The sequence below is a fragment of the Ursus arctos genome, unplaced genomic scaffold (genome assembly GCF_023065955.2).
Source record: "Ursus arctos isolate Adak ecotype North America unplaced genomic scaffold, UrsArc2.0 scaffold_14, whole genome shotgun sequence".
Taxonomy (NCBI): domain Eukaryota; kingdom Metazoa; phylum Chordata; class Mammalia; order Carnivora; family Ursidae; genus Ursus; species Ursus arctos.
This window is the reverse complement of record NW_026622808.1, coordinates 14,524,307-14,797,271: the sequence shown is the minus strand read 5'-3', so window position 1 is coordinate 14,797,271 and position 272,965 is coordinate 14,524,307. Positions and strand designations below refer to the sequence as shown.

Here is a 272,965-nt window from a genome sequence, read left to right as displayed (position 1 = left end):
AGGTGTTTGACGCGATCATGAATTTCAAGAAAGAGGAGACGGCAAAGCTGATTGAAAAGCTGGACATCAAGCTGGACAGCGAAGATAAAGACAAAGAAGGCAAACCACTTCTAAAGGTGAGCGTGGCGGGCCCTGTGCTGGGGCTGCCGCCGGCCCTGCCCTCTGGTGCTGCAGTGGCTCTGTTGCTGGAGGCTCCACCACTCACAGCCCCATCGCCAGCAGGGTGGTCAGGAGAGCTGTGGTGTTGGCCACTCTCTGGGAGGAGCAGCTCGGACTCTTAAGTGCATGTTCCTGTCACTTGGAGCGGGAGGTGGTGAGTGCCGTGGGCCTTGACCTGAGCTTTCCGTCGTCTTCTGCAGGCTGTGATGCGCCGCTGGCTGCCTGCCGGGGACGCCCTGCTGCAGATGATCACCATCCATCTGCCTTCTCCCGTGACGGCCCAGAAGTACCGCTGTGAGCTTTTGTACGAGGGGCCCCCGGACGACGAGGCAGCCATGGGTATGTGAGGGTCACTGGGCTCTGCGGCTGGTGGTGAGTGGTGGTCGGAAGGCTGCTTATTGCCAGGTCCTGGGTCATGGCTCTGTAAGGGGGAGCTGTGAGAGCATGACATGTTCCCCTTTGGGGATTTCTCTCCTCAGGCATTAAAAGCTGTGATCCCAAAGGCCCCCTCATGATGTACATTTCCAAAATGGTGCCGACCTCTGATAAAGGTCGGTTCTACGCCTTTGGTCGTGTGTTCTCGGGGCTGGTGTCCACTGGCTTGAAGGTCCGGATCATGGGGCCCAACTATACCCCTGGGAAGAAGGAGGACCTGTACCTGAAGCCCATCCAGAGGTAAGGTGCTCAGCAGCTCCCGGGTATGTGCCAGGCTGGTCCATATCCTCTCCATTCACCACCTCGCCCCCACAGGGAGGGCGGCAGGGTGTAGTGTGGCCCAGAGAGGGCGAAGGAACTGTTGAGGGAGGGACTCGTCTGCATGATTGTACACCGAAAGCAGCAGTCAGAGCCCTGGTTTGGACTTGGAAACACACGTCCCTAAGCTCAAGGTGCTGGCGGCAGTAGTTCTGTTCCGTCTGTAGAGAGCCAATGTAGACTTCAGAGGTGATGTCTGGTGGTGGTGGTAAGGGTGAGGGAAAGACTGAACCTCCATCTCAGGCTCCTTGGGGCCCGGACTTTGTCGGCTCTCAGGTTCCTCTGACACTCTTGTCAGCCCTGAGTGGGGTGTGGAGCCCCACAGGGGAGGTGGGAATGGCAGGTAGGTTTGTGCTTTGGGGCATGAGATCTGGGAGTCTTGTCACAGGAACCTGGGTTACAACATGAAGCCAGGGCCTGAGGCTCTGGGACTGGGCTCATACCACCTTTCCAGGCGAGCAGGATGGCCATAGGCTCCAGAAGGAAGGACTCCTTTTGGCCATTTGGGGATCTGGCATATTGATGATCTTTTGTCTCTGCCAGGACAATCCTGATGATGGGCCGTTATGTGGAGCCCATTGAAGATGTGCCTTGTGGGAACATTGTGGGTCTGGTGGGCGTGGACCAGTTCCTGGTGAAGACTGGCACCATCACCACCTTTGAGCATGCCCACAACATGCGGGTGATGAAGTTCAGTGTCAGCCCTGTTGTTCGGGTCGCTGTGGAGGCCAAGAATCCGGCTGACCTTCCCAAGCTAGTGGAGGGTCTAAAGCGGCTGGCCAAGTCGGACCCTATGGTGCAGGTGGGTGGGTCCCCTGGCGGAAGGGAACACTACCTGCGGGAGTGGTTAGTCTGTCGCTTACAGGTAGCTTCTAGAGTGGGGGATATTGAGGTATTTGGAAAGTCAGGTGTGTGCTAAGCACACATTTTCCCTGGCAGCAGCTATGTAATGGGGGGGGGGGTAGTCGCATCCAGTTCTTTCTCATACGTTGGGGTTTTACAGGCTGGCCTCGTAGAGCAGATTGTTCTGGGGGGTAATGCTGAAAACCAGCAAAAAAGGAGGGGGGGCACGTGAGAACTCTTGCTGCCTTTCATGAGCCCCGAGTTACCTGAAATACCCATTTCTGGGGAGTCCACCTTCTCCAACTGGAGGGAAGCCTGGAGCCTGCTTTCTAGCCATTCCATAGAATTCCCAGGGGTCCCTGCGTGTCCTGAGGTCAGTGCCCGGGGCTGATTCCTGGCCTGTTGCAGTGCATCATTGAGGAGTCTGGGGAGCACATCATCGCAGGGGCTGGGGAGCTGCACCTGGAGATCTGCCTGAAGGACCTGGAGGAAGACCATGCGTGCATCCCCATCAAGGTGAGGCCTTGTACAGAGCAGGGCAGGTAGAGACTGCATAGTCGGGGGTCCTCTGCCCTTCCTCGAGAATGTTTGTCAGATAATGTGTTATTAGGAAACGTTTACATAGGTTTTCAAAACCTTTGTTGTTGCAGTGTGAAGGGTCTACTGCTTTCCAGATGATAAGAACTGTTTTAACAGTTCTGAAGGTTTCTGTAGCCAGCCTCAGGTCTGGGTGTTCAGCACCTTGCTTTTCAAGGGCCTGACTTGGCATCTGTGTGTGATGCTATGCCCATGAGTCCGATTGCGAAGGCCCCGTGAATGTTTCCCTGGGAGGTCGCTCCCTGGCCTGATCTTCATGCTTCCTTTGCAGAAATCTGACCCCGTAGTCTCCTATCGCGAGACTGTCAGTGAGGAGTCGAATGTGCTCTGCCTGTCCAAGTCCCCCAACAAGCACAACCGGCTGTACATGAAGGCACGGCCCTTCCCGGACGGCCTGGCCGAGGACATTGACAAGGGCGAGGTGTCCGCCCGCCAGGAGCTCAAACAGCGGGCCCGCTATCTGGCTGAGAAGTATGAGTGGGATGTGGCTGAGGCCCGTAAGATCTGGTGCTTTGGGCCCGACGGCACCGGCCCCAACGTCCTCACTGACATCACCAAGGGTGTGCAGTACCTCAACGAGATCAAGGACAGCGTGGTAGCCGGCTTCCAGTGGGCCACCAAAGAGGTGAGGGAGCCACTTGGGTGTCTAGTAGATGATGGATTAGTTAGCTGTGGGTTCTCAAACGGGCCAGGGAGGCTCACATCTGTTGGGGGATCTTGGGGTCACCTCTTCTTGGTTCCTTGGTGGTGAAGCGGGGCTGTATCTTGCCTTCTGGGAAGGGGTTCCTAGGGAGGTTGGTTGAGCTGGGCAGGACGCAGCAGGTGTGTCTGGGTGGAGACCTGGAGGCATTGGTGTAGAGCTGTGTGATCTCTTCTGGAAGGAGGGGCTGCAGTAGCCGCAGGACCTTGATGATTTGTCTTGGCTCCTCCTGCAGGGGGCTCTGTGCGAGGAGAATATGCGTGGTGTGCGCTTCGATGTCCATGATGTGACCCTGCATGCGGACGCCATCCACCGCGGGGGTGGCCAGATCATCCCCACTGCCCGGCGCTGCCTCTACGCCAGTGTGCTGACTGCCCAGCCCCGGCTTATGGAGCCTATCTACCTTGTGGAGATCCAGGTAGGGAGTCCTGGGTCTCTTCATTTTTACTGGTCCTGTTTTGCCCAGCAGCTGCTTACAATAGTCATTCTTGTCTGACAGTGTCCGGAACAAGTGGTTGGTGGAATCTACGGTGTCCTGAACAGGAAGCGGGGTCATGTCTTTGAGGAGTCCCAGGTGGCCGGCACCCCCATGTTTGTCGTGAAGGCCTACCTGCCTGTGAATGAGTCCTTTGGTAAGTGCCAGCTCTGCATCCTTCAGACACGCAGTGCTCTGTGGCTGTCTGGCTCTGGGAAAGAGCCGTAGTCAGACAGGCAAACCTGATCGAGCTAGCACGCGTTAGGGTATTGCTTCTAGCAAGGCCTGGAGCGGGCTGATGAGAGCCATGGATGGAATCTGCAAAGTGCTGGCCTGGCCTCCGCCCATTTGGATGGTGGGAGCAGTGCGGTTGTGGAGGACGAATTGGTCCACTCAGCGTGCAGATCCCTCAAATGGTGTATTTGCAGGGGAAGAAAACTCTTTGATAGGTAACTTGGTGAAATGTTAGGATCAAGGCCAGCAGAGCAGTTGGCCTGTAGCTCAGGTTCATGCTGTGGGTGAGCAGAGGGAGGCCCAGGAATGGCCACCATTGTCTCCCTTACAAATTCATGATTTTTGAGCAAGGCGTGTGTGAAATACAGGTAAGGTTTAACGTGTGACCTAATACGGGCTGATGGGGCTCTGTCATGTGTGTACCTGTGTTGTCTGGACACCCCCCTCCCGGGGGGGAGGGGTTGGCCATGGAGGTAGTGGGAACCAAGTTTCCTGAGCCTGCTAGTGAACCCTGTCCCTCCCCACAGGCTTCACCGCTGACCTGCGGTCCAACACTGGCGGCCAGGCCTTCCCCCAGTGCGTTTTTGACCACTGGCAGATCCTGCCCGGGGATCCCTTTGACAATACCAGCCGCCCCAGCCAGGTGGTGGCCGAAACCCGCAAGCGCAAAGGCCTGAAGGAAGGCATCCCGGCCCTGGACAACTTCCTGGACAAATTGTAGGCAGCCCCCCCTGCAGCCCACCACCCCAGGTGGGACTCAGCACAGCCCCTGCCCCCGGCTGACGATCGACCACAGCAACAAGCCCTCGCATTCTCCACGACACCTCGAGACTGTCCAGACGGGGACGCGCCACCTCTGGGTTCTGGGGCCCACTCAGTGCCATCGCTCAACGTGAACACTTGATGCCGTTTCTTTCGATATTTATTTCAAGATTACAGAGGCAACAGAAACGCCCTGGCAGCAGGGACTTATTTGGCCGGTGGGGGTGGGGGAGGCGGGATGGGACATGCAACACTTTTTTTTTCATTTCAGAAACTCATGTCCAAAAAAGTAATAACAATAACGCATTAAGAGGTTTATTTGGGTAAACGGCCCGTAGTGGATTTTCCCCCGGAAAGGGGGAAGGAACGAGCGGGTAGATCTTTCTCTTTGGACAGAAGCTAGAAGGCAGGAAATTGTGCGGTGTCACCGTGAGCTCCTCCAGCTGTATTAGTACCATTGGGATAATAAATTTGATATGGTGGTGACTGTGTGTGTCCATGTGACTTCCTTGGTCCTGTCAGGCTGTAGTGGGCCCCCCATTCCAGTGTCCCCGCTGTTAGTGATACTGTAGTGCAAAAGTTCAGCTTGACTTTGAAGTTACCTTGGGAACCCAGACCCGGGTACAGAGGCCCATCAGGCAGTCCTCCCGTCTGCCACACAGGGCTAGCCGGTGTGATGGTGCCCCTTGGCCCCTGTGTTGTGAGAGGTGGCCGCTGGCCCACATGTCTGCTAGGTGCTCCAGAGGGGGGTTTTCTGCGGGCAAGGAACTGACTAACCTTGCACGTAAATACACGTTTGGAGTCTGATGGTGCTGGGGCTGCCATAGTGATTTTTCTGGCCTGGACAACTCTAAATGCTCCCTGCTCCTGTGGGCTTAACTGTCCAGTGAGGGAAAACCCCAGAAGAAAGCCACCTGCCAGGCAAGTTGCCTTAGCCAGCCAGCTTGGTTATTCAGAAAAGTTAAAACGACACACATACCTGATTTTTTAACCTTAAATGTTTAATTCTGGAACTTATGTAGGACTAAGATCTGAACACTTAGTCCCTCTTCATCTTCCTTGATAATGACCAGAATCCATTGCTTCTAAAGTGATGATACACTGTGGTGGGAGCCCTTTTGGGAATTTGTTGGGGGGGACTTGGGGTGTTCACCAGCCTAGGGAACCCCGTTAGCATTTAGAAGGTAGGAGCCAGGGTTGATGGATGTCAGGAATGTACTGGACAGTTCTGCCCACCTAAGACTTGCCCTGTGCAAGTGTCCTGACCCCCAGCATCTTCCCCACAGAAAGTCATTCATGGTGCAAAATGTTCTTTCTTCAAAATCTGACCTTGCTAGACATGCACACTCAAGTGCTTTTGCGCTTTTATAAACACTTTTTTGAATACGTTTGCAGAAAAGTTGCAAAGATGTACAAAGGTATGCTAAGTGACTGTGCACTTGGTTTTCCCCTAGAGTCCTCACGGTTTCAAGATCCAGTCCCAGATGCCACATTGTTTACTTTTGTGCATTTTTAATATCCTGTAGTTTTGTCAAAAGATAGGACAAAATTGAGAAGATGGAACTTAATTCTAAATTTGTATGTCACTTGGGGTATTTGGCTAACACAGCACCTCAATGTCCGTGTGCATTTTCAGTTGAAAAATTCAAAAGGATTCCACTGGTAGGGGCTGTCCTGACTTGTAACCATCAGGTCTTTGTGATTATTCCCAAGCATCGATGTGTTAGAAGTAATGTGTCTGTGTGTATTGCTTCCCTCACATTGTTTCCTTTTATTGAGTTTTGTGTTATCCGTGTCCCTCTAGGCCAGTAGTTCTCAACCTTTTTTAGTCTCAGGACACTTGTACATACTTAATCATTATCAAGCACCCCAAGACCCTTTTTGTTTAAATGGGTTTTATCTACTGATATTTGCCATGTTTAGAAATTAAAATTGAGAGATTTAAAAAATTGTTTTATTCAAAGACAATAAGCCCCTTATGTGTTAACATCTTTGTGAAGAAAAGAACCGTCCGAAACAAAAATTAGAATAGTAGGCTACCTTTTTGAAAATCCCCGAACTCTCTGGCGTAATTGGAGACAGCTGGGTTCTCATACCTGCTGTGTTAAGTCTATGGTGATAACATAGTTTTGGTTGGATTCTGTGGAGAGAATCAGCTTTATTTATTCCTGTGCTTGGAAAAGAGGAGCCCCTTAAGAACTGTTCTTGGGTAATTGTGGATATTCTTTGATGGAACACCGAAACTCGACAAGTGGTAATTTCTTAAAGAATAATTACAATGTGGTGTCTGAGACCATACTAATGAACTTTTCGTCACTGTTAAACTCCATCGGCCCCTGTTGCACTTTGGAGGCGTCCTTTTCCTGTGCGTGCTTTTGTGACATGCATTGGTTCCTTGGAAATAACTCGTATATACCAAGTCTGTTCTTCTGGATGTTGACACATCTCACTAAAAAAATATTGGAAAGTCCCATTTGTTAACAGTTTCAAAAGAGGAAGTGTCAAATTATCAGGAAAGTGTCAAGCAAGTTTTGAATTTTTTTTTTCTTAAAACCTTAAAATTTACCATTGGCAACAAGTCTTGTCCATTGTTTCCCTTGAAGTGACAGATTTGATTTTTACTTTTTTAGGAAAATGCCATATACCCAAGTCTAATTTACTATAGTTTGTCGGGTTTGTTTGTTTTTTCAAGAAAAATGAGGTTCCAACTCAGTAAAGTGGGGGCTATGCATAAGTGACTTTCTTCCAAAAAATGCAGTATGGGAAGGGGAGGAGAAAAAAGTATTCTGGAGAAAACTGACAGACACTATCTGGAACCAGGTGACCAAGGTCAGTGTGAACAGCAATGTCATGTTCATAGTCTGGACCTGTGATACAGTGTCGTGAGAAGGGCATTTGGTCTTCCTCCCTAAAATCCATCACTCCAGTCTATGAAAAAAACAAGACAAATCCAATTGAGGGACATTCTACAAAATAACCTGACCAGTCCTCCTTGGAACTGTGTAAGTCATCAAAAAAGGAAAGTCAGAAACAACCAAGAGGACTCTAAGGACTAAATAGGTGGGATTCTGGACGGGATTGTGAGACAGGAAAAGGACGTCGGGGAGAACAAATCTGAATAAAGTCTGGACTTGGTTATGATAATGTATTGCTGTTGGTTCGTTAGTTGTGACAAGTGTGCCATACTAACGTAAGATGTAATGATTACATCCAATGTAAGATGTAGTTAATCACTAATGCAACGGGTGCGGGAGAAGGTGCTCGAAGCAAGAATGGAGGAAGGCAATCTCCAGGCTGCAGGGACAGCTTGTGCAAATACCTGGGTGGGAGTGCAATGTTTGAAGTCAGAAGGAAGACAGATGAGCTTGGAGTGGAGTGAGTGAGGAGGAGAGAATGGCATGAGGTCAGGGTAGGTGGCGAAAGTCAAGACCTGGGGTCTTTTGTCAGACGGCATCTGCAGTGGTCCAGCACTGGCTTTGGGTTCAGGGCTTTCTGGGGATGAATCTCAGCTATGCCATTACTGGCTGTGTGATTTCGGGTGGGTTACTTAACCTGAGTCTCAGCTTCCCCATCTGCAGAACCGGAGAGATGTTAACATATTTTACCTCCTCAGATGGTTGATTGGTACATACTAACTAGCTGTTTTATCACTTATCTTGAGACAACAGGAGTCATAAGAATCAAGCTTGAGTGGCAACACCTGACTGATCTCATTTGCATTTTTGTTTATGCATTTGAAATGTGGGTAACATTTTACAGAGGGGGAAACTGCAACTCAGCGACTAAAGCGGTCCCGGAGTCCACCCCAAGAGCGGCCTCGCATTCGCATAGCTCGTGCTCAAGGAAGGCAGGAAGAAGGATGCCGCAGTTCGGCATCCCGCCCCTCAGCTTCAGGACCCGGGTCAGAGGAGAGCGGGCGGGGCGGCCCAGGAGCCGGAAGTCGGCCTTCCGACTTCCTGAGTGTGACCGACGTCGGTTCCAACCAATCCTCTGCATGAAGGCGAGGCTGCAGGCCAGTGGCGACACATCATCCGTGTTCGGAGGACCGGACGCCAGGGGGCTGGGCCTGGAGGGAGACTGGGGGGCGGGGCGTCACGAGCGGCGGGCGCGCAGACCAATGGGCGGCGGGACCCGCCTCCCGGGGGCGGGCACTGGCTGACGTGGTGACGTCGACGCAGGTCGGCGCGTCCCGGCGGCCGAGGCGGCGAGGCTGGAGAGGGCGGTGGTGGCCAGCGCGGCAGAGGGCCGGCCGGGGCGCGGGGCCGCGGACGGTGCGGAGCGGGCGTGACTCGTGGCCGGCGGCGGGCGGGGGAGGCCGAGGCGGCGTTTCGGGGACGCGGGGGGACGTTCGGAGACCCCTGGGATGAGCCGGCTGTAGAAGGGGCTGGGTCGGGGCTTGCGAGGGGCGTGGCGGCCTTGGGGACGCTCGAGCCGGGACGTTAGGGCTTGGAGGGACCTTGGAGGGGGCCATCGGGGTGTACCCTGGAGCTTGTCCGAGGGTTGGGGGAGAAGACAATGGAGGAGACTCTGAGATGTGGCCCTTTGCGGATGGGGGAGTCGGGGTGCGGTCCTCTGCCGGGGTGCCAACGAGGAGCGGGCAAGCGGTTAGTCCTGTCGGGACAGCGGAGGTCAGGGGGAGGCGACAGTGGGTAGGGGGCTGGCCGGAACTTGGAAGCCATTGTTCAGTTCCCGAGGAATTCAGCGCACCACTGAGGAAGGCCTTAAGAGATCTGTGGAGGTCAGGGGTTTGTGGGTGGAATGGGTGAGGACAGGAGGAGTTAAGGTTGTGGATGGGCCAGGAGGTGGGGGGTGTTGGCACTGGAACGACTTAGCAAGTTGGACAGGTGTGAGGGAGCCCTGGGGTTTGGGGGTGTGCAGAGTGTGGGGGGAACTTGCAGGAATGTGGGGGGGCGGCTTTGGATGAGCAGGTTGCGAGAAGCCTAGGTGGGAGAGGCAGAGGCCTGGGGCAGTGTGTGGGAGCCAGAGGTGTAGGCCTGGGGGCAGTTTCGGGGCCAAGCCGGCACAGTGGGGCTGCCAGAGACCTTTTGGGTGGTGTGTCCAAGTGAGATAACGGGAAAGTACCTGGCCGCCACATGCATGTGCCCTTTATGAGGAGTGTGGAACTTAGTTTGGGGATGGAGCCGGGTGGGGGGGATGGGGAGGTTGTTCCATGTAACTAAGAGTAATAGCTGGCGTCTCACTTCTTCCCTATTTCCCTTTCTCCTCCAGGGTCACAGCTAGGGGACTCCCTGCGGTCCTGTCTCCAGCCTTGATCGAGGGGAAGGCACCAGAAAGCAGACCACCCACCATGTCAACGTTCAGGCAGGAAGATGTGGAAGACTACTACGAGATGGGGGAGGAGCTGGGCAGGTGAGCAGGGCTGGCTGCCGGGGCTCTGGGCATGGGAGAGGGACACTGTGGGGTTTCTGCATAGTATCCCCCCTCCTGTCCTTCATCCTCCTCTTGGAGAAGAAATGAGTCAGTGGCATGTGCTGGCCGAAGGAATTTAGTCAGGTGGCCGTGTCCGCACATGGTTGCTCTGACCTTCTCTGTGTTTCCTTGGGGAAAAATAGAATTGAGCACACGGAGCACCTACCAGAGTGCCTGCCGCGTGGTGTGAGAGCAGTAAGTGGTGGCAGTGTTTGCTGGTAAAGGTCTGTCCCTCTATTTAATCCTCTCTTGAGGGAGATGATTGATTTTTGTGCACATTTGCAGGAGAGGCCTCCTGTCTGGGCCCACATCCCTGCCAATTGTTTAGCATTCTTGTGGGAAAGAGCAGAGGTTTCCCATTCCAGCCAGGCAGCTGATTTCCTGTCTGGTGGGACCTTGGCGTGTCCCCTGAGAACACCCTGCCTCAGACTAGCCAGGCACCATCCTCCCCCCTCCCCCAGCCTCAGACCTTATTTGGTGAGTTCGCTGCTGACCAGCCCCATGATGTCACCAAAAGGGAATGTAAATAACTGAGTCGTGCCTCACGCCTTGGCTGAGAAAGTGTTTCAGGCTCATTTGGGATTCTGAAGTCCCTCCTTTAGGAATTTCCTTAACAGAATGGTAGAGAATGTAGGCTCCCCACCCCCTCCCCCATTCTTCTCGTCCTTTATTGTTGGAAATGTGTTAGGGCCTCTGCTGAGGGTGGGCTTGGCCAAAGTCAGCGGAATGTCCCGTGTATATTCCCCTTCATCCATGGATTCCACTGTTAGGAATTAATTCCACGGGAATATTTACGTATGTGGACCCGGTGACCTAAGAACAGGGGGAGTCGTGAAGATTTTACCTGAACAAAGGACAGGAAGCTTCTTCAGTGGTCCGCCTGGCACTACTGCCTCTGTGGAGTCTTACGCAGCCGTCACAAGGAGCCAGGCAGCCTGTGTGATGTTTGCCACCTCGGGAGCAGGTGGAAATTTTGTAGTCGCTGGGTCAGTTTTAATAATATCTTTTATTCAACCCAGTAGATTGAACTATTATCATTTTGCTTGTAGTCACAACAAAAATTACAGGTGAAAAGTTTTACCGTCTTTTTTTGATGCGAAGCCTTTGAAATCTGGTGTGTGATACACGCTCCCAGCACAGCTTGGTTTGCACTGGCGTGTGGGCCACCGAGTGGCTGTCATCTTGGACAGCACGGCTCCATCCAATGAGCCTGAACGTGCTCGGACATCCATGAGGTGAAGGGTTACAGGCACAGGACAGCGTGCACACCGTGCTGCATTTTGTATGAATTACAGATGTTGTTTGGACGGACCATTCCAGCCAGGCAGACCACGGTCTGGTCTTTCTGTTAGTTTCGTTCATCTACGGAAGGACCTACAAGGCAGGTGCGCTTGCCTTCCCTGTTTTATAAAGAAGTGGAGGCCTAGAGGAGGGAAGCAGCTTGCCCCAGGCCACACGGACCGGAAGTGGGCACGTGGGATTCAAGCCTTGAGGCCAAGCCCTGCCGGCTGCAAAGCCCAGGCATGCTGGAACCAGAGGTGGGCCTGAGGCTTCCGCCTGCCCCCCTGGAAGAGGCCCATCAGATGTCCCAGTGAGGCGGAGCCCTGCACGTTGGGATGAGTACGCATCCTTGTGCCCCGGACAGCGTCCTCTCCCGTGCTCGCTCCGCACCTCGGCAGGTGGCTGTCGCAGCAAGCTCTCAGTTTCAGAGCAGGGTCTTCCCCGAGGCTAATTGCTGACTGTCTGTGGGGAATCAGCTGCTGGGCATCATCGTAGTGAGGAGGACCACAAATAAAGCAGGGCCACGTTTTCTTGTCCCAGGGTGATGGGGCTACATGAAGTGGAAGCAGGTTTCTTTGTGTGTGTGCTTAGGAAGGGTTGGGGGGTTCTTTCTTCATAGTTCACCTTCACACTAGTAGTCTTGGGGAACAAGTCAGTCTGTGGGTTGACACGCGTGGCCTTCTGCTCTGGCTTCCACTTCTTAGAGTGGCGTGTGCAGCTATGTGGGCTTGGGCCGCCACTGTGGGCGGGGGGCCGCGAAAAGCAGATTCGTGCTCTCCCGGGCCTGCAGGCGGGAGGTCCAAGATGAAGGTGTCCGCAGTGCTGGTTCCTGCTGTGATACCTGTCCTGGGCTTGCACACAGCTGTCCTCCCCGGGCCTCACAGGGCTGTCTGTCTGTCTGTGTGCATATGTCCTCCTCTCCTCTTATAAGGACAGCGGTCAGATTGGATTCAGCCCACTTCTCTCAGCTCATTTTATCTGAATCAACCTCCTAGAGGTCCTGTCTCCAGATATCCTGCTCTGAGGTGCTGGGGGTTAGGACTTCAACCAGGCTTTTTGGGGTACCCAGTTCAGCCTGCAGTAGCATCGTTTTGCCCGTTCCCGTGAGCTCTGCCTTACTCCTCTTCATTTGTTCAGCTTAGAGCAAAGCACGGGAAACCAGTCCTTGTATTTGAAAATGAGGCCCCATGCCCAGCACTTAGCATAGCGAACATTCAGAATTCGATGTCATTCCCACCGGGGGTTTGTCGTGGGACTTGAGCTTGGCTGGTGCAGGCAAAGAGAAGGGAAGGCATTTTGGGTGGGGGGAGAGTTAGTGGAGATGTGGAGGGGGCAGGAGCATAATGTACCCAGGGGACTGTTGTAGCAGGTTCCAGAGGTAGGGGCGGCGCCTGACCAGGAACACTGCGTTTCTCCGCTGACCTGTGCACTTGGCTCTTGGATTAGTGTTTGAGTCTCTTGTCACTGCTGCCACCGACCATCACAATTCAGTGGCCTAGAAGGACGTGCGATTATTATGTGAAAGGTCTGGGAGTCGGGAGGCTAAAACAGGCCTGTAGGGGTGATTCCCCCCAGGACTCCAGGAAGACCCGGCTCCTGCCTTTTCCTGGGCCTCGGCGCCCCCTCCGTCCTCACCGCCAGCAGCATGGGGTCTGCCCATCTCTGGGACTCCCACCCTCTGGCTCCCCGGGAACCCAGGGTCACCCCCACCTCAGGGGCCGTGACTTAATCCCACCTGCAAGGTCCCTTTTACTAGGAGCAGTGATCCGTTGACAAGTTCTGGGTATTCACACGTGGGTGTCTTTGGAGGGGCCATCATTCAGCCCACCGTGTTAGTAATAATTCTGCGCCTCCCACCTGCCCACCTGGAACGTCTTCGGTCTTCTGACTGAGCGTGAGTCGAGCACACCTGTGCTGGCACCATGGTCGGTCCACTTATCGCACGAACCCAGTTGGGTCCCTCACCCGTCTGTGTGTCTCTTCTGAGGCTCGTTCTGCCTGCCTGTCCTCCCTCTGCCATTGCCAGCTTCTGCGAGCCCAGCTGCCTGCCCCCGTCTCGCCCTTCCTTCCTCTGCGCCCTCCCCCTCATTTCCCTGAGATGTCACGTTGTCTCTTTTCTGTTGACACCTGCTAGTACCGTGAAGTTTTCTGTCAGGAGCGTGTGCTTTGTCTTGCCCTTGGTCCCCGCTTATGGGGAGTCAGCAAACTACGGCCTATGGGCAAATCCCGCCCCAGCCTCGTGTGGTCCTGCCTGCCTCTGAAACTGGAATGGTTTTTTATTTTTTTAAAAGGTTGTAAAAACACACAAGAATTGTGACAGAAACCACATGGCCCATAAGGCTAAAAATATTTACTGTCTGGCCTTTTTCAGCCAGCTCTTGAGTTAAAGTAAATGAATATAACTAAGTTCCTGGATAGCAAGATAATTTGGACATTGGACAGTTCCCTGGAGTGCAGTAAATAGGATTTCTCTCTCTCTCTCTTTTTTAATAACCGCTGTCTTGAGATACAAGCCACATACTGTACAGTTCACCCATTTGCAGTATGCAGGTTAGTGATCTTCAGTGTATTTACAGGGTTTTGCAACTGTCACCCTAAATAATTCCAGAAGATCCCATCACCCAGAAGCAACCCCATCCCCGTCAGCCATCCCCTCCCCTCCTCCGGCCCCCGGCCCCCACGAGCCCCCTTCCTGTCCGTGGATGAGGCTGTTCCGGACGTGTCACACACGTGGACTCACACACCGGGGGGCCTTCTGTGTCTGGTTCCCTCCCTGAGCGTCGTGGGCTCGGGGTCCATCCCTGGGGCAGCGCGTGTGGGCGCCCAGCTCCTGTCCGCGGCAGAGGGACACTCGCGCGCGTGTGGGACGCATTGTATTCATGTCGATGGCCATCTGGTTGTTTCCCCCTTGAGGCTGCTGTGAGTTGTGCTGACTGAGGATTTGTATAGAAGCTTCTCTGGATTTCTGTTGTCATTTCTCTTGGGCAGACACTGGAAGGAACTGCAGAGGCGCATGGAAACAGTATCTAAGCTCCCGTTTCCACGGGCGCAGGACCTGCCCCCCCCCCCCGCCCCCAGTCCTGTCAGTTCAAAAATGTGCGTTTCTCTTACTAGGCCAGCTGAATAAGAAGCCCCTTTGAAGCCAGTGGCTTTATAAATTTTTTCTTAGGTTTTTAAAATTGATGAAATAGACTATGGAAAGTCAAATCAGTGTAAAATTATATCACATGAAAGTAAAAACCCCTCTTGGCCGCTCAGCCCCCTCCTCTGACACGGGGGGCAAGCGGGGCGGCGAGCCCTCAGGCCTCCTGCCGGCTGTGCCCGAGGAAGCCCCTCCTGTCGGCCAATTTCTCCTGGCTGCTTGGGATCCCACCGGCCCTGGGATGGACTCAGTTCCTTTTGTAAACACGGAGCGGCGTCCCTGCTCTCGCCGGGCAGACCTGCCGTGGCCGCTCTGGACCCACCTGGCAGCTCACCTGGCACCTGGATTCCCGGGGCGGCGGGGCCTGGGAGGTGCTGTCCTTTCCGCCCTCCCTGCCCCAGTCCCTCGCCAGGCCCCGCTCACTCCTTTGCCCCCGCAGTGGCCAGTTTGCCATTGTGCGGAAATGCCGGCAGAAGGGCACGGGGAAGGAGTACGCGGCCAAGTTCATCAAGAAGCGTCGCCTGTCGTCCAGCCGGCGGGGCGTCAGCCGGGAGGAAATCGAGCGGGAGGTGAACATCCTGCGGGAGATCCGGCACCCCAACATCATCACGCTGCATGACATCTTCGAGAACAAGACTGACGTGGTACTTATCCTGGAGCTGGTCTCGGGCGGGGAGCTCTTTGACTTCCTGGCGGAGAAGGAGTCGCTGACGGAGGACGAGGCCACTCAGTTCCTTAAGCAGATCCTGGACGGCGTCCACTACCTGCACTCCAAGCGCATCGCCCACTTCGACCTCAAGGTGGGCCCCGGTGCGGTGGGGGGTCCGGGGAGGGGGTCCAGCTCTTAAGGCACAGAGTGCAGGCCGGTGACCCATGGGGGGTTCCCAGGGGAGATCCGGGGCTGTCCCTGGGGACACGGGGCCGGCGCAGCAACAGGGTCCTCCTCCACCCCCAGCCAGAAAACATCATGCTGCTGGACAAAAACGTGCCCAACCCACGGATCAAGCTCATCGACTTCGGCATCGCCCACAAGATCGAAGCAGGGAACGAGTTCAAGAACATCTTCGGCACCCCCGAATTTGTGGGTACGGCTTTGCATGGGGCCTCGGGGCCGGGGTTTGTGGGGCCGGTGAGGATCCCTGGCCTGCGGGGACACCTTGAGCCTGGCCCCTGGGCATCGGCCTCCGCTCCCCCTACCCCGCAGATTTCCTCTCCCGAGTCCTGGTGTCAGGCACGTGGAGGTCAGGCCTTCCTGCCCGAGCCAGCCCTGCCCTGCACCCCCTCCCCCCAGGTGGGCCGTGCCACTCCCTGTGACTGTGTCCCCTGTGCTGCCTCAAATGTACCCAGTGTTTGACCCTGCCCCTTCCGTCTCCCTGTCCCCGCAGCTCCAGAGATTGTCAACTATGAACCCCTGGGTCTGGAGGCAGACATGTGGTGAGTGGCGGGGAGTGGTGGGGCCAGGGCTGCCTGGTGCCGAGCCCAGCACACACACGCCTGGCGTGGAGCACCTTTGCTCCTCGGGGACTCCCCCAGCCGTCCGTGGGAGCTGCCAGGCCACAGCCGCAGGCTGGAATGTCCCATCCATCTGGTTGCGGTGCTGTTGGGCGTGGGCAGGACAGACCGTTGCCTTAGAACGGGGGTCGGCAAACGCTGGCCTGCCAGCTGGAGCAGGTCCGTGAGCTCGAAATGGTTTTCTTGTTAAGGTGTTGTTAAACACAAAACAGACAAGTGACAGAGACTGTGACCCACAGAGCCTGGAACATTCGCTGTCTCACCCTTTGTGGAAAGCGTTTGTCAGCCCCCCTTGGAGCACAGCAGGCATCGTAGAGTCCCACATCTGCCCAGCCCCTCCCACGCCCAGTTTGAGCCTTGATGGGTATGGCCAGATGAGCTCAAGTGTCCAGTCCTGAGACCCCCAGAGCCGAGGGAGGAAGGGCTTAGTGGAGGCCGTTCAGACCCTGGAAGGAGAGCAGGCCACGGGCTTCTGGCTTCCCCACCTGGGCTCCGGACCCCTGGCCATTTAGAGATTCTGGGAATTGGGGTGCTACCCCCCACCGCTGAGCTGACTGTTCTTCTCTTCTCATGTGTTTGCTCCAGGAGCATCGGAGTCATTACCTACATCCTGTGAGTGCCTGGTTGGTGCTTCCTGCGTCCCCTGGGGCCCTGCTGGGTCAGGAGCAGGGTCAGGAAGGCTTCTGGGCAGGGGGAGGGACTGCGGGCTCTGACCCACCACAGTGCTTAGTGAACTTGGTGGACGGATGGGTGGGAGGATGGTGGGTGGGTGGGTGGGTGAGCAAACGAATGGGGGAGGAAGGTGATTCCCGTCTCAGGCTCCTGGAGGGCCCTGCTCTGGGCAGAAGGGGTTTCCCTGACCTGTTCCCCCAGGTGCCACCGTTGGACTGTTCCTCACCTCCATCCCTGTCAGGCAGGCCCCCACTGCTTTTTCTTCCCTTGTCAGGTGGCATAGCGATCCACCCTGAAGGTTTCTTAAGATGGGTTGTTTTTGTTTTTTTTTAAGATTTTATTTATTTATTTGACAGAGATAGAGACAGCCAGCGAGAGAGGGAACACAAGCGGGGGGAGTGGGAGAGGAAGAAGCAGGCTCATAGCAGAGGAGCCTGATGTGGGGCTCGATCCCATAACGCCGGGATCACGCCCTAAGCCGAAGGCAGACGCTTAACCGCTGTGCCACCCAGGCGCCCCGGGTTTGTTTGTTTGTTTGTTTTTAAAGATTTTATTCATTTGAGAGAGCAAGTGAGCTAGCATGAGTTGGGGGAGGGGCAGAGGGAGAGGGAGAAGCAGACCGCCGCCCCCCCCCCCCCAGCTGAGCAGGGAGTCTGACGTGGGGCTCCATCCCAGAACCCTGGGATTAACACCTGAGCTGAAGGCAGATCCTTAACTGACTGAGCCACCCAGGCGCCCCTTACCTCAGTCTTTAAAAACAAAACCACAAACTATTTAAAAACCCATCTTGGGGTTGCGCCCTCTTCTCCACACGTGGAGGCATTCAGCCTAGAAATTTTGAGCCCTTTCACTGAGGTATTTTATGGGGGTTCCATCATGTAGGCATGAGTGATTAAATTGTCAATGACGAACTCAGTCTCCAGCTCCTCTTCTTGCCCCAGAGGTCGTGGTGGGGCCAGCAGGTCATCCTAACCCCATGGCTGCTTCCCCGGCCACCAGCCCCAGCCCGGGGTCATCTAGGCCCCTTCCAAGTTTCCTCCTTCATGTAAGCGCTGGTGTGGTTGAAAGGTTCTCGTGATGGGCGGCAGAGGGCTCTTACCACCCTGCAGGCATTTCAAAAACCGGGGCTAGAGACCGAGTATCATAACAGGTGCTCCCACCTTCTTAGTTCTTAGCATTGAGGAGAGTACGAGGCTTATGGGAGCTCTGTGCCCGAGGACAGGGGTGAGGACCAGGAGTGTACCCCTTGTACGTCACTGTGCCACATCCCCAGAGCCCCAAGCAGCTGCTTGGGACGCACTGATGTCCTTGTGTCATCTGTGGTGATGTGCACCCTGCCCAGGGGCTGGCGTGGTGTCGGCCAGGACACCCTCCTGGGAAGTCGCCAGCTTTTCCTCTATAATCACCATATGTTTGGGGCAGATGTTTTCAGCTTCCTTAGAGATGTTTGCCCCCTGTTGAGTGCCCATCAGCGGCTGGCCATGACCCTTTTGTGCTTTCTGGTGGAAGGCCGGGGGCTGGTTGGGGGCAGGTTCCGGGGAAATGCGGGTGCGCGGGGAGCCCAGGGCCCAGCATCCGCTTTTCTCTGCATCCGGCCCCCGAGGCGGCAGGGCAGTGCCAGCCGGTAGCCCAGGAAGCGGCCTGTTTATGGAGCGGGCGCCGGGGACCCTGAGCCCTGTGTCCGCCTTCCAGCTTGAGCGGCGCCTCCCCGTTCCTGGGTGAGACCAAGCAGGAGACACTGACCAACATCTCGGCTGTGAACTATGACTTCGACGAGGAATACTTCAGCAATACCAGCGAGCTGGCCAAGGACTTCATCCGCCGGCTGCTCGTCAAAGACCCCAAGTAGGCACGCCGGGCTGGGGTGGGCGGGCGGGGGGGCTGGCAGGGAAGGCCGCCCGGTCCCCTGAGAGCACATCGCTCCGTGCCATCCCCTGTTTGTAACTGGGAGTTGGGGACGGCAGTGGATGCTTAGCTTGGCTCCCGCTGTGTCTTCAGGAGTTGTTCCTTCCCTGCGGACATTTAAGATAGGTGTCATGTGAAATTCCAGATTCCTGGGGTACTTTTCCCAGGAGAATCTAAAACTTCTGGCATCATGGAGCCCTCATTCACGGAGAGGGGCTCCCGTTGGTGACAGTCCTTCCCTGGCACGAGCCGCCCATTCCTGCCACCTGCCTGGTCCCTCCTGTGGGCACCTGAGTTGGTGAGACCTAGCATTAGGTCCCTCCGAGGTCCCTCGGAAAGCACGGGAGACCCCGGGGCCTGCGCCTCCGCTGGCCCCTTCGTGGGCTCCTTGCCGGCCGAGCGCAGCAGACGGTCTGGAGCGCAGGGGCATGTTAGGGACCTGCCCCCAGGCTGGAGGGGAGTCCCTGCGGGTCTGCGTGTGGGAGTTGTCTGAGGTGGGGGCTGAGAGTGGAGGTGCAGGGGAGAGCCCGGAAAACTCCTTGCCTATTCTCTGCTCGTCTCCCCGCCATCCTTGTGGGAGGATGGGGCACATGGCACGCATGGGACTAACCAGGGTGGGGGGGCTCTTCCAGGAGAAGAATGACCATCGCCCAGAGCCTGGAGCATTCCTGGATCAAGGTGAGGTGGGCAGGGCTGCTCCCACTCAAGGACAGCAAGTGCGACAAGGCCTCTGTCCAGGGAGGGTCCCCGGGGGGTGGGCCTGGGTGGCAGAGGGCACGGGGTGTGCCCTGAGCCGGTGTTGGAGCCATCTCCCTGTGATACCCAGCTGGCTCTTCAGCCCCTCTGCCCGCAGCAGGGCTTCATCCCACGGAAACTTCCAGAACAGGTGACCTCTCGGCCAGGAGCAGCGGCTTCTGTAAAGGGCCAGAGAGTCCGTGTTTTCTTCTCTGCGGTCTCTGGCGTGACTCCTGAGCTCTGCGGTCCTAGCAGGAGAGTGCCAGAGCCGCGCGTACCCCACGTGAGTGGGAGGGGCGCGTGCTGATACGACGTTATCTAGGAAAGCCAGTGGAGGGCCGGATGTGGCCCTGGGTGGCCACCGCCCACCCCTGCTCTGGGCGACGGGCCTCTCTCTCTGCAGGCGATCCGGCGGCGGAACGTGCGGCGTGAGGACAGTGGCCGGAAGCCCGAGCGGCGGCGCTTGAAGACGGCGCGCCTCAAGGAGTACACCATCAAGTCCCACTCGAGCATGCCCCCCAACAACACCTACGTCAACTTCGAGCGCTTCTCCAAGGTGCTGGAGGAGGTGGCGGCGGCGGAGGAGGGCCTGCGGGGGCTGGAGCACAGCCGGCGCCTCTTCCACGAGGACATCGAGGCGCTGACGGCCATCTACGAGGAGAAGGAGGCCTGGTACAGGGAGGAGAACGAGAGCATCGGCCAGGACCTGCGGCGGCTGCGGCAGGAGCTGCACAAGACCGAGGCCCTGCAGCGGCAGGCGCAGGAGGAGGCCAAGGGCGCCCTGCTGGGGGCCAGCGGGCTCAAGCGCCGCTTCAGCCGCCTTGAGAACCGTTACGAGGCCCTGGCGAAGCAGGTGGCCTCCGAGATGCGCTTCGTGCAGGATCTGGTGCGCGCCATGGAGCAGGAGAAGCTGCAGGGCGTGGGCTGCGGCCTCCGCTAGGGCCGTGCGTGGCGGGGGGTGCCTCGGCAGCGTGGGGCGAGGCGCCTCTGTCACCCCGGTCCGGCTCTGGAGAGTTCCCAAGCTGGGCGCCGAGGCGGGAGGGGGCCTGGGCTGCGATGTGCTCCAGGGGGCTTGGAATTCGAAACTGCCTTCCCCTGGCTTAGCTCCTCTGTCCTGTGGCTCAGACAACGGGGCTTCGGGGGCAGCGTCCCCCGAGGAACTCTGGGCTCTGTGAGTGGTTGGCTGGCGGGGGGCGGCCTCCATGTGCAGGGCCTGTGTCGGGGGCTTTGCCGAGGGCCCGGGGCTTGGAATCCGAGGGGCCTTGCCTGCCCCTGCTGGACACCAAGGTCCCGGCCCTTGTAGAGACGGAAGGCAGCTCTCCGGAGTCCACGGTGGAGGCGGTTTCTGACCCAACTCTCGCCATCCCCACCCTCACTGCGCCCCCAGCCCTGAGCTGGCACCAGGACCCGTGGAGGGCATGGCCCAGCCCTCGAGGCATCGGTTTGGAGGGGCTACTGAGGGTGTGTGGCTGGGCACGGAAAAAAGGCCAGGGCGCCCCAGGTGCCGGCTGAGGAGCCGTCACGGCCCCCACGCTCCTCTCTCAAGCACCTGCGGCCAAGGGCATACCCCAACCTCACTCCCCGTTCCAGTGCTGCCCTTCGGACTGTCAGGGCTCACTGTAGCCCCTGTGGAGTCATCGCCCCCTGAATGCTCTGCGAAGGCTTAGTGTCCCCTGAGTGCCTGGCCAGCCCCTGCTGCTCCCTGCTGCCCCCAGCTGTCCCGATTGCCCTGGACCAGAGGGGTGGAGAAGGGTTTGCAGCAGGCAGAGCTATCGCCCGCCACTAGGTGCCGCCCTCGAGCAGGGTGGAGCGCCAGAGGAAGGGCCCTAAGGTCCGGGCTTCACCAAAATGTGGGTCCCAGGCAGGCGGTGCTCTGCGCTTGTCTGCTGCAGGTCGGGTTAAACGAGTGACGTCTGTGCAGCCCCTCTGTCGCCCGGGAGCAGTTCTCTGGACAGAGCTCTTCCTGGGCCTAGTGCATGGGGGAGCCAGGCAGTGGGATTGGCCAGGACCTCAGGACCCGACTGTGGGGTCTGTCCGAGCCGTCCTCCCGCGTGCCTAGGCCTGGCCCCAGGGCTGGGGTGGGAGCACTGTGTACCCCTCCGCGAGCTCTGTTGTACCCGTTTGCATGTGTCTGCTCCAAGTCTACAGGAAATAAAGCCCCACTTCCCAACACGGCTGTGTGTGCGCTCAGGCCCAGGCACCCACTGCTGCGGCCTCGCGGGCGCACGCGTCTGTGCCCCTCCGCTGCTGCCCCTGTGCTCTTTGGGAAGAAGAGAGCATCATGGGGCGCCTTGCAGGCTGCCCTGATCTTGGGGTTCAGCTGGTCTCACTTCGTTGTAATGAACCGGAAGCTTCCAGGCACCCATGGTGACGTCAGAGGGGTTGCCTGTCCCTTAGTGCTGCCTCAGGGGCTGCCAGGCCACACAGGGGCTCCGCTGCCCTCTCTGGGCCCCAGCAGGGTCGAGCTGTGAGGGGTTGGCTGGCGGGGGGCGGCCTCCGTGTGCAGGACCTGTGTCGGGGGCTTTGCCAAGGGCCCGGGGCTTGGAATCAGAGGGGCCTCACCTGCCTCTGCTGGACAGAGGGCACCCTGTCTGCTCGGAAGGGAAGGGAGTGTCGCCCCCGCTGCCGCTTGCTGCAGCCTCTGGGTCTGGAATGTGGTTCCAGGAAGGAGCCCTCTTACTTCCTTCCCAGGAGCCCAAGCGCTGAGCATCAGCGGAGCCCCTGGCCATCTTTTTATTGCCTCGTTCCATACACGCCGGGCCACGTTTCTGCTCATTTGCCTTTTTTTTTTTAACTTAAAAAATTTGAGATCTGACTTACCGTAACATTTATCCCTTTTAATCTGCTTCTGGATCACAATGGCAGGTTTTAGCATTTCAGTAAATTTCCGCTCTCTGACTGCTCAGACCTCAGGCCTTCTCTGTTTGTCCCTAACAGTCCTTTGCATCTGGCTCGTCCAGCCTAGGACCTGGTTTGGCCAGCACATGGTGTCTGGCCGTTACGTCCTTTAGGACGATGACTGAGCAGCAAGTGTCCCTAGATCACGCTGCAAAGAGCGCTGGGCCGGCTGTGGGAGAGGGGCGCCCAGATGTGTGTAGTGCGTGTGAGATCAGTAGGGCTCCAGACCCCCCGGGAGGCATTGGCCAGAGGTTGAGACACTATCTGTCCTGATGCGGGAGAGGAGGGAGTACTCGTCCATCCAGCTGCTGGATTGGGTAGAAACCGAAATTCACTTTGCACTTACACCCACACTTTCAGTGTCCAGGGTCCGCACGCCGCAGGCCTAGATGCACAGCATCTCAGGGTGACGGTGGGCGTCCTTGCTTTGGAAACAGCTTGGCCCCACCCCTCCTACCGGGGTTATCTTGGGTGGCTCCGCGCAGCCCAGCCCCGGGTTCCTCACTCCACCGTTTGAGGGCATGGGGAGCCGTTTTGGGGTCACGCGGCACCTAGCCAGGGCATGTGGCCCACGCCAGTGATCAGCAGATGGTGCTGTCGTCTTGCAGAGCCTGTGGGGCTTATACGGTTCTTATTCTGACTTTGGCCCACAGACTCCGAGATGGCCCCCCGGGCTCTTTGCCCCCTGCTGTCACCCCTTGAGAGTGGGCTGGCCCAGCGGGGGATCAAACCAGCAGCTACAACAGGTGATGGACGTCACTTCCCTCATTAGGCTACGTAAGGCTGTGGCTTCCATCTGGCTAGCAGACCCTTCCTCGCTGCCACGTCGGAGGCCCAGATGGCCAGGGACAGCCAGCAAGGAGTGAAGCCCGCTGACCGCACGAGAGGTCCCAGAAGCAGACCCTTCCCCAGTGGCGCTGTCCGGTAAGACAGCCCTGGCTGGCACCTGGATCGCAGCCACCTGAGACTCGCTGAGCAGAGGACCCAGGTAAGCCGTGCCTGGGCTCCTGACCCTCGGAGACCGGGCAGAACGCGTGTGGTTTCAAGCCACTGTTGGCAGTCCTGTGTTACCCAGCAGTAGCTGACTGATACACTGAGGAAAATGAGCTGCAAGCCCTCGTGGGTTTACTGAACAATTCACCTGCCCGTCCTGTGACGCCACACTGTCTGCTAAGCCTCCGTTCCCTCTTTAAGGGGCTGTGACTGGGACACATGTTAGTGCTGGGCCGCCGTCTTCCTTCTGCTCTGAGGAGAGGGGGCCACTGCGCAAGCGTGCGGGCTCCCTGCCGTCTGGTTTGGCCTTGTGCAGAGTGGGGGCGTCATTGTGCCTCTTCTTGGGGTGGCTTGGAGGGGTGGACTGGGGAGCCGTGGATTGCATTCCTCTAACAGGCAGGAACCAGGCCAGCCCTGGTGTGCGAAGCTCGTTGGAGGGGAGCGTTTAAAGCTTGTGTGTGTCTCAAAGCAAAGCTCACAAATTGCAGAGCAACCTCGGGCAAGTTACCCCTCCTGCAACAGGCGCCCGACCGCGAAACGGAGGTGATTCCTCCTTCCCTACCGCGGCACCATGAGGATCCGGCGGGAGCTCCGAGGGAGCTCCGTAGTCAGCTCTGAGGGAGCTCCGTAGTCATGAAGGGCAGCGTTAGCGTAGGCATCGAAGCTGATGGAAGCTGCCTGAGCCAGGCGTCCCCAGGGCGTGTTGGGTTTTCCCGGTGTGCATCCCCGCACCGGCTGCCGAGAGGGCGCGGGGTGGGCATGGGCATCACCGCTGTGACTAGAGCCATGCCGCCGGCCCCAGACTCGCAGCTCTCACTTGGCGCTCTGCAGCTGCGTGCAAGTCATTGTCATTTCATGTCTCCGTGGCTCAGTGTCCCCCTCTGTGAAATGGGAGCACAGAATCGACCACAGGGGTTGGTTTTGAAGATGAAATGGATCAAGATACGTAAAACGCTTACAACAGTGCTGCTCACGGTAGCCGAAAGCTGGCCACAACCGAAGTGTCCACCGACAGACGAATGGGTAAAGAGGTGGTCCGTCCACACCCTGGAATATCGCGTTCAGCCTTAGAAAGGAGGGAATTCTGACACCTGCCATAACGGGGAAGGACCCGAGCCCACGACGCTCAGGGAGGGAACGAGACACAGAAGGCCCCACGGCGTGTGAGTCCACGTGTGTGGCATGTCCAGAACAGGCTCCTCCACGGATGGGAAGGGGGCTCGTGGGGGCCGGGGGCTGGGGGAGGGGCTGGGGGTGACGGCTGATGGGGACGAGGCTTCTTTTTGGGCTGATGAGAAAGTTGTGGAACCGGACAGAGGCGGTGGCCACACAGCGTTGTGAACGCGCTCAGCGCCACCGAATTCCACGCTTTACCACGGTCAGCTGTGTAGTATGCGGATTGCACCTCAGTTGCAGAAAAAAGCTGAGAGTCTTTCAGCTTTGAGGACAGCAGGAGGGTCAGGAAGATGCCCACTGCTGGCTTGGACAACGGAGAGGGGCAGGAGCCCAGGGTGCGGCGCCTCTGGAAGTGGGGCAGGCGAGCCGTGCAGCCCCCCAGGAACCAGCCCCGCCCACGCCTGGACCTCAGCCTCTTGAGACCCGCCAGACCCCTCACCGCCAGCACTGCGGAGGACAGATTCATGCTGTTTAAGCCAAAACCGGTTTTTAGGTGAAAGAGTGGCACTGTTCGGCACTTTTGCAAACCTCTTTCAACGTCTGGCTTGGTCCGAGGCGGCTTCTCTCACCGGCTGCCAGCGGTCATCGTGCTGCGCGTGCAGGAGGAGGACCCAGCCTCCCAGCGAGAGCGGAGAGGAGGATGCTCACAGCCTTTCGGGTCATTAGGGGCAGTCTCCTCTGTCCTGCACCTACACCGGACAGGTGAAGGTTCTGGAAGCTGACTTGTTCTCTTTAGTCCTCAGTTCCAGCAAAATCCAGCCGTCTGTCTTTGCACTCTGAATGGATCTTTGGCCCGTGCGTGATTTTGACCTTGAGCACTCCGTGACAGAGTCTCAGGGGCCACTCCCACCTCCCGCCCCCAGGGAGTCCCCGACACGTTTAGCAAACCACTGGTTAAAAGTCCCGCCACCCGCCAGCTGGGTGAGCTCGGCCCCACCCTTGCCTCTCTGGGCCTCGCTGTCCTCATCTTCATGACGGGAGGCAGATGGCCCCAACCCTTGGGAGGGAGGCTCTCTTTGGGTTTGAGTCCCCACCTCCAGGAGGTTTTATGAAGGGAAGTGGGGGGAGAGAGAGAGGGAGGACGCCCTGCCCCTACCCGTCATGTACCTGTCCCTCTGCAGCCAGAGCTGCCACCACAGGGCCTTCGCACATGCGGTTTTTGCTTCCTTGGACCCTTTGTCTTTTTCCCCCCCCTGGTGCAAAAACGTGCTTATTATAGCACAGACAGGACCCACAGGTAAAAGGAGCTGCCAGAACCCCTTTGGTCTTATCCCAGCCTCCTCCCTGTGGCCTACTTAGCCTAAACCATTGTGTCAGCTTGGACGTCCCCTCCTCCAGGAAGTCTTTCTGCTTCCTCCACTCTCTCCCTCTACACAGGGAGGGCCAGGTGCATCTTATTGTCCACTGTGTCCTGCTACCCAACAAGTCAGGGCCCACAAAAGGCCAGGGCCCCCTAAATGGTAGGGAAGGAACTAGTGAAAGAGGAATGATAGAAGCTCATTGAATCGAGCCACTCAGTGGAACAAATGGGGGAAACAGGCCATGAGTGAGAGGGAGGTTAGAACATGAAGATGGAGCCCCTGACCTTGATCTCCAGAGGCCTTCACAGCTCCCGCTGCCCAGCCCCAGAATCCTGCCCCTTCCCAGCTCAAGAGGTAGCCCGTGGAGACCGAACGAGGGCTCCCAGAGAGGTGCACGCCCCAATTCCTGCAGGCTGCGGACGGGATTTTAAGTTAAGGACCTGAGCTGGGGAGGGTCTCCTGGATTGTCTGGTGGGCCCCACACATACGTGGTCGGTCACAAGTCCTTCTCCCTTTCCCGTCACCTCCCTGCTGCCCTGGACAGAGGCCGTCTCCTCCTCGCGCCTTTCCAATGGGTCTCATCCTCAAGCTCCACCCCAGGAGCCTGATTTCAGCAAGAATCCTGCCAAGTCAGTTTCTCCAGGACCCCCGCCCTGTGTCTCCTCTCAGTGACTCTCCGTCCACCAAGCCGCCTCCCTTTGGCTGTAAAGCTGTGCGTGTCCCCCGACAAGATGCCAGGGGCTCCCCCACTGCAGTGGCCTGTGTGTCCCCCATGACTTCTGCGACCTCCATCCCTTGATTCCACCGGCAGGGCCACAGTGGCCAGGACAGCCGAGGGACACAGAAAGTGTGTCATCTAGTCAACTAGTCGTTGAGGAGTCCCCGCATGGCTCCAGCGGGGACTGACCCGGTGCAGAGGTTAGGAGAGGTTGCTGGCACCGTGACCGTACTTGGAAGGCAGCCGCCAGCCACAGAATTGAGCAAGGGACCCCACCTGTCTCCTCCTTCCACCTCCAGCCCCTTCTGGGCCTCCGTTTTCTTGACTGCCAGCTTGGCTGCCCCTGTGACCCATGAGCTTCCTTGGGCGCCTGGCAGCTGGGCAGGTGGGGACGTTGGCTCCGGGGTGCGACCTCTGACCCAATTCCAGTGGTAAGAACTTCCTGGGAGCCTCCTTGTGGGGCACGAAGCCCAGACCACGGGTGACAGTGACGTGCCCAGATAGGGCCCCTGGCAGGGCGCCTCCGGGAGGCCTCCTGGTGTCGGCTCGCCTGGCACACAGTGTGACCTGCCTGTCCCCAAACAGCCCACAGGTCATGAAGGGTGACCATCCCATGACTGTGTTCGATTCCCCTTATGTGAAACGTCTGGAACAGGCAAATCCACAGACACAGAAAGTAGGTTAGTGGGCGCCAGGGCCTGGAGAGTGACTGCTCCTGGGGACAGGGTTTCCCTTTGGTGGAGTGGAATGTTCTGGAACTAGATAATAGGGATGGGTGCACAACGTTGTGAATGTTCTAATGCCACTAATGGTAAATTTAGAAAAGAGAGAGTCCAGGTCCGCACTGAGCTCAGGGTCCCACTAACACCAGTGCTGTTGATCCGGCCCCCAGGCCTTTACTGGGGCGGGCTCTCTGCCGGGGACACCCTCCACCCACCTGCTGGACGGGCGGACTGCTGCTTCCCCATCAGGTCTCTGATCAGAGAGGACCCTTCTTTCTGGGACAGGGCCTGGCCCCTCGTCCTGGTCCCCAGGGAGGCCCTGGTTCCTGGGTCAAGATCCCCCGTCCCCTAGGCGGGGGGCAGCACGAGGGAGCAGGGGCCTCGCAGGACCCCCAGAGATAGCAGATGAATGGATGCATTAATTTATGAGCAAAAGGGTCAGGTTTCCAGAAATCCCGCAGGGTAATCAGAGACTTGGTGGGGTGGGGAGAATGGGTGGCTCCATCACCCCCAGACCGGGAGTGGCACCTGTGATCCCAGCCTCAGCTGTGCCCCATGCAGCCGGCCCCACCCTGAGGGCACCTGCTCCAGGACCGTGAAGCCAGCCCCTCGGGGCCAGGTGCCTCCACTGGCACCTCTCTCCTGGGCACACGCCCCTCCTGCACCCAGCACGGGGAGCTCTACGCTGCCCTCTGTGGGGCCCTGGGCGGGCCGTGCCACCTGTCCTGGGAACGCAGGCCCTGGGCTGGGTGGGGCGAGGGCTCCGACTGTTACTAGGTGGTATTGTGATGCGTCACAAGAAGGAAATACTTGATCTCGGTCCCAGTTCCTGACACACGGCTCCCAACCCCTTGGGACTTCCGAGGTGAGAAGAGGGAGTCCCTTTTGTCCTCGGTTCCCGAAACTGGTCTGGAGCGATCAAGATGGAGGCGGCATCTTTTACTGCTTGTGACTCACCCAGTAGCCACACCTGCGTTGATGCGAGTGGGGGGACTTCTGGAAAGCAGCCAGCAGACCCCTGAGAAGGGGCCAGGCTGGAAGTGGGGTTCATCACCAACGGCCAGAGGTTAACCAATCATGCCTGCGTCATGACGCCTTCGGGTGGGCGACTGGGACGGCTCGGGGACGCGCCCCTTGCTCGCGCCCTGTTCCCCCCCCCCCCCCCCCGCCCCGGCTCTTCCGCTGGCTGTTCCTGAGTCCGATCCTTTGTCATGGTCAGGCAAAAAGCAAGGAGACCTTTTTCTTGAGTTCTGTGAGCTGCTGGGGGAAGGCTGAGGAAACGCCTGACTTTTGGCCACTTGGGGCAGGAGTGTGGGTGACCTGGGGACCCACACCTGGAGACCGGTGCCCAAGCTGGGGGCACGCGTGCTCGTGGGGCTGAGCCCTTAACCTGTGGGGTCCGCGTGACTCTGCGCGGTGTCCGGGTTGAGTTAGGTCGCAGGACACCCCGCCAGTGGCCGCCGGGAGCCGGAGTCGCTCGTGGGCACCGTGGCGCCCGGTCTGGGACGTGTTGGTGCGAGTGTAGACACAGAGCCTTCTCTTCAGTACTAGTAAGAACACGTATATATGGTTATTAAATTACTACTAGGATCACCTGCTGACTGGGTTTGATTGCAGAGAGGATTGGGAGGTCAACTGAGGGTCACCCAAGGTCGCCTGAGGCTGCCCAAGGACACCTGAGGCCACCGGCCTGAGGCCACTCAAGGTCGCTCGAGGTCGCAGGGCGCGAGTTCAGGCCGGTTCGTCTGCTCCTGGCCCAAGGCCAGAACCACACCTCCGGGAAGTGGACAAAAGTGACAACCCTCCGTTCTCAGTTACCGTTCTTTATTTCCACATAAAAATCCCCCAAAGCTCATGGAAATGATGTCTGAACATCACGACAGTAATCATAATGAGTTGTTTTTAAAAACCACAGAACTCGCTGTCGTTAGGCTGGGCGTGTGAGCTACGACTCAGGACGCATCCCACGTGTCCGGGGAGGAAAACCCGGTGTCCCCTTCCAACGAGGTCCAGGGTCCGGGGTCCATTGCGCTTTGGCCACGACTGCCCCAGAGACACACGCCTTTCGCAAAGTGGCTTTCGAGGGGCGGGCAGCAGCCAGCCTGGGTACGGCAGCCCCGTCTGCATGGAGCTGTGCACTGGGACTTCTCGCACCTGGGGACAGCCGCTCGGGGGTCTCTCTATCCCGGAGGGGCTGCCGCGGCCCAGCTGAGATCCTGGGTCCCGCTTGCCCGTTGTCTGTGGCTGCTGGTGGTCCGGAGGGGCGGCGGGCCGGCCACGCTGGGCCAGGTGGACCCCGTTGTAATTTCTCGTGCGGCTGCAGGCTCCTCGGGGGGCGGGCGGGGGAGCTGGGGTCTGCCGCTTCCTGTCCCTCTGTCGCCTCCTGGGCGCTCAGTGACTTGCAGGGGGTGGCCCGCATCAGTTCCCACCCTTCAGCTTGCAGCCGGCTCCAGCCTCCGGGCAGGGACTGCGTGCACGGAGGCGGGAGTTTGCAGCTTGGGGTCCACGCGTTAGCCCTGGGGAAGAACAGCCGGCCACCCAGACCCAGAGTTTGCGGCAGGCCAGGAGCAGACCAGGGGTGGGGTCGCTAGGAGGGCAGCCTGGAGAGGCCCATCAGCCAACCTCTGATGCCTCGGGCTGCAGGTGACACGTCTGGGCCCGGAACACGGTCCTGTCCTTTATTCGGCATTCGGGAAACACAGCAGAAACACACATTTAAAAGCCCCCCCGCCAGCCCCCAGGCGTCCCTGCCTTCCCAGGGCCGTGCTGTGACCCAGGGGATGCAGGCCCAAGCTCGCTCAGAAACTCGGCGTTTTCCGATGCAAGAGCCTCTGCCATTTGGGGTGGGACAGTTCCGTGACGTGCAGGACACTCTCCCCACAGCCAAATGTTGGGCACTCCTTTCCCTCAGCACTAAACACCACTGGCTCCCTCCCACCGTTGGAATAACCCCAAAACACCGGGCGTCCCAGGTCGGGAGGCATCTGGCATGGCCTCTGAGGCCAAGAACCTCATTCTCCGCGCACATGAATCTCGACCACTAAGAAGCCCGGGGCCCGGAGACGGTCCCCAGTCAACTTTCGCTCAGATTTATACAAACAGAGGCTCTTAAGATTGGAGGGAACCAGGGGCGCCTGGGTGGCACAGCGGTTAAGCGGCTGCCTTCGGCTCAGGGCGTGATCCCTGCGTTCTGGGATCGAGCCCCACATCAGGCTTCTCCACTGTGAGCCTGTTTCTTCCTCTCCCGCTCCCCCTGCTTGTGTTCCCTCTCTCGCTGGCTGTCTGTCAAATAAATAAATAAAATCTTAAAAAAAAAAAAAAAGAAGATTGGAGGGGACCGCAGAGGACCACATTCTGCAAGCGCTTGCCAGCCCTTTCTTAAATGCCTCCACAGATGGGGACCTCACTACCCACAGAGGCCACCTGACGGGTGTTTGGGCCGCATTGGAAAAGTCTGTCCTTTGTCCAAGGTAAATTTGCCTCCTGTGACTGCACATCCCCAGAGCATCCAGGCCACAGGGATTTCCTTTCCCAACTGAGCCCCCAAAACCGCAAACCTGTAGTACCCTGTATCTTCCTTCACACAGTTCGGAGCCCGTTTCCCTTGGTGGGAGCCTGAGGGGTGCATCCCAACCCTGCCTTGGGGGGGGCGTCAGGAAAAGTGGGGACACTTCATTCCCTCAGTAGGAGGTATTGACCAGGACTCCCCTGGGGTGTGGCATCCACGTTAGAGGGGCTTGAGAATGTTCTAGATGGGGAGGCGTGGCTTTGTAACTGCAGGGCCGGGGTAATTATCGGCAGCTCACTTGTGCTGGTGGGTGCTGAGATGGGGGGAGCTGGTCTGATGAAGACCCATGAGGGGGAAGGAGGGGAGGCCCCTGGGGGCACGGCGCTGCTGGGGGCTGAGCTTCCAGGCCAGATCCGGCCGTGGAGCCGGGGGGCGTCGGTGGCTCCAACGGGCGCCAGGTGACAAGCAAGAGAAGGGTCTCGAATCAGGACTTTGTGCAGTGGGAGGGTGTCTCTGAGGCTGCCAAGGACCCACGGGCCGTGCCCTCAGCTGCTTGCTCTTCTTGGACGCGAGCTCGTGAGCGCGGAGGGCGGAGAACCAGGTCCTTCCCTGGAACACGCTAATACCGCGCTGTTGAAAAAAAAAGCAAAAACAAACCCAAAACATTTTCAAGCAGCTAAAAAGGATGCCGGGTTTCAGAGATGGATGGAGGAGACTGGCGTCCTCCGAAGACGGGGACTCAGGACGAGGTGGGGATGAGGTCCAGGGCCGGAGGACGTCTGACAGAGGTTTCTTGGCATCTGGAATCTTCTTTCTTGTCCTTCTCTGTGTTCTTGTCGCCTCAGGACAGGCTAGAGAGAGATAAGCACAGGTCAGGTCATCATTATTTTTAAAGCAAGCGGGGAATGCATCCGTGGGTGGACTGCACAGCGTGATCTAATCCGGCTTTGGGATCCTCGGCAGCAAGAGGGGTACCTGCTGCCTGCCACCCACCTGGCAGCCGACCGCTCTCTCTGTGCCGTAGCAGAACGGGCCCTGGGGCCGGCGCCTCCAATCAGACCGGAGGGAAGCTTCGAGACAGCCCCTTATCCTTCCGTCCCTCCATCTGCCATCTAGTCACCCACCCATCTGTCTGTCCATCCATTGCTTCCTACAGTTTCGTGTCTTTAATTATTTTACTTTAAAAGATTTTATTTATTCATTTTTAGAGAGAGAGAGCACGGGGAGGAGCAGTCAGGGAGGGAGAGGGACAAGCAGACTCTGCACCGAGCGAGGAGCCTGACACGACCCTGAGATCATGACCTGAGCCGAAATCAAGAGTCTGACACTTGGGGCGCCTGGGTGGCTCCGTCGGTGAAGCGTCTGCCTTCTGCTCGGGTCATGATCCTGGAGTTCCGGGATCGAGTCCCACATCGGGCTCCCTGCTCAGCGGAGAGCCGCCCTCTGCCTCTGCCTGCCGCTCCCCCTGCTCGTGCGCACTCTCTCTGACAAATAAATAAAATCTTTAAAAAATTTTTCTAAAAAAACCCCAACAAATCACAAGTGTAAGAACAACCGCTTTGCCGAGTTCTGTGGGTCCGTCAGCAAAGCTGAACCCGAGGGTGGTCTCCGTGACCCCCGACACAGGCTTTTCCCGGCATCTGGAGCAGGTGGGGGCCCTGAGACAGGCCGTGGGCAAGCTGTGTACTTGTGGCTGAGTAATAAAGCCCGGGCTTGGGGCACCTCGCCGGCTCAATCCACACAGCACACGACTCTCGATCTCAGGGTCGTGAGTTCAAGCCCCACACTGGGTGTGGAGCCTACTTAAAATTAAAGTTAAAAAAAAAAAAAATAGCCCGGGCTTTACAGGGCCTGGCTCCGGGTGGGCATCTCAGTCAGGGCTGCCATGTGGCTTAGCTTTGGGGCCTCACGGCAGTGGCGCCCCCTGGAGTTGTGCAGACCCTGGTGTCCTGGTAGCCGATCCCTCTCTGACTCCCCGGTACAGTGGCCCTCGACCCCCAGATGATGGCTCCACGGGGACATCTTTTCCAGCCAGGCACCTACACGGCTCCGCTTCCTGCTCACCTTGTCTCCTGATCTGTGACCGGAGCAGACCTGTGGAAGAGAGACGTCGGCATTATTTGCCTATCTGGGGAGCCTCGGCGTTTGGCCGTGAGCCCCACGGGGTCCGGCATGGCTTCATCTTCGTCTGGTACAAGCAAGGTTGGCACGTGTCTGCTGCGTAACCCGCGACGAGGGGCTGAGGCTCCTCACTAACGCAGAACGAGCCCACTGAGGCTGCTCCGGGTCCGGGCAGCCCGTGCCCCAGGTCGCGCGAGGGCAGGGGACGGAGGCTGCGACGAGGCTCGGAGGCAGGAGGCAGGCCGGCCGGGGCAGAGGTGGGCGGCGGGGAGAGGACCAGAGCCGGCTGTGTTTTCCGCCCACCCCAGGGCGAGGCGCTAGGGGACTTGCGATAGTATTGCTGGGTGTGAAGCAAGAGAAGGGGAGAGGGGATGGGAGCAACGGCTTAATGGGTATGGGGTCCCTTCTGGGGTGACGGGACACTCTGGAACTAGAGAGAGGTGCGGCTTGCAGAGCTTTGCCGGTGCCCTAAAGGCCCCCAGAATGTGCACTGTAAAACGGTTCGTTGCATGTCGTGTGAGTTTCAATTCTGTGAAGAAGCCCCCGGAGCAGAGAGGGGGGCTGGGGCCGGCCACACGGCGACTTGGCCCACAGTGCGCGGCATGTTCCGACCCCTGCAGCCCCAGGCAGGCAGCCGCGCCTGAGCCCCAGAGAGGAGCGAACTTTTACATTTTATCCACTGTTCATTTATTTTTAAATATTTTATTTTATTTTTTAAGTCCTCTCTACGCCCAACGTGGGGCTCGAACTCACAACCCTGACATCAGGAGTCCCACTGTGTACTGACCGAGCCGCCCAGGCACCCCGACTGTTCGTTTCAATGTAACTGCTGGCTTCTGCGGGTGTCCCTGGGGGGACAGCCCGGGGTGGAGAAGGGGGCCCCGATACCGAGCACTCACGACGGAGCCGGCATCATGCTGGCCGTTCCCGCCGCGTTCTCAGGGCCCGTCATGACAGCGCTGTGGTCACTCTCACCAGCCGTTCGGGGGCTCGGCAGCCTCGCCCGTGGTCACCTGCACACTCACCTGTCCTCCACTGGCACTGCCTCCGGCTTCTCCTCGGACCTGGGCAGGACAAACTCTGGCTGCGGCCTGGCGCTGGGGACGGAGGGAGATGGACAGGGTGACAAGCTGGCGTGGCCCACTGTGGCCTCTGAGGGCAGCATGGATGGGGTCTCGCTGCCCCTGGACAGGCCCCGAGGGTGCAGAGATCCCCCAGGGGTTACTGACGGCAGAGGCGGCCATGGGGAAGGGGGCGAGAGTGGGGGCCTGACGGGGGAGGAGAGACCCTGAACGTTTATCTCCGGTCATCATCCCAGACACCTCGTGCCCTCATTCTGTGGCCCTCGTCCCGTGGACGCTGTCGCCCTGTGCCCTGACTCCGGCCTGCGGGGCTGGTCTCTGTTCCCTCCACAGCTAAGGCTTGGGAGCCAGGGGGCACCACTCAGGGAGACAGACAGGGAGAGACAGAGATAGAGACGGGAAGAAAGGAAGGAAGAAAGAAGACAGACAGACAACTCCGCCTCACAGCAGTAAAAGGGCCACCGTCTGGAACACGGAAGCTGAAGCCGCAGTGCTGATGAGCTCCTGGGGTGGGCGGGGGCGCGGGGTTGTGCACCTGCCGTGGAGCACAGCCGCTGCTCCGCAACGTCGTCAAAGGAGAATGACCGTGTGTTCCAATAATTCCACTCTGGGAAAGCAGGACCCACACGGACATTTGCACCCCCGTGCACACAGCAGCAGGGTTCACAGCGGCCGAAAGGTGGGAGCAAACCCAGTGTCCACTGGTGGATGAAGGATGATCACAGCGTGTCCTTCCATCCACACACTGGAACGTGATCCAGCCTTAGAACGGAAGGGACCCTGACACCTGCCACAACGTGGACGGACCCTGAAGACACTGGGCTCAGCGAGAGCAGCCAGACCCAGAAGGACACATCCCGCAGGACCCCACTCCCAGGAGGTCCCCAGAGGAGTCCCGTCCACACAGAGAGGAGCTAGTGGGAGCCAGGGCTGGGGCTGGGGGTGCGGAGTCCGTGCTTCCTGGGGATAGAGTCTCCGTGTGGGGAGATGGAATGTTCTGGAGACGGAGGGTGGGGGTGAGTGCAGGACGGGGAGAGTGTGCTTCATGCCACGGAGCTGTGCACTGAAAGTGGTTAAGATGGTGAATTTTACGTTGTGTGTATTTTACCGCAATAAAACATTAAGAAAGAGAGAGAGAAAGACAGGATAGAAGGTGGGGGGGGGGGAGGGGAGGAGAGAAGAGGAGAAGGCTCAGGTTGGTGCGTCCCACCTGCCTTCGGCCTCCCTCTGGCTTGTCATTATTAAACGACACTGCGTGAGGCCACCATAGCTCTGGTCCTTACAGGGCCATCCGCCCACATCCCCGCTGCCGCAGGACCCGCTCTCCTTACTTGGCGAGGTGTCCCTCTCCTTTGCCATTTGAGGAGCCCTCTGGACCACGACTCTGTCTTATCCACCTGTCTCCCCTGAGACAGGCACAGGGCCTGGCAATGCCAGAAAGGCCCAGCCCTCCCCCAGACTCGCTGTGTGGCCTTGGGCAGGTGCTTTGCCCTCTCTGAGCCTTGGATCCCCGAGCTGTAAGATGCTGTCTGGAGTCCTGGCCCTTACCCGCTCTGGGGGGTGGGGCGGAGGCGGAACAGTCCCGAGGTCCTGAGACCACCAATCATGATTATGCCACCAACGAAAATTGAGCCAGAGAGTTAGTGAAGGGGGCATTTCTGGGTCTGTCCGGGGTGAGGCTGGAGCTTGTGTCCCCTCTATCAAGGGAGCACTTAATTTTATCATGATTACTATGAGCCACCATTTCTACCAAGTGGGTCCCACTGTCCCGACTTCTCGCGGTAACCCCCACAGCGGATGTGAACTTTTGACTTGCCTCTTGTCACTCTGGGATTAAGTGGGGGAGACTGGATTAGAACCCTGGTCTGCTTCAAAGCCCTCAACAAGGCCACCTGTGTGGGTGTCATTGGACCCAGCCGAGCTGAAGCCGCCAGCAAGCCCCCAACTCTAGGCCCAACCCAGCCCCCACCCTGACTCGGCCCCGACGGGACAGGCCCTCTGCACAGACCTCTCTCTCCTGGCCTTGAGCCTCTCCTCTTCGTACCTGGAAGAGAGAAAGTAAAACGCATCAGACACGGCCCTCCTTGCCCGTACATGTGCGGCCCGGGGACTCCCTTTGCTCTTGGGAACGGAGAAACAATCTCATTGTCACGTCTGAAGCACACGCCAGGCGTCAGGGCAGAAAGACAGCCGGACGGTCTTTTTCACATTTCCTGCAGCGGCTTTGCGAACTCCCCCAGAGCAGGGAAGACCTGTCTCATTGGTATATTCCAGCACCGGACAGATTCCAGACTCGGCAGGTCTTTTTTTCTTGCCTGATCCGGCAGCAGCAGTTACACAGTGCCGTTAGAAAGCCACACCCTCGCTGACGTGCCCCTTCATCAGGGCCGCTTTCCTCTAAAAGGCTAGAGAGTAAGTATTTTCCACCCTGTAGGCCAGTTTCAGCCACAACTACTCAATTCAGACGTAGCTCAGATGCGGCCATAGCAGATCCGTCAATGGATGGGTGTGGCTGTGTGCCAATAAAACTTTATGGATAAAACAAGCTGTGGGCCATGGCTTGCTGGACCACTTATCCTCGAACCTCACACGTGCGTGTTTCACCGTGTTTCCCTCTGCTCTGAGGCTCCCACTCATGCCTGGTTCCCGGACACGCCAGAGGGGAGGGGAGGAGCCTGGGGGCGGGGGACACTCGCACAGCTCGGGGGACACTTACTGTAGCACGCAGTCTGGGATTTGCACGTGCTCCATGGGGATGAGCTGCTCCAGGTCTTCCAAGCTGTGCACGTACTGGATCTTGTTGATGAATTTGACGCTGGCAGGAGGAGAAGGAGAGAGAGGTCTGCAGTCCAGGCCCGGAGGGATCGCTGGCCGATGGGGATGCCCCGAGCCCCTTCCATCAAACCTCCGTCCCTGCCCAGGCTAGCCTCTACCACCGCCCCTCGGGGGTGGACAGAGCAGAACCCAGGGTCAAGGGAAGGGTCCCTGCCGAGCTTTGTCACCAGCTGCTGCTTTGAACTCATGGTTACTATTATTTTTTAAAAATTTAATTAAACCTAAGTTGGATAAAATGCAGAATATGCTTTTTTTCAAGGTCAAATAATTTTTCTAAATGACAGACATAAGGCCTGGAGAATACAGCACTACAGAAAATAATAAAATAATTGAGTAACAGTAAAAAAAAAAGTAAGATATAGTCAAATGTCTACGAAAGCGCGCTAAGGCGTTTCCTGTCTATTTTTAGAGATGAGATAAAATTCGGCTCTGGCCTTCCGGCGGCTGATGCAAAGGGAGACACGTGATGAATTACACAGTTCACAGTGTCCACTAGGGAAGAATCCAGCAGTCGCCCGGCAGAAGGCCGCTCGTAACGATTAGGCACGACACCCGTTCCCCACGGACAGTCACAAAGCGGCCGCGTGCGGCGGAATGAGCAGAGCCAACTGCTTTTGCGCGGTTCAAACCACTTTTTTAATAAAAAGGAAAAAAACCCAACCCGGTTATCCTTGGAGCCCGAGGTCTCTGTCCTGTTGTTGTGAGAAGCGCCCGTGGGCAGGGAATGAGCCTCAGACACACAGGCAGGAATCGTGTCCACACGACCTGAGTACGTCCCGCCCGGAGTGCGCGGAGGTCGGACTGCGCTGATCTGTTAGAAAGGGTTTTGCGGTGCACAGAGCCCGCACCTGCTGCTCCGAGCGCTGGGCTATGAATGCGGGCGGGAAGCCCGGTCACTGCCACCTGGTGATGCCCACCGTGCCCATCCTCAGACACCGATGCCCGAATCTCCACGGTGACAAGGCTCTGTCTGCCTGTGGGGCCAGCTTCCTTTCTCACCGGGGGGGGGGGGGGCTCCCGGGAGGCGGAACTCCTCACCCGGGCAAGGGGCACCCCCAGCGTTCTGATCACCACGGGACAAAGCGGCCTCGTCTTCGAGTTGTAATCACACAGCCTTGGGGCCACCGGGGGCTCAGAATGGTCTCCTTTCCTCGGCTTGTACATGGGGAAGCTCACTTTTCTCTCCTGCTTCCTCCTTTCGCTTTGAAAACTCAAAACGAGACCCTCAAAATTCACGATGGGAAAGCAATCACGGGTGAAAGCGTTGTCTGCATTCGAGGCAAATGTCTGTTCCCGGTTGGGGACACTGAGGACAGCAGACGGCGCTTCCGTTCGGCTGGAGTGCGTGCTCGCCGTTTCGCCCAGGGGTTCATCGTTACACACACGGCCCGTGACGAGCCTACAGACCCACCTGAGTTTACTAGGGTGCGAGTATTTTAAGGTGCTGCCAAGCCCTTGAACTCCGACCGGCTGAGCTCACCTCCCTGCAAACTGTTCACGCTGAGAGCGCGTCCCCTTCAGAGGGTGGACCTTCCCCCAAGCTCGTCACGCATCATTAACTGGGAATGTGAATGCGAAGGATCTTTTTCTTTTCAGGTTTATTTATGAAAGCGATCTCTACACCCCACGTGGGGCTCGAACTCACGACCCCGAGATCAAGAGCCGCGCGCGTGCTCTACCGCTCAAGCCAGCCAGGCGCCCCTTGAAGGATCTCGATTCGATTCAATGCTCTGAATCGTATTAAATTAAATACCGGGTTTCTGTGATCGACTAGGGCATTTCACACGACTAATTTGGTTTTAGTTGATCTGCATATCGGGCGCTTTTCTATCTGCACTAAAGGGTTAACCCAGCGGGTTGGCACGCCCAACCCCCGCCCACTGCAAAGAAAGACCCGGGTTCCTGATGTTCGTGGGAGGTGGCAGGAAGCACTTGGAATGCCCTGCCTGCTGAGTGCCCTGGGTACCTGGGCCTTGAGCCCGGCCACATAGTCGGTGTTGAGGATGCGACCTCCGTGGGCGTCTTGGGCACATCCTGTCAGCGTGACCTCTGGGCCGCCCAAAGACAGAAGCCAAGGCCGGCCGCTTGGCTCCTCCATCCCGTGTGGCTCAACCCCCGGGAAAAGCCTGGCGAGCAGGGCGAGCTTGCTGCTTGGTGGTACTTCCCCTCTCTTGTCACACATCATCACAGGGACAATTGAGGGCTTTTGCTACCACTCCGTGGGAGGGGACACCTTGTCCTTTCCCACCTTCGATGTGCATCCTTCCCCTGTAGCAAACGGTAACAGCTTCTCTGCGTTCTGTGAGTCCTTCCAGTGAACCTCACAGCCGAGGGTGGTCTTGCGGACCCCCAACACACACGTTCGTGACATTATTGCTGGGAGGGGCTTGGACCCCCCTGGCGTTCTCAGGGTCCCCTCGCAGATGCTGGAGTGAACAGAGGTGGGCTCACTTTGGGGGGGGGGGCTGTGGTGGGCTAGCGACCTGGCTGCATGACCCTGGCTGAGTCCCTTGACCCTTCTGGGCCCCAATTCCCTCCTCCATGCAATGGGTTAGTGACAGCATCGGCCTCCCAGATCGTGGTTATAAACATTAAAAGGTATCCAACATTTACTACGGGAGGGCTGCTTGCTAGTATTTTTCCTGTGTTGGTCCCTTAATAACAACACATGTGATTGAAAATGGTTTAAAGCAACAATACAAGGATGCCTGGCGGGCTCAGTCGGTTAAGCGACTGCCTTCGGCTCAGGTCATGATCCCAAGGTCGTGGGATCGAGTCCCACATCGGGATCCTTGCTCCGTGGAGAGCCTGCTTCTCCCTCTGCCTGCTGCTCCCCCTGCTTGTGCTTACTCTCTCTCTCTCTGACAAATAAACAAATAAAATCTTAATAAAACATAGAACACCAATACATATTTGTCACAAAGAAGCTGCAAAATACAGATTGAAACAAGAGACGCACACGACCCGGCAGGAGGTCCGGCACAGGGCACAGCACTATTACCTGATGAAGGGACGGGAGATGGCCAGCACGGTGCGGATGAACCAGGATGGGTGCACGATGATGAGGGACTTGAGGTTTTTCCGCAACCTGTGGGGGGAGCAGAGGAAACGCGCCAGATGAGGGAGGAGCTAACAGGTGCTGCCTCCCCTCTGCTCCCAGCTGACGGCAACGCTTGTCTCCAGTTTCCAGGGGGGAGGGGGGCCTGTGAAGCAGGGCCCCTTGGTGGAGTTTGTGGGCGGCCACCCCGACGTCTCGTCCCGGCTGTCACCTCATTTCATAGTCTGAGCTCTTGCCTGCGTGGCCACACTGCCTCCCGTTTCTGAAAGATCTCCCGGGGCGCCCGGATTCTGACCGCCGGCTGTGGTCGTATCCAACTGCATCTCCCCCCAAATTCCTATGTTGTAGTCCTGACCCCCCTGGACCTCAGAACGGGACATTGGAAAATAAGGCCATCGCAGATGTGTTTCGCTAAAAAGATGTCCCACCAGGGGCAGGGTGAGCCCTAACGCAATCACTGGGGTCCTTCCAAAGAGGGGGCATCCGGACACAGACACACGAGGACAGGCCACGCGACCACGGAGGCAGGGGTGGGGCGAGGGACGCCGAGGATGGCCGACGACCCCCAGGAGCGCGGAGACACGTGGAACAGACGCCCCCTCACGACCTCCGAGGGAACCGACCCTGCCCACACCTCGCTCCTCGGCTTCTGGCCTCCAGAGCCGGCGGCAAACGCGCCTGTGCTTTCCAGCTGCGCGTCTGCGGTCGTGCGTTGCCGCGCTGACCCCCGCGCTGACCCCCACACCGCCCCCCACGCCGTCTTCGGGGCCCCGCCCCACGCACGCACCTCCTGTCGATCATCTGGTAGCACTTCTTCAGCCAGCCGATGCCGGGCATCCTCCGCCGGGGGGTGGCGCCGTTCAGGTAGACGATCATGTAGTCCTCCGCCACCAGCAGCTCCAGACTGCTGATAACGTACCTGGCGCGGGAGCGGGGCCGGGGGGCGGAGTTAGGGAGCCCCGGTCCCCGCCGCCAACGCCTGTGGCACCTGCCGTCCTCGCACACTCGGGGTGGGGGCTGGACGTAGACCCCAATCCACCCCGAATCAGTGTCAGTGGGCAAAACGGTAGCAGCGGTTACTATTTCATGGAGCACTTATTAGGCACCACGTGTTTTATAGGCACGACCTCATCCAGTGTCTCCGTGAACCCTGAGAGGTGGGTCTCCCAGCCCCAGATACAGCTGGGGAATAGTGTACAGTCCCCTGCATCAGACGTGTGGGTCTGGGGTCCGCCCCTGCCCCGATTCTCCCTGAGCAATTTTAGAAAAGTCCTTTCCTCTGTCTCCGCCTCGACTTTCCCACCTGTAAGGGGGGCACGAGGGTGGGCTCCCTGGTTTCTGGGGCCTCTTCGTGCTCTGACCCGTCGCCCTCTGAACCACCCGGCACCCCAGCCCTGTCTGCTACCCGCAGGGTGTAGCATCGGTCTCCGTCCCAGCACAACGGCACCGGGTGTCCCCGGCCAGGCGACGTAACCTCCCCGCGTATCGGGTGCTGCGCGTGCGGTCTGAGCAGTTCCAGCGTCTACACCGCGCCCCGCCCCCCCCCGGGACGCGCTGAGCGTGAGCTGCGTCTTCACGTGCAAGCGTGCAAGCGCTTGGCCCGCGGGGGCCGCACGTCAATCAGCGGGGGTGAGGATGGGTGGTTCTTGCTGCGGAGAGAACTGCGGGCGGGGGACGGCGCGGCGGCCACTTACAGGAAGAGGTTCTCCATGATGTAGTGGTAGTCGGGGGAGCTGCTGTCCGGGAGGAAGCAGGCCGCAAACACGATGATGGCGTTGAGACCTTCGCCGTAGTACCCTGGGGAGAGGCGGCCAGGGAGTGGCTCCCGCTCTGAGCTGCCCGGAGCTCTGGCCAGGCACCCACCTCCTCGCCAGCCAGGCCGCTACAGCTCTGAGTCGTAGCCCCTCGTCTGGGGGAGTCACCAACCCCCCGAGCTCTGCCGCCAACCTCGTAGGCACCCCTGTGTGCACCCAGCCTGTCTGTACCCACCCCCCCATGAGGGCTTAACATCCCTTGGCTCAGATGAAGAGACTGAGGTTCAGAGAGGGCCTCTGACAACCTCCAGTTGGCTGGCGGGAGCCGGGAGGAGCCCAGGGGGTGCGGTCTCACCTCCGTGGGTCACTACCCTCATGTAGGGCCGGATCATGTGCAGGTCAATTCGGTGCTCTTGTTCTCCGATGATCACAGTCCTCCACAGGCGCCCATTGGTGGCACCGCCATCCTCCACTGCACCGTCCCCAAACAGGTCTGCGCTGTCCCCGGGCATGTTCTTGGCGGCAGCCACAGGGGTGTCATCTGGAAGCAGGCCGGGGGCGAGCGGAAGCGATGCCTGAGTCCAGACGTTTTGTCCCAGCCTCCCGCCCAGTAACCGCCCCCCCCACTGCCTGTGGCTGTGTGACCATCTTTCTCCTGTGACACTTGTCCATATGCTTCTCCCCGCTTGTCCATTTGCCCCTCCTACTCTCCCTACATGGTCCAGCTCAAATGCCACCTTCTCCAGGAAGCCCTCTGGGGCCCCCCCTTTGCTGGCCTCCCAGAGCACTCTGTTGGTTTTGGACTCAGAGCCTCTGAACACCAGTAACACACAGGGAAATCGATCAGGGATGGAAACCCCCAGCGCACAGAAGCCCAGGGCCGGGCAGCTTCGTGGCTGAATTCCAGCAAACATCTAAAGAGGTAACACCAGGGGCTCCTGGGTGGCTTTAGTCGCTGAAGCGTCTGCCTTCGGCTCAGGCTGTGATCCCAGGGTCTTGGGATCAGTCCTGCATCGGGCTCCCTGCTCAGCAGGGAGTCTGCTTCTCCCTCTGCTCCTCCCACTGGCTCATCCTTTCTCTCTGTCAAATAAATACCTAAAGTCTTTTTAAAATAAATAAACAAATCCTTCTCCCTCTTGGCACCGCAGAAAATTTAGGGCGTCCTGGGTGCTGCAGGGGCTGAGAGGGCCTCTTGCCCCCCCCATTCGATGCCACGAGCACCCCCAGTGTGACAGCCCCAGATGTCCCCAGACATGGCTCCATGACCCCTGGGGCAGGACCGCCCCTCAGGTGAGACCCCCACCCCCCGCCCTGTCCCAACCCCTCACCCTACTTTCCTCTTAGCACCGACGACCGACTGCAACGAGCTGGGTCACATTTGTTTCGTTGTCTAGCGTGTCTTCCCTCCGGCCGCGCGTGGGGACAGGTACCACCTCTCCTGCCATATCCCCCCCCCCACCCCACACCTCAGTAAGGACCTGCTCCTGCACAAGTGCCCCCCACTCACCTGTGTAATCATTGGAGGCACCTCACTTTAGACCTGGTCACCTTTGAGAACCATGTGAAAGCCACGTCCCCCCAGGAAAACCCTCACACCCACAAGAAGAACGTGTGGGCGTTGCAGCAGGGGAGGGACGCTCTCGGGGCTGCTCCGGGAGCCCTGGCCGGAGGCCCTGCCCCACCGGAGCCCGAGGGCACGGGCGCGGCCCCAGCCTCACCTTCCCACTCTAGCTCGTGGCCGTTCCCCAGAAACTCCAGCGAGTCGGTCTCATCGGGGGTCTCGATGTCATCCACGTTGATGTCCAGGTCGTCGGGGGTGTCCAGGAAGTCGTCGGACAGCAGGGAGCCCTCGCTCTGGTCCAGGGAGATGTTGATCTCCGGGGCAACCAGGGTCTTCCGCTTCCGATGAGCTCCGTTGAAGTTCAATGTGTTGGGAGGGGCTGTTTGGAAAACAGGAAAATGAGACAAAATCACTGTCTTTTCTTCTTTCTTTGTCCCCCTCCCTGTTTGCTGACCTGGCGAGAGCTCCACCCCATCACGTGGGATGGTGAGAAGTCAGAGGCCATCCTTTGGGGCAGGCAGGGGCTCAATGCCGACACCTCGCCTCTCTAAGCTTGACTTACTTTTACCATCTGCCAGACGGGACTCACACAAGCGGAGTCGGGTCAGGCTCACACGGATGGCCTGCGGACCAGCCCCCGGGCAGCCTGCCCGGCTCCGGACCCTCCAGTATCTGCGATCACTGTTGCCCCTGGATACGGCCGGCAGAGAACGTCCTGACCTTTCCCCTCTCCGCGACATTCGCCTCTTAAATAACTGACACTGACGGACCCTGCCACGTGGGCCAGGCCCTCTGGGAAGTGCTCCCCGAGTGTTTTCCTGTTTCCACCTTACAATATCAACACAGGGCAAGTTCTGTTATTATCCCCTTTACCAGGTGAGCAAACCGAGGCACGGAGGGTGCATGGCCTTCTGGATCTCTCAGGAGCAGGTCAGGCTGGGCATGCCCCATGGTCTGAACTGCTTTCTCCTGGACACTCTTAGCTGGGACTCTGGTCTCCTTGTAAAAAGTGGCTTCCCTCCCTGCCCCGGGGCTGCCCCCAAGGGGTTAGAGCAGATCGCACAGCAGGCTGAGCAGAGCTGGCCCCTGGGGGGTGACGGAGGTCACCTTACGTCCGAGGAGAGTGACCCCCTGTGGCCCCCAAGCCAGCTCGAGGGGGAGAGGCTGCTCTTCCAGAGACCTTGGGAAGTCCCCCCAGTTTCATCGGTGCACAGCGAGTGAGAACAAGTGAGCCAGCGGGACAGCCCTACTCTTCTCGCGCGAGGTGAAGACATTCCCCAATCCACCATTAAACGGACCAGCCCCTCACTTTTTTTCTCCTTTGAATTTTTTCAGCCCTAAGCCATGGGTCACAGGTGACTGCTTCATGAGACACGGGGAGGTAAGTGTGTGCTTTGGCACAAGATGATAAAAACCAGTCATATTTACTCAGTCCTGCTCTGTGCAGGCCACTGACACGATTTCTTGATCTCACCATGACCTGGTGTGGCAAGACACGTCACCCACTTTACAGATGGGGACACTGAGGCGGCGACTGCCAGGACCACTTGGCTGTCGAGGGCAGCACAGCGTGGGGAGTGGGGAGTCAGGTGTGCTTGGTAGAAACAGGGCTCCCTCTCCCTGAGGGGGTGGAGCTGCAGGTCGCAGCACGGGGACGGGGAGCCTGGGGGTGTCTGCACACTTCTCCCCAGCAGGGAAGCAAGGCAGTGGTAATGTCACTGCGTGGGCCGGCAGGACACAACATTGAGCCAGAGAGGATTGTTCTCCAGACTTAAAATCCAACACCATTTGCACTAAAAAAAAAAAAAAAAAACAAAAACAAAAACAAAAACAAAAAACCAACCTAATGGAGTATGTCCCGCCAAGCTTTGGACTCTCTAGAACTGATGACCCCTTTCTTCCTTCCCATTTCTCCTTTTTGGAGTGAAGATATCTATCCCACGCCTGTCCCTCCATCATATTTTGGAAGCAGATAACCTGTCAGGTGTCACATGTTCACAGCTGAAGAGGGATTTTGCCCCAGGATGAACCACACCTGAGTCTTCTTCCTTTTAATGGCCCTCGACTGATTAGATGCGGCCCACCCATATTATGGCATGCAATCTGCTTTACTTAGAGTCTACTCATTTACGTGTTAATCTCATCGAAAAAGTGACTCTCAACAGGAACATCTAGAATAATGCTTGACCACATCTCTGGGTACTGTGGTCCAGCCACGTGGACACATAAAATTAACCACCATGTCTTCTCCGTCTCCTTAACTAAATAAATCTCACTTGCAAAGTCCCTTTGGCCATGTGAGGGGACATTTGCAGATTCCAGGATTAGGATCTGGATATCTCTGGGGGCTGTTATTCACCCAGCCACACCTAGGAAGTGGGGTACTATTATTACACACCCCTCGTTGTACAGAAGTAGGAAACAGGGGTTCAAAGGGGTGATGGGACACACCCAACATCACCCTCTGGGGATGTGACAACAACAGGCAGAGCCCATGTGCTCAGGTCAGAAGGAGGACTGGTACACTGGGGTGACCAAGCATCCTGAATGGCTCCTGAAAACTGGGACGAGCTGGTGCCCCTCTCTGGCTCATAGGCAGACCTGGCTCTTGGTGCTGTGTGATGTCAGGGATGTGGCTGTCCCTCTCTGGTAAGTCTTTTCTCAGAAAAGGTGGGCGCTGTGATGAGCTGCACGGGCAAGATGCAGGCAGAAGGGGGGCCCCCAGCAGGACTCTGAGGAGATGCCGCAGAGAACACGTGTTCATGGCAGCTCCTCTGGCTGCCCTGAGCCCCTGTCTCTGAATTCTGGGGCTCTGGAACCTCAGAGCCGTGAGCCCTCCTGATGCTTAGGGCAGCAGAGCCCTCCCAGGGCTGACTTTGTGCCTGGCAACTCCTGGGCACTTTATACATGTCACCTCATTAAATCCTTGCATACCCCCTTCTGCAGGAAGCTCACTACCTGTATTTAATAGGTAAGGACTCGAAGGCACAGAGAGGCTAGCAACCAGCTCAAGGACACATAGCAACACCACATGCCAACTTTGTGACCGGGCCCACACGTCTCTCACCCACCCTGGCTGTTTTCCCTCCAAGCCTCTGAGCAGAACAACCCCCTTCCCTGACATTCCGCCCGGGGACATGGCCTCTGACACGTCTATAGTCTCAGCCTCAGGCAGAGCGAGATCCGGAAACAGCGCGCCCGTTTCCGCACACTACAGGGGAGGGACACTTACAGGACGTGTCTTCTGTGGGGCTGCCAAGCGGGTCCATCCCCGTCTCTTCCGGGAGTGGACTGCAGACCCGGCCGAGCGCAGATGTCAGCCACCGGAGCGCAGGGTGCAAAGAAACAGCAGCAAGACTCGGTTAGTTCAGGGAGGTCGCTGGGACAGAGCGCACCTGCTCGTTGGCACAGAAAATCATAACACGTCAGTGCCCGAGGGCTCCTTTCAGATTGTCTTGGGGATATTAAGCTGTTTTTAGGTCATGGAGTATTGGACTGTGAGCCAGAGTATAAAATAAAATGTCCGTCAGTCCATAAAGATGTACATAACTGGCTGAATAATAAACAGGGAGAAGAGACACATTCTCTGTGCAGAATTCCAAATAACGTATGTCGATTCTCTGCCGTCCAGGAGATAGAGACTGGGGAGGGGGGACAGCGTGCAGAGGGGAAGCCAGTAACCAAGCAGGGGAGACACCTGATCGCCCACCTCAGCCAGGGGACCAAGGCCAGCGTCTGCAGTGACAAGCCGTGGTGACAGCACGCCCCCCCGAGATGGCGTCAGGAGAAGGGCACTTCGCTTGGGGGCCTTCCTCCCCAAACTCATCCCCCCAGTCTCACCACGCGAAAAACCCCAGACAAATCCAAGGAAGGGGCTTCCTACAAAACCCCTGCCCCTGTCCTCCACGCCACTGTCAAGGGGCTTCAAAACCCAGAGAAGTCTGAGAAACTGTCCCAGCCTGGAGGAGTCCAAGGAGATGTGACGACTCCGTATCACATGGAACCCTGGGACAGAAAAGGGACATTGGGGGAAACTGAGGAAATCGGAATAAATTGCGGACTTGGCTTACTAAGAATGTATCAACATGGGTCTATTAATTGTAACAGAGGCACCTTTCTAATGCAAGATGTTAATCATAGGACGAGCTGAATGCAGAATATAGGGAAACTTTCTGTAATATTCTTTCAACTTCTCTAATTTCTAAAACTTCTTTTATTTATTTATTTATTTGTTTGTTTACTTTTTTTTTTTTCTGAGAGTGACACGGAGGGTTGGGGGAGGGACAGAGGGAGAGGGAAAGAAGCAGATTCCCCACTAAGCATGGAGCCCGATGTGGGGCTCGATCTTCTCACCCTGAGATCACGATTTGAGCCAAAATCAAGAGTCGGCCGCTCCACCGACTGAGCCACCCAGGCGCCGGTGTAAATCTAAAACTTCTAAAAGGTAAAGTTTTGTTATTAAAAATAATGTCGCCAACTATGCGTTTGTGCCCCTTTAATTTTGCTGAGCATGGATTTGCAAAAATAAGACCTTTTTTTTTTTTTTAAGATTTTACTTATTTGAGAGAGAGAGAGAGCATGAGCAGGGGGAGGAGAAGAGGGACAGGGACAAGCGGACTCCGCACAGAGCATGGAGCCTGATGCGGGGCTCGATCTCACTACCCTGAGACCATGACCTGAGCTGAAATCAGGAGTCGGTGCTTAACCGACTGAGCCACCCAGGCCGCCCCCAAATAAGACCTTTCTTCCTGGCAACGCCTGGGCCACTTTTGGGAGCGACAGCTCACACTGCCTGAGCTTGACCCAGGCGCTCCGGCTCCTTTGCTCCCGGGAAATACTCAATTTGAGGCAAAGCTTTTGCAGAGCGCTCGGGATGCCAGGGGCTCTAGTTGCAGGGGTGCTGACTCAGGGGAGTGCTCATTCACCCCTGCAGCTCGGCAGTGCCAGCAGGGCTGAACGGGGAGCTGCTCAGGAGAGGAGAGGATGGATGATGGAATGCGTCTTCCTTTCCTTTTGAAAATGATTCATTCCCTCACCTCCGTTGTGTTCAGGGCCTGGGCTGGCGCCCTTCTTCCTCTTCTGCTCCCCTTCCTCCCACTCAGCCAACAACCAGCTCCTGGAACAGCCACTACCCCCCAGGCGCAGTGGAGGGTCTGGGGCGTAAGGGAAGAACAGGACCTCACGGCTCCCATGCAGGTCAGAGGTGCACAAGGAACAGGCCCGCAGGAAGTGAAGACACGTGTCCACACAAAAGCTCACACCCCAGTGTTCACAGTGACATGATTCACAGCAGCCAAAGAGTGGAAACACCCCAAATGTCCATCGACAGATGAACAGATACACACAATGTGTCCCCCACGCATGGGCACGTCCCTCGGCCACGAGCAGGAGCGAGGCGCCCACACGCGCTGCCCCGGGGACGGACCCTGAGCCCACGACGCTGGGGGAGGGAACCAGACACAGAAGCCCCACGGCGTGGGAGTCCACGTGTGTGACACGTCCAGAACAGGCTCCTCCACAGACGGGCAGGGGGCTCGCGGGGGCTGGGGGAGGAGGCGGGGGTGACAAGTGGCTGCCGATGGGGACGAGGTTTCACTTTGGGGAGGTGGAATGTTCTGGAACTCAATGGAGGTGGGGGCTGCACAACATTGTAAAGGTACCAAATGCCACTGCGTTGTGCACTTAAAACTGTTGCTTCCATGCTCTGTGCATTTTCCCTCAGTTAAAAGAGAAACAAGCGTGGAATAAAGTCAGAAGAAGCAGACAAGGCTGACGAGCCTGCTTACACGCCCGCTGCGCGTCCCTACTGCTCCCCGTTGTCTGTAGCTCCCAACATGGGGGACTCACGAAGGAGTCCTGGGTCCCAGAGCGCAGGAAACACACCTGCCACTTGCCAGGTTGCCCCGAACTGCAGACCGAGGGTGGAGGCACGCCCCTGGTTTCGTCCTGCCTACGCAGCATTTAAAAACACTTTAAGTTTGCTGTCAAATCAGAGACGTAACAGTAACACACAAATTTTGCATTTCTGTCTTTTCCTCAATCACACACCCGCCCTCTGGGAGAGGTAAGCACCCACCAGGAGCGGATTGCGGGCCATTCCTGCTGCCCTGGGTGCTGGAATGTTGTTCCGGTTCTTTCTATCATGTCCACTGCCTGCCCGGCGCCCATCGATGTCTCCAGCTGCAATTCCCGTTTTAGGAAGAGCTGGAATCGTGACTTACCCCACGGGCAGGGCGCTCGCTGCGTGCTGGCTGGGGATATTTGCAGTATGATCTTACTTGCTCCTCACAGCACCCCTAGGAGGCAGGAAGGAGCCCACTGCACAGAGGAGGAAACTGAGGGATCCCTCCCGCCCCCAGGGGTGGGGGGAGTAGTAGAACAACCCAGTGCAGAGCCGATTCCAGTCATTGCTCTCCACTGCCCCCTTGTGATCGCTCAGCCCACGTGCACCGACCCCAGTGGGGACATCAGGGAAAAATCCACCGGCCTGGGCGACCCGTCCTCCGTCCAGCCAATGGTCTTCTGGACCCCCTGTCCTGCCACCATGTCCCTCTGCCAGAGGGATGTTGTGCTGTTTGGCAGCCCGAGCTGTCCGGTTCTTATCAGGATGCGATTCAGCCTCCCAACCCTGGACGAGTCCATGTAAATCCTATGTTGGCACTAACCTAGCTGAACGGGGCCCGGCCATGGCCGAAACATCAAGGCGGGGAAAGCACCCAGCTGCTTGGTGCAGACCGGGAAACTGAGGCCCCAGGGAGACAGAGCGGATGTCTGAGAGAGCCTAGAAGCCCACTCCCACTCTGCCTCTTTCCAGTGCGACGCACGTGCGTGGTGCCCTTCCCACGCTGAGCCGGTTTTCCCCTCTGTAAAATGGGCACGGAACTAGCAGCTCCTTTTCATTCAGTTCACAAATGCACGTTAGGTGTGGGGGCTCGGGGCTGCACACGGTATGGAGCCAGGACAGAGCCTCGGCCAGGCTGTAACACAGTCCGTCCAACACCACCTGGTTGCTGCTGTCAAGGCGTCTGGCGGACGGGCCTCCCATATCCTGGGCCTCTAGGTAAGGACACTACACTGGACAATGCGGGTCTCCTGCAATCGAAAGGAGTCAAGACTTCCCCGAGGAAGAAGCGGCTCTGCTGCAGGACATCGGTGTCACTACTGCCTGCGGCCCCAGCCCGCCTTGTGCATTTCAGACCCCGTCCCGGCGCCGTGGGAGCCGCTGCCTCGGAATAAGCCACGTGCATAGAAAACACACCTACTCGGGGCGCCTGGGAGGCTCGGTGAGGCGTCTGACTCTTGATTTTGGCCCAGGTCACGATCTCAGGGTCGTGAAATCAAGCCCCGGGACAGGGTCTGCTTGAGATTCGCTCTCTCCCTCTCCCTCTGCTCTCTCCCTCTCCCTCTGCTCTCCCCCTGCTTACTCTCTCAAAATAAATACATAAATAAATAAATATACATACTCAGGTACAAAATAATATAGAAAGTATGTAATATATCCTATACTTTATATGACATACAAAATACACATATAATTATGCATGTAATTATATGTAATTGCACATAATTGTATGTATAACACAAAAACACAATAATAGCATAATATATAAAGAACATATATAAGAACATATATATTATATATATAAAGTATATATACATAAAGAATGTAAATTAATAAATACAGTAACACAAATAAAGTAATTTTTTAAAAAGATTATTTATTTATTTGACAGAGAGAGAGAGAGCACAAGCAGGGGGAGCGGCAGGCAGAGGGAGGGGCAGGCTCCCCGTAGAGCAAGGAGCGCGATGCAGGACTCGATCCCAGGACCCTCAGATCATAACCTGAGCCAAAGACAGACACCTAACCGACAGAGCCACCCAGGTGCCCCAAATAATTTCTATGTAAATATATAATTATATAATATGACATATTATACAATTATAATGTGATTTTTACATAAAATATGATTAATAATATATATCATATGTATATGATATGTGTATATAAAATGAAAAACTATTGGTTCTGTTTCTTTGCAGGGACCCTGACTGATGCAGGAGAGGGGAAAGATACCAACAGAATAAACTAATTGATGAAGGAAGCTGATGGTGATACTTGCCACAAAGAAAGTAAGCCAGAAGAACGGGGAGTGGGGGAGGTGCAGTTGTGGGCAGTCATAGAAGGCCTCTTTGAGGAGGTGACTTTTTTTTTTAAAGATTTTATTTATTTATTTGACAGAGAGAGAGACAGCCAGCAAGAGAGGGAACACAAGCAGGGGGAGTGGGAGAGGAAGAAGCAGGCTCATAGCGAGGAGCCTGATGTGGGGCTCGATCCCGTAATGCCGGGATCACGCCCTGAGCCGAAGGCAGATGCTTAACCGCTGTGCCACCCAGGCGCCCCATGAGGAGGTGACTTTTGAATGGAGACCTGAAAGCAGGAGGCTGGCAGCATGGGAAGACATGGGGAAGGGCATTCCATTTGGGCAGAGGCTCTGAGGCCAGAATGAGCTTGGAGAGTCCTAGGAACAGATCAGAAAGCAGCCGGTGGGGTAGGGGAAGGGGGGAGGGGATGGAGGATGGAGGGAGGGGATGGAGAATGGGGGCAGGGGATAGAGGATGGGGGAGAGGGGATAGAGGATGGGGGGGATGGAGGATGGGGGAGGGAGATTGAGGATGGGGAGAGGGGGATAGAGGATGGGGAGAGGGGGATAGAGGATGGGGAGGGGGTAGAGGATGGGGAAGGGGATGGAGGATGGTGGTGGAGGAAGGAGCTATCCTGGGGTGGGAGGAAGTCCAAAGGCTGAGGCACCGGGCAGAACCCCCAGTGTGCAATGGTTGTTCCATCATGTTCAGGCTCATGCTGACCTGGAGAAGCCGGCTCAGCAGGACTCCAGGGTCCACGGAGGAGAAGCTCTGGACATGGGATAGCAGCCGAGCAAATCCCACCCTCCCAGCTGAAACCCTGCTATTTCCCCAAGGCCCGGCAGAGCTCATATCGCGCTGAGCTGACGCCTCTCCATAAACTCGGAGCAGATCCGGAGGGCTCCCCGCAGCCTTGCTCAGCCCGCCGGGGACAAGCCACGTGAAAAGTGGGCTTTCCTTTATACGCGAGGCACCCAGTGTGGCTTCATCTTTCCGAGCTGGGTTGAAGTCTGTTCCCCCAAAAGATAACTCAAGTCCTAGCTCCCAGTCCTCGGACTGTGACGTATTGGAAATAGGGCCATTGCAGACGTAATTAAGGTATGAAGAGGCCATCCTGGATTAACGGGACTCTAAATCCAGCGAGCGGCATGCAGATGAGAACAGGGGAGTTTGGACGCAGACACAGGGATGGGGCCATGTGAGGACGAGGCAGAGACTGCAGGGACGTGTCCCCAGGCCAGGGAACACCCGGGATTGCGGGCTGCACCAGAAGTTGGGAGAGGCGGGAAGGAGAGTCCCCTTCAGAGGGAGCAGGGCCCTGCTCACGCCTTGATTTTGGACTCCTAGCCTCCAGAACTGTGCAAGAATACGTCTCTGTTGTCTCACGCAGCCCGCGGTGTGGAACCCAGATCTCTCACCTGGGCACCCCTCCAGGATGTGGCATCCGTGAGCCGTTCGGCCCCATTCCTGCCACCTCAATGGGCTCCAGTGCTGCATTCCCTACCACACCAAGGCCTCCTTTGCCCCAGTGCCTTTGCACATCTCACCCCTCTGTCTAGAGTGCTGCTTCCTGCTTTCTCTAACTGCTTGCTTCCTGCTGGGACATGCCCCCTCCTATCTTGCTTTGGTGAGTCACGGACCTGGCCCTCAGAGAAGTGGCTTGTGGAAGGATAGACTGAGTGAAGGCGCACCCTGTGAGTGGTGGGGAGCACCAGCAGAAGCACCTACCGATCTGGAGTGGCTCTGTGGCTGTGACTGTGCTGCCCTCACAGGTGGCTCCTGGCTCCAAGTCTACCCTCACGTTCCAGTTTCAGTTTCTCATGGCGTGAGAAAAGGGGATTGGGAATGAACTTTGACCATCCCCCCGTCCCCCCGCCAGCCTGTGCTCCAGGACTTCGAGGGTATCAAGCTGAGGCATTGCTGCCTCGGTCTCCCCTCCGGGGCTGGCCAGCCTCCGTCTCCGCCTGCCCAAGGCCGCTTCTGGTGAGTGGCAACCACACAATCTCTTTCTGGGTAGAGGGAGGCTTTTCCTAGCCTCTTGACTGGGCCAATGACATTGGGGGTTCACAATATGAAAACCCAGGGCCCGGCCAAGGGAACCAGAGGGGCCTAAAAGGTTCTTCCTTGGCCATTTGGGGGTTTTTAGATGCCCAGACAAATGTGCCATTGTGTCTTCTCTGCAACATCCAACACCCCTGTCCCTTTGTCCCCCTCTGCCCCCCCAAGCACCACAGCCCTGGGGAGGGTCCCAAGGCCTTGGGTGGCACCACGGCCCCGCCCCCCACGCCAACTCTACTCCCAGCAGTCAGATTGGGTCTTTGCAAAGAGGATGGCACAGACTGAATCGTGTTCCCCCCAATTCATATATTGAAGGACCACCCCCAATATGACGGCATTTGGAGACGGGCCTTGAAGAAGCAACAAAGGTTAAATGAGGTCGTAAGGGGGCCTTGAGCCCATCAGGCTGTGGCTTTATAAGAAGGGGGAGAGGCAGGAGTGATCTCTCTGCACACAAGCATGGAGGAAAGGCCACGGCCAGAAGGTAGCCGTCTACATGCCGGGGAGAGAGCCCTTCCCGAGCCCAGTCCTGATGGCGTCCTGACCTGCCCACCAGCCTCCAGGACTGCAAGAGCAGTTGTCGGTGGCATCCTGTTTGCAGCCCAAGCCTACGGGACAGAGGAGGAGGGGACCAGGAGAGACGAGCCTGCAGGCGGGAGTGCAGGATGGAGAAGGGCGGAGCTTGGGGGGGGCAGCAATGCTCTGGCCGCTCGGAGCCCTCCCCCACTGCATGCCCTAAACCCACAGTGCCTGCACACATTTTTTGGGACTGCTGAGGGGTGTGCAGCACAAAACCAGCTCCGTGCTTGTGTTGGGCTGGGGGGGAGAGTGCACTGGCATGCCCGCAGGGATGGAGAGATACAAACAGGATACATACATGGACAGCGGCAGAGGGAGACAGAGGAGGGAGGGAGAGACAGAGACAGACACAGAGAGGAGAGACACACAGGAGGGAGGGAGAGATGCGGGAGGGAATGAGAAAGCAAAGGGAGTGAAATGTTAATTGGCAAATCTGGGGAAAGTTTACAGATCTGCCTCACACCATGCTTGTCATTTTTTTCTAAGTTTGGAACTTCATCAGAATAAAAAGTCACAAACAAACAAAACCCACGGCCACTTGCTTGTGGAGGGAAGGGCAGGCTGAGGCACCCGCCAGACATCTGTCTAACCCTGTACCTGCCTCTCCTTAGCTGTGAGACCCTGGCCAAGATGCCCCCTCAGCTTTCCTTCCATCCCTCAACCTGCTCCCACTGGCCTCAGGGCCTTTGCACACACTGCTCTCTGAGCTTCGAATGCTCAGCCCCTACCCCTAGCCTTCTTCATCCTTCACGGCTTAGGAGAGACAGGAGTGATCCCCTCCCCAATCTCTCCAGTGTCTCCAGCACAGTCAGGCCCCAGCCAGGCACTCTCCAGGTACTGCGAACTCGGCTTCAGTTTTATATTAGGTTGTGAAGTTTATAAGGGGAAAGCCTGTCTCTGCCCCAGACTGAATGCCCCATGAGGGGGTCTGTCTTGTTCACCGTGTGTCCCCAGTGTCTTGCCCGGGGCCTGGCATTCAGCGGGCGTGTAGCCTTACAGAGAGCAAATGGAGAAAACAGGCAGCGGGCTACATCATCTCCAGGCTGCCCTCTGGGGCCGAGGTGAAGGAAGACGGTACAGGTCATGGTGGCAGGAGGGGCTGTGGGCACCGCAGGGGAGTTCGCAGACGCCTCTGGGAAGGGACCGTGAGCTGGAAGGAACGGAACTGTGGGCTGTCTGGCACTAGACAGAGGTGCTTGTGGGGAGACTCAGCTGGCTGCCGCATCAGCGAGATGCTCTCCCTTCTTGCAGAGCGAGGAAGGCAGATGGCCCTGCACAGGGCTGGCTCCCGCCCCGGGGCTGCACAGCGGGGCCACTGTGCCACAGACACTGGCCCACTGAATGCAGAGCCGGACCCTCTGCAGCTGGGAGAAACTCACTTAAAATTCACATCTGCAGCTGCCCCGTTTTGTCTCAGCTAGGCTTGGGAGAGGGGCTATCTTCTAAGGGTGGGGGGCAGGGCGCTGGCAAGAACAAGATGCAGCTAAGAGCAGTCCGAGGGGCACTGTGCGTTTGGGGAGCCTGCGTCATGTGGAGAGCCCAGCCCCGCCGCCTCGTCCCGCGTGCCTCCGCCGGTTCCTCCAAGAACTCTGGGAGCGAGCGATTAACGTCTCCACTTCACGGACAGGGAAACTGAGGCATGAGGAAGCCTTGGGCCCCTCAGCGGCTGGGATTTTCTGGAACTGGAGACCCTCTTCCAATTCTCTTTTCCAGGGCGAGCACATGCATCCCTTTGGCTAGTCCTTCCCAGACGGTTGTATAATGAGCTCTCGGGCATCACCCCCTAGGGTAAACTCCTTGCATTAAAGAAGGGCGGAGACGGGCAGTGGTCCAGCCATCGGAATAGGGGAGCCTGTGGCGACCATGTTACCCCACGCCACCCAGAGCCGCAAACAGGGACACGAGGCCTGGTGGCTCACGCGTCTCTGTTCCTTCCTGCACGGTTTCTTATTCCTACCAGTGACTGTCGCCCACTCACCCAACAGCTACTAAGCGCCGACTGTATGCCAGGGTCTGGCCTCTTGCTGCCACACAGCAGTGATCCAGCAAAGGCCCTGCTGTGGGGGGGGGGGTTCCACTTGGAGGGGGAAACAGACTATGAACAAGATAAATATGTGAAATAGAGTATTAGACTCACAGCAGAGTCTCCTACGGCGCTGCAACAAAACACCAGGCTCTTAGCGGCTTAAAACAACACACGTGTATTCTCTTAGGATTCTAGGGGCCGGAAGTGAGTCCGCAATCGGCTTCACGGGGCTGAAGGCAAGGTGTGGGCAGGGCCGGTTCCTTCTGGAAGCGCGAAGGGAGAATCTGGGAAAGGGGTGAGAACAGAGTCTCCCTTCGAGCTTCCGGAAGGACCCTTGAGCTGACATGCGGGCTCCCCCCGGATGACTCGGGGTCATCTCCCCACTTGGAGGTCCATAGCTTCATCACATTTGCAACGCGGCTTTGCCATGTAGGGGACATTCACTGGGGATGGGGTTAGGATGTGGATGTGTCTGAGGCCGCTGTTCAGGAAGGAAACGATTGAGGGACTGAGGGAGGGGGTAATGAATGGGGTCAAGTGGTCCTCCCTGGGAGGGAGGCTTGTGGGCAGAGATCTGAAGGAAGCGAGGGAAGCATGGGTGTCTGGGAAGGGCATTCCAGGCAGAGGGAACAGCAAGGGCGAAGTCTGACAGTCAGCGCCAGCTGGGCCTGGGGAAGGAATGGGAAGGAAGCTTCTAGAACTGGAGGGGCAAGAGGGGGACGTGGTGGGAGAGAGGTTGAAGAAGCAGGGGAAGCCGAACACTGGATTTTCTTTGGGGTGGGCATGTGCCCCAGGGATTTTAAGCAGGAGTAGGACAAGATCGCTCTGGCTGCCACGGGTAAAAATGTGCTATCACCTGGATTCGTGGGAACATGCGTAAGAATATAGTAGTCCATGAGATGGTTGCAGAAGAACGTTCAGAGCTCCTAAAATAGCGTTGGAATGGGAGCTTTTGTGGTGCTTTGGTGGGGGCGGGGGGCGGAATCGATCTTAAATAATTCAGCAAATATTTATTATGTGCCTGGTCCCATCCACCGGTGGCGTCCCCCACACCCCAGCTCAGAAAACCGCTGGGCACCCCCCGACCCCCTGCAACGCAACAGCTGGTGTGGAAATGGAGAAGCCATACCTGGGAAGAGCTTCGTCCTGCCATTCTTCCTTCACATCCACATTTTCCATCCGGAGCGTGGCTTCAGTGGTCCCCATGAGAACCGAGGAGAGGCGCTGGCTTGAAGCAGAGATGAATCCTGAAGGAGGGCCGAATGGAGGTTTTACTGGACAGTTATCGTAGTAACAGCCCCCCACCCATGTGTGGCACTTCAGATCAGTATGCGAAGAGTGTTGCGTCCTTCGTTACCCTGAATCATTGACCAGCTCCACGAGGTTTCCCATGTCACAGGTGAGAAAACAGAGGCTAGAGAGCTGAGCACACCCATGTGGGTCTGGAATTTGAACCCAGGTGAGGGGCTGAGTCTCCAGGCATAAGCCCCCCCTCACTTTGAAGCTCTGAAGTCCATTCTCCTTAGGGCTCATCATCCCTCCCTTACCTTGGACTTCAATTGGGGAACAATAAATCCAATTAAAATCATTTATACTAAAGTGTTAGTGACTGATCTACTTAAACTTCCTTGCTGGGACTGCCACTTTCAAACAGGCCCTGGTCAACCCCAACCCACCTCCACCTTCTTCAGGCTACCTGCCGTGCCCTTTTATCCCCCAACAAAGAAACAAGTCCTGACAACCTGCTGACCTCAGGGCTAATGGAGGCAGCGTGGGAAGAGACTGGGGCTGGAAGTTGGGGGTCATAATTCTTACAAAGCACAAAACACAAGTTTTGTTGTTTATTTTTCTGAGGAGCTGGGGGCCGGTGGGCTGTCGGGCAGCACCCTAGATGGTGGCTTAAGAGCTGGGCTGTCTGGGAGCAGTCGGAACTGCGGAATGAGACTGAATTGGGGTCCACCCTGCAGCATGGAAGACTCCCCCACTCACCCCTCCCAGCTTCAGTATCCCCTTCTGCAAATGAAAAAGTTGGACCAGAAATGATCTTTATATAATACCTTTCGGACATAACATTCCAGGATCTTATGACTTAGTCAACACCATGGGTTCTATGCTTTTAAACCAGGGGCTTTCAACTGGGGATAATTTTGCCCTTCCCCCTCCTCCAGGGGACACTTGGCAATGTTTAGAGGCTTTTTTTTTTTTAAGATTTTATTTATTTATTTGACAGAGATAGAGACAGCCAGCGAGACAGGGAACACAAGCAGGGGGAGCGGGAGAGGAAGAAGCAGGCTCATAGCGGAAGAGCCTGATATGGGGCTCGATCCCATAAAGCCCGGATCACGCCCTGAGCCGAAGGCAGGCGCTTAACCGCTGTGCCACCCAGGCGCCCCATGTTTAGAGGCATTTTGGTTGTCACAACTTGGGGAGGGTGCCACTGGCATCGAGTGGGCAGAGGTCAGGGGTGCTGCTCAAGATGGGCCCCCCAGGACCAAGAATGATCCAGCCCCAACCGTCCCTAGATCCGAGACTGAGAAGGCCTGTCTTAACTGCACACTTGTGAAGGGAACTTGGGCGGGTTTTGACAGTCATTACAGAGGGCTTGCTGTGTCCTTGCATCCCATCCTCCAAGTAGCTCCTGGGTTGTTATTCGCACATGCCAGCACCTAAGCACTCCCCCTCCCCCACCCTGCTCCCACCCTTCCAGATGCCGAGGCTGCCCCTCTGTAGAGCCAGTGCAAGGCTACCCGTTTGGGTGTGTCATCTGAAGCCTTGCACAGGGTGGCAGCCCCTGGGGGCGGGGTCTGCATTTGAGGTCGTGGGTCCGAGAGGGAGGAGCTAGGGGGAGCCTGGGCCAGGTGAAGGCCAGGCAGGGGGGGAGGGGTAGCTAAAATTAGACACCCTGCCCCCCTCCACACACACACTCGGGTGAGTTTCCCACTGGATTCTTGTCACTGTTCTGAATGTCGTCATTCATTCATGGAAGAGGGACAGTAAGACGCAGTACGCAAAAAAAAAAAAAAAAAAAAAAAAAAAAAAAATTCCTGATGCTCGGGGCAGCAACCGCCACCAGGAACCTTACTGCAAGGGAAAGCTGGGGTCAATGGAAATGAATTTCCCTTCGGGAGAGAGAGGTCTCTGCGTCTGTTTTCCTTATCCCCAGCTGGGTGTGACCTCAGCCCCCAGGAAGCGAGCCCTCCATCCCACCCACAGCTGAGACTGTGGAGCCACATGCTGGCCCCACAATCCTCTAAATGTGGGGTGTGGGTGGGTCCCCCGTGGGCCCTGTTCTACGATCCTGACTTCACGTTCGAGGATGGAAAATGAGGCAAAGTGAGGGGCCGCTGAGAAACGAGCTTGGCACTGTGGTGCTGAACGGCCGGTATATCACATTCAAATTCAGACAGAGAAGGAGGAATCGGTCTTCAACCTTCTCCCTTCCTCCCCACCCCATAGGCAAGCCTCTATGTACACAGCTAGCAAGTCGGTTTTTTTTTTTTTTTTTCCAAATCCGCTCACGGTGTTATAAATAGGAAACGCACAGAGATGGGACGTGTACATTTCGGTCTCTTAGGAAGCGTCCCAGAGAGAGGCTGAGGGTTTTATCAGCCTAATCGCTAAGCATGTCCTGAAAATGGTGCAATCCTCTGCCTTCCAGGTGAGCGGTGGGCACGGAAGGTGAACTGTGGGTGTGTATGCCTGCGGATGGTTTTCCTCGGCATCGGGAGACATGGCTGTGTTGTCATCCAGAGAATCACAAGACCGTGGTTCCCTGCTCCCACCCGCCCCACCTGCCAGAAGGGGCTTTGCGGCAGCGGATGTCTCCGGACAAACCTTGCCGGGCACGGCGGGGAGGAAGGAAGGTGGACTCACCTCGGCGGTCTCGGCGGGTTACGCGCAAACAAAGGCGAGCCCCGCGCGGATGCAGCCGGACATCCCTCGCCTTCGGAGCGCAGTCCCTGGGCCTTCAGAGCATCGGAGGAAGACGCGCGCAGGGGCGGACTCTGCACCCAGGGAAGGTCACCCAGAGCAACGTGGCGGCGCAGATGGGCGCTTTTGTCCAGAGGTGGGGGACGGCTGCAGTTAGCGGTCGGCTGCCCCTCGGCCGGCTGCGCTCGCGGCCCCTGCCGCCGTCGCGGACGGTGCCTCCGAGGTGTTTTCTTCTCGCCAGCTGGCAGCTGGCGGAGGCTCCGCTGCCTTAAGACAGTTAATTATGCTGCTTTTGTGTGCAGGGTGGGTGGGTGGGGGCAGGGCTGACCAAAAAGCACAGCCCCCTGCCAGAATCCGGTGCTCTCCATTGGCTGAAAGGGGAGTATTTCCAAGAGCCTCACCAGGGGCAGAAGCGGAAATGATTTCCTGATGGCGCATCACAGATTTAGAAACAAAACAAGGAACAAACAAACAAATAAATAAATGACAGCGATGGCCTCATTCCTTAGATTATGAGGGAGGGAGGGAGGGGAAATAGCCTTAGGACCGCATTCCCTGGGTCCCTCAGCCGGCCGCTCACTGTGGACCGAGCCGGGTGTGCTGAGGACCCAGCTGCGTGCTGGGGAGGCAGTCTTCCGAGACACACTTGCTCGGGGGCCACCGAGGGAAAGGCGCCCCCTGCAGTTGTGCGCCACAGAGGCCCTGCCCTGGAGGACTTCGGGACGACATAAAGAGTTCCGCCTCTGAAATCAAATCAGAAGGAGGTTCGAACGCTGTCTGGGAGGCTAACTAGCTGGGATACACCATTGGGTAAGTGATCTTACCTGCTGGGCCTCAGTTTCCCCATCTGCGAAATGGAAACATCATGGTACTGACTTTTGGGTGTTTAATGAGATAATGGAGGAAAGCACTTAGCAGGGTGCCGGGAAAGCTACTCTGCGTGTGTCGTGCTGTTGCTGGGTCTACTTTTAGACCTGTAGCAGGTTGGATGGTGGCCCCCCACGAGACATGGCCATGTCCTAACCTCTGGAACCTGTGAATATGACCTTATTTGGAAAAAAAAAGGGGGGGGGTCTTTGCAGATGGAATTAGGAATCCAGTTCTTTCATCTCGAGGTGAGATCCCCTGGATTTACGGTGAATCCCAAGTCCAATGGCAAGTGTCTTCACATCTGCAAACCAAGGAATGCCAAGGATCGCCAGCAGCCACCAGAATCTGGACAGGCATAGAATGGATTCTCCCTCACAGCCTCCAGAAGCAACCAACACTGCCAGCACCTTGATTTTTGACTTCTGGCCTCCAGAACTGGGAGAGAATAGATTTCTTTCTTTCTTTCTTTTCTCTCTCTCTCTCTCTCTCTTTCTTTCTTTCTTTTAGCCACCTGGTTTGTGGTACTTTGTTCACAGCAGAAAATGAATGAATGGCCCCAAATAGGAACCGATGCTTATTGCTTTGAGCTGCGGTGGTTTTTCACCTGTTCTGTGAACATGTCAAGTTCATTTCCACCACAGGGCCTTTGAACAGGCTGCTCCCACTGCCAGGAACGCTCTTCCAGCAGATGTTCACATTATTCAGGTGTCAGCTCAGAAGTAATGCCCTCAGAGAGGCTTTCCCCCACCACCCTTACCTCGCCCTCCACCCCATCACCCAATTCGATTGCCCAGTCCGATTTTTTTTTTTTAGTATATTCATTTTTAAATTGTGGTAAAATACTCATGACATAAAATTTGCCATTTTAACCATTGGAAAGTGTACAGTTCAGTGAGATTAAGCACACTCCCATGGCCGTGCAACCATCCCCACTGTGTGTTTCCAGAACTTTTTCATCTTCCCAAACTGAAACTCTGTCCCCATTAAACTAACCCCCTATCCCCCGGCCCCAAACCCCGACAACCACTAATCCACTTTCTTTCTCTGTGGATTTGCCTGTTCTGGACATTTCATATAAATGGAGTCATACATTATGTCATTTTTTGTGTCTGGCCTCTTTGGTTGAGCATATTTTTCAAGGATCATCCACATCGCAGCATCGGTGCTCTCTTCCTTTCAGTGACTGAACAGTATATTCCACTGTGGTGGTAGCCACATTTTGTTTATCTCTTCACTGGTGGATGGACGTTGGGGCTGTTTCCCCTGTTTGGCTATTGTGAATAGAGCTGCTGTGAGCGTGGCTGTGCACAGACTTATCTGGGTCCCTGTTTTCAGTTCCCTTGGGTACACGCCTGGGAGTGGAGTTACCGGGACATAGAGTGCGTGTGTCTTTCACTTACTGAGGAGCCTGATTTCCCCCCCACAGCACTTACCACTATTTGAAATTATTGACCTGTTTCTTCTTTTATTCTCTGACCCCCTTGCTAGACTATAAAATTCAAGGTAAAAGAGACTTGGTTGGTCTTTTTTTTTTTTAATTTATTTGAGAGAGAGAGAAAGAGAGAGAGAGAGAGAACAAGTTGGGGGAAGGGCACAGAGAGGGAGAAGCAGACACCCGCTGAGCAGGGAGCCCGATATGGGGCTGGATCCCAGGACCCTGGGATCATGACCTGATCCGAAGGCACACGCTTCACTAACTGAGCCACCCAGTGCCCTGACTTAGTTGGTCTTGTATATGGCCATGTTCACTGCAGAGGGCAGCAGCACCCAGCATAGAGGAGACTTCCAGCAGATGCAAGTGGAATGTGTGGATGCTGGCTCCCCTCATGGAGATCAGACAATACTCTGCTCACTCACAGCATCAGGGTCTGTGCCCTCCAAGCCCAAGGCAGAAAGGCGTTGCCCCACAGCAGGGGGGGAGAGCCCAGAGACTCCTGCCTGGAGGAAGTGGAGCTCTGGGAAGAGACACTTGTGCAAATTGAATGAAAAATCCAGGCCAGTCTTTGTGCTGGGCACTGGGGTCCAGTGTCTGAATAAGAAAGACTTTGCTTTTGCAGAACTCCCATTTGGAGAAACAGATGGGCAAAGGAGTCTGGGCTGATTTAGAGACATCTTTGGAGCAGAGTGGCTTGGGGGAGGGTGCATGGGAAGACTTCCCGGGGAGGAGGGTGGGCAGTGACGATGTGAATTGGGTCCTGAGGACTGGGTAGTGTTGGGATGGATAAAGAAGCGGGAGAAAGGCAGTCTGGACAGAGGGCCATTTACAAAGCCGCAGTCCCTCCCCTATGAGAGAGCACAGGGAGCTGTCCGTGGTGCTGCGGCCACGGCCAAGGAGGCCCTGCAAAAACCAAGCTTGGCTCTTGTCTGGTTTATTTTTATTTTTTAAAAAGATTTTATTTATTTATTTGACAGAGAGAGAGAGTACAAGCAGGGGGAGCAGCAGGCAGAAGGAGAAGCATGTTCCCTGCCAAGCAAGGAGCCAGATGTGGGACTTGATCCCAAGACTTTGGGATCACGACCTGAACAGAAGGCAGACGCTTCACTGACTGAGCCACCCAGGGGTCCCTTGTCTGGTTTATTTTTAATTGTGGTTAAAATATACATACATAAAACTTGCCTTTCTGATCATTTTTAAGTGTCTAATTCAGTGACATCAATTACATTCGCAATGTGCAACTATCCCCACCATCCGTCTCAGAACTTTTTCACCTTCCCAAACTGAAACTCTGTGCCCATGAAACTAACTCCCCACCCCCGTTTGCCGTTCTCCCATGATGTAAGCTTCTTGAGAGCAGAGATGTTGCACTTTGTCATTGTTGTGTCTCGAGTCCCTAGACCAGTGGTTCTCATGGTGGGGCGGGATTCTGCCCCTCGTGGGATATCTGGTGGTGTCTGGGAACATTTTGGTTATCATCACTTTGGGGGATGGAGATGATGCCGGCATTGAGTGGGTACAGACCAGAGATGCTGTTCCACACCCTACGATGCCCATGACAGGCCCCCCACAACAGAGAGTTTTCTGGCCCGAAATATCAACAGCGTGGGTCGAGAAACCCTGCCCTAGAGGAGAACCTGAAACATAGTTCTCATTAAATTGGGCTGAGGCAATGAAATTGCTAAAGCTCCTTGACTGTCATTTTCCTGATTTGCAAAGGGAGTTAATACAAGGACATTCAGGCCTCATTATTAGTTGCTTCTGTATTTATAAATTTGGCTACTGGCTGAAATTCATCTGTAACATTCGTAACCCCCAAATCAATACTCACGGTGCTTTCAGGGTCATTTGCAGACAATGCAGAGTGGTGAAAAATTTGAATGTTGGCCATACATGTTCCCAGCTGGGTTTGAACAAGACACCCTTTTGCCTCCTTATTCCAGCCCAGGTTGTAAACGGCCCCTTTCGGGATCTATTTACTACCATGATTTTTGCATTTTTGCAGTTTATGTTGGTGGTTTTGCTGTTTACAGTGGCCCCCGTGCACAGTGCTGTCTGGTGTTTCTGAGCACAAGAAGGCTGGGATGCAGCTTACAGAGAAAATACATGTGTTAGATAAACTTCATTCAGGCATGAATTATAGTGCTGTTGGCTGTGAATCAACAATGTGTATTAAATAAGGTGTCTTTAGACAGAGCACATAGGGCACAAGATTATGTATTGATGAGTTGATGAAAATATTGTGACCAGAGGCTTGCAGGAACCTACCCCAGGGTTTCCCCCAGGGTTTGCTGCGACTTTTCCCCCAGAGCTGCTGCCAATAATGAGAATCAACTGTATCTACTTCTAAGAGCCATTGTAAGGACTAGATGAGATCTTGCATGCAAAGCATTTAGCACAATGCTTGTAGTAAATAACAGGGGGGGGTGAGATTATGTAATTCAGAGAAAACATTAAAGCAGACCTGCTTTTGCATAAAGCATGTAGCCTTCCTTACCTCATCAGAGCTGCGGGGAATTGGAGGGAGGCCCTGTGTAATTACCACTCTGAACTATAGCCAGGGCATGGCGGGAGAGCTGCATTTGCCAGACCCACTCGATTGTTGCTGGTGGCCACACATGGGCATGAAGATGCAAGTGGAAGAATGCCATCCATTAAATCACCCATACGGCTTTCCTTGGCACCCTGGGCTTGCCATGGTTTTTGTCCAAGAATTAACTAGCCCCGTGCCTGCTTCATATCAAGGAGGAAAGGAACACCACCCCTCCACAGTCGGTACATGTACTGGTTTTTTTTATTAATTTTTAAAAATTTGAAGTAATTGTAGATTCACACACAGTAAGAAATAACAGAGATCCTCTGTACCCTGTCTCCCCATTTACCCAACGGTAAAATCTTACACGATTATAGTACAATCTCACCATTGCTTTCCATACAGTCGAGAGCCAGAAGATGTCCTCACCACGGGATACCTCACGTTGTCCTTTTATAGCACTTCCATTCTCCATACCCTCCTCCCCATGTCCTTAACCCCTAGAAATCACAAATATGTTCTCTATTTCTGTAATTTTGATGTTTCAAGAATTTTATGTAAACGGAATCATAAGAGTATGTACAGCATGTAACCTTGTTGCATCGGCTTTTCCTCTTCGGCATAATTCTCTAGCACTTCATCCAAGTTGTTGTGTGTATCAAGAGTTTATTCCTTTTTGTGGCTAAGTAGCGGTCCATTTACATGAAATGCGCAGAACAGGTAAACCCATAGAGACAAAAAGCAAACTAGTGGTTGCCAGGGGCTGGGAGATGGAGAAGTGACGGCTAATGGAGACACTTTCTACTCAGGGTGATGAAAATTATCTGGAATCACAGTGCTGATGGCTGTGCAACTCTCTCAATGTCCTAAAAACCACGGAATTGCACACTTTAAATGGGTGAATTGTACGGTATGTGGATTCTATCTTGGTCAAGCTGTTATTAACCAAAAAGGCCCTGTAATTGTAATGAATAGTTTGGTTATGATCTGCCTCGCTGACCCTAAGTTCAGAAGGACCGGCACCATGCAGTTCTGCTCACTGCTGCATGCCCCAGCGTGGCCGCGGTTGTAGTAGGTGGGTCAAGAAATCTCTTTCAAAAATGACTTAAACTTGGAGTAGGGTTTCTCCACAGGATATTGGAGCCGGGTCGTTCTCTGTGGGGCGTCCCGGGCCCCCACCCCCTCCATGCCAGGAGCCACAAATGTCCCTAGACACCGACCAGTGTCCCCTGGAGGCAAATCACTACAGGTGAGAACCACTAACTCAGGGTCAGCAAATTATAGGTGCTGAGTGGGCTCTTAGAAGGCCCCGCGAAAGGCTGCCAACCAGGGGGTGCCGAAGGGACAAGCAGGACGTGGCCGCATCGACGGGGCCACCTGCACTCAGCCAAAGCGGTCAGCGGAACTCCCAAACCCACCCAAGTGGGACACAAAGTAAAAGTATTTCCGGGCTCCCGCTCAGGTTGGGTCTTGGAGCCCAGGGCAGAAACCCCCGACAAAACCTTAAGGTTAAAGGAAAGGCGGGACTCCGGGAAGGGGCGGGGCTCGAAGTAGAGCCCCCGGATGTTGGAGGGAAGGCGGGACTCCAGGAAGGGGCGATGCTTGCGGAAGGGCGGGGCTCGAAGCAGAATCAGCCCGCAGACGTGCTGTGGGAAGCGAGAGGGCCCGAGCTTCGCGCGGGGGGCGGGGCTTGGGGCGCGTGGCGGGGCGCGAGCAGCACGCGGCGCGAGGGCGGGGCCCGGGAACGTCACCACCGGCGGCCCTGCCCCTTCGCGCCTCGGGTTGGCTCGCGCTCTGTGGAGACGCCAAGATGGCGGCGAGTAACTTCTCCGGCTTCGCGTGGGGCGCCGGCCCACAGTACAGGTAACAGCCCCTGCGCCGCCCGCGCCGCCGGCCGGACACGGGCCCATCCCCGGCCCCGGGGGGAAGCTGGGGGTCTGCGTGTCGGCCGGAACCAGGCGGGACACGGGCTGGGAGGCCTGCGCCAGCTAAGATGGCCGCGCAGCCGGGAGGCCGCGGCTCCGACTGTGGCTTTCGGAGGGAGAGCTGGCGGGGTTGGGGGTCCGGACCTGAGGGGGCGCTCAGGCCTGATGTGGGGAGGGCAGCGGCCCCCGAGGCGGGCACAGAAGCCTGAGTGGGGAGGGGGCTTGGTCGGAGGGCGGCCCCTGAGGGGCACAGTTAGAGGGCCCGAGCGCGGGGACCCCTGGGCGGGGGTGGGGGAGAGACGGAGGTCCGGGAGGGTCCTGAGGGCCGCGGGGGGTGGAGGGCGGATCCGGAAGGGACCTGACTGCGCAGGGTGTGGAACGGAGACCTTAGCGGAGAAGAGGGGAGTGGAGGGGGGACAGACCCGGGGGGTGGCGGAACCTGGCTGGGCAGGGGGATGTGGGGTCTGGGGGTACTGACCCTTGAAGGGGGTGGGGATGGTGAGGGAACTCAGAGACGTTGGCGGGGGTGATTGAGGCCTGATTGGGGGGCCAGGCGGAGACTTGGGGGGGGGCGTTCTGACAATAGGGGGGTGGGCACTAGGGGCTTCTAGGGGAGGGGGAACAGTAAGGAGAGCTAGAGGAACCTGAGACTTTGAAACTGTGGGGTGGGTGTAAAGGACGGAGACCCACGCATTATTTGGGGGTGGGGGAGGAGACTAGAGAAGAGATAGGGGGCAGAGATAGGAAGCAGCCAAGGGAAGGAGGGATCTCCGGGGAGAAACACATAGGGTGTGCTGTATCCCCACTGTACAAATACCCCCACGCCGTTCTCCAGGGCCTTTCCTTGGAGCGTCGCTGCTGCCTCCGTCCTTCAGCCTGACACTCAGGAGCGAGCCCTACGCAGGGAGGCACCTCCGCGAACCCATCCTTTTCCAGCTGTAGCCTGGCTGAACCTCTCGGGCCGGTTTCTCACAGGCCCTGAGGAAACGAGGACGCAGACTGCCCTCCGCGCAACCGAGACGCGAATGTTTTTGCTGCACGTTTCAGTTTCAGCTCGTTGAAAATAGATATGTGGAAAGTTAGGGCTGACCTCTCCCCCCAGTCCTTTTGATTTGCCATGTTCTTTCCTCTGGGATCACAAGGAAACAGACCAGGGTTTGGAAATAAGGGTTGCGGAAAGTAGAGGGGCTTCTCCTGTTTTCTGTACTTGGAGTGGCTTCTAAGGTGGGGTGTTTGGCTAGTAATGGATTTTCTGATGGGGCATGCTGTTTCCTGTAACACCGTGTTTTTGTTTTATGCTTCTTTGTTTCCACCGCCCTCAGTGCTGTTCTTACTGCCCGTGGTTAAAGAAGCAGGACTCTACTAGTCCCGAGGCTGTTAGAGGCATGCACTTTTGGAAGGGCTTCACCCTCTGCTCGGAAGCACTTCTTTCTTTTCTCCTCCGTTTTCTTTCTCAGTGCATTCTTCTCATGAGTGGGAAATCGCTGGAATGTTATGCTGTCTACTAAGATTACCTTCTGGGGGAGGGGCGCCTGGGCGGCTCAGTCAGTTAAGTGTTGACTCTTGGTCTCAGCTCAGGTCATCATCAGGGTCCTGGAATCGAGCCCCAAGTGGGGCTCCTCACTCAGCACAGTCTGCTTGTTCCTCTTCCTCCCTCTCGGTTCCTACCTTTGCTCGATTGCTCTCTCTCAAATAAATCAATAAAATCTTTTTTAGGGGCGCCTGGGTGGCGCAACGGTTAAGCGTCTGCCTTCGGCTCAGGGCGTGATCCCAGCGTTCTGGGTTCAAGCCCCACATCAGGCTCCTCCACTAAGAGCCTGCTTCTTCCTCTCCCACTCCCCCTGCTTGTGTTCCCTCTCTCGCTGGCTGTCTCTCTCTGTCGAATAAATAAAAAAAAAAAAAAAACAAAAAAAACCAACTTTCTTAAAAGGTTACCTTCCGGAGGAGAAATGGAATATTTACACTGTTAAAATAGGTAATTGCTGGGCTTCGGCAGATGCATCTGTTGTTTATTTGAATTAATGTGCTTACACATTTCAGCCTAGCTGCTGTCTGTATTCTGATGACTTAGGTGATAACATGAACTCACGTGTAACTAAGGATGTGAAACTACCCTGAATGAAATGTCAAATTAGTCTGTGCTTTAGAAGTGTCCCCAAGGACATGTGTTATTCCTTAAGAAAAGAGTAGAGGTGCCTGCTGGCTCAGAGAGTGGGACTCTTGATCTCAGGGTCATAAGTTCGAGCCCCACGTTGGTTGTGAAGATTACTTAAAAAATGAAACCTTTTATTTTTATTTTTAATTTTTTAAAAAGATTTTATGTATTTACTTGAGAGAGAGCACAAGCAGGGAGAGCAGCAGAGGGAGAGGGAGAAGCAAGGTCCCTGCTGAGCAGGGAGCCCGATGCTGGGCTTGATCCCAGGACCCCGGGGTCATGACCTGAGGTGAAGGCAGACGCCTAACTGACTGAGCCACCCAGGTGCCCCAAAAATAAAATCTTCTAAAAAAAAAAAAAAGTAAATTTAAGCAAAACTGAAACATAGGTATCATAGTAAAATAAATTTCAGTCTCAGAAAACCTTGAAAAGAGATCATCTGCATTCTCTGAATGACTTCAACTAGACATTTTCTTCTGGGGGAAGTGACTTTTGCTTGGAACCCTCAGCTGCTTTTAGAGTATATATTTCTTATGTGACGTGCCATGGGAAGACTAATTAGATAACAGATTTTGAGAATATATACCGACTTTATGGTAGCATTTGGACAACAGTATTTACAAAGCTCATTTCACAAATTGCCAAAGCGAAGACAACTGTTTTTTTCTTAGAGGAATTTTGAGTAGGTTTTCTTGGCTTTTAAACTTGATAACCATAGCCCCTAGGAATATTCCTTATATCGTCCATTATTAGGGTTGGAATCTGAACTTTTTGGATTGTTGGTCAGTAAGAATTGGGTGCACATTCACTCTTGAACGTATAAGAAAAGTTTACAATTACTTGTTGGTATGGTGAGTTTCAATTATTGTATGTTATGTGGTCTTTTAAATCTCCTAAGGCTTTTTTAGAATTAGAGTTAGTGCTGCAGATATCTAGAATGAAGGATTAATCCCATGAGGAAAATGGACTTTGGCAACGCTTTTTATTAGTCGCAAGTGCCATTTTCAGTGAGAGCAGCTCAGGAACTCCAGGGGGGCTCTGTGTGTGTTTAAATTACTTTGGTAATGGAAACATCTAGAAATTGGAGCCTGATGCAGGAGGTCCACACTAGTGGAACGGGACAGGCTGGCCCTCTCTGTTACAGTTCCTTCCTTCTTCGTTCAGTTCAGCAGTTTCGTGAAAATTCCACCTGTACAGTACACCTGGCTACCTTTGCCTTCGAATTCTTATTAAGTCTAAATTAGACAACTGCTGGATTTGGGGGAAATACTTGATTTCCCATCAGGAGAAGCGCTATTTTCGGGCACCTGGGTGGCTCAGTTGGTTAAGTGTCTGCCTTCGGCTGGTGTCATGATCCTGGGGTCAGGATTGAGTCCCACATTGGGCTCCTTGCTCAGCAGGGAGCCTACTTCTCCCTCTGCCTACTGCTCCCTCTGCTTGTGCACGCTCGCTCGCTCTCTCTGACAAATAATAAAATCTTTTTAAAAAGCAAAGGAGAAGCTCTATTTTAATAAGCTTTTGAGAAGCTCTCTCTCTTTCTTTTTTTTAAAGATTTACTTATTAGAAGGGGGAGGCGGGACAGGGGGAGAGGGAAGGGAGAATCGCAAGCAGATTCCCAGCTGAGTGCGGAACCCAACACAGGGCTCTGTCTCACGACCCATGAGTTTATAACCTGAGTCGAAACCAGGAGTGGGACTTTTAAGCGACTGCATGACCCAGGCACCCCACCAGTGGCTCCTTTTTAATTTGAATGTCATTGGTTGAATCCAGGGTTAGTAGCTGGATGTCTGTTGTCCTTGCTCATAAGAACCTCACATTGGCTGTCTAGTCCTGCCTCCCTCTGTCAACACAAGAGGTACATGTGTTAGACCAGTGTGGACGTGACGGAGGTTTCTCTGCCCCTGAAAGCATCAGGAGAGGGCTGGAACCACACATGACACCTCGCCAGTCCTCAAACGTTGGCCTTTCATCAGTTGGATTCACAGCAGTAGACTGGCATGGCCATCATAACCCCGGTTGGAAGTTCTTTCACTTGTACTGCTTCTAGGAGGGCGCATAAGAATGCTTTCTCTTTGGCTTACTCAGCATAAGATCATCAAGACAGCATTTTTAAGCATCTGCCTGGTGGGCTAACCTTGTGGCCACCCTCCATTTGGGGACCGTGTTCCTTTGCAGAAGGATGGAAGAGTTGCGCTGCCAAACCCAGAATCCGGCTCGCCCTGGAGCTTTGAGACGCGCCTGTCACCAGCCTCAGGAATCCCTGCCTCAGGAATGTGGAGCAGCCCAGTGCCTCTGTCCTGAGGAGCCAGGCTGGCCCTGATTCAGAGCTGGAGACTCTTGACTACAGTTTAAAGAAGGTTGCAGGTGGAGTTGGGGAATGAAATTCTCTGTCATCTTCTCAAGAGCCCAAGGATTTAGTTTATCAAACCCGTTTTCAGTACGTTGGGATGTTTTCTGGGAGTTCCTGGATCTGAACTGGGCATTTCACTTGGAGAACGTACATAAGACTTTCATAATTTAAAAAAATCTGCCAAAAAAATCAGAATTGCAGGGCATATGACTAGCTCATTCAGAAGGGCGTTTGAGTTTTGAACTCAGGGTCATGAGTTCAAGCCCCATGTTGAGTGTAGAGATTACTTAAATAAACTGTAAAAAAATAAAATATTTTTAAAAATCAGAATCGTTATGAGTATGAATGTATGTCATATGTGTATTTCGAATATAAAAACCCACGAACCGATGTGCCAGATGAGATCATCACTGGGTGTTTACATAGGTGTGTACACAGAAAGTAGTATGATCTTACTGACAAACAGGGAAATGTCCTTCCCAATGAGTGACTTTAGTGACCGTATCAGCAGTGGGTAAAGTAGTTCACCGCATGCCATCTAAACTCTGAATATTCCTCAGCCCTGTGAATTGTCACAGACGTGCCTGGAAAACTGCCGAGGTCAGGGTGCTGCATCCGAGTTTTCTCTCACCAGCACTGCAGCGTAGGTGATCTTTGCCGTGAGAGCTCCAGCTGCTTGGTCCTCAGCAGTTATCTCAGTCAGGCTTAGTTTATGCCAGGACAAGGGGAAGTAAATGAGTAGGTGAAGAGCTGTGTTCTGGAAGGAAGGGTCCAGGATATAAAAGGATAATACTGAGTGTATTTTCTCAGCACTGTGATTGCAGGAAGATCTTTTTTCCACTTGATTTTTCCCCCTCGGACTCTAAATGTTTTCGGTTTTGTGCGTGTGCGTGTTCCCACTGAATATGACCCATTGACAGTGGTGTGTAGCAGAGAGATCTCACGGCTACAGCAAACCCAGAACACGTCATTACCTGCTGTGGATTCCTCAGACATACCCTTCTGAAGTGAGCGCTACGCTCGGGGTCCATGTGTTCTTTTATGGTTGGCCTTGTAGGAGCAAGCAAGAGCATGCCCCACAGGAGAGAGCGCTGGTCAGGGAACCTGACCTCCTCGGCCAAGTTCCTTCCATCTCCAGCCCTCCACGTCCCCGTTGATCAGGTGACTGAGCAAAATGGTTATCAACGAGTCTTGCCAACCTTGCATTCTAAAATCTGGATGATATACTCAAAAAAACCCTGCCTCCCTGAAGCAAACATTTATTTTATTTTTTTTAAAGGTTGAATTTATTTATTTGAGATAGAGAGCATGAGCACAAGTGGCAGGGGGGTGGTGGGCAGAGGGAGAGGGAGAAGCAGGCTCCCCGCTGAGCAGGGAGCCCGATGCGGGACTTGATCCCAGGATCCTGGGATCATGACCTGAGCCAAAGGCAGATGCTTAACTGACTGAGCCACCCAGGAGCCCTGAAGCAAACATTTAGACCAAAAAACTATTAGAAGATAATTGCCTTGACCCAAAGACAAGGATGTCAGCTGGGACTTTGGGATCCGCATTCACATAGACGTGCTTAAATACTGCTTTTCCTGTGCTAACAGATGCCCAGCTTCCAGCCTTAGCTCTTCTCCCTCCTGGCAGACGGCACCAGCTAGGTCCTTGTCACGGGGTCCTCGTCGTGGGGACAGTGGCCCTCAGCCTTGAGGTACAGTGGCACACCCTCCCTTTGAACAACAGGTGACTTCCAACTATATTAGCACAGGGGTTCGGCTGCGGGCTTAAGGGGAGGCTTCACGAGAGCATATCTGTGGTTCTTTATTCCTGTTCCCCATCCATCAGGGCTTGGAAATTGGCAGCCTGTACACCACGTTTGATTCTCACACCTGCCTTCTTCAGCCTGTGTGGTAGGCTCGTTGCTTGCTTTATTGGAATTGGTTGCCAGCATTTAAAAATCAGGAGACTTTGGGGCTCCTGGCTGGCTCAGTCAGAGGAGCATGTGACTCTTGATTTTGGGGTCATGAGTTCGAGCCCCACGTTGGGTATAGAGATTAAACTTTAAAAAAAATAAATTAGGGGAGACTTCGCAAAAACCCTGATTTCTAGCCTTGCTTAAAATCGGGAGACCTGGCACCCCTGGACTGCATTGTAGGCTGCTGCCTGTGCAAGCTGCTGTAGCGCGTGAGTGCCTGTTGAATTGTCCTGCCTTCTCAAGAGCTGGCTTCCTGTTCTACGGGCCAGTACACCGAGGGTTGGAAAGAGTAAGTGACTTTCTCAAGGCCCCAGTGAGCAGAGCAGGACTGGAAGCCATCCCACTAGGCTGTAGCTCTCCCAGTTCCTAATCTTGAAACCTCTGTGACTCTAGCTCCGTCCTTGTGTAGAACCTCTCTGCCTCAGCGTCTCTTCTCTACCATCTTGCTTGGAGGGAATGTCTCACTCGTGCCTGTGGGATTTTATGCTGTGGAGGTGCCCGAGTGCGGGCGCGGAGAGGCCCGTGCCACTGCCAGGAGAATTGATCACATTTCCCGAGAGAAGGAGACATGCCATGGTGCACAGGGCCGTGTAAAACTCGCCATTTAACCTCGACGACTGGTTTTTGGCTCCCCCGTTCCAGCAGGGATCCTTAACGTGGCGCCTGTGAAGCCCGAGTGACTATAGGCAAAACTGCCATTTCCGAAGAGTCCAAGGGACTCCGCTTCCGCCTGACTGGAAATTGAGAGAAGGCGAGGTGACCAGTGACCCCCCATGAAGGGGAGCCTAAGCAGGGGTGGGGTGTTCTCCCTCTGGACCTGTGGCGGGGAGCCTGGGCGGGAGAAACTGCTTCTGCTGCACCCTTGGCTGCTTTTGCTCCCAAACGCTAGGCGCAATCCCCAACCCCAAACCTGCAGTGTCCTCACCCATTTTTGCAGGTCTGAGTTTCTCAGCAGCACGTGTGACATTGGGGCAGGTCACTCTGGGGTGGGCACTGGGGAGTAGAGCAGCACCCCAGTTGTGACAACCACAGATGTCCCCAGCATCACCCGGTGTTCGCTAGGGGCAGAGTCACCCTGGGCAAGAACCCCTACGCCAGATTTCTTAGGTTTTGGCAACCACGTGGGCCATGCCTGTGGGAAGTCTGCCATGAGCGGTGTTTTGGCTCCCTCAACACCTAAAACCTCTGTGTGGCAGATTGGTTGCCAAAATGTCCTTGTCCTTCATCCTTATGTCCTCACCCTTTCAGCCATGACCTTGCAGCTTTTCCCATCTAGAAGTAATGTCCGTTTCCCTAGCCCTTGAATCTGGGCTTCTGCCTTGTCTTGCCAAAGGACTGCAGTGGAAGTGACACTGCCACAGACTGACAGTCAGTGCCTCCCAAAATCCTAACTGAAGCCTAGTCCTCCATGTGGTGGTCTGGGAAGTGGGGCCTCTGGGAGGGGCTTGGGTTGTGAGGGTGCAGCCCTCACGGATGGGATGAGTGCCCTTATGAGAGAGGCCCCAGAAAGCTCCCTCACTCCATCCTCCACGTGAAGACACATAAGAAGATGGTGGTCCATGAACCAGTCCCTCACCAGACACGGCATCTGCCGGCACCTTGATCTTGGACTTCTAGCCTCTGGAGCCTCTGCCCGCATCCCCTCCACCTTGGGAACGCTGCCGCATGAAGGACCCAAGGCCGGCCCTGGAGGACGAGTTGCTACAGGGAGGGCGCAGGAGTGTCCTTGTGATAACCAGCTGCCTTCCAGAGGCGGAGCGGCCTGCTGCTGACTTCTGGTGCGATGCAGCCCAGCCTATGAATCACGAGCGAAATAAACAGTCGCTGTTTTAAGCCAGAAATCAGCAAATCTTTTCAGTAAAGGGCCAGGGAGTAAATACTTGCAGCTTTGTGTATAATTTAGGGCTGTTGTAACAAAGGACCACAGACCAGGTGTTTTGTAAACAGTAGGAAAGTATCCCCCGCAGTTCCAGAGGCTGTGTGTTTGAGATGAGGGTGGCCGGGGCTGGGTTCTGGTGAGAGCCCCGAGGCTGGTTGCAGACGGCTGCCTTCCCACTGTGCCCTTGCCTGGGCGGCGGGGGTGGGGGAGCAATCGTACTCCTGAGGGCTCAGAACTCCTGATGCCATCTAATCCTAATCCCTCCCAAAGGCCCTGTCACAGTGAGGGGTAAGGTTTCAACATTGGATTCTGGGAGACAAACATTCGGTCGCTAACACCAGGCCATATGGCCTCTGTTGCCGCTACTGAGCTCCCCCACTCTAGGGCGGAGGCCGCCGTAAACAGTGCACAAACAAGCGGGCGTGGCTGTGTGCCATCGAAGCTTTAGTTTTTGACTCTGAACTATGAATGTCACATAATTTTCACGTGTCACGAAATAGTACTTTAACTTTCTCCATCCATTTGAAAATGGGAAAACCATTCTTTGCTGTGGGCCGTACGAAAGCAGGCAGTGGGCAGATGTGGCTGTCCCTTGGCGAACCCTGCTTAAAACCCTCCCGTTTCTCCCTTTTTCTCTCCACCTGGGCACTGCTGCACCAAGTCTTTCTCGAGAGTGGGTGTGAGACGCACGACACATGCCCTCCCCGAGTTTGAGGGGCACCCCACGCTCCACGTCCTTAATAGAGCTCCCTTAGCTAACTAAAAGCGAGGCAGCACTCTACCCTCCCAGACCATAAACACTCAACAGGTGCCTTCGTGGTGTCGTGAGCAGTTACTCAGAATAAGGTGGGTCTCATGTTCCCTTTCTGGGCCCCAGCCACCACTTTGATCATTGTCCCCACAGGTTTACTACCCTTGACTGCTCTGCAAGGCCCCGTCTTAAGTGTTTGTGGAGCCCTGAGGGAGAAAGAATGGTATGCCAGCAGCCCACAGTTAGCAGGAGCCCTCCCCCACCTCCCAAGATCAGAAGAGGACTCGCAGGGAAGGGTGACTGGGATTTTGGTGGGTGGGGCTGGGATGCTGCCTACCAGCCCGAGTGAAGGGCCTGGTATGGACATTGAAATGGGAGGAAGGCACAGGGGCCTGACCGGGAAACTGTGCTGTGCTGAGAGACAGAGGATCGGTGGGGGGGGGGGGGGGGGTGGCAGGAGGCTAAACAGTGGGCTCGGGGCTCTCAGATGTAAGGCAGAAGCTGGGGTTTATGCAGTTAGCAATGGGGAGTCTCCAAGATATGTCCTGTTTTAGAGTCTTGAATAAATCACAAGATTTGTCGTGTTTTGGATGCTAAGGTGGTGCTATAGGCTGAATTGTGCCCCCCCCAATTCATATGAAGCCCTAACCCCCAATGCCGCCGGAGGCAGGGCCTGTCGCAAGTCATTACAGTTACCCGAGATCGCAAGGGTGGGTCTGAGGCAGCCGGCCTCGCCCCATTCGGTGGGCTGTGCTTGGTTTGTGGTCAGTGGGGTGGGACCCAGGCTGGGAGGGAAGCCACGAGAAGAAGCCAGCGCAGGAAGGCATGTGTAGAATGTACGGGGAGGATACCTTGCAGCATTGCTTTACCAGCAGGATATTGGAAATAGTGTTTGCTGGTTTAAAGAGATGCCCACAGACTCTTCGATGCTCCTTCCTTCAAAAGTTGGGGCCTAATCCTCTGCCCTGGAGGGTGGGTTAGATTCAGTAATTCACTTCTAACTAATGGCATGTGGCAGAAGTTCTGCCCTGTGATTGGTGTCAGAGGCTGGGTCACAACAAGTCCAGCTTCCACACCCGACCCTCTGTGGGGGAAGCCAGTAGCTAGCAGTGCTGGGAAAGGCCCATGTGATGGGTCCAAGGCCCCTTGCAAACAGCCAGCCCCAAACGGCCCACTGTGGGAGGGAACATCCGGGAAGCACAGCCGACCACCCCAGTCAAGCCTTCAGACGATGCCGCCCCAGCCAGCGTCTCGGCGGCAGCCTCAGAAAGACCGTGAGCCTGGAGCCCAGCCAAGCCACCCCCATGTTCCTGACCCTCAGAAACCGTGAAGATCAGTATTAGGGTTTGAAACCACAGCACTGGGGATGATTTTTGACTCAGCAGTACGTATACATAATGTAAACGTCTACCGAGAGGAAGGTAGGCGAATGAGGCGTGATCCATTCAAGTGAGTGAGCCATCAGCCTTTGGACGCGCACGGTGAAAGTACAAATGCACTGCACACCGTACGTCTAAATACTTTAACATCGTAAATCGAGCTGGCAAAAAGTTAAATACGGTATGTTTTAGCTTACCTGCCTTGGCCGGTAAACCTTTCTAACAACAACAACAACAACAAAAAGAGGCCGAGGTTTTTCTGGCTGGCAAAACATCAGAGGTGACCGAATTTGATTATCGTGCATGTCTGGGCATTCTGTTGATGGGCTAGTGCGGTTTGGAGGTCTGAGATAAAGTAACAAATCATTAGTGATTATATATTCTGTAAAATTTATTTTTAAAATTATATTAATTTTGTTTGTATCATTTATATCATTTTGTTTCAGCATGAGTGGTGTTTGTGTAACCAAGATTTTCTTGTCATCTGAGTTGTGCTACTGTAATGACCTGAAGCAGCTGTCGCAGATGGGCTGCCTTGTGTCCTCCCTCAGATTTGCATGTGGAACTCCTAACCCCCAAGACCTCACTCAGAATGTGACTGTATTTGGAGACGAGGTCTTTATTTAATTAATTAATTATTTATTTTTAAGATTTTATTTTATTTATTTGACACAGAGACAGCCAGTGAGAGAGGGAACACAAGCAGGGGGAGTGGGAGAGGAAGAAGCAGGCTCCCGGTGGAGGAGCCTGATGTGGGGCTCGATCCCAGAACGCCAGGATCACGCCCTGAGCTGAAGGCAGACGCTTAACGACTGCGCCACCCAGGCGCCCCAAGAGACGAGGTCTTTAAAGAGGTGATTAAGTTAAAATGTGGTCACAGAGGTGGGCCCTAATCCAATATGACTGGCGTCCCCATAAGAGGAGATGGGACACAGATACACTTAGAGGGATGACTCGGTGAGGATACAGGAGAAGATGGTGTCTACACACGCAGGAGAGATGCTTCCGAAGGACCTGGCCCTGCCACCTCCTTAATCTTGAACTTCCGGCCTGTCCAGTACAGTCTGTTGTTGAAGCCACCGGTCGGTGGGACTTTGTAATGGCAGCCCGAGCCAACCAACACAGCCCCTTTCCCGATCAGGGTTCCATCTCAGAGCTGCGGGACACAGGAGATGGTCGGAGAGCCCGAGTCCCCTTAGGGACGGGCCACAGCTAGCGCCCTTCCATGATCCTCAGAAGGACATGAATTCTTACCTACACGGTCGCCTGGGGGCACGAGGCCTTCATTTCTGCTGGAACCCCAGTTGAGAAAGGCTGAGCTAACAGATCCAACCTTAAAATGCAGTTACAGCTGAAGTGAACAAAGCAGATATATTTTCATCAAAAATGTTGAGGAATAAAAAAAATGCTGAGTAGATGTAAAACATGGAAAAATCAACATAATTGTTTATGTCTTTCTAAAAAGTTTCTTAAAATACTAGAAAATGTCTGTTAAACATGAAGACAAAATATATGGGGGGTGGGGAGTAACGGTAGTAGTTATGAGGTTTCATTTTATTGTAGTGACATAGACACGACATAAAGTGTACCATTGAACCGCCTCTAAGCGCACAGCACCACGGCGTGAAGCACGCTCACCCCGTCCTGCAGCCACCCCCACCCTCTGTCTCCAGAACGTTCCATCCCGCCACCTGGAGACTCTGTCCCCAGGAAGCACGGACTCCCCACCCCCTGCCCCTGCCCTGGCTCCCACCAGCTCCTCTCTGTGTGGACGGGACTCCTCTGGGGACCTCCTGGGAGTGGGGTCCTGCGGGATGTGTCCTTCTGGGTCTGGCTGCTCTCACTGAGCACGGTGTCCTCAGGGTCCCTCCACATCACGGCCAGTGTCAGGGTCCATTTCTTTCTAAGGCTGGATCATCTATTGTGTGTGAGTGGAGACCGTATTTTGCTTTCATGTTCTAGAGCAAGAGGTAGGGAGAAGGGTCTCCCCAGGGCCTGAACAGGGTCAGTCACGAGAGCGGGAGGCGGCTGAGACGCTTGTGTTTCTCAGTAAACGGGTGTGTGTGTGTGTGTGATGGGTGGGACCTTCTCATGCGGCACTGCCCCATAGGACTTTCTGTGATGATGGAAATTTCTCTCTGTGCCTTCCACCGAGAAACCTAAATTGATTAAAATGAAACTAAGTGTTGAATTCCGTTCCTCAGCCACCCGAGCCACATTGTAAGTGTGTAGGGGCCACACGTGGCCGGTGCTGCCGTGTTGGACGGTGCGGCTCTAAAATGTGGGGCCAGGGGCCTGGGGGGCTCAGTTGGTGAAGCGTCTGCCTTCGGCTCAGATCGTGATCCTGGGGTCCTGGGATCGAGCCCCACGTTGGGCTCCCTGGTCGTGGAAAGCCTGCTTCTCCCTCTCTGCTCTGTCTCACTCTTTCTCTCTCTCTCTCAAGTAAATAAAATCTTTCAACAAAAATGAAATGTGGGGCCAGGTCAGGGGTCCTCTAGCCAAGTGAAGAGCACCGTGGGATATAACAGTTAAAAATGAAGGAGCCACAAGTATTTGTATGAAGCCAGTACCTTCCGGCAGCCTGGGGGTGTCGGGGGTGGAGAAACAGGTTGCTGGGTAAGATGTGTAATAAGGACATAGCTTTACACGCAAGGTGACACTGAAAGACACCACTGTGTGGCATGAAGACTCCTTCCTGTGTAGTAGAAGTATAGAAATCATGGCCAACCCCAGGGGAGAAGGAAGGGGATCTGATGGGGGGAAGATTCAGTTTTCATTATTTAAAGAAGTTCTGATGCGAATATGGCAGAATACGGAGGCTTATGACAGCTCAGCGGCGTGCACGCATTCTGTTCTACGCTCGGAGTATTTTTGTAATGAAGTCTTGATACCGAGGGATTCAGAGAGCCAGCCAACCACCCGCTCGATCTGCTTTTTGACCAAGACAGTCTCTAAGATAGGGGCTCCTGGGTGGCTCAGTTGTTAAGCGTCTGCCTTCGGCTCAGGGCGTAATCCCGGCATTCTGGGATCGAGTCCCACATCAGTCTCCTCCGCTGGAGGCCTGCTTCTTCCTCTCCCGCTCCCCCGCTTGTGTTCCCTCTCTCGCTGGCTGTCTCTATCTCTGTCAAATAAATAAATGAATAATCTTTAAAAAAAAAAAAAAGTCTCTAAGATGGTGAGAAGAGAGCCCTGAATCTCATGAGTGGCTGACTTGAGAAATCTCGGTGCTCCTTCGTAACAGAGAGGGTGCTTCCGTTTTTCCTGGGAGAGATGAAGGCACCTTGTGCTGTTATAGATTGCAGGTTTGGCTCCCCGTTGTGTTGTAATTTCGCTGGAGAGCTGCAGATTCCGAGTTGTTTGGACAGTGGCATTGCACCTAGTAGTGGCCCCTGGGGTCCAGGACACTGCCTTGGATGGAATCCAGAAAGACTGTGGATGGGAGCTGCAGGGGCCGCCCCACCTGCCCTTCCCCAGACACGTGCCCCCAGGACGCCCGTAAGCTCGTGTCCCGCAGCTGTGTCCGCTGCGCACCTGCTCTGTGCCAGGTGCTGCTGCAGTGCCGGGAAAGGCCTTGGGACACGCTGCCGTTGCTGCGCCCCTGTGGCCTCGTGCTGTGGGGGAGGGGACGACCAGGTGACAGACAAGTGGAAGAGGATCAGGTGGTACCGGGAAGAAAACTCCAGCAGGGGGAGGGCGACAGGGTGCTGCGGCTGTCCTAGACGGGCTCAGGGAGCGCTTGTCGGAGGAGGTGACATTCGAGCAGCGACCTACAGGAGGGGATGGGGTGCAGGGGTTCAGGGCTGCATCTCAGACCCTTGGAGGGTTCTAAGCGGGAGGGCGACATAGGCAGGTTTGTGCTGTGCTCTGGCTGCCGGGGGGACGGAGATGCCAGCAGGGAGGTGGGCAGGCTCCCGGCAGGGGTGAGGCCCTGGGCTCTGCTGGGCCCCAGCTCCTGTGAGGAGTGTTTGCACTTGACTCTGTGTGGTTGACCCTCAGCGTTCTGCTCAGCCTGGAGAGCGCTCCCCGTGCTGTCCCAGCTGGGCAGCAAGCCACTCAGAGGAACGGGGGGGGGGGGTGGCTCGTCAGTCATCGCGTGGTTGGCTTTGGTCCAGAAGGTGTGCGAAGGTACCAGGTGCATGAGCACCGCTGGCTGCGGTCCCTTGTACCCAGGCCTGCCTGCCCCAAACCCCACGCACACATCCAGCCTCCTTCCTTGCAGAGCTCGCGGGACCTTTGTGGGATCCATGACGGTATGGGGCTAAAAGCCTTGATGATACTTCCCAGACAAATGGACTTTCATGAGGACCGTCTGCTCGCTGACTGATACTTAGTAGAGTGAGGGGCACTTGGGTTGCAACGATCTGGGTCTGAATCGAACGCTTGACTTGTGTCACTGATTCTCAGAGTTTCTGCATTCAGAAACGGGACTGACGGACAGACAGATGGACACAGTGGCACCTTCTCGATGGCAGTAGGCTGAGAATGAGGTGGTGTTGACAGAGGCCTCAGTGCTGTGCAGAGCAAGCTGCCAATATAACGGGGTCTCGTGACTACGAGTTTTTAGTTCGTGTTAACTGAGCTTCTGTATTTTAATAATTGGGGGATCCATTTGTTCCTTGGTTACAAAATGCTATTCAAGCCCAACTTTCTTGGAAGAATCTTGATGTCCAGGAAAAGCTTGCTGCCCACACAGAGGAGGGGGGAAATCAACTAATGGGCTCAGGTCCTGACTTCGCCACTTACTGTGCCTCAGTTTCCTTTCCTATAAACGGGCACAAGGAGGGTCCCTGACTCACAGAGTTGTTAGGACATTGTGCTGTTTTGTGAAAAGTGTTGGAATGCAAGCCTGCTCCCGTAGAAAGGTCTTAACAAACGTTAGTCACAGAAAGAACGGATTTACTGGAGGCATCCAGAGCAGCCGGCCCCCGAGGCTGATGGAACTTAGGCGCTCCATGAAGTGTTGCTTAGAACTCGTCTGATGTAGCCGGCCTTTGTGTTTATCTGTGGTTCTAGCACCCAGTCTCCGATGGCCTTTCCCCTCCCCACCGCTGGAGCCAGCCTCGCCACAGGACCCGCTGCTGGAATGGGTCCCACTGTGACCCCACCGTTTCCCGTGGCCGCCCCGCCCCTGAGGCCTGTCACCCCAGCGGGGTATGGCGGGTACCAGGTCCACTCTAGCCAGCCCCAGGAGCCTGCCCTGGCGCCGACCGTGGCTCCCTCCTACCAGGTATCAGCCTGGCCTTCCTTTGACTAGTCCCGGATAATGTTGAGGGGGCCTGTGCAGTGGGCGCCCCGTATGGGCAGACAGACGGGGACACAGGCTTACCTTCCTGCTCTCGTCCCTCCCCCTGACAGTGAGCAGGGGATGTGCTTGTGCTCATTGGGCGCTTCTGGAGCCGATGATGCCTTCTTCCGCTCGCGGAGCTCTGGGCGTAGAGATCTAGCCACTGCGTTTCCACTTGGAATTGCCAATGTGTCCCATGCTGGACATGGTCCAACCTCCCCCCCCCCGAGCCTCTGCCACCCACTGCTGGTACCCCCTAAGGTCAGCGGATGTACCACAGGCTGCCCAGCTAGCAAAGCTCACACTGTCTGGTCTTCCTCCCTCCCTTGCCTCTGGGACTCCCCCTCCGGCCCACCCCCAGGGCTGCCTCCTGGCCTCACCTGAATGTCATTGTCTTGTTGCACGCCACAGCCCGAATGCCCCTTGGCATGGCACCCAGCCCCTCCCCGAGCCCCCAGCCCCACCTGTCCCCCCGGCCCCCTTTCCTGGCCGCAGCCGCTGTGCTCACAGCCCTCTGCTCTTCCCACCCTCTGTTCTCCCACAAGCCCACCAGCCTCTACCTCCGGCTGACCCTGCTGGGAACCCCAACCTTCTGCTTCTGCTCTCCCTGAACTGCTCCTCTGAGGAGTCGTCTCCAAGCTGGGCATGCCTCAGAGCACTTCTGCTCTCAGGTGTTATTTCCATGCGAGCGGCCCCATCCATGTCACTGCTCACTGTGTCCCCAGCTCCTGAAACGGCCCGATACAGAGCAGGAGCTCAGGAACCGTGTGAACGCGTGCCACGTGTGGGGCGAGCAAGGGCACACCTTGCCACTGCCCTGAGGGCTTTGTCCATGCTCTGTGTCACTCTGGTAACCCCCTCGCAGGACAGTTACAGCTACGGACCATCGACAGATGCTGGTAGCTACGGTAGCTTCGAGAACAGACAGTATCACCTGCCGGCTGCCAGCCCACCTCAGCTCCCTGCCTCGGCCACAGCCTGCCAGCCAGGTGCGTCTCCGCAAGGAGCCACTGGCTTTACCATGGGAGGAGCCCCTGCAAAGTCACAACTTAAACTTTCCAGATCCGTAGGAGGGCCGGGGACCTCAGGGCTGTCTTCTCCAATATGCCTGGAAGGCTCAGCTGGGGTTGGGCTGGTGTAGGAGAGAGGGTGGGAAGGAAAGAGAGACAGAACTAAAAGGGCAGCTAACCAGTTTTATTCCAAGGAGGCATTCCCAGGCGGGAAGGAGGGGAGTTCTGCTGAGGACTTGGGAGTTTAGAGATGGGAGGGCACGGGGCTGTGGACTTGTAGGCCGTTGTGGCCAGTAGGGCCTGGGGCCTGTGCTGGTTCCAGGCAGCTGGGGAGGCCAGTGGCCATGGTTACAGGGGCGTGGCTCCCACTGTCCCCTGGCAGGCTGTGGCAAAGGGTGGCTTTGCAGAGAGATTCTGCTTGTCCTCCAGGGACTAAAGACACTTCTGTCCAGCCCAGTGGCGGGTACAGCCAAGTGCAGCCCCTACAACCGGCGGCCACCGCCAAGACAGGGCAGCCAGCCAGCACCCTGGCCTTGAGCTACACCGAGACTTACGCCTCCCCGCTGGCGAGCAGCGTGCTGCCCGTGGCCTCCATCTCCACCCTGCCTTCCTACGCCCAGACCTACAGCCCCACCTCGGCCCTGGACATGGGTAAGACGCGTCCTGTGCGTGAGCAGGCACAGGCTGTCACTCTCAAAGCGTCCCCCAAACCAACCCACCTCCCTCTGTCTGATTGTTCTCTCTGCTTCCTAGGACCAAGCTACCCGAGCTATGAAGCAGCGGTGCTCTCGGCAGCCGGTCCTCAGTGTCCCCCACCGCTGCCCCTCCAGCTGCCACCGCCTCCCCAGCAGCCCCTCCCGCTCCCGACGCCCCCGGGCTCCCTGTGGGGCGGCCCAGGAGGCAGTCCCAGTGCCAGTTCTGCCGGCAGCCTCTCTGGGAAGCTCCTGGCTCCCCCCAAGCTGCCGAAACCGAGGGGCGGCCCCAAGGAGCCTCCACTTCACTACTGTGACATCTGCAAGATCAGCTGCGCTGGTCCCCAGGTCAGCTGCCCTCCCCCCCTGCTGAGCAGGCCCAGAGGACCTTCCTGGGGACCGTGCTACCCACCTTGGGCTGGGAGAGCCCCCTGCCCCACCTGGCTAACCAGACATAGGGTCATTGCCTGCCCCAAAAGGCCTGTTATTAAACTGGCAATGTCAAGTACACGTCAGATTTGCCTTTCTGGCGTGCTTGTGGAGGACAGAAGGGCAGTCGCGGCACTGACTGCTGGCGGCAGGAACGTGGTCCAGGGCTTCCCTCGCCCGAGTGGGCAGCAGCGGGCAGCGGGGGTCAGAGCCCCTCCTCCGTGCCGTGATGGCTGCGGCAGATGCAGTTCCAAGAGGCGCCTGGGGGTGGCGCGCCCTCGCTGCAGGGCTGCTTAAGCAAGGCGGCGGGTGGACGGAAGCATGTCTGTGTGAGTGTGTGCGCGTGTGTGTCGCCATCTAAGAGGGAGATCCCCCAGCCACACTCACAGATAACCCAGCTCATACTCTGAAAGGTCATCAGACACCAGGGCTCCATCTTGACAGAGTACCACGTGCTAGTTGTCATCTTTTTAATACTCTGAGAGAAAGCTAGAAGCTGGAGGGGTGCATGGACTCCGGGATCGCTATCGGGGTGTGTGGAGAGACCCCGGAACCCCTCATCCAGCCCCCACTTCCCCGGGCAGGCCAGGGCCCTTTCCCGCCTCCCGCTGTCTTGATCTAACGTCCTGTGCGCTTTCTCGGCCGTGAGACTCACACTCGTTAGCGGGAGGTTAGTGCTCTCCGCTCCTGTCTTCACTCCTCTGCGAGATTTTCATTCTGCATCACGGGGTTCCTGGTTCCTCTTGCTCATCAGGCACAAGCCTCTGCTCCTAATTCTAGACCCTTCGTGGCACTGTGTTGCGTGAGTGCGGGATGCTCCCCACGACGGGCTCACATGTGTGATGTGGAGCCCAGCTCTGCGCTCCCTGTCACCTGAGCAGGTGTCTGGGCCTCTCTGAGCTGGTCTCCTCGGGGACAGCTGTGGTGACAGGGTTTGCCCGAGCGTGTCACCCCTCAGCCCAGCACCTGGTGCGTGTGCGGCGTGCCTCAGAAACATGAGCTCTCGTTGTTCCCAGCCTTTTGCTGAGGTTAATAGCCCTCTTCCAGTTGGAATTTTTACTGAGAAAGTTGTAGGGTCACAGGCGGTTGTAAGTAATGACTCAGAGAGGTCCCTGTACCCCCGCCCCAGCTTCCCCAGTGCCAGCACTTTGCCATAGTGCAGCCAGTCTCCCGGCCATGGTGTTGACATTGATGCAAGCGTCCTTCTTACTCACATGTCTCCTGCTTCACTTGTCTCCACGTGCACGTGGGTCTTGTTCTGTGCCAACTCACCACCCCGGACGGGCTCCTGCGTCCACCGCCACCACTGGGACTCTGGGTGTTTCCAGCACTGACCTACCTCCTGCCATGCACTCCTGTCTGCTGCACGCGAGGGGCTCTGTCACCGGCCTCCCCATGGCCCAGGCGGCACTGATGCCCATTTTTGGGGTGTCCGTCTAGGTGGCCTGTCTCAGGACGGCCCAGTTGACCATGTGGCCTCGGGGCGAGCCCTGTGGGGCCAGGGGAGCCCTTGGAGCTGCAGGAGCACTGGACAGTCCTCTTCCCAATGCACCTCCCTGGTTTTTCTCTCTTTACATGCTGAACACGTGTTTACGGTGGGGATCCCGTGGCAGGAAGACAGTTGCAAGCGTTTCCTCTTACTTTGAGCTTAGGACCCTGCGTGGCACATTGTGTAGGTCGTTTCCTCCGCCTCCACATGTCAGGGGAAGGCCTGGGGCGCAGAACTGGGAACTGGGACTGGAAATCAGTGCGCGGTTAAGCCGTGTGGCCTAACTGGTGTGCATGTAGGACGCGGGCGGGCCCTGCCCTACTCACTACACTTGCAGCAGCTTCCTGTTACCATCACTGGGTCTGTCCTTCCAGGCTCTTCTCTGCCCACAGGCTTTTACCTGGTGTGTGTGTGTGTGTGTGTGTGTGTGTTCTGTTGCTTAGGTAAATGTCAGAAGTTTCCCAAGTTCTAGCTCCTGTCCCTGCCTCCCGTCTGCCCCAGAACCAGCCTGCATCACCAGCCCGGGTCACCAGGGTGGCCCGAGTCTTGGCATCGTCAAGGTGCATTGGTTGAGCGGGCCCACTTGGAGCATGTTTACGGCAGCCCACGGCCTCGTCTTAAGGATTCCCAGAGAGCAGTGTGGGGTGCCACGTAAGAGCTTGGTCACCTGCCAGACGCCGTCCGATATTTCGGGCACCGCGGTGCGGCATGCGGGGGCCTGTGACTCACGCACCCTCTCTCGCCCAGACCCCTTTGTGTGTTAACTGCCTTCTGACAAGGAAGTGTGCCCAGTGTGATTCAGGCAACGGATGTCCTCGTGTGGTTTCTGAGGTCAGATTCTGAAAAGCCAGCATTTTCCTTCCAAGTAGCCCTTGAAACAAAAGCAGCTCATCCATTTTTAGAGAGGAAAAAGACGTCTTGTGGTTCAGGCTGAGCTTTTGGCCTGTTGACTGGGTTTAATGAAGGGGCACACGAGCATCTGGGCTGCCAGTGAACGGAGGGAGGGGGATGGCAGGCCTGGGGCTCCCCCACAAGTGAACCGTGCGCGCGCGCACGCACACACATGCCTCTCGGGCCGCTCTCACTCTCTACCTGCAGACCTACCGCGAGCACCTGGAAGGGCAGAAGCACAAAAAGAAAGAGGCGGCCCAGAAGACGGGCACCCAGGCCAGTGGCGGCCCGGGTGGGGTGCAGGCGCGGCTGCACTGCGGGCTCTGTGCCGTGTGGTGCACAGGGGCAGATGCCTACGCCGCTCACATCCGGGGCGCCAGGCATCAGAAGGTAGGAGCCCTCACGGCCCGACAGCATTGAGGAGGCCGCTGCCGGCGACAGGAAGCTTTTCCTGTGGGGCCCACGTGGTTGCATTCCTCAGAATGTTACAATAGTCTCACCCACCCCCTGGACCAAGGTGTGGAGCGGCACGGGGGCCTTGTTCCCAGGCTGCAGGGGAAGCCTTAAGTATTTACAGGTTTATAAAAAAGAGGGTTTGCGTGTTGATGAGGTCAAACCGCATGTTCCATTTGGGGTTCTGCTCTTTAAAAATTAAACAGGTCCAGTTCGGTTAATACAATTAAAACAGTAAGTTTTCATGCTAATTTTGATAGCAGTGTTTTAATCGACAGGGAATGACTTAATATCCATGTTTTTAATATTGATTGCTATCTTAATATCACCATTCTTCTGTGGCCTTAAAAATGCTTGTGTTGTGTCAGCTGGTGGAGAACCTTGATGGGATCCCCCACCCGAGAGAAGGTAGGGAGACCCCCACTTCTCTCACCGGGGCCTGCCCTTGCTGTGCTCCGGAAGGAGCTTTTCAAAAGCAGCAACCCTTCCCAAATGGTATTGCTAACCTGCACGGTAACGCTCGCTTAGGGGGTGTGTGCTGCAGGCAGGAGGAGTAGCTCTTGGGATCCCAGCTTCCTGCCATGTAGTCACCGGCAGGAGGGTTAGGAAGGCCCCATCTCGTGGCCCCACACAGAACCTCCTCCAGGTGCCCAAGCCCACCTGCCGTGCTCCTTCCTGCCCCCGGGCCTTTGCTCCTACCCTCTCCCGTGCTGGCCCTCCTCCAGCTCCCCACTGCGGAGCTGGGGCCACCCTCAGATCACCTGCCTGAGGACCTGTCTTCTCCTGTCCTTCGGCCCAGCCAGGGCAGACTTTCCAAAGCCTGAGTTAACCCACGAAGCCCACAAAAGCGAGAGCAGACACGTGGAGGAGGGGAAGCGAGCAGGTGCAGGAGAAGTGGGGAAAGGGGATGCACAGGCCTGGCCATGCAGGGGTGCAGGCAGAAGAGCTGGGACCCAGGAGGCGTGGGCTGTTCTAGGGGCCGGGGAAACCCTGCGGCCAGCTCTGGGCAGGGACAGGTCTGAGCTGGGAGTGTCAGAGACTTAGAGCCAGAAGACAGCTCTGAGGTGGTTGTCCCTGAAGGTGCTGTAGGCAGAGGCATGGTCCCTCCAACAAGTGCGTGGATTGGGGCCTGGAAGCAGGAAGGATCTTCTAGAGGGAGTGATGCCCGAGAGCCAAGGGCGTGCCACTGGGACCTGGGATGGGACCGGCGCGCTCCCTCCCGCAACGTTGCCAGCCCCATCCACCCACCAAGGTGCTCTTCCTGCGTCTTGAGGAAGTCTGATTGGGCCCAGAGGTGGCCCTGATGGGGGGCTGGGTCTGTTCCAGGTCTTGAAGCTGCACACTAAGTTGGGGAAGCCCATCCCTACCATAGAACCAGTGCCAGGGGACCCCAGCTCAGCCCAGGCCCCCTGCGCCAGCAAGCCAGCCCCCCTCGCCGCAGAGAGTCCCACCACGGCCTCCACCAAGCCCACAGCCTCTGCCGGCCCCGGCATGGGCGCTCTGAGCAAGCCAGCACTGGCCAAGAGACCGGCGTCTTTGAAAGCCACGAGTGTGGGTACGTGTCACAGCCCAACGCCCATGCACAGACTCACTCCTCACACTGGGGTTTCGGAGAAGCGCTTGTCCCGTTAACTTGTGACCGTGAGTGCGAGCCATCGCCTCTCTCCAGAGGGGCTGAGCCCTGGATGGAGGGCGGGGATGGTGAGAGGCAGGCCTTCTCCCCATATTGCGGCCACCTCTGGGCCACACCCTTGGGAAGTGTGGGCAGAGCCCGTGGTGCGGTGGCAGCACGATCCATGCCCCGGTGCTCAGGCTGAACGGAGTGGGCTCTGACGAGTTATGTGGGTCTCTGGAAGTTGAGGCAGGATCCTCAGCCCCCCCACCTGTGGCCCCGCCTACCCTGGGTGTGGCCTGGCTGGTGGTGTGGACTGAGTGGCAACAGCTGCGGTCCGTGTGAGGCACTCACTCCGCTGACTGCTTCGCGGCATTGCCCAATTTGCCCTCCACGACTCTGGAAAGTAGGTTGTGTCATAATCCGTTTGCAGAGGGACAGACAGAGGGGAGGCAAGATCACGCAAGGTCACATACCTGGCCCTGGGCCACCTCGTAGACAGTGGAAGTGGGGTTCGTGCCCAGGCCGCCCCACAGGCTCTGCCGTCCGCCAGCGGGCTTTGCCCAGGAAGGGGCAAGAGGGTTTGTTTTGAGCCCCAGCAGCACCGCTTTGAGGAACCAGACGATATCGAAATCCAAACCAGACAGCGGTGTGGTAACAGAGACCCGTCTCCCCTCTGGGGCCAGTGAATTTGCTGAAGGGGGCTAGCTTGACCATGACCCTAGGTCCACCTGGAACTCCGTCTTTGGCTACCTAGGGGCTGCAGAGTGGTGCGGCCATGGGCTCCTCTGAGAGAGGCCTGCCACCGGGGCCTCCCCGTGGACGCGTTCAGATGGACACCAAATGCTGCGTGGGCCTGGCGCTCCAGCTGCGACCCAAGCTGGCACGAAAGGGGTCTTTCGGGACCGGGAATCCGACTGACTGACGTCACAAGGAGGGGGGAATGGGCAGCAGGAGACCTCGGTTTGCATCGCATTCCACCCCTCATTCCAGGGCCTTCCAAGCTACAGGCAGCGGGCAGCAGGCCCCCAGAGGGCAAACGGGCACACCACCCCGCACCAGACAGGCCCGGAGATCCGCCTGCCCGAGGAGGCTCCACAGAAGCTTCTGGAAGCTGTGATGCGCAGCCAGTGGGCCCAGGCTACGTGGAAGAGGTAACTCTGCCAGGCAACGGCCGTGCCCTGGGCTGTGGGCGTGTACCCGGGGCTGTGGTGAAGGACTCTGGCAGGGGTCAGCCTTCAAGACTGCGCCATGGTCTCCATCTGAGATGCATACACCTGTCCATGGGCAGTCCACAGTGAGCCACGACATCCTGCGGAACTCACTGGAAGGTCCAGGCACTGGGTGTCAGGTCCTAGAAGGAAGACCTGAGACAGAGGCACCGGGTTCTTGGGCGTCAGGGGCCAGTGCATGACCTCCATGGCTTTGGCCCTGATGCCCAGAGCCTGTTAAGCCTGCCTGGATCAGCTTCTAGAACCAGATTTGGAAGCCTTCTCCCCTGGCTTCCATAGTTCCCAGGCTCCCCCTTAGTGGCTAAAAGGAAGTGTGAGCATTAGCGTTTCTTCTGTTTTTGTTCAACCACTTCACCACCTTCTGTCTGTCCCCTGCAAGATCGCCACCCCAGATAGGAGTCCTGCCTGGGAGCCCGGCATTTCCTAGTTGAGGAGATGATAAAGGAGATGATAAGGTGCATAAAAGCCTCAGGAAACAGCAGGGCCTGTGACACGTGGAGCTCACAACCGAACAGAGGCAGGGACCGTGCCGGACAGGCCGCGGGGCTGCAGGTGTCTGCGCCCGGGGCAGGGAGGGGGGTGGAGGAACAGGACAGGACGATGGCTGAGGGCAGCTGGGGCATGGGAGGGTGCGTTGGTGACACACTGGCTTCCCCAAAGCCCGCTTGGCAGGCAGGACGCCAGCATGCAGGCCTCCCGGGAAGGCTCGGTGCCCCTGAGGGGACGGGGGTGCCCCTGCCCAGGGACCAGACGCATTGCGTGGGGAGCGGCCGACTCAGCAGGGCTTGTCTCAGGTACGCAACGAGGAAGGCAAGGTGGTCCGGTTCCACTGCAGGCTGTGCGAGTGCAGTTTCGGCGACGCCACGGCCAGGGACATGCACGTGCGGGGGCGGCGGCACCGGCTGCAGTACAAGGTATGCGGGGCTGGGGAGGGGGGCTGATTGGCCAGGCTTCCTGCACCCCGCCCAGTGCCCCCAGCAGGAGCACTGGACCCATGGGCCTATCCCCTGCATTCCCGCTGCCTGGAGACCCCAGGAAACCCAGCTGTAGCTGTGCTTCCCACGGCGTCTCGGCTCTGTACCCCCTTGTTGCCGGAGGGGTCCCCGAGTGCACGGAACAGGCTCACAGATGCTGCCTCCTGGCCCCAGACTCTCCATGTCTGTGTTCTCTGTTGGGAGCCCAGCCGGCATGCAGCTCAGAAGGGCTGAGAGGGAGCCAGGGGCCGGGAGGTCATGTCCCAGGGGCCACTGCTGCAGCAGGGGTGCTGGGCTGTCCAGGCGAGCATCCTCCGGGAGCCGGTCAACCGAGGAGCCCGGGTGACGGGTGCTGAGGCCTCCAGCGCAGCAGGGCCTTTGTCGGGGTGCTCTGCTTCCTGCCCAAGGGGGTGGCCTGTGGGCCCTTGCACCCCGTGGGCTCCACCAGAGGAGGGGCTGTCAGCTGCCTTCCCCAGGCTTCCCTCACAGGTTTGCGGGGCAGTGGGACATGTCATCACTCGTATGCACACCCACCCCTTTTTAGCTGCTCTATTGCCACACAGTTCACCCATATAAAGGGTACAGTTTCATGGCTTTTACTACTGTGTATTCACAGAGCTGTGAGCATCACCTCTCTCTAGTTCTAGAACATTCCATCACCCCAAAATGAAGCCCCATCCCCATTAGCAGTCACCCCCACACACTGCCCCATGAGCCCCGTTTCCCATCGGTGGAGGAGCCTGTTCTGGACGTGTCACACACGTGGACTTATGCCGTGTGGCCTTCCACGTCTGGTTCCTTCCCTGAGCGTCGTGGGCTCGGGGTCTGTCCCCGGGGCAGCACGGGTGGGCGCCTCGCTCCTGCTTGTGGCCAAGGGACGTGCCCATGCGTGGGGGACACATTTTGTGTATTGGTCCGTCCGTCGATGGACGCATGGGCTGTTGCCAGCCGTGAATGCCCCCTAGACGGCGCTCACTTTGTGAATGAGGAAGGAAGCCCCGTAAACCATGTGCAGCAAGAGAATCTGCAAAGCTCTTGAAAATGCGGATTGCTGGATTTCACGCAAACGGTTTCCCGACTTAGCTTGATTAGAAATATGCACTTGGCGTTGGCTCTGCAGCGACCCATCCGTGGTCCGCGAGGGTGTCTCGCGATAGGGCCGAATTTCCTTCTTTCCTGGCTGCGCCTGTGGTGCAGCCGTGCTCCCCGCAGAAGCTCCCTGTGTTGAGGCGCCCGGGTCCCCGGAGTGTTAGGACTCTGGGGGACAGAGCCCGACTGTTGAGTCAGCCCGCAGAAGGCTATGGGCCGGGGGGTTCCCGGGGCTCCTGGCACTCGTGGAAATGAAGGTCTCCTATCTCACAGCCCTTCCTGCCCTTTCCAGAAAAAAGTGAACCCCGACCTTCCGATTGCGGTGAAGCCCAGCCACAGAGCTCGGAAGCTGCTGGAGGCCAGGCTGAGAAAGCAGAGGCAGCTGACCAAGAGGCGGCTTGAGGAGATGCGGCGCTGGCATGCGGGGATGAGGTGTGCGGGGTCCCTGCCAGGCCACCCTCGCCCTCCCGAACACCCTCTGCTCGCTTTCGGGCCCGAGGACCCAGGTGCTCACCCCTGCAATGTAGGCAGGGGACACCGTCCTTGGGGGAGATGGTCACGCTAAGGATCTGTGTGAGTGTCACATAATAAATGCAAGACAGCGCAGCCCCCGCCACCACGGGGTGGGCGCTCTGGGCCCCCGTTCACAGGGATGCCCTGGGTCTCCATGCACCCTGACCCAGGTGTTCCCTGACCTCCTGTGTCTATCTTACCCACTGTGCCCCCTGACTTCCTATGTCCCCTGACCCCATTGTCCCTCTTCCCTGACCTCCTGTGTCTATCTTACCCACTGTGTCCCCTGACTTCCTATGTCCCCTGACCCCAGTGTCCCTCGACCTCCTGTGTCCCCTGACCTCTGGTCTCCCCTGAACCTTAGTGTTCCTTGTGTCCTCCTGGCCCCAGTGTCCCCTGACCACCCACACGTTTGTCTGTCCTCCTTCACCCTCTGGAGCAGTTTGAAAGCCTTTTCTGACACGGTGTGTGATTGACAGAGATCCAGGCAGCGTCTGAGCTGGGGAACAAAGCCCAGGACAGACCTGGGGCTGCAGCTGCCCCCTCCTTCCCCTGTTGCCTTTGGCCTCTGTCCTCCCGGCCTGCCTTGCCTCAGTCTCCCTGGTGCATGGCAGATCCATGTCATGGCCTCTTGGGGCCCCCTCAGGCAGCGGCAGCCCTCTCTGGTGGTCCTGGAGGCCCAGCCTTGCTCAGCCCCAGGACAATGCGCGCTCCTAATGCGACAGCCCAGGGGTCTCGCAGCCGCTCAGAGCAGCCTGTTCCCCTGGTTCCCTGCAGGCGCGACGAGCTCTGTAGAAGGCGCCTGGAAGAGGGGCCCCAGGCCCCGGATGAGCACCCTGCACCCTCGCCACCCGACCAACACTCTCCTTTCCTCACAAGCAGGCCGGGGGCGCCTGCTGGCTCACCTCCGGTGGGTGGTGGCCTTGTCTTCGTGCCAAAATGCCTTCCATGGTGGAGGCCCCATGGGCGGGTGACCTCCTCAGGCCCTCACTAGAAGGACCTGAACCCTCCAGGAGCAAGGAACGTGGCTTTGAACCAAAACCCCAAGAGGTGCCCAGGGGTGGGAGCGGGCAGGGCCGGAGGGCTGTAGCCCAGCCCCATCACTATTCACCCACAGGAACCCCAGCCCCAGGCCCCACCACCAGCACAGGAGTTCCTTCGGCTCCAAGGCCCGGGTCACCACTTCCCTCCAGAGCCCTCAGCTTCCATCTGTGCAGGCTGGGCCCGGGCTTGGATGGGAGCCTTCCGTTCCCACCTTGCTGAGGGGAGGAGCTCTGCTGGGTTGGCCAAAAAGCCTCTGGCTCAGAAGTGTAAGGACATCACCAAAGGGGAGCCCACAGGCCCCACGTCCCACATCCTCGCGGGTTCACCGCCTCAGGGTCCCTATCTTTCCTTCACCACTTGCCTGTCACCCCCAAAGCCAGCCTGAACCAGGGCTCCCCAGGGCTCCGTTCTGCATGTGCCATGCATCAGCAGGGCTGACACTCACCTTGTCCCCTGCATGCCGGGTGCCCAGGGCCTCTTGGCCTGCCCGTGACGAGCCTGCCTTTCCCTGCAGTCCGCGCGGCGGCTGGAGTCCAGTGATGACCGGCACGTCTTGTGTAAGCACGCTGCCATCTACCCCACGGAGGAGGAGCTCCTGGCCGTGCAGAAGGCTGTCTCCCACTCGGAGCGCGCCCTCAAGCTGGTGTCTGACATGCTGGCCGAGGAGAACTCCGGGAGCCCAGAGTACGCGGGCAGTGAGCACAGGTAGTGGGGGTCACTCCATTCCCAAGGCCCAGGCTGACTTAGTGGGGCAGGGAGGCCCCCCTCCGGGTGGAGGGTCAGGGTTCTGGACCCTCTGGCAGGAGGCCAGAGGCACCTCACCCTTACTGGCTTTGAGCTCTCCGAGGTCTCTGGGGCCTTCCAGTGTGCGACCAGAACATTTCCCAAACTGACATTTCCTATCAAATGTGCGTCTAGAAATGTTCTTCACGAAGGGTGAACCAGTCTGTTTCTCATCTGTGAAATGGAGATTAAGGGTGATTCTGACCCGTCCTCTTCCTCTGGGGGCGGTGAGGCCCCCCCACCCCAAGCAGGAGATGCCGCCCCTGAGTGCCCGTGTGAGTCACTGTTCCAGTCGCTGTGACTGTCGGGGTGGGGAGGCCCCTCCACCTGTGATCTGGAGGAAGTCTGCTTTTCCAAGTCCTTTCTCTCTGGGTGTCTGCTTCGTCTCCTCTCTGAGGGGTTTGTATGATGCTGACCTACACCGTGCGGCTTACCATCTTAGCCACGTTCATGCGCACGGTCCGGCGGACGGAGGATGCGCGTGTTGTGCGCCCATCACCACCATCTGCCTCCAGAGATCTTTCACCCCCTGACGTGGAGATCCGTCCTGTTAGATTCCCTGCGCCCCCACCCCCACCCTGGCACCCGCCACAGCACTTCCTTTCCCTGGGGCTCAGCCGGTCCTGGACACCGCGTGCACAGGCAAGAGGGATCCTGCAGCGTCCACCCATTGGCGTCCGGCCGGTGCCACTCGCCAGCTTCTTGGTACCGCAGTGTCTGTGCCCTGGGGGAGCGCGCAGGTGCCCCTTGTGAGTGAGCTCCAGGGAGTCATCCTAATGCGAGCGTGCCTCTGGGCTCAAACCTATGACCTTCCCCAGGAGAGTGCCCCTCCTCCACCCAGGTGTGGTAGAGAAACGGGTGTGCTCCGGTCCCCACTGGCGCCCTCGCACAAGATGGCAGAGTCCCGTTCCAGCTTGTCGCGGGTGTCGTGTGCGCACACCCAGGGCGCTCAGCTCAGCACCTGCAGATTCACGTGGCCCCACGACCGCGGGTCAGCCTCCATGAGGCGCGTGTCGGGGCCACCCCTAAATGGCTGCAAGCTGCCCCCTCCCCAAACCTTGCAACCGCCACGTGCTCGAAAAATCAAACCAACCTTGTTCTTTACGCTTTCACATGACATTTATGTCACATGTGTTAGGTCCTTTTTTTCTTTTTCAAAAACGCAGAAATGCACGTCATGGTGAACGTGCACTCGGCTGTGGCAAAGAGCGTGTTAGCGTGGGGGTTTTGCTTGCGCGGAGGTCCTCTCCCACGCAAGCTGACGGAACAGCGGAGCCCCGGCGAGTGCTGGGCACGGGTCCCTGAGCCGCGGTCCCCTCGCGCTGTCCTGCGGGATGTCTTAGAAGGGAGCCGTCCGAGAGGCCCGGGCCGGCCCTAAGCAGCGAGGGCTCCTGTTTTGACTTCACAGAACCAAGGCGCTGTTACACTTTGGCAACAACCCTTCAGCAGCGTTAGATAAGCGGGGGCCACAGAGCTCAGGCTCTGGGTTTGGGGCTGTTTGGCTTTTCAGTGGGTGTGAATTGGGATCCAGATTGATTGATGAGCCTCTGAGTCTCTTTGTCTGCAGTCTCCCCTACACTCCCGCCCCTGCGCTCTGCCCTCCCTGGTCCTCCCACCAGTCCAGCCATCTCCTGTCTGCATGTTGCTGGCGGCCTCCTGGCCCAGTCCTGTCGGTCCAGAAACTGACAAGAAATACATAGATGGCACACAGAGCCCAGGGCCCCTGTGGGTGGCGCCAGCTGGCTGAGGACCAGGGGCCACGGCGTTGGCCATTGGTGGCCTTCCTCAGAACCCAGAATATCAGGAAGGAGTAACAACGCCCAGCCCTTACGAGCATGTGCAGCTTGGCGGGCTCGTTCCCAGAGGCGTGTACCCGTTTCATAGATGGGGAAGCTGAGGCAGAGGCCCAGCAAGGAGCCCGTGAGCGCAGGAGCCGGGGACCCTGGCCACAGCCCCTTCTCTAACCCCCTTCCCCTGAGGGTCTCACACGTTTGCGGGCTTGTCTCGACAGCGGCAGCTCCCCCTCAGCTCGGGTCCTGAAGGGCGTGATGCGGGTCGGCCTCCTGGCGAAGGGCCTGCTCCTGCGCGGAGACAGGACGGTGCAGCTGACCCTCCTCTGCTCGCGGAAGCCCACGCGCGCCCTGCTGCGGACCATCTCGGAGCAGCTGCCCCGCCAGCTCCCGGTAAGAGCCGTGGCCCCCACGCGCGTGGCCCCAGGCGGCGTGGCTTTGTTTCTAGGTGATTTTAAGAAACAACAGACGTGGCTGTCAGACCCAGACCGGGTTGTTGTTATAAAAAAGTTGACGAGAGAAAGGAGGGACTTCAGTTTCCTTTATAAAGTGAGTCTAGGGAAAAACTCAGAAATGATGTAGGTGTCCCGTCATTGCGGATGCCAACTTACCAGCCGTTACAGGGGTAAGTGGAGCCGAGCACTGCACGCGGCCCTTTGTGGTGGGGAGATGAGCGGCCGCAGGACCCCGTGAAAAGCAGCTTAGGGACAGCAGGGGGGACCTGGGCTCTTCTCTGGACTGTCATGGGACGTTCTCACCAGAACCAATGACTGGGGAGGAACGAGATTATCTTAGGTTAAAAAAATCTGTTCCTGGGGTGGAGGGCGTGTCTGTCTCTGCTCCTGGGAGAACGCAGCCCTGGGGGCCTCGCAGACCCAGGCCCGCCCTCTGGGGCCCCCACTCTGGTCACGAACAAGCAGAACAAGCTGATGTCCGAAGCGCCGTTTGTAAAGAAATGCAAGTCTGATGCCGAGGAGGGAGCCCCGGCAGGGAGGGGGAGGCCCATCAGACAGGATGGTGGGAGACATGCCTCCCGACAGGATGGAGCCCTTGAGGCGGGAGCTAGAGACCAGGGGAAGCCTTGAGAGATGGGGGAGCCGTGTTCCATGTAGAAGGACCTGCATTTGCGGGGGCCTGGATCATACCAGGCCTGAAGGCCCTACAAGCAGGTAGGCCTGCATTCTCAGGGAAGTGGGAAGATAGGGTTTTGAGCAGAGGAGTGACGTGCCCCCACTTGGCTGATTTAAATACTCGTTTCCGTGGCTCGGTGGGTTAAGCATCGGACTCTTAATCTCAGCTCAGGTCATGACCTTGGGGTCATGGGATTGAGCCCCACGACAGGCTCCATGCTCAGTGGGGAGTCTGCTTGAGGTTCTCTCTCCCTCTCCCTCTTCCTCTGTTCCTCCCCTCCTCCACTCTCGCAGATGAGCGCATGTGGTCTCTCTCAGATAAATAAATCTTGAGAGAAATCAGTAAATACCTGTTTCTTTCACACCCATGACACAATGGTTTCCTGCTAGCTACTGCAGGGGTGCGAGCGTGACTCAGATGCAGCCTCACGGAAACAGCCCAGGCTGTGGCTAAGCTGGCAGCGCCCCCCACCCCCGCAGCATGGACAGGGCTGCCCACAGGGCTGCCTCAGGAGGAGGCCCTGAACAGGACTGGGTAGTGGCCAGGAGAGGGATGTGTTTCAGGGCCAAGACTGGCTTCAGGCGTGCATGCAGGTGGTGTCGGAGGGTGCTGGACGCTGGGTGCTGGGCGCATGTCTCCATGTGCAGGCATCCTGGGGCTCCCCGGTCCCCGCCTGTGAAGCACCATGAAGTCCAGGGAGCTGAGGGGGAAGCATTTGAACCCACAGTCTGACTTGGGCACCCCCTGCCAGCCAGTTGCGGAAAGACGGCTTAGCTGGGGCAGAGAGCATTTCTAGGGGTGCAGAGACAGCTGCCTTAAGCTCCACGCCAGCTCGGGGGCGCCCTGGCCAGGCGTTCAGAGACTTCAGAACAAGGGAGGGACGCAGTAAGGCCTCTCCGGGCAGGAGGCAGTGCACAAACCCGCCTTGGTTCCGAAGCCTCCCCGGGGTTCCTGCTTGTGCTGGTGACCCGCTCAGGCTACCCCCCCGTGAGGGGTGGGGGCCGGGCCTGGGCCCCTGTGGCAGGCAGGGGGTGGCGACCGTGGCCAGAGGGGGCCTGGGTCTTGCCTGGAGGCAGCTGCGGTCCACGGTTCTGCCCCTTCTCGCCTGTTGTGCCCAAACCATAGCGCGCATCCTCAGGGAGTGTCACTGTGTTGTGCGGCTGACGAGCATTTCATGGCTGTTCATTCGTCACTTGAGGGGCGCTTCCATGTAGTTGGACATTCAGGTCGTTTCCAGCGAGAAGATAAGCTCGTACGCACAGGAGAGCTTATCCCAGGGGCAAAATTGCCAGCCAAAAACGTGAGGCCAGACGTTTCTGGTAAAAGTTGCCCGGTCAGCCTCCACCAGCAGTTTACAGATGCCTGGGTTTGCCAGCCCAGCTGCGCCTCAGACTTCTTGAGGCCCGTCCTCCCGGGTGATGATGGTACCTCATTATAGTTTCAGTTTGCTTTTTTCTTACCATGGGAGTAATCTCTGTTGCATGAGGACGGTCATTTCTGTTTCTTTTCTGCACGCTACCGGTTATGTGACTCACCAGTTTGTTTTTACAATTGGATTGCTGGTCTTGTTATTGAGCTGCGGGGATTCTTTACATATGAAGGCACCTACATGCAAGATCGGTTATCTATACACGTTGCTACGAACGTGAGCTCCCGCAGGGTGGGGTCTACGTCTCTGTCCCTTGGCAGTCCCAGCACGGGGCCCAGCACTCGACCACACCCTTGCTTCTTTACTCGTGCTTCTCAGCTGGTGTGACACGGACTCATGTTGCATTTGCACCTCACAGATGGTGACAGAAGACAAGTACGAGGTCTCCTCCGACTCTGAAGACATCATCATTTCCTCCTGCGAGGAGCCCAGGATAAGGGTCACTGTGTCCATCACCTCGCCCCTGATGCGGGAGAACCCTTCCATGGACCAAGGTGCGGTCAGGCCCTTCTCTCCCGCCCCATGCCCCACACCCCCTGGTGGCTGAGGGCAGCATCTGCCCAAGTGCTGATGGGGTGGGGGCCACAGCCAGCAACCTTCTGGCACTTCGTGGGCTGTGCTGCGCTCCAGGGCACCCACCTCGGGCTCGCAGCACCATCATCCGCTCCTTGCCTCCAGGCCAGCAGAGGCACCTGCTCCCCACCCAGGGGAGACCAGCTGGGCCGGGTCCCCGGGGCTCAGTTGATTCTGTGGGTCTGTGTAGCAGGGGCCACAGCTGACTGCGTGGGTCCCAAGGCCTCTCGTGTGGGACGTGGGGCTCAGGGGACTTGAGGCGTGTTGGCATTGCCCAAGCGAGTGGGCAGGGTGCTGGGCCAGGCCCGCGGGCAGCGAGGGTCTCGAGTCACGGCCGCATGGTGAAGTCCAGCAGCCAGGAGCACGCCGCGGGCCTCTGGGAGCCATAGAACCTCCCAGAACAGCCCCCATGACTGTCTTCCAAACTCCAGTCATTCTTGAGCCTTCTTCATGATTATTTTGTCATAGTGGAGGGCCACCAACATCTAACGTTTTTCTTTAAATCAGTTCATTTTTGTCAGTTAAATTTTTTAAGAATGGCACCCTTGAACAAGAGTGGTAACCTCGAAAACGTTACCAGTTGTCATCGTCATCTAAAAAATAAACACAGGGGGTAAAACAACATCATTAAATTCTAGCGGAAGGCCCCGTGAGGCTTTGCTCAAACACACAAACAAGGGGCGGACTGGGCACATGGGGAAGTGTGAGCGGTCCAAGGCCGCTAAACTGGGCTGCCTGGAGGGAACCCCGGCTGTGGCCTCCCGCCCCCCCGCCCCCTACACAGGGGGCCAGGCCCCAGCTGGCTGTCACCAGAGTGGAGCTTTAAAAGCCCCTCCTCGCAGACACACCACTGCTGACTCCATCTCAGCCTGAAGGAGGGGTTGGCCCATGACCCATGCATGGGGACATTTATGCACAAGTGTCACTCAGTTCCACTGCAGGACCTCTGTGATCCGGGGCCTCCTGGAGCGAGGATGGGAGCGTGAGGCAGTAGTAAGCAGGCAGGAAAAGGCACCTGAGTCTCTCCCAGACTCGGGGTCTTCGCCATCAATGATGGCGCCTCTTGGAATCTGACCCACTTTCTCCCTTGTGGTGATGCACTCGGAAGTGTCTGGAAGTTTGGCTTCATTCATAAGTTTCCCATCCGAACTGTAATTTGCTCACCACGGGAGTGGGCGTGGAAGGCAGTCCGTCCTCATGGAAGCTCGCAACCGCAGAGGGAGAGGATTTGCAGAGAAATGACTTCTCTGGTCCTTGCAGTGTCCTGGAGCCCGGTACCTTGCAGAGACCCGAGGGGCTGGGCCGTGTGGCCCATGGAGGCGGGAGGAGAGGGAAGGGGCCTGGTGCCCACACGCCCTTTCCTTCTAGAGGGAATACAGGTGCCTCTGTCCGACCCAGGTGACGTCCTGAGCCCAGAGAAGTGCGTCCAGTCACTGGCTGCCCTCCGCCACGCCAAGTGGTTCCAGGTCAGGGGCAGGGGCAGGTGGGGCGGGGGGGGCACGTAGGTCTGTCCCGCTGCTCAGGGGAGCGGGCTCCAGGTACAACAGGAAGGGCAGCCATGTGCACGGCGGCTTCCTGGCTGGCCAGTTGGCCCGTGTCTCCTCGCCAAGCACGATCCCGACACTCGTGTCAGGAACGTGAGTGGAGGGTTCGCTGCTCCGGGCGTGGGGATGCTGTGGCCCCGCAGCCACCCAATGGCCCATACCAGGGGCTCCAAATTGGGCCGTTTCAGTTGGCCTGGCCGTTTTGGGGAGTGGACTCCGCTCCCAGGTGGCATCCTCGAGGCCAGCTGGCCTGTGCTGTCCCCCGGAGTCCCTCCTGGGCCAGGCTCACGGCCCTGAGCATCAACCCTTGTTCCCGGGGCCTCGCGCACGTGGCTCCCTGAGCTGACGGTGTACTTCTTCCCCCAAAGGCTCGAGCCAGCGGCCTACAGCCATGTGTGATTGTCCTCAGGGTCCTGCGTGACCTCTGCCAGCGTGTGCCTGCCTGGGGCGCCCTGCCGCACTGGGTAAGGCAGCACCAGGTGGCCCCCACAGCCCCCACAGGCCTCATTTCGTCCAAGACAGACTTTCCCCTTCCCAGTGCTGGGCTTTCCAAAAGGGGACTCACTTAAGCCTGAGCAACCAGGAAAGGTAGATGGGGTGGGGGCGTCTCAGGGGTCCCATGGGACCGGGAAGAGGCCTGCTACGGAGCACAGCCTCGTTTGACTGCCATCATCTTAAACCTACCCCTCGCAGACAGAACCAGGGAGCACGTGAAGGCTCAGGGCCTCCTGGCATGCCCCCTCCCTCCTATGAAGGGGAGACCCCCCCATGGCTCTGACACCCCCTGGCAGTCAGCCCAGAGCCCATCGGGAAGAGGGGAGAAGACAGATGCAGGGGCACCCGTACCCCCAAACCCCAAGTTGCCGTGTTGTGAGACCCCCCCAGCTCCCTGCCCTCTCTGGGGGGCATCCTCCCCACACCTTTCTTTGGGATCACGCCATGTCTGTGTACCCGTTGGCGGGTCTGAGTCTGTCCCTCCCTCGTTTACCTTGGGGGATGCTTGCTTTCTGTGTGCAGTTCTGCGGGTAGCACGTCTCCCCCCACCAGAGCCCGGCTCTTAGACAAGCAGACCCTTCCCACCCCGGCCCAGCCGCCCTGGGCCTTAGACACAGGGCTGTCTCCAAAACCATCCCGGCCTCCACTTCCTGCCCCATGTCCAGCGGGGACACCACTCTTGATGCCACCCCCTTGTGGACACGGGGTCCACTCACGTTTCCCTGTAGATCTGGAGGCACCCCCAAGATAGCGCATCATGGTCCTGCCCACAGGACTCCTCCAGGCAGGGTAGCTCCCAGGGGCGGGGGGCATGCCAGAGGAGCTCAGTGGTCGGGACGCCAGCTAAGTGCACGAGGGTCACAGAGAGCGGTTCTTTTAATTCTTGGGACGCCAGCTCGAAGCTCCAGGATCGAGTCCCACATCAGGCTCCTCCGCTGGGAGCCTGCTTCTTCCTCTCCCACTCCCCCTGCTTGTGTTCCCTCTCTCGCTGGCTGTCTCTCTCTGTCAAATAAATAAAAAATCTTTAAAAAAAAAAAAGAAAGAAATGCAAGGGTGGGTGGGCCTGCGGGAAGGAGCTCAGGGTCCCCTGAGACCCCACCCAGCCTGGCATTGCTGCTCTCGCTCCCTCCTACTCTCTCCTCGGGGCGGGAGGCCAGCTGGCCTGAGGGCTCTCCCCCAAGGCGCGATGTCTCTCCTTTCCCCACCCGGCCCAGGCCATGGAGCTGCTGGCGGAGAAGGCTCTGAGCAGCGCGACGGGGCCCCTCAGCCCTGGGGACGGCATGAGGCGTGTCCTGGAGTGTGTGGCCTCGGGGACACTCCTGACAGGTCAGTCCTGCCGGCCGTGGAGCCCAGAGCGCGAGCTCCCGTGGCTTACACATACTCGGCAACACTGTCCGAGGCAGACGGGAGAGCGGGCGGGACAGACAGCTGTGCCCATGGAGGAGAGCGGGGCGGGCGGGTTGGGGCAGGAAAGGAGCCCGGCCTGGGGCACCCTGGTTCTTGGGGCCCACCTGCCCTTTCTGGAGAGCCGCGGGACTCTTGCAGAAGGAAACAGCCAGCAACACAGGGAATGGGCTGTAGGCAGAGGCGTTGGCGGGGCACATTTTACCGCTGCCAACGGGAGACCCCGCACCCCCCACGGCTGAGCTATTAGATGCAGAAAGGGGGTTTCCCGGTCGTTCTAGTGACACAGGATGGTAGCAGGTTAAGGGAGAGCAGAGGCAATGCCGTGAGCCCATCTGTGCAGTCACATGGTGCACGGGGTGGGGGTGGGGGCCGGCAGGGACAGACCCCGTGGGACCCACCCTGGCCCCCGCATTGCCCCGAAGCCATGGCAGTCTCTCACCGGGCTGCTCTCTCCATTGCGGCCCCCACCTCGCCTCCCCAAGATGGGCCCGGGCTCCAGGATCCCTGCGAGAGAGACCAGAGGGATGTCCTCGGGTCCATGACCCCCCAGCAGCGCGAGGACATCACGGCCAATGCCCAGGTAGGACAGCTGGCCTCTGTGGCTCCACAGGTGGGGGTGGCCCCCAGGTCCTGGAAATGGTCTGGGGCTCCCCCTCCCCCTCTCCTTCCCTTTGCAGAGATGGGCGGCCTGTGGGTGACAGGACTGCTCCCCGGGGTGGGAGAGCCCGGCTCAGGGCCGAAGCAGCCACGCGAGGAGGCGCACGCCTGAGGCCTTGCTGGCTGGGACTTTCCTGGGCGCCCCTAGCCCCCGCCGCGTGGTGTGCAAACACCCAGCCGTGGCCTCCAGCGTGACTGGCACAGCCAGCCCCACGCACCGCAGCAGAGCCCCCGGCTGTGGTTTCCCTTTTGCTGGCAAGTTTATTTATAAGCTCTCCCAGCGGCCCAGAAACCACATCGGGCCTGGCGCTTACGAGCTGCCCCTAACAGGAAGCGTCAAGTAGCTCAGGATCAGGGGTGCACGGGAGATGCAGGGTTTGGGGTCCCCGTAGAGAGGCTGGCAGCGGCTGATGCCCCGAGGGGCGTCCTGGCAGCGTGCTGCCATCGGCTGGCCCCAGCGAGCCCCCCACCCCGCTTCATGCCTGAGTGTGCGCTGAGCTGTGCCGTCGCGGGAAGCCTGTGGTCAAGGACACGCACGGAGCGCCGCGTCCGTGCTGGGCTATGGGCGCAGGGCGAGCAGGGTGCGGCAGGAGGGCGCTGACCTGCTGTCTGCCCCCAGCACGCCCTGCGCTTGTTGGCGTTCCGGCAGATCCACGCGGTCCTGGGCATGGAGCGTCTGCCGCCCCCCAGGAGCAGGCCGGGGCCGCGCTGCCGCAAGAGGCTGCGGGAGGCGGGTGCAGCCCCCGAGGACGAAGTCCAGAGGAAGCAGGGCCGGCTGGGCGGAGAGGGGCCCGCCTGAGCAGCCTCACCCCTGCATGTGATTCCCCAGATTCATCCTAACGTCGGACTGTCGTGTTTTCCTTTCCAGGAACGCTCTGGGGGTTTCTTTAAAAACACTTGTGTTTAAATCGCCAGCGAAACCATGTTACCGGGGAATGAGAGCTGCCTGGGGCTGCCCCGTCCCCACCCCGAGGCCCCCACGGCGGGTAGAAGGTGTGGCCCAGTGATAGTAAACCCTGGTGTCTCTCGCTTGCTTTACACTCACCCTGTGGCCTAAGCCTGTGGGTTTCCTGAAGCACTTCCTTTGGATGCCGAAGCTGTGTGTGGACTTGAAATCCTGCCGAGGGGCTGGGCTGTCTGGGCTGTGGAGGCAGGCCAGGGAGAGCTGGGGGGTGAGGGCCAAGCCCGAGGGCACAGCCAGGCCAGGAGCGTCCCCTCCAGACCCCCAGCCTAGAGACCCCCATCGCCAGAGGCCTGCAGGGCCTGAGCTGGGTGGTGTCTACCTGCCAAAGTCCACCCTCAGGGAGGCCGATAAGGCCGAGTGGTGGTGAGGATGCAGGCTGGGTGCTCGCCTGGCCCCCCAGAGACGACTGTGACCCACAGGCGTCCCTGACCCCGTACCACTGAGTGCCTTCTCCTAACGCTGCTGTCTGACACTTTTCGTTCGGACCTGGGCTTTGCCCTCGCTCCCACTTGGGTGCAGCCGATGCAGGCCCAGGGCCGGGCCTGGGGGTGTCCCTGGCCCAGCCCCGCCCCCCCAATCCAGCCAGACCTCCCTCTTTGCTGGGGCGTTTTGCCCAGCTGCCCGGTGGCCCTGAAGGGAAAAAGTCCATCTGTGGTTGGTCGATCCCTTCAATTTCATTTCTGTGTTTAGGGGACAGCCTGAGTGTGGCTTCATGTCTCGTCCTCCTGGAGGTCCCCGGGGGTTTGTGGGGGGTTGCGAGTAAATAAATCATGTCTTTTGGTGTGAACTGTGCCGTCTTTCCCTCCGGGTACAGGTGCCCCTGAGGGGCCGTCCCGCCATTCCCTCAGTGCTCCGAGCAGGGGCGCCTGACCAGCCAGCCTCACTGCTGGGATTCAGACCACGAGTGTGAGCAGTGAGGAAAAGTCTGAGGAGCTGGCGCTGCCCGCAGGCTGTACCCTGACGTGTGGGTCCCTCGGGCCATCCCCACACTAGTGTGCCCCGGGGACCCTACTCGAGAAGCATTCATCTTGCACGTGCCCCACGGCTGCTCGAGGAACCCACCTTGGCCTGGTCCCAGGAATGAACAGTGGGGCGATCAGCAGGAAAGTGGGGGGCCCAGAGGGCTTCCTGGGGGAAGAGGTGGCTTAGCTGAGTTGGGGGGGGCTCTCCACCTGCAGGTCCCCTAACAAGAGTTCCCTGGAGTTTTCCCAAATGCTCATTGCAAACCTCAGAGGGGAGAGGGGGGTCACATGGGGAGACTTGGTTACATAGCTTCAAGCCCCCAGGGCGTCCCCAGGCAGTGGTGCAGGCGGCAGGGAGGGGAGCAGAGGGCAGGAGGCATGGGTGTCCAGTGGGAGTGGCATGTGTCAGAGCACGGGTGGGGCACACGCAGAGCAGGGCAGGGAGATGCCAGGACCCCCTTGTCAGAGCTGGGCCAGGGGACCGTCCGCCCCTCGGGCCGACAAAGCCAGGCCTCCTCCTAGCAGGCACATTATCTACCGGAAACTGGAACAGTTGGGCCCTGCCTAACCACTGCCACCTCCCTGGGAGGGCAGGCCACTGTCCTCTGCCTCTGGGGGGAGTGGCCCCCTGCCTCCTCCGGGCACCCTGCCAATACCTAGGAGTCAGAGCCAGCCCCTCAGCTGGTCCTGGCTGCAGCCACGGATGGGTCACAGGGGACGGTCCTGACATTCTCCTCCTACAGTGGAGCTTCACCCCTCCCCCCTCCTTCTGCATCTGTCACTGGCTCTGCCATTCAACCAGCTCCCCAGGCTCACCACCACTACCGGGTAGTCCTCCTGGGTTCCTTTGTGCTCCAGTTCGAGCCACCAGGAAGTGCTGTCGGCCCCACTTCTGCCTGCCACCAGTGGTCCATCTGCTGCTTCAATCCTCCAGCCGTAGGAGCTCGGGATAAAACCCCAAATCCCAACAAAGCCCCACAAAAGTCCATCTGCCAACCTCTCCCTCCATAACTCCACTTCAGACCCACCAGCCTCTGCTGTTCTCAGACCAGCCAAACCTGTTCTTACCCCAGGGCCTTTGCACATGTTTTCCCACTACCTTGTAAGCTCTTCCCTGACCTATATGGCCAGCGACGCCTCCCTTCCCTCGGGTCTCAGCCCAGATGTCACCTCCTCAAAGACTCCTTGACCACCTCCCCCTGTCACATAACCATATTCATTTTCTAGACACCACATACCACTGATTAATAAAATCACATGTTCCCTGCCTCCGCCCAGGGATGTGAATTCTCTGTGGGCAGGGAGTGTATCCACTTTACTCACCATGGTATCCCCAAGTCTAGAACAGACCAAGTACATAGTAGTCGCCCAATAAATGTGTTAAATGCTTGAACCCATGCTCTGACACCCAGAGATGAGTCTCACTGTCAAAGAACCATGCCTCCTGGCTGGGAGGACGCTGTTTGTTGCCATCTTATCCCAGGAAACTGTTGTAATGGTTTGGGCAAGAGGCTTCAGCTAAGGCAGAGGCAACAGGACAAAGGGCAGGGAGGATGGCTTGGCCTCCAGGGTGAGGACTTGGCAGCTGTGACCATCACAGCCTCACCTTCGTGGAAAGCCCCGTGTCCCTACTGCTACGACCCGCATGCAGTTTCTGGCAGGGGCAGCTCTGGGAAACCCCATATCCCACTGTTCGCCAGGCCTACCCCTGGCTCCTGGGGAAGATGGAGGGTATCCTCACCACCAGGTGGTCTAAAACCAACCCTGTTGACAGGGAGCTAAATCTTCCCCCCTAGCAACTCCAAAAAAATCAAGCAGTTGGTTAGCGAAGCATTGGGTCCAGATGGATGAAACGTCTGGGCAACTGAGCTCCTTGCAAGCCCGAAGAGCAGTCGCTTCTGAGCTTCCCTCTCCAGCCGTCTTCCCACCAGCAGAGGACCCCAGAGCAAGCGGGTAGTGGGCAGGCAGACACGAGACCAAGTGAGACCAGGCGCCGGAGAAGCATCCCTAGACCTCAGGCTGCAGGATGCTGGCAGGCGAGCCCCGTTGCTAGGAGACGGCGGTGAGTGTGGGAGGGATGACGCGGGCAGTGTGGGCAGGGCTGGAGCTGAACCTGGCAGGCAGTCCACGAAAGACAAAAATGGAAGGGCAGACCTGCCAACTCCCTCCAGAGTCACTGGTAACCCTGACAGCCGGGAAAACCCACCATGTCCCTGGTCCAAAATAAGTCCCACCCGGTGGCAGAGGGAACATCTCCAAAGGCTTGGCCGCTCTGGACGGCCTGGGTGGGGAAACGCTGGCTCCATGCTCTCCCTGGCCGCCCCTTAGCTTGGCTGCCGGGACGAGAAGACATTTCAGGTAAGCCGAGGAAGACTCTGCCTAGCGGACAAGCCAGAGGACCCGTGTTTCTCCTACACTGGAGAAGTCAGCCTGGGTTGGGGGAGTAGTGCCCGTTTATGTCTGCTCAAGTTCTGCCAAAAAAAAAAAAAAAAAGTATTGGGAGACACAGGGGTATTTGCAGCCCCATGATACCAGCAGTGACAGCCACAGCAGCCAAAGGGTGGACACGACCCACATGTCCATCGATGGATGAAGGGCAAACACAGTGCAGTCCATCCACACATGGAACACGATCCGGCCCTAGAAAGGAAGGGACCCTGACACCTGCCATGATGTAGAGGGACCCTGAGGACACTGTGCTCAGCGAGAGGAGCCAGACCCAGAAGGACACATCCCGCAGGACCCCACTCCCAGGAGGTCCCCAGAGGAGACACAGAGAGGAGTTGGTGGGAGCCGGGGCTGGGGAGTCCATGCTTCCTGGGGACAGAGTCTCCATGTGGGGAGATGGAACGTTCTGGAGACGGAGGGTGGGGGTGGCTGCAGGACAGTGTGAGTGAACTTCATGCCGCGGAGCTGTGCGCTTAGAGACAGTTATGATGGTGAAGCTGGTGAGTTTTATGTCTGCTTTACGCTAAAGAACTTGAACACATTGGGTTTTCCCCTGACAATGAACTTGGAAGTTTCAGAACAACGGAAGCATGGGATGACGCGGACCCCTGCGCACCCCGGGTCTCCTTCCTTCCCTGTCTCTCACACGCTCTCGGTTGCGGAGAGGCTCCTTATACATACATTGTGATTCCTGCTTTTCTTCACTTGACGCTGTCACAACTTGGATTTCTCAGGTGTTTTCAGTGTGTTTAGATACTTTGTCTAACGTAATACTTCTGTAGACCTTACTACGTACTTTTTTAAATGTAACGTGCACAAAACATAAAACTTGCCCCTTCATTTCAAAGCGTACAACTCAGTGGTTTCGGTATTTTTGCAGAGCTGCGCAACCATCACCACTATCTCATTCCGGAACATTCCGTCACCCCAAAAAGAAGCCTCGCCCCCATTAGTAGTCACCCCCACCCCCTCCCCAGCCCCCGGCCCCCTCGAGCCCCCTTCCTATCTGTAGATGAGGCTGTCTGGACGTGTCACACACGTGGACTCACACCCCGCGTGGCCTTCTGTGTCTCGTTCCCTCCCTGAGCGTCGTGGGCTCGGGTCCTTCCCCGGGGCAGCACGGGTGGGTGCCTCGCTCCTGCTCGAGGCTGATATTCCCGTGTGTGGGTGGACCATATCTTGTTATCCACTGATGGACATTTGGGTTGTTCCCACTTTTTGGCTACTATGAAGAGAGGTAATTTTTAACAGATGCGTAATAGTCCTTAAAACGAACGTAGCCTAATGTGCTTAGTCGTCCCCTACTGTAGACACTTAGATTGTTTTCGCCTCATAGACGACAGCACAGCACACGTGTTCTTGTACAGCTGGGGTTCTGTCTCTCCCACAGATGTCCAAAAATGGAACTTCTCGATCAAAGGGCATCTGACACTTCCGTGTGCAAGATTATGTTCCATCAGAGCTGTCAGTCTCCCTCTCGTTGTAAACAAAGGAGCCCCGTTCTCCGCCCCCAAGTCAGGTCTGTGTCTTCTCATTTCCAAAATATTTTTCTTCACAGGGACAGAAGTGTAGCAGTTCCGTTTCCTTCCGTGATGCCTTAGATCACACTACCATTCTTTCATTTTCTCAATCACTCACCATGTGTTTATGGGACACCTGTCATGTGCCATCGGCCGTCACCCACGTGGCTTCCGCATGTCTACCACCAAGAGCGTGGAAATGTATTCAATATTCAATGAGCAAGCACTCAGCGTCTTCCTTGCGGGGACCCAAAGACGAACCAGAAGCTGTCATTTCATGCATGAGGGTGACTCCAGGCTCTAGTCTCAGCATGGCCCTTGCACATATTAGCTGTGGGGGTGTCAGGACCCTTCACTTCACCTCCCTGAGCCTCTATAAAGCTGAATCGAAACTAGTAGCACCAACCTTGCGGAGCTGGCGGGGGGGGGGGGAACTCAATAATAAAATGGATCTTTTCACACTTGCCACACAGAAAGTTTCCGCCTCCGGGACACAGGTGTGGCAAAGGGCAGGTGTGAAGGTGGAAACCGGCAATCCAGATGAAAGGCAGACGTGGAACAGTGGCCCCTTTAGCTTCCAGAGCAGCTGTTGCTGGTGTTTGGGACTCCTGTACAATGGCCAGTGCCTCATACTCAACGCAGAGTGAAGTCAAGGGCAGGGGGCCTCCTGCCAGCTCTGCAGCACATGCCTCATAAATTCTAGCTAGTGACAGACTGAAACCCAAAAAGAGAAGAAAAAAGTAACTTGTGGGGGGGGGGGGCGCCTGGGTGGCTCAGTCGTTAAGCTTCAGCTCGGGTCATGATCCCAGGGTCCTGGGATCGAGCCCTGCATCGGGCTCCCTGCTCAGCGGGAAACCTGCTTCTCCGTCTCCCACTTCCCCTGCTTCTGTTATCTCTCTCAGTGCCTCTCTTTCTGTCAAATAAATAATTAAAATCTCTGGGGGAAAAAAATAACCTGTTGGAGAAAAGAGACAAGGAGAACAGAAGAAAGCAGTTGGAGAGAAACCCTTCTGCAGGTTATCCTTGGAGAGCTTGTAGAAGACACAGTGGTCAGGAAGCAGCTCTACATTTGCCTTTTGAAAAAAGAATATTCAGGGGTGTCTGGCTGGCTCAGTCGGTGGAGCGAGCGACTCTTGACCTCGGGAAAGTGAGTTCAAGCCCCACATTGGGTGTAGAGATGACTTAAAACAAAATCTCTAAAAAACGAAAGAAATAAAAAGAACATTCAAAGAACTAGAAAGAACCCTTGGAGATTAAAAACCTGAGAGTCAAAATGGAAATGTTGACAGGCTTGGAAGAAAAGTAGAATGAGAAGACAAAAAGAAAAAAGGTAGGCAAGAAAACGAGAAGATCAACCCTGGAAGCCCAATATATGACAGAGGAGAGACACCAACGTGGAAGAAATCACCAGAGATGTCATTTGAGAAAGTTTGCCAGGAATGGAAAACATGACATAGCCCACTAACTGTCCAGCACAACAGGTTAAAAAAAAACAAAACCACATCAAACCCACACTTTGAAAGTGCAGGATGTGGTGAATGAGAAGTTTCTACAAGTGTCCAAAGAGAGAGAAAACAACGTGACAAGCAGTTAATGAGGAAACAGGATAGCTTTGGGTTCTTCAACTGCCCCAGACCAGAAGCCGGGAGACACAAGGCAAGGGAAATTGGCCACCACGCAGCACAGTGTCCTCAGCCAGACCACCAATCACACAGGAGAGTGGAAGGAAAATACCTTCTCTGAAAATGCCTAGACGGTGCACATTCCCAAAACGAGGGCACAGACCAAGAAACAGGGAGACCTGGACCCCAGTAACAAGAGCTACAGCCCAGGAATCCCCAGGTGCTGAAAAGGTGAAGGGCCAGGAGTACAGCTGGGCTGCAGCTGGCCCTGAGTGGAGAAGTTTTTGTTCCATTGGAAAGGCTGGAGGAAAGTGAGTGTCATAGATACACAAAACAAAGGCAATTACTAACTTCAGGAAAATAACAAAACAAGTACTAGAAAACAAAAGTGTTCCATAGTGTACATTGCTCCGCTGTGAACAATTTACATAATAATGTAAGAGTCTACTACGTGCCAGGCTCCAGAGATAAATGATTGACCAAGCCAGAGATAGTCCCTGCCCTTGCTCATGGAATATATGTTTTGTCAAGGGGGCCAAGGTAAGTCAGGAGGGCAATCAACAAGAATGAGTAAGACAGGGTCACAGGCAGTGATGTGGGCTCAGATGGTGGGTGGCCATTATGTGTCGTCAGTAAGGGTCTCTTGGAGGAGCCAGAAATGCCGAGAAGGAGCCAATCTTGAGAGGAACCGGGAAAAGCACATACTAGGAGGAGAAAACAGCCTGTGCAAAGGCTCCAAGGCTGGGCAATGCCTGGAACATTTGAGGAACAGCAGGAAGAGGCAGAGGAGGTGGTAGAGAGCCAGCCAAGAGAAGTGGAGGCAAGAAGTGACGGCAGCCAGACCCAGCTGGTGATGGGCCACGGTGAGGAGCTTGGGTGCATCCTAAGCAGGGTGGAGCCATGGAAAGATTTTAAGCCAAGAAGTGACACGGACCCAGACACAACCTGCAAGCATGGCTGGGAAATGACAGACCCAGCTTCACCTATAGAACAAGGAAGATAAGGTGAGGGATGTTGAGGGAGAGCAGACAGGCTCTCCCGTCAAAGGCAGACCACTCCTGGCACCCCAAAGCAGTCGCCTTGAGAAGCCCCTCATTCGGTGAGTGGAGAATGGCCCGTCAAACCATGTCTCCGGTTGGAGAGTGAGCGATGCAGCAGTTTTCCTCGAAAGAGTGGCGTGTTCCTCCATCGCATCCCCAAGTCCCCTGGCAGGGAGGAGAAAGCTAAATTTAAAGGTGTACTAATTGGGGCAGTCCGATCAGGCCGCCTGCTCTAGTGGAGAATCCACAGGGGCCCTGGCAGCTCAGCTGTTTCCACATCTGGCTGCCACTGGCCTGCCTCACCCGCCCTCTGTAGAACTCTCTGGGGGGTCTGTCATACACCCAACATCTTGCTGTGCGGCTGGCGTGTGGGCCCTGGAGCCTGACAGACCTCAGTTCAAAGTGAAGCCTGCCACTTCTGTGTCCTGGGGTGAGCCACAGAACCCTCTGAGCCTCAGTTTTCACATCTGTGGAATGGGTACAACGAAAGGGCTCCATTCACACATGTCAGTCACTGCTCATTACCTCTCCCTTCCCCAATATCCATTGGCTTAAAAAAAATACAGTCCCAGCATCTCCTGTGTGCCAGATACGGAGGCCACGGCAATGAATGACACTGTCCAAAATCCCTGCCTTGGGGAGCTGATGTTCTAGAGAGGATGCAGCCAGTAAACAAGAACAAGAAGTAAAATATACGGTCAGTTAGACCATGGTAGTTCTCCAGAGCTACAAGGGGAGGGGACATGAAGTGTCAGCAGGTTGAAATATTCTGTAGGGTGCCGGGATGTTGGGTAGGTCTGGGGAAGTGTCCGAGGCAGAAGGCACAACTGATGCAAAGGCCCTGAGGTGGAACAGGCCTGGGAGCTTCAAGGAAGCTTCCTTGGCCCCCTGCTGTAAAGACTACATTTCCCAGCTTCCCCTGCTACTAAATTTGGCCATGTGGCTACATTCCATCCAATGGCATGAAGAAAAGGTGTCACGTGCATCTTCCAGGAAGAGTCTTTAAAGGGAAGAGGTGTACCTTTTCCTCCCAACTTCCTGCTTCCCGTTGGCTGGAATGCACCTGGGAGGGCTGGAGCTTAAGCAGCCATCCTAGCTCAAGAGATGAAAGTTCCTGTGCTGAGAAGGGCAGAGCAGCAAGACGGCGGGAGCCTGGGTTCCTGACACTGCCCAGGAGTACATCCCTCAGAGATTAATTTCTATCTAATTCACGCCTCTAGCACTTGGGGTCTTCCCTCCCTGTGTAGCGAGTCGTACTAACTGATACATTATGTAAAGTGCATTGTTACACGACTCCCTCTGTTCATTGCCTACATTGATTTTCATCCATATCAGTAAAGAAGAATAGGAAATATGCCCTGCCTTTGAGAAGTTTACAACACCGTTGAGTGAGTCCACATGCCTGATGTATAGCCCCAGCCAGCTGTGTGACCACAGCTAGTCGCTTTACCTCTCTGGAATTCAGCTGCTCTGATTCTAAAATGAGAGGATTGGCTGCCCGCACATCGCTAGGAGTTGGTAGAACGGGCGGGGGGGGGGGGGGTTGATACAAATTGCAACAGCCAAAATAGGAGAAAATTATGACGTGAAGAACAGTGAGATTTGAATAAACAGGGGAAGGTGTTCAGGAGACAAAGGAGAAGGTCCCTCAGGGTTCTTCTGTTGCAAGTGACGGAAGACAGCACCACCTGACCCAATGGATGGAAGGCAGATTTATAGGATCTTGGAAGGGGACGCCCAGGAGATCCCGCTTCCTAGCTGGGTTTGGGGTCATCTAATCCAACTCACCAGTTCCTCATCCTAGACTCTGTTCATTTCAACCCTCCACTTCTGGCCCCATTTTCAGTATTAGGAATCTTTTTTTTTTTTAAGATTTTATTTATTTATTTGACAGAGATAGAGACAGCCAGCGAGAGAGGGAACACAAGCAGGGGGAGTGGGAGAGGAAGAAGCAGGCTCTTAGAGGAGGAGCCCGATGTGGGGCTCGATCCCATAACTCCGGGACCACGCCCTGAGCCGAAGGCAGACGCTTAACCGCTGTGCCACCCAGGCGCCCCTCAGTATTAGGAATCTTTTTGCTTGCGAGTGGCAGAAGCTCCGTCCAGAAGCAACCAAAAGGCAATGCGTGCCTTCCCACACTAGTCATAGCGTGAGCTCGAGGCATGGCTGCATCCAAGGATTTGACTTCTTCCTGCAGGACCCAGTCCCTGCTTTCTTGTTGAGGTAGGAAGGATGTTAGGGGAGGAATTCTTGAGACATCTTTGGTGCAAAAAGGTGGTTTATTAAAGCAGGGGAACGGGACCGGTGGGCAGGAAGAGCTGCACTGGGGTCATGAGGAGTGGCCCATTATATACTTGCAAGCTGGGAGGGGTTAAGGACAGCACAAGTCTCTAAGGAATTTTGGAAGCAAGGTTTCCAGGACCTTGAGGGGGTGACTATTATTGGGAAAAGGTCATTTATTACCATCTAATAAACCCTCAGTCATGAGACCCTTCAGATGTGTATCGGTGGGTCATATGCTTGGGGGGTGATTGCCAACATGTATCTTGGAGGGTAGAGATAAAGGAAGTTTCCAAAGGAATTTTTATACGTCAGAGTAGGCATACAGGGTCCTGGGGGTCGGGCTAAGATTGCCTCTTGCCCTTAGTAAAGTATCATCATTGATGCAGCTGAGTCCCTAGAGGAATGTCACCCTACCTGTTTCAAGGGCTTGTCAGTGGGCTGTAGGTAGGAAGGAAATCTAATAATTTTTCTTCTGCCTTTGTTTCCCACGTCATCAGGACTGACCTCCTTCCCAGGCAGGCTGATGGGCTCAGTCACCAAGGCCAGGTCCACAGCCATCATGCAGTGAGACAAGAGAGCTGGTGCCTCCAACGCTGAGTCTTTTCAGGGCATAGAAGCAGGGTCTGGCTCCGAGAAGGGCGGGGACATCCGAGAAGGCTTCACAAAAATGGTGCCAGTTGAGCTGGGTGTGGGCTGGAGATGCCCGGGGACAAGGTAGAAGGGCATTCCAGGCCGAAGGGACAGCCAGCCCAAAGGATGCAAACTCCTGCCGTTCAGAGTTGCCAGACCGCTCGGTGCTTTGTGGGAGCAGAGGGAGACGGGGCCAGGGAAGCCAGTTGTTAGCCGAACGGGAAGAGCTCGCAATGGTGGACTGAGCGTTTCAGACAGAGGGGAGCTATGGAAGGATTTAGTGCTGGGGAGGGCCACAGTCACATTTTCATCCTTAGCCATGGAAGGAGTGGTAGCAAGGAGAAAAACTGGAGGCAGCTGGGGAGCCGGGGCGGGGGGGGGGGGGGCTTCTGTATTACCTGCATACACCAGGCGGGTGGCCTGGGGTGTCAGAGAGTTTCTGGAATCAAGTCGACAGGACAGAAGTCTGGAGGGTGAGGAGATGGGACTGGGTCATTCTGGAGTCCAGTCTGATGGTGTGGCTACCAACTGGCTTCAGGCTGGTAGAAGGAAGGGGCTAGTCCCCCCTGCTTCTGGCAGGAGGAGGAGAAACTGGGGTTCCCACCTCTGGGGACTGCAATACCCATTTAGTCTTCGAGATTCAAAGTGGCCAATTCTCGAATGCCTTCAGGAGTGGGGACTTCACCCCTTCCATAACTCTGACCCAAATAAACCATGGACTCAAACCTATCTCTCTAGAGTCAGGTATAGCTCAGTGCCCCGTGCCCATAGGCGGGGGGCGGGGGCCTGGACCCCAGGGTAGCCCTTGGAGATTTGGGAACCTGGCGCTGTCCACTGAAGTCTGTCCCTCTCTAGTCTCTGCACCTGTGGTTTCTCTGATCCGTCCTTCTGGGGTAGGGCCTTCCAGATGTGGGACAAGGATCTCTGGGGTCCTGGGGAACACATAGGTGTTACCCAGCAATACCTAGTATTGCTTCACTGGGGGAGCAAGCCAGCCCCTTTCAACCCTCTCCCCATCTCCCTGACTGCCTCAAGGAGAAGGTCTCCCTGAGGTGCTAGGGTGTCTTAGGGTCTTATACACACAGGCTCCTGTCCTTGCTGAGCAGAGAGCAGGCCAGCTTCCATCGTGGGCTCTCTGGCTGCAGTCTCTGGTCTGAATCTACTGGTGTTATGGGGTTTCCTGTGGTTATTTTGATGTTTCTATTTCAGGCAAGTGATGATTTGCCATATATGGTGGCCCCGTGACCCAACTGAATACTGGCTGTAGGGTCCCCAGCCCTGGGTCCACAGCAGTGCGCATGGCTGGGCGGTGTGGCTATACCCTGGGACTCTCCCACAGCCAAGCTGGGGAGCCCTGCTTAGTAGGAATATGCTGGGGCATCCTCCCTGCCAACATGACCACTTACAGTGAATTCCATCACTTCGAGGGAAAGTGGACTTCTCCCTCCCTCTCCTCCTGCCCACTGCCCTCAATGGGGATAACCCTGGTGCTGTTTGGGGGGTTGCCTCCTGGAACTTTCCCCGTGGGCTTATTCTCTCCTGAATAACACGAAAGGATGGGGCTGTTTGCATTGAGTCACATGGTGGTGGTGGTGGTGGTGGTTTTCGACAACTGTTGATTCTAGAACCTTGATACATACAATTTCCTAGTTTTTGTTCTAGAATATTCCATAATAGAGATGTTTTGCAATTCTGTAACTGGGCCTCTATCCTGAGAAATCACATGATGCCTTTGAGCGTAGACACTTAGCCTTTTGGGCTGACAGAAGATTAAACGGGACTCAGGCTCCCCGGGCATCCTGGCTCATTACCCTCCGACGAGCACTGTCTTCGTCCAACAGATTCATTCAGTAGAAGCAGAGGGATTGCTGGGCCCCTGGCCCAGGCCCGGAGCCACGCTCAGCAAATGCTCACCCAACCGTTGTCCGAGGTCAAAGCCCGCGCTGCCGGCCCTACGGAGGAGGAACTCCTGGCACAGCTGGGTTGACCCCGGGCTGGCTCCACCAGGAGGCCTCCGGTTTCTCACGACGACGTTTTTCTGTAACCCCAGTATCCCCTTAATGTTGCTGCTGACCCCAACAATACTGGCGACCGGTGACATTTTCGAGCACTTGCTTTGCGCCAGACGCCAACAACACTCTCGGCAGAAGAGGTGAGCGAGGAGAGCGTTGGAATCGCAGTCCCAAGGGTCCGATGCAGTCTGGGCTCTGCAACTTGCTTATCTCCCCAAACGGGCAGCTCACTCTCCCCATTCCCCCCCCAACTCCCCCGCCCCATGTGCGGCACCCGCTCGGCTCTCCAAGGCCTCCGTTTCCCAGGGTGGGCGGGGTGCGCGCCCCACGGCACGGTGCCAGGGAGTGGCGTGGAGCAGGCGAGCGCCCAGGCCCCCGCGCGGACCATGCGGGAGGCGCCGGGGGCCTCAGGGGCGGGGCGGGGAGGGGCCGGCGGCGGCGGCGGCGGCGGCGCGCGGAGCAGACCGCAGTGCGGCCGGCGCTAGGACCTGCGGGGGCCTCCCGGGCCGCGGCGCCTCCCGCTCCCCCGCTCCCCTAGCCCTCCTCCCCCCACCCCAAAATGAGGAAACGGAGCAACTTGTTCCAAGTTGTGCAGCCAGGGCTGCCTCGGGGTGCTCAGCCAGCGCGCGGGGGTCCTCCTGGGTGTGGGCGCGGGGCGCGGCCCGGGGGCGCCCCCTGAGCAGGTGAGCGCGGTGGCGGGGGGGGTGGCGGGTGAGGGGAGAGACCGCGGGGCAGTGGCGGGGTGTGGGGGGAACCCCGAGGGCTCCGGGGCGTCCCGGGCGTGCGGTGGAGGGGCCGGTGTGAGCGCGACTGTGCGCGTCCGGCGTGCGCGGCGGGTACGCGGCTGGGGTAGCGGGTGGTTAGAGGCGATCGGGCGCAGGGTGGGGGTATTTTTCTGGGTGCGAGTGTGCGCGTCTGCAAGCTCCCGGGTGTGTGTATCCGCGCGTCCACGTGGAGGGATGTTCGCGTGTGGCCGAGATGCGTGTGCGCGGCCCTGCGTGTAGCTTTGCGTGCCCTGGTGGCCCAGTGTCTGGCGCCCAGCGTCTGGCGCCCAGGTGTTCGAGTGTGGGTCTGTGTGTGTGTTGGGGGAGGGCAGGTACACACATTTCTGGACGTCTGAGAGTCTGTCCGTGTGTAAGCGTGTAGAAGTGAACACACCTGTCTCCAGGTGAACGTGCTTTTGCTTGCATACCCGCGTGCCTGTGGGTACCTGTGTCCACCTGTGTCCAAGCCCCATGTGTTTCTGTGTGTGCTCGTGTGTACATGGATCAGTATGCGTGTGAGTACACATGGGGCTGGGGATTTATGGGGGGCAATACTGGAGGGGCTGAGGCTCATCCCCCCAACTGTCTTCACTGCCCAGCCACCTGCTGTGGGGTCCAAGGAGGAGAAAAGGGGTGGGAAAGCCCCTTCCCCAGCAGCAGTAAGAGACCGCATGTCTGTCCTAGGTTGGCGTTGGGATTGGGGGGCATCAGAGAGGCTCACCTGATGGCCAGAGGAGCCCAGGAGGGCTGCATGCCCCTTCTCCCCACCCCCTCCCGGCCCCACCCTAGGTTCAGAGATACTTGGGAATGACCTTGAATCATCCTCTGTTTCCTTGCCCTGCCCCTGCCCACTTACCAGAAAAGAGGAAGGACCAAGCTCAATTAGGTGGCACCATGTTCCCCACCCACTGTGTGGCTGCTGGGGCTTGAGCCAGGCGCTTCACCCCTCCCCACCCTATGGCCACTCGCTCTGTGCCCACCTTGTGCCTTCGTTGCCCTTTCGGGACAGTGGCGGGGCAAGACTGTGGTTTCCTCGCCGATGCTCCACGGCTGTGTCTCTGATAAGGAACTCCTTGGGTAAAGACCAGCTCCCAAAAGGGGCTTGGGGAGTCACCCCCTGGAACCCCCTGTGGAGATGCCCTCCGGCTCTTGCTTCCACCTTGCCTGGGTGGGAAGTGGTTAGTTAGTAATGGCCCCAGGTCCCCGCCTGCCTCCAATCTGGGCTATCCAGCTGGTCTCCGCCCGTCCCCAGGTGAGCCCTCACTTCCTCCGTGCCTGGCACCCCACGTTCATCTCAGCCAGGATGCCAACGGTGAGTGCCCCCAACCCGGGTGCCTGTGTCCCCGGCCTGTCCTCGACCCCATCTGCACCCGCGGGACCTCAGCCCCATGTCGGGGGCTGTACCTGTGGCTCAGGTCCCCCTCCAGCCAGTGCTGCATGCTTTCACTGTCACCTGATGCTGCACTGCTGTCGCCCTTTCTTCCTGACCTTCTGCTTTGGGGGCCTGGGTTTGTGAGCGATACTTCTGCCCTGGCTGCTCCCTCTCGATTCCTGTTCCTTCGGTCTCTGCCTCACTGTCTTTTGCCCAGTTTCCATTTCTTTCTCTCCCTGGGCCTCTCCCTCATGCCCCTTTGCCCCCCCACCCCCCTCAGAGGCGCTGGGCCCCAGGCACCCAGTGCATCACCAAGTGCGAACACACGCGCCCCAAGCCGGGAGAGCTGGCCTTCCACAAGGGCGACGTGGTCACCATCCTGGAGGCCTGTGAGGTGAGTGGTGGCCGCAGGGCCTGGGCGCGCTGGGGGAGGTGTGTCTCTGCCAGGCCCCGCGCCCCACCACCCCAATCGAACTCCTGACTCCCTCCCTGGCAGAGCAAGAGCTGGTACCGTGCCAAGCACCACGCCAGCGGGCAGGAGGGTCTGCTGGCAGCTGGGGCGCTGCGGGAGCGAGAGGCGCTGTCGGCGGACCCCAAGCTCAGCCTCATGCCGTGAGTCTGGGGACGCCCCGGGGTGGGCGGAAAGAGGGCGGGGCCAGCCTGGCCCAGCGTGCCCCTCCGCCGGCCGCAGGTGGTTCCACGGGAAGATCTCCGGCCAGGAGGCGGTGCAGCAGCTGCAGCCGCCCGAGGACGGGCTGTTCCTGGTGCGCGAGTCGGCGCGGCACCCCGGCGACTACGTGCTGTGCGTCAGCTTCGGCCGTGACGTCATCCACTACCGCGTGCTGCACCGCGACGGCCACCTGACCATCGACGAGGCCGTGTGCTTCTGCAACCTCATGGACATGGTGGAGGTACGGCCGCCGCCAGGCCCGGGCCCCCCCAGAGCCGCATGGCCTGCACACACTGTGGAGGTGCAAGTCCCCCAGCCCCCCCCCCCCCCCCCCCGCATTCTGGCAACCAGGTGGGCCCGGGACACCCAAAGCTACGTGCACAGTCCCAGTGTGGGAAGGAGGAGCTGGTCTCGGTGGACCACCAGCCCCACAGCTGGTCGGAGTCCTCTGGGTCCACCTCTAGGGAGGGACTGGGGTGGCTCCTCTGGGGACCCCTAGGCACCTCCACGTTGACACAAATCCAGAGACCACCGCCCCACCTTCCCCAGGATCTTCCTGTTTCCTAGCTTGCATCCTTTCTGTTCCCATGGAAACCAGCCCAACTCCTCCGGTGGGAAGCAAAGCCCTCTTCTCCCCAGCTCCTGCCCACCCCATTCAAAGAGCCTCCTGGGGAGGGTCCGGAAGGCAGGGGTTCCCTGCCCCTGGCGGCCAGGCTCACGGCCGCCCCTGCCCCGCCCCCACCCCGCAGCACTACAGCAAGGACAAGGGGGCCATCTGCACCAAGCTAGTGAAACCCAAGAGGAAGCAGGGCACCAAGTCCGCAGAGGAGGAACTGGCCAAAGGTAGGGGCCTGCGGCCAAGGCCACGTCGCATGAGCATGTTTCTGTGCCTGGCACTGTGAGCGGAAGACCTGGGGCAGCCCTCAGGTAGGGCAGGGGCGCCCACACACGCCCATCAGCCCACAAGGAGCAAATTCCCACACCTGCTGCTGCTTCCAAGTCCCCATCATCTGCCCTGTCACCTGGGCCAGAGGCCTGAGCCCCAGCCCCAGCCCACCTCAGACCCTCCCACCAGACCGCCTCTCTCTGGGGGGCTTTCCCCTTCCACGGGACCCCTGCCTCTGCACCTCCAGAGGTGACTTTCCACCATGAAAACCACCCGCACCACTCCCCGGCCTTCTAGAACCTTCCCTGTGGCTGAGCCATCTTTCTTGGTTCATCTACAAGGCCCTTCCTCTTTGCTTGCCTCCTCGTTTTCCTCTGTCGCCTCTATGCTGTTGTGCATTCTGTTCCCTCCACCCGAAGTGCCCCTCCAGCCCCTGAGTAATGAAATCCTCGATGCTTAAGGCCCCAAGCAAATGCCCCCTCCCACGTCCACTCGTCCTGTGCGTCAGCTTCGGAACCTGATGATCCTGTCTGTCCCTCCCAGGGAAATCTGGACGTCTTGGGGATAGCCCCAAGGGGTGGCTGGTGTCCCTGTGCTTGATCGTAACTAAGGGCTCGTGATTTGGAGGGGGGCTTTGGGGAGGAAGGGGAAGGGGCCAGCTGAACCTACCAGAGGACAGAGGATGGGAGAACACAGGCACGTTTGAGACAAGGAGTCAGGGAGGCTGGACCCCAGATGACTACTTAGAGCGCTGGAAGATTCTGGAAGATTCTGGAACCTTTGCCAGAAGATTCCGGAAGCTTTACCAGTCTCCATGTCTGTTGTATTTTTTGCTGTGTGTCCTGGGTGGCCAGAGATACAGGACTATAAAGGGAAGAGCCCCTGGAGTATTTGAGGGACACAGTCTCCAGGTAGAAGAGAGGAGGGCCACCCTAAAGGGTTTGCCAGCACCGCCCCCTGGGTCCAATGGGGCATTCCTGGGGAGCAAGGCTGGGGTCCACCCCCCACCCTGTAACCTGTTTCCTCAGGTCGTCCTGGGGTAGACAGGCTCTGTTGCTTTCCAGCACTTGATAAGTAGGCCTAGGAGTGGGGTGTCTCGGACAGACCCTCGGGCCATTGCTGGGAGCAGTGAGTGTGTGCCCCTGGCCAGGGCGTTGTGGGGGACACCACCCGGCCTCTCGCCAGGTGGAGCCCGTTCCCCTCTGACCCCGCCTCCACCCCACAGCTGGCTGGTTACTGAACCTGCAACATTTGACGCTGGGCGCGCGGATTGGAGAGGGTGAATTTGGAGGTGAGTGGAGGCCTGGGTCAGAGGCTGATGGAAGGGGGCGTGTTCAGGCTTAGGAGTCACGAGGGGCGGGTTAATTCACACCCGTGTTAGTGCCACTCTGGGAGGGGCACTGATGTCAGCTCAGGCAGGCGCTCGGTGCTCGGTGATCGTGCGTGATGCCTTCGCACCTCCAGGCCCTGTGCTTGGAATGCCACTCCTGGAAATTGTTGTTCTGGAAGGCTCTGGGGCTTTCTTAGGTCAGGGGTCGGCCTGCCTGCTCTGTAAAGGGCCTGAGTGCACCTGTTCTAGCCTTTTCAGGCCAGACAGTCTGAGTCACATGTGTTCAGCTCCGCCTTTGTAGCAGGGAAGCGGCCGCAGATGCAGGTAAATGAATGGGGCGGCCGTGACGCCAGTAAACTTTATTTGTGGACACTGATGTGAGCTCCATGTGATTTTCATTTGTTGCAAAGTAGTATTCTTCTTTTGATTTTTTTCAAACATTTAGAACTGTAAAATCCGCTCAGAACTTAGGGGCCTTAACCCACTGAGCCACGCAGGTGTCCCTGAACTTAGGGGCCTTAACCCACTGAGCCACGCAGGTGTCCCTGAACTTAGGGGCCTTGCAGAAGCAGGGTGCCCTCTGGCAGGATTGGATTTGGCCCCCGAGCTGAAGTTTGCAGGCCTGGCTTTTCCCTTGGATCCAGCTTTTGGGGGTGAAGGGTGTTCCGGGCCCGGGGCCCCACAGCGGTGTTGGGGTACGTGGGGTTCGGGGTAGCTGGGTACTCCCATCTGCCTGGCCCCATGCCGCTCTCCCCCCAGCGGTCCTGCAGGGCGAGTACCTGGGCCAGAAGGTGGCCGTGAAGAACATCAAGTGTGATGTGACAGCCCAGGCCTTCCTGGACGAGACGGCAGTGATGACGTGAGTCCGGGGGGCGGGGAGGGCATCCCGGGGTCGGGGTCCCAGCTGCACCCTCACGGCCCGCCTGCTGGCCCCCCAGGAAGATGCAGCATAAGAACCTGGTGCGTCTGCTGGGCGTCATCCTGCACCAGGGGCTCTACATCGTCATGGAGCACGTGAGCAAGGTGGGGGTGGGGCCCGAGGTGCCATCGGGGCCTGGGGGGGCGGCTGAGCAGCCTCGAGCCCCCCAGGCCCATCTCCCTCCCCCACAGGGCAACCTGGTGAACTTTCTGCGCACACGAGGCCGGGCCCTCGTGAGTACCCCCCAGCTCCTGCAGTTTTCCTTGTGAGTGTGGCCCCTGGGGTGGGGGGGTGGGGGGGCCTTCCAAGGTCAAGGGGACACTGAGGCACGGAGCAGGGTGAGCCCGGCCTTGGGAGTTTGCGCCCTCCGCAGGCATGTCGCCGAGGGCATGGAGTACCTGGAGAACAAGAAGCTGGTACACCGGGACCTTGCCGCCCGCAACATCCTCATTTCCGAGGACCTAGTGGCCAAGGTCAGTGACTTCGGCCTGGCCAAAGCTGAGCGGAAGGGGCTGGACTCAAGCCGGCTGCCGGTCAAATGGACGGCGCCCGAGGCTCTCAAACATGGGGTGAGCCCCCCTCCGCCCATGGGACCCTCGAAGCCCAAGTTCCTCCTGCTGTGTGACCCTGGGCACATGTCTTTTTCTCTCTGGACCTCTTTCAAGGGAATGGCTCTGCCACCCCAGTGAGTGCTTGGCTCACGGTCATTCCTTTTACCTTGCATCTGGCCTCTCCCTTGTGTGACCCTCTCTGGGCCTCGGGTTCCCCACTTCTGAAACAGACAGGCTCCGTGCCGGGGCCGAGAATAACCAGGACCCCTCCCTGCACCGAGTCTGAGTCCCACTCGGCTGAGGGGAGGCTCAGAGGGAGTGGGCTGTTGGGAGGAGGCCAGAGAGGGAAGATCATCCCAGGGGGACTTCCTGGAGGAACAGGGGCTGGCGCAGAAGCCCTTCGGGGCCCCTCCTCACCCTGATCCTGGGCCCCACAGAAGTTCTCCAGCAAGTCGGATGTCTGGAGCTTCGGGGTGCTTCTGTGGGAGGTGTTCTCATACGGCCGGGCTCCATACCCCAAGATGGTGAGTGGGGTCTGGGGGAGGCACTGGGCCCTCCATAGGTCTGGTGACCGTGGCCCTGACCCCAGCCATTCCGGTGTGCCCTCTGCCCACAGTCGCTGAAGGAGGTGTCTGAGGCCGTGGAGAAAGGGTACCGCATGGAGCCCCCCGAGGGCTGCCCGGGCCCCGTCCATGCCCTCATGGGGAGCTGCTGGGAGGCTGAGCCTGCCCGCCGGCCGCCCTTCCGAAAACTGGCAGAGAAGCTGGCCCGGGAGCTGCGCAGCGCAGGCGCCTCGGCCCTGGTGGGGGACCAGGACACGGACAGCTCTCCCTTGCCCCGGGGCCAGGAGCCCTGACCCTGCTCAGGGGGGCCTCGGCCCCCAGAGGAGAGAGTGGAGGGCGCAGGGTGGGGGCACAGGCCAGGCCTGAGGAGGGTCAGGGCCGGTGGACTGCCCACCTGGCTCACAGCAGGGGCAGGCCCTCGCGGGGGCTCCAGGCAGCCAGTGGACACCACAGACCAGGGAGGTGAGCATCAGCGCCTCCATAAAGACTGGTTCCAAGGACTGTGGGTGTCTGAGTCTCTCTGCAACCCTTGGCGTCCTTCGCCCCAGGGGGTTAACACAAGGGCACCCCCCACCACAGCTCAGCCCCAGGAGATCCACCTGCCCGCTGTCTGCCCACCAAGGGACCGACCCAGCTGGGATCTTGCAGCCGCCGCGGGGACACAGGTCCCCAGGGATGGAGCCAGGAGAACCCCCAGGATCACAGCCACCCCCACGGACCTACTTCCTATCATCCATTGTTCCCCTCAGCCCTTGGGGTCCCGGGCTCAGAGGACCGCGGGATGGTGCTAGCGACGCGGAGGCCCGAGGTCCATGCCTCCACCCCCTCTGCCCCAGCCTTTGCCCTTCAGGGTCGGCGTGCAGAAGCCAGGGAGCCAGACTGACCCAGTGACTCCCGGGGAGACTGGCTGAAAAGCGCAGGCCCCACCCCTCTTGTCCGCACCGCACAGGGGCTGGGCCCAGGCTTGCAGCCCCAAGTTTGAGCTTTGTGGCCCTGACTTGCGGTGACCAACCATTCCCAACGGGGAGCATTTCCGGGATGGGGGGACATTAGTGCATCTGGTGAACGGGGGAGTCGGTCCCCCGGCCTGGGCTCCAGCTGCCGCCTCTGTGATCTTCTGGGGTGGGGGAGTGCGGGTCCGAAGGTTCACACCAGCAAAGGGCTCAGCGTACACAGCTGGCGCTCAGTTACTGCTCTGACCGTCGGTCACCCCCTCTCAGCTGATGTTTCCAGCCAGCAGCTTCTAGGATGCCTGGAGGGGTCTCTGGCCAGGCTGGGGTGGCTGTCACCCCAGGAACCCCCAAGCTGGGGCTGGGGAGGGGACACCAGACCGCAGCACTCCCCCCCACTTTGACCCACCTCCGCCTGGGGACTTTCCCAAGGTCACACTGACCTCCTGCGTTGCCCCCCTAAAGCCCTGCCCACCCTCTGGCCTCAGTTTCCCCACCAGCACCTGAAGGGGCTTCAGGATTCTTCCTGGGGGAGCAACGAAGGATGGGAGGCCAGTGGGGCTGAGAGTGGCCTGACCCCCACTAATGCAGCTGGGGGGACGTGTGGCCCCGAGGCCCCGCCCCGCCCCTAATCCGGCCCTCTAAGCTGACACAGCGTCTGCACCCTCAACTGCATCCGCTAAGCCACCAAAGCCCTCCTGCAGCCTCTTACCCGCCCGGGGCCAATTAGCTGATTGGGGCCTGACAACAGAGCAGCTTGTTAGTAATTAGGGAATTAGGGACCCCCCCATACTGCAGGCCTCGTGCCCCTGGCCCCAGAGCCCCGAGCCCACCTCACAGACAGGGCAGCTGGGCTCAGAGGGTCCCAGGGAGCCTCGGGAAGCACCAGCCACCCCTCCTGCCCGGGCTCAGGTGTCTGGGGCCTCCTTGCTGGGCTCCCACCACCCCTGGGCACTAAGCCCCTGACTCCCCCTCCTGGCCCTCAGCAGGAGCCACTGCTGGTTCCTCATCCAAGGCCAATAGTGCACCCAGTCGGACCCACTCCTCCAGGGCCTGGCACCCCCTCACCTGGGGGTGGGGGGTTGTGCACGAGCGTGCCTCTCCCTACAAAGCCAACATTCCGGCAGTTGTGCTCTCTTCCTCCCACTTGCTCCCCCGTCCATACATGGGCCTGGGCCTCCCTCCCGTCCTCCGTGTCACTAAATCCATCAGACATTTTCTTAGCCTCGTCTTGACCCTCCCCCCACCCCCGGACTCCCCTCCTCTTGGGCCCCAGGCTCTTTGGGTGGGGGTGGGGTGGACAAAGCAGCCTCAGGGGCTTCCCCTGGAACCTGCTCCGGCTCTTGGGCCACTGCCTCTGGGACCGTTTTGTCATCCACCTGTCCCCAAAATGGGGGCCTGGGTATCACTGGTATCTCCCTCTTCCCCAGACTTTCTCCCCGAGGATCATTCCTCTGTGCCCCTCTCCCCCAACTTCCATCCCCACAGCCCTTGCCCTGATCAGGCCTCTAGCCTCCTCCTGGCCTCCCATCTTGTCCACAATAGATATTCATCGAAAATGCCATCTGACTGCATCCCTGCCATGCTCCACAACCTCCCATGGCTCCTCAGTACCCTCCCCCTCACACACAGTTGTGTCCAGAATCTTAGCCTTAGTCATGCCCCATTCTGACGACTTTCTCTAAAAGAGCAACTCTGTTGCAACCCTTTGTTCCCCTTCCCTCCCCTGCTTGAGTTTTCTCACCAGCCTTATGACCACCTGACACACTCCGTATCTTATTTGCTGACTATCTCTCCTACTAAGATGTTGGCTCCAAGATTTGTGTCTGTTTTGTTCACTGCTGTGAAAAGTATCTGGTATACAGTAAGTGCTCAATAATGTTCATTGAATGAAGAGTGAACTTCTGTTCATTCCTCAAAAGCCAGCAAAAATGCCCCCTACTCCCTGGGCAGCTCAGCATTCTGGGGGAGCTGACTGGAACTGCCTTCACCTGTCAGGACCTTGGCTTCCCCCCCCCCCCACCGTCACCACCTGTGCGTCTAAGAGGACCTTTTTCTGGCCCCAGCTGATAAAAACAGTAGCAGTGGACATTCATGGAGCACGTACTGTATGCCAGTCACTGTGCAATGCTCTCTACTTTCATCCCCTCCTTGCCCCATGAGAGCCCCATCGGGTAAGTCCTGGCGTCACCCTTCTACAGCTAGGGAAACTGAGGCCCGGAGACAGGAGGCCCTTGCTGGTGTCCTACTGCGAGGGGAGGTGGGGCCAGGCCGATGGTCACCCCACACACACTCTGGAGCCCCAGCCTTCCTCCCCGTGCCCTCCCTCTGCGGTTCAGAGCAGCCAGTGCCCGGGCGGGAGGGGCCGCCTCAATTAATCACCTCGCGCTAATCTTCCCCTCACCGGACCCCAAGCCGCTCCCCACTCAGGTCTGGCAGAGCCAGGCCAGCAGCGGACGGGGTGCTGGGCCCGCGGGGGCCAGAGCTGCGTGGATACTGGGGCTGTCGAGGGGTGGTGAGTACTGGGCAGGTGGGCACAGGCGGGCACCAGTGGGAGCTGGGGGTGCAGAGAGCCTACCAGGAGGGACTATGGGGGCAGCATCCCAGCCTCCTGCCTTCCTGGGGGCCCCAGGAACACAGAGAGAGGGACAGACAGACCAAAACTGAGCTATAAGTCGAAGAGCCCGTCAGGGAGAGCTCGAGTGTGAAAGTGGGAACAGAGGTAGAGGGACAGACACACAGAGAAAAGAGGAGATGGACGGAGAGTGAGAGCACCCCGGATGGACAGGGAGGCGGGGATGAGGAATGAAGGCAGGCCCCCGTGCGTGCCTCCCCGGTACATCTCACCCCAGGCCCAGCAGACGCTGGGGGCTCCCCTGCCGTCCCCAGTCGGCAGTCCCTGCTGCTGTCTCACTGCCTTGTGTCCTGCTGCCACCCGGCCAGGTGGGGGTGAGAAGAAGCCATGTTCCTGAGCCCCGGTGAGGGGCCGGCGGCGGAGGGTGGGGGGCCGCGCCCAGGCGAGGAGGCCCCCAAGAAGCAGCACCGGAGAAACCGCACGACCTTCACCACGTACCAGCTTCACCAGCTGGAGAGGGCGTTCGAGGCCTCCCACTACCCAGACGTTTACAGCCGCGAGGAGCTGGCGGCCAAGGTGCACCTGCCTGAGGTGCGCGTGCAGGTGAGGGCACCCCACAGCCCAGGGAGGGAGCCAGAGCCAGATCCGGACCCTCCCAGTGTAGGCAGATCTCCAAGCTCAGAAGGCTTCCTGGAGGAGGGGATGTGGGACTGGGACCCTGGCGCTTGAGTAAAAGTTTTCCAGTTAGAAAGCAGAGAAAGTCGGGGTGTCTGGCCAGCTCGGCTGGTAGAGCACGCGACTCTTGATCTCAAGGTTGCGTGTTCGAGCCCCACATTAGCTGTTGAGATTACTGAAAAATAAAATCTTTAAAAAAAAAAAAAAAGGAAAGAAAGGAAAGGAGAACGGGTGATCTCTGAGCATCCAGGAGTGGCTGTGGCCGGTCACACTGGAGGTGTTTCCAGCCGTAGGAAGCCGAGGGATGGGGAGGCAGAGTGCAGCTAAGGAAGAGCTCGTGAAGGGCATCCACTGCTGAGCTGAGCAGTTCGGACCCCATGCCCAGGGCCAAGAGAGGCCGTGGAGCCTGAGGGGCTGCGCAGAGAGTGGCGGGCGAGGAGGGCTTAGCTTCAGAAGACTTCGGGCTGATTTGATGGGGGCCATAGGGGGACCCGTCTCCCAAGGCAGATAACAGTATGTTGGCACTGCAGGGGGTTGTAGTCAGGCCAGACAGCAGGCAGAACCCTGTGAAGCTGGGAGCCCCAAAGGACACAGTGGGGTGGGGCAGAGTGGGCTGGCTCCTCCCCATGGGCCCTGAACTGGGAGCACCCCTCTCACTACCTCCAGGTGTGGTTCCAGAACCGCCGGGCCAAGTGGCGCCGCCAGGAGCGTCTGGAGTCAGGCTCCGGGGCTGTGGCAGCCCCGAGGCTCCCCGAGGCCCCGGCACTGCCGTTTGCCCGCCCCCCGGCCATGCCGCTGCCCCTGGAGCCCTGGCTGGACCCCGGGCCCCCCGCCGTGCCGGGCCTCCCGCGCCTCCTGGGCCCAGGCCCCACGCTGCAGGCACCCTTCGGGCCCCATGCCCTTGGTCCGGCCTTCACAGAGGGCTTCTGCCTGGAGGAGGCGTCCCTGCGGCTGCTGGCCAAGGAGCACGCACAGGCTCTGGACAGGGCCTGGCCGCCGGCCTGAGTCTGGGGCCCGCCTAGCCCTCTCATCTCAGCCTGTCTGTGGCCACCCGTGCTGGTCCCCTCCCAGCACCTCCTCAGCCTGCCTTGCAGGGAGACTGGCACCGTGTCAGGAAGGAGGAGGCCTGGCCTGGAGCCTCGGGCTCCTGTCTGCCAGACGGGCGTGGAGACTGTGAGGCTCTGGGACAGTAAGGCTGCCATCACGAGCCACGCTGACTCACTGCGCCCAGGTCCCCCTGCCCGTGCCTCGTCCTTCACAGCTGAACCCCAGCTCTTGGGCCTCCCGCTTTCCGAGAAAGCCTCTGCTTTCACTGCGTGCTCCTGAGTGCCCGTCCTGGGCCCATCACTTTGCCCCTCATACAGTTGCTTTGTGGGGGAGGAAACCGAGGCCCAGAGAGGCCAGGGTTGATGACCACCCTTCCCAGAACTCCGCTGGACTCCAGGACAAGGAGGCCACGGAGGGCAAGGAACAGGGTGTGACCAGGCTGGGAGCTGGCCTAGTGTCAGCATGACAGGGGACCTCCCCAAGGGACAGGGCAGCCTGGGTCAGGACAGGAGGCGAGGGGCTGAGGGCCAGAAGTTGCAAGTGACCAGCACCCCGTCTTTGGGCTCCGGCCATGAAGTAGCCATAGGCTCACTTCTGGGTCCTCACACCAGTGCACAGCCCTGGGCTTAACTGGCCTGCTCATCTCTGCTCCCTTGGCATCTCATACATGAGTCCCACAGCCGTGTCTTCTTTACACGGTGGCAGCTGGGTCAATTACCCACCCACCCACCACCCGTCCACCCACCACCCTCATCATCCATTCATCCATCAACCACCCACCCACCCATCCATCCACTCGCTATGCAATGGGGATGTGATGGTGAACAGATGGACAACAATCCCCGCCCTCATGGAGCCGCCACTCCAGTGGGAGGAAGACAAGAAGCACAATTAAATAAACGCGTACGTAAAACAGCAGCGGCCGTAAGTGCTGAGAGAATAAGGCAAGAGGCAGTCTGGAGGGCGTGACAGGACTGTAGTTGAACAAGGTGGATGGGGGCCTCTTGGAGGTGACACTGGAAAACTGGAGGAGTAAAAGAGTGAGCCATGGGAACACCTGGGGGAAGAGCCGCCAGGCAGAGGGAATGGCACGTCCAAAGCCCTGGGGCAGGACCGGCCAGGTGTGTGGGGGAACCCAGGAGGCCCTGGGGCTGAAGTAGAGCGAGCAAGGTGCCTTGTGGCTGTTACAACTTTGTGTCTACCCTGAGAACCACGGAGATCCACGGCAGGGTTGGGACCTGCTCTGGGCAGGCCACCCGAGAGAGCAGGTAATCCGCTTGGCAGTCCTCTTAGAGGATGAGGGCCCTCGGCTCCTGGGAAGAGGCGGAGTGAGTCCCCTGCCCTGCCCAGCCGTGCCAGCCAATACAGCGCAGAGGAGCCCGGACGGCCCCTGGTCCAGCCCCCCAGGTGGTGCCCTCATGCGGCCACCCCACCCCCTGCAGCCGTACACCCTCTCAGGCTTCACCCTGGTGACCCTGCCCCTAGCCAGGTAGGGCAGGGGCCAGGACTGTGAGGAGCTGGTTCTCACGCAGGCTATGGGTCAGGTTCGCGGTGCCAAGTTCAAGACTCCCAGATGCATTTCCTGGTGGGGTGGGTGTGGGGGAGGTTGAGCCCAGGGCACTAATGGGGTGGGCAGCAGGATGGTGGGTAGGCCTAGGTCCCGGGGCTCAACTGACTGGCCAATGCAGAGAACACGGGACCTTAGTGGGAAGGAAAAGGAAGTCCCCTCCCTCTGGCTGGGCTTGCTAAACCGGGTAAGGGGTGTCAGCCAGGAGTCCTGGAGCCACCCCTGTCCAGGAGAACTACCCACGGGGGCTACAAGGACCCAGAGCCAGAGAAAGCCGTCCGTCTGGACAGCGAAGCCCCCGAGTCAGCACGCCTGAAGGCAGAGCCCGCCCTGGACGCTCAGTCTCCTGCTCATGTCTGGGCCGTCTGGAGTAGGTCCGAGTCCCCTGCAACCGAGAGGCGTGTCTAGAAAAACCTCCCCCTGCAGCTACAGGCCTGAGGCACACCCCTGCCCGCTGGCCCCAGACGGCACCCAGCAGCACCCAGGGCTTGCCAGGGACGGCCCCCAGGGCCCTGATCCAGCCTCGCCGTGGGGACCAAACAGGCACCAGGTCAGGGGGCTCCTCTGTCCTCAAAACCCTGTTTTCTCCAGGAAAATCGAGTCTTCCATGGGGGCCGGGAGGAGAAGATGTGGTGTGCCTCGGGGGTCCTGCTTTAGGGCCTGGTGAGGTCTCTGGTGGCTCCGGGCAGCCCGGCCCCTTCCCCGCTAGAACTTCTGGTTCTTGCTCAGGCGGTTGTGACGCCAGATGTTGTGTTTCCGCAGCAGTCGCCAATACTCGCGGGTCTCAGGGTCCAGCTCCTCTAGCTTCTTGGGGGGGCCGACATTCATCTGGAACAGCCTGCCGTGGCATGGGCAGGAATCAGGGAGGCAGGGCAGACCCCTGGAAGGTCCCCCTCCCTGGGCACCATGGGCAGAAGTGGCAGCAGACTGGGCCCCACAGCCACATGGTGGGGGCATGATCCCGGGGTGAGCCGTCCCCACCCCGAGCTGGGTTCCTGGCTGTGGGAAAGCTGCCCGATTCCAGTGGTGCTGGTATGGGAGGTGGGCATACACCAAGTCTTCCGCTGCCTCCTGGCCATTGTCCGTGCTGTCTGCTGGGAACACCTCCCTACCCACTCACTTAACCTTTCTGAAGCTTCCCCAGCTTTAAGGATCAGCACAGGTGAATGGCTTCAATGTCCTGCTACTGGTCCTGGGGCCAAGAGCAAATTCTTCCCTGTATCCCCCCTGGCCCTGTGAGAGATAAGATCAATCACCTCCCTGCCCCATCTCCCTCTATTCTCCACCTTCACTTCCTGCTGTTCTGCTAACAAACCAGGTGCAGTCCTGCCCCAGGGCCTTTGCACTGACTATTCCCTCTACCTTTAAAGCTCCTTCCATCCACTCAGGTCTTGAGTCACACCTCACCTCCCCAGGGAAGCCCTATGGAAACCTCAGATTTGATCAGCCAGGCCATCCTCACCCTGGCACGCGCTCTCCGGGCTCTCCAGCCTGGCTCACTCACCACTCGGGGTACTCCGCGTCTGGCTTCAGGACCACGTCCTGGCCCTCCTTGTAGATGTTGACGCCCATGGCATGTGTGGTGAGTCGGACGGGGTCTGTGCACACCTCTGGGTCCTTCAGGGCCTCACTGGCTACACCGCCTTTGGCGCCTTTGCCCCCCTTCATGGCTGGGGGGTGGGAGAGAGTCATTTCTGCCAGCTGCACCCTCAGGAGGCCGGCCTTCCCTTCTGCCCCCTCTTTCTCCAGGGGGCCCCTTAGCCCCCGACTAGACTGTCTGCTGCACCCAAGATGATTTTAAGTGGGACATGGATACTGCATTAAACACTGACGCTTAGAGGGACCAGATCATTGCTTTCCAATTCTGTTTATGTCACGGAGAAAGGGCTGGTATGCGTCTTGAAAGCCCAATATTCTGTCAATTCTCTCCTTCCAACAAAGGAGATCAGACCAGGCTATATCCGGGTGATTTTGCCTTTGCTTCAGTAGCTAATAGTCAGATGGACCCCCTGCATCCTCAAACTTCCGGTGGCGACTTGCTCAAGAACACACAGTGCCTTTAAAGGCACAAACAGAACTGGGACCCAAGTTCACGACAACCGCCCCCCTCCGCCGCGGAAAAACACCCCGCACCTGCGCAGTGAGTCCAATCAAATCCCGGGTATTTTCAAACTGCGCCTGCGCACAAAGCTCAGCGCCTGCCTCCCTCCGCTTGCGCACTGATTCTAGGAACGACCTCCCAAACCAGCGCCTGCGTACTACTAACTCCTCAATGTCCCAAAACTTTCCCATCTGGGTCCCTCTTAATCCTGCTCACCCGGTTTCTTGGCATAGCCCCGTACGAGGAGTCTTCCAAGCTCGGCAGGGACCGGGAGTTTCCGGGCCCGCCAGCCGGTCCAGGTCCACGTAGCCCCAGAGAGGAGTCTGGCCGCCATGACGTATGCTGACTGCCGACACGTGCACTTTTCCGGGCTACGACAGCGGCCAAAGGGTGCTTGGGAGTTGTAGGATCCTAGAGATTTCTGGGAAATGTAGTATTCCACTCTTAGGCGTTATTTGCGCATTCTTTGAAACTTTTATAGATATCATGTTACCGTTAAAAGGGGACTTTCAAAAAAGATATTTCATTTACTTAGTGCCCTCCTTCAGTTATCACTTATTTTAAGATCACGCTTTATGCATTCCTGATTCTATTCAATGAGCAATTACTGAGAGCCTAAAAGTAATTTGGTAATACTTAAAAGACTCATTTTCCAGCCCTTTTGCTAAATCCGTAACCAGCTCGATCTCGTTTAGTCCTCACAAGTAGGAGGTAGGTACTATTATTATCCCCCGTTTATAATTGCGGAAGCGAAGCTCAGGCATGGAAAGTTACGCCAGGACGTGCCATTCCGCCTTCCTACTGTGAGCGAAACCGGAAGTCCATCCACAATAGGGTCCCTGCGCTGCTTCCGGTGTTCCCGGAGTAGAGAGACCCACTGTCACTTTAATATTTCCCGGTCCCATTTCTTCCCATCTGCCATCCATTGGAGTAATGCCCACAGCCGTATATGGCAGGCAGTGATCACTAACCCCAACTTGTAATTGAGGAAATGGGTCCAGAGGCCAGCTCGGACTCCCACTCTGTGTATACAGAGGCCCAGGATTCGAACCCTTGGTTCCGACACCTAGCGCTCCGGCGCAGCGAGGCGGTTGGGAGAACTACATTTCCCAGCAGGCCCCGCAAACGCGCGCAAGCCCAGTGGGTCCGAGCGCTGTGCGGACAGATCTGCCGGCGCCACGGCCAGGAATCGGCGAGCTGCGGCCACTGGAGGACTGTCCGGCCGGGGGCGTGGGGTTCTGGGGGACCTCGCGGTCTGAGGCCACCTCGGTTTGGGAAGTGAGTGTCCCGGCGGGGCAGAGCGGGGTCTGGAGCCGGCGGCTGAAGAAGGGGGTCTGAAGTCTTGAGGCTGGGGTCTGCGAGAGGACCGGGGTCTTAACTCGTAGCTTTAGGTGGAGTTACGTCTTCAGGCTGGGTTCTGAGGTCCGGGTCAGAGTCCGGGGTTGATCTTGAGCGTGGCATTGGAGGTTTTGAGACTAGGCTTTGCATTCTGGCGTCTTGGATCTCTAATATTAAGTCTGGGGTCCTGGATCTAGTCTTAGGCTGCGGCCCTGAGTACGAGGTCTCGGGAACCTGCCCTTCCCGGGTCTGTATAGTCAGGCTGTGTCTCCATCCTGGGTTACACGTCTCGGTGGAGGGAGACTTGTAAGAACCAAGTCTGGGGGAACAGGATCCACGGGTGGGGAGCGGTCTGGGCTGACAGGTATGGGGGAGTACTCCGGGGTTTGGGTTTGGAGCCTATGAAGCTGCTGTCTTACAATGGCCTGTTCTGCATCTCGATTGCCTCATCTATAAATTGGAGGTCATAGCGGACCCTTCCTTGCAGAGTATGGTGGGGATTAAATTCTGTGTCCCACACCCTCCTAGAGCTTGGCACCACGTTGGCACTCAGGAAGTCTTATCTTCGAATCTGTCTTTCAGATGCTGGCCTGAGCCTGGGGAGCAGGCATGGAACTCCTGACAACTTCCCAGGCTCCCTCAGGCCCTCCAGTTATGGACTTGGAGGAGCCCAGGGACACACTTTCACCCTCTCAGGACCTCACCCCCAACTGCCAGTGGGACCCGGTGCCGGGGCGCTCTGGCAGCCTGAGTCAGATGGAACTTGATGGGCCCGGTATTGAGGACCTGGTGCAGCAGTTTGAGGCTCTGCCTGGTGATCTGGTGGGCTTGTCCCCAGATGGACCTCCCTGCCCCTTGCACGTGGCCACGGGCCACGGCCTGGCCTCCCAGGACGTTGCTGATGCCCACGGGCTCTTGTCTGCCGAGGCCGGCCGGGACGACCTGCTGAGCCTTTTGCACTGCCAGGAATGCCCTCCCTCCCAGTCTTGTCCCAAGGAGCCTCTGGACCCTGCCCCTCGCCCGCTGCAGCCCCCCGAGGACCCAGACGGAGATACCAGTGCCCCGGAATGGGCGGAGGGAGCTTCTGCCGAGCAGGGTGGCAACAGGAGCTCAAGCAGTTCCCCAGAACCCTGGCTGGAGACGGTGCCTCTGGTTACTCCTGAGGAACGGCCTGCTAGTACCCAGGTAGGGCCTGTCCCGCCCCCCAGGCCGCCTCTGCTGCCAGGAACCAAGCCAGGGGACTCAGTCCTGCCCCTCTTCTATCTTTTTCCAGAGCCCCAAGACCCTGGTGCCATACCCTGCCCTCCAGGAGGGTGAGTGTCCTGCCCACCCTGGCCCCAGGGAGTTAGCTTTTTCAGAATATCCCCAATCAGGCTCCTCCCAAAATGGCACAAAGTTTGCCAGCAAGGAGTTGTTTCTAGAGAGGCTCCGAGGTGGGTTGAGTAGATTCCAGATGGTCTGGGAGGGGAGAGAGAGTGGTGCGAATGTTCTAGAATGAATAGGGAATGGAAGAGCAGGCGTGGCATTTGTAGCACTGGGTTCCAGAGCAGGGGTTGGCACGTTGCCATCTGTGATCAAGTCCAACCCGCCTGTTCTGGCGTGTCTTGCAAGTTAACAGTGGCTTTTACGTTTTTAAGCGGTTGGGGAAAAAACAGAATAGTATTTCTTAATGCGTGAAAACAATGTGCAACTCAAATTTCAGTGTCCACAAATAAAGATTTATTGAGACACCGTCATGACCATTCATTAACGTAGTGTTTGCGGTGGTTTTCACATTACGGTGGCCAGGCTGGGTCGTTGCAGTGCGGACCATCTGGCCCACAAAGACAAACATATTTACTGTTTGGCCTCCTGCATAAAAAGTTTGTCGGTCTTGGGCACCTGCGTGCCTCCGGCGCTTGTGTCCATCTCTTGAGCTCAGCTCAGGTCTTGATCTCAGGGCTGCGAGTTCAAGTACCACACTGGGCTCCGGGCTGGGTGTGGAGCCTGCTTTAAAAAAAAAAAAAAAAAGTTTCTCAATTTCTGCCCTGAAAGCATGGAAAGAACCAGTTCTGGGCACCTAGAATGTTCTAGGATTTCCCCCCTAACTACCTGAGGCTGTAAGTCAAAGAGAAGTTTTATGGTTGTGGGAAGGTGAAGCTGGTTGGACTTAGAGTTCCAAGAAGGTGCTGGAGTCGGGTGGAGCTGTGACTCACCCTGGGAGTTCTAGAGTTTGGCATTTTGCCTGTGGTTCTAGATTAAAAGGACGTGGGCTGATCGTGTTCTAGAATGGTGAACAGAGCTGTCTAGACTGGGGGTTTTCATAATCACGGAGTGACTAGAGTTTATCTACAGTTGTAGACCAGGGGGTGTTCTAGCACTGTGGACAGGGCTGTCTGATTCCAGAGTAATCAAAGTTCTAGAGTCGTGCTATACAATAGAATCATAATGTGAGCGATGTGTGACTTTTTTTTTTAAATAAGGTTTTATTTATCTTGAGAGAGAGTGCGCCCATGCTTGCAGGGGAGGGGCAGAGGCAGAGGGAGAGAGAAAATCCCAAGCAGGGCGCCTAGGTGGCTCAGTTGGTTAAGCATCTGCCTTTCGCTCAGGTCATGATCTCAGGGTCTTGGGATTGAGCCGCACATTGGGCTCCCCCCTGACCGGGGAGCCTGTTTCTCCCTCCCCCTCTGCTGCTCCCCCTGCTTGTGCTCACTCTCTCTCTCAAACAGCAAATAAAATCTTAAAGAAAAAAAGAAAATCCCAAGCTGACTTCCTGCTGAGCGTGGAGCCCGACACAGGGCTCAATCCCACGGCCCTGAGATCATGACCTGACTGAAAATCAAGAGTCAGATGTTCAGCCGACTGATCCAGCACCGCCCCCCCCCCATGTGTGACTTTTAATTTCCTAGTTATCTGCTTTAAAAAAATAAACAGGGGCACCTGACTGGCTTGGTCAGAGGATGTGCGACTGTTGATCTTGGGGTCGTGATTTCGAGCCCCGCGTTGGGTGTAGAGGTTACTTAAAAAAACAAAAACTTAAAAAAAAAAAAACAGGAAAAAGTAATAACATTTTGATTAACACAATCTATTTAAGGTGTTGTTTCCACGTATAATCCATATCTTACACTTATTTTACCTTTTTATCATGCTAAATTTTCAAAATCCAGTGTGCATTTTCAGGTGCCACATTTCAGGTGCACAATCCCCACACGAGCCTGGCTGCTAGCGTATTGGAAGGTGCGGTTCTAGAACCCCGGAGTGGAGTTCTGTTGTTCCAGAATGCTTAGGTCACGAAAGATAATGGGCAGAACGGGCTGTAGTTTAAATTCGCTTCAAGTCCTCCAGAGCCGGGACCTGCACCTGCAGTTCTAAACCAGAAAAGCAACCGCTCCTGGTTAGAACATTCTAGAACTGGCAGGGCTGGCTGGTTCTGGATTGTTCAGGGAATTACGGAGCCGTGATGGCACAGTTCTGTGTGGTTCTGGGCTAGGTTGGTGGAATTCTAGAACGACGCGCAGTTGTTCATTTCTGGACTGCACATCACTCTTAGACTGGCTGGGTACAGCTGAGGTGTCCCGACTATTTGAGGACGTTCTAGAACCATAGGAAAGGCTACCCAATGCCGTCACGATTAAGAAGTTACAGAATCACAGAGTGGGAAAATGGGATTCTGGAGGCGTGCTGATTTCTAGAACCCCTGCAGAATTCTATGGTTTGAGACCTGTCAGGGAGCTCTGGAACCACAGATGGGAGCCATTTGGGGTTCTGGATGGTGTGAAAGTTTTGGACGTGGGGAGATGTCTCTTCTCTGATTGGGCAGTTGTACAACTGTGGAATACAGTTGTTTCCAGTCGTGGGCTGACAAGGGAGAAATCTAGAACAGCAGGCAAAGCGAACTGGCTCCAGATTGATTTAGGGCATTCCAGAACCATTGGGTGCAGTTGACTATGGTTTTATAACATTGCTGGTTTTAGAAATGGGACTGCCTGGTTTTAGCCCGATGACAGGATTCTAGAAACACAGGGTGGAGGTGCCTGAGTGCTAGAGCGGTTTTTGGATCTGGTTGTGGTTCTAGACTCCGAGGGCTCCTGAAACTGGTTCCTGTGCCCTGGAGTCCTTGAGCCGTGGACAGAGCCCGAGCTGGCTCTAGACTGACAACAGGGCTCTGGATGTCTGTGGCTTCTGCTGATGGGATGGTTCTGGAACGGTGGGCGGACGTGTGTTGCTCAAGAGTGCTCAGCCAGGGGGTAGAACTCTGTGCTTCCAGACCACGGAGGGAGCCACGACCCAGGGCCGAGCCTGGGGGTTGGACACGCGTGGCTGGGGGCTCTCAGGGGCTGACCCTCCCCCACTGTTGCCCTCAGTACCTGGTCCCTGTGACCATGAAGACCTCCTAGACGGCGTCATATTTGGGGCCAAATACTTGGGCTCCACCCAGCTGGTGTCCGAGCGGAACCCGCCCCCCAGCACACGCATGGCCCAGGCCCGGGAGGCGATGGACCGTGTCAAGGTGAAGCCAGGGCTGGGCAGGTGGGGCTCCCCAGGGCCAGCGGGCGGGCGGGTGGGCGGGTGGGCTGTCGGCCGGGTCCCCCGAGGCCCCTGGAGCCCAGCGCGGCAGAGGCTGGGTCTTCGCGGGCCTCCACCTCCCGCTGACCCCCACAGGCCCCCGACGGGGAGACTCAGCCCATGACGGAAGTGGACCTCTTCGTGTCCACCAAGAGGGTCAAGGTGCTGACGGCCGACTCCCAGGTACGGGGCCGGGCCCGGCCTCTGGGGTGAGGGGGCCCCGCGAGGGCCCGCACAGCCCGCCCAGGCCTGGTCTCCCCCGCCGCAGGAGGCCTTGATGGACCACGCCCTGCAGACCATCTCGTACATCGCGGACATCGGCAGCGTGCTGGTGCTCATGGCCCGGCGGCGGCTGGCCCGGCGGCCGGCACCCCAGGCCCGCGGCCACAGGCTCTACAAGATGCTCTGCCATGTCTTCCACTCAGAGGACGTGAGCAGCCCCGCTCTGGGCATCCTGGGGGGAGGGGGACTCGGGCCAGCCCCCCCCTTCCAGAGCCCACCTGGCCGCACTGTCACCGTAGCGTCCTTCCATCGGTCCTTGGCGCTGTCGGCTGTCTCCCTCCCTGCCCCAAAAGCCCCTGGCCCTTCCCATAAGCCTTGGAGACTGGCAGCCGACCCCCAACCCTCCCCCTCCAGGCCTGCCTCCCTCCCTTCCCCTCCCCCCATAGATTCCCCAAGACAGTGGCTGGTTTCCACAGTCCCAGAAGCCACAGGGCATCGCGCTGTCTCCTGGGAATCCTGCCCCCCGTGGGGGTGGGAGGGCTCGGCCCTGAGGGTTTGGGGGCCCTGAGGAGGTGGGTGGGACACCCCCCGAGAGATGCTGCCCGTCGGCGCGCAGGCCCAGCTCATCGCTCAGGCCATCGGCCAGGCCTTCACCGTGGCCTACAGCCAGTTCCTTCGGGAAAGTGGTATCGACCCCAACCAGGTGGGCGCCCAGCAGAGCCAGGGCGCCACGGGCCCCGGCCACCTCCACAATGGGGATCTCGACCACTTCTCCAACAGCGAGAACTGCAGGGAGGTGAGCAAGCAGGCCGGTGGCCCCCGCCAGCCCCCCCCCCAGAGTGGCCCTCACGGTCCCCGCCCCGTGTCCCCCTCCCAGGTGTGCATCGAGAAGCGCCGGGGCGAGGGCCTGGGTGTGGCCCTGGTGGAGTCGGGCTGGGGCTCCCTGCTGCCCACGGCTGTCATCGCCAACCTGCTGCACGGGGGTCCTGCTGAGCGCTCGGGGGCCCTCAGCATCGGGGACCGCCTCACTGCCATCAACGGGACCAGCCTGGTGGGGCTGCCCCTGGCTGCCTGCCAGGCCGCCGTCCGCGTGAGTCCTCCCGGGGTGGCTGGGTGCCCTTCCCCGGCACGGTCCAGAAGGGGAAGGTGGAGCCTGAAGTCCCACCTGCTTAAGGGTGTGCTCAGGGGACGGAGGCTTGGAGAGGGGGCGCTGCCGTCGGGGGTGACCTTGGCGGTGTGAGGGCAGGATTTGAATGCACGTGGTCTAGCTGCAGCCCCGGGAGCCTTCCTCTCCGCACGAGGCAGCCAGTGTGTTCTTGAGTCTTGACCCTCGTGGCTGGTTGGGGAAACCGAAGCCCGGAGCTGGGGAGGGCCCTGGCCAGGCCAGAAGGGCAGGCCCGAGACGGTCCCCGCAGCATGTTACTGAGTGAGCGTGGCGGATGCTGCTAGAAACTTGCTCTTGACGGGGAAATTGAGGCCACAGATAGGGAGGGGAGAGGTCACCGCTCCGACGCGAGGCTGCCCGGCTTGAGTCTGTGTTCTTAACTGCTGCTCAAGGGGTCTTCTAGAATCTAGAGCCTTGACTCTAAAGCCCCATTTCACGAGTGGGTAAACTGAGGCCCCAGGGGGCTGCAGTGTAGCCGGGAGGCCCCGCGAGGCCCACAGCGCCTGTCCTGCACAGGAGCTGAAGTCACAGACCGTGGTAACCCTCAGCATCGTCCACTGTCCGCCAGTCACCACGGCCATCATCCGCCGGCCCCACGCCCACCAGCAGCTGGGCTTCTGCGTGGAGGACGGCATCGTGAGACCCCGGGCCGGGTTGGGGGTGGGGGGTGGGGGTGGGGGCCCCGAGCACGGGCGGCCTGAGCAGCCGCGGCCCCTGACGGTCCCTCCAGGTTTGCAGCCTCCTCCGGGGGGGCATAGCGGAGCGTGGGGGTGTGCGCGTGGGGCACCGCATCATCGAGATCAACGGGCATAGCGTGGTGGCCACGCCGCACGCCCGCATCATCGAGCTGCTCACCGAGGCCCACACGGAGGTGTGCGGGCAGCGGGCGGGTCCAGGGGGGCCTCCTGCCGGCGCGGGCCCTCCCTGAGCCGCCGGCCTCCTCTCTGGCCCCCCAGGTCCACATCAAAACGATGCCAGCCGCCACCTACCGCCTGCTCACAGGCCAGGAGCAGCCCGTGTACCTGTGACCGGCCACCGGCGCCCCCCCCCCCGCCCCCCCCCCGCCGCCCACCGTGCCTTAGCCCCAGCAGCCCTGGGAGCCCGTCTGCAGGGCCTCCAGGGCTTCTTGGTGCCGTGCTGTTTTCTGATGTAAAACATTAAATGCGTAAAAAATGGGCAAAATCTCAGATCGAGGTCTGTGGTGTTGAGAGAGGAAAGATAGGACCGACTCTCACTCCGTGTCCTCCCCAGAAATCTCCAGACCCCAGCGTTGTGAAAATACTCTATTTATTAAAGACTGGCAGAAGGAGGCGGGGTTCTAGGTTCTGAATGGGAAATCGAGTCCCAGCTCTGGGTGAAGAGCCGGGGGGGGCGGGTGGAGAAAGGAATATGGGTCAGCACGGCCACCTGGGAGGGGTCACAGGTCAGTGGCCGGGCCCCAGTCATAGCCGTCCTCATCAGAGGACTCCGTATCTTGAGCTCGTGTAAACTTTTTCTTCAGGGCCTCTCGCCCGTAGGTCCTGGGGATCAGGAAACAGAGGAGAGGCTGTGGGCAGTGGGGAGGCCTGAACTACCCTTACCTGAGGCTGACTCTCTGCTACGCACAGTGGGTGTGGACAGAGACGAGCAGGACTGCGCGTTTAGGGGTCAAGCCTCCTTAACAAACTCCTACACACCCTTCAAAGCCCCATCTCATGTCCTGTCCTTCCGGAAGCTTTCCCAGTCCTCTCAGGAAGTGGGCCCTGACTCCGTGGGGTGGGATTGGCCCTTCTGCTTTCATCTTGCCCACTAGGCTGGGAGCACATGAAGACATAGCTTGATTCTAGGTCCCTTCATCCCCTGAGCCTGAGTCCCAGGAAAAGGGCTGAGGGGCTCCAGTCTGGAGTACGGGGGCTTACCGCACACTGTCCTGTCGCCTCTGACCGTGGCGGGGGTGGTCGTCCACCTCAGAGGGGGAGAAAGGAGGTCAGCACTTCCCCCAAAGTGAGAGACACTGGGATGAAGAGCACCCCCTCCCCCCAACTCCCCACCTTGGCCCAGGCAGTGCTGCCACAGGCTCTCTCCTCAGCTCACACAGGTCTGCAACTCCTCTCTAATTTTTAGTGAGAAGATATGCTGGGGACAGGGTGGGGGTGGGGGAAGGCCTTAGCTGAGATCCCCTAGCCTGTCAGCAGAGGAGGAATTGGGTTTCCCATCTGCAAAATAAGTTCGTGTATGGAAAGTGCTTAGGATAGTGTCTGCCCCATAAGCAAGCTGCTATGGACAGTTGAGCAGGTTGGGTACTGCACAACTCCAGGGAGCACATCATAGATTTGTGCATTTTCACATTTAACTAAAGAGGGCCTGGAGGAAGGGGTACCTTTGTCAAATTTACAGAAAGGCACTGTGGGGGGTGAGGGAGTCTTACAAAGAATAAATGCTATGTAAATGTTTGTTACTGGTAAACACCCAAGTCGTATGGGCTGGAACTTGGGTAAGCACACTGAGTTTGAAGAACCACCTTGTGACATCAAGATTGATCTATCTCATTGTATCCCAGATAAGGAAACACAGTGGTTGAAACATTTGTTTTAAGTTGTTCAGTGACTCAGGCTCTAATAGCCTAGGTTTCGGGCTGAGATACTGATCTCAGCAGAGAAGCTTCTGTTTGTCGACATCCTGTGGGGAAACAGGCTCCCCGTGTGTCTCAGGCCCCTCCCAAGACCCCTGCCAGGGCCACCCCCGGGCCCTGCTCACCTGGACCCCTTGGGGACCGGAGGCTCTCCTATGATCCCGCGGGCTCTGGGGCTCATCTGCCAGCACGGGCTCAGAGGACCGGGCCAGAGCTGGCGCGGGGGGACCCTCGTCCACGTCCGTGTGGGGCCCACCCTCGCCGTCTGTGTAGCCCTCGCCATCTGTCTCGTAGTCACTGTTGACCCGGCTGTCACAGCTCAGATCCGCAGAGCTGTCGGCCAGGTCGCGGTGAGGAAGCTCTAGGTTGTCCTCCGAGGAGTTGTCCAGCTGCGGGGCGGGGTGGCCAGGCTGAGCCAGGACCCCCGAGCCAGGCCTTCCCTGGCCTCAGACCAGATCCCCGACCCAGGACACCAGCCTTCAACCTCAGTCCCAAACCAAGGCAAGACCCTGACCTCAGGTCAAATCTTGAGCACGGACCTGCCCCCAGCCCTGACCCGGTACCTGGTCCTCGGCCGTCCAGATGGGCCGGGTCTGCTGCTCCCGGATGATGGCCTTGAGCTCCTGGTACCAGCTGTCACTCGTGCCGTGCAGCGGGATGGTGGCTGTGGGGAGGGGGTATCAGTGCGGCAGAGACCCGGCCCAGGCCCCATCGTCTGCCCGGGACCCCCAGCTCCCAGCCCACCCGTGAAGAGGTGCTCGCTGTGCTTGCGTAGTTTCTGGGCTTGGGCGTAGAGGCGGCGGCTGCTGCGGCGGGAGGCGGGCGCCAGCCACTGGCGTAGGGCCTTGAGGGCCGGGCGGCTCTCGGGGGCGCAGAAGACCACGATGGGGTAGTACTGCACGTAGTTGAGGCGTTCGACCGCCGACGGCGTCACGTCCAAGAGCGCATGCTTGTTCTGGGCCCAGCCCGCAGAGGGGGCGGGGGTGGGGGTGGGGGACAGACCACGGGGAGAGAAACACCCAGAGACAGAGAGGGGGGCGGGTCAAGAGGCAGGTGAAAGATCAGCTGATCAGAGATGGAGGTGAAGGCTGGGGTCAAGGTGGACCCCAGCCTTGCATCACAGGCCGGCACGTCAGACGGGGGCTGTGATAGCCCAGGGGTGGCCCCCGTGTCCCTCCCAAGCCCCCACATTACAACTCCTCCCAAGGGGCGCTGTGGGAGTCCCTGCTGTGCAGCGTGGGGCGAGAACAGGAGGCCTGCGCCTTGGTTCCCCCCCTTGAAATGGGACCCACAGCAGGACCCTGCTTACTTTCTCCGCAATCACACGCACGGTGTCTAGCTTGATGACCTTGGAGGGGCTGTCCGTCCTCAACACACTGTCTGTGGAAGGGAGAGAGAACCCGGCAGCTTCAGAAGGGCGTTCCCCCAGCTGCTCAAATTCAAGCCTACCTGCCCCTCCTCTGCTCAAGAACCCACCATGGCTCCCCATCGCCCTGAGAGCAGTCCTAACAGCAGCAGCTCCCCTAGCCATATGCCTGGCGCTCACTGCACTCGGTCACCCTTGCTGACCGTGGCCGACACTGCTACTGGCCCATCAGGCAGACGGGAAACAGCCTCAGGGACACAAGGTCACTGGCTCAGGGTCAAGGAGCCAGAAAGGGGCAGGGCGAGGAGCCTGATTTAGAGTCGGTGTTCCAGACACTGGCTCTCCCAGACTTGACCCCAACTCTAGGCCTTTGCTCAGACTATGTCGAAGGAAGCTGCTCTCCCATCCCCCATCTGTCCTCTAGGACTTGAGATGGATCACTGCTTCCTCCAGGAAGCCCTCTAGTATAGCCAGGCAGCTGAAGGAGGAGACACGCCCTGCCCTGGGGGGACCTAAAAGGAAGGGGGGTACACAACTTTACCTGTTTTTTTTTTTATTGTTATAAAATGCACATAACATAAAATACACCACCTCAGCTGTCTCCAGGCGCACAGCTCCGCGGCACGAAGCACACTCACGCCAGCCTGCAAACACCCCCACCCTCCGTCTCCAGAACGTTCCATCTCCCCACCTGGAGACTCTGTCCCCAGGAAGCACGGACTCCCCAGCCCCTGCCCCAGCCCTGGCTCCCACCATCTCCTTTCTGTCTGTGTGGACGGGACTCCTCTGGGGACCCCCTGGGAGTGGGGACCTGCGGGATGTGTCCTTCTGGGTCTGGCTGCTCTTGCTGAGCACGGTGTCCTCAGGGTCCCTCCACGTCGTGGCAGGTGTCAGGGTCCCTTCCTAACACTGGACCGTGTTCAGCGTGTGGACGGACCGCACCGCGTTTATTCATTGGCCTTGAGGTCTGTCCACGGTTCGGCCGCTGTGGACAATGTTGCTGGGAACTTGGGGGGGCAGGTACCAGCGGGAGCCTGGCCTTTACTTCTCTTGGGTGTAGACCCACACGTGCACTCGCTGGGTGGGTCCGATGGTGACTCTGTGTTTAACTTTCCAAGGAGCTGCCAACTGTCTTCCCCAGCGGCCGCCCCCCTGCCTTCTCCCAGCCTTGCCTGAGGGCTCCGACTTCCCACAGGCTCACGGACACTTGCTCCGTTTGACGCTATGGCCCCTCTCGGGTGTGACTGGGCCTCGCACTTCCCTGATGACTAGTGACGTCAGCACACCCTGGCCCTCTGAACCACACCCAGGAGCCGCCTGCTCCCAGCATGTTCCTGTCCCGCAGGCCCTGCCTCCCGGTTGCTCTTGGAACAGCCTCCTGAAGGCTGCTGAGCCCCCGGGGCAGTGAGGAGGCCGAACCGACACAGGGCCTCGCTCCTGAATGGCTCACACCTCCTGCGTGCCGGGGTGGAGGCGCCGCGCTCCCTCACTCGGTCCTCCCGCCGAGCACAACACACCCCATTCGAGAGACGAGGAAGTGAGGTCTCAGAGAGGGCAAGCCACCAGCTCAGGGTCACCCAGCCACGAGGAGCGGGAAGGGACTTAAGGACACTGATCCACTGGACTCCCTGGCATTGCCTCGAGCTGACGGGTGCCCACCTAACGGCCTCACTCGAAAGCCGGGCCAGAGGACCCGCCAGCAACTATCTGCAAAAGCCCCTCCACCCTCCTCCGGGGGCTCCTCCCCGAGATTCTTGCCGCACGGTGCTATGAGCCGAGGCTTTATTAAGTGCATCCACTCTGCGAATACTTCTCTCTGCGGGAAAGCAGCCACAGGCACTATGTCAATCAGAGGGTGTGGCTGCATCCCAATAAAACTTTATTTGTAGATGCTGAGATTTGAAGTTCATTATCATTTGCACGTGTCACAGAATTTTTCTCTTCAACCATTTAAAATGTGTAAATACGGGCACGTGGGTGGCTCAGTGGGTTAAGTGTCCGACTTGTGATTTTGGCTCAGGTCATGATCTGGGGGGGGGGTCGTGAGATCGGGCCCTGCACCGGGCTCTGCACTCAGCGGGGAGTCTGCTTGAGATTCTCTCTCCCTCTGCCCCTCCCCCCTCGTGTGTGCGCGTGCACTTTCTCTCTCTCTCTCTGTAAAAATGTGTAAATACCATTCTTAGTTAGCAGGCTGTATAGAAACTTAGCTGATGGGCCAGATGTGGCCGGGGAGCTTTAATTTGCTGACCCCCTACTCTAACTTGTTTCTGTAGAGGCTAATTTTGGGTCTCCTCAGGGGAGCTTCTCTATCTAGTTCGATGCTGGGTCGGTAGCTCAATAAATATCTCTTCACCATACGAAGGAATGGGTGGCAGGTGGGCTGCCTGGTGAGCTGTGTTAAGAAGGATTCTTAGGCTCTCTCCAGACTAAGAGTGCCAAGACTGACTCAGGACGTCCGGCCCCCGGCATTAGAGGGGTGCTGGTGACTCATGTGTCTCATGTTTCCACGGGCTGTTCTACCTCTTTCCCCAAACAGCAGCAGCAGCAGCCCACTCATCAAGCTGCTTCGGCCCCAGCGGCAGGCCAGGGTTGTCAAATGACCCCCGCAACAAGGCTGCCATAGGACCTGTGTTCTCACCTGCGATTTCGAACTGGTCAGGCATCTCAGCAGTCAACTTCTGCATTGCAATGTCTGCCACGGGCCCCAGGATCACCACTGGGCGCTTGAAGCTGGCTGAGGGGCAGAGAAATGGCAACAATCAAGGTCCCATTTGCAGTGAAGATTGCTACATCTAGCCAGGCCCATGGCCGCCCAGCTAAAGACTACATCTCCCAGCGTCCCCTGTAGGCAAGGACAGCCATGTGACCACATCCTGGCCAATGGGGTGCAAGCAGAATGGATGTGTGCGGTTCCGGGCTGTATCCTTCCGGGAAAGGTAGGAGACCTCGTCACCTTCTTGACCCTTGCTCCTGGCTGGAATGTGGGTGTGGGGCGCGCCATGTTGGACCATAGTAAGGCAGAAAAACAAGACGCGAGGAGACCACCGTTGGCTCTTACTTTAAAAAGAGGCGTCTTGTCTGTCTGCAGCTGTCACATGGGGTCTGTTAGAGCAGCTGAACCTCACTAACTCAGTGGTCAGCAGACTACAGCCAGGGGGTCACATTCGGCCTACTGCCTGTTTTATAAATAAAGTTTTATTAGAACACAGTCACGTCCACTTGTTTCCTCCTTTCTCGGGCTGCCTTCCTGCAGAGCTGCGTTGTTCTGCAAGAAATTACCTGGCCCACAAAGGCGAAAACTTCGTCTTTGACCTTGTACAGGAAGAGTTTGCCAACCCCTGGATTGATGGATACACCATTTTAGCCATGAGGAAACGGGCACAGAGGGCATCCTGGCAAGAGGAAAGGGGGTAACCAGCCCCCTCTTTGTACCCTGACTCTGCTCTTGTTCTCCTCTTCTGGACTCCAGGCCTCTCTCTCTCTCTCTCAAAAACTCGATACATTCAGGTGTCTAAATATTCTTTGGTCAAAATTAAGTTGGTGGCCTTTTATTTTTAAGTCTTTCTCAAAAAATAAAATATAAGTCTTTCTCCTCTCCTGGACATTGAGCAGCAACTAAGGAGCAGCTCAGCCCATTCCCATCCCTCCGGCAGGTTGTGTGGTTTTTTTAAGGCCTCTGCACTTGCTGTAATTCCTTCTCCCCCGAGGCCATGGGTAAGGGCTCGCTTCCCTTCCTGCCGCCTGGATGGAGCCGTCTCCCCACCAGCCCAGTGCTCAGACGAAGGATCTATGATCTATGTGCTGCTTTTGTGTGTATTTCTAAATATTTGACTAATTTCTTACGATTTTTAGCTTTTTTAAATTCATTTTTAAAAATATACATAACATAAAATTTACTATTTTACTCTACATCTTAAGATGTCCAGTTCAGGGGCATTTAGTGCGTTCACACAGCTGTGCAGCTGCCAGCGCTGGTTTCAGGACATGCTCATCGCCCCAAAAAGAAATGTCTCCCTGTCAGCTGTCACCCCCTGCCCAGCCCCCGGCCCCCGCGCGAGCCCCCTTCCCGTCCATGGACGAGCCTGTTCTGGACGTGTCACACACGTGGACTCACACGCCATGGGGCCTTCTGTGTCCGGTTCCCTCCCTGAACGTCGGGGGCTCGGGGTCCGTCCCCGGGCAGCGCGGGTGGGCGCCTCGCTCCTGCTCGTGGCAGAGGGACGCGCCCGTGCGCGGGGGACACGCTGTGTGTGTCCCTTCATCTGCTGATGAGCGCTTGCCTGTTTCCACATTTGGGCTGTGGTGCACACGCGTGTGCAGGTCTGGGTCTGACACCTGTTCGCAGCGTGCGTGTGTTTTAAATGGTGTCTGTTTAGCGCCAGCAGCAGCCACTGAATGTACAGCCCCCGCCGGCTATGCCGCCTGGAGCCACGTGTGGCTGTGGAGCACTTCACATGGGGCTCGTCGGAACCACGACGTGCTGTGAGTGCAAAATACACCCCGGATTCCAAAGACGGTGACACACAAAACGGGACGTGAAATATCTCACTCGTAACTTATAATTGGATTATCTATTAAAATACTTTGGGGGCGCCTGGGGGGCTCAGTTGGTGAAGCGTCTGCCTTCGGCTCAGGTCATGATCTCAGGGTCCTGGGGTCGAGCCCTGTGTCGGGCTCCCTGCTTGGAGGGGACGCTGCTTCTCCCTCTTCCCCTCCCCCACCCTGGTCACTCGCGCGCACGTGCTCTCTCTCAAATAAATAAATAAAATCTTTAAAAAAAAATAATACTTTGGATACGTTAACAAGATAAATTATTCAAATTCTCTTTAACCATTTCTTTTCTGAGATTATGTATGTCGTTTGCATATTTCAATTAGAAATAAATATTAATTATTAAGGAAAGAAGCCCTTTCCTGTTTCCTTTGGTGCCCTACAGTGACTCAAAAGAGGTATTTTTGGTGGGAGAAGAGAGGTAAGAACAGGGGCTTCCAAAGGCTGGACATGGATGAACACTTGGTCCAGAACTTCCGACAGTATCACGAGCTCCCACCCCGCCCCCGCCCTGCCCTGCCCCAGGGACCCACCTTCTCGTAGCACCACGCGTTCATACGGCGGGTAGTGACCCTGCCTGGTCAGAGCGGACAGGTCCTCGCGGCTCCGATGGGTGGTCTTCTTGGCTCCGCGCCGAAGGCCCCGTAGCCGCCAGAACTCAGCCCGCGCGCTGGAGCCCACCGAGGCGCCCGACCCAGCCCCCACGGCACGCTGGGCCTCCTCCAGGCTGGCCAGCTGCTCCGCCCTGGGGAGAAGCAGGGGACTGGTCACTGAGGGCGGCAGAAACGCAGCCCGGAGACGGTGGGCAGCGAGCCGTGCCCAGCGCCGGCGGGGAGGCCGAGGCGGGGGGGGGGGGGGTGCCACACCTGCTCTGGTTGGGGATGATGCCCCGCTCCTGCTCCCGGAGGTCGCGGCCCATGCGCACTGCCAGCCAGTGGCCCCCGCGGGCGCGGCTCTGCCCGGGGCCGGGGCACAGCGTGTCCAGCACGTGGAAGACATCCCCGCGGGTAAAGCCCAGGCCTGAGGGCGGGCTGGCCTCCAGCTCGAAGTGCGTGCGGATGTAGAAGGAGTCGCCCACGCGAGACTGCACCATTCTCCGGAAGACTGCGGACAGGGGAGACTCCGTGAGCGCCCAGGCTGCCGCCCGGCCCCGGCCCTCCTGGCCACACACACTCACTGTCCTGCTTCCGCTGTGTCACCAGCTCCACGTCCTCGCCCGGCGGCAGCCCCAGCAGGAACTGCACGGCCTCCTCTCGGGTCAGGTTCCGGAAAGGCACATCATTCACCTGGCGGGAAGGGGGCGCAAGATGGGACGTAGCCCTGGGGACCCCCTCGGCTGGGCATCCCAGCTCCGCCCCTGGACAGAGCCCACTCCCGGGCGGAGGACGGCGGGGAGCGGATGCGGCGCCGCGCTTGCAGGGCGAGGGGGTCAGGACAGGGAGGAGACTGAATGTGGGCAAGATTATAAAACGAGTGTAAGCAGGTGACAGATGTGGAGGAGGCAAGACAGGCCATGAAGGCACGACCTGGCCGAGGCCGTGGCCCAGACAACGCGGTCGGGACACGGTGAGTGCAGCTGGGGCACGAACGACAAGATTACGATGTTGATAACGAGGCCGTGACACTGATAACAAGCACGCATCCTGGACACGGTCATCACTTGGACAACAAGGTCGTGACACCAATAACCAGGACGTGACATGGACAAGGCCGTGACCCAGACAAGCTGTGCCCCAGTCAGCAAGGTCGTGATCCAGCCAACAAGGTCACGACCCAAGCAGGGAGGCGTGAAAAGGTTCAGATGCCCTCGGGGGTGTGGCCAGTCCGAGGGGTGGGCACCGGGGAGGACAGGCGGGCCGGGACAGACTTGGGTGCCACACCCACCGCCAGCTGCCCGGGTCACCTGCAGAATCTGGTCTCCCTCCTGGATGCCCTGCCCGTCGGCCGGGCTGCCCTCCTGCACCCCCGACACGAAGATGCCCACGTCGTTGCCGCCGGCCAGCCGCAGCCCAATAGTTGTGCCCTTGGGGAAGCGGACTACCCTGGAGTCGGGGCTGTACCTGGGAGGGGAGGCAGAGGTGGGGTCAGGCCCGAGGGGGGCGGGAGGGGACATGCGGGACGTCCTTGGGAGAGCCCCCACCCCCTCTGGGCCTCAGTTTCCCAAATAGCCCCGCACGGTGGCTGTATCGACCCTCTGGTGACAGAAGACAGGACCGTGTGCTAGGGAGGCGGTCCTGGGTGTGCGGTCTTGGGCAGTGGGCTTTCTTTCTGGGGACATACCCGCGGTCCTCCACACTCTGGCTGCTGGACACCCTGTAGATGTCGTAACTGCTTTGCCTCGGGGAGTCTGAAAGGGAACAGCGGTGTCTTTCCCCAGCACACGGACTAGTCCAGACACCACACGCTGCCCAACGGCCTCCCTGCCCCACGGTGGGGTCACCCAGCCCCCCATCCTCCCCAGGGAGCTGTCCCTGACCTCTTAGGCCCACGCCAGCCTCTCCCGCCCTGCCTGGCACAGCCTCACTGGCTGGGATCAGAAAAACCAGAGGGATGCTCAGAGTCACCACCCTTCCGCCATCTGCTCACCTGGTTCCGAGATGGTTCTGGAATCCACCGAATCTTCCCGCCGAAGTGGGGGGCTCTCCCTGGAGGGGAACAGACTTGGGGTGAAGTGGGGGTGGACGCTGAGACGCGACTATTGGAATTCTAACCTCTCTGCGCCCAGGGTCAACTCCTGGTTCTGCTCCTTCCTCACTGTGAGACCGCGGGGCCACTGCTCTCTCCGGGCCCTGGGGATGGCTCCATCCGCCACATGAGGAGGCTGGGAGTCGGTCATCCACCCACAAATCCTACAGTCCCAGGTGGCTCCTCGGGGGTGACCCGCCAAGATCGCACATCAGAAGCGCCCTGCCAAGCCGCCCCAGCTCCCGACTCTCAGACACAGTGTGAGGACGTTTTTACTGGCGTTTGGAGCTGCCAGGCTCCGGGGTGATCTGCCACACAGCCACAGATGACAGACAGACCCCTGCCTCGCAGATGCGGGAGGCCTAAGCAGGGCACCCGTTATCTAATTCCCACGTGTTGGGCACTTAGGTTTTTAGGCATTGAGTTGTGTCCCCTCAAAATTCATCTGCTCGAGTCGTAATCCCGCGCATCTCAGAATGTGATGGTTCTTGGAAATAGGGTCGTTGTGGGTGTCATGAGCGGAGAGGAGGTCCTACCAGTAGGAGTAGGGTGGGCCCTGGTCCCTTGGCACTGCTGTCCCTCTAAAATGGGGATATTTGGACACAGACGGACATGCACAGAGGGGAGATGATGCGAAGACAGAGAGGAGATGGACACCTCCCAGCCCAGGACTGCTGGGGGCTACTGGAAGCTTCCAGAAGCTAGGAGAGCGCCCCACCCCCACCCGCGAGCCTCAGGGGGAGCGCGGCCCGTCCCACGCCCTCATCTGCCGTCCTAAGCCCCCGTGTCTGCACCCGTTGTTACAGCCGCCACAGGACACTGATGCAAGGTTGTCGCCCCCTGTCCCCATCTGTGATCATCGTCATAAGCAACAAGCACCCCCCGATCCCTGCAGACATCCGTGGCTGCTGTGCCCCCGAGAAAATCCCTAAACGGCGCCTTATGCATCTTGGAGTCTTCTGGGATGTGTTGTACAATTCAGTGCTTTCTGCTTTAAAGTCGATCCATGTCAGGTTTTCCTGGGACCGAGAACCCAGAGCCAGTCCTGGGGGCCAGGAGAACTATGGGTGGACGGGGGAAGCCTCTTCCAGGCAGGCCACCAGGTGGAAAAGTTATGCTCCTCCTGCTCGACCATTCTGGCCGATGGGGGTACATACCCGGGGGAGTTGGTTCGGCTGGCATCCAAATTCCGTTGCACGTGCTGGGGTGGCGGTGGGACATGGGAGGGCGGCGCCTGAGACAGCTCTGAGCCGAGGTCCGAGATGTCTGCAGGGGAGAGCACGTCCCCTCAGGCCCCCGGCCCACACCTTCCAGACTGGACCCATTTCACAGAGGGGAACATCAAGGCCCCTTACAGCAAAGGGGCCTAGACCGAGTTGGGCTCAGCCAGGGCCTCCAGCCCTGACTTACTGTGTGGCCTTGGGCAAGTTTCTGTCCCTCTCTGAACCACTCAGGGCCAGGCTCTCCAACCCCCACCAGGCTCTGCCCAGCACTCTCTGCCTCCCCTACTCTCCATTCAAGCCCCGGGGCCTGCCTTCTGGGCCCTCACCGTCCAGGAGGGAGCTGTCACTGTCACTGACGGCCGGGGGGATGTTCACCAGGAACTGCCCTCGGTCCCTGAGCACCAGCAGTGTCAGCTTCCCTTCTGACTTCTCGATCAGTCGCCGTGTGTCGCTCAGAGACAGATTCTCGCTGGACACACCATTGATCTAAAAGGGCCAGAAAGGAAGACAGAAGTGAGTTAATGCAAGATCGGGGATACTAGAAACAGGTAGCTTGGGGGGGAGGGGGGGATTAGAAACACACAATCCCCAGGAAGTCATAAAAACAGCCATTCTCAAGAGGAAAGAATAGAATTGGATTCCTCCTGCTCTGAGGAGACCATGCCCAGAAGTGACCCCACAAGAATTCCAGAATCGGCCAATTTATTGAGGGGTGGGGTGGCACTAGGGGAAAATTAGAAGCAGGTTGACTCCCCATCTCCCTAGACGGGGAATTTCTTGGGAGACACTAGGAACAAACAGAAATAAGTCTCACTAGGGGACAGAGAGTAGATAGCTGAAGATACCAGAAGCAATCTGTAGGAGGGACCAGAAACAGACATTTAGAGGTGCGTTAGAAACATAATTTGGGGAAGGACTGTCCTCCGGGCCCTCCAGAATCCCTTTCTAACATTTCTGGGCGGGGGTGTCTGTTTTCATTCACCCTGGGGATTGTGAGTTTGTCATCCCCGAGCCACCTGTTTCTAGTGTCTGCCCCAAACCACTAGAAACAGACAATTCCTCGGGGTCACTAGAAACAGATAACTCTGAAGAGGCTCTTGAAGCAATCAGCTGGGAATGGTTTGGAAATCATCTACTAGGAATCACTAGAAACCAATTTTCAGGAGAGGGGTCTAGAAAGAAATCAGCTCTGAGGCAGAGCCGTGCCTGTAAGCCTGGCCTCTGGACCGACAGCACCGACCTCCTAGGACGTGTCCTGGAATGAGCGCCGTGGCCAGCGCCCCCGTGTGATTCCGGGGATACTAGAAGCCGACATTGGGCAGTGTTAGAGCAGAGGATGCGGGCGGGGGCTCCTGCGTTGTCCTCGCTAACCTTTGGGTAACAGGCAACACCCAGCAGGCAGAGGGCTCCGGCCAGCTCTGCCGACCTTGCCCGTGGCTGGGTCTCCCTGTCCCGCCCCCGACGGGAAGCCTGGGCTCACCTGTAGGATGAGGTCTCCTTCCTGCAGCCCACGGTTCCTGGCGGCCAGGCCCGAATCGGTGATGTGCTTGATGAAGATCTGACTGCCCAGGGTGACCCCGAACTCTGTGGGGGAGGAGGGAAACTGAGGCAGGGCCTGGGGTCTGGACTGCGGGCTCCTCTCAAGGTCAGACTTCTCACCTGCCCTTGACCCTCCCGCCTGCCTGCCAGGCCAAGAGCCCGCAGGGAGAGCTCAGGCTCGGCTCCCTCCACGCCACCCTGGGACTGTTCTGACAACCCGCCCGCCAGGACCCGGACACAGAAGGTCACAGGCAGGGGCCTGGGAAGCAACAGAGCCCTGGCCCCCGCTCCCCAGCACCCGGCTCCCATCACCACACAGAAGCTCTTCATGACATCGCCATCAGTGTTCAGGATGTGACTCTTTTTTTTTTTTTAAAGATTTTATTTATTTATTTGACAGAGATAGAGACAGCCAGCGAGAGAGGGAACACAAGCAAGGGGAGTGGGAGAGGAAGAAGCAGGCTCCCAGAGGAGGAGCCCGATGTGGGACTCGATCCCCGGACGCCGGGATCACGCCCTGAGCCAAAGGCAGACGCCCAACGACTGAGCCACCCAGGCGCCCCAGGATGTGACTCTTGCTATTAAAATCCCAAGGTGGGGGGTGCCTGGGGGGCTCAGTCGGTGAAGTGTCTGCCTTCGGCTCAGGTCATAAGCCTGGCATCATGGGATCGAGTCCTGCATCAGGCTCCCTGCTCAGCGGGGAGCCCGCTTCTCCCTCTCCCTGCTCTTGTGCATTCTCTCTCTCTCCCCCTCTCAAATAAATAAAGAAAATATTAAAATAATAATAATAAATAAAATTCCAAGATGGGGACAGATGTCCCGGTGCCATTTGTCACATCATGTTTAGAATTCTAAGGTCACAGTGCTGCCATTGAGTCGAGATGGCGTCAGAGGTCACACCCCTGCGCTGGTATCACAAAGGGAATTCCATTATCACGACACTCTACCCAGGTCACAGTGTGTTTCCTGGGGCTACTCGGAATTGCCACAGACTTAGTGCCTTTAAAACAATACCAGCTTGTGATCTCATAGTTCTGGGCTCGGAAGTCCTAAAACCCAGGCGTGGACAGGGCTGGTGTCCCCGGGGCCCCAGGGAGACCCGGCTCCTGCCTCTTCCTGGCCCGCCAGCCTCCCCGCCATCCTCCCCGCCAGCAGCGTGGGGTCTGCCCGTCTCTGGGCCTCCCGCCCTCTGCCTCCCTCTCGTGAGGACCTCGTGAGGACACCGGGAGCCCAGGGTCACCCCCACCCCCACCTTGGGGCCTTGACAGGTTTCCCTCTCCACGTGAGGCGACACGTCCCAGGTTCCGGGGGGGCCAGGACGGGGACATGCGTGGGGGCCTTTATTCTGCTGAACCACACAGCACACGGGACGGGGTCAGGGCCGGGCCGGCGCCGCTCTGCGGGAGCTCTGATCCCACGGATGCCAGCACGCCCGGGCCACGTGCTCACCGTCACTCTCTCGCCTCCGCACCAGCACGGACTTCACGGGCCTCATGTGCACATCCTGCCGCGGCAGCCGCTTAAAGCCAGACACCAGGGCCAGCCCGTTGGCCTCGGAGTTCCCAGCGGGGCTCCTGCGCCCGTGGCTGCCGGCCCGGCTCCGGCGGCCCGCCCTTGGCCGGCGCGAGCGCTCGCCCCAGGAGCGGCCGGAGCCGCTGGATGTGTCGCCTTCATAGCCCTGGCCGTGGTCAGCCTCGTCAGAGTCCTGATGTCCCCGGCCAGACGCACTGGCCTTGGCGGTAGGCAGCTGGATTTTCCGGGGACGCTTCACCGTCTGTTAGGGGAGTAAGGGGAGGGCCAGCTCAAGGCTCTGACCCATCCACTGGTGGTCCTGGGGGACCCTGGCCCCTCTCTGGGCCTCCACGTCCAAGCTGTGAAATGGGGACAAGATTCCACTTGCTCGTAGATGCTTACACTCAGACTGCCCGTGGGCTGCAGGACTGGGAGAGCCACCTGTGCCAGGGGCTGCCCCTCCCACCTGACCCCCACTCACAATGTTGGCCACCTTGGTGCAGGTCTTGAGTATCTGAATGGCAAAGGTGGAGGTGACACTCTCCATGGAGACCCCGTTCACCATGACGATGTGGTCCCCTGTCCTGAGGGAGGAGGCTGGGTCTCAGGGAGCAGGCCTCACATGGGAGCCCTCTCCCCAGGCCTTCCCCTGGGGGGCCCTGGCACCTCCCCCAGTGCCCCACTTTGGGGTGGGCATTGCCAGTTCTACAAGGCCTGGTTCTAATTCACTGGTGTCCCAAGTCTCACAAAGACATTTATCCTTCTGGGCCTTAGGTTCCTCATCTTTAAAATGCGGCCAATCATAGATGCTTTATAATGATAAAATGCAACCACAGAACAGAAGCCGTGGCTGTAACGGGTGTCTCCATACCCCTCATTTCAACTGTCAGTCTCCTCTTTCTGCTATTCTCCACCTCTTTCCCGTCTGTGTTTCAACATCTCTCTCTCTCTGAAGCTGTTCCTTGATTCCCAGCTAAGCCAGATCACCCGTCAGCCACTCAGGTCCCAGAACCATTTTCCCCAACTTAACTCCCAGGAGCCTCCTGTCCCCGAGGGCTCAGAACACTGGGTCTCCTTCCCTCCAGCCACAACAGGTTTTCCAGTCTTTTCATTCCAGGAATGCCCTGGGGCCACTGTGACCCTGAGACCTACACTGGAGGACCAGGAAGTGCCTTGGGGAGAGGGAGGGCCACATCGCCAACTCTGTCTGCTGCCAGCTCTAAGCCTTGTGGAGGCAGAGCTGGCAGGCGCCAGGCACTTTCCCGGCTCCTAGCTTCGGCCCGCACGGGTCCCTCCTCTCGGCCATCACCCCTGCTGCCTTGGTACGCACTGCAGTCTGCCCTCCGCTGGTCCCCCGGGCACCACATCAGACACAACCACGGATCCATGGGGCCGGTCTCGGCCACCAGAGACTGCAATGCCGAAGCCTCGCCGGGGGTCCTAAGAGAGGATAACATATAGGATGAGCTTTGCTTCCCGTGGGGACAAAGGTTCTCCCCTCCTGTCGAGCAGCCCGGGGTCAAGAGGACATTCCTGTTGGCACCCGTGTGGGGAAAGGGAGGCCTCACCTTGCAGAGCGTGGCCGTGTGCTGTTCCCAAATGGTCAGCTCTTCCATGTCCAACACCTGACAGGAGGGAACGGAAGGCGGGCGTGAGGCCATGGCAGGTTCACTGGAGCACTCAGGGGTCCCCTGCCCTGGGTGGGGAGCCCGGCTCTGACACCCCCATGGTCCAAGCCTGTGGACAAGTGGCTACCTCTCCGGGGGCCTCAGCTTTTGTATCTGCAAAGTGGATTTAAGTTGGGGGTTCTCAAGTGGGGACCATTCTGCCCCCAGAGGACATTTGGTAACATCTGGAGGCATGTGTGGTCATCGCAACTGGAAGTACTCCTGGCGTCAGGGAGTGAGGGCCAGGGGTGCTGCTCGACCCTCCACAGAGCAGGGCAGCCCCCCCCAGAGAACAATCCAGGCCCAAACATTCATGTGCCAAAGCTGAGACCCTGGTTTAAGTGAACCAAACTGGTAAAAGCAGAGAAAAGGCAAGTGCCTGGGGGGGAATCAAGCAGGGGATGGGGGATCAGTGGCTCAACGGATCCATGCCTGAGGGGATGAAGTCTGGGGGGATCCATGCCTGGGGAGGGTCAGGCTGGAAGGATCGATGCCTGAGGGGGTTAAGCCTGGGGGACCCATGCCTGGGGGTCAAGCCAGGCCCGCCAGGCAGACGGAGTGCTCTCTGCTCCAGCCACCGGGGGCCTCCTCGCTGTTCCTCCAACACCTGGGGCCTTTGCACGCACTGTTCCTTCTGCCTGAAACTCTCTTCCCCCGGATCTCCACCTGACCCCTCCCCAGGCCGCCTGCTCACACATTACCTTATTGGCGTGGCCTCCCGCCCCCCTCATTTAGAACAGTAAGCTCCTCCCACTCCACAACGGACCCCCTTAACCACCCGGCCCCAATACAGTTGCCTAATTCATACAACCTGTGACCCCTTGACCTTCTCTAGATTTTGTTGATCTGTCCATCTCCCCTCTCTAGAAAATCAGATGTGGGGGGCAGGGATTTTTGTTTATCTTGTTTGCGGTGGAGTCCTGATTCAAAGCCGGGGTTCAACAGCTCTTTACAGAAGGAAGGAAGGAAGGAAGGAAGGAAGGAAGGAAGGAAGGAAGGGAGGGAGGAAGGGAGGAAGGGAGGAAGGGAGGAAGGGAGGAAGGGAGGAAGGGAGGAAGGGCAGGCGGGCTTTCCTTGTGCTGGGCACGGTCCATGAACCATCTCATTTAATCCACTCATCGAAGGGAGATTCTATTATCCCCAAGCCACAGAGGAAGAGACTGAGGCACAGAGAGGCAGAGTCACCTGCCAAGCCGACAGAGCTGATGGAGGTGGCCGCTGGGGAATGTGGAAATTCCAGATTATTTTCAGTCCCCTGCGATAGATGAGAGTGCAAGGCCACACTCCAGGACACCCTGGGGGGGGGGGGAGGCAGAGAGGAGGAGCCCACCCCTCAACTCCGCGGCCCTATTTTCCCGGGGGACCTGCTAGAAAGGACGCCCCTCCCCAGCCTGGTACCACGGGCGGGTGACTCCCTCGGCAGAAAAACCCTGCACCGGCCGCTCCGGTGTGTTTTCTTCATGGTTCCCAGGAGAGCAGCATTCCTGGCTCCCAGAGAGGGGGGAGGCGGGCGGGGGGAAGAGGAACAAAGCCCTGGGCGGGGCCTCCCGGGCACTCCTGGCTCTGCAGTTACCCGGGAGCTGAGAGGGCAGCTCTCACAACCAGGACTCCAACCCCTTGGCTGGCGGGGGCGGCGCCGCTCCCAGCCTCAGCTTCCCCTCTTGTAAAATGGGTGACCCCCATCCCCGCTGCCCGTCTTCCAGGGCTGAGGCGCCGGAGCTGGACAAGGAGAAGCCACGCGCCAGAGGCAGAAAGAGCCTCTCTCCCAGAGACGCGCCAGAGGTCCTGAGAGAGAGGGGAGAACGCCGACTTTCCTCCTTTGCACGCTGATAAGAAAACACTGTGCCATGCTGGCTGCCAGCCAGGGCTTTCCATACACTCACTTGTTCAACCCTGACGGGCCCTAGGATGTAGCACCACTATTACTCCTACCGTAAGGGAGAGGACAGAAAAGCCCAGAGAGGTCCAATACCTTGCCTGAGGTCACACAGCAAACCGTGGACGCAGGCAGCCCGTCCCACACCTCACTCCTCACCACAGGGCCACAGCACCCTTCTGCTTAATTAATTTTTCAAATTAATTTTTCAAAAACAGAATCTTTTTACCTGGCTTTGACTGTACACTTCGAATCAGGAAATGGCCTCCAGAATTTTGATTTCCTGGCCTTATTTTAAGAAACAGCCCCAGGGAACCAGGGCCCCTAGGGGGACGGGGCAGGTGGCCCAGGCTTGCCCCGCCTTGCACAGGTTTGCCTCCTCAGCGGTCAGAGGCCTTGACTAGAGCCCCGGGGGCCCAGCCTAACCGCACAGGCCCCCTCAGCCTCGTTCATCTCCATGGCTTTCCCTGAGGGACCCCTGTGCCTAACACACTCCCAGGATCTGTGCACAGCTAGCCCTTGCCACTGGGGGTCTCAGCTCAAAGCTGCCTCCGCAGGGAGCCCACCTTGCCCAGCCAGACTTCCCTGGCTCCCCCTCACCCTTCTGTGTTTTATTATGTTTTATTCATGGCTTCCAAACCATCTCAAACTATCTTGTGTAATCATCAGTTTGCAGGTTTCTGGTGCCTCCTCCTGGGCTGTGAAGGCCGGACGAGGCTGTCTCTTTGCACACTCTGGCGATGGCCACTGACACCTCCTGGCCCTGCGATCAGCCTCCACTCGGAGCACGAGCTGTATTTCTCTCCGGCAAACTCCTATTCATCCATCACAGCCCCAGCACCACTGTGTCTCCCTCCAGGGAATGAGTCTTCAATGGCCCCGTACACACATCTCACATCCCTAATTACTGGAATCTGGGATGTTCCTGTCCACCATCTCCCATATACCCCTCTAGTCCGGGGCCTGCTGGTGGGCACGGCTGGGGGCCCTGGGATCCCAGCATAGTCCCCACAGGACCAGTGGGGAGACAAGAGTTTGAGGAATGGGTGAATGGTGACAAAAGAAAAGGTATATTCAGCCAGGAACTCAACCGGGTGTGTCCAGAATTCCTAGACCCCCTCAGCCAGTGAGACCCATCGGGTGAGCTGAGGGGGCGGGGCCTGCACCTGCGTCCCCACCCCGAGCCCCAGGCCTGTGACAAACAACGGGGAGAGGAGGAGTCACCCAGTGGGGGCAGGTCAGGTGGTACCAAGTCACACAACCCCAGGCACCAGGCTCAGGGACTGTAGTCCTCTCTCCCCCTCCCCGCCCCCACCTCCGGGAACAAAGGTGGGGGAGGTGGGGAAGGGGGCCACAAATAGGCGACATGGGGAGGGGATTCTGGAAGCTGTTTCCCCGCAGTCAGGAAGAAAGCTGGCAGGAACCTGAACTGCCCGACCTCAGGACTGGGGCGAGCCACAATCCCCCTACGGCCTCAGTTTACCACCCCCCCCACCCCCGCCGTGATCTCCCACCCAGTGCGGTGACTGTCAGTTCCAGCTCCATGCCTGGAGGGTGATGATCCCCCAAATAGAGACACGGAGATCCCCTCCTTCCCAGCAGGCTTACTCTTGTGTAAAAGGGGGTCTCGACCCCTATCTGCCTCCCCTGTATACAGTAGGTGCCCAATGCATGGCGGTTCCTTCTCCAGCAGCCTGTCGCATTTACCGAAGCCACCGCAGCCCACAAAAGAAGCCACAGCTGCCGGTGCACCGTTGCTCAAGCTTAACTCGACGCGACCCCCGGAGCCCGGCGTCAACATCTTTATGGGGCACCTTTACGTGCCAAGCGCTTAAAACACATTTTCCTCTTAGAATCCTCCCTACACCCTTCTTTAAAATGAAGAGCACCAATATTACAGGCGAGGTACAGGGAGGCTTGATTCGCCGGCCCAAAGTTATACAGAAAAGGTAGGATTTGAACCCAGGTCTACAGGGTAACAGAGGCAGGCCTTGGGGACCCCAGAGACAGGTTTTGGAGACCAGCGGGCGCGAACGCCCCTCACTGCGCAGCCTCGGGCTAGCCACCCTTTTTCCTCTGGGCCTCAACTTCCCCATCTGTAATCTGGGGTGATCTGGGGTCCTGGGTCCTGGGTCCAGGTCTCAGGCCCCACTCCAGCTAGATCCCCTCCCCCTCCCGCCGTCTGCGGGCTACTCGCCTGGAATCTCACCGCCATGGTCCACCCCCTCGGGGTCTCCAGCGCCCCTGAGGGGCCTAGAAACGGTCAATCGGTCCCCACCTTGGAGTGAGGGAGGAGGCTGAGGAGGCTGGCGGCGGAGAGAGCGCCCGGCCCTCGCCCTCCTCCAGCCCGCTCTGCGGCTCCCGGCTGCACCTGCCCCTCTTCCTCCTCCTTGTCCCCTACCGGCCCCGCCCCCGCCCCGACACGCCTTCGGGACGCCGCGAAGGCCGCCTTCGCCCCTAACCGCAGGATCCTGGCCCCGGCGTGGGAATACCAGGCCGGGTTTTCCACCCAGCTGAACACCTGCCGGCCATCGGGGCCGGAGACGGGCCAGACAGGGCTGCAGTGAAGACCCGGCAGAAGTTCCGGCCGCGTTTCCGAACGGAGCCTGCGATTCGACCTCGGCGGACTGGGTACCTTTCGAGGTTGAGTTGGGACAACTATTGCAACAGGGGCAGGTTGAGTGCCGGAGACCTCCAGAACACAGGGCTAGCCTTTCTCGCGGCACCGCGTCTTTGGGAGGTTTAGCCCCGTTACATACAGGGGAAACCGAGGTCCGGTGAGGTCCGAGGCTCGGACTTCTGATGCCGAAGGTGCGCGGTTACCGCCCCTAAGGCCTGGCCCTAAGGCCGAGCTTGAGCTCGGTGTTCACACCCGGCACTGGGCTGGGCCACCAGCTGAGGAGGGCGGGGCTGGCCGGAAGAAATTCTTCGAGCTTCTGGGAGCAAAGGTCAGGCGTCCTCCCCAGCCTCAGAAGGTGCTATCTAGGAATGAGGGGGCCAGGGCAGGAAGACCTCTCCTTGCGGGGTGAGTAAGGGAGGAATCACCAGGATGGTCGGGGCTGACCGTGGCTACACCCACACATTCCTTACTGGTCTCTCTCTATACACACACCCCGAGGCCCAGCTGTTCCTGTGCCTTGCCTCATCCCAAGGTTGAAAGGGCAAATCTGGGCATAGACACCTTTCCCAGCCTCATCCAGTCAATTCTGGCGGAGAGGAATCCCGCCCCCGCCGTGGCACCGAAAGGTAGAGAGGAAACAAGGGAACTAGGGGATCAGGAAATGCTTCCTGGAAGAGGGAGAATTGCGCTGGGGTTTTGAAGGTTGAGTAAGAGTTTGCCAAATGAACAAGGCAGACAATATAATAAAAATCTTTGAGGCCCTCAAAATAGACTTCTTACCCCGCCCCACTGCAGTTCTCCCCAAAACACAAGTCCGCAGAGCCCCGTCAGCCAGCAGGGGCTCTCAAGCGTCTCCAACGCTCTCCAAGACAGTAAGCCTTTGCAGAAACCCCTCTGAGGACCTACTGGAAACCTCAGGGCTGGAGGGAAGAGCTCAGTTTTTCCCAGTGTGATCTTTGGCCACCGGCAGGCAGTTCGAAAAACCATTTTAGGTTGAACAAGGTCAAACTTTTTTTTATATATATATATATACATAGCCATGTATTTGTTTTAATGAGTCATCGGAGAACATAAACAAGCTCCCCACGGACACGCGTCTGTGGGTGTTCGTGGCTGTGAGTACTGGGGAGTGGCCCGTATGTGGGGAGCCCCTGCTCTCCTCCGGAGCTCAGCACCGTTATCTTTGGACTAAATGGGTTCAGTCTGTGGTAATGAGGCTCCTAGCTCATTTCGTGAGCATTTGCTTCGCTCCAGTTGCACAGAATGATACCCACGTGTCCGCGGGGCAGCTGGGCCGAGGGGCGAGCCTGACCGGCAAGAGCAGGATTTGGCCCCGGATTTGGCCCCGGATTTGGCCGTTTGACCCCACACCCCTCACTCTCTACCAGCGTTTCTCACTGTAGGGGAATTTGCCCGGGGTGGGGGAGGGGGCGCTTGGAGATGCCTGGAGACATTTTGTGTTGTCAAAACAGACTGGTGCTCCTGGCTTCAAGAAGGTGGAAACCAGGGGTAATGCTCTGCACTCCACAGGGCCCAGGACTGTTCCCCACTAAGAATGACCTTGCTGCAGATGTTAATAGCACTGAGGCAGAGAAACCCCACTCTAGACCACTCTCAGAAGGGGGGCCACCACCCCAAGACACGTGGTCTTCTTCCAGCCACCCAACATTCTGCCCCCCCATTCATGCCCTGCTCAAGAACTCTCAATGGCTCCCTAGTACCCATCAGACGACCCTGAGCTCAAATGCAGGTATTTTTTTAAAAGTAAGCTCCACACCCAACATGGGGCCTGAACCCACGACCCCGAGATCGAGTGTCCCAGGCTTCACCAACCCAGCCAGCACACGCAGGGTTTTGAAAAAGGGCGTGGCCTGTGCTGCCCCACTGGCCAGAGGAGCTCGCCTTAAGCCCGCTATTCCACCCCCCAGCCAGATCACTTTAAGGAAACAAAAATCTGCTTTCCATCAGTCTACTTCATGCATGCATTCACTTTTTATTTGGTCATTAATGCAACAAAAATGTCTCAAGCCCCCACTATGCGCCAGGTGAGCAGGAACCCGTCGGAACTGACTTCCCATCTGAAATGTCAGTGCTAAATTCAACCAAGAGGGGGCAGTGAGGGCATGGCGTGAGGGAGAGGGGGAAGGGAGGAAGCCATGGAAGGTGGAGTCCTGGAAGTACCCCTGGGATGATCCTGGTCCATCTTTCCAAGTGCCTAGAGGGAAACTGAGGCCCAGAGAGAGAGCCGGGGCTGGACTGAGGCCCCCGAGAGTGGTGACCACAGGAGGGGGGAGAGCCTGGGGGTGGGGGCTCAGATAGGGGGCTTGGGGCCTCCCTGGTAGAGGCTGCTTTGCTGGGCTGCAGGAGGCTGAGGCCATAATCTGTGGCCTAACGTGTGTCATTCGAACCCAAGACTGCCCTGGAGCAGCTCCGTGGCCTGGCCGCCTCCGGCTTGTTCATTCATCTGCATGTACTGAGTGCCCACTGTGTATGCACGGGACTGATGCCACAGACCCAGGAAAGCCAGACAATAATCGAATCATCACACAACATGAATAAAAAGTACTACCTAGACTTCTGAGAGCATTGGCAGGGAGACATGTCAGGGGCTGGGGGCTCAGGGAGGGCTTCCCCGAGGAATGGCACTCAAAATAAGAACTGAGTTTAGTAAGAGTGACCTAGGTGAGACGGATCCAAGCCGAGGAACAATTAGACCTGAAGGAGATGAGGGAGGAGCCATGGAGAGATCTAGGTGTTTCAGGTAGAGGGCACAGCCTGTGCAAAGGCCCTGGGGCGGGACTAGGCCTGGCATTTTGGAGGAACAGGCCTGTGTGGCTGGAGCAGAGTGGGCGAGCGGAAGAGAGGGAGGAGGGAAGGGAGGGCAGAAAGAGGAACAAGAAAGGTCGTGCAGGGGTTTGGGGGCCAGGGGAGAGCTTGGGCTTTTACCCCCAGGGAGGTGGGAGCCCTGGAGGGCAGTGGGCAGAGGGGGACCGAGATTTGGGTGCTCGCATGCGCTCCCCTGGTGGTCACTGAGGGGAGGACGGACGGTGGGGGCCTAAGGCAGGAGCGGGGGCACCAGGGAGGTCAAACCTGGAGGCCCTGCAAGGTGTGGCTTTCAAACAAACCAACAAACACGCATTTTATTTCGGAATCATTTCAAATTGTTGGAAAAGTTGTAGATACAATTCAGAGAGTCCCCAAATGACCCTCACTTGGTCTCCTCCAACACTAGCATTTTCCACGACCGCGAGATGTTGTTAGAACTAAGACACCAACATCCTACGTCACCATTAACCGAACTGCAGACTGTTCATGAGCGCGCAGAAGCGCACGCGCGCGCACAGGCTCACACAAACGCACAAACGCGCGCACACACGCGCACAAGCGCGCGCACACATCAAGAATGCCGACATGAATTTGCAGATAGACAGTAAACTAGACAATCACCGCCGGGCAATAAGCAACAGTCTCCGTTGGACAAAATTCATTTGCATTTCTATGGACCGGAATCACCTGCCCTGCTACAGCTTTCCTCTAATTTACAGGGCTGTGAAATGGTTCAGAGGCGAGAGGAAGAGCAGATAGTTTTAGAGGGTACCCCAAAGCCTGGCGTTGACCGGATGCTGAATCGCTCTAGAAATGCTAAGGAGCTATGGAATGCCTAGAGCTAAGGTCGCAGCTTATTAACTGCACATTTATTTGTGGGACTATTTCTGGAAGATCCCTTCTTCCTGCTGGTCTGCGAGCTCTACCCCTATAGTTTCCCATGCACCTAGAACAGTGCCTGGCATGCAGTAAGTGCTTAATGAATGAATAAATAGCTCCTGGGAAGCCGCCTAAGAGTCTGAACAGAGGAGAAAGACCCGGGCTGTGTACCTGGGAGGACACATTCCGCGGGGGGCGGGCCCAGCCAGAGAGCACATAAGGATTGGCAACGTGGGGGTCGTGGGGGAGGTTTAATGAGGGACGGTTGAGGGGAGCTGGCCTGGGGGAGAGGTGCAGAGGCCAGGCTGATAACAGCGACAGTAAGCAAAGGTGGCAGGGGTCTTGGTCCTATCCCCAGGTGTTACACAGAAAGACAGAACCTTGATATAAACAGCTTCCCGGGGAGCCCCTCCAGCCTTGGGAACACCATAAAATCACCCTCGTTTTCCCCCACTGGGACCTCTAGTCCCTCCTGCCTGGGAGTAGAGAAGGAAGCGAAAGGAGTGCCCAGGCCAACCTTCCTATGCACCGGCTCCACGCCACGCCCGCTGTTTCCACTTTTGAAGCTGCCCCATGATACTGCTCAGAAGTTGGAACCAGGTCCCCATCTTATACAGATGAGGAAACTGAGGCAGGAAGGGGGGGGGGCTCTGCTCTTCTGCAGCAGAGCTCCCTCCCAGGGCTCCGGCTTCCTCCCATCTGGGGGTGGGGGTACCTTCTGTGAGTCCCCTTCCAGCTGCAGCCCACACTGCAAGCTTCTAGAAGAGTCTACATGCCCCTCCTCACCTTCCTTACCCCCTACACCACAGTGCTCTCATTAAGATGCCCCAGGACCCCCCATGTTGCCAAGCCCTGGGGCATCCCTCCCCCCTCCTGTGCATGCTGGTGCCTGCTGCACCCTGAATCTGCCCCTCCTACCCTCACCCCTCCCCATCCAGTCATGAGGAAAGCATTGGACAAACCCAAAATGAGGTGCTTTCTACAGAATCCCTGACCATCTCCTCCAAGCGGTGAAGGTCAAGGAACAAGGTCACAGCCTGGAGGAAGCCAAGGAGGCCTGATGACTGAATGGGCTCTGTGGTCGTAGATGGGGCCCCGGGCACAAAAGGCGATTCCCACGCTCTGATTACAGTCTGCAGCTCAGGGCAGGGTGATGGAGGGTGTTGGTGTCAGTCCTGACAATGCACCGCAGTCAGGGAAAATGTGAGTGTCGCAGGAGACCAGGTGAGGATCATGGGGGGATTCTCTGAATTGTATCTGCGACTTTTCTGTCAATTTTAGATGATTCAAAATAAAATGTTTCTTTGTTCTAAAGCCACATCTTGCAGGACTTCCTTGTTTGACCTCCCTGGTCCCCCTGCTCCTGACTTCACCCCCCTCCCCCCGCACTCCGTCCTCCCTGCAGAGGCCACCAGAGGGCGCACGTGAGCACCTGAGTCAGGTCCCGCCCTCCTCTGCCCACAGCCCTCCAGGACTCCCAACTGCCTGGGGTAGAAGCCCAAGTCCCCCCTGTGGCCCACAAGACCCTGCATAACCCGCCCTGTCCCCTCCCTGCCCTCCCCTCCTCCCTCTCTCCCCGTTACCCACTCTGCTTCAGCCACACAAGCCTCCTGGCTGTTCCTCCAACATGCCAGGCCTGGTCCTGCCCCAGGACCTTTGCGCGGGCTATGCGTTCTGCCTGGAATGCTCGTTCACTAATAGTCACTTCCTTCATGTCTCCTCAAATGTCACCTTCTCAACAAGGATCCCTGATCTTTCCACTGGAGGTTGTAATATACCTCTGCCTGTTTCACTCCTGTCCCAGTTGCTTTTCCACATTCTCCCCTCAGTGAGACTGACCAGTCTTTAACCCTGGATACAATTTCCTTCCTCATTATATCTCCTGTTTCTTGAACGTCTTCCTCTACCAAACACAGCCCACAAGAGCAGGGATCTCCGTTGGTCTGGTTCCCTGCTGAATCGCCAAGGTCCAGACCGGCACCTGGCACACAGTAGGTGCTCGCTAATGCAAGTTCACTCCCTGGGCAGCCCCTCCTCCCAGCGGCATCTCCCGCTAACCTCAGCCCATTCCAAAGGGTGTCAGGCTCCTCCCTGAGCAAACACTGCTCGTCTGGCGCAAGGCCAGGCTGAGGAGGAAGAACAGGAACCCAAACGGGCCTCAGCGGACTTTTGCCAGAACTCAGGGCCATGCGGAAGCCCTGTGCCACAGAGGCAGGACTTTTACAAGATGCTGAGCCTGGAGTGTTGGTGGGGGTGGCAGGGGCAGCCTCCAGACTTCCTGCTCTCCTATATGCCTGACATCCCTACTTTACTGTGCAGCCCTGGACAAGTAGCTGCCCCTCTCTGAGCCCGAGTTCAACTTCTGTCTAATAGAAGGCAGATGGGACATTGCAACTAGCTTGGCATTCTGAGTTCTGGTTTTGGGTGGGATTGTTTACCCCAACCCCCCATGACTGAGAATCGATTACCCACACCCTCCTTTGCTGCTCTCAGCAGCCCTGGGTCGTGCCAACTTGAATTGTACCCATTTTATGGAGTGGAAAATTGAGGTTTTGATAGGGAAAGTGGCTGGTGGCTAGATCTATCTGACTCCTTGGGTTTTCTCTCCAAATCCCAGGCAGGGGGGATCTGACAGTCAAGATATATCCCCTTCCAACCCCACAGACTCCAGATTTGAAGTCTCTCCACTCCCTGGGAGTGACCTCCAATTCCAGACCATCTATATACCAGAGAGTCATATGCCTGTGCCTGCCTGGCCCCAGAGGGCCCCTCTCTGTCCCAGACAAAGAAACTTGAGGTGCAATCGGATACTTGGCTGGCCAGGAAGCTCTCTTTGTCCTTACTTTGGGGAGCAAACGACCCAGAAAAAGCTCTTCCTACCCCACTCTGTCCTCTGCAGGCTCTCGGCTTCCTTTGCCCTGGGGACCATCGGCACCTTGCCCACAGGAGGCTCAGCCCACCCTCCCCCCTTCTTGCTTTTCTCCATTGGCAAGTTTTGCCCAGAGAAGGAATCAAGACAACCGAGATAAGCCCAGGGCCCAGGGCCGCGGGACCCCTCCCCAGCCCCCTGCAGGTCCCAGCAGGTGGGGGGGGTATCACTGCCAGGGAACTTGGGAGTGTCTTCAGAAGCTCCAGAAGGAGCGGTCTCACCCGCCACCTCCTTACCCGGGCCTCCCCTGCTCAGTGTTGGGGGATTAGGGAGCAGCCTGTGCCCTGTCTGCCTCCCCGGCACCACCTGGGCCAACAATGACCCTTTTAAGTCTCTGGCTCTGGCGTCCTGGGCAGGTTGCCAGGGGCAGTAACTGCCAGCCAGATAATCCCTTAGAAACTATGTCAAATGTCCACACAGGAGTGTCAGTTTCCTGCTTTCTGGGCAGTAGAGGGGAGGTGATGGGGGTCCCTGGACCCTGTGGTGGGGAGCTCGGTCTGTGCAGAGCAGAGCAGGGCATGGGGGGGGTACTTACCTGTCTAGGAGGCGGGGTGGCCTCTGGGCAGGCGGCAGGAGCCAGGGCTTGGGTGCCCGCCTGGCATGGGGTGGGGAGGGGCCCTGAATTTCGAGCTCTGTCCTCCCCACTTGGTTCCCCAACTTTTCCTCAGCAGTTCTGTCAGTGGCAGGTGGAACCAGCAGGACTAGGTGCACAACGCCAGGGAGAAACCAGCAGCTGGTTGGGTGTGTGGCTTTGTCGCAAGGTGCTCTCACGTGGGAGCAGCTGGCCTTAACCCCTGCTCTCCCAGAGGCCAGGGATGCCAAGTGACTGCCCTGCTCACACCGCGGACCCTGCGCCCCTGGCATCAGCGCGGGGACTGGAACATACAGGCGGGTCCTCGGGGAAAACAAACACCTCGTGGCTCCCCTTCTCACTGCCCTCCTTGAATCTGGGACAGACAAGCCATTCCAGCAAGCGTGCCGTCCCACAGATTACCGCAGAACTGGCTCCTTCCCACCGGACAGAACTGAGCGAAAATTCTGCTCCTTGGCCACCAACTCACCTGCTTGGGTTCCTGTGCTAGGGGTGTTCAACCGTTTTCCTGCCGGGCAGCTTTGGGCATGTCACTGAGTCTCCGCAGTTTCCTCAGCTGAAAAATGGCAACAAACACCAGCCTCTACTTTCTGGGACTGTTTCAGAAGTTGAATAAGTGAATGGATGTCCGGAAAGTGCTTATAGAACCATGCTGGGTACACACCCTCTAGCCACTATCCATCCCCAGGTCAGAAAGAATAGGATGTGGGTAGGTGAAAGACACACATTGGATTTGGAAGGCTCAGAATGCCAAAAAAAAAAAAAAAAAAAAAAAGAATGTAAAATAACTCGTTATTTTTCGTATTGATTCCACATTGAAATGATCGTATTTCGAATGTTTTGGGTTAGGTGACATATATTGTTAAAATTAATCTTACCTGTTGATTTTTCACTCTTCAAAATGTGGTCAGTAGGAAATTTAAAATGACATTTAGAGTTTTAAATTTAAATTGGCTTCCATGATCATTCTATCGGACAACTTGGGGGCAGGTGCTGAACGCATACTGATGCGTTATCTGTGAAGCCCGTCTTTACCGATCACGTTCCGTCACAGTTGTAGCACATATGTGTTATTTTCAAAGTATTTATTAGCACTTGAAACTACCTTGTGTCTTGTGCCTGTTTATCTGTCTTTTCTAGAATGTTGCTCATTGAGGTTAGGGATTTTGTCTTGCTCATTCCTGTGTCCCTGTGGCCTGGAACAGTACCTGGTACACAGTAGGTGCTCAATAAATATTTGTGGCATGAACGAATGGATGAATGAATGTATGAATGGATGAATTATGGGGAGGGGGATGGAGGGACACAGGAGTCCCTGCCAGCATCACCTGGCTCTGATGGTAGCAGCCACCAGGGGGCGCCAGAAACCAGGTAACCCCGCCAAGCCAGGGAGCCTGTTTCCCAGCCTGCAGAATGGGAACCCAGGAGCAGGAACACAAGAGGATGAAGTAGGAGGTTCAGAAGCTGTGACACCACCCTGCGACCCCTACCAGATCCCCGCGCCCCCTCTCCTTTCCCTGCCCAACCTCTCCTGTCTCCCGCAACACCAGTTTGGGGTTGTTTTTCCCAATAATGCACGCACTCTAAAGGGTCAAATTGTCGTTTAGGTTTGCTAAAACCACCAATGCCATTGCCACCCCGCAATTTCTCCCTTCTCAGAGGCACCCCCTCTTTGGCATCTTTTAACTGATTATTTTGACATTCACTTCCGCATATCTAAGTAAGACCTGTTTTGCCACTTTTTTTTTTTTCAGTTTTAGTATTGACTTCCCTCCAGGAGACATTCCGAATCAACCTGAAAGTTGATTTTTTTTTTTTTAATTTGGCCATTTTCATGATCCTTATCATTGGCCCAGCCCCCAGCCCTTCTGTTGGAGTCAGTGGTTGTCAAATTCAGGCATCTGAATTGCCTGGAGTAGGAAGGGGGGTATTCCTTGAAACCCAGGTTATAGGTCTCGCCCATGGAGTGTTTGAGACAGGAAGGCTGAGGGGGCCCGAGAATCTGCATTTCTAACAAGCTCCTAGGCGGAGCTGCGACTGTTAGTCCAAGGACCACGCTTTGAGAACCATCCCTCTAATCTTCCACAACGGATTTAAAATGAGGGGCACATGGCTGGCTCAGTCAGTGGAGCGTGCGACTCTGATCTTGGGGTTGTGAGTTCAAGCCCCATATTGGGTGTAGCAATTACTTTAAAAAATGAAATCTTGGGGCGCCTGGGTGGCACAGCGGTTAAGCGTTTGCCTTCGGCTCAGGGCGTGATCCCGGCGTTATGGGATCGAGCCCCACATCAGGCTCCTCTGCTATGAGCCTGCTTCTTCCTCTCCCACTCCCCCTGCTTGTGTTCCCTCTCTCGCTGGCTGTCTCTCTCTCTGTCAAATAAATAAATTAAATCTTTAAAAAAAAAATGAAATCTTAAAAAAAAACCAAAACCGATTCAAGATGATTCAGGGGATCTATCCATGGCATGTGTCCAAAGGGCTCTTCTGGGAGGCTTTTTGCTATTGTTGTTTTAAATGATGGTAAAATGCATACAACGTACAATTTACTACTCTCACCATTTCTGAGTACACAGCTCAGTGGTGTGAAACACACTCACACTGTCCTGCAGCCACCCCCACACTCCGTCTCCAGAACGTTCCGTCTCCCCACACGGAGACTCTGTCCCCAGGAAGCACGGACTCCCCACCCCCTGCCCCAGCCCTGGCTCCCACCATCTCCTCTCTGTCTGTGTGGACGGGACTCCTCTGGGGACCTCCTGGGAGTGGGGTCCTGCGGGATGTGTCCTTCTGTGCCTGTCTCCTCTCGCTGAGCACAGTGCCCTCAGGGTCCCTCCACGTCGTGGCAGGTGTCAGAGTCCCCTCCTTTCTAAGTCTGGATCGTGTTCCAGTGTGTGGATGGACTGCACTCTGTTTATCCTTCATCCTATGATTCCCTTAAGTCTTTGGACTCCACCTTGCGTTGGCTCTCTTCTGACAGGGCACAGCTAAGCTGGGGATTCCTTTTGCCACATCCTGAGTCCTGTTCCCCAACCCTTCCTTTTCTTGATTTGTCTCCTTGTTTTGATGGAAAACATTTCAGAAATATCTTTCTAACCTCTGGGTGTGACTGTGACCTGCTCCATCTTCCTGATTCCCCATCACCCCATTGGCAAGCACCGCAGACAGTGATGAGGGGCCGTGTCTCCAGAGTCAGACAGGCCTGGGTGAAAACACCGTAGGTCTGTCCCTCACCACGTGGGTACCCAGACTCCCCCACTCGCCCCCCAGCAGAAATTGTTAGTCATGAACAAAACTAGTAATACCAACATTTATTACCCCCTGAATCATGACCTCAGAGTTAGTAATCACTTATCCATACCATTAATAAGTTCACCATTCAACTTTAATGACAATATGAACACAATTATTTTTTTAAAGGTTTTATTTCTTTCACAGAGAGAGAGAGAGAGCACACAAGCAGGCAGAGCAGCAGGCAGAGGGAGAAGGAGAAGCAGGCTCCCCGCTGAGCAGGGAGCCCGATGCGGGGCTTGATCCCAGGACCCTGAGATCACGACCTGAGCCGAAGGCAGATGCTTAACCAACTGAGGCACCCAGGTGCCCCATGAACACAATTATTCTTTTTAAAAAAAATATTTTATTTATTTACTTGGCAGAGGGAGAGACAGCCAGCAAGAGAGGGAACACAAGCAGGGGGAGTGGAAGAGGAAGAAGCAGGCTCCCGGTGGAGGAGCCTGATGTGGGGCTCGATCCCATAATGCCGGGATCATGCCCTGAGCCAAAGGCAGATGCTCAACAACTGAGCCACCCAGGCGCCGCTGAACACAATTATTCTTAACACAGGACGTAAATTCACTGATTTGCAGCATGATTCTTTGTGATTTCCAGCAAGTGGCTTCAACGTTCTGAGTTCCTGTTTTCTTTGTGTGTAAAATGGAAATGAGAATAGTCCCCATCTGGTTGATCAATACTACCAAATATTTATTTTCTTCTAGGTGTTATGTTCTATATTAGGTATTGGGAAAGTATTTGTAGTAAAAAAAAAAAAAAAAAGGAAACAAGAATTAGATCCCTGACTTTTGGAGAGATTGCTTGCAGAGGCTTTAGCATCTAGGCTGACATTTTGGTTACATTGTTACTTGTAACTTACTTACCATTATATTATACGTAGTGTTATATATTATATATGACGCTTGCACATTGCTTGCACATTATACATCAACATTATCTCTATTATAATAATATCATACTTTTGTCCCGCAACGACATTAGTATGCCTGTATCTTAATACCACATAATTTATACACTGTGCTTATTAGTACAAATCAAATTTATTTTGACTTATTACATCACTTATTACGTCATTATAACTACTACTTATGACAAAGCATATACCATAAGTAAGTGTCATCTGCAATATGATGTTAAGTAGTTGATTAATTGTAGACAGCTTGCGTTTATGACGTGAGACAATATTCTAGCAATAAGATTAGACGGCGCGCATGACGCCGCCCTCCCACCCCCTGGGCGCGTGGGGGCGCTCGAGACGCGGGGACGCACGCAGGCCCACCCCCGAGCCCCGGCCGGCGGCGCGCGCGCGCTGCGCGCTGGCGCACGCTGGCCCCGCCCCCAGGCCCGCCCCCCCGCTCCCCGGGCCCGGCCCCCTCCCTCCGCCCTCCAGCCGGCGGCGGTTGTTGTTCGGCGGCGGCGGCGGCGGCCGCAGCTCGGGTGCAGCCTCCGGCCGCCGGCCCGCCGGCCGGTCCGCGCGCGCGGCCATGGAGCTGGAGGTGCCGGACGAGGCGGAGAGCGCCGAGGCGGGGGCCGTGACCTCGGAGGCGGCCTGGGCCGCGGAGAGCGGGGCGGCGGCAGGTAACAGTGCCGGACCTCCCTCCCTCGCCGCTCCCCGAGTGGGCCCGCCCGGCCTCCCCACGCCGAGGCCCAGTGGAGCCGCCCGAGCGCCGGAGGGGCGCCGGGACCCGCCGCGGGGAGGCCAGAACGTTCCACTCGGGGGCGCTCGCGGGATGGGGGGATGGGACGCCCCGCGCGGGGGGCTCGCGGGGGCGCCGCCCTTCCCGGGGGTTCAGCGGGAGCGGGCAGGGCCCGGTTCTGGGAGGCCGTGGGGCAAGCAGCCCCTTTTGGAGGCGTGCGGGGAACGCGGGTCCTCACCTCGGGGCGGAGGGGGGATGAGGCCACGCGGTGGGTGGGCGCTCTGCCTCCGGCTGAGGGCGTCTGGGGACGGCATCCCACCCAGTCTTGTTGGCGGCGGGGGGGGGGCGCTGCTTTCCGTATGTGGGACGGTGGAGCACCCCCCTTCTGGTGAGGGGCCATGCTTCCACGGTGGGCATGGCAGGGAGGTGACACTGTCCCAGATGGGCCCCCCCTTCCTGGACGTACTGCTCTGGGCCGCCCGCCTCGCTGGGGTCAGCTTCTGGGATCACTCCTGTGGGCACGTCTTCTGGTGGTGAAGGACAGGAGCTGCCAGGGTGGGTGGGTCGGGGGTCTTTGAGGCCATCTGGGCCAGCGTCCTGACTATCTCATCTCTCTTCGTGGGAGTCACCAGACCCGGTTTCTAGTACACTGGCCATTCATTGCCTTTCTGGGCCTCAGTTTACCTCCTTATGACAAGAGGGGGCTGAGGACATGACATCTCGCAGGTGGGGAGAAAGAGGCGCCCCCTGGACACCGGAGGGCTGTTGTTGGTGTGTAGGGGCACTGCTCACCGTCTAGAACATCAGGTGTGTGGAGCGAGGTGGCCCGGCCCAGCCCCACTGGCTCCCTGCCGGCTGTGCCCTGGGCAGCAGCAGAGCTGGCCCACTGCCCAGAGGAATGGCCCCTTCTCCTCCAAGGTTCCTTCTGGGTCACATTCTCAAGCTTCCAAACAGAAGTTTCCGGATCTGCAGGAGCCCCTGCTCTCCTCAGGCAGCCCTCGCTAGCAGAGGCCCTGCAGACACCCACACGGCATCCGTCCTCCTTCTCCCCCAGGCCTCCTGAAGCTTCCTTGGCAGCCGGGATATGCTGTGTGGCTGGGGGGGGGGGTTGGGCGAAACGTCTGGAGAGGGAGCACCAGGGCCAGAGAGCTTCCCCCCAGGCTCTGGAAGGCTCCCACTGCTTCTGTCCCTACTGCCATCTGGAAGTGCTTGGTAGATGACCCGCTTCCTTTGACCATCCGGTTGCCTCGCCCTTGTTCTTGGCTGGGGACTGGTGCCCTGGCCCGGCTAGCCCTAGACATGGTTCGGGAACCCAGCCACGCTCCTTTATCAGACCCCTGACCTCCACCATCAGCCCTCCGACTGGGGCTGGTCAGAGACGAAACAGCCCAAGACTCAGTGACCGCAAGACAGCCGCATAGCAGACATTTATTTTATTAGGGGCTCAGTGAGCCAGATGGGGGCAGATAAGGTCCCAGGCCCCAGCCGTCGCTGGGTCTAAGCACGGGGACCTGGAAGATAAGGGGCCAGCCCTGACTGCCTGTCACCAAAATCCGCAGAAATCTGACTCCCCCAGCAGATCGTTTATTTCAGTCACTTTAAAATTAAGAGCTGCTGCCCCCCTTCCAAACTCATTTCTCCTGATGTCAATCCTAAGTTTGGGTAATAACCGTCCAGGCTTTTCCTACTGCTCATAGAAATGTAGAAATCCATAAACATGTCTGCTTATTTTTTGCCAAGATGGTTCCACGCCACACCAGGGGTTCTCTGCCTCGGCACTGTTGACGTTTTGGGCTGGAAAATTCTTTGTTTTGGAGGTAGCGCCTGGCCCTGGCCCCGCCCATTCAGTGCCAGGAGCACCTCCCCTGAGTTGTGATGACCATAAATGTCCCCAGACATCTCCAATGTCCCCTGGAGACACAGTCACCCTAGGTGAGAACCGTTGATCTCTGTTATTCCATAACTTGGCTTGCTGCTGCTTCTCCCCATGTTGGTATCAGTTACTTTCTCAGAGAGAGAATATGGTGCCATGGTTAAGAGGGGGCAATGCCCAGTCATACTGCCTGGGTTCCACTCAGTTGCTGTGTGACCTTGAAGGGCAAATGCCTTGACTTTTCGGAGCCTCAGTAGCCCCGTCTGTAAAATGGGATGATGCATATACCTGCTTGGGGGTGGCCAGGAGCCTCCCTGAGCCTTACCTGAGTTAGCATGGGGCAGCATGTTGAATGTGCTTGAGGACCGTTCGGGACAGCCTGTTTTAGGCACCAGCCATTACTGGTTCAGCCGTCCTGCTGAGGACCATTCTGGCTGCTTCCGGAGTCCACCTTTTGCTGTTAACAAGCGATGCTGTGGTAGACAGCCTTGAACAGGGCCCCTCACTGTGGCGCTTTAACTTCTAGCAGTTAAAGTCCCTGCTTTGGAATGGCTAGGCCGTGGCGAGCAGATTGAAAATTGTTATCTTATGCCCACTGGCTTTCCAGAAAGGTCTGACAGGGAACGAGAGAGGCCCTCAGCACAGTGTTGCCAGCTCCAAATGTTACCAGCCTCCTTGATTTTAGCCAATCTGATGAAGGTGAAATGGTATCTTGGAGTTTAGAATCTGGTTACTTTAAATGCCCTGCTCCTTGCTCCCGAGGACTGGTCCAGAAAGGGCCAGGTGGGGTTCTCCTCTGGCTTTTGGGGCCTTGGATACGTTCACGGGGCCAACTGTTGCAACCTGTGATCTGCCTGTGGGCTTTTGGCCTGAGCTGCGGTCTGGTTTTCTGAACCATTTCCCTCCTGTCCTTCCTGCTTGCATGATATCACAGAACAGTTGGCTTCACTCCCAGCCCCCCCAGCCCCCTCCCACATATAATCTGGTGGTAGATTATGCTGGTTTTATCTTCAAGATGGACCCAGAGTCTGCCTACTTCTTCCCTCTTCTCTGCCCCACCTGGTCTAGCCCTGTCGTCTGTTGCTGGCCTGGTCCCCTGTCTCTTCCATGCTCCCTACAGCTCGTTCCAGAAGGCTCCCATAAAAAATTGACTTAGGTCCCACCCTCCTCTGCCCACGGCCCTCCAGGGCACCCACCCATGAGGCTCTGCATGACCTGCCCTCCCCTTCTCCCTCTCTCCCCCTCGCCTACTCTGCTCCACCACATAGGCCCCTTCACTGTTCTTCTGACATACTAGGCCTGGTCCTGCCCCAGGGCCTTTGCGCATGTGCCCTCTGTCTAGAACGTTCATCCTTCATATCTGTGTTGTTTGCTTCCTTAGCTATTTTCAGTTTTTCTCAAATATCTCTTTCCCAGTGAGGCCTCCCCCAACATTGGCGGGAGGCCTGAGGGAGAGAAAGGAAGACGGCGCAGCCCAGGCAAAGGCCTGGTGCTCTTGAAAAACATCAGGGCCCACGGGGCTCGGGTGGGGCATTGTCAGCAGAGGCCTCCTCGGTAGTTGTGGGCCAGTGGTTCCTCACCCCTTGTTGCTCGTCGGCTGTGTCCCTTGGAGGCAGAAATCTCCCAGTTGGAATTCAGCCCTAGATGCTTCTTGACGATGTGACGCTTTGACCTCTGACAGCTCAGTCCCCTCCATGGAGAGGGCTTGGGAGCTAGACCACATCCCAGATGCATCCTTGCCAGCCAGGGCGACAGCTACCTCAGTGTCTCCATCTGTGAGATGGGCGTGATGAGTGTGCCTTTCTCATCGGGCTGAGTCAAGTGGACAGACTTGTAAGCCCTGCGAAGTGCCCCTGGCAAGTAGCCAGCTCTGTGTGGGCACTGGGATTGTCCCTCCCCAGATGGATGGGTGAGTTCCAGAGGGCTCATGTCCTCTGCTTCTGTGCGGAATGTGCCACAACCTAGGGTCTGCTGTCAGACTCCGGGCGCACGAGGACATGTGGGTGCTTCGTACTTTGTCCTCGGACAGTGCTCATTAAACGCTGGTCAAGCACCTGCCGTGGGCCAGTGGGGGTTCCGGGCGGCTTCCTCGCGGCTCTTATGGCGAAGAAGTAAACAGATAGGATCAGGGGTCAGCAGCCTGGCTGCTGGGGCCAAGTCCCATCCATCCCCAGTTTTCATCAGTAAAATTTTATTTGCACACAGCCACACCCACCCGCTCACATGTTGTCTGTGACTTTTGCTTGTAGACCTTATGGCCTGCAGAGTCAGAAATACTCACGGTCTTGTGCTTTACGGAAAATGTTTGCCATCCCCTGAGTGAGAGCGTGCTGGTCAGTGGTGAGCACGTAGAGAGGAGAAGAAACGAGTGTCATGGTGATGCCAGTGCAAGACCGGCTGCAGCTGGGGTGGTCAGGGAGGAGTGGCCTAAGTGAGAAAAGCAGCCACGGGGGGGGGGGGGGGTCGAGTGTTGCAGGCAGAGGGATTAGCCTGTGCAAAGGCCCTGAAGTAGGAACGAGCTTGATTCATTTGATCCATGGAAACAAAGTCCGTGTTTTGGGGGCCTTGAAACAGGCAGGGCCAGTCATGCAGGGCTCTGGGGGGGCCCTGGACCAGCACTCTGGCCGGTTGGTGGGGAAGGAGCTTCCCGGGGCAGGTGCCAGGTGAACTGTGCTGAGCCGTGCTGGGGGCCTGGATGGAGGCTGTGGGGGTGGAGGGGGGTGAGGGAGCCGAGGAACCCAGAAGGGATTGGCCTGTGCCCTGGAGCTGGTCTGGGAGGGTGGGGAGGGCTCGGGAAGGAGCAAGTTCCAGCAGGCTCATGCTGATGCAGGAGGGGCAGGCAGGATCTTGACCTCGGTCTTGACCCGGGGCTGACCCTGCCTTGGCCACCAACACTGTGCCTCTGAGCAGGTGAAGTTCCTACTCCCCATCTCAGCCCCTCTCAAGGCGAGGGCAGCGGGGACCCAAGGACTCAGGGGACAGGAACAGGGGAAGGCCCGCGGCCCTGGGGTAGTGCTCTCTGGATGACAGTTACGTCATTTGTAGCCAGGGAGGCCCAAGCTCCGGGGGGTCTCGGGCTCCCAGGCCTTCCTGCTTGCACTGCCTACTGCTGTGACCAAGCCACGTGTCCCCACTCGTGATGAGGCCGGTTGAGACCCCACTGGGGATTGCCTGCCGCTGCCACCTGGACAGCAGGGCCGGAAGCAGCGGACTGCCCACGTGTGGGGATTACTGACGTGGGGGATTAGCACAGGGGCCTGCACCCGCTCCTCCACCAGGCCACCCCGGGGGGCTTGGCGTCCAGCCCGAGGGGCCCCATGTGCTTGAGCCAGTGTGAAGGCATTTTGGGGACCTAGCCTCTGGCTTTGGTTGGAAAAAGGAACCCCCAACATTTTGTCACAGTTGCTTTCTGTCTCGCGTGCACCGTGCACACATTTCTTGGCCTTTATTCTGGATGCGTGGGGTTTCCGTTGAAGGTTGAAGGAAGTGGGGTGCGGTTTGGGGATTTGTGTACGAAGGACCCCGAGGTGTGCTTGGGCCAGTCCCCTTTTCATTGCTCGTCTCTGTTCTCACATTTAATAATTCACATCTCAGAGCTCCCTTTATTTTCTGGGAACTGGGTAGTTGTATCGTTCCCATATTCATTTGGCCCAGTCTTTTTCTTATTGATTTGTGGAAGCTCTTTATATATTGTAAAAGGTTTTTGTTTTTGTTTTTAATTTATGACACAAGTGTAAGTAGTCTTTTACCATCTCTCTTAAAAGAATAATTCATGCCAGGCAGGTATTTTTGTGTTTATGTGGTCAAATTTATCAGTCTCTCCTTCTATGGTTTCTCACTTTGGTGTCACAGGTGGAAAAGCATTCCCTGTTCTGAGATTATGGTTTTTCTAGTACTTCTGTAGTTTCACTTAAAAAAAAAAAAAGCACTTAAAGCCTGGCTATATTTGGAATTTATCCTCGCACAAGGTGTCAAGAGTTTACTGTTCCACGTTTTTCCAGGTGGCTCAGGGTTGTCCCAACTCCACTTTCTGGGTGATCTGCTTTCCTCCCTGATTTGAGATGCCACCTTTATCACATACCAGATTCCTGCACGTGGCTGGGCTATTTCTGGACTTTCTATTCTGTCCCACTCATCTGCCTGGTTCTTGCAGCAGGCAAGTCTGTAACTACAAGTAATAACATGTTTCCTTTAAAAAAGCAACAATCAGACCTGTGGTCAGGAGGAAGGGAAGATTTCTGTCTCGCCCTCTCTGTTTCTCAAGGAGATAACCATCATTCCAGGTGGTTTTCTGTGTTTGTATCTACCTTTTCTTTTTTAACATCTTATTTTGAACATTTTCAAGCCTGGAGAAAAAGTTGCATGCATACTGCAGCATTAAGCCCTGAGCCGAGATTCACCAGCTGCTAACACTTCACCACATTACGTTATCTTTTTACTGAACGTGTATTATCGTGCGTGCGTGCGTGCGTGAGAGAGAGATGCGGGTCACTTGTGAGTCCGCTGCAGACACGATGCCCCATCCTGACGCATCAGTGTGGCCGGTTTCTGTCGGTTCTGACAGCAGTTTTGTCCCGTGAAGTCACTGCGAACACGGAGTTCGCGGATCCTGGAGCACGGCTCCTGCGGGAACACAGGGTTAGGTCCCCGTGAGCCTCTGGTCATCATATTTTCAACATGGAAGCTTGTGTCATGCGTGTGTTTCTTTTCTTTTCTTTTTTTTTTTTTAAGAATTTATTTATTTGAGAGAGCAAGAGAGAGCATGAGCAGGGGGAGGGGCAGAGGGAGAGGGACAAGCAGGTTCGTGCCGAGCAGGGAGCCCAGAACGGGACTCGATCCCAGGACCCTGGGACCGCGACCTGAGCGGAAGGCAGACGCTTCACCGACTGAGCCACCCAGGTGCCCACATGTGTGTGTGTTTCTGTTTAAAGACTCTTTGTTTTTTGTTTTTGTTTTTTAAAGATTTTGTTTATTTGATAGAGAGACAGCCAGCGAGAGAGGGAACACAAGCAGGGGGAGCGGGAGAGGAAGAAGCAGGCTCCCAGCGGAGGAGCCCGATGCGGGGCTCGATCCCAGAACCCTGGGATCACTCCCTGAGCCGAAGGCAGACGCTTAACGACTGAGCCACCCAGGCGCCCCTGTTTAAAGCCTCTTCGTAAACTACGTATTGTTGATTCACTAACACTGAACTCATGGCCAGTGGAAGCTTGTCTAACGCGTGTGTTTTCTAAGGTGCGTCACGCAGGCTTCTGGGCTCAGGAGCCCCAGACCACTGCAGCTGTACGCTTGGGGGCCACTGTAAACACTGAAAATTCACAGCGACAGTAGTCACTCAGTAGGCCATGGATCGGGCCCTTGTCTGTTGTACAGGAGGTGAAACAGGAAGGCGGAGTGACCTCCGCTGGACACGTGGTGGAGGTGACAGATTTTTCACTCCCCTGCGTGTGTCTACCGGTGACCGTGAAAGGTTCACGAGTATTAATTGGGGCTACACGTGGCCAGTGGGTGAATTTGCAGGTACGGGCTCTGTGAATAAGGAGCAACTGTGTATCCTATAAGCAAGGATATTCTCTTCGCTAAGTGTGGGGGTCAAGTTTAAGAAGTTTAACATTGATCCGGTCCACAGTCAGGACGTACATTTTACCAGTTAATCCAAAGTCGTCCTGGACGGTAGTCTTTGTTCCTCGCTGGGATTCAGCCCGGGATCACACTCAGACGTCAGGGCCGCGGGTCTCCCAGGGCCCCGATTAGACAAGGCTGACGTCGCTCTGCGGACCCGGCCCCACCACGTGAGGCCCTCCACCTGAGCTGTTGTGAGCGGGCCTCACCCCTGCTCCACTCCCTTCAGCGCTGGCCCTCCGCCTGCCCCTTCAGGAAGCCCACCTGATGCTCTCGAGCCTCAGGCCCTGGACTTGGGTGGGAGGCCTGCGCTCGGCACGGACATGTGTGTAACCGTGTTTGTGGCGAGGGTGGTGAAAGTTCTAGAATCTTCTTTCTCTTTTTCTTGAATGCTGGGGCTTTAGAAAACCGTCCACTGGCCTAAGGCCTGCCGAGTTGTGGATTAATGGCCGCCCTCCCCCCCATCCTTTGCAAGTTTCCTGTTTACCACTCTGGAAATGTATTTGCTTTGTGCAGTGAGATGGAGGTGGGGGGAGCAGGACAGATGTCCGTGTGGGGGAGGAAGGGTAGGCTGCTGGTCAGGGCTCTGTCCCCAGAGACTACCCCCTGCCTCCATCCTCAGTGCCCCCAGGTGCACCCTCCCCTCCAGCCACACCAAACCCTTTCTTTGCTGTTCCTTGATGCATCCCATCCTGTTCCCACAGGACCTTTGCATGTGCTCTCTTCCCCTTAGAATGCCTTCGCCCTTCACTTCCCTCAACAGGCGTCGTGTGCTCAGGGTCCATCCACGTGGTAGGATGTGCAGGCACCTCGCTCCTCTTCCTGGCTGAGTGATGTTTCATTATAAGGACGGAGCGTGTTTCGTGTATCCGTTTGTGTGTGTTGATGGACGCTGGGTGGTTTCCACTTTTTGCCTATTACGGATAGTGTGGCTGCGAACACGCGTGGACAGGTTTTTGTGTGGACTGATGTTGTCATTTCTCTTGGGTAGACGCCCAGGAGTGGAAGTGCTGGGTTGTGTGGAAACTCGAAGTTTAACCTTTTGAAGAACCACCAGATTTTTCCACGATGGCCGCCCCCCTTTCCTTTCTCACCAGCTGTGCGTGAGGGCTCTGATTTCCTGACATCCTGGACGTTCCTTGCTCCTGTGTGTTTGTTTGACTCTAGACGTCCTGGTGGGTGTGAAGTGCTGTCACTGGGGTTTTGATCTGCATTTCCATGACGATCAGTGATGTGGGGCATCTTTTCATGGGCTCGTTGGCTGCTTGTACATCTGTGCAGATGTGTTCTGTTCAGACCCTTTGCTCATTTTTCATTTGGGTTATTTTTCTTTTCATTCACTCGTAGGTGTTCTTTGTGTATGCTAGATACTATTCCCTTCTGAGATCTATGATTTGCAAATATTCTCTCCCATTCTAGAGGTTGTCTCTTCACTTTCTTGGTGGTGTCCTTTGAAGTGCAAACATTTAAAAAATATACTTTATTTTATTTATTTATTTTTAAAGTAGGCTCCATGCCCAACATGGGGCTTGAATTCACAACCCTGAGGTCAAGAGTCGCATGCTCCACCCACCGAGCCGTCCAGGCGCCCCAAAGTACAAACGTTTTAATTTTGAGGAAGTCCAGTTTATTTTCCTTCGGTGGCTGCTGTTTCAGTTGTCCTATGCAGGAAGCCACGGCCTGACCCAATGTGACAGACACTCACCCGTTTTCTTCTGAGAGCTTTATGGTTGCGTCTGTTATGTTGGTTTAGAGTTCTGCTGTGTTTTGAGTCCCTTCTGCATATGGTGTGAGGTCGGGTCCAGCTTCATTCTCCATGCGGGGGAGTCCAGTTGTCCCAGCGCCGTTTGCTGAGACTGTTCTTTCCCCATTAAGTGGTCTTGGCACCCTTGTCGAAATCCGCGGACTGTGAACATGCACGTTTACTTCTGGGTTCTCACTGACGTATTCTGGACCGCTCCGTGATGTCTTTGTCTGTCTGTATACCAGGACCACACTGTCTTGGTTACTGTGGCTTTGTAGTCAGTTTTGAAATGGGGAAATGTGAGGGGCGCCTGGGTGGTTCAGTCGGTTCAGCGCTGACTCGGTTTTGGCTCAGGTCATGATCTCGGGGTCGTGAGGTCAAGCCCCGCATGGGCTCTGCGCTCAGCAGGGAGTCAGCTTGAGATTCTTTCTCCCCCTCTGCCCCTACCCCTGCATTCTCTCTTTTTCTCTAAAATAAATAAGTAAATCTTTAAAAGAAAAGAAATGAGGAGATGTGAATTTTCTAACTCTGTTCTGCATTTTTCACTTTTAACATATTTGGCTCGTCTCTGAGTCCCTATCAGTGTAGCTCAGAGCCATTGTGTTCTTTTAAAACCCATATAATGTTCCATTGTGTACATGCTTGTCACTCATTCTGCTTGCTCATCAGCTCGTTATTGAGCACTTACTGTATGCCAGGCCTGGAGGGAAGCCCGTCGCTGGTGGAGCCCAGAAGGAGCCCAGGAAGAGGCCAGCATCAGGTGGGCGAGGATGCCCACCCTGTCCCGCTCTCCTGAGCCGTGTGGGTGGCATGAATATTCATTCAGCCACTGGATCAGACTCCAGCCCTGGCCTGGCCTCCAGTCGTAGCAGGGGCCAAGGTGGATCCGGGGCTTGCCTCTAGGAGGCCCCCAGTCTGGGAAGGGCTGGAGACAGAGCCTCATCTTAACCAGCCACACGTGGGTCCTCACAGTGACAGTGGCAGCAAGTTCTGTCCCATCGCTGTCCTCGTCTCTTCTTTCTCTGTTCCAGCCACATGGGCCTCTGTGCTGATTCCCCAACTCTGCAGGCACAGTCCTGCCCCAGGGCCTTTGCACTGGTTCTTCCTTCTGCCTGGGAGGTTCTGCTGCCTCTAGCATGGCTGGTTCTTCCCCATCTCCTTCCCTCCGTGTGCTTCTGGCTCAGGCTGGAGCCTGACTGCCCGGAATCACATCCATCCAATCCCACTTTCTCCTCGGTAACCTCAGGCCAGTGAGCTGGCTGGCGTCTCGGAGCCTCGGCTTCCAGCTCCGTCAAATGTAGGTAGCCAGAGTACCAACCTCACAGGGCTGTTGGGAGGGTTTGATGAGTCACACGTAGGTGCGCCGGATGGTGCCGGCCCCACGGTCAGCAGACGTTAGCTCTTTGTTACTGTGTCCACGTTCCTACTACTTTCTAGCCGGTCGCCGGAGCTGACTGGGGCGTCAGAGTTGGTGGCTCAGGGGTTAGAGACACAAAGCAGGCTGTGCCCGGAGGCGCCTGCTCCCCCATTTGCCTCCTGAGCCAAGCCCTTAGTGCCCTGGCCCTCAGAGCTTGTCGGGACTCCCGGCGTCACCACCAGGGAGCAGGGAGGAGGTGCTGGCGGCCCTGCCATGTGCCGGGCCCAGGCCTCCCTGAGCGGTCACGGTGAAGCAAGGTGTGATTGCTGCCCTCAGGAGGCTCCTGGCCTCTAAGGGAGCAGCCACTGGCAGACCAAAGGAATAAGGGGAAAGTTTGAACTGACCAGCAGTAGGAGGTATGATAAGGGGCCGAGAATGGGTTAGGGAGCCGGCTTCAGCCAGGCGCGCGGGGAGGGTCTCTCTGAGGAGGAGACTTTTGATCCAGGCCTGAATGGTGAGATGGGGAAGATCATCCCAACCAGAGAAGTGTGTGCAGAGGCCCTGGGGCAGGACTGTGCCTGGCACATGCGAGAAAGCTGTGTGGCAGGAGCGGAATGAGTAAGGACGAAAAAGCGGAGGGGGAGGCAGGGAGGCCATCTGTGCAGACATCTGCCAACCCACTCTCCTCATCTGTACTCAGGGACCGTGTGGAAACCCCAGGTGTATCAGGTAGCTATTGCTGTGAAACAAATTACCCCAAAATACAGTGGCTTTAGACAGTGGCACCTGTTTACTATCTCACCATGTCTGTGTGTCCGGAACCTGGGGGTGGCCGAGCTGGGGGCTTCCAGCGCAGATTCTCAGATCACGGTGTGTGTGTCCGAAACCCGGGGGTGGCCAAGCTGGGGGGTTCTGGCATGGGGTCTCAGATCACGGTGTCTGTGTGTCCGGGACCCGGTGGTGGCCGAGCTGGAGGGTTCCAGTGCGGATTCTCAGATCACGGTGTCTGTGTATCCAGGACCTGGTGGTGGCCGAGCTGGAGGGTTCCAGTGCAGATTCTCAGATCACGGTGTCTGTGTGTCTGGGACCGGGGGTGGCCGACCTGGGGGTTCCGGCACAGGGTCTCAGATCAGGTCGCAGGCAAGCCTCCTGCCTCATCTGAAGGCTGGACTGGGGCTGGAGGAGCCGCTCCCGAGCTGCCCCCTCGTGTGGCTGGTAGCAGGTGGCCACTTACATGTCCTCACAGCATGGAGGCCACTTGTCCCCCAGCGAGCAATCCAAGAGCAAGGGAACACGGCAGTGTCTGACCTCTGCCGGAATCCACACGCTCTCACTTCAGCCGTACCCTGTCGATCACACCTGTGGCTGCTGCAGAAGAGTGTGGATACCAAGGGGTCGAGCCCACCAGAGCCCGTCCTGGAGGCTGGCCACCCCAGCGAGCAGCTTGCTTGGCTTCGGAGCCTCCCTCTCTCATCTGCAGAACGGGTGCAGTGAGCACATGCCTGACGCAGAGGGACCCTCGAGGTGCAGGGGCTCCCATGGTAATCCCAGAGCCCGGTGGGCATTGGGGCCTGGTTCTAGCCTGGCTCGCCGCTGACTGGCTGGCCCTGCCCCCTCAGCCTCCGTATAAAACAAATACGGACCCCTAGGATTCTCCCCAGCCTGCCGGGGAGGCTGGCCCACCCTGGGAAATGACTGCCATGTTGAGAGAATGCCCAGCCCCAGGTTCCCACCGTCCGCCTGGAGCCGGACTGGCAGACGCCTGCCTGAGTGACGAGACCCAGGCCAAGGGGGCCCTTGCTGAGCAGCCCTGGCTCGCGTCGGTGGCTCCTGGCATTTTAGAATTCAAGTGCAGTGTTGCCGCCCATCCCTGGCTTCCGGGGAGTAAAAATATATCTGGGAAGAAAACTGGGCCAAGAAAGCTCACACGTTGGTCCTGAGACAGCACATGATCTTCCGTCGGGCACCTGCTGGGGGACGGGACTCTCGCCCCAGCCGCGCTTCTGTCCCCCCGTCCTCAGATCTGGCTCATCCACAGGCCCCTTCCTCAGTGGAGGTCTGCGGTTGCGTGTCCAGCGTTGGCCACCCCATCCCCCACACCTAGGCAGAGTGCTGCTGGCTCCAGGGATGGGTGGGGACCCAGGCCTCAGGCTCCTGACCTGCAGGGCCCTACCCTGGGACTTTACAGGGGACAATCAGGCGCCTGCCTGGTGGGGTCTGCCGGGAGGAGAGCCGTACTGACAGGTGGAGAGACAGTCCTCAGGGACCCCAGGTGCAGCCAGACTTGAAGCTCATCACACCTCTTCCGTTAGGTCAGGGCTTGGCAGGCTTTCTGTGAAGGACCAGATGGTGTCCATTCTAAGTGTTCAGTTCTGCCATTGTACTGCAAAAGCCGCTGTAGAGATTCAAATGAGTGGGCGTGGCTATGTGTCAATAAAACTTTATTTATGAAACAGACGGTGGGTTTAGTCTGTAGGGCATAGTTTGCTGGCCTGAGTTATATTAACAAATATTCCTCCCACTCTCTCAAATAAATAAAATCTTTTAAAAAGCCGGGTGGGGGGCGCCTGGGTGGCTCAGTTAAGTGTCCAACTCATGGTTTCTGCTCAGGTCGTGATCTCAGGATTGTGAGATCGAGCCCCGTGTCAGGCTCCCCACTCAGTGGGGAGTCTGCTTGAGATTCTCTCTTGCTTTCTCTCTCCCCCACCCCTTTGGCTCGCTCTTGCTCGCTACAGTAAATAAATAAAATCTTTAAAAAAAAAACAACCCTCGGGGCATCTAGGTGGCTCAGTCGGTGAAGCGTCTGCCTTCGGCTCAGGTCATGATGCTGGGGTCCTGGGATCGAGCCCCCAGTCAGGCTCTGCTCAGCGTTGAGTCTGCTTCTCCTTCTCGCGCTCTCTCTGTATCTCTTTGTCTCAAATGAATAAATAAAATCTTTTTAAAAAATACCCCTTTCCACACACACCTTTGTTTTTCCGGCAGAGTGAGTTAGGCTTCTGTCTGAACACAGAACATCCTAATCCCACTTCTTTGAGCCTCAGTTTCCCCCTCTGAAGAAGAGAGATGAGAGGCATTGCCCAGGACAGGCCTGGTGGGGAGCTCACGGCCTTGCTGGGCATTCATCCCTTCATCAGGTGTCCAGCTCAGGGAACATGCGAGAGCTCCATTTCCCCTGCTTTTCCCCTGAGGCTCCCGGCAGTGCTTGTCCTCAGCCTCCTCCACACAGCCCCCCAGGGTTTCTCACTTCGCGATGCACACTGAGGTCGGCTCTGTGCCTGGGAGCTGGTACGGGGGTCACTAAGGGTGACAGGGAGAAGTGGCCTGTCCTCTGGAGCTCTCTCTCGAGCTGAGAGGGCCCTGAAGGTGGCGTTGTGGGTGCCAGAGGGAGCTGCCAGGAGAAGCTAGACCCAGAACCCCGAGGTCCCGGGATGGGCATGGGGAAGACATTCACCGAGCAGAGGGAAGGCAGGGAGGAAATGTGCTGGCGTGCATGGCCCAGGACCCAGGGCATGAAGGAGACTGAGCAGCCGAGGGCGCGACAGCAGACTCCCGGCTGGGGGGTGGGGGGCACAGGCTGCTGACAGCTGCCTGCTAGGTCTGGGAGGGTGAGCCTGGGACCCCAATGTCCAAATCCGTGCAAGAGGAGCCGTCACCCTCTGCCCCTGTGATGGTGTGGGTGACATTGGGCAGAGGGACCACCTCATGCCACGAGCTTGGCAGAAGGGGGTGCCGGCTCGGAGCGCACGCCACCAGGAGCATCTGTGCCTGGGGCAGAGTGGAACTCAGGCAGCAAACACGGGGGGATTGGCGTGGAGCTCTTGTGCTGGGCCCAGTAGACAGGGTGGTGCCAGGGGTCACACAGGTGACCCGATGGCTGCAGGACACCGGGCCGGTGCTGGGGAACACAGTCAGGAGCAGCAACGTGGCCTGGAGGGAAAGCCGCAGAAGGGCTTTGCGAGGAAGCTTCTGGTTGCTCGTGAGGACAGTCCAGCTTGGGCTGCCTTGAGCCAACCTGGGAGCCAGTCCTTGTGGGAGGAGTGAGTCTGCAGGGACTCAGGGTGCAGGCAAGGTCTCTGAGACCCCCGCAGCACTGCTGCCTTGAACTGGCCCAGACCTCTGAGCCTCAGTCTCCCCAGCTATACAGTGGGTCCAGGGACCGTTACCTCCCGGGAGTGTTAGGAGGTTGGAGATGTGGCTTTCAGGCATCAGCCCAGCCCCGGGGACGTGTACGTGCTGTGGCTCTTTGCTCCGGCGGACTGCGGGGGACAGAGCACACGTAGACAGGGTAGTACAGTGCGATATGTTTCCATCCTGAAATGTCTTAATACCTAGAGCGTACTGACAGCCGCGTCCTACCCGCCCCCTGTCATCCCCCACCCCCCGCAGCGGCTCCAGAGTCTCCCCCCACTGCATCCCCCCCACAGCGGCTCCAGAGTCTGTCCCCCCACCGCACACCCCCCCACGGCGGCTCCAGAGTCTGACCCCCACTGCACCCCCCCCACGGCGGCTCCAGAGTCTGTCCCCCCACTGCACCCCCCCCACAGCAGCTCCAGATTCTGTCCCTCCGCTGCATCCCCCCCAGCAGCTCCAGAGTCTCCCTCCCGAGCCCCCCCATTGCAGCTCCAAAGTCTGTCCCCCCACCGCACACCCCTATAGCGGCTCCGGAGTCTATCCCACCACACACCCCCCACGGTGTCTCCGGAGTCTGTCCCCCCCCCCCCCCACTCCTCACCCCACAGCAGCTCCAGAGTCTGTCCCCAGCACTGTGGACACAGGGCCAGGTCGTTCTGTGGGGGCGTCCCAGGAGTGGTGGGGAGCTGAGCCGCATCCTGGCCCCCACCCACTCCATGCCAGGAGCCCCCCAGGTGTGACAACCACAGATGTCCCCAGATGGGGCAGGACTGCCCTGGGTGAGAGCACCTTTATGTCTCTCCCCTCTGCCCCGGTCACCCTCCCTGCCTCCCCAGGCCTCCTCTGGTCCTTCCCGGGAGATATTTGCTGACCCCTGACTGAAGGGATAAATAAGAAAAGATCTGTTTGACCTGCTGGTGTTGTTTATGTTATGTTGTGCTTTTCTAGGTGCTTAAAATCTTTTGTTTCTGAGCCTCGTGTTTAGACAATGCCAGCCCCTCCACAGCATCTCATCCCCACAGCAGGGCCCAGCAAGCAGGAGACCTCACAGTTTGGAATGAGCGAGGGAGGGAGGGAGGGTAGGGACGAACAGAATATTCTTTGGGAAGTTGGTTATTAGGGAAAATTTGTAATTCCTTCCCTGACACCATTCACTCTTCCAGGGGGCTCAGAGTGAAAAATGCAAACCTGTGAGAGGGAAAAACCATCCAAGAGGAAGAGAACTGCTTTGTGAATGCCAAAGCCTCGGTCTGAGGCTTGCCCTCTATTTTGAAGTTCTCGGCTGTTGCCTGAGTCCTGCCGCTGCTGAGGCCATTGCCACAGGCAGTGTTCTCCTCTGGCTGGGGGGTCAGAGGTGGGTTTCCCTCATGCCTTGGGGGCAAGGGGCTGGGGGGCCAGCCCCGCCCTCTCCTTTGGCCAGGGGCAGCGTTTCCCAGGGTGTCTCCAGTCCTCAACAGAGACATGGGTGGAGCCCCTCCTACGTGTGGGGCACTGTTCTGCTCTGGACGTGCCACCTCCGAGCCCCCGCCCCCAAGCATGCGGACACATCCAGGTGTCCCTCCTCCGCGGCCCGTCTCAGTGATGGGCGCACTGTGCGCCTGAATGGGCCCCCAGCTTCGTGTCCTCCCCAGTCCTCCCCTCTTGCAGCTGGGGATCTCCTTGTCCTGGCTGTCATCCCTCTGGGGTCTTTCCCCAACCAATGCCCACCTCTCCATCCCAGCATCCCCCGCCCAGCTCCATTTGGCCTGTGGTTGCTGCTCGGACCGCGAGCCAGAATTGGGCCAGGTCGTGGGGAAGCAGCGTCAGCAAGACAGTTCTGGTCTCCTCTACTGGTAAGGAGCAAGGCGATAAAGCAGTTAGCTTCAGACAATGACATGTGTCATGAGTAAATAAAATGGGCATGGTGGAGGGTGGGAGGAGGTTAGGGGTGGGAAGGGACAGTCCCTCTAGGAGGCTGAGACCTGAGTGATGGAGGACAGCAGCCAGCCAGGCGGAGATGGAGGGATAGTGCATTCCAGGCAGAGGGCACAGTGAACACAAAGGCCCTGAGGTGGGAAGGTGCTTTCTGGAAGGTATGCCGAGTGAACATGTGTGAATCCCGTGGCACAGTGCCTCACACACTGGCGCTGCATAATGTCTGCTGTGTCCTTTTTGATCACTCATATTCCTCGGGCAGAATGCACTCAGAAACCGTGTTTCCCCTGAGCTTGAAAACACTTGGCAGCCAAAGTCAAAATTCACCTTTAACCTGGAGGGAAAAGATTGCATAAAGAAAATTTTCAACTGTACAGAGAAGTTGAAAGAATGGGACAATGGACGCTCACTCTGTACCACTTGGATCCTACCATTGACATTGTGCTGTGCTTACGTCATGCATCCCCCCTTCCCTCCGTCCTCCACCCCTCCGTCCACCCATCCCCCCACATGCCCTCCCCGCTCTGGGGATTTAGTGCCCCTGGAGGATGGGGCATCTTCCCAGCATCTATTCATTGGAAAGGGCCATCGACATTTGACAGATAAAAATTAACCCAAGCATGAAACCAGGGAAAGGCAGCTGGAGAAAAAGCAGGTGGTGGGTACAAAGGGCAGAAGCTCCCAAATTCTGCCTCTCCTCAGCGCTCATGCCGCATGACCTTGGGTGAATCGCCAGCCACCTGCTCTGCTCCGGTTAGTTCTAATGGTTGGCCAATTGGTTCTCTTGGATTTTCTAAAATGTTGTCTTTCTTTCTAATCTCCGTTCCTTCTCTTTTTTCTTGTCTTATTGCACTGGCCGGCGTCCCCATGGCAGTGGTAGCTCTCAGCTGTACTCCTCCTCTTGCGGTGAATGTCGCGTGTTTGCCGGGGGTTTTCACTTCATACTATGTTTTCAAGTAAAGCAGTTCTTCTCCCCCACCAGCCCGTTTCTGTTTGTTTCTCTAGTTTCTAGTAGTTTTCAGACATGAAATTCGTGTTGAATTTTGTTGAATGCCTTTCTGGATTCTGAGATGTGATCACAGGGTTTTTCACTTTTGACCTGGGTGAGTTTCTTCAAACCTGTTTCCCTGCCTGTAAATGGTGGTTGCAGAGTAAGATCATTAGGTCAGGTGGTATCTGGCGCCTCTGGCCTCCATGCAGGGGATGGCGTGATCTGGGCCGCTTGTTCTCTCACTTCGCAGCACTGACGTCCAGCAGGAGTGGAGTCGGAGAACATTCTGGATGGTGTGCTTCATTGGGCAGTGGTTGCAGCTAAAGGGATTCATTTCTGAGATGCATGCACATATCAGAAAATTTACCCTCTTGGGGCACCTGGCTGGCTCTGTTGGTTGAGTGGTCCGACTCTTGGTTTTGGCTCAGATCATGATCTCGGTCATGGGATCAAGCCCTGAAGGGGGCTGCACGCTCAACGGGGAGTCTGCTTGAGATTCTCTCTCCCTCTGCCCCTCCCCCAGCTCATGTGCTCTCTTGCTCTTTTTCTCTGTCTAAAATAAATTAATTAATTAAAAAAAAATCACTCTCTTAAAGTACATGATTCCATGGGTTTTACTATATTTGCTATGCCGTGCTGCTATCACCACTGTCTAGTTCTAGAACATTCCACCTCCCCAAAGGAAACCCTGCCCCCGTCAGCGGTCATTCCCCCCACCAGCCCCGGTCCCCATGAGCCCCCTTCCCATCCATGGATGAGCCTGTTCCGGACGTGTCACACATGTGGACTCGCATGCCGTGGGGCCTTCTGTGTCTGGTTCCCTCCCTGAGCGTCGTGGGCTCGGGGTCTGTCCCTAGGCAGCACCGGTTGGCACTCCATTATTTGTATGACTGAATAATCCAGCAGTTAAATATATTTAATGCTTTTTTGAATGTAAGGAATTTAAGGTGGACAGAGGAGTTAAAATTCTATTTCTTTCCTCCCGCCCGGAAGAAGTTCCTGGTAATTGATCTTATGTTCCTTTGAGTGCCGTGCGCACGTCAGGATGATGCCTGCTCCTGTCAGCCGTGGCTACACAGCAAACCTCCCCAGAGCTTAGTGCTCGAGAAAACAACTGCGTGTTTGCTTGCAATTCGTCCCTGGGCAGGCGTCGGCCGCGCCGTCCTTCTGCGGCCTCGCCTGGGGTCAGTCCCATGGCCGTGGTCAGCGGGCAGCACGAAGTCCAAGAGGCTCCCGCACCCCGGGCCGGCACCTCGGCTGGGGGCTGCCCGCTCTCCCCATGGGGTCCTCAGTCTCTGGACCTTGGGGCTCAGGGTTCCCGGAGGGCAGAATCGGAGGCCGCCAGCCTTCCCCGCGCCCTGCGGCTCCTCCGCTTGTACTCGGCTCTCAGAGCGTCACGTGGCTGCAGAGAACCGGCCATCTGCTCGGCCACGGAGCCTTTCTTCCTGTTTGGAGAGAGGATTTGCAAGTGTGGCTTGTGAACGTCCTGGCGGGCCAAGGCTGACCAGGGCTGAGGGTTGGCACTGCCCCCCAGGGGTTCCCAGCCTCCCCACAGGCTGCCCGCAGGGCTCTGCTCCAGAGGCATGTGCAGCGGGAGGCCTGGGACAGCCCGATCGTTCCCGCTAATCAGGGAAGTGTGCGCGGCTGGGCCTCAGCACCACTTCCTGGCTTCTCGGGGCTGCTGGCCCTGTCTGCCTCATCCTTGTGCTTTCTCGCTGGCTCTGAGTCACGGGGAGCCGGCACCCTTCCTGGGCACTGGGCAGTCCTGCTCTGGGCAGGGGCCCCACCCTGGGGGCACAGCCCCTGCACGGAGCTGACAGGCCTCATGCCCCTCTCCTGCCCATGTCTGGTGGGCACTCTGCACACAGAAAGCTCTGAAGGTGCCTGTCGGGGTGACTGGCAGACCTGGTCTCCCTGTAGTGGGGGAGACCTAACACGGAGGTACCAGGTAGTGCCGAGTGCCTGGGAGACCGAGAAGGCCAAGGAGGTGAGGAGAGTGACCTCAGAGGGGCTGTTTTGGGTGAAGTGGTTGGGGGACACCTCAGAGGGGGTGACATTTGAGCCAGGTCTCAGATGAAGCAAGTTAGCAAACCATGCAAGTGTCTTGGGAGTGGCGTTTCAGGTGTGTGTTCGGTGGGGCAACCTCTGCAAGGGCCCTGGGGAGGACACAGGCATGTAGGAGAAACAGCAAGGAGGACTGTGTAGCTGGAGCAGAGTGGGGAGAGGGAGGAGGGGACAGGGAGGTTGTGCAGGGCCCTGGGGACCTCAGGGAGGACTTGGGCTTTTCCCCCAGGGAGGTGGGAGCCCTGGAGGGCTGTGGGCAGAGGAAGGCGGGACTTGATGTTGGTGCGCATGGGCGCCCTCTGGTGGCTGCTGAGGGGAGGATGGCCTGGGGGGTGAGGGCGGGACTGGAGACGGGGTGGAGGGGACTGTGCTGGTCCAGGTGATGGGCCAAGAGGGTCAGGGACAGTGGCAGCTTTTGGATGGATTGTACAGGTGGAGGTGGGTGATTCTGCTGAAGGACAGGTGGTAAGGCTCCTCCCTGGGTCCTGGGGCCCACAGTCCTTCCTGAGCCCTGTCCTCCCTCAGTTTCCCCATCAAGCAAATGTGGAGGAGAAGCTCCTGCTGCAGCTCACATGTGTGCAGAGGGGAGAGGAAAGGGTGTCTGTCCGTCCGTCCATCAGTCAGTCGACAAACATTAGGTGCCTACTAAGGGCAGGCCCAGCCCTGAGGGAGGAGGCCCCTCCTCCCTCAGGTGTCGTTGTCGCTGGGAGGGACAGGACAGCTCTGCAGGGTGGGGCAGCGGTCACTGAGTGAGAAGTCGCCGGGGTAAAGGCCGGAGGCCAGCACGTGGAACAGGGAAGGGCTGCGGTGGAAGCGGCCGCAGGCCAGGAGGAGGGAGCAGGTACCTCGGGGGCGGGGGAGGGGGGGGCGGTGCCGGGCTTTGGCCCTGCTCCTAGGGAGCGAGCATGAGGAGGCGGTCCGGTCGGTCCCTCGGGAGCTCTGTGGTGGCTGTGAGGTCACCCCCACGGAAGTGATCAGAGCAGCCTGTGGCAGGGTCCAGTGGTGGCGCGGGGTGGGGGGCTAGGCAGAGGGGTCCCAGCTCTGGAGCCCTAGCTTTGGTCACTGCAGGGGCACAGAGAGACCGGAGGAGAGTGGCTCAGAGAGGTGGAGGGGCTTGCCTGAGGTCACACAGCAGGGGCCGCAGGGGGTCACCCCCTCACCCGAACAGTCTGGGCCCTGCCGCCCCCTGCCTTCTGCCCAGCGGCTGGCACAGCTGTGTCCTGGGGCAGGTCGTGGCCCAGGCTGGCACAGTCTCTCCCTCCCCAGGCTATTTTTAAAACTTAATTTCCTCAAAAATGGGGTGGCTCGTTCAGAAGAGAATGGGTCACCTCTTGGACTGGGAGGAGCTCGACCGCATGCCGTGGCCTCTGCCGTGCCTGACCTCCAGCAGCCCACTCGCCCTGAGCAGCCACCACCCTGTGAAGACTCGCGCAGGCCCTCGAGGGCCCGGGGCCAGGTGTTTGGGGTCGCTCGCGGGCATCGTGCTGTGGTGGGGCAGGTGGACCCCCACCCCCTCACCCGAGGCCCGTGTGTAGCCTTGCTGCGGCCCCTTCTGGCACAGAGTCCAGCATTTTCTGGGTGGGAGGGTGCGTCTCTCCCTTTTATTAGCCAGCGTGTGAGTCAGGCAGGAGGAGCGTGGTCGTCGTGGGGACCCCAGGCATGACGCAGATGACCTTGAGGGGTCCCCAGGCAGGACAGACCTGGGCAGGACTTTGTATTGGACGCTGGTGGTGACTTGGCCTGGGCGCGCAGGGTGCCACTGCCAACAAGCTGGGATAACTCGGAAGTGGGTGGAGCGGTGTGTGCGGGGAGGCCCGGACCTCGGGCTGGGGCTGCAGAAGTCCCCGGTGGGCACAGTTGGGTGGGCTCTGGGCCCAGAGGCCCCAGGCTGGCCAGGAAGGGGAATGCCAGGGGCCCCCAAGCCAAGTCTAGAATGTTCTGCCTGCTCTACCACGGCCTCTTTCCTTCTCTCTTCTTCCCCCCATACACCAGACATAAAACCAACAAATATTATGTCAGCTTTCTAGCACCTTCTGCTACCTGCTCGCCTCTGGCCAAGCCTCAGGATGGGCCCAGGCTCACCCTTGGGGCCTTGGGCAAGTGACCAGCCTTGGTCTGTCGGCTTTGACCTCTGGCTGGGGTGTCCTCTGGTGAGCCCTGCAGCTGTGACCCTGGCATCGGCCAGTTGCTCACCCAGCCTGTTTCCCTGCCTGGACCGTCGCCGGCATCTGGCTGAGGCACAGGGCAGTGGTGGTTATGGCTGAAAGAGGACACCCGTCCTCCACCCTGCTGGCCCCAGGCTTACCCAAGGTTCGGGGTCCTCTTAGATTCATTTTTTCCGTAAGTATAATTCATACACCATAATTCACATTTTTAAGCTTACAGTTTAGTTTTTCATGTATTCACGATGTGGTGCAACTTACCACACTGATTCTAGAACATTTTCATCCCCCTAAAGGAAACCCCATTCCCATAAACATTCACTCCCCAGTCCCCAGCCTCTGGCCCTACCTGGTGTTAGAAGTGGAGCAGCCTGAGACGACCCCGGCCCCCTCACCTGGGACTCCTGCTCCCCTGGCCCTGTGGTGCCTCCCCCAGTGCCCAGCCTGGGTCCTCAGGCCTCTTCCCTCTCCGCCCGCTCCCCTCCTGGGGCAGCCTCGTCCACTTCCTCCCCTGTCTATGGTGGGACGATGCCCACAGTCCTGTCTCCAGCCCGCCCTCCTCTGAGCTCCAGACTTGGGGGTCCGGCTGATCCTGGAGGTCTCTTTGGGGGGGGCTCCCAGGCATTTCACATGCAGCTTGGCCACGCTGCACCCAACTGTCCCCCACACTTGCTCCTGCCTTGTCGTTCATCTTGGCTGAGGCCACCCTGTCCTGTTAACTGCTTCAGTCAGAATCTTTAGTCATTCTTGACTCTCTGCTTTTCTTCTCTTTGTCTCCAGTGAGCAGAGTCTGTCTGTCCTAGCTTCAGACCTGTCTGGAATCTGCCCACCCCTCTCCCTTCTCTGCCTGCACCTGGTCCAGCCCATCCTCTCCCACCGGGACCAGAACGACCAGAACCCTCCCGTCCACCCTGGTCCCAGGCTCCTGCCTTCACCATCCTCCCGCCCTTCCCCACAGCGGCCACCTGAAGGCGCCTGTGAGCAGTTGCCTCAGGTCCTTCCATCCTCTGTCCACAGCCCTCCAGGGCTCCCACCTCCCTGGGGGGAAAGCCCAAGGCCTCCCTTGCTGACCTGACCCCTCCCCCAAAGCCATCCTCCTGGCACTCACTCCACTGTCCAGGCCCTTCTCTGGGCCCCACCCCAACTGTGAGCCCTTGAGGATGAGGGCCTTGCCTGTCCTGGTCGCCCCTTGCCTTCCGGCCGGCCTGACACGTGGTAGAGCCCCAGTGTGTGAGCTTCTGTTACAGCTGTGGCACGTGGCCACAGCTCGATCTGAAACCACACGCGTTTCTTAGCATGCTCGGGGAGTTGCAAGCCTAGAATGGGTCTCATGGGCTAAACCCAGGCACAGGCAGGGCTGGTGTCCCTGGGCCCCCAGGGAGACCTGGCTCCTGCCTCTTCCTGACCCGCAGCCCCCCTTCCATCCTCACCGCCAGCAGTGCGGGGTCTGCCCATCTCTGGGGCTCCCTCCCTCTGCCTCCCTCTCGTGAGGACCTCATGAGGATGCCAGGGCCCCCCGGAGCCCAGGGTCACCCCCACCTCGGGGCCTTGACTTGCTCCCACCTGCAAAGCCCATCATCTGCAGGGGGCCGGGTATATCTGCCATCCAGACTCATTGGACAGACAGCCCTCAGCAGAAGCCTGCTTTCCGGGTGAGGCTGCTGAGGCTCAGAGAGGGCAATGGTTGGCCTTCTCACAGGGAGCCGGGATTGGAGGGAAGGATCCTGAGACGAAAACGTCCTGCTCCCTCCCTGTGAGCCTCTTCCATGGGGAGCAGCTCTCCCGGGGCACTTTGTGGACAGGAGCCAGGGAGCCGTGGCTCCAGCCCCGGGTGCCTGGCCCCTTCCCACGGACCCCATGGGTTGCCTGATTCCCCCACGGCCTGAGCATCTCCTGGCTAAACCTTGCTCCTGCCTGCGGGTGTAGACAGCACTTGGTCAGTTCAGCCAGTCGTTTGCCATTGGGGACCTGACGTCTTCGGGGTCGGTGGTGGGTCGGCACCTTGCCCACCTCGCACCCCACGTCCTCACGTCCCTCCATAGGGGCTTGGGGAGCTGAGTGAGGTCACGGGCACCTGAGTGCAGTGAAGGCAGGGCAGGCCACCCCTGTCTCCAGGCTGAAGCCTCTCCCTTCTCTCCCGCAGGCTTGGCCCAGAAGAAGATGGTCCCGACGGAGGTGAGTGTCCTGTGGGTCTGGTGGCTCACTGCGTCTCCCTGGGCCCCTCCCTCAGTCCTGCCAGCGTCTTGAGTTTCAGGAAGGGGAGCGGGTGGGCTGGGAAGAGTGAGGACCCGGCCTGGATGGTGAGGGCAGAGGGACAGGAGACCGAGGGCCGGAGAGGGGGGAAGGAAGCCGGGCAAGTGTGGGTCCCTGGGGAGTTCCCAGGAGACCTGGTCAGGTGCTGCCGCGGGGCGGTGCCTGAAACGCGATTAGTAGCACCTTCAGTGTAGCCCCCCACCTCCGGTCCCCACACAGCTGTCCGCATCTTCCTGTCGCGTTCCAGAGAGCTTTTCCTGGGGGTGCCCCCCCCCCCCGCCCGCTGCACCTCCACGCCCCGTGGGCCCTGGGCTGCCCTCCCGCTGGGGTAGCAGGTGGGGTCAGCACTGTCCCTGGTCCTGAAAGGAGCCTGTGGGAGTGTGGCCGTGAGCCCCGCGTTCCAGGAGATGCCCAGGTGTGGCATCCCTGTGCCTGCACCGGCCTCCCGGCCCCGATCATCCATGTCCCCGGGATGCCACCTGCCACGTGGGATCCTTGTGGGGAGGGCTTTCCTGGAGGGTGTCCAGCACAGGGCAGTGGGGAGTCAGCGAGGGGTGCAGAGCAGGGGCGGTGCTTTCCGATTGCTGAGGAGAGCCTGCCCCCTGGTGGCCGCTGTGCGGAACACATGGCTGAGAGGCCGTGTGGGTCTGGGCTGGTATGAACATCTCAGCTGGAGGCCGGAAGGGCTGCGCCGGCTATGTGGACGGTGGCTGGTGCACAGGAGATGTTTGAATGTCAGTAACAGTCCAGCCCCGGGAGGGGCACCAGCTCCCTCTGCTGGCCAGCCTGGGCCTGGAGCCTGGGCCCCCTCCACCACGCTCCCCCGTGGAGTCCCTCCCACGCAAGTTTGTAACGCCTGCCACGGCTGTCCCCATAGAGGGCCCAGGCCAGTGGACCTCTCCCCTCAGTTCACAGTCATTCCAGCCCAGGGTTCTCAGCTGGGTGAGTCCTCCCCAGGGGACACTGTGATGTCTGGGAACATCTGTGGTTGTCGTGACGGGGTAGGCTGCACTGAGGGGTGGGGGCCTTAGGGAGTGACCCGGCCCAGTGTCAGCAGTGCCAGGGGAGACCCTGAAACTAGGGTCCTGCTCCCCACGCACGCAGGAGGGCTGTGGTTGCCGATCTTCCTGCTTTTCTCTCGGAGCCGGAAGTCCCGGTCTGGGTGTGGGCCCTTCTGGATGTGCAGAGTTGGGCCGTGTGGCCCCTGCGGGTGACAGGCCACCCGCTCTGCCCTGGAGCCCGCCCACACCAGTCCCTGCCCCACGTGCCTTGTCAGGACACTGACTCAGCCCGTCTGGTCAGGATTTCCAGAGCACTCTGGCCCAGCGGCGCCTCCTTGCTGATTTTCAATGCTTCCTGCTTCCTCTTCTCCAGGCCCCGTTGATGACTGGACAGCCGGGTCCTGGCCACGGGAAGAAATTGGGTCATCGGGGCGTGGACGCCTCTGGCGAGACCACCTACAAGAAGGTTCTCCTCTGCCCTTAGCTGGTGGGGGTGGGCTCCCCACCATCCCGGGGCCCCCACACAGGCTCGGGCATGCTCTGGGCTCGTGTCTGGCTGGAGGCAGAGGCTTTCAGGACAGGCCCTTCCATGCTAGGCCCCTGGTCCCAGCAAGGTCCTTACTGCCTGTTGCGAACGTCACAGGCATCGGGCGCCGTGCTCCACAGCTGCAGGAGTCACCGGCAACCCTGGCCAAGCCCCCAGCTCCTCCGGCCCTACTGACCTCTCTGAGGAAGAGGGAAACGCAGTTCTCCTTTCTTGCCTTGGAAAGTGGGGCTGAGCTGTTGGGAAGCCCGGGTGAAGCCAGGCCAGGCCAGGTAGGGCACGGGGAGCACTTCCTAACATACCAGTTGGCTGAGAGGTCATGGATGCACTGTGTAATTCACCTTTTCCAAGTTAGAGGGCTTCAAGCGTGTTTGCAGTATGTCCAGCTATCACCACGGTCAGTTTTAGAATATTTCTATGAGCCCAGAATGACGCCCTGTCCCCATTTGCTGTCACTCCTATCCCCTCCTTCTCAAGTGAGGGCAGGCTTCAGCCTCCGTGGCTTAGGCCATCTGACGCCTGGCAGCCCCAGGTTGGCTGGTACCACTGTCTCCATGCCCAACTATGGGTGGGGAAACTGAGGCACAGAGCAGTAGTGTCACTTGCCTAGTGTGACAATGCAAATCACCAGGGGAGTGGGTAGAAGGAACCCGGGGTTACAGAAACGAAGTTTGGATGCCACTCTAAATTTATGTTCCCCCCAAAAGAAAATCCTGACAGTAGATACACCCTTGCTGAGTCGGGACAGTTTTGAGAAGTTGGAACCTTCTAGAACCTTGACGGAAAACAGGCCTTGGGGCTGCGTGAGGTGGTACTGAGTCTCAGCCAGGCACCTCCTTGCTGTGTGGTTGTGTGAGCTCTGTGACAGCCCAGGGGCCAGCACATCTGTGACAAGTACTGGGCAGGTCCCCCAGGGCCCCGTGACGCTGACGGGTGCCAGGGTCAAGCTGCAGGCTGGACATGTGCCCTGACCTCCTGCCCTGGGGGGCTTCTCCTTTGCCTGTCACCCTGGGGGCCGAGGGTCTTGATGCAGCGGGGTTTTCCCGCAGACCACCTCCTCCACCCTGAAGGGGGCCATCCAGCTGGGCATCGGCTACACTGTGGGCAATCTGAGCTCTAAGCCAGAGCGCGACGTGCTCATGCAGGACTTCTACGTCGTGGAGAGCATCTTCTTCCCCAGGTAGGCCCAGGCCCTGTGCCACGGAGCCGCTGTTGGGGTGCCCGACAGCTTTGCTGTTCCTGAGCTCCCTTCTCTGCTGGAAATAGCATGAGCCTCTCCTGCCATCTTCTTGGCTTGGAGGTCCGACCCTGTATCAGTCATGCTGTCGGTGCTCTGCTGAGCTAGAGAGATGCAATATAACAGTGATTTTAAGAAAACAGGAAAAGAAAACGTGAAGTTTCTTTTTCTCTCTCGTGAAGAACACTGCTAGGCAATCAGGGCTATGAGGTAGCTCCCTGGTGTTGGGGTCCCGTGTTCCTTCTAGTGGCTTCACCATCCTCCTGTGCAGCTTTTCCAGCCAGTGCTGTCAGGTGGCTGCCTGGGATCCTGCCATCACATCTGCGTTCCAGCCACAGGAGGGAAGGGAGGACCTCTGAGGGCAGGACCTAGAAAGGACACGTGGTATTTCTGCTCTGCCCATAGCTCACTGGCTGAGCACAGCACGTGACCGCACCTAGCCTTGAGAGAGGCTGGTAGTGAACTTACTCTGGGCGGGAGTGGACATTGGGACACCCCCCGAGGCCGGCCATGCCCTTTGGTCCCTGGGGAGCCCCACGCCGTTTTCTGGGTTGCCCACCTAGGGGGGGCGTGGGAGCTCAGCCGCTGGGCGCTGCACTGGGCCCAGGAAGGTTGTGCCGCTGAGGGTCACAGGGAGTGGCAGAGGTGCCCACAGAGTCACCGCCCCTTACAGGCCTCTCTCCCTCCTTACTCCACAGCGAAGGCAGCAACCTCACCCCTGCCCACCACTTCCAGGACTTCAGGTTCAAGACCTACGCCCCCGTCGCCTTCCGCTACTTCCGGGAGCTCTTCGGGATCCGACCGGATGATTACTTGGTAAGAGCAGTAGTCAGTCACCTGCCGCCACGTGACAAGTTCAGGGAGACGGGTATCTGCTACCTCGCGGTTTCTGTGGGTCAGGAATTCGGGTGCAACTCAGCCGGGTTCTTTGCTCAGCATTGCAGTGGAGGGGGGGCTGGGGCCAGAGCCTCAGGGGGACCTGCCTGGGGGCCGGTCAGCCTCCAAGCCCATGTCACGGGCGGGACGCTACTCCCCGCCTGGCGGCCGGGCCCTCCATTCCTGCCCTGCAGGCCTCTTCCTCCAAGCGTGAGCAACAGGACTGTCCTGTCACCTTTGCCGCTTCACAGGTCCTGCCTCCATTCGAGGGGAGGTGGGTCGTGGGGACCAGCTCAGCACATCCCCTCCAGTTCTGGTGTGGTTTTAGTCTCTCAAATTAGAAAAATCAAAACCTAGGCCCTACCCTTTGATCTCACAACGCATGAGCGGGCTCCTGGAAGTTACAGCGCATGTGCAGACGGGGGATCGGTCTGCACTTTTGGAAGGTCTGGTCGCTGTTTGGCGACTTTGTATACGGGAAGTCTTAGCCGGGCACGAGAGCACGTCCGTAGCCGTCGGGTCTAGCCCACCCGATCCCACCACTGTCCACTGTCCCTGGGGCCTGTGGTGCTGCTGATCCTCACCCGCAGCGACTCGATTCCCTGTGTGCTGGGCGGTCCTCGGCTGCGCGCTCCCGCTGGGTTCTTGGTCCCCAGAAGCTCGTGCCCTGAGCCACGGACATGTCCTTCCCCAGGGAAACAGCTCTTGCTCGGCCAGGGGTTCGCCAGCTGTCCCGGCGCCCCTTGCCAAGGTCAAGGCCTGGTCCTCGGACCACAGCATCTGTGGCAGGCTCCACGGCTTCCCCCACTGACCTTCCCTGTGGTCTTGCAACCTTATCAGAGTGAAGACAGCCTGGTGGTTCTAGAATGGAAACAACCCCCGGGGCGACCTAGATTTTAGGTCTCACGGGTAGAGCGGAGGCCTGTGGCATTAGCCGTAGCAGTGGTAATCTGGCCTCCGTGCCCATTTGCGGGGAGTGGACACCAGCTGGCGTGTGCTGGCCCCAGAGCGGACACACAGAGATGGCCGAGGTCTTGTCTCGGCCTTGAGTGGGTGCTCATTAGATGTCCTCTGGCCTCTTGAAGACACGCCTTGCTGCCATGATGGGGTGACAAGGCCCTGTGGAACCGAGAGGCCCTCCTGAGGCAGGGCTGGGGATCTCAGACACGGCTAGGTTGTCCCCACTTGTCAGCTCTGCCGCCTCGGGGTGCCTCTGTCTTCCCGAGGGGTCCCCGGGCGCCATGGGTACCACCTTGGCTCCAGAGACTTCTCTGGCCGCTGCCGCGGGTCCTCAGGTTCAGGGGTGCATCCACTGTCACTGTTTGGGAGAGCTGGGCTGTCCTGTGTTGGCTTCTGCCCCGGACAGCACAGCAGCGAGGGAGCCGGGGGAGGGGGCACATGCAGGGCGGGGGCTGCAGTCAGTTGGCCTCGGGCCACAGGTGCCCCCCTGGGCTCGGAGGGAGAAAGGGGGCACATCTGTGGTCGTCTGCCCGTGACCCCACCCCGTCCGTTGGTCACCTGGCTGGGTGGTCCACACATGTCACCACTTCACCCTCGGCAACCAGGGCCCCGTGAGGCCTGACCCCATACCTTGACTAGGTCACTCCCTGGGGGCAGCTGCTGTTAGCCGTGTGGTTCTGGAACCTTCTCTGCTCACAGACTTCTTTTGTACAAAGCCACACACTCCCCTTTCACCGCTCGTTTCTCTCAGCACTTTCCCCTCTCCTGCCAGCTGGGGTCGGCTGTAGTGCCTTTGGGGTAGCCGTGGGCTCCGGGGCCTGTGGACACCAGCCCCCACAGGGTCCCTGCACGCCCTTCGCTGCTTCCTTCTAGGAGCGGGTGGGGGGTGAGGAGGAAGAGCAGGGGCAGCCTGGGCGTGGGCCTCTGTGTTTCTGTAGGTATTGGTGCCTCGTGGCTGTGGGTGGGCAGCACTCGTGGCAGCCACGGGAGAGGGCGCGTCCCTGCTTCTCACCTGTGTCCGCTCCCCTCCCCCCACCATCTGCTGGCCCCCGTGTTACACTTCAGCAACCCACAGGGTCATTCCGCAGATGTTTGCTGGGCAGCTGCCGTGTGGTGGGCTGGTGCCCTTGGCCCAGCGGGGAACGTGCCATGGCCTCATCCATGCTGTATACCAGTGGTACTCAGTCAGGATTCTGGGGGGGCGCCAGGGACAGAAACCAACGCAAACAAACAGCTTTCATCCTGAAAAGCACTTCATTGGCTCACTAGCTGAAAAGGCCCAGGAGAGCAGCCTGCAGGGCCCAGCTCTCCCCTCCTTCGCCTGGCCTTTAGGCACTGACTGTAGGCTGGGCACTGTCCGAGGTGCTGGGGACCCTCCATGAACAAAACCCTCCAGATAAATCCCTGCGTCCACAGAATGTCCTGCACATTACTGGGGAGGGCATGTGGGGCAGATGGCAGCAAGCACGGAGGGGAAGCAGATGTCAGTGGGAAGAGAGGCGGGGGTGCCAGGTGCAGGGTGGGGGCTGCTCCCCAGAGACACAGGCTCCCCCTCTCTCTGCTGTTCTGGTGCACAGCCCCTGGACCAGAGGTCACCTTGTGGTCCAGCGTGGTGACTAGGGTTCCAGCCCTCACATCGACATTCCAGGTGGAAATAGATGGGATGGAGGGGAGGGCACAGAGTCAGGGGGCACCAGCTTTTGTCACCCATTCAGGGAGCCTTCCCTGAAGTCCCTCAGCAGCTTCTCCAGACAGCTCGTGAGCCGGGTTGACCGTTGTGGCCTCACCTAGCTGTGGGGGAGGTTGGCAAGTGAGCGGTGGCCGGATGTGTCAGCACCCCAACACAGTTGGGAGTCTGTTACTAACTGGAGAGGGACCGGGCCCCAGGAGATGAGCACCCAGGCTGGCGGCTAGCCCAGGGTTCAAATCTGTGCTGTGTGGCCTCGGGCACGTCAGTCTCCCTCTCTGAGCTTACTTCTTCACCTGTAAAAGGACGCTGACAGTGACCTGTTCCAGAGTTGTCCACTAGCCGCTGGGCCCGTGGGGTGTCAGCGACCCACCTGCCCACTCACTGCCCCCCCAGTACTCGCTGTGCAACGAGCCGCTGATCGAGCTGTCCAACCCCGGCGCCAGCGGCTCACTGTTCTACGTCACCAGCGACGATGAGTTCATCATCAAGACGGTGATGCACAAGGAGGCCGAGTTCCTGCAGAAGCTGCTGCCCGGCTACTACATGGTGAGGGGCCCTTCCCTGCGGCACCCGCAGTCCTCCCCGCCCCCAGCTCCTTTCCCTTCCCGGGCTCGGGCACACGGAGCCCAGGAGTCCCCAGGGCACCACCCCGCCTCTTGGGCAGGCCCCGGACAGCCTTGCTGGGTCACTGAGCCTCACCCTTGGGGTCCCTTCACAAGGTCCCCCCGCCACACGGCAGGCAGGAATGGCCATCCGGGCCCTCGTGGCCTTCCCCGGGCCGGGTGGGGCATGGGGGGCTGAGCACCCGTTCCACCCTCACTCCGCATCCCCTGCCCCCACCGACACCCCTGAGTCACGGATCCCAGAAATCGTGTCTCGTGGGGCTGGTGACTCAGGCATGGGGGAGGGGGGAGGGCCACCAGCTGGCGTGTCACAAAGGACCAACTGCTGGGTGCTTCCCATTCCCCGTGTGACTCACAACCTGAAAGGGCACGATAGACCTCTGGGCGGAGGTGGACGTGGGAGCCTCAGACTTCCATCCCCCAGATGGCCAGGGTCCTGCGGCTGGCATGGACGGGGGTGGGCTCCACCCGAGTGCCCACCTGCCCTGCGGAGCCCAGCCTGGCACCTGGCGGAGGTGGGGCTGGGCCTTTCTGGGCAGCTCTGCATGGACCGTGACCCATCTGCTCTTGGGGCATCTCATCTGTAGCGCATGATGCTTGGGGCGGCCCTGGCTCCCCTAGGTCGGGGGTCAGCAGGCTCTCTGTAAAGAGCCACAGAGCCTCTCCCTGCCCAGCTCAGCCCCGCCGTTGCAGCAGGAAGGCCCCCGTGGGCCTCAAGGGAGTGGGCAGGCCTGGCCCAGCGCCAGTGAGCTTTCACTTAATGCTGAAACGTGAACCTCACGGAATCCTCACCTGTCACAAGATGTAGTTTTCTGTTTTTTCCCCCGCAACGTTTTCATAACTTAGAGCCGTTCTTAGCTTGTGGCTGGGCGTGTGAGGACGAGAGGGTGGCTGGACTTGGCCTTCCGGCCAGAGTTTGCCAATCCTTGCCCTGGATGGTGCCAGGAGGCCGGGCTCCCATGTCACCCTGGGGCGGGCAAGTGAGACACCGGGTCTGGCCCTGACACCTCCGTCGTAGGCCCTCCTGGAGCATCCCGTGTTGAGGCTGGGGAGACAGATCCTGGCTCACGTCAGAATGCTGGGAGGGCAGAGTGAGGGGCCGGCCCGGGAGGGAGGTGGTCAGGGAGGGCTTCCCGAGGGCGGCTCCCGGGCAGAGCGAGGTGGCGGCCGTGGCGGCCGCGCTCCTCCAACCCTGTCCCCTTCCCCGCCCCCCAGAACCTCAACCAGAACCCGAGGACGCTGCTGCCCAAGTTCTACGGGCTGTACTGCGTGCAGTCGGGCGGCAAGAACATCCGTGTGGTGGTCATGAACAACGTCCTGCCGCGTGTCGTCAAGATGCACCTCAAGTTCGACCTCAAGGGCTCCACGTACAAGCGGCGGGCCAGCAAGAAGGAGAAGGAGAAGAGCATCCCCACCTACAAGGACCTGGACTTCATCCAGGACATGCCCGAGGGGCTCCTACTCGATGCAGACACCTTCTCCGCGCTCGTCAAGACGCTGCAGCGGGACTGCCTGGTGAGGCCGTGGTGCCCATGTGACCCCCGTGCACGGGAGAGTCCGTGGCCGAGCACGGCGGGCTCAGGGGCCCTCGTCTCTCAGAGCCTCCATTGTCCCCCCTGTAACACGCGGACGCTGGAGGAACCGAGCGCTGCATGAGTCCCAGGTCCACGGCCCACCTTGTAGGCGTGTCCTCGCCGTCTCCTCCACCCGTGCAGCCCGGGGTGTCGTGCCTGCCCCTCTAGAGATGAGGGGCGTCCCTGCTGGAGGCCCCCAGCCCAGCAGGTGTGGGGCTGGGCCTTCCAGAGCCCTCTGCTCCATGCTCTGGCCTCTCAGCCCACCACCCCTGGCTCCTTGGCCTCTTCGAAAACTGCCTGACCTCCCTAGACGGGCCCCCAGACCTCTCAGGACCTGCTTGCCTGAGCCCAGGAGTCAGAGACCTCGGGGCCAGGAGGGGTCCCGGGCCCCTCCACTGTTGCCAGGCAGGAGGGAGCTCTGTCGGGAGGAAGGAAATGCCCTGTCCGGGCTCCGAGAGGCGGACTGGCCTCCGGTTAGATGCCGCCCCCCAGGTGCTGTTTGCCCAGCGCCTGGCCTGGGCCCCCGGCCCCTTGGTCTCCTCCCCACGTTGTGAAATGGGGGTTAGGACAGGCCCCCGTGTGTCTGTGGGGACTGAGTGTGCACAGACCAGACGCAGCTCGGGGGCCGCACAGGGCCGGGGTGGGGCAGGAGGACGGAGAGCGTGACCTCTTGACCCCACCCCGGCAGGTGCTGGAGAGCTTCAAGATCATGGACTACAGCCTGCTGCTGGGCGTGCACAACATCGACCAGCAGGAGCGCGAGCGGCAGGCCGAGGGTGCCCAGAGCACCGCGGACGAAAAGCGGCCACTCGGCCAGAAGGCGCTCTACTCCACGGCCATGGAGTCCATCCAGGGCGGGGCGGCGCGCGGGGAGGCCATCGAGTCGGACGACACGTAGGTGGCGCAGGGCCGGCGGGGCTTCCGGCTCGTCCGCCCGCACCCCGTGCCAGGTGTGAGGCGGGTGGGGGTGGGGGGTTGGCCGGGAGGGCAAGAGAAGGTCGGCAGCCGGTTCCTGGTTTGCATAGGAGCAGTGGTGCCTGCCCGCCTGCACGAGGGTCACGCGGGTGGACACACAGACACCCGGCTGTGTGATGACCGGGGCATTCCAGATTAATCTGCCAGCAGGTTGAGGCCGTTGCCATCCGTGTGGGGAACACAGGTGCCCCCTCCACATCCCGGAGCCCTGAACGGGTTCGGGGACCACCATCCACCGCAAAGCCGGGAAGGTGTTGACGAAGGTGGTGGCGCTGGGGACGAGGGTGCCAGGCCCACAGCCCCCGGGAGAACAGGCCGCTGTGATGGAGGATGAGGCCCGAGGCTCAGAGACTCAGTGGGCTGACCGGTCCTGCCATGGGGGCTCGAGGTTGGGTGGGGAGACAGACTCATGGGGTGCCCCCTCCCCGCTCCCAGCACTGCGGACACTGGTCCAGGTCGTCCTCTGTGGGGGTGTCCTGGGCCCTGAGGGGCTGAGTGGCATCCCTGGCCCCCACCTCCTTGATGCTGGGAACACCCCCAGTCGTGAGGACCACAGACGGCCCCGGATATCATTTAGCGTTCGTGGAAGTAGTTCGGGGGGGAACTGCCGCTGTGGGTGGCTGTCGAGATTGACTTCTTGTCACCACACACTGACCTGCTGGGGACCAGTCTGGGGGGCCAGGAGGAGGAGGAGGCGTGACTCCCATCATCTGGGGAAACGGGGGTTCGGAGGTAGAAGCAGCTGTCCAGGGTGCACAGCCAGCTGGTGGGGCCGAGAGGCTTGCCCCTGGCCTGGTGTTCACACGAGGCCAGCGGCTGCGGGGGCCAGGGCAGGAGCAGAGCCCCAGGCCCCCACAGGGCGGGCAGGGAGCTGCGAAGGCCTGGCGCAGCTGGCCCGACCTCCCACCGTCTTGGTGTTTGTAGGGTCTGCGCGGGGCCTGGCAGGGGATGGCGGGGTGCGCAGGTGAGCTCAGCAGTGCGTGGAGTGCCGTGAGCAGAGCCTGCGGGGCCTGGGCCTGGCGGGTCTGGGGTCGTTGGTGACCTGAGGACAGTCGCTGCCTTGTGTGACCTCACTAACCATGCTGGGCCAGGCACGTGTGGGCCTGGTGGGCCTGGGGCTGAGTGAAGCCACTAACTCCCCGGGCGGCACCCACAAGCCCTGGTGGCCCCGCCCAGGCTGAGCGTGTGCATGGGCGTGCATGGGTGTGTGTGCGCGTGCACTCAGGCCTGTGGGTGCCGGGCCCTTCGGCAGCCTCCAGCCTCCAGCTTCGAGTGGAGTGTGGAGTGTCGGAGAGGAGTGGAGAGTGGCCCAGTCCCAGCTGCACTGCCTCCTGCAGGGAGCATGTGGGCCCTGGCTCCTCCGGGGCTCCCCAGCGGAGGGCTCCTGGCAGGGCCAGTCCCTGGTGCCCCCGCCCCCTGGCCGGTGTGGCACAGCTCCGTGGGGTGCTGAAGGCGCTCTCCCCCTCTCTCCCCAGGATGGGCGGGATTCCCGCTGTGAACGGCCGAGGGGAGCGTCTCTTGCTACATATTGGCATCATTGACATTCTGCAGTCCTACAGGTGGGAGCCCGCCCCACCTCCCCCCTGCCCTGCCTTTCCCCTCATCTCCCCGTGCCTGCCTCCCCCCTCCCCCACCTCCCCTCTGTCCTGCCTCCCCCCATCTTCCCCTGCATGCCCCCCCACCGCCTCCCTCCCCCGTCTCCCCACTATCCACTTCCCCTCCCCTGCCTCCCCCCATCTCCCCCTGCCTGCCTCCCCCTTCCCCAGATGCACTGGCTTCCTCACAGAAGCAGTGTGCCTTCTACTTTCAAGACTTCCTTAGTCATACCCCGCCCTGTCCCCCCCCCCCCCCACGGAAGGCTCCCAACTGGCTGCCCTGGCCCTAAAGGGAGGCGTTTGGTCCCCAACCAGGTGACGCCACCTTCAGGACTTGTGCTAGGAATGTGATGAGAGCTTCCTTCAGATAGAGGTTGAGGCTGGCATGGGGCCTGGGCGATGGCTGGGGTGTTGCCAGCTCATCTTCCATCCAGCTGCTGTGGGTGTGGGTGTCTGTTAAGCACCTACTGTGTGCCGAGCGCTGGGCTAAACGGAGCCACGAGGCGCGGCATCCCCGGACCGCTCCTACGATGGGCAAGAATATATGCTCGTGGCTGGAGCCTCATGTTGTGTGGTCTCGAGCGTGGCAGAGCCCAAGGAGCACACACGCAAGCCTTACCTGCTGCTTGGAGCTGGGGTGTCGGCAACCCCGTTACCCGTGCTCGTCCTCGATGAGGTTTCGGCAGTGAGCGTGGTTTAACCATCAGTGTTTCATCCCGAGAGTAGGAGGTGTTCCTTATGCACAATCCAGACATGACAGGGTGTCGTGGGCGTGGCGGTCCCCACTTCCTGTCCACCCCCTTAGGAAGCCCACTGGGCACTGGGTGATGTCTTCCTCGCGTGTCTTTCTTTCCTAAATACAGAACGTGGTTCCTGCCCATCAAGCGCTAATGTCCGCAGCCTGTTTTCCTCCCTGAGGGCAGATCTCTGCTACAGGGGTGTCCCCTCTTGATTTAGAGCGAGGTTAAGAAGCTTTTGAAGTAGCAAACCTGGGTGTCTGCAGAGGCTCTGAGTGGAGGCAAGGAGGGTGGGCCAGCATGTGTAAGGCAGCCACAAGCTCATCTGGGGCTGGGGGTGTCATAAGGGGGTGTGTGCTGAGGAGAGGGTCCTCCCCCGCTGCAGACTAGGAGGTGTCCAGGAAGTCTGCCTGGAGGAGGCACCATTGTCCCAGCCCAGGTGTGCAGGGGCCTAGTTAAAGCCACAGTGCCGGGCCGTAATTCCAGCTTAGAGGACCAGGGCTCAGCCGAGGCCATGAGGACAGGGGAAGGATGAACTCTGGGAGGCGCTTGCCATCAGTCCCCCACAGGGGGTCAAGCACCGTGGCCTCTTCACTTCCTCTCCAAGAGTAGCAGTGGTAGGAGCTGCCAGCAGGCCCAGAGGGGGACAAAGGGACAGGAAGAGGAAGGTGGCCTCTGGCTGCAGCAGGCAGCCTCAGTTCCTCTAGACTGGGGCTCCCCTACCCCCTCGGTGCCAGGAGCACCTGCAGTCATGGTGGCCCGGTGTCCTCCGGAGAAGCCCTGGGCCCGAAAGCTTGGCAGGGGTTCAGGTGTTTCTTCTCCCTGTAGGTTCATCAAGAAACTGGAACATACCTGGAAGGCTCTCGTCCACGACGGGGTGAGCGTCGAGCATCGTCCATCCATTCGTTAGTCCACAAACGTGACGATCTCTGGGGCCGTGACAGCAGACGTGTTTCCTCCTTTCTGGAGCCACCGTCCGCTGGGAACGGGCGGCCCTGGGAGCCAGCAGTCACAGGCCACGGGCTCACGGTCCAGATGGGAAAGCACAGGCAGCTGGCTGCAGGCTCTCCAGTGAGGGGGTCTGATCGCCCCTGGTGAGGGGCACAGAAAGGCTTCTTGGAGGAGAGGACCCTCGAGCTGAGTTGGAAGGGTTCCCAAAGACAGCCTGACCGGGAATGTCAGGGGCCAGCTAGGCAAGGAACGTTCTGGAAATGGGCTGCGATATGGAGGGGGTCATATGGGCGCGACTGTGCAGCGCTGACCCGTTGCCACGAGGCGGGTGGCCTGCTTCAGAATGTCTCCACTGCTTGAGGACAGCCTGGAATGCGCTTTTTCCTGTCAGTGCTGCCACTGTGTGAACACTGGCGGTGGATTATTTCCAAATATAAAAGACCGTGAGGACCAGCTGTTAGGGAGCAAACAGAGCCCACGTGGGGGCCCCAGGCAGCCCTGGTCCAGCCGTGCCTCGGATGCACGCCTCTCCTCCCATGGCCCCCCTTCAAACCAATTCTTACTAAAGTGCTAAGGGCTGTCTGTGTTCACGTAGTCTGTGTTCACGACACCCCTCAAAGAGTGCTTAGAGGGTCCAGATGGAAGCTTCCCAGAAAGTGCACCGAGAAGGTCCAGGGGGCAGCCAGTCAGCAGGAAGCCGTTTCGTGGTGTTAGGAATCCGTGGCAGACAGGACAGTTGCCAAGTCCTGGGGAGGCTACTTGCGATCTCTGAAAGTAAGCTTTGGCTCAGCTCCTGGGGGCCCAGATGTTGATCAAAGTAACCATACCAGGTGGGAGCAGTCTGGGGCAGGTCGGCTGGCCCATGCAGCAGAGGCCCAGGTTCTTCTGGGTGTGGCCCTCAGCCCCCAGCCCAGGTGGCTGGTCCCCCACGGCACTCCAGGAAAGGAGAGGGCAGAAACTGTCCCCGCCTTGGCACCCACACCCTTGGCCAGAATGTGGTCCTGCGGTCATGCCTCGTTGCAGTGAGGACGGAAACGTAGTTTGCATTCTGGAAGCTGTGTGTCCCTACGGTTCTGTTACATTATAGCGGGCGGAGGACCCGGGCCATGTCTGGGGACGTCTGTGGTCGTCACCCCTGGGGGAGCTCCTGGCATCGAGGGGTTGGGGGCAGGGATGCGGCTCAGCCTCCCAGTGCCCGGGATGGTGTTCACCGTGCCGAGGGGACACTGTGCCATAGAAGGCAAGGTCTCTGGGCAATAGCAAGGAGTCCCCGCCTTTAGGGGCCCAACATTGCCGGAGCACAGACTGTGTGCTGGGCCCCCTCCCGTACGGACAGCAGGTGTCACCGTGTCCAGCTGCCCTATCGCGCCGGTGAGGAAGCAGCTCTGAGAGAGGCCGTGCGTTGCCCAGGGTCACCGTCCGGTGAGCAGTGCCACAGTCAGGTCTGCCTGGCACTGAGCAACACCAGCTGCCACTTGTCCCCAGAGCAGGGGTGGCTGGGTGCCACCAGACATTGCTTAGAATACGGGTGTTCGGCCGTCCTCCGGCGAGCCCTGCTTTAGAGAACTATTTTGATATTTATTCGTTTACTTCTTTCACTTGCTGTTTTATTCACATGGCTCAAAAGATTAAAAACACAGGTGGGTTTATAATGAAGAAATGTCCCTCCCAGGCCCCTCCCTGCCACCATTACCTGCTAGCCCCATGCCGCGGACCCATCTCTGTGCCCCGCCCTCCGTGTCTCCGGACACGGGGAACACTGGCGGCGCGGCGGCACTCAGCCCTTCTTGCCCGCGGGCCCTGCTTCTCTTGCCAGGACACCGTCTCTGTCCACCGGCCCAGCTTCTATGCGGAGCGCTTCTTCAAGTTCATGAGCAACACGGTCTTCCGGAAGAATTCCTGTGAGCTTCCCAGGCCCTTTGGGCAGGAGGGCCCCAGGGTGCGGAGCGGGGAGGCGGGGTGGCCGTCTTTGGGCCTCAGTCAAGGACTTGGTCCAGAGAACAGGGTAGTCAGGACGCCACCATCCTGGGGCCCGGCACGGGGCCTCGGGCCTGCTGTCTGAGCTTGAGTTCTGGCCCCATTGCGTCCTGCCCGTGTGACCTCAAGCAGGGGAAGCCCTGCTCCATGCCCGAGTTACCCCGTCTGTACAGAGCTGTGAGGGCAAGATGTGTTTCCACACACAACAGGTGTGTTCGGCCCTGCACCGGTCCTCGGGGGCCACCCGCAGCCTCGTGTCCTCACCAAGGAAACACAGCCTTGGCGGGCCCGGAGGCAGCCGCTCATCAGCCAGACCGGGCATTGTCAGGGAGGGCACAGGACAAGCAGAGGCGGGTGCTCTGTGCCCCGTGGGTGGCCTCGGGAGGTCCCGTCTGTGCTGGGCCTCGAGTCCCAGATCCTGGTGCACAGCCCGGGCCCGGGATCCCACATGCTGCCTGGAAGGGTCTTTCTGTCCACATGTCTGCCATCTGCTCCCTACTCCCTGTGCGCCCAGAAGGCAGCATGCTTGTCAGCCTTGGTCACTCTGTGTCCCCAGCGTCCAGCCCGGGGCCCAGCACGCATCCGTGGGGACGGCCTCAGTGTGCACCTTCCTCTCCAGGCTTTACACTGCAGGAGGTGGGTCCACAGGGGCAGCAAGGGCAGCCCGATGCCCGTTGTGGGACCTGCTCTCCCAGCCTGGGCCAGGCCTCTGTGGGTGGTGACCCAGCCCCGGTCACCTGGAGCCGGCTCACAGAGCCAACACGACTCCACATTCCCTGACATCGAGCCAGTAGCTTGAAATCGATGGCAGTGGGATTATTGGCATCGTGGAAATGGGCAAACGCCACAATTCTGGCCTTTGTCTCCTGAGAGCGGGTTGTCCGTCTTCATCAGTGTACCGCTTCTTAGAGCCCTTCCCTCGGCGTCATTCTCACTGTGGTCCCGAGGGGATGCCAGCCTCCAGGGACACCAGGCGAAATGAGTGCCTACCGTATGCTGGGCGTTGTGCTGGCCATCCTGGGAGCGGAGCTTACAGGAAGAGGAGGGAGAACACGGTGACAGTCACCAACGGGCTAGGCTGGGTGCAGACGGCGTCACGGGGTCACCCCCCTCGTCTGACCCTGTTGCTGCAGACGAGGATGCTGGGGCTCAGAGGGGCTGAGCCACATTGCCTGGATTGGAGCCAGGCCCTTGGTGCTGAGCCCTGCATGGCCCAAGGCCTCCGTTGTCTGAAAGTAGAGGCCTCAGCCAGGGTGGGTTGCAACAAAGGGGGCTCCTGGGACCTCCTGAGGCAGAGCTGGGTAGAAAGCAGTACAGGGTTTTCTCCACAAAGAATATTGCTTCTTGCCCAGGCTTGAGGGCTGGGCTGGGAGGCTGGGCAGCAGGGGCCATGTGTGCGGGTGGCAGGCCTCAAGGGGGGCCAACCAGGCTTTCGTGCAGACTAGGGATGGGGGCTGGTGGGGCCCTGCCTCAGTCCTGCCACCGGGCTCCCACGCTGCCCCAAGTGCCAGTCCACCTCTCTCCACAGCCCTGAAATCCTCACCGTCCAAGAAGGGCCGTGGTGCCTTGCTGGCCGTCAAGCCCCTGGGGCCCACAGCTGCCTTCTCGGCCAGCCAGATCCCCAGCGAGCGGGAGGACACACAGTACGACCTCCGGGGGGCCCGCAGCTACCCCACGCTGGAGGACGAAGGTGACTGGGCAGGCTGGGGAGCAGGTGCTTTGGTGACGGGAGAGAGAAGGGGGCTGCTGGGGAAAGAAAGGCGATGTCCCTGGGGGGCTGAGAGGGGAGGGAATACAGGGAGCAACCCAGTGTGAGGAAGGGTTTCCTGAAGCTGTCAATCTGGATGGGAGGGGCCTGGGTCATAGTCACCCCCTCATCCCAGCCCAAGGTCTGCAGCCCTCCGGGAAGTGGGGAGGGGGAGCAGCTGGGACTGCCAGAGGGAGAGCTGAACAGAGGAGGGGCCACCTGAAGAGGTGACTCACCCCATCACCAGGTGTCCAGAGACCTAGAGGGACGAAGCACTCAATGGGGTTGGGCATGATACTTTGGAAAGTCCTTCCCAGTTCCCAGAGTTAAAAAGTCAAAGATTCCAGGCAGAGACAGGCTGGGGGGAATAGTATCAAGGAAGGGAGAAACTGCCCATGCAAAGGCCCTGGGGTAGCACAGGGCCTGGTAGGCTAGAGGGACAGTGGGAGGCCTGTGTGGTTGGAGCCAAGTGGGGGGGGGGGCAGGCGGGTGGGCAGGGCCTGTGGGCCTGAGGAGGGTTTAGGTTATAGGTTGAGAGTAGTGGGCTGTTGGGAGCTTTTGTGCCAGTTCGAGTGTATTTACCCTCTTAAAGCCCAGGAGCAGAGTGGAGTGTTGGGTGGCAGGTGGGGCGGGGCACGGGTTGCTGAGGGTGAGCCAAGCTGCAGGGGGAGCCCGAGGCCTGGAAGGGCTGCAAAGGAACGGCAGCGCCCTTAGCCTCCTCCCCGCAGGCCGGCCCGACCTCCTGCCCTGCACGCCGCCGTCCTTTGAGGAGGCCACCACCGCCTCCATCGCCACAACCCTGTCCTCCACGTCGCTCTCCATCCCGGAGCGATCTCCCTCGGAGACATCGGAGCAGCCGCGGTACCGGTGAGGGGCCTGGGGTGTGTCTGTCCGCGTGGCGGGGGCGGGGCGGGCGCCTCCCCCACCTGATCCACCCGCTTGCGTCTCTCTGCAGGCGGCGCACGCAATCTTCGGGACAGGATGGCCGGTGAGCTTACCCCCTACCGCCCCGCAAGGCCCCTCCCCCTCCCCCCTTGTGCCCCCTGCGTTTTCCCACTCAGAGCCCCGCCTCTCTGACCACTTTGCTGGGCACAGATTTAAGTTAGACTCTAGAACTGGCAGAATCTTGACTTACTCTGGAGTCCTCTACACACACACACACACACACACACACACACACACCCCGAGGAGGGGGACCAGAAGACCCCTCCCCTGAACCTGCTTGTTGATCTGTTTTTCTTTCTATTAAATAGTTTTATTCTAAGAGGTACAGAAGAGAATAGAGTGAAAACCTCCTCCTGTCCGATGCCCCTTCCCCTCCCTGGGAGCAACCCCTGGACGGGCTTTTTGTCGCGTTCTATAAATATTTTATGAATATACGAGAAAACAAGCCTGCGGGCCTGTTTCTGCCTGTTGTCTTGCCACCAGCATAGCTCGGTGCCCCTTGCTTTGCACACTTGGCAGATAAGAGGTCACCTGTGAGCATGGAGCTCCTGGGGCTGTCTTCTGTCTGACAGAACGTAGCCTGTCCTCAGGGGCACTTCAGTTGTTGCCAACAGACCACAGTGAATACACCTCGTTTCCTTTAGCGTTGGGGCAATTATTCCTGCCATTTGAAGGGAAAAAAAAAAGAGTTACACCATAAAGCACGTTTGGCAGAATGCACTTCCCTCTGTCCTGCTGCCTGCTCGCACCTCAGCGACCTTTCTGCTCTCTGGTGCTGCCATCCGGAGAAAGCTGCCGGAACTGACCCATCTACGTCCGGGGCCTGGACCTTGAAACCCCTGGAACCGCCCCCCCCCCAGTCCAGGCCCTAGGCCAGTGCCCAGCTACCCCCAGGAGGGTGGGCAGGATCCAGGCCACCATTCACACATCGTGCCCCTGCTGGTACCTGAGTCACATGATGGCCCCAGGTGGACAACCAGTCCCTGCCCCCTGCAGACCCCAAGTGGGCATGACAGCCAGAGGGACAGGGAGGGGGGTGTGAGCTGGACCAGCTCAGGGCACTGGTCAGATGGCACCCAGAGAGAGCACCCCATGGAGGCCCCCATCAGGGCTGGAGATCCACGTTGGCCTGGCGCTTGGCTGGCGCCCCTGGGGGGCAGAGTTAGGGTGAGGAGAGAGAGTGAGGTGCAGCTTCCCACTGCCTCCAGGCCCCAGGAGGAGACACACGCGGAGGAGGACCTGCAGCAGATCACGGTGCAGGTGGAGCCCGCGTGCAGCGTGGAGATCGTGGTCCCCAAGGAGGAGGATGCAGGGTGAGTGTCCCATTGCTGGACTCATGCACACGGCGTCTGCTCTGCTCCCATTGGCTGAGCTTGGCCACGTGGCCAGCTGGCAGCAAGGCAGGCTGGGGAATGTAATCCACTTTCTGGGCAGGGAGGGGGAATGGGGCCTCCCACTGGAAATGGGGGGTTGCGGCCTCCCACTGGAAATGGGGGGTTGCGGCCTCCCACTGGAAATGGGGGGTTGCGGCCTCCCACTGGAAATGGGAGGTTGCGGCCTCCCACTGGAAATGGGGGGATGCAGGGCGTGGGAACCAGGCAGTCTGCTCAGGGGCCCCTGGGGGGATGGAACGGCTGCCTCATCTGGGGCCTCAGACCTCCAGGCAAGCTGCAAGTGATGCATCAATCCCGGAGTACTCACCCACTGTGGTCCTGAGCCCCGGGCTTGCGGGAGGGGGCTTTTCGGTTTTCCAGGGAGCAACCTCTGGACCCAATCCCCTTTCCCGGCTGTGTCTGGTTCCTATGTTGTTCACTTCCATTCTTCCTTAATGCCTTCCTTCCAACTTCTGGTTTGGCTCCGTGCACGGTCCTTCCTCTCTAGCAGAGGTTGAGCATTCGGGCTCCTTTTTTCTGTAATAAGACGGCGCTTGTGGCTGCTGTCCTGGGTGCTCCGCTCCTGCCATGTTCCTGCCATGTTCCATGGGTTCAATATGAGGCCGGTCTTTTACACCGGCTCTTTGATATAGGGCTGTGCCTTTAGCCACCGGGGGTGACCCTGCCCCCAGGGGACGCGGGGCAGTGTCCCGACACCTGCACTTGTCACACTGGGGGCTCCCAGCACCGAGGGGGTGGGGCCAGGGACGCCGCTCATGGCCCCCACCAGCGCCCAGGACCCCCGCAGAGAATATCTAGTCCCACCGGCCATGGTGCCAAGGGGGAGAGACCCTGCTCTCAGGTTTATTTACAAGCATCTCTCAGCTTTCCAGGACTTGAAGACCTGTTTACGTGTTTAGTACTTATGTCTGTTTTTATTCAGTTGTAAGTTGAAGAAAGTGGCCTTAAAAAATCAATGTATATTTTTAAAACAGTTGAAAGCCTTCGCGGTCAAATACAAAATTCATTTTTTTAAAGATTTTATTTATTTGAGAGAGAGAGAAAACAAGCTGGGGGGGAGGGGCAGAGGGGGAAGCCGACTCTTGCTGAGCAGGGAGCCGGACGTGGGGCTCGGTCCCAGGACCCTGGGATCATGACCCGAGCCGAAGGCAGACACTTCACTGACTGAGCCACCCAGGCGCCCCACAATTCGTTTTCTAACGTCCGTGGGCGTGCGGGAGAAACCTGTGGTCTGCCGAGGGATGGAACGTTCGGGGCTGGCTGTGTCCAATGTATCGATCAGGAGCGTGCACTTCTGCACGTCCTCGTTGGGCCCCTTGAGTCTGTTTGGGCCTGTGTTTGCATTGTCATCAAATTTTTCTTGCTTTTCTTGTGATTTCTGCTTTACGTGCTTTTAAATTTTCTCTTCTATCTCAAGACACCTTGCTTAGCGGTCACACACACTCCCAGCCTGCACTTGGCCACCGAGAGTTATGTCACGGACACGCAGACGCACGTGCACACACATGTGCACACACACCTACACACACCGCGGTGTCTGCCACCAGCCGCTTTTCCGCTATTAGCTGAACTTGTGCAGTGTGACACATCTTTCAGTCTTTGCCCCCCAAACAGCCCCCCTCCCACGCGGCTGGAGAGCCAGCTCTTTGTGGTTACGGGTGCCCCCCCATCTCGGAGCTGGGCATTTTGCTCATGAGATGGAAATTGTACCCCAACCACCAGGCCACCAGCTGAGGCCTAGGCCTGGCCTCCCCTTCCACCTGGAGCCTGTTTCCCATCTGTAACTTGGGACAGCAGCAGCCCCTGCCTCAGGGGAGAGTCGCTGGGTGAATTCATGCCAGGCTCTTGTAAGGGTCTCACGCATATTAAGTGCTCAGAGAAGGTTCTGACCCCAATGTGGGGGTGGGTGCCAGGTGTCCCTGCTTTACAGATGAGGATGCTGAGGCTTAGCGATGAGAACGGACCTTCAGGGTCGCCCCGGGGGTGAATGGTGAGGCCAGCACCTGCCCACCGGTGTGTGAGTGGAGCAACGGCGGGGAGAGGCTCACCTGTTAGCAGGTGGGCAAATCCCCTGCCCCGGAGAGGTATTTGGGGGTGGGGGTTTGTTTTATTTGGCTTGCTGAGTCTTTTGTCTCTGTGATGACCTCCTGATGAGAGGGGAGGAGGCAAGCTGGGACTGCGGCCGCTGGGTGCTGTCCAGAGCCCCACTCCAGGACTCCTGTGTTCACCTGTCCCCAGGGTGGAGGCTTCCCCAGCTGCTGCCGCTGCCGAAGCAGAAACCACCAGCCAGGCCTCGGAGCCCGCCAGCCAGGCCTCGGATGAGGAGGACGCCCCCGCCACGGACATCTACTTTGTAAGTCCCCCACAGCTCCTTCCGTCGCCTGGCCCTCGATCAGACACACTCGTGCACACACAGTCACGCACACTCACAAGGCACTCTTGTGGACACAGTGCGCTCACTGGTCAACATTCGCATCCACACACTCTTGCACACCCATTGTGCCCTCACATGCATTTACACTCATAGACTCACATGGCGCCATCCAGGCCAGGCCACTCCAAGGCCGGGGAACTGCCCTGTCCCTTCTCCCCAGGCCCCGTGACCACTGCCAGGCCACCACATCTCCCTAGGAAACATCTGGAGTCTTCAAGCTCTGAGCCCCACCAGGCCCCCCTCGTCACTGGGCAGACCCGGGGCCAGCCACCAAGGGCTGCAAACCATGTGGATCTTCTCCTGCTGGGTGGCGGGTACAGCTGGGTGGTTTCTGTTCTTGAGGAGGCCGGAGGATCGTGCTGAGGGCCAGGCGTGCTTCACGCTGCCGTCCTCACTGGCCGAGGGCTCGTGGCTGCTCCCAGATGGGGCAGGGTCTGTCGGAGCAGGAAGGGGCCCTGCCCCAGGGACCCAGGACCTCTTCCAGAGCAGGGGGTCGCCTCCCCCCTTGCATCTCCCGCAGGCAGACAGGTTAGCTGGGCCGGGAGCCTGGGTGAGGTGGGCGCTGGGTGGCCAGGGAACCTGCAGAGTCCAGTCCGGTGACCCCCGACAGTGGGTCCTGATGCTGCCTTCCTCGGGCGGCCCTGCTCAGGGGTCAGATGGCCTTATGCAATGAAGGGGACTGCCTGTCCTCCCAGACCTTCAGTCATGGCCAGTGAGCTGGGGGCCTGCTGCCCTATAGCTCCCACCACCCTGCTGTCTGTGTTGGGGCCTCTGGCCTGGAGAAGTAACAGGGGCAGGCACTGTGTGTGCACCCCTACACCCGCCGTTGTCTCCCCGTCCCTGGGGGCTTGGTTTGTGTCCCATCCTGTGGATCAGTGTGCGAGGCGGCCCCAGGGGGCCAGGTCCTATGTGTGCGTCTGGGTCCTGACACCTGAGTGGGCGGCCAGGCCCTGCGGGCAGCAGAAAAGGTAGCAGGCTGCAGTGGGACCCCGCCACCCCGAAACTCACCTCCTGCTTGGCCATCGGCTTACCTGCCCCTAACCAGCGCCCTCCCCGCCTAACCCCCCGCCGGATTCCTGTTGCCTCATCCTATCCTCTGTTTGCTTCCTCCCCCGCCCGCCCGGCCCGCCCAGTTCACCGATGGGAGGTACTGGATTTACTCTCCCCGGCATCGCCGACTGCGGGCCGTGACGCTGAGCTCCTCAGGGACTGTAAGTGACCACAGCAGGCGTCCAGGGAGCCCAGCCCCCGTTCCACCACCCTGGGCATCAGGCGGTCCCTCGTCCTCTGAGAAGGGACTTGGGGAAAGAATCGCCACCACTGAGGCCGGTCATGTGTCCCCCAGTGACGTCACTTAGGTCCCTCTGAGGTGGGCATTGCTAGGCCTACAGGCTCACAGCCAGGGCTAAGGGGACTTGGCTGTGGTGGGGTCTGCATCTGACCCCAGCCCCCGGGTGCCTCTGCCCCTCTCCCCAGCCTGCCTAAGCGAGGGACAAGTTGGTGGACACTTGCCCTATATTCAGACCTGGCTGCCCATGGCTCCCGAAGGGGGATGTGCCCTGCAGAGGCAGGTGGTCACGTGGGTCGGCAAAGGGACTACAAAGCCAGGCCCTCAACTGCAGGAGAGAGGAGGTGGTATTTCCATACCCACTTCACAGTGGAGAAACCGGGGTCTCGGCTCCCCAGAAAGCCCACAAGAGGGCATGGTTTAGATAAAATCTGGGTCCAAATTCCCAAGCAGCCCGTGTGTCTAGGAGACACTCACCAACCTATCATGCTTGGGACGCTGTGTAGCAAAGGTGTTAACAGGACCTGTTACTGTCCTCGTGAACAATAAATGAGAGACCAAGTAACCTGCCCAGAGCCACACAGTGCTCCAGCAGGCACAACGGGTTGAATACCTGAAGCAGGAGTTTCTGTTCTCAAGATGAGGCCCCTCAGAGGCTCACACCCCTGGCCCCAAATGTCTGTGAGTGTCGCTGGGTGTCCAGCACTGCTGAGCAAACCCAAGAAGTAGAAACCACTTCCCCAGACATTCCCACTGTGCCGTGTCCTGCTGAGACTGGGATGCCACACCCCTAAGATGATCTAAGAACTGGGGACACACAGCAGGCCCTGAGGCCCCCCCACCAGGGGAGCGATTTGTGAAGGCTGCCTGGAGAGGGGTTGACCACCAGGGTGTGGGGAGGTGGGAGAAGGAAGGGTGGGCTCCGTAGAGGGCACAGCAGAAGCTGGTGGGGGGCACACAGGAGCAGAGGGGGCAGCACGTGCAAAGGTGAGGGGAGCGGGAGCAGACCCTAGGGCCTGCGGTAGTGGGGAGGATGTGGCCTTGGCTCCACTTTAGTGGGGTCATCACGGGGTTCTGGGTCCTGCTGCCCGCATTCCCTCCCTCCCCTGGGGCCGGCTCTTTGCAGAGTTCAGGTGGAGACCCTCTTGCCCCAGGTTGTTGCCCTAGAGGGGCAGCTACCCGGGCTCGGAACATGTGATGTTGCAGCCCCGCGTGGGACACTGGGCAGCCCCAGACAGGCCCCACCCCACGCCCCTGGACTTCCAGGCAGGCTGGAGTTTTTGTTGCGCTGTGACCACTAAGCAGTGAGCAGGGCCTGTGCACCACTGTACCAGTCCATCCGCTGATGGATGGCCTTTGGGGGGTGTGGCCCTGGGCCAGGTGCTGAAGCAAGAACGAGCTCCGCACGGTGCTGCGCGGGCCAGGTGCCTCCTGTGGGTGCCGGCGGTCTGGCCCGTGACGGCGGGTTCTGCAGCGAGAGCTGTAGGAGGGGCAGGGGAGAGTGGGCACAGAGGTGGGGAAAGGCAGTGGGGGCCCCGAGGGGCAGTGAGGGCAGGGGCCCTGCGTTCCCCTGGAGAGCCAGAGGCCACATGCTGGCACTTGTCCTTCCTGAGGCTTCGAAGAAGGCCACCCCTGCAGGGCGAGGCTGGTGGTCGCGACCCGACTGAGGAGGGGCAGGTGTGGGGCTCGATGGGTTGTGGCTTTCGCGGGTTTAGCCAGGGGAGGTGCCTGCTCCGGCCCTGTGCTCTGAGCAGAGCCCGGGCAAGGGGGCAGGTCCACAGGCGCTGAGACTGGGGGCGGGGGGGTCCTGGGAAAGAGGAAGAAGAAAGAGAAGGGGGTTGCTGGGGTTCTTGTGGTGAGAACAGACCCAGAAGGGACAGGTGTGGGTGCAGGAGGAACATGCGCTCCTTCCCCCAGTCTGACCCGGAATGGGGCCCACTTCCCTGAAACAGCTGGAGGACGGGCTGCCCACCCTCTGGCTGGGCCTCTACTGCTTGCTTTCCGGGTCTCCCGGGGCCTCGGTCTCCCCCCGCTGACCTGTGCGTTTGGGCCTGAGGAAATGGGCTCCACCCTGCGCCCCCGACTGCCCTCATCACCCAGGACCCCCAGTGGAGGGTCCTCAGGGTCCTGCTCCAGCTGGCGGCCCCGGTGACCGCAACAGCAGGCAGGACCTGAGGCTGGGGTGCTGCCGAACCAGCACCGAGGCGAGGGTGCCCCGGGAGGGCCGAGCAGGAGGGGAGGGGACAGCAAGCAAACCCGGCCCCCGCCCCGCCCCCTCCCGCTCCGCTGTGCCGGCCCCGCCTGCACTCCGCGCACCGCTTCCTGCCGCCCACCCCGCGCGCTGCCGCCGCTGCGCCCCGCCGGCCCCAGGGCCGTCCAGGTGGGGGGAGGGCCCGTCAGGGGGAGGGCCGCGGGGGCTGAGCCGCCTACTCGTCTGCATTGGGGTCCGCCTCCTTTATTTCTGTTTCTTCCTTCCTCCCTCTCGCCTCTCTTGCGCCGCCTCGCACCCCTGCTCTTCTTCTGCGCCCTTCCTGCACGTGCGCCCGCCCGCCCGCCCAGCCCACCGATGAGAGGAGCTGGGTGTACTCCCCGCTTCACTATAGCGCGCACGCCCACCCAGCTTCCGACGGCGAGAGCGACACAGTAAGTGCGCCCGCGGCTCGCCACGCCTGGGGCCGGGGCCTCGGGCCGCCCGCACTGCCTCACCTGCCCTGGGACCGCCGGGGACACGGAGGCCTGGGGGGGCGGGGCGGCGGTGGGGCCGGGCCGCGCCCGGGAGGCCCGGCAGGTGGGGGGTGCCGCCCGGCCCCACCGCGCTCACACCCGCCCCCTTGCCTTCCGCAGTAATGTCTATGCAGTCACCGACCCGGAGCCGAGCGCCCGCCGCCGCCGCCCTGGCCGCGTCCCGGAGGCGCTGCCCGCCCGCCGGAGCTGGCTCCACCGCCGGCCGCCGCCGATCCCGTCAACTACCTATGCCTGTGAGACTGTGAACCTCCCTGAGTGTCCGATCATGTATTTATTTTGGGTCCTTACTCTTTGCACAAAGACGGCAGCACAGGTGTGCTTTTTTAGAAAAAGATTTAAAAAAAAGAAAAAAAAGGACGTGTCGGAATAACGAAGAAAGTCCACTGCACTGCACTCCTGGTTCTTTGCTGTGCTTGCATGTGTCTCCCTGAGGGACAAGGCCTGTTGGCTCTGGGGACCTGTGCCCCCGTGGCCTGGCCACCCCGGCTGAAATCCACACTCCGAGGTTCTGCCTCTCTCCACTTGGACGGGGTGCGGAGGAGGGAAGGGCCCCGCGCCCTCAGGCACTCTGGGCTCAGGCTTCCGGGCCAGGCACTGGACATCCGTCCTTGGAGGTGGCCGACCAGTGGTCTGGGGGCAGCTCTCCACCCCGCCAATGCCCATAATCTCTCCGCATCTGCTTCCCATCACCTCACCTGCCAGGTGGCTCGGGAGCAGGAATGGCCAGTGGGCCACCTTTTCGATGGAGCTCGGGACTATGGACCTCTCTGTCTTCGCCACGCGGCCCTCTCTATCTCGAAGACAGGGCCTAAGCCAAGGGGGACACGCTGGGCCTGCAGGCTGTGGGACTTCCAGAGAGCAGGTCCTGGAGCAGCTCCCCCCCCCCCATGGTCAAGCTGCTCTGCTGTCCCGTAAGAGATCCCCCTCCAGGACTGGGATGGGCTCTTTTTTTTTTTTTTTTTTTTTTTTAAGTTGGTGACACATAAGCAAATTAAAGGGTAGGAGACGAAATTCTTTGTGAAAAACAAAAAACATATTTTTTTGATTTGTCATCTTCAGCAGGGGCAGTCCCCCCTGGGCTCAGAGACCCCGCTGGTCCAGAGGGGCTATGGGAGCCGACGGCGTGGCAGGGTCTGTCCTGCCCCCACAGAATGCCCTCCCACCTCTGGAGAGGTGGCACAGCGGGGATGGTTTCCCCCTGCCCGCTCTGCCCCCCACTGGCTTGCTTGCTTGGGAGGAGCTGGGAGCTGGCTTGGAGCAGAAGCTACACTTTCTAGAAGAATTTCTCCCAGCCCTTGCCTCCTGGTGAAGAACCCACGGATCCGGGAGTTTGATTTTCAAGTCCCTCGTCTGGATCCCTCCCCTGCTGTCACCTCCCCTCGAATGGCTCGCTTCATGTGCCTGGAGGGAGCCTGTTGGACGGGCTGCTGTCTGTCCAGGGCGGCCAGGGATGCGCTGACATGCAGCCCGGGGAAGGCAGCCCTGTGAGGATCCATCAGAACAAGCCTGTGGGCATTCCAGATCAGAAGCAGAGTGACGTCGTCTCCCTCTTGCCCAAGGGGGTTTTGTCCAGATGGCAGGAGGCATCCTCACCTGGATTTCAGACGGCGTCTGTCTGCAGGTGCCCTGGCCGCGTGTGCAGTCACCAGGCCATCCCGACCCCTTCTCGCCAAGGAGGTGGAGCTGAGCAGGCACACACTTGTAGGGGCATCTCAGGCCTTGACGACTAACAGGGACGATGTGTCACCCAAAAGCTGGCACTGGAGTCCCCGGCCAGGCCCCAAAGGCCGGCTGTTGAGGCACATTGTGAATTCTGTGGGGGATGACCAGACAGCACGGACAGGCGTGGAGCAGTGTGCCCCATGTCCAGGGCACGTGGAGCTTTAGGAGTAAGGAGGGGCGCTCTGCTGGTCCCCTCGGGCTTTGCTGAGTGAATCGTGGAACAAAGGCATCACCTGGATGCTGACTTGTGAGAGAAATTGCAAGCCTCCTGGATATCATGACGTTTCTATCTTCGTGTTAGGTCGCTGAGACCCCTTCGGAGACCTGTTTTGTGTTGGTTGTGTTCTTGGTCCCTTTTCAGAGAACTGTCCCGTGGATGCTCACGTGGTCTGCAGACCATGCTGATGGGAGCTGTTTGCTTATTATTTGGGGGCCCAGGGGGAGGAAGGCAAGACCTTATTTATAATGTGTAGCAAATTCATGGCCTTTCCCAGGCTCCCCCCCTCCCCTCCCCCCAGAGGAAGGCTCTGGACCCACCCAGCTGTCGCCCACCCCCAGCACAGAAATCTAAATTCCTTCGTGGCGACACCCTGTCTCCCTTGTGGCTCATCACTGATGGCTGCTGCCGCTAGGAGCCGAGAGCCTGGGCGCTGTCTGGATGGCTGAGCTGTGAAAATTAAAGACATTTCCCGAGACTGACAAGGTGCAGCTTCCTGAGAGCCCCTGCCAGCCTCTGTCCTCCACCTCCCCTCACCCCTCCCTCCACCACTTGGCTCAGTGCAATACTCCCCTTCCGGTGGGGTCCCTTGCCATGGTACTGTCGCTGCAGCCCCTCTGTCCGCACACCGGGCCAGTGCCCTCCACCACCTTTTCTCTGGTGGCTCAGTTGCGTTGCCTGTCCCCACCCCCACCCCCATGTCATTTTTATGGTCGAACTGATTTCAAAACAATGAAACTGCAAACCTTGTGTGTCTTAATTCTCTCCGGGGGTTCCATGTACTCAGCCCCCGTGGTCTGGTGTGTGACAATCCAGAGCGCGGCCTCATCGGGCACAGAATGCCGTCTCTCTCAAACCCAGAGCCATGGGCACCTCTGTAACTGTGCAGCCCTGCTGGCCCTGAATAACATATGCAGCCTCGGGCCCCCTTCCCCCTCCCTGCCGCCCGTTCTTTTTACGTTGAAGAGTTCTCTCTAATAAAATCGGGTAATAAGCATCAGCCCTCTTTCTCTTTGCCTCTCTGCGTTCCGGTGGTCTGCTTGGGAATTTAAGGACCAACTTTGAACGAGGGCAGAAAGAAACCTTGGTCAGATTTAAAATAACAACAACAGGAGCCAAGGTAGCTTAATAGCCGTGGCTCTTTCAGGGTCCAGTTTAGTTCAGAAAACCTTAAACAGTTTCTGACATCAGTGCAACCCAGCTGAAAAGAACAAACACTCCCCAAAGTTTGTATTGGTTCTGCCAGAGTTGCTCGAATTGAGTAATGCATGGACCCCTTTTAAGGGGAAAATATTTCTCCAGGATTCACAACTGGAGAAACGCTGCTTTGAAAGTAAGATCCCGCCCGTAAGCAGGCACTTGGAAACCCAGTTCCATCATGATGCAGAACAGCACAACTCCTTTATAAACCAGACGTGCAGACGAGATGATCTGGAATGTGCTTACCGTCATGTCCAAAGAAGAGTACGCATATACCCTGAGAGATACGTCTGCGTGTTGAAAATCACAGGGCCAGCCTGCCTCACGTTTTATCTACATCCCCTGAGGAGCTGGCTTGTTATCAGGGTGGCAGGAGATGGTCTTTGGAAATTCCTCCATGTCACCAGCCGCACCCTGTGCCTTGGCACCAAGCAGAGCGTGCAAAGCTAGCATCCAGGATGAGGTCATGGAGTTGTATGTTAAGATAAACATTTGAAGAGCTTAAATTAGAACATGAAGTACCATCCTCTGGGGTGGGCTGGGGGAGCTTGGAGCAGGGACTTCAGGGTCTTCCAGCCCTATCTGCTGTAGTCCTTCCTGGCCACCAGCCCAGCAGGGACTCCACCTAACAACCAGCCCACCCCGACCCTCTCTCCCTGCTCAAAACCCTCCCATGACTCCCCAGCACCCACAGAACAAAGCTGCACCCCAGTTCAGATCCCAGCTCCATGTTGCCTCTTTGGGGCTGGGGGCGGGGGGGGGGGGACTGTAAAGTGACTTTCCATCTCTGAGTCTCAGTTTCCGCGTCTTTGCGGGCGATGCAGCATGGTGGTGACTCTGAAAGGTTGGCCCAGCCTCAAGGCTTTTCAGTCTCCGACCTGGCTTCCGTCCGTCGCCTTTTTTAGAGGCCTGGACTCGAACCTGGGATCTCGCAGCATCCGCGCCTGCACCGGCCCAGAGACCTCACCCGCTCGCCTCCCTTTAGCCCCGCCCCGAGGCCCCGCCTCCTCCTGATCCCGCCTTCTGGGCCTCGCCCACGCCGGCTCCACTTTCCTTAAGACCCTCTTCTTCTGGGTCCCGCCTGCCGAGGCTCCGCCCCACTCGCTGTTCCTGGTTCGCTCTTGCTCCGCCCACAGTCCTTGGCTTCCCCCTCCCCGAAGGCGCGAGGACCCACATGGAGCTGCCCCTAGCATTGCCTAAAGGGCGAGCCCTCAACCCTGGAGACGAAAGCCTGGCCGGAGTCCGTCACACGGGCCACGTTTGAGGACAGTGGAGAGGTTATGGGCCGTGGGAGTTCCTGCGGGATGGGGCAGCGGGACGGTTTCCTTCTCCCGGCTCAGGCGCAGACGGGGCAGCCCGGCACGCGCCGCTGGGGAGGAAGGCCCCCGGCGCAGGCCCCGGATATTTGTGTCAGCGCTGCCGCCACGGTCTCAGCTGATGGGTCGGGATACACGCTCGCGCTCCCGGTCGGCTGGTCGCAGGGGCCGCAGGCGACGGAGCGGGAGTCGGAGCCGGAGTCGGAGCGGGAGCCATGGGCGGCGAAACCGCCGGCGCCGGGACGACGAAGTACGGCGCAGGCGGAGGCGGCAGAGCCGGGAGCGGAGGTGGGGTCTTTGCGTTAACGGCGTGGGGGATCCGGCTCCCGCCCTCGGGGAGCCAGAGATCCTCGAATTAGTCAGAGAGGGCTTCCTGGAGAAGGGGACATCCAAGTGCGAGTCGCAGTTAGGCAGCGAAAGGAAAGCGAGAGGCGCTCCAGGCACGCACCTGGTGGTTGGAGGAACAGTAAAGGAGCGCCGCGAGCGAGGCGGGGCGGAGGGGAAGTGGGAGAGGAGGTCGGGGCGGTAAGAGGAGACCGGATCATTCCGTTTTGTGTACCGTGGTGAAGGGTTTGGCTGCTATTCCAAAGGAAGTAGGAAGCCATGGAAAGATTTTTGAGTGATGTGGTCTGGCTTACTTTGTGGAACTTCTTCCGGTTTTCACGTGGGAAAGGGACTGAGGAGGTTGGCGGGAGTGACAACAGGGAGGAGGAGGATGGTACGGTTGTCTAGGCAACAGATGGTGGTGGCTTTCGGAGTGGGAGGCACAGTGGGGAAATGGGCAGATTTGAGAGGTATTTCCTAAGTAGGGGTGACAGCACTTGCAATTGGAAGTGGGTGTCAGACGAAAGAACTCTTGGCGACAGGTGGCAGGCCTGGGATGACTCCTAGGACCTGGGTCTCAGCCTCCCCACGGCCCACAGTCGTGTCTTTTTGAAAATGGGACACCTCTCCAGACTTGGCTTGAGCCTGCTCCAGCACAAAGGGACCAGACGGTACCAGGGACTGAATTCCAGACCTAGGTCCCAGGCTGATTCAGCCTCTAACTGGCTGTGACCCTCAGGCCAGTCCCTGCCCCACTGTGGTCCAAGTTTGCTCCTCTGTGTACTCACGACCTCCCTGGGGCCTCTCCCAGCATGCCTTGTCTTCCATCCTGTCAGCTTGTTCACACTGTGGCCACAGGGGCTGTAGTCCGACGTGGCTGATTGCCCTCTACGTTTGAGAAAGTGGTTTTTCTTTTTGAGTCTCATAAGATCATTGCAACTCAGGACTTCCAAGAAGTTATAAGAAGCAGAACGGAAATAACGCAGACATGGTTTAAACCAGGGCTTGGCAGCCTGCAGCCTGTGAACCAAGAATGGTTTTTACATGGGTTTTTTTTTAAGATTTCATTCATTTATGAGAGAGAGCACTCGGGGGCACGTGCATAAGCAGCGGGGAGGGGCAGAGGGAGAAGCAGGCTTCCCGCTGAAAAGGGAGCCTGATGCGGGACTCGATCCCAGGACCCTGAGATCATGACCTGAGCTGAGGGCAGATGCTTAACTGACTGAGCCATCCAGGTGCCCCTGGTTTTTACATTTTTAAATGGTGAGGGGAAAGGTCAGAAGAGGAATAGAATTTCATGACATGTGAAAATTTTATGAGATACTCGAGTGCATTCAAGTTTTGGTGTGCAGAAGTAAAAGCGTATTGGGACCCAGCCACGCCCATTTGTTCCTGTGTGTCCGGAGCTACTTTGCTCTGCAACAGCGGAGCGGCAGACTTGTGTCCTCGACCGCTTGGCTCTTTACAGAGAAAGTTTGCTGGCGCTGGTGTGAGCCCCGGGTGTTGCCATTTTCCGCATGGGTTCACGTGCAGTAGTAAGTCTTGTTGTCATTTGTGCATCTTTTATATCTGCTGTTTCCTAGTATTTGAATGACAAGAATCAGCCGTCCTGGGTACGTAATTCGAGTTGGCAATGTTAACGAAAATTTGATCAAATGTGTAGTTTGCATACAGAGACTCCAAAATAATTGGTTTCCATGGTGACTTTTTGACGTGAGCTTAATAGGCGAAGCATTTAACAAAATAAAGAGACGTGGTTGTTCCTCTACGCCTTCAAAGGCCCGTGACCATTAAAGAATCGATCCCTACAGCTCGTGCATTCCGTTCCCTGTTCACAGTGTTTTTTGCCTGGCTTTTCAGTCCTGCCAGTCTTACTCCAGTTCACTCTTGCCTGTCCTGTGGGACCAGTTTAAACACCACCTTCACCTTCTCCTGTAAGCTCCCTCTTGTCACCTTGGGCAGATCAGGTCCTCTGGTTTCTACACGTACAGCTTCTGCACCACCAGGCCCCAGCCAGCTTCCCTGCTGTCCCTCGCTCACTCCCCCTTGTTCCCACTTTTCTAGCCACATGGGCCTCCTGCTGCTTCTTGAGCATGCCAAGTAAATTCCTGCCCCGGGGCCTTTGCTCTCGCTATGCCCTCTTCACGGACCACTCCCTCCCTGTAGCATCCTCCCCCATTTCCTCCAGAGTTGCCCCAGATCTCCATGTCCTCAGGCTAAGTCACTCTTGTTTGTGACTTCTAGCACTGTCTAGTGGCATGCTGCGTGTCTATTTGTGATAATAATTATTGTGATAAGTTTGTTTATTGTGATGTGAGTCTCCCAAAGGCAGGGACCGTCGGTGTCACTGCTGGTCACTGCCGTGTCCCCAGAACTTAGAACAGCGCCTGGCACAGCAGCTGCTCAGGAAGCATCTGTCACGCAAACGACTGACCGGGAGGCAGTAAGCAGACCTTCGTGATTCCCTCCACAGGTCGGATTCGGAGGAGGAAAGGTGGCAGCGGCGAAGGAGGCAGAGCCCAAGCCCCCTGCCACCACGGTGGCGCTCACAGGACCGGTCCTCTCAGTCCGACTCGGATGAGGAGCAGCAGGAGCAGCGGCGGGGCCGGTGGGCCCACCGGCGGCGGACACGCTCTTGGTCCCCGGGCTCCTCGGCATCCAGCTCGGCCTCCCCAGACCGCTCCCAGAGCCCCCGGGAGGCCGCGGCAGCCCTGAGCCAACAGCAGAGCTTGCAGGAGCGGCTGCGGCTGCGGGAGGAGCGGAAGCAGCAGGAGGAGCTGATGAAGGCCTTCGAGACCCCCGAAGAGAAGCGGGCGCGGCGGCTGGCCAAGAAGGAGGCCAAGGAGCGGAAGAAGCGGGAGAAGATGGGCTGGGGGGAGGAGTACATGGGCTACACCAACACCGACAACCCCTTCGGCGACAACAACCTCTTGGGCACCTTCATCTGGAACAAGGTGAGCCTGTGTCCGGCCTCGGCGTGTGGTGCGTGTCCTTGGCAGCTTCTTCCTGCCTTCCTCGTGGTTTTGCTTTATGTGCCTTTTACGATTTCTGCTTCAAGGGACGGGATTTAGCACTCATAGCACGCGCTCGCAGGTGCTGCTTGCCGCTCACAGTTGATTTTATACGTGCGCACGTGCACACACCCTGGTGTCTGGTGGCTTTTAATGCGTGAGCTTTCCCGCCGTGTAGAATTTCAGGCGCTCCACCCAAAACACGGGCTAAGTTCAAACACGACTGGAAAGTAGGTTCTCTGCCTCACACTCCCAAGACAGGATTCCGGTTACAGGTGCTCAGTCGTCTCGGTGCTGACGTCTCACAAACGGGTCCCTTACTCGCCAGTGGTGGCCTTGCGCACAGGACTTAGACCCACAGATTTTCTTGCCCAGTTTTGGAGGTCGGATGTTGGCAGAGTCCCGCTCCCTCCGGAGGCTCTAGAGGAGAGTGCCCGCCTGCCTCCTGCAGCTTCTGGTGGCTGCTGGAGACCCTGGGCTCGTGGCTGCTTCACCCCAACCTCCTCCCCTGTCATCATCGTCACATGGCCATCTTGCCTGTGTGTCCCCCTTTCTGCCTTCTTGTAAGGACGCCCGTCATTGGTTTAGAGCCCAGCCTCACCCCATATGACCTCATCTTAACTCATTACATCTGCAGAGACCCTGTTTCCATGTAAGATCCCCTTCCCAGGTTCTGAGGTTGGGAAGGTGATGTATCTTTTCAGAGGACACGGTTTAACCGTAACATAACATGCATCCGTGACGGGGAGGCAGATGGCCTGGGCTGGTGAGAGGCGGGCATAGTCGGATGCCATGGCATCGGCCACTCACCACATGTACTCCAGACCTTCGTCTGGAGCACGCTGGCCCATGCCACCTTGGGGCCTTGGTACTCACCGTTCCTCCTCTCCATGGCTGCTGCTTTCTTGTTCCTTCAGATCTCAGCTGACCTGGTCCCTCTCCTGAGAGCCTTGTTGGCCCCCCGTGGTCCCGTAGGTCCCGGTGCTGCGTCTCCCCTTCTAGCACTTCACTGACTCACCTGTCCCATGTACTTTCCGGGGCCGGGGGCCGTGCGGGCCGGGCGTGCACCAGTGAGCTGGAGAGGCAGACCCCTGCGGAGCTGGCAGCTTCTGGGCAGGGGGGACAACTGGAAATAAGTAGACTAGCCAGGTGCACGGAGGAGAGAGGGCAGGCAGGCGTCAGGATGCCGTGGCTGTGGTTTAAAATAAGCAAGTCCGGGGCGCCTGGGTGGCACAGCGGTTAAGCGTCTGCCTTCGGCTCAGGGCGTGATCCCGGCGTTATGGGACCAAGCCCCACATCAGGCTCCTCCGCTATGAGCCTGCTTCTTCATCTCCCACTCCCCCTGCTTGTGCTCCCTCTCTCACTGGCTGTCTCTATCTCTGTCAAATAAATAAATAAATAAAATCTTAAAAAAATAAAAAATAAGCAAGTCCAGAAAGGTCTTGTTGCAAAGCGGACATCTAAACACAGGCTCTGGTTCATAATGTGAGATTCCCACCAGACTGAGCTCAACGGGGCAGACTCTGCCCCCAGAGCCTGGCGCACGGTCGGCACTCAGTTACGTGTCGAATGAACAAGTTCGGGGTGGTTTGTACACACGTGTGCTCAGGCATTTCCCCAACGAGTCTTTCTTGGAGCCCATGGTGGCTTTGGGGAATTCGCCCCACGGGAGGGCTTCATCAGCCCCTCTGGTGATAAGCACGTGGGGGCTCGACCCCAGCTCAGCCTCTGAGGCCTCTCAAGACAAGCCCACAGTTTGGGCAGCATCACACGTCTGACGTCTGTCCCCTTGTCCCAGGGCCACTGGCTGGCAGCGTGGGCAGTCACGATGTGGAACGCTAACGCACGCTCCCTGCCAGCCTCGTGCAGAGTGCTCTCCGCGCGCCGACTCTCCCTAACGCGGCCTTGTCAGCGTCGGGCCACTGAGTTGCTCGCCCAAGGTCTCCCCGCTCATGAACGGCAGAGCTGTTGTTGGAACCAGGGCTGCCCAGCTCCTCCTCCATGCCCTCAGTTACTCCTCTGTGTGGCTGTAGGGGACAAATACGGTCACTGTCAGTACGTGCGGCGGCAGGCCAGGCTGAGGCTGGGGAGGCCAGGGAGCGGCCTGGGCATCCGGGGGTGGCCCCAAGCCGGGCAGCCCTGTGTCCTGCTGGAGGCACATTTTCCCGGGCACCGGGGGGACCATTGCACAGCCCTCTGAGTGGGGACAGGGGGGGCGGGGAGTGCTCATCGGAAGTGCAGGCTTAGCGCCCGGCTCAGGCAGTAATTGTGAGGGGATATTGGAGAGCTTGCGGGGTCTCCAGACCCGTACCCCGAGCACCCTCCATCAGGTGAGGACACAGACAGGGAAGAGCCAGTCACCGTGTTGCGTGGTGCCCGGGGTCGGTGAGCATGGGGCCATTCCCCTCACAGTGACCCCAGGCAAATGGGCTTTCTGAGTCTGTCTGTCCTTCCATCCCTGGCCTGCCTCTGCCCGCACGCAGTGGGCCTCTGACCTGCCGAGGGCTTAAACCCCGCAGAGCTGGGCCAGTGAGGCTTCTGTGTAGACCAGGGCAGTGGGTCCCACATGAGGTGCTCCCGTGAGTGACACTCAGGAGCCCCCGTGGCGGGCGCTGCCTCCCCTCTGCACGTTAGCGAGCTTCTCACCTGTGCTGGAGGCTGCTCCGGAGCACTGAGTTCCATCATGTTGGGTCTGGGAACACTAAAGGGGCAGCGTCTTCAGTGGAAGTCACTGAGGTGTGGCCGTGGGCAGGTCACTTCTCTCTGTCTCCAGGTCTCATCTTCAGAGACACCGCTCAGCCTGGTGGATCTCGATCTGGATCTTGCGGAGGGGTGCATGGAAGACCCTTGGCGGGTGGTTCCTGGGAAGGTGGGAGAGAGGCGTCTCTGCTCAGTGGGCATATGCTTGGCCCTTCCAGGCCCTGGAAAAGAAGGGGATCAGCCACCTGGAGGAGAAGGAGCTGAAGGAGCGGAACAAGAGAATCCAAGAGGACAATCGGCTGGAGCTGCAGAAGGTGGAGTGGCCCTTAGCCGCCTGCGTGGGGTCAGGAGGCCTTCCCTTGTGAGGGCCTGGCTTGTGTCAAGGGAGACCTGATTGGCTTACACAGAAAGTCCAGGGGAGTCTGGCTGGCTGGCTTCAGGCACAGCTGGATCCAGGGTTTTGGGCCGTGCCTCTAGCAAGCTGTCTCCTTTCTCCTCTCAGTTCTGCTGACCTCTGGGCTTTACCCTCAGACACTCCCTTCAGGGTGACCAGAATGGTCCTGGCTGCTGCGGGCTGCTGTGTTTCCAGCAGAAAGAATGCCCCTTTGCCCTAGGGTCTGTCTGAAGCCTCGGGCTTCCCTGACCCCAGGGTACCCCATGGCCTAAAAGAGTCCAGGGCAGGCCCCACGAGACCCCCATCTGGCTGTTCTGGCCTGCCTCCACCCCCCGTCCTCCCCATGCACCCCAGGTGAAGCAGCTGCGGCTGGAGCGGGAGCGGGAGAAGGCCATGCGGGAGCAGGAGCTGGAGATGCTGCAGCGGGAGAAGGAGGCGGAGCACTTCAAGACGTGGGAGGAACAGGAGGACAACTTCCACCTGCAGCAGGCCAAGCTGCGGTACGTGGGCCACCTCCCTCTGGGCCCAAACACGGAGCCCTGCCTGCCCCAGAGCCTTGCTACACGCTCTTTCCACTGCCTGGGGCCTTCTGCCCTGGTTGGTCCCCCTGGCCCTTCAGGGGGCCACCCACTGCGCCTTTCCGGTGCCAACCCCCACTGTGCGCACCGCTTCCTGTCCACTTCTTTCCTTGAGCCTGTCTCTGCCATTGAGTCGCGTGCCAAGGAGACATCTGAATGGTCCTCGCTCCGAGTCGTGCTGCCACACGAGCGAGCAGGGTGCTAGACCCTGGGCTGGTACGGTCATCCCTCCACCCCCCAGCTCCTAGGAGTGTGTGCTCGTCAGGCCTGGTCACCAACAAGGACTCATGAGCGCCTGAGGCCACACAGCAGGCGTCTGAGCCCCAGGCCTGGCGTGTGTGCCCGGGAGCCCGCTCCCGGCCCGCTCTCCGTCCTGCTGTCTGCTGGCCGCACCAGCCCCCTGCCTGGTTACAGGGCTCCCTTGGGCTGGACCAGCATCAGCCTCTGACGCGTGTCCCCGGCTGCAGCACTGGGCCTTTGGATATCCCACCCAAGCAGCCTGCCCACGGGGAGGAGGTGGTCTTCTCTGCCCCTTTGTGTCGCCACCCGCGGGTCTTCAGGTGCCACGCTTGCCTATGTCCCAGGTTGCATCTTCCCCCTGTCTCGCTCCTGTGCCTTCTCCCCCCTCTTCCAGGAAGACTTCCTTGACCACCATCCGCCACAGGCCAGGCTCTTCCCTTGGCTCCCACACGGGTCACTCCTCCAGGGCAGGGTCTTTGGGAGGGGTGGGGGGGTGCATTCTGGGCTCTGACGCGGCTTCCCTGCTCCCTGGCAGCTCCAAGATCCGCATCCGGGACGGGAGGGCCAAGCCCATCGACCTGCTGGCCAAATACATCAGTGCCGAGGACGACGACCTGGCCGTGGAGATGCACGAGCCGTACACGTTCCTCAATGGCCTCACCGTAGCCGACATGGAGGACCTGCTGGAAGACATCCAGGTACCGCCCGGCCCCCCGCCTTGCTCGCGCCCAGGCCCCCGGGGCCGCCCTTCGCCATGCTCGCCCCCTGCACTTCCCTCCTCCAGGTGTACATGGAGCTGGAGCAGGGTAAGAACGCAGACTTCTGGCGGGACATGACCACCATCACGGAGGACGAGATCGCCAAGCTCCGCAAGCTGGAGGCCTCGGGCAAGGGCCCAGGTAACCTGGGCTGGAGCCAGGGTAGCCAGAAAGCGCCCACCGTGCTCGTGGGGGCACCTGGCTGGGTCTGCTGGGAGCCGCCTCGGTCTGGGTGGCTCCCCAGGGAAACGGGCTCGCTGCCTGCCTCAGTTTCCCCATCTGGGGTCTCCATGGCCCTCTGGAGGCCTCTCCGGGAGCCACCAGGGGGCAGCAGCAGGTGCTCCTGACCCTGAATGAGTGGGGGCTCAGAGCCCAGCAGCCCGCCCACCGGCTCCCTTTAAACACTCCCTCGGGCCGCACTCCGCTTCCCTGGGAGCAGCGCCCTCGAGAGGCTTGCTTGTTTGGGTTTCAAGTTTCTGCCAGAGGCTTGGTGTGTTTGAGTGCGAGTGGGACTTGGGACTCGACTCCGCTTGTCTGGGAACCCCCTGGAGCCCCAGTCTATTCAACCTGATATTCTTTTTCCATTCACTTTCTTTCCCTGGAGGGGTCACGCATACACATGACTTCTGGGGGAACGAGTTCTTCATACCGAGCACTGTAGACACTGGGCCCCCACCCACTCCGTGTCAGGAGCAGCCCAGTCATGACCATTGCAGGTGTCCCCGGACATGACCTGGTGTCCCATGGGGGCAGAATCACCCTGGGTGAGAACTGCTATTCTAGAAACTTACAACCAACTGCATTCCCACCCCTCGAGGCCACCGCTTAAACAGCACCCGGCTCCTTCCTGTGGGCATCGTGCGTCTGTCCTAGGCTCCGCTGTCTCTTAGGCGTGGTGGTGGCCGAGGAGATGTGCTCTCCCCTCCCCCAAGCCTGTCTTGGTCAGACGGGGTGGGGGGCTGGTTTCCTCGTCTTAGGAAAAAGAGGAATGTCTTTCATCATCTTTCTAAGTGGTGATTGTTTTCCTGCGTCCCCGTCCTCTCGGCAGGGCACATCCTGTAGTGACTTTAGGAGAAGGGAAAGGAAAGTCTTTGCTCTCAGAGACGTGTGAGGAGGTATTTCCTTTGGCGGCAGTGGGCTGGGTACAGAGCTCTGGTTGGAAGGGCACTGACCGGGGCGGGTGCGGCCCTGAGTGCAGATCCAGGCCACGGAGCACCTCGGCGACCTTCTGGGAGCCTGGTTGTCCCTTTTGTCCCCCGGGGATGACAAGACATCTTCAGGAGTGTCAGGTGAAAAGAAACAAGTAAATGGTTGTCACGCGCTGGAGACCGCGCTAGCCCGTGTGACTGAGGGTCATAGTACTCATGGCTACCACCGACCACAGGCCTCCCCAGGCCTCCAGCTCCGCTGCCGAGGTGGCCGGACTCATCGGAGCGTCCCCTCGGGCCTCTTTCTCCTTGTCCCCTTGCCCTCTGTCTCCTCGCACCCGCCTCGCGGGGCTTCCCTTCACTCTGCTGTGTTGGAGCCCCTCTCTCTATGACCCCACATCTCCCTTCCTGGTGCTTTGTGCCCTCATCTCGGTGGGACATATTCTCCAGTAGTTTCGGGCAAAAAGCAGGAAGTTCTTGGACGTCATGCACGTCAGGAAATGTGTTTCGTCTCCCCTCTGGCTGGTGGCAGCAGGGCTGAGGATAGAACTCTGAGGGCAGGGCGTTCTCCTTCGGACACCCAAGACCCCGACCCGCCAGCTGGGGAAGAGTGAGGGCCGTCCCGCTGTGTGCCCCCTTTGCATAGCTCCCTGCACTGAGTCCCCGGGCCTCTCTTGCCGGCCGCCGCCACGGTGGGCCCCCTTGCTGGTCGCCCTCTTCTGCAGGTGCTTCCTGTCTCCCAGTGGTGGCTGAGGCCCCGCTTTCCCTCCTCACCTGTTAGGGCAGGGGTCCCAGCTGGCTCCAGCTGTGCTCAGAGGCAGGCCTGCTTTTCCGTGTCTCCTTTTGCCATGATTCCCAAAAGGTCTCGTCTCCATTGTTCCGGGCGGCCTGCAAAGCACCGTCCGTCGTCTTAACAAATTCAGTTGGGCTTTTTTTTTGTGTTCGTCTTGTTGGTAACTGGGAAGTTCTACCTGTACGGTAAGAGTGGGCGTCCGCGGCGAGCGCCCCACTGCATTCCCTGGGGGCCTCCCCGTGGTGCTGTCCTCTCCTGAGCGCTGTCCCAGAGAGGGCTCCAATCAGCACAGTGCAGCCGCTCCAGCCCCCGCCGGGATCCAGCCGGGCCCTGTGGGGTCTGGACCTGGGACCTGCCTTTCTTCAAACCGTGGTATAGCAGAGCGTGGCTCGTGGGGGGGCCACGCCGGCGGGTGCTGGTTGTGCGGGTTGTGAGTTCTGTGTGCGTGAACGTGGGATGCGGCCCCACAGGCGGGTGCGAGTTGTCACCGAGTTCAGCTTTGGTCCCGTAATGTTTTTGTGCCTGTCCTGAGTCTAGGGCTGCTTGGGAATGCTCGGCTGTCGGGCAGAGAGGCTGAGTCTCTAGGGACTGATTCCAGGGCCCCACACTGGTTGGCTGGAGGGACTTGGGTTCTTCGTGATCCTGTCTGACCCGCTGTGACCCCGTGTCCAGCGGGAGGGCTGCCGAGGCCAGCTCTTGAGCAGGGAGCATGTGCTGCTCGCGCACCCCTGCATTCACCAGCAGCTGCACACTGAGCCCCTGCGGGCCTAGCACGGTGCCAGGGAGGCCGCATTCTGAAGCCCCACAAGGTCCCTGCCTTGGGGACGCCACAAATCAGGCTTCCAGGCCAAGGGGAGCAATCTGGGAGGCAAAACGGACGAGGAAGATCACGTTGCCGGGGAAGCAACACGTGTGGCGGGGCTTGGTGTCTTTGATGAGTGGCAAGGAAACGGGTGTGCAGAGCTGGTAGGGTCAGGCGGCCCCAGCCCCGCCCTCAGGGAGCTCTCAGGCTACAGGGGAGGGACGTGCACCTGGGCCCGCAGCTCATGACAGGTGCAGGACAGGGGCACATGCTTGCCTCAGGGCGGCGTCAGGACTTTGCAGAGCCTGGGAAATGAGCAGGTCTCCTTACTGGGGGAAGAGCCAGGCCTAGAAACGGTAAACCACTTACCCCAGATCACACAGCTGAGACTGGCAGAGTAGGATCTGAATTCCCGAGAGTCTGGCTGTCAGGCAATCTCTCCTTACTCTTCCAGTGGGGGTGGGGGTAGCGGTGGGGGTGGGGTGGCAGGCCGAGCATCCCAGGCTGAGGCGCTCAGACTTGACCCGAGGGTCAGACCAGGGAGAGGCTGGAAAACACCTGCCCGGCTCCCCCTGGCCCATGGAGTCAGAACCATCCCAACTATAGGGTCCGTGGCCTGGTGCCCCCCCTCCGTGTGTTAGAAGCATCCAGCCAGAGGCAGGGGTGAACTGGAGGCCGGGAGGAGTCAGGACCCCAGGACCGGAGGAGGGACAGTGTGGGCAAAGGGGAGGGTCAGGACCCCAGCCCGGTGCTGAGCAGCCCGTCCCCTGCAGGCGAGCGGCGAGAGGGGGTCAATGCCTCGGTCAGCTCCGACGTGCAGTCGGTCTTCAAGGGCAAGACGTACAGCCAGCTGCAGGTCATCTTCCAGGGCATCGAAGGCAAGATCCGGGCCGGGGGCCCCAACCTGGACATGGGTTACTGGGAGAGCCTCCTGCAGCAGCTCCGCGCCCACATGGCGCGCGCCAGGTCAGCACTGCCCCCGGCCTCTGCGGGGCACGGGAGCCGGCTCCACCGCGGCCTGGCTCCTGCGTGACCTCGGGGAGCCCCCACCCCCTAAAGTCGGGGTCCCGGGCAGCTGGCAGGGCCTCTGGGGGGCCGGCCTCCGGCAGCGTCTGACCTCAGTCTCACCGGGGTCAGCAGGCATCACGGCGGGGGCCCTGAGGCCGCCCGCCTTCCGCCCACCCCACACCCTCTGTGTACAAATTCTCAGCGTGTTTGGCCGCGCTGTGTAAACACGGCGCCCGTCTGCCGCTGACCACACGGAGTGTCTCTGGGTTTACGCCCCCCTGCTGGTGGCCTGCAGCCTGTGCAGCCCAGCTTGGTGGCTCCGTGGCACACGAGTCCTTCCTAACTGTGGAGTGCTGCTCCCAGCAGGGTCTGGGACCTGAATCCCATTTTTCTCGTGGCTGAAGCCTGGCCCCCAGCGCACCCCCCCCCCGCCCCGCAGCCGTAGACCTCTGTAGGGCCCCAGGCGCCCCCCCGCCCCTGTGCTCCAGAGCCCGGAGCCTGAGGACACGGCCTGGGCCGGGGCCCCGTGCTGCTCTCCCGGGCTCCGGGACCCTCGCCACGGAAGGGTGTCAGGACAAGGGCCGGGGGGCGGGCAGGTGACCACCAGCCTGCGTTCCAGGCTCCGAGAGCGGCACCAGGACGTGCTGCGACAGAAGCTGTACAAGCTGAAGCAGGAGCAGGGCGTGGAGAGCGAGCCTCTGTTCCCCATCCTCAAGCAGGAGCCCCCGTCCCCTGGGCACAGGTAGGCCGCCTCCCGTCCCCTGCCTCCCACCCCGCAGTCGAGAGCCTCCTCAGGGGCCCTGGGCCAACCCCCCCCCCCCCCCCCCGCCCGGCCCAGCTCAGCCTGCTCCCTTCCGCAGCCTGGAGCCTGAGGACCCAGCGCCCACTCCGCCCGGGCCCTCCTCCGAGGGTGGCTCCGGGGAGGCTGAGGCCGAAGGGGTGGCGCCCGTGGAGGGAGAGGCGGACGGGGAGGCGGTGCTCATGGAGGAGGACCTGATCCAGCAGAGCCTGGACGACTACGATGCGGGCAAGTACAGCCCCCGGCTGCTCACAGCCCACGAGCTGCCGCTGGACGCGCATGTGCTGGAGCCGGACGAGGACCTGCAGCGCCTGCAGCTTTCCCGCCAGCAGCTCCAGGTCACAGGTGCGGGGGTGGGGAGCTGCCCGGGGGCCCCGTACGTCTCCAGCCACGAGGCTCTCCGGCCGCTCGCCAGGGGACGGGTGGAGACGGCCAGCACCGGCCCGGGCCTCCGTCTGCCTCTGGGGTGTACGCCTGGGATGGGGGAGGCCAGGGCCCCTGCGCCCCGGCTCACGCAGCTCTGCCTGCAGGGGACGCCAGCGAGAGCGCGGAGGACATCTTCTTCCGGCGGGCCAAGGAGGGCATGGGCCAGGACGAGGCGCAGTTCAGCGTGGAGATGCCGCTGACGGGCAAGGCCTATCTGTGGGCCGACAAGTACCGGCCCCGCAAGCCGCGCTTCTTCAACCGCGTGCACACGGGCTTCGAGTGGAACAAGTACAACCAGACGCACTACGACTTCGACAACCCGCCACCCAAGATCGTGCAGGGCTACAAGTTCAACATCTTCTACCCCGACCTCATCGACAAGCGCTCCACGCCCGAGTACTTCCTGGAGGCGTGCGCCGATAACAAGGACTTCGCCACCCTGCGCTTCCACGCCGGGCCACCCTACGAGGACATCGCCTTCAAGATCGTCAACCGTGAGTGGGAGTACTCCCACCGCCACGGCTTCCGCTGCCAGTTCGCCAACGGCATCTTCCAGCTCTGGTTCCACTTCAAGCGCTACCGCTACCGGCGGTGACGGCCGGGGCCTCCCCTCGCCCGGACTCACTTTCCCCGGGGGGAAGGGGGGGGCTCACCGCAGAACCTGCCCCGCGTCGTTGACAGGACAGGGTGCCGGGCTCTCGAGGGGCAGGGATCCGAGTCCAGGGCAGCTGTGGGACCCCCACCCCTGGCCCTCGCTCAGGTTGGCCTGGTGCTGCTGTGGGTCGGTCTCCCCCCCACCCCCACCCCGCCCCACCGGTGGGCGTGGAAGACCCATCTGCCATCGGGACCGGGAGTCTGGTCTCTCTGTGTGGCAGTGGCACCCCCATCTAGCCTGGGTGCCCCCCCATGTTGGGGCAGCTGCATTCTTGGAGACCACCGCCCCACCAGCCCGAAGCTGCTCTCGTGTCCCCGTGTGTGGCCCGAGCTTGGCTGCAGGGCTGACAGGTGTGGTCACCACCCACTCACGCTGCCCAGAAACGTTTCTTCCGACGCCTTGTTCCAGAGACGTTTCCAGCCTGACGGGGGATGAACCCCGGCGCCGGCTCTTCCGACGGCCGCACCCACACACCCCGTTCCATCTGGAAATGTTTTAGGTGGTTTCTCTAAAAAGACTTTTTTTTAGGTGGGGGGGAAATATCTTATTTTCATTTAATTGGTCTACTCATGAAGTTGCATGTTTTTTTAATAAACACTTTATTTTAGAATATTCTAGAGTTTCCGAGACGCTGCGCAGACAGCCTGGAGCCCCAGGCCCCGCTGCACGCAGTCGCCTTGTTTCTGTCTGTGTAGGCACAGCACACCCGCCACAACTGGGGCGAGAAGACCTTTAACCACGGCACTTTAAAAATAGCCAGTGGGGGTCCCTTAGGAAGCTTCCCGCTGTCCGCAGGTGTCCTTGTCTTTGCCCGCCCACGGCATCACCTTCCCCCCGGGAGCGCCTGACCCGCTCGAGCGTGGATGCTGGGAGGTGAGGATCTGCTCTCCCAGGCCAGGGGATGGTGGTCTGTGGTCGTCGGGGGGGGGGGCGGGGGGGGGAGTTCTGGGCCAGGAGGGGGGCGGGGATGCTGCTGAGCGCCCCACAGTGCCCAGGCCATCCTCATGACAGAACCGTCTGGCCCAGTGTCCACGGCCACCACTGACCGTCCCCGGGCCACTGGTTACCCCCAACCCCGTCTTAATACTACCCCAGAGTGCCTGGTAGTGCTCAGGCCTCTCCTTTGTCCTGCCCCCCCCCCCCCCCCCGCACATGGGAGCAGGGCTGGGCCACTCAGCTGGGAGGTGGGTCTGGTCAAGGGGCCTCCACAAGCTGTCCTAGCCACACCAGCCTGGTGTAGGGCGGGGTGGCACACGAGCGCTTCCGGCCCCTTCACCCGCCCGGACAGACATCAGTAATCACTGGCTGCCAGAGCCATCTTCCACGCTGCTGTGCGTCTAAGCAGTTGGTTCCAGGTGATTCCTGGCCTGCTCCACCGTCACTGTGCACGGGGCAGGCTCCTGGGCGCAGGGCTGGATCCCAGCCTGGCTCTGTGCAGGCACCATCCTGCTCCATGCAACAGCGTCTGTCTGTCTGGGTTCTGAGGCTCACACAGACCCACGTCTCCAAGCCTGGAAAGCGGTGGTCAGAGCTGGATTCTCTGGCTGGGAGGGTCCCACCTCCCAGGTCACCGCCCACGTCCCAGCCTCCACCTGCTCCCAGGAGAGTCCCAATTCCTCCATCCCCTCTGCATCCCAGCAGCACGTGGACCCCAGGGGGACAGCTGCACCAGGAGGGGAGCAGAGTGACTCTCCAGGCGCATGTTTAAGCCGGGAGCCCCGGTCTGGAGGGAGGAAGGCCGGGCCCAGACACCCCCAGACCAAGGGGTCAGATCGCAGCACGGGGGTCATTGGGTCTGGGGGCCCCAGATGTCACACGGAAGGCTTTGCAGAGATGGGGTGCAGGAGCCGGACTTGGCAAGGCAGCACGGGGCTGCTGGGCAGAGGACAAGGCAGCAGGTGCTTGGGGGGGCAGACGCCCAGCGGGGTGACTGCAAGCCCAGCAGCTGGACTCCGGCCAGGTCCCTGGGGAGCCTTAGAGGGTTGTTGATCCAGATGGGGCTGTGAGCTGGGTGTCGGGGACCCTTCAGGCTGACTGGAGGCACCACAACCACCCAGCTGCCCCTTGGCCCCCACCCCGCCGCAGGGTCCACCCAGGGCCTTAAACTGCCCCCAACCCCCACCCCATCCTTTTCCTGCCCTTGGCTGTGGAGGCTAAGAATAGATCCTCCCTGCCTGGCCCCCACCGGAAACCAGCCCCGGGGGGCGCATCCTGAGCCTGGCCTCTGTTCCCACCATCTGGTCCTCCCTAGCCTCCGAGCTGAGTGAGTGGGGCGGGGTTGGGGAGGGAGGCCGGGAGGGGGCGGAAGCCGGAGCTGTGTGCAAATCCCACCCACACGGGGCCTTGGATGCCTCATTTCCTCCCTCTGGACCTCAGTTTCCCCTTCTTTTTTTTTTTTTTCAAAGATGTTATGTTTTTAAGTCCTCCCCGCACCTAACGTGGGGCTGGAAGTCACAACCCTGAGATCAAGAGCTGCGTGCTCTACCGACTGAGGCGACCAGGCGCCCCTCAGTTTCCCCATCTTTCCCCCACTGCCTCGAAGAGTTGTGGTGCTGCCCAGACTCAGGACAGGCCAAGGGCCCTTCTCCGACGCCGGCTGTGGCCGTTTCCCAGAAAGGACACTGTCCTTGTTATCTCGGGCAGAGGAAGTGGGAAGGGAGCAGTGTCCTTCAAGTCCCCCCACATCTGTGGCCCCAGCTCCACGTCCTCTTTCCACCACATCTGCTTGCCTTGTGATTTCCCAAAGCCTCGTGCTCCCTCTCCTCCCCAAAGTTTTTAAAGGTAATTTCTGTCACAAGATACCTCTTTGCCCCAGGGGACTCCTATTCATCCTACAAAGCCCCAGTTCTCACACCTTCTTCCCTCAGAATGCCTTCCTGGCTCACCTCTGGGCCGCTTTCAGCCTTGTCACTTCCTCTGGCCCCAGCCTGACCGCAGGGGGCTGGACTCTGTCCCGCTCTGTCTTTCTCCAGCGGGAGGGCATCCTCGAGGGTAGAAATGATGCAGAATTGTCCCACCACCACGTGGACTAGGACACAGAGTTGCTCTTAAAGAGGCTTGGGGGGTAGCAAGACTGCCTGTGCGAGCAGGGCTTTACAAAGGAGGGGCCTTGGAGCCAGGGCTCTGCCAGACGCATGAGTTGGGGAGACCCCTTACCAAGGAGGAGAAGTTAAGAGTTAACCGCTGAATCCTCAGCGCCTCAGACAATGGGAGAGGACAGGGGAGGGGCCGTCTGGAAGGACGCTGGGTGGGGTGTGCGCTAAGGCCTGGAGGCCGGAAGGATGGTGGGGTGGGGAGCCAGAAAAGGGTGTCAGGACACGCAGGGCAGGGGAGGGCAGAAGCACGGCCTCCTCACTCAGAGCCAGACCTCGCATGTCCTTCCCAGGCCCCCGAGGACTGGGTGGGGCAGGGTCAAGGCCAAACCAGCTAGTCCTGGCCCACTGCAGGCCCGAACTTGGGGCCAGTGAGGTCCCGGGTCGCCCCTTCACGCCCAAATCCTGTCTCCACGCGGCTTCAAAGGCTGACCTCGGGCCTGTGGACCCCCTTCGCCCACCTGAGGCCCAACCTCACTTTTCTCCAGGGCAGCCTCTGGGGGCCTTGGCTCCAGCCACGCCCGGCCTCATCACCCTCTACTTTTGTGACCCATGAGACCCCGGCCCAGAGCACTGGGTCTGGGGGTCTTCAAGGAAGCCGACGCTGCCTGGGAGCCCCTTGCCAAGCCCTGCTTCCAGTTCCCTGGGTTCACCCGCCCTCCCTCTGCGGGTCACTGGCCTGGGCTTCCTTCCCACCCCGCACAGGGGTTGGGGATGGAGGGGGTGGGGAACGGACCTCCTCAACGCCCCCCGCAGGGGTTGCCCTTCCATCTCCAGCCCCACCGCCATCTCCAAGTCTTTGTCCTCACAGGACCCTCCCCCTGGAATGCCAGACCCACCACCCCGCCACTGACCGCCACTGACCTGATCCGGGAGAAACCCTGCCCGAGCAGGATGCCCACAGAGCTGCGCCCTGAGCGTGTTGGCGCCCCTCCCCTCTAAACAGACCCTGCATTGATTGGGTACCTACTGTGTGCCAGGCCCCAGCCCACCAGGTTCGCCAGCGTAGAGCCCTGGGCGGGGGTCTGGGCGCCTCGGGGGCTGATTCCGCCCGCGGGCCCCGCCCCTGCCGGCCTTGGGTGCTGCCCAGATGGTGAATAATGCGGGGCCTGGCGGCGGGAGCGCGAAGAGGGGGCCCGGCTCGGGCGGGCCCGGGGCCGAAAGCTCCCGAGTGGGCGCCGGCCACCCGCATCCCTGTCCCTGCGCCCAGGGGGACGCGCTCACTCCCCCGGGCGGGCTGGGGGGCGCCCACTGACCCCCATCAGCCTGGCCGTACCAGAGGGGCGTGGCCAGTGCAGGGGGAGGGGCCGGTAGGGACGGACCGAGAGACAGACAGACAAGGACAGACAGGGCGCGGGCTGCGGAGCGCAGCCCCCGGCCTGGGCTATTTTTAGCCCCCGCGGACCCCCCCCTCCGGGCCGCGAGGGCTCGTCGCCCCTCCTCCAGCCCCGGAGGACCTCGCGCACCCCGGCGTCCAGAGCTGCCGCGCCTTCCATTTGTGCCCTGCGGGGACGTGGCAGCGCCGGGGTCCTCTGGGCGGCCCGCCCCCGGCCGTGACTCGGTTTCCCCAAAGGCCCCGGGGAGGCCGGGCCGTCCTGCTCCCCGCTTCGCCTTTCCCGGCCTGGGCCCGGCCCCGGACCCAGCACGCCCGCCCGCGGTGACCCCAGCGCGTCCCACCGGTCATCGTCTCCAGGTGAGGCCCGGCCGCCAGGTTAGGGGCGGGGCGTGAGAGCGGCCAGGGTGTGTCCTGCAGTGGCCCGCCCTGCTGTGGGTGTGTCCCCTTGCGCCGGTCCCGCAGCCAGGTGCTGGGTGTCCGGGAGTTGTGTAGACCGGATCCGTGTCAGGACGCGGCGGTGGCGCCCCCGCGGTCCGCCCTGGGCCCGTCCCAGTGCGGCTGAGGACCTGCTGCGTGTGGTTTCCCTGGGTGGCGCTGGGAGGCTCAGGGTCCTTTGAGGCGGCAGGAAGGGTGCGAGGCGCTGGGTGTGGCTGTGAGCAAGTGTGTGCGTGCACTTGTGTGTGTGTGTGCGTGCGCACATGCAATGGTGGGTCTCAGCACACGTCTGCACGATCTAACTCAGCGTCCACCGCCAAAGGCCCCGGAGCCTGTCCCCTCACCCCACACCTGCCCTCCTGTGCAGCCCTCCTGGTAGCTGAGTGGTGAGCCCTCCAGGGCACCCACTGTACAGATGAGGAAACTGAGGCTCGCAGGGGCCCCTTGAGTCAGGGCGCAGGCGGGGCTCACCCCTAGTCGGGCTGACTGCGGAGGCCCCACTCTGCACCCTCTGAGGTGGGGACCGGGTCGGTGTCACAAACAGGAAAAGTTCCCGGAAATTAAGCCTTGTGGTGTGGTGAAGAGACGTGGGGGCAGGCCTGGGGACTGGCAGGGGCCCTGCCCGTGTGTGTGCGCGTCCCCGCGGGTGTCTGTGGAGGGGTCCACGCCCGTGAGCCTGCGAGGCGGCATCAGGCACGGGCTGCCCAGGCCTCTGCAGTTTCACGCCAAAGGGCGGCGGCGGTCACTTGACCGGCGCTCGGAGGACTCAGCAGTTGTGCTGGGGGCCACCGCGGGGCTGTCCCCGTGCACATGGCCAGCCAGGAGATAAGCGTGGGGCGCACCAGGAGCCGGAAAGACTCTGGAGGGGGGGCACCACGGAGGCAAAGGCTCAGTGGGAGCAAGTCAGGTATCAGCCAGAATGCCAGCAGGGGACTTAGTGTCCCCGTTTTCTTCATTTCGCGGGGGGCGGGGGGAACACTGAGGCTTGGCGGTGTTGGCCCCCAGCTTGGCAGTGGCAGATCAGGGACTCCAGTCCCAATTCGTGAGAGGTCAGCATCGCCACCGCGGGGAGTCTGGGTGGGCCTGGAGACCGGCAGCCTTGCCAGCCGGGGGATGGAGTGTTGAGCGGAGGCAGACGTGTTGAGAGAAGGCTGGCTCCCTGGAGCGGGTGGAGGAGACCGGGCCAGCGGTGACCGACAGGCAGAGGAGGGGCCTGGCGCATGGGAACCAGAGATCACATTCCACAGGGGGCTGGGCTTCGGAGGGCCCACCCCGGTGTGTGTGTGCCTCTGGGGCAGGACGCCCCGCCCCCCCGTGGCCCAGCCTCCCCCAGGTGGGCTGATGAGAACTGAGTGTCCCTACTCCAGGAAGGACCAAGAGTTGAAACCAAAGTTGTGGATCCCAGGACCCAGCCACATTCCCATCAAAGTTCTGGAACTTCCGCCCCTTGGAATTCTGGACTCGAGGCCTCCTGGGTTCCAGAACCATGAGCTCGTTAGAATTCCAGAGCCGTGGTCCTTCAAAGCCCAAACCTCCCCACTCTTGGGCCATGGAATCCTGGGTTTGTCCAACAAATTTCGGAGGGGGGGGGGGAGTCTGGAGTTCGTGCTTCCTGTGAAGCACAGAGAGGGCGATGGACTCCCCTGAGGGCCACACAGGGCTGACTCTGGCCCTCAAGCTATGATGACAGTCCCCTGCAGGGTGAGGGCCCTGCCATCCCTCCCAGCCAATCTGGGAGGGGAAAGGAGGCCTTGCCAGGGGCCCCTATGGGCCTGGCCGTGCGCGTGCCTAGGGAACTTGAGACAGTCGCTATCTCCTGAACCTGTGGGGGGACTGGAAACCACGGCCCCATGGCCAGAGGGAGTCATGCCAGTTTCCAGCCTCCCCCCAGGCCAAGGGCTCTGGGTCACGGGTTTGTTCCCAGACGGAGAGGCCTGAGGAGGGCTCAGGGTGGGCGGCCCCGGGCAAATGAGAAGTGCATGAGCTCCCGCACAGGGTTGCAGCCGTGAGCCCCGCGAGGCGCTGGTGGTCACTCCAGGCTGAGGTCGGGGCAGTGGCCGAAGGACAGCCCAAGTTCCCAGGAAGGTTCAGGTACTGTGTACCAGCTCTCGAGGTTAGAGAGAGCCCTGTCCTAAGAGCAATCCAAATGCCGGCCAGACCTGTGGCCGCACCGAGCACGGCCCTGCTCCGCAGTGGAGGGAAGACTGCGGTCACCGTGGACTGACCCACACGGCCGGCCGCCTCTCTCCGGGCCTCGTTTTCCCGCTCCGGCCCCCACCCTGCCGAAGTGGCGATGGCCTTGGCTCTCAGCCTGGGAGCGAAGCTCAGTGTGGTTGTCAGGGGCTGGTTAATTTATGAGGAGCGATTAGGAGTCGCTGAGCAGAGGGGCCAGGCCAGCGCGCCAATTAGCAAGATCGGGGGTGAGCGCCGGCGGCCACGGGTACCCCGCCAAGAGCCAGGTCAAAGCCCTGTACTCAGATTAGCTCATTCCCATCATCCACCCCATTTTACAGAAAGGAAAACTGGAGCACTGGTCAGTGACAGGGCTCGTGGCAAAGCCTGGATTCAAGACTGGCCGGACCCGCTCTTTAGAAAATTCTGTCCCTTAGGGAAAATTCCAATGATACCGACCCTCCACGCCCAGGGCCCACATCCTCCCTCCCACTGGCAGGCCCGCGAATCATTTACACACACTTACCCTTAACAAGGCCTGGACTTACATCTCAGATCAACTCAGGCCGGGCTGTGGGACCTTGGACAAGAGACTTAACCCCTCTGATGCCTCCATCCTCCCCCTCTGCAAAACGGGGATCACAGTAGGAGCTTTCTGAGCTCTAACTGCCTGGCACGTGTGTCCTGCCCCCAGCCGCCCACCTGTGCCCTCTCTGCCCTCCCCCTGGGGCCACCTCACTGGCCACACAGGGAGACCTGCGGTGTGGACCCAGAGCAGGAGGCCAGGGACCTGCCAGCTAGGCCCCAGCGCCCCCGACAGCCTCCCTGGTGTGTCCTTCTCTGGCACTGGGAGCTGTTCTCTGAATGGTCTCTTGTTTTATTTATATGCGACACCCCCACATCTGGTCTGTCCGTCCACACTCGCAGCAGCTAGGCCCCGGCGTCTCCAGTGTCCTCCTGCAGCCCCACAGAGTAACAGGTCCCTCTCGCTGCCATTTATAGCTCGTCCCTGGAGAGTCTGTGGCTCCAAATGAGCTGGGGTTTTTTTTCTGTTATTCCCAGAATGGAACTGGATTTCTGGGTTTATTTCTCATTATAAAAACAATGCCATGAAAATGGGGAAAAAAAGAATCCACATGATCCCAACATGGGTAAGGAAGCGTCTTCTGAAAACACCGAGGGTGTCGGGCCTCCCGCGTGTGTGCAGGCGCTATCGTGACCTCAGAGCTGGTGTGAGAGCCCGTGACCTCTGGCCGCCAGCCCGCCACCCTCCTCACCTTGCACACATCCCGTCCCCCAGCGGCTGAACTCTGTCCTGGATTCTGCAGTCGGCCAAGGGCTCAGCCGGGTGACAAGCGAGTGGGGCCGTGGAGCCCAGAGGGAAGAAGTCACTTGCCTGGGGTCGCGTGGGGGGCACCAGGGCTGCGTTTCCAGCCCAGAGCTTCTTGGTTCTTCTCTATGACCCCGAAAAGACTCCCGGTGCTCTCCAGGGTCCGCAGAGCAGACAGCACGGGTCCTCTGCATCGTGGGTCGCTGAGTCTGGGGCAGGACAGAGCTGGAACTAGTAGTGCTGGGAGCCATTATGCTGGCGCTACTGGTAATAGTAATGCGGAGTGGGGAGCGAGATGGGTCAGGACAGGCTTCTTCAAAAAGGGGATATTTGAACTGGGGCATCGAAGATTGTGTAGGAGTTCGCCGGGCCCCGCCAGATGAAAACGCACAAGGAATCACCAGCAAATCTTCTCTCTGCTCCCCCAGGTGTGCCTGAGCCAGCGCCCGCTCTCCCCACCAGCAGCCTCGGCCCGATGGGGTGCTGACCTGCCCCTCCCCGCTGTGGCGCCATGTGGCCCAACGGCACTTCTCCGGGGCCCTGCTTCCGGCCAACCAACATCACCCTGGAAGAGCGGCGCCTGATTGCCTCTCCCTGGTTCGCCGCCTCCTTCTGCCTGGTGGGCCTGGCGTCCAACCTGCTGGCGCTGAGCGTGCTGGCAGGGGCGCGGCAGGGCAGCTCGTACGCACGCTCCTCCTTCCTCACCTTCCTCTGCGGCCTGGTGCTCACCGACTTCATGGGGCTGCTGGTCACCGGCGTGATCGTGGTGTCCCAGCACGCCATCCTCTTCGACTGGCGCGCCGTGGACCCCAGCTGCCGCCTCTGCCAGTTCATGGGCGTCGTCATGGTCTTTTTTGGCCTCTGCCCGCTGTTGCTGGGGGCCGCCATGGCCTCGGAGCGCTACCTGGGCATCACCCGGCCCTTCTCGCGCCCCGCGGTGGCCTCGCAGCGCCGGGCCTGGGCCACGGTGGGGCTGGTGTGGGCGTCGGCGCTGGCGCTGGGCCTGCTGCCCCTGCTGGGTGTGGGCCGCTACACCGTGCAGTACCCCGGCTCCTGGTGCTTCCTCACGCTCGGCGCCCAGCCGGGGGACGTGGCCTTCGGCCTGCTCTTCACGCTCCTCGGCAGCTTCTCGGTGGGGCTGTCCTTCCTGCTCAACACGATCAGCGTGGCCACTCTCTGCCACGTCTACCATGGGCAGGAGGCCGCCCAGCAGCGCCCGCGGGACTGCGAGGTCGAGATGATGGCTCAGCTCATGGGCATCATGGTGGTGGCCAGCATCTGCTGGATGCCGCTGCTGGTGAGTGGTGAGCGGGGGCTCTGCTCGGGGCTCCTGCCGCCCTTGGGGACTGGGCTCCAGTTCACCCACAGGGGGTTTCTTGATTTATCTTTAAAGATTTTACTTATTTGAAAGAGAGAGAGAGCGCGCAAGCTTGCGCAGGGGGAGCGGTGGGCGGAGGGAGAGGGAGAGGCAGACTCCCCACGGAGCAGGGAGCGCGATAGGGGCCTTGATCCCAGGACCCTGAGATCATGACCTGAGCCGAAGGCAGACGCTTCACCGACTGAGCCACCCGGGTGCCCCTCCACAGGGAATTTAAATCCTCAGGTTCTCATCCACCCAAGAAAATATGGGCACAGACCCCCCGTGTTCGAGTGTCCCTCCTTGAGGAGCTCATGAACAAGACACAGATAACCTCCAAACCGGGGGGCAGGACTGGGATGCCCGGGGAGGGGCTTCCAAGGTTCTATCTGGGGTATCAGAAAAAGTTTTCCAGAGAAGGGGCATTGGAGCTGGCGTTTTGAAGGATACTTAGGAGTTTACCTACTAAACAAAACCAAGGAAGGCATTCTAGGTAGTGTCACTGAATCATCAAACATTTCCCAAATCTACTTTGTGCCTAGTTCTAGGCTGAAACTCACCTCTGCCCAGATTTTCTGAGTCAGGGGAGCTTGGCTGAAGTCCTTCCACTGATCAGCGTAGTTGGCCGTTTGAGGTGGTTTTTTTCCCATTTCTGATTTGGCCAGGACATGTCTAGAGTTTGAAGTCAGACACTCGATTTCCAACCCATGACCAACAAGGACCAGTTCTGTGACTCTGGCTCTGGGCTCCCCTCCTCCAGCCTTGGTGTCTGATTATGGGGATTAAAAAGGTGTCTGCCCTTCCGAGTGATGGGGAGGTTGAAATGAACTCATTAATCATTTGCTCCTTCAGCAAACACTTCATGAGTGACTCCTATGTTCCAGACTCTGGTCTAGACACTGAGAACACAGCAGAGAACAGAAGTGACAGAGATCCTTCCGGGAGCTCTTGCCAGTGGGGAAGGCAGACCGTAAACATAGCATATGGATGCGGGAAGAGGTAGAGAGTAGGAAGTGAAAAGAGCTAGAACAAAACCCAGACCTGCAGGGGTGCTGGCCGGCCCAGCCGGAGGAGCGCACGACTCTTCAGCTCGGGGCTGTGAGTTCGAGCCCCCCATTGGGTGTAGAGATGCTTAAAGATAAAATCTTAAAAAACAAACCACATCTTGCAAATGGAGAGACCACAAATTTGTTTTGCTTTGCTTTTGCTCTGTTTTTTGTTTTGCTAAGAATTTTTTACAAATGTGCAAAAAAAAAAAAGTGCAAAGAAGCATCACAGTTTGATACTTTGTGACACATGACAATGACATGGAATTCAGATCTCCGCATCCAGAAATAAAGTCCTGTGAGAACACAGCCACACCCATGTGCTTCCTTGTCACCTTGGGGCTGCCGAGCCTCGCTGGGGCACAGACCGTGTTCGGAATATTTATTACACGGCCCTTGAAGAGAAGTGTGCCACCAAGGGGGACCCAGGAGTCATCTAACGATTCAGGGAGATTCTACCTAGGATGCCTTCCTGGGTTTTATCTAGCAGTGAAACTCCTACCCATGCTTCAGAGCCCCAGCTCCAATGGTTCAGAGCAGAGCGGGGCCCATTCTGGGTGTCCCAAGAGACTGGGGCAGATTGTGGTCAGGGACCTCTCGGTGAAGGTGACATTTGAGCAAAGACATGGTGGAGGTGAGGATGTGAACTGTGTGGAGATCTGGGGGCAGAAGGATTCCAGGAAGAGGGCACGGCACATGCAAAGGCCCTGGGGCAGGACCCTGCCTGGCATGTTGAAAGACCAGTGAGGAGGAGCAGAGTGGGTGAGGGGGAGAGAGGGAGGAGGGGACGGTGGGGAGGGGATGGGTCATGCAGGGCCTAGGAGACCGCAGGGAGGACGTGGGCTTTTCCCCCAGGGAGGTGGGAGCCCTGGAGGGCTGTGGGGAGAGCAGGGTGGGCCCTGACTCAGGTGCTGCCCATAAATATTAAGGGTGATAATAATAATAAGTGAATATGTAAATATCCTCAGATCCATGAGAACAGGCCTGGGAAGGGCACCCCCAGGACAGGACAGGAGCACATCTGCCATCCAGAAGCAGCATTCTGTGGCTGCCGCTCCCGTGGGAACCCACTGGTGCCCGCCGCTGGGACCCACCCCAGGAACTGACTCCTTGTAGGCTCTCTGCTTCCCTCCCCTGGTAAAGATGCACACACCTGTCACCTCACAAGGACCCTGACCTCCAGCAGACTCGTCCATGCTGCCTCCCCTCGCTCTCCTCCCTCCCCTCCCTCCCCTCCAGCCTCCAGTCTCTCCAGATGCCCAGATTGGGCTCTGTCCTGCTCTGAACCATTGGAGCTGGGGCTTTGAAGTATGAATAGGAGTTTACTCGCTAGACATCAGGGGCAAGGCGTCCCTGTCCTTAGGTAGAATCGCTGAATCATGAAACGATCCTGAGTCCCCTCTGTGGGCAAACTTCTCTCTAAAGGGCCATATGGTAAATATTTTAAATGTGGCCTCTGTCACAGATACTCAACTCTGCTGAACCCATCCAAGCAGGAAAGCAGCCCCCGGAGACACGGGCGTGGCTGTGTGCCAATAGGACTCCGTGTGGAGACACCGGGATTTTAATTTCATGTCATTTTCACGTGTCACAAATGTGCCCCTTCCTATTGTTTCTCCCGCTATTAGCAACGATAAAAACATTCTTAACAAAACAGTAAAACCAAACAAAAGAAAAAGCAAACAAAACAGAAAGAGGCCCACGGCCATCTGCTCTGAAGCCTTCCCTGGCTCCCCATTGCCCCAGAAGATAGGCCCACAGACACTGCCTTCAAACTCGCCAGGGGAACCCCTGTGTGCCAAGCAGCTTCTGCCCCCAGGTCAGCTCAGGCGCCCACTCTGCCTCCCACAGGGCCCTCGCTCCCCCTGTCATGGCTCTGTCTCCCCCACCCCCACACTGTGACGGCCCGCCACCATCCTGATGGGGCTGCAAGCCTGTGCGAGTGGTATGTGCTCTGTTGTGACCAGTGCCGTGTCTCCAGCATTGCCCAGTGCACAGTAGGTGCTCAGGAAACATTAATATAATTTTTAAGAAAGATCTTTTTTTTGAGATTTTAATATACTAAAAAAAAATATTTATTTATTTGAGAGAGAGAGCGAGGACAAGTTGGGGGCAGAGGCAGAGGGAGCAGCAGACCGACGTGGAGCTCAATCCTGGGACCCTGCGATCATGACCCGAGCCAAAGGCAGACGCTTAACTGACTGAGCCGCCCAGACACCCCCAAAAGATCTTATTTTTAAGTAATCTCTACGCCCAACGTGGGGCTTGAACTCACAACCCCAAGGTCAAGAATTGCATGGTCCACCGACTGAGCCAGCCAGGTGCCTCAATAGGAATATAATTTTACCATAATTTATTTTAATATAATAATTTAACACAATATGAATTATAATTATGCTTAACAATATAAAATTTAATTATAGTTATAAAATAGACTTATAACTATCACATTGTTATTGTATTATAAGTTATATTTAATCATATCAATTATACAGTTACATAATTATAATATGCAATTTTAAATACTACATAATATATAACTCTAATATATTACTATGATAATTAACAATATATTATTAAATAATTAATTTCTTACATATTTGTAAATAACTTATTACATATTATGTCATACTAAGCATAAATTTCAGTAGTAATAAAATACTTTAAATAATTCAATATACAAATTTAATATAGAATTATTTAATATAAAACCGTGTCATAAAATTATACAAAATATAAGTTTTGATATAATATAAAATTATTTAAAATAAAACATAGAGGCACTTGGGTGGCTCCGCTGGTGAAGCGTCTGCCTTCAGCTCAGGTCATGATCTCATGATCCTGGGATCGAGTCCCGCACCGGGCTCCCTGCTCAGGGGCGAGTCTGCCTCTCCCTCTGCCTCTCTCTCTCTCTCAGTAAATAAATACAATCTTTTAAAAAATAAATAAAATAAAATAAAACATATAATATAAAAATTAAATATTTAGTGTGCAATGCAATAGTATAGTTTTATATCATAAAAAGTTTATAAATTATAAAGTGTTTAATAGAATAATAACGCCGGCAGTCACAGTAACTCCACCGGCAAGTCTTTCCCACCGGATTTAACTGCGCCCAGGAGTCGGGCAGGAAAAGCGCGCTGTTTTCCTGCCCCATCCACTGAAGCTCAGAGAGGTCGGGCAGCCCTCCCCAGGTCACACAGCAAGGCGGTGACGGAGTGCCCTGGATCTCGGCGGGGGTCGGGGGGGGGGGTTTGCTGCAGGGGCCGCAGGCAGGGCTGGCGGCCGGCGCCGCCCCCCGCTAACCGCTCTGACCCTCGGCAGGTCTTCATCGCCCAGACGGTGCTGCGCAGCCCGCCCGCCATGAGCCCGACCGGGCAGCTGTCCCGAGCCACCGAGCAGCAGCTGCTCATTTACCTGCGCGTGGCCACCTGGAACCAGATCCTCGACCCCTGGGTGTACATCCTGTTTCGCCGGGCGGTGATCCGGCGCCTGCACCCTCGCCTCAGCGCCCGGTCCAGGTCGCTGTCCCTGCAGCCGCAGCTCACCCAAAGGCGCCCGGTGCAATAGAGCGCGAGGGGGCAGCCGCACCGGGCGGGGGGGGGGGGGCAGCCGGCTCGTCCTCCCAAGACCTCCGTCCTCCCTGCGGTCACAGCTGCCTGTCCCGGAATTCCAGGAGCCGGGAGTATCAGAAGGACCGAGCCTTTGAACGGCAGGATTGGGGGCTGTCCTCCATCAGCCCTGGGGACTCCCTAACTCTTCCCGGATCCCCCGTCCCCGCCCCAGGAAGGGGGGCAGGCATGTTAGGGGGTGTCTGAGGAAATGAGACTTGCAAGCCTCCCCTTCCAGAAATCCTCTGGGAATGGGGGACTCTGACCCCTGACTGTGACCTGCTTCCTGGGGTACAGTTGATCCCCTTGGACACCCCAACCCGAGAAGGCTCTGCTTAAGAAATATTGAATGTGCACAGGCGAGACACCCCCTCTTTTGCCGAAAAATACCTTGGCCCCCCAGCTTTGCTCTCCTTTGGGTCTGGAAGTCACCCATCTTTAAAATTCGCGCATCAGATCGCTGTTCCAGAGCGAGCCCACGCCGGGCGGAGCTGGGGAGGAGGGGCGGGGCGGAGGGGAACCTGTTCTGTTTGCTCAACACTGCAGACTCCCAGGGCCTCGAGCAAACCGCCCCCGGCCCGTAGTAGGTGCTCAATAAACATCGGTTGCAGGCACAGGGGACTGAGCCCTTGCGGAGCGCCGGTCCGCGCAGGCGCGCTTAGCACTTAGTAAAGGGCTCGGCACAGAGCGGCCGCTTAGGAAGCATCCAGTGTGGTCACGTGCACGCCCTAAACCCTCACGCCTGCCCCTTCCCCTGCCTTCCCGTGAACTCCCCCCAGAATGACACACCCAGCCGCAAGGTGGAAGAGGTGCCTTTATTCCCCACGAGCCCTCGAGGTACATGAGGACAAAATTGCCTCCTGTTCCCGGTTTCTCCACCTCCTGCCTGTGCCCCCCCCCCCCCACTTTCCACTCCACAGACCTGGGATCTGCTTACACCTCCCAGAGCCAGGCCCAAGTGAAACTAAACCCCTGTTTCCACTCTCCCTACTCCCCCCACCCCTACCTGCTGGGAGAATGAGGTGGCCTGCTGCTTCTAGGGGACGTAGGCTGGGAGGGGCAGGAGACTGGATGGGGGATCATGGAAGCCAAAACTGTGTCACCCTCAAGCTACAGCTCCCTTTGGTGGGGGAGGGGCCCTGACCCCCAAGGAGCAGGCCCTGACTCCTTGAGTGTGGGGGAGGGGACAGGCCTCTGGGCTAGGGATGCAGGGGGCTGGGAATGCAGGAGGGCCACCCTGGGGGCGGAACTAGAGATGATAGATATGGTGGGTGGGGTGGATTTCTGGGGTCCTAGCTGGGGCTTGGGGAAGAGGGCTGGTTTCTGGAGGGCTGACGGGACCTGTGACTGCGGGGCCAGGTGGGGAGTTGGTGAGTTGCGGCCCAGGCCGGTGTTGGCCTGTGTTCCATGTACCAGATCACGGGGCTGGGGCTGCAGCTGAGCTACTGTGCTAGGGGCCAGAGTCAGGACTCTGGATGGTGAGCCCAGGGGCTGATGTTGGGGTGGGGGAATGAGATCAGCCTGGGTTCTACGGTCAAGGCCAGGCGTCTGCAGGTGCAGTCCATTTCTAGAGCTGAGCTGGATCTTTGAGCTGGTCTGGGTTCTGGAGCTGGACTGGGTTCCAGAAACAGTCTGGGTTCTGGAATTAAGGTAACTTCCAGAGCTGGGCTGAGTTCTTGAACTGCTCTGGGTTCCAGAGCTGGACTGGGTCTCAGGGCTGAGCTGGGTTCCAGAGCTGGGTTGAATTCTTACACTGGGCTGGGTCTCTGAGGTGGCCTGGGCTCCACTGCTGAGCTGGGTTCCAGAACTGTTCAGGGTTCTGGAGCTGGCTTGGGTTTCAGAGCTGAGCTGAATCTCAGAACTGATCCCGATCTCAGAGATAAACTGGGTTCTTGAGCTGAGCTGGGCTCCAGAGCTGGGTTGAATTCTTGCAGAGCTGGGCTGGCTTCCAGAACTAGTCTGGGTTCTAGAGCTGGGTTGAGTTCCAGAAAGAGGCTGGATTCTAGAACTGAGGAGAGTTCCAGAGCTGGGCTGCGTTCTTGAACTGGGCAGGCTTCCAGAGATGGGCTGTGGCTCCGAGCTGAACTGAATCCTGAGATGGAGCTGGGTCTCAGAGTTGAGCCAGGTCTCAGGGCTAGATTGAATTCCGGAGCTAAGCTGGGCTCCAGAGATGGGTTGAATTCTTACACTGCTCTGGGTCCCAGAGCTGGGCTGGGTCTTGGAGCTGAGCTGGGTTCCAGAACTGGTCTGGGTTCTAGAGATGGACTGGGTTCCAGAAATAGTCTGGGTTCTGGAACTAAGGTAAGTTCCAGAGCTGGGCTGAGTTCGTGAACTGCTTTGGGTTCCAGAGTTGGGCTGGGTCTCAGGCCTGAGCTGGGTTGCAGAACTGATCAGAGTTCTAGAGCTGTGTTGGGTTTCAGAAACAGGGTGGGTTCTGGAATCACTCTGGGTTTCCAAGTTGGGCTGAGTCTCAGGGCTGGAGTGAATCCTGGAGCTGGGCTGGGTTCCAGAGCTGGGGTGAATTCTTGAACTTGTCTGGGCCCGACAGCTTGGCTGAGCTCCAGAACTGGTCTGCTTCCCAAAGTCCAGCTTAACATCAGAGCTGCCTTGGGCTGTGGCCTGGAGCTGGTATCCAGCTGGTTGGGTTTCCGAGATGAGCTGAGTCCCAGAGGTTGACTGAGCTCCTGGACAAGTCTGGGTCCTGGAGCTGGGCCTGCTTTCAGAGCTGGAAAGATTTGTGGAGCATAAGTCTGTTGCTGCATTGGTCTGGGTCCCAAGGCTAGACCAGATTCCAGAGTTCAGCTGGATTCTGGAACTCAGTGGGGTCTCAGCAACTGACTGTGTTTGGGAGCTGGATGGGATTTCAGACCCAGTCTGTGCTTCGGAATGGAGCTGAGTTCTGGAGCTGGGTGGAGTGCCTGAACTGGACCGAGCTCTGGAAATTGCCCAGGTCTTGAAAGTGGTCTGGGTGCCAGAGTTGGACAGCATTCTAGAGCTGGTCTGCGTTCTGTAGTGAGAGCGGCACTCGGCGTCAAGCTGAGCTCTGGAGGCAGGCCTTGCCTCCAAAATGGATGGGGCTCCAGAGCTTGTCTGAATTCTGGAGAGGGACCTGGTTGTAGCACTAGGGTGGAGTCTAGAACGGGACTCAGTCTCTGTGCCGGACTCCTCGCTGGAACCGGACCAGGCCCCAGGGTGGGGGTGGGGACTTGCGTGCAGCTGGGTTTTAGAGCAGCGCAGGGATCTAGGTGCGGCCTGAGGGGCAGCTCGCATCTGGGCTCGTGTGCAGGGCTGGGCTTGGGAGCCATCTTCCGATCCTGAGCTGGTGTGGCTACTGTTGCTGGCCTGTTTCAGTCTGACCTGGGCTCCAGAACGACTGGGAGTTCCTGCGCTAGACCGGGTGTCCAGGTGTGGCTGAGTCATGGGCTCGTCTTGAGTTCCAACATCTGACTGAGTTTTATGGCAGGGCTTGGTCATAGATCTGGGCTGGCTTCCAGAACTGGGCTTGATCTCAGAGCTGGGCTGTGTCTCAAAACTTATCTGGGCTCCAGACCTTAACTTGATTTCCAAGCTTGGTTTAGCTTCAGAGCTGTCTTGGGTTCTAGGAAAGGTCTGTGTTTGGGAGCTGGGTTGGGTCTCAGAACTGAATTGCATTCTAGCGATGAACTTTGTCTCAGGGTTGGCCTGAGGTCTAGAACAGGGCTTGGTCTCAGAGCTGGGCTTGGTCTCAGAACTAGTAGGGGTTCTAGAGGTGAACTTGCTCTCAGTACTGGCCGGGGCTCTGGAGGGGGGCTGGGTCTTTGAGCTGGGTTGGGTCTCAGAAGGGGATTGGGTTCCAGAGATGAACTCAGCCTCAGAGCTGGCCTGGAGTCTAGAGTAGGGCGTGGCCTCAGAGCTGGGATTGGTCTTGAAACTGGTAGGGGCTCTAGAAGTAAACTCGGTCCCAGAGCTGTCCTGGGCTCTAGAGTGAGGCTGGGTCTCAGATCTGGGCTGGGCTCTGGTGCAGAGCTGGGCTTCGGGAACTGGCCGGGAGGGCTGGGGCGGGGGGCTGGGCTCTGGGCTGGGGCTGCGCTCGGCCCGGGGGCAGACTAGCCACAGGCCTCCCTGGCCTCGCCGATGGCCGCCCACACCTCCACCACAAACTCGTCCGGGAAGGCGAACTCGCCCAAGACGGAGTCTAAATGGTGCGCAAACTCCTGGACGCTCTGCGTCTTCTTGGACGTGTCTACCATGGTGGATGCTGTGGGCCAAGCAGGAGGGAAGGCGGGTGAGGGTGCTCCTTGGGCCTCGACTTCCCCCTGGGGCCTCTGACTCCTCCCTGCGGCCTGCCCTCCCCCCAGGGTCCACCCGGCTTACCCTGGCGCCTTACCCAGCTCTGGGTCCCGAATGCCCATGTAACTCTCCAGCAGGTCGTCCACCCTCCGAGATGCCTCCTCCTCAAATTCGCTGGGCTGGAGGGAATAGAGGCGCACAGCAGAGGGTCAGAAGCCCGGGACCCCTCCAGCCCAGTGCCCCGCAGGCCCCGGCGCTATGGTGAGAGCAGAGCCTGGAGCCGGCGCACTGGGCCACCGCCTTGCAAAGAGGACCCATTCTGCAGGTGAGGGCGCAGGCTGGACGAGGGAGAGGGTCTTACCCAAGGTCCCACTGGGTCAGCCGAAAGCTCGCTCCAAGAGCCCCTTCACTCACCACTTCCTCCACTGTGGCAGCCCCCCCAGAACGAAGACGCAGGGTCTCCCTCCCACTGGTCACTTTTGCTTCCACGGGGCTTTTGCCGCTCCTGGTCCTCTGGCTGATGGTGTCTGGGGGGATGGGAGGGGCATGTGTTCTGGGCGGATCCACATCTGTGTAAGCACTCAGAAGCTACCCGCTGAGCCTTTCTAGAACCTTCTTATCCTCCAAAGCCCTCCCTACGTCCGTGAATGAATCTTCAGAGACCCTGCTTGAGAATCTATCCTTTCTTCCCCCAAATCTCCCTCCTCTTTTTATTTTTATTTTTTAATATTTTTTAAATAATCTCTGCTCCCAGCCTGGGGCTCGAATTCACGACCCCGAGATCAAGAGTCAGATGCTTCACCGACTGAGCCCCCAGGCGCCTCTAGAATGGTGCTTTTCGAAGAGAAGTCTGTGACCCGTCAGTGTGTGAGATAAGGGACGTGCTCTCCAGGAGGTTTTCTCCGCCTCAGCACCATTGACATCCGGGCAGCTCCTTCGCCGCCGCGGGGCGCGTCCCGCGTTCCGCAGGGTGTTGAGCAGGGCCCCTGGCTTTGCCCCGACAGAGGCCGATGGCACCCCGCAGCTGTAACACCCAAAATGTCTCCAGATACCGTGTCACTGGGGGGGGCGAAATCACCCGGCCCTGCCGCAGGTTTGAGAACCTCTGCTTTAGGAAGTAGACCCTCCCGTTTACAGCAAGACTTGCTCAAGGAAGGGACCAGCATGCCGCTTTCCATTCCGGCACCACCTTCTTACTTCATGATGGACTGGCCCTTTGAGTAGCGCTGTTCTCGGGCAAGAGGTTCTAGAAGCACCGGGGCACATCCGGAGGGAGGTCCCAGGGAGAATGGGACAGGGTGGCGTGGCAGGTCTGCGCGTCAGCACCACATCGGACTCCGAGAGCCACGCCCGAATGTTAGGAGGACTGAGTTCTAGACAAAGCCTTTTCTAGATCGACCCTCTGGCTACGGGAGGGTCTCAAGCAGTCCCTTCCAGAAAGAGTCGTTTTAAAAAAGAGGAGGATGGGGCGTCTGTCTGCTTCTCCCTCTCCCTCTGTCCCTCCCCACCGCTCATTCTCTCTCTCTCTCTCTCAAATAACCACAATCTTTGTTTAAAAAAAGCACATTCTAGAACTCACTTGGAAAAACATTCTCTAGAACCACGGCCTGAAAGTAGTACTCTAACAGCTCCTAGCCCGGTTACAAAATAGGGCCAGAGCCCTCCTCATCCTATCCCCATCTTTCCAAACTCCCCTGCTCCTATGCCTGGACTGACTCTAACAATCTAGAAACTACCTACCTATTCCTGATACAGTGCCAGAAGCTCCTGTCGTGTCACCAGAGGCATCTAGAACCTTCCATCCTGTCCCATCCCCCATCCTCCACTGGACTGGGCATCCAGAGAACCCGCTTCTGGAAGAGCTCCCTACCACCACCCCGCCTGCTCTCTGGACCCCAGGTGGCCCTTACCGAAGGCTCTCTTGGGCTGCACCAGGCGCAGGGTGAAGGGCTGGGACTTGGGCAGCTCCCGGAGCATCTTGGCTACCTCGTAGTGGCGGCAGCCGACGATCGAGTGGTCATTGATGGCCTCAATGCTGTCGCCCACGCACACCGCCTGGATCCGGTTGATGATGCTGCCCTCCTTGATCCTCTGTAGGGACCCAGAGTCACGGAGCCACCCCCGCCACCCCGCTCAGCTTTCCAGAGCCCAGGTTAGACCAGAGAGGGGCAGTGGCTCATCCCAGGTCCCCGAGCACCCAGGAAGTCGCCCGCCCTCCGTGGGCACCTTAATGAAGGCGTAGCCGGCCCCATTGTCAGTGATCGTCAGTCCCAGGGCGTCTTCGGTCTTAGTGACCTCCACCTCCTTGGTCTCGCCGCGCACGTGGGCAAAGATGAAGTCTTCCAACCCTATCTGGCCGCCCAGGAGTTTCTGCATGTCCACTTTGTGGCTGTTTAGGGTACAGAATAAGATCTGTCCCAAGGGGGGGGGGCAGAATTAATGACAGCGCTCATCGCCCTCTGTGCAGAACAACCGGGGTGATGGGTTCAGGAGCCTGAGAGGGAAACCGAGGCACAAAGAGGCATGAAACTGGCCTGGTCGCCCAGCACCGCGATCCCAGTCCACCGGAAAAGGCGGGGCGTGGGACCCTCAGAATGGGGCAGGGGGCAAGAAGGAGTCTGAGACCCTCGGAATGAGGAGCAGGGTGATAAGGGGGCTGTGGACAGGAAGAGACCCCTCCTTCACCCCTAGACTTTCAGTTTTAACCCGTTGGTGCCCCGACACGCCAGACCAACTTTTTCAGTCGATTCCGAATCTGCTGGCGCCCCCTGGGGGCTACGAGTCGTACAGCCCTGCAGCCCAGCCCCTGACCCCTGGGGCCTCCGACCTCGCCCCTGGAAGGGGGCTGCCTGGAACCCCGGCCCCCAGCGGCACCCAGGAACCACAGAGGCGCTTACCCGAGGGCTGGGATCCACTCTTGGCTGGTTCAGCGCAGTGGGCTCCCGGACAGTCTAAGGATCCGCTAACCCTAACCCGGGTTCCTCTTTTGCGCAGGGCGTGTGAAGAGGGTCTCTAGGGTATGGGCACCCCAGGATCCGAGAGGTGTGTCTCTGAGAGCTGGTGATCGGATCCCCTCCATCCGAGGAGGGGGGATCCGGCGCCCCCAGTCCCTGGCTCCAGGCTCCACCCCTACCGTCTGTCAGATGGGTGGGCCTCCAGCGCGGGGAGGGGGGCGGGGGTTCGGGGGTCCTCACCTCTGTGGGCGCGATCCCGAAGGCCTCGGCGATCTTGGCGTAGAGCTCACGGACGTTGGTGAAGCCCTCGATTTTGCCCGTGGGGCTGCCGTGCGCCAGCTGCGTGCGGAAGACCAGGCGCGGACGGGCGCGGGGCGCGGCTGGGGGCTCCGCGGGCGAAGGCGGGGGCGCGGACGGGCGTGGGGCCTCGGCGCCCCGGGTCTCCTGGGCCGCTGCGCTCTCCATGGCGGGAGGAGCTGGGCCACCCCGGCCACCGCCACGGCCGTCGCCGCCGGATCCGCCGCTTCCTGCAGCCTCCCCTCCCCCCGGCCCAGGGCGCGACAGCCGAGCCGCTGGGGTAAGGGGATCCGGGAATCTGAGCCGCCCTGGAAGGCGACACCGCAGGCTGCGGAGGGGGCTCCGGCTCCAGGTGTCCGGGCCCTGCCAGGGCCAGCTGCGCGCTCCCGGGGGACCCCGGGCAGTCCTCCGGGGCCTGAGGTGCAGACTGGGGCAGGGGGTGAGGGGAAACAGGGATCACCAATGAGGACGAAAACAGCAGAGCGTGGCGAGCGCTCACTATCTGCTAGGCGCGCTCATTTAATCCTTGCGACAACCCTAGAAGGGGACAGGACAGGTACCCTGGGATAACCTCAGCCACACCCTGTCCCTGCTCGGCCACAGCCTTCCAGGGCCTCGTCTTCCCCTGGGGTAGAAGCCCAAATCCTCCCCGAGGCCCACCAGACCTGCCTAGACCCGTCTCCACCCTCCCCTCCTCCCCATCTCCCCCTTGCTCCCAGACTGCTCCTGCCAAACGGCCTCTTCGCCTTTTCTCTAATGCCAGGCTGGGTCCTGCCCCAGGGCCTTTGCACATGCTGTTCTTTCAGCCTGAATGCCATCTCCCAGTCATCCAGTCTTTCCCTCCCTCACCTCCATCAGCTCCTTGCTCAAATGTTGCCTCCTCCTTCCACCTCTCAATCTCTTTTCCCAGATTTTTCTGCCTGGTATCGAGCACTACCTGATAGATCGGCTGTTCTACTTACTCATCTTGTATCCTGGCTGTCCCCACCACTAGAATGTCAGCTGCAGGAGCGCAGGGGCTCCGGTCTCTTTTTCCCCCTGCCGTATCCCTGTGCCCCGCGCCTGGCAGACAGAAGGCACTGAGGCAACCTTTGGTGAGGAAATGAATGGACCCCCAGGTTAGAGATGAAGAAGGAGGGAAGGAGGCAGTGGGCACCAGGAAGCATCTGTAAGAACCCGCTGGGACCAGAACACCGAGGCATCCAACAAGAGGAATTTGGGCTCTTATAATAAACAGCAATGGAATGCCATATAGTGGCGCAAAAGAGGGGCCTCCCGCCTTGGAAGAATCTCAGAAACCAAGTGCTAATGGAAAAAGGCAAGTTGCAGAAGGCTTTGGACACTGTAAAGATGTTATGTCAAGTTTAAAAGCCTGCAAAACATGACACATATTGTGACATAGATGAGCCTTGAAATCACGACGCTCAGGGAGGGAACCAGACACGGAAGGCCACACGGCGTGTGAGTCCATTTATGTGAAACGTCCAGAACAGGCTCCTCCACGGACGGGAAGTGGATTCGTTTCTGCCAGGGGCTGAGGGAGGCGGAGGGGCGGCGACTGCTAAGGGGTACAGGGTTTCTCTTTGGGGCGACGAAAATGTTCTGGAATTAGATTTGTTGATGGTTGCACAACTTCGTAAATATACTAGAAACCGCAGAATTGTACACTTTAAAGCCTTTAAAAACTGAACAAAAAAGCCAAACCCCTCTTTTGGGAAGACATGTGCTTAAAGTAGATAAAGACGCGGCTGATAAACCCCAAATTTGGGATGGGGGGGTACCGTGCCGGTGGGGGGAGGACAAGGGATCTGGGGGGGGGAAGGTGGCAATATCTGGTCGTGTTAGTCTCCCGGGGCTGCCGTAACAAAGCCCCACAAGCTGGGGGGGCTTAAACAACAGGGATTTACTCTCTCTCTCGGTTCTGGGGGCCCCGAAGTGTGACGTCAGCTTGTCAGCAAGACCGTGCTCCCTCCGAGACCTGGGTAGAGCCGGTCCCTGCACGCCGTAGCTTCTGCTGGTGCCTGGTCGAAAGCTTACGTTATTCCCATTTCTGCCTCGTGGTCACATGGCTGTCTCCTGTCTGTGTCCGAATCTTCATCTTCTTATAAGGACACCAGTCATATTGGATCAGGGGCCCACCCTACTCTGGGATGACCTCATCCTAACTAATTATATCCGCAATGACCCTATTTCCAAATAAGGTCACATTCTGAGGACTGGGGTTTCAGGCTTCAGTGTGTCTTTTGAGGGGACATGATTCAACAACCCGTTACGGGCGTTTGTCAAATTATTCTCCAAAAATTTTAAGATGTCTTAAATATTGCATTACACGAAAAGTCACAGAGAGGACTCCTCAGTAAGCCAAGCGCAGGATTCCCATAGGACCAGCCAACCCGCTCCGGGGAGCCACCCCGCGGAACTGAAAGCAGGTGATCAAGCCCCTGTACAGGCATCACAGCAGGACTCACAGGAGCCAACAGGTGGAATCAACCGCGATGTCTGCCAGCAGGTGGAGGGATAAACACAATGGGGTCCGTCCACACATCGGACTATTTCTGAGTCACGAAAAAGAGCGAGGCGCCCACCTGCGCTGCCCGGGGACGGACCCCGAGCCCACGATGCTCAGGGAGGGAACCAGACACAGAAGGCCCCACGGCGTGTGAGTCCACGTGTGTGACACGCCCAGAACAGGCTCCTCCAGACAGAAGGGGGTTAGTGGTTGCCAGGCACCAGGGAAGGGCAGGCCTGGGACACCCAGCAGGGGCGTCTTGGGGGCCCTGGGCACATCTTCTAGCGCACCTCCCACCCCCCCCAAAAAAATTCACAAGCTTGGAAATTCAAATTCTACTTTATTTAAAAAGTCCAGATTGAGCAAAGGCAGAGCTGCCTCGGCAAGAGTCCCTCAGCCGGATGAGGGAAGGGCGGTCAGTACCAGCCCCCCACCCCGATTCTGGGGTGCAGGAATCTGAGGGCCACCAGCAGACGGCCCCGCCCCGAGTATGAGAGCATGTCCCTGCAGCATGCCTGCCGGGGGGGGGGGGGTCACCTGTGGTGAGCACCTGCTGGGGGTCCCGGCGCGTCAGGTGTGGGGTTTTACCCTGTCCCCGGGCCGGTCCTCGGGCCGGGTGTAGCAGGTATAAGCCTCCCCACACTGGGCGTGCCAGAGGCTGTGGGTCCCCTTGTGTCCCGTGTTCCGCAGCCCGTGTGTCACTCCCATGTCCCTGTAGTGTGATGTGTAAGGGGAGCGGGCCTTGCTGGGCCTCGGGGTTCTAGGCGTGGCATTTACAGCAGGTGACTTTTCGGGGTTCAGGGTGCTGGGGGAATTGAAAGCTAGAGGGATGCTGTAGAAATTTAATTTTAGGGGGGCTGGAGCCCCCAAGGTGCAGGATTGGGCATGGCCCCAAAAGGTGGACCCCCAATCCTCCTCCATGGGGCGGAGAAGGGGCCATGACCAAAGCTTGGTCTTCTCTGGATCCGTGGGGTGGCAGACACCCTCATAGGTGCTCACTGTGACAGGAGAGAAGAAGGGAGTCATGACAGGGAACCCCCATCATTTATCAGCCCTGACCCCCAGGATGAGGATCACCATAGGCCACCAACCCTCCGTTCTTCCAAACAGATGCCACAGTGGGGGCCAGGAGTCCATCCCACCTAACCCGAGCAGCTGGAAGCCACCCTGAAAAGCCCAGGAGCAGCTGTGGGGAAGATCTAGTCCCCCCAGTGGATCCCACTGGCCAAGACGGATGGGCATATCCCACCCAGCAGCATTCATAAAGCCCCCGATCTGATCAGCGCCCCCAGCGATCCAGCCACTGGCCGCCCGCATCAAATAAGCCCCACCTGGTAGATCCCGCGTGGGCGGTGGCCTCGGAATAAGATCCCGCAGCCAGATCCGACCTGGCAGCGCCCAAACTCCGGGAACCCCATCAGAGGATGAAATCCGGTCTAGCCCCAGGCAGCCCCCCAACCCCCGCACAGGGCGGCCCCACTCGGGCCAAGCAGAGCCCGGGCGCGACCCGCCCCGGCACACACCTGGCGACCTGGGCCAGAATCTCCTTGATGCGAACGATGAGCTTCTCGTGCTGGGCGGGGTCGCGCTCGATGGCGCCGTGCAGCCGAGCCATGTAGAAGTCCAGGGTGCCGAGGGTGGGCGTCTCTCCCGTGCCTGGAGAGGGCAGGGACCGGTCACCGGAGCCCAGCGGGGGAGTCGACGCAGCCGGGACTCCGCAGGAGCAGCGGTCAGAGGGTGGGGGGCCTGAAAGGGCAGGGTCCCGGGGAGGGGGCCAGAGGCGCGACGCGTCCGTGGGGCGGGGTGGGGGATCAGGACGTCTAGACCCGGAAAAGCCAAGGTCAGCTGTGGGCAGGGGCAGAAGACGGAAAGTGGCTACGGCGAGGCCGTGGGGGGCGGGTGTGGAGGTAGGGGGGGGATTACAAATTGGGGAGGAAGAAGTAGCCAAGGTCAGCTGAGGCCAGAGCGCGGAAGGCCAGGGAGGAGGGCATCACGGACAGGACCGGCGCGGGCATGGGTCAGAGAAGGCGGGCGCGTGCTCTGCTCACGATGGGGAGGGGTCATTCGGAGCAGGAGTCGCATGGCCGGGGGCGTGGTAGCCCAGGGTTTGCGGTGTAGCGGTCCAGGCTCGAAGCGGGGGCGGGGCCAGGAGGTGGAGGGGGCGGGGCAGGGCAGGGCGGAGCTCGCCAGATACTGGGTGCAGGGCTGGGTGGTCCGGCCGGCGGAGTGGGCGGGGCCCGGCGGCCGGGGGCGGGGGCGGGGCGGGGCCTCCGCACCCGGCACCGGCAGCGAGGCGAAGCTGGCGGTGAGCGCCTGGCGCACGGCCTGGAGCTGCTGCTGCAGCGCCAGCGTCCGCCGCTCCTCCAGCGCCAGCTCCTGCTCCAGGCGCTCCCGCGCGCTGCTCATGCTCTGCGTGTGCCTCTGCAGCACGGCGTTCTGCTCCTCGAAGGCCACGTTCATCTTGCGCAGGCGCCGCAGCTCTGCCTCCCGCGCTGCAGCGTGGGGGAGCAGATTAGAGCCTGCCGCTTCCTCCCTGCCCTCTGCCCTTTTGCCTTAGCTGTGTGTCCCCCACCAGGCTGGCTGTCACTGCTCTGCCTCCAGCCCACACCTTGGCTCCGGCTGGGGGGGGGGGGCGCCTCTGCTTTTCTGAGCGGTCAGTTCCCCCCACCCGCCACCTCTGGCCTTGGCACCCTTTTTAGCCCACACACTCTCCCAACACCCGCTTCCCCCAGAACCCCTGGTCAGTGCTCACCTTTGTTTTGGTCCAAGAACTCTTCGGTGAAGATGGGAACGTCGAAGGTGGAGAAGCCATCACAGTCCCCACCCTGGGACGACAGGACAAGGTGACAAATTTTGGGGGGGCAGCCAAAACCCCTCTGGGACGTCCCTCAAGCTTGGGAGGGATTCCTCTGGCCATCTGGGTCGAAGTCCTTTTAACAACATTCCCACGATGTGGCTGCCCCACGGCTGCTTGCACACTTGGAGGAGGGGCGCTCACTTCCTCCGTGAGAGTTGGGTCTGGCTCACCCAGGGGTTAAAGACCTCCAGACCTTTCTCAAAACCCCAGCCATGGTCCTTGGAGGAAGAGTACTTACCTTGTGTCCATTCAAGAGGGTATTCATGAGCCCAGAGCCCGAGTCTTCTGGTGGGGGAGGGAGGAGGGCAGGATCAGCCTGGCAGGTCTTCCCTGAGCCCACACAGTGCTTTGCAACGGCCGCCCCCCTGCCAGGATTACCCTTCCCCCACCTAGTCAGCCCTACCCGTTCCTAGGCTCCCCAGTGTGTGTGCCCCCATGTCAGCACTGCTCAGCCCTGTTCACTCACAGCTGTCTGGTTAGGTGTCTCTCATCTTCATGGGACCGGGAGTCCCATGGAGGAGGCCGGGTGGTCCGCCCAGATCACCAGTCCCAGAGCCCGCACCCAGCTGCCTGGGGGCTGGATCCCTTCGCACCTTTCTTGATCTTCTTTTCCTGGATCTTCTCCGTGCACATCTTGTAGGCTTCGGACTGCTGGTAGGCACGCAGCTCCTTCATGTACTGCTGCTTCTCCCGCTCGGCCTCATCCAGGTACCGCTGGTGGGGGCAGCGGAAGGCGTGGCTCAGCCCAGGGGCGGGGCGGGGGGGGGGGGGACTCCACGGCCAACACCCCATCTCTAACACTCAGCTCACTATGCCTCACCTTCCCATAGCTCCCTACTGTCCCTGGAGACAAAACCCACCTCCTGGGCCTGCTGCTCAGCGCACCTCCCCAAACTCCCACAGTTATAACTTCTCCTTGTTGTCTGACGACAGGCTCCCAGCCCCGGGCTGGACTGCCCTCCCGCACCCATTACGCTTGCTGCAATCCCACTTAGAGGGTACAAACTAGCGGTCTGTTTTGTTTCCTTGGTATTTTTGCAATTTTAAGTTAATTACCAGATTTGAAAATCGGAAGGGATCCCATAAAAATCTGGCCTCCACCCCTACTTCTTTACATCTATCCATGTTGGTTATTAAGTTTTACGTTGATTCTTGCCTATTGCTACCCTCCCCTCGCTTCAGCCTGCTGGGGAGAGCTCATGGGTGGTCAGTTCTCCAGGAGGGAGCAAGGACCCTCCACATTCTGTCTTTTGGGGGATGTGGCTGTAGGGCAGTGTCCGAGTGGGTCGGGGCAAGGTCAGTGGTCCTGGGCCAGCCCCCTCGGTGCACACCTGCTTCTCCGCCGGCTGCAGCTTGCTCCACTCGGCACCGAGCATCTTGGTGATCTCGGGAAAGGGCAGATCTGGGTGGCGCGTGCGAATCTGCTCACGCCGCTCGTTCAGGAAGCGCACGTAGCCGGTGACCGGTGCCTTGGGCCCATTTGGCAGGATCTTCTTCCGCTTCTTGCCCTTGGGCCAGCCGCGCTTCTTCACAGGCTGCAGTACCGAACCGCGCCATTGGGAGGGGCTTAGAGGGCTGGGCGGGGCCTATCCAGGAGCCAGGGCCCAGAAGTCCTGTAGGTATGGCCCGGTCAAGGGGCAGGATTGGGAGAGGGCGGGGTTCGGAGGTCCCGGGCACGTGGCACCTGGGACCCGGTTAAGCCCAGGGATGGGGCTGGCTTGTGGGCGTGGTCTCGGGCGTGGGCGTGGGTTCTATGCTGGAGGAGGGGCCCACAGGACGATGGGAAGGTGCCTCCCACAGGGCACTGGGCGGAGCTGGAATGGGCGATGGGCGGGGCCTGGGCTTAGTGGCAGGGGAGCTCTTGGGGGCGTGGCATGCGGCACGGGGCGGGGCCTCAGCTCCGGGAGGAAAATCGGGGCTGTGGGCGGAGCCACAGCGAATTCAAATCTAACCCGGGGTGGAGCTTCCAGGCTACGGGCGAGCCCCAGAACCTCCCCCACTACAGTCCAGGGTCCTGTGACTCACCTCCTCCTCGTGGGACCCCTTCTCGCCGGCCCGGGGGCCCTCGCCGCGCTCTTGCTTGACAGCCACCACGAAGCCCCCATGCTGTCCCGGAGCCTTGCCGCCCGCCGGCCTGGAGCCACGGGACGCCAGGGTCACCCCCAACCTCACCTCCATCCCCGACCGCGGAGCTGGCACGGAGGGGGCCTGAGACCTGGGAGCAGGGGTCTGCGGGGGTCATTATCCGCGGGACGAGGCAGGAGCACTAGGGGGGCCGATAGGGACCCCTGGGAGGAACTGGGCCGGGGAGTAGGGGGGGAAGAGGCCGCTGGGGAAGGTCCTGCCCCGGCTGTGTGGGGGGTCAAGACCCTGGGGGGGCGGGGGGCGAGTAGCTCCGACAGGGCGGGCGGGGGCTGGGCTGTAGCCCCGAGTGGGCTGGGGGAGGGGATGTCGCACTCACGCGGCGGCCGCGCCGGGCTGCTTGGAGCCGTGGGACATGGCCGCTCCCGGCCCCACCTGGAAGGCAGACGCGTGGCCGAGTGAGGGGCGCCCGAGCCGCCGACGGGGTGGCCCGGCGGGGGAGCCCCGGAATGCCGGGCCCGGGGTGTTTGGGGGGGCCGGATCCAGGGGCGGGGAGGCCCTCGAGGGCGGGCGCCCCAGGGATCCTTTGTTGGGCGATCGCCCCCCGGAAGGGCCGGGCCCACCCTCCCCCGGTCCGGGAGGGGCCCCTCCCCGGCCCCAGGACCCCCGCGCCCCCACCCCTTCGCAGGGCCCCGAGTTCCGCGGCTGTTTTCACCTCCAAAGAAACTTTCCCGGACCTCTCCGCTGCTGCGACGCTCCAACCAACCGCCCCGAGCCCGCCCCTGCCGCTCGCCCCGCCCCCGGCATGCTAATACGGCCTCGGCGAAATGTCGGATTGGGTGCGGTCTTTCCCTGGGGCGTGACCATGCAGATGAAGGTTGGCGCGCCGGCCGGCGATTGGCTGGGGCAACCACTGGGCCGCGTGGGAGGTGGATAGGGAAGGCTGCGGGCGGGTGCGTCAAGTTCGGCTGCGCTCGGCCGCTCTCGGGACCAATCAGGGTGCTTTGAGGCCTCGCCGGGCGGAGCCCCTTAAAGGGCCAGTAGGCGCGGCTCGGACTCCTCTTCTCCGGGTGAAGGCGAGACTCCCCGCCCCTGCGGGATGCCGGGACCTGCAAGGCCAGATCGGGCCCCTCCCCAGTTGCCATGGGGATGGCGGCCGGTTGCTAGGAAAGAGGGTTAAGGTCCTTCCGCGCAGTGTCATCGTCTCCCCCGCCCCAGGACAAGGTGGGACCTATCTTAGTATCTTGCAAACCTGGCGGGGAAGTTACCCATCCATTCACTGAACTTGGGGCTCCTGGCATCCCGCTGTGCCAAGTCCAGCAGCGAGCGGGCAGGGGCTGCTCTCCCCCTGGGGCTCAGCTTTCCCTCCTGTGCAATGCGGACCTTGCACAATGTTTGGGACCGGAGTCTGGGATGCTGCGAAGCTTTCAGTCCAGAACTGCGCTGAAAGCATTTGGAAAGAGGAAGTGAGACAGGAAGGCTGCAAGGACCTCGTGAAGATGGAGGGGCAGAAGGTTCTGGTCTGGGATTTGGGGGGCAACCCCGCCCCCCCCAATCCCACCCCCCGCGGCAGCATGGTCTTATGGCCTGAGCTGGGACTTCCCCTACTCCCGGGGTGATAGTTGTAGTCACCGAATGCTCACGATGTCCTATTAGACCCCAAATAACTTGCCCACATCACCACCCTGCCCTAATTTCCCTTCTCTGCCTCCTTGATGTTCCTCAAATACAAATAGTCCATTTCATTTCACTCACTCCCCGCTCTGGGCCTTTGCACCTAGTGTGTCCTTTCCTCTCGATTATCTGCCTGGCTCACCGCTTGATCTCCTTCAGGTCTTTGCTCAAATGTCACCTTCTCAATAAGGTTTCCCCCGTCACCCTTATTTTTTCTCCAAATGTTTGCTTCCTCTGTTAAAGAACAAATTTTTTTTTTTGTTTTAAGTTTTATTTACTTACCTAATCTCTACCCACAGTATGGGGCTCGAACTCACCACCTGAGATCAGAAATCGCACGCTCTATGACTGAACCAGCCAGGAGCCCCTAAAGACCAAACATTTAGCGGGATGAATCTGACGATCTAATTGGCTTTGTCACGGGATTCATGGGGGGGGGGGCAGCATCCCATCTAGCAAGTAGCGGGGGGGGGGGGGGGCTCCAAAGAGTCCTATGAAATGGAAGGT

At 58.6% G+C, this 272,965-nt stretch overlaps 14 protein-coding genes across 21 annotated transcripts in view; 9 read left to right on the top strand and 5 right to left on the bottom strand.

Annotated features, from left to right (window-relative positions):
• EEF2 (eukaryotic translation elongation factor 2) overlaps positions 1-5,009 on the top strand; it is a 9,137-nt gene extending 4,128 nt beyond the window's left edge. Inside the window, exons 7-15 of the mRNA XM_026481078.4 lie at positions 3-116; positions 360-498; positions 639-834; positions 1,456-1,714; positions 2,164-2,271; positions 2,624-2,977; positions 3,288-3,470; positions 3,552-3,684; positions 4,289-5,009. Of these exons, the coding sequence (XP_026336863.1) occupies positions 3-116; positions 360-498; positions 639-834; positions 1,456-1,714; positions 2,164-2,271; positions 2,624-2,977; positions 3,288-3,470; positions 3,552-3,684; positions 4,289-4,482 (1,680 nt within the window). The 3' untranslated portion in view covers positions 4,483-5,009. The remainder of the gene's footprint in view (positions 1-2; positions 117-359; positions 499-638; positions 835-1,455; positions 1,715-2,163; positions 2,272-2,623; positions 2,978-3,287; positions 3,471-3,551; positions 3,685-4,288) is intronic.
• Positions 5,010-8,696: 3,687 nt separating this feature from the next.
• DAPK3 (death associated protein kinase 3) lies at positions 8,697-21,372 on the top strand. The gene is made up of 9 exons (XM_026481077.4): positions 8,697-8,794; positions 9,753-9,893; positions 14,816-15,176; positions 15,332-15,461; positions 15,762-15,810; positions 16,474-16,500; positions 18,253-18,405; positions 19,098-19,143; positions 19,604-21,372. The coding sequence occupies exons 2-9, from the start codon at positions 9,832-9,834 to the stop codon at positions 20,138-20,140; spliced, it is 1,365 nt and encodes a 454-aa protein (XP_026336862.1). The 5' UTR covers positions 8,697-8,794; positions 9,753-9,831; the 3' UTR covers positions 20,141-21,372.
• Positions 21,373-33,658: 12,286 nt separating this feature from the next.
• On the bottom strand, positions 33,659-56,938 carry ATCAY (ATCAY kinesin light chain interacting caytaxin). The gene is made up of 10 exons (XM_026481075.3): positions 56,862-56,938; positions 46,160-46,218; positions 43,085-43,306; positions 41,722-41,907; positions 41,307-41,409; positions 40,400-40,531; positions 39,556-39,642; positions 36,436-36,534; positions 35,728-35,763; positions 33,659-33,734 (listed from the first exon to the last, which is right to left on the bottom strand). Exons 1-10 carry the CDS (start codon positions 56,936-56,938, stop codon positions 33,659-33,661), a joined length of 1,077 nt encoding a protein of 358 aa, XP_026336860.2.
• A 25,047-nt stretch (positions 56,939-81,985) lies between these two features.
• Positions 81,986-104,493, top strand: ZFR2 (zinc finger RNA binding protein 2). The gene is made up of 18 exons (XM_026480793.3): positions 81,986-82,129; positions 83,052-83,175; positions 83,626-83,847; positions 83,950-84,236; positions 86,905-87,087; positions 88,477-88,705; positions 89,756-89,916; positions 90,789-90,908; positions 92,350-92,489; positions 93,369-93,484; positions 94,112-94,319; positions 96,409-96,580; positions 99,106-99,241; positions 100,689-100,786; positions 101,233-101,328; positions 102,574-102,685; positions 103,249-103,346; positions 104,043-104,493. The coding sequence occupies exons 1-18, from the start codon at positions 81,986-81,988 to the stop codon at positions 104,220-104,222; spliced, it is 2,826 nt and encodes a 941-aa protein (XP_026336578.3). The 3' UTR covers positions 104,223-104,493.
• A 7,194-nt stretch (positions 104,494-111,687) lies between these two features.
• On the top strand, positions 111,688-124,452 carry MATK (megakaryocyte-associated tyrosine kinase). Its single transcript, XM_044377814.3, has 14 exons — positions 111,688-111,802; positions 117,469-117,587; positions 118,921-118,980; positions 119,321-119,434; positions 119,537-119,652; positions 119,732-119,951; positions 120,460-120,553; positions 121,822-121,887; positions 122,686-122,785; positions 122,865-122,949; positions 123,037-123,110; positions 123,219-123,414; positions 123,834-123,920; positions 124,013-124,452. Exons 1-14 carry the CDS (start codon positions 111,688-111,690, stop codon positions 124,250-124,252), a joined length of 1,686 nt encoding a protein of 561 aa, XP_044233749.1. The 3' UTR covers positions 124,253-124,452.
• Positions 124,453-127,871: 3,419 nt separating this feature from the next.
• RAX2 (retina and anterior neural fold homeobox 2) lies at positions 127,872-129,164 on the top strand. Its single transcript, XM_026481074.3, has 2 exons — positions 127,872-128,087; positions 128,826-129,164. Exons 1-2 carry the CDS (start codon positions 127,872-127,874, stop codon positions 129,162-129,164), a joined length of 555 nt encoding a protein of 184 aa, XP_026336859.2.
• A 999-nt stretch (positions 129,165-130,163) lies between these two features.
• On the bottom strand, positions 130,164-133,698 carry MRPL54 (mitochondrial ribosomal protein L54). The gene is made up of 3 exons (XM_026481073.4): positions 133,091-133,698; positions 132,278-132,443; positions 130,164-131,611 (listed from the first exon to the last, which is right to left on the bottom strand). The coding sequence occupies exons 1-3, from the start codon at positions 133,206-133,208 to the stop codon at positions 131,479-131,481; spliced, it is 417 nt and encodes a 138-aa protein (XP_026336858.1). The 5' UTR covers positions 133,209-133,698; the 3' UTR covers positions 130,164-131,478.
• Positions 133,699-133,776: 78 nt separating this feature from the next.
• Positions 133,777-141,326, top strand: APBA3 (amyloid beta precursor protein binding family A member 3). 2 transcript variants are annotated; one of them, XM_026481069.4, is made up of 11 exons: positions 133,782-134,152; positions 134,795-135,397; positions 135,486-135,525; positions 138,556-138,701; positions 138,854-138,940; positions 139,026-139,187; positions 139,596-139,775; positions 139,857-140,069; positions 140,661-140,780; positions 140,875-141,015; positions 141,101-141,326. In XM_026481069.4, the coding sequence occupies exons 2-11, from the start codon at positions 134,822-134,824 to the stop codon at positions 141,170-141,172; spliced, it is 1,737 nt and encodes a 578-aa protein (XP_026336854.2). In that variant the 5' UTR covers positions 133,782-134,152; positions 134,795-134,821; the 3' UTR covers positions 141,173-141,326. The 2 variants fall into 2 exon arrangements, with proteins under 2 accessions (XP_044233819.2, XP_026336854.2); XM_044377884.3 differs by lacking the exons at positions 140,661-140,780; positions 140,875-141,015 and having other exon boundaries at positions 133,777-134,152.
• Positions 141,327-141,412: 86 nt separating this feature from the next.
• Positions 141,413-169,143, bottom strand: TJP3 (tight junction protein 3). The gene is made up of 21 exons (XM_026481068.4): positions 168,964-169,143; positions 157,200-157,256; positions 156,962-157,071; positions 156,113-156,215; positions 155,569-155,893; positions 154,061-154,164; positions 152,907-153,066; positions 152,515-152,623; positions 151,259-151,317; positions 150,953-151,019; positions 150,576-150,732; positions 149,850-149,958; positions 149,539-149,776; positions 149,206-149,417; positions 146,760-146,855; positions 144,065-144,135; positions 143,500-143,710; positions 143,319-143,419; positions 142,881-143,144; positions 142,043-142,089; positions 141,413-141,664 (listed from the first exon to the last, which is right to left on the bottom strand). The coding sequence occupies exons 2-21, from the start codon at positions 157,245-157,247 to the stop codon at positions 141,562-141,564; spliced, it is 2,694 nt and encodes an 897-aa protein (XP_026336853.1). The 5' UTR covers positions 157,248-157,256; positions 168,964-169,143; the 3' UTR covers positions 141,413-141,561.
• Positions 169,144-173,726: 4,583 nt separating this feature from the next.
• On the top strand, positions 173,727-226,285 carry PIP5K1C (phosphatidylinositol-4-phosphate 5-kinase type 1 gamma). Of its 4 annotated transcripts, XM_026481063.4 has the most exons (19): positions 173,727-173,886; positions 197,944-197,975; positions 199,428-199,520; positions 200,648-200,778; positions 201,534-201,651; positions 204,755-204,907; positions 206,200-206,499; positions 207,247-207,452; positions 209,009-209,092; positions 210,694-210,742; positions 212,633-212,717; positions 214,322-214,483; positions 215,269-215,407; positions 215,496-215,528; positions 216,694-216,798; positions 219,118-219,232; positions 220,447-220,524; positions 223,161-223,244; positions 223,446-226,285. In XM_026481063.4, exons 1-19 carry the CDS (start codon positions 173,793-173,795, stop codon positions 223,446-223,448), a joined length of 2,064 nt encoding a protein of 687 aa, XP_026336848.2. In that variant the 5' UTR covers positions 173,727-173,792; the 3' UTR covers positions 223,449-226,285. The 4 variants fall into 4 exon arrangements, with proteins under 4 accessions (XP_026336848.2, XP_026336851.2, XP_026336852.2 ...); XM_026481066.4 differs by lacking the exon at positions 220,447-220,524; XM_026481067.4 differs by lacking the exons at positions 220,447-220,524; positions 223,161-223,244.
• A 1,603-nt stretch (positions 226,286-227,888) lies between these two features.
• Positions 227,889-242,049, top strand: CACTIN (cactin, spliceosome C complex subunit). The gene is made up of 10 exons (XM_026481061.4): positions 227,889-228,089; positions 230,599-231,079; positions 234,055-234,150; positions 234,585-234,730; positions 235,584-235,746; positions 235,833-235,947; positions 239,323-239,515; positions 240,177-240,299; positions 240,418-240,701; positions 240,887-242,049. Exons 1-10 carry the CDS (start codon positions 227,923-227,925, stop codon positions 241,375-241,377), a joined length of 2,259 nt encoding a protein of 752 aa, XP_026336846.1. The 5' UTR covers positions 227,889-227,922; the 3' UTR covers positions 241,378-242,049.
• A 1,780-nt stretch (positions 242,050-243,829) lies between these two features.
• Positions 243,830-256,430, top strand: TBXA2R (thromboxane A2 receptor). The gene is made up of 3 exons (XM_026481060.4): positions 243,830-246,222; positions 250,231-251,099; positions 255,530-256,430. Exons 2-3 carry the CDS (start codon positions 250,314-250,316, stop codon positions 255,773-255,775), a joined length of 1,032 nt encoding a protein of 343 aa, XP_026336845.2. The 5' UTR covers positions 243,830-246,222; positions 250,231-250,313; the 3' UTR covers positions 255,776-256,430.
• Positions 256,431-259,817: 3,387 nt separating this feature from the next.
• On the bottom strand, positions 259,818-263,574 carry GIPC3 (GIPC PDZ domain containing family member 3). The gene is made up of 6 exons (XM_026481058.3): positions 263,280-263,574; positions 262,312-262,497; positions 261,996-262,176; positions 260,500-260,612; positions 260,183-260,264; positions 259,818-260,053 (listed from the first exon to the last, which is right to left on the bottom strand). Exons 1-6 carry the CDS (start codon positions 263,502-263,504, stop codon positions 259,902-259,904), a joined length of 939 nt encoding a protein of 312 aa, XP_026336843.1. The 5' UTR covers positions 263,505-263,574; the 3' UTR covers positions 259,818-259,901.
• Positions 263,575-266,168: 2,594 nt separating this feature from the next.
• On the bottom strand, positions 266,169-271,563 carry HMG20B (high mobility group 20B). Of its 4 annotated transcripts, none has more exons than XM_026481055.4 (10): positions 271,500-271,563; positions 271,164-271,219; positions 270,728-270,836; positions 270,034-270,237; positions 269,296-269,416; positions 268,941-268,987; positions 268,598-268,670; positions 268,122-268,337; positions 267,369-267,501; positions 266,169-266,843 (listed from the first exon to the last, which is right to left on the bottom strand). In XM_026481055.4, exons 2-10 carry the CDS (start codon positions 271,199-271,201, stop codon positions 266,831-266,833), a joined length of 954 nt encoding a protein of 317 aa, XP_026336840.1. In that variant the 5' UTR covers positions 271,202-271,219; positions 271,500-271,563; the 3' UTR covers positions 266,169-266,830. The 4 variants fall into 4 exon arrangements, with proteins under 4 accessions (XP_026336840.1, XP_026336841.1, XP_057168007.1 ...); XM_026481056.4 differs by having other exon boundaries at positions 268,941-268,984; positions 271,500-271,552; XM_057312024.1 differs by lacking the exon at positions 271,500-271,563 and adding an exon at positions 271,463-271,481.
• Between the last annotated feature and the right edge of the window lie 1,402 nt (positions 271,564-272,965).

Coding starts and splice junctions, on each gene's coding strand:
- MRPL54 (XM_026481073.4), bottom strand. CDS start 133,208: ATGGCGGCCAGACTCCTCTCTGGGGCTACGTGGACCTGGACCGGCTGG. Junction 132,444..133,090: donor GGGCTATGCCAAGAAACCGG/GTGAGCAGGATT, acceptor CCCACCCCCCAG/CCATGAAGGGGGGCAAAGGC. Junction 131,612..132,277: donor GACGCGGAGTACCCCGAGTG/GTGAGTGAGCCA, acceptor ATGCCACGGCAG/GCTGTTCCAGATGAATGTCG.
- GIPC3 (XM_026481058.3), bottom strand. CDS start 263,504: ATGGAGAGCGCAGCGGCCCAGGAGACCCGGGGCGCCGAGGCCCCACGC. Junction 262,177..262,311: donor CCGGCTACGCCTTCATTAAG/GTGCCCACGGAG, acceptor GGGTCCCTACAG/AGGATCAAGGAGGGCAGCAT. Junction 260,613..261,995: donor GCAGCCCAAGAGAGCCTTCG/GTAAGGGCCACC, acceptor CCATCCCCCCAG/ACACCATCAGCCAGAGGACC.
- PIP5K1C (XM_026481062.4), top strand. CDS start 173,793: ATGGAGCTGGAGGTGCCGGACGAGGCGGAGAGCGCCGAGGCGGGGGCC. Junction 206,500..207,246: donor CGCTGCAGCGGGACTGCCTG/GTGAGGCCGTGG, acceptor CCACCCCGGCAG/GTGCTGGAGAGCTTCAAGAT. Junction 216,799..219,117: donor CCCAAGGAGGAGGATGCAGG/GTGAGTGTCCCA, acceptor ACCTGTCCCCAG/GGTGGAGGCTTCCCCAGCTG.
- APBA3 (XM_026481069.4), top strand. CDS start 134,822: ATGGAACTCCTGACAACTTCCCAGGCTCCCTCAGGCCCTCCAGTTATG. Junction 135,526..138,555: donor ATACCCTGCCCTCCAGGAGG/GTGAGTGTCCTG, acceptor TGTTGCCCTCAG/TACCTGGTCCCTGTGACCAT. Junction 140,070..140,660: donor CCTGCCAGGCCGCCGTCCGC/GTGAGTCCTCCC, acceptor TGTCCTGCACAG/GAGCTGAAGTCACAGACCGT.
- CACTIN (XM_026481061.4), top strand. CDS start 227,923: ATGGGTCGGGATACACGCTCGCGCTCCCGGTCGGCTGGTCGCAGGGGC. Junction 228,090..230,598: donor CGGCAGAGCCGGGAGCGGAG/GTGGGGTCTTTG, acceptor TTCCCTCCACAG/GTCGGATTCGGAGGAGGAAA. Junction 234,731..235,583: donor CTGCAGCAGGCCAAGCTGCG/GTACGTGGGCCA, acceptor GCTCCCTGGCAG/CTCCAAGATCCGCATCCGGG.
- MATK (XM_044377814.3), top strand. CDS start 111,688: ATGCCTGGAACATTTGAGGAACAGCAGGAAGAGGCAGAGGAGGTGGTA. Junction 119,653..119,731: donor CCCAAGCTCAGCCTCATGCC/GTGAGTCTGGGG, acceptor CGCCGGCCGCAG/GTGGTTCCACGGGAAGATCT. Junction 122,786..122,864: donor GACGAGACGGCAGTGATGAC/GTGAGTCCGGGG, acceptor CTGGCCCCCCAG/GAAGATGCAGCATAAGAACC.
- RAX2 (XM_026481074.3), top strand. CDS start 127,872: ATGTTCCTGAGCCCCGGTGAGGGGCCGGCGGCGGAGGGTGGGGGGCCG. Junction 128,088..128,825: donor TGCCTGAGGTGCGCGTGCAG/GTGAGGGCACCC, acceptor CACTACCTCCAG/GTGTGGTTCCAGAACCGCCG.
- TBXA2R (XM_026481060.4), top strand. CDS start 250,314: ATGTGGCCCAACGGCACTTCTCCGGGGCCCTGCTTCCGGCCAACCAAC. Junction 251,100..255,529: donor TCTGCTGGATGCCGCTGCTG/GTGAGTGGTGAG, acceptor GACCCTCGGCAG/GTCTTCATCGCCCAGACGGT.
- HMG20B (XM_057312023.1), bottom strand. CDS start 271,201: ATGTCCCACGGCTCCAAGCAGCCCGGCGCGGCCGCCGC. Junction 269,417..270,033: donor TGCAGCCGGCGGAGAAGCAG/GTGTGCACCGAG, acceptor TGCCCCCACCAG/CGGTACCTGGATGAGGCCGA. Junction 268,338..268,597: donor GTTCTTGGACCAAAACAAAG/GTGAGCACTGAC, acceptor CCCACGCTGCAG/CGCGGGAGGCAGAGCTGCGG.
- DAPK3 (XM_026481077.4), top strand. CDS start 9,832: ATGTCAACGTTCAGGCAGGAAGATGTGGAAGACTACTACGAGATGGGG. Junction 15,811..16,473: donor GGTCTGGAGGCAGACATGTG/GTGAGTGGCGGG, acceptor TGTTTGCTCCAG/GAGCATCGGAGTCATTACCT. Junction 19,144..19,603: donor TGGAGCATTCCTGGATCAAG/GTGAGGTGGGCA, acceptor CTCTCTCTGCAG/GCGATCCGGCGGCGGAACGT.
- TJP3 (XM_026481068.4), bottom strand. CDS start 157,247: ATGGAAGAGCTGACCATTTGGGAACAGCACACGGCCACGCTCTGCAAG. Junction 156,216..156,961: donor CCAGCGGAGGGCAGACTGCA/GTGCGTACCAAG, acceptor CTCCTCCCTCAG/GACAGGGGACCACATCGTCA. Junction 153,067..154,060: donor AAGGAGACCTCATCCTACAG/GTGAGCCCAGGC, acceptor TGGCCCTTTTAG/ATCAATGGTGTGTCCAGCGA.
- ATCAY (XM_026481075.3), bottom strand. CDS start 56,938: ATGGGGACCACTGAAGCCACGCTCCGGATGGAAAATGTGGATGTGAAG. Junction 40,532..41,306: donor ATCATGGAGAACCTCTTCCT/GTAAGTGGCCGC, acceptor CTCCCGCGCCAG/GTACGTTATCAGCAGTCTGG. Junction 33,735..35,727: donor CTCAAGGCCAGGAGAGAGAG/GTCTGTGCAGAG, acceptor CTCCGTCCCCAG/CGCCAGGCCGCAGCCAGAGT.
- ZFR2 (XM_026480793.3), top strand. CDS start 81,986: ATGGGTCCCACTGTGACCCCACCGTTTCCCGTGGCCGCCCCGCCCCTG. Junction 83,176..83,625: donor GGCCACAGCCTGCCAGCCAG/GTGCGTCTCCGC, acceptor CTTGTCCTCCAG/GGACTAAAGACACTTCTGTC. Junction 96,581..99,105: donor AGCTGCCCCGCCAGCTCCCG/GTAAGAGCCGTG, acceptor TGCACCTCACAG/ATGGTGACAGAAGACAAGTA.